Below are 287,744 nucleotides of genomic sequence, written 5' to 3'. Positions count from 1 at the left end.
TCTCAGCACCCACCTGGTGGTTCACAACCATTCTTAATTTCAGTCCTAGGGATCCAATGCCCTCTTCTGGCCTCTGTGAGCACTAGGGGTATATCTGATGCACAGGCAGACATGCAGGAAAAATACTCATATAAAAAATATAAAGAAATTTAAAAAAAATTTAAGCCAGACATGGTGGCACTTGAGAGGCAGAGGCAGAGGATTACAAGTTCACACAAGTTCTAGTCCAGCCAGCACTACATACTGAGAAGTTATCTCAATAAGAAAAGGGTATTGGTGTTAAATCCCTCCACCGCATTGACCATTTGTATTTATCCTGAAAATAATGCTATATTCTCATTCTCTCTCTCCTTTTCCCTCTCTCCCTCTCCCCCTCCCCCATCTCTGGTTTAGTTTTTGAGACAGGGTCTCACTATTTGGCTCCCGACATGGACCAGCCTGATCTAGAACCTACAGAGAGCTACCTCTCTGCTGAGCGCTGGGTTTATAAGAGAGCCACCACACTTGGCTTATTATCTGCCTCTCAATTAAAAAAGAAAAGCTGATTTATAAACTCTTTGCAGAGATTAAGGAAAATAGCCCTTTGTCACATTATATTGCAAATGTCTTCCAATTTGCTGATGATCTTTTGATATTACTTATGTCATTGAATCATTTTTTTTAAACTTATGGTACTAGGGAACAAAATATATATACAATCCCATTCTGCATATAATGAAAAAATTTAAATGCAAAAAGAATATAGAAGAAGAAAAAAGTTCTTCCTTTAACCCCTGCTCTCTGGCTCAATTCTTCTCCCCAAAGCAAAAGTTATTAACCTTTTTTTTTCTTAGTGCTTTTCTCTTCGCAGCTTGTTTAAAGCAACCGTGACTCATATGCTTGTTTAGTTTTCTTTCCACAATACACAATACAAGTAATAGTGCGGTCCATTTCTGCCCTGGCCTCTTCACTTACAGCACAGGATATACTGGAGAACTTTCCATGGGTTCCGATGGAGTTGACAGACCTTGACCTCCACAGAGGCTGAACCATCTAACACTCCCACCAACCATACCCTCCCCGGGTCCAACATTAAACCCTTGGGTTTCTACTGATCTTAAGGGGGATACACAATGCACACCCAGTTCTCGAAGACTAGAGCTGAGGATCCTATATAATAGATTCACCCGCCCCTTGGAAACTTCCTGTTGCTTCTGCACCCTTCCATTTCAGAAGAATTCAAACTAAGATTACGGTGACTTGGGGAGAAAGACTCTTTTGATGGAGTAACCTAGTTTTCCATGGTTGTAGCAGTGACAGGGAAGGTGTGAACTTTTACCGTGGCTGGGGACATTATAGTGACTGTAGTGGTGTCTCAGGGAGCCTCGCTGCCTTCCAGGATCTGCCGGGGGAGTCTAAAGAGTACGGCTCTATCGGGCTGGAGAGGTGGCTCAGTGGTTGAGAGCACTGGCTGCTCATCCAGAGGACCTGGGTCCATTTCCCAGAAACCACATGGTGGCTCACAACTGTCCGTAACTTGTAAAAGGAGACTGAGCGTTGGTTTCCCAGCAGCCCAGACCCGAAAAATGACACAGAAACTATATTAATTACAACACTGTTTGGCCAATAGCTCAGGTGTATTTCTAACTAGCTCTTTGATCTTAAACCAACCCATTTTTATTAATCTGCATATTGTCATGAGACTGTGGCTTACTGGTAAGGATCTGGCGTCTTTCTCCTTCGGCAGCTACATAGCATCTCCTTGACTCTGCTTACTCCCTCTTTACATCTCTGTTCGGATTTCCCGCCTAGCTTTCCTCTGCTAAGCCATTGGCTGAAACTACTTTATTCATCAAGCAATAAAAGCAACACAAACACAGAAAGGCATTCCACATCAGTAACTCCAAGACCTGGCATCTTCATATATACATGCAGGCCAAAACACCAATGCACATAAAATAAATAATTTTTAAAAAAGAAAATAACCCTAACATCATGCATACTTCAACTAGAACGCCACCCTCTTTCTCTGCTTCTTTTCACATCAGCTTACTGAAGCTTTGCTATGCGTCAGACAGGAGGCAGGAGAGACCAAGTTGAAACACTGCACAGTTCCTGCCAGCCATAATTTCTCTGTGCCAGGAAGAAGCCAGGCACATAACACAAGTGCAGTAATACAAAACAGATAGCAATGATGATGATGAGAGGCTGATGAGATTATGGTGACAGCTGGTGGCTCTCGGTGTGATGGACTGGGAAATGACAAGACCAGGACAAGAAGGGCAGTTAGCAGACTGTAGTGGCCTGTGTGGCAAGAAGAATCAGGTGCTGGCTGAAGTGAGGGGAAGTAAAGAGTGGTTTGGGTGAGAGCAGGGGCTGAGGGTACGGCTGGGAGGTGGGTGAGGACAGTCATGTAGCATATCGGATGGCTGGTCATTAAACGCCCTCTCCCCTCCTTCATCATCCTGGCCTACAGAGATGCCATGCTTTTGCTTCAAAGTTAGGTAGAGTGACGTTTCTACGCCTTGACTTTGGGTTTGGCAGTGAACTGCTTCAACCAACGTAATGCTGAAAAACATGATGGAAGAGGAAGATGGAAGATGGTTTGAGAAGTGGCTAGAAGGCTGGCCTCGGCCACTTGGGCTTCTATTGTCTATCAGGAGGAACATTGCTGATTCTAGAACAGAGGGCATATAGGGCCAACTAGCAGCCAACCCACATCTGAGTCCAGCTTAGATTAGCTGCATCTAAGGCGATCCATAGATCTCTGCATTCAAGACACAAAAACCCACTGCAGAATGGCAATAGGCTTTGAGTAGGGTTCTTAATCCAACATTGTGTCCAATACCACTGAACAGACCTCTAGGGGTGAGATCACTTCTCTAAATACCCTCACTTCTTCAGCTATTCATTATGGAATCTTCTTTTTCCTTTCTGCCGGACTGTGATATCCCATCTGGAAGAGGCTAGAAAGCTCAAAGAGCCATCACATTCCAACTGTGCACATCTGGTGCCTCCGTCCTAGAGGCAGTCACATGGCAAAAGCAGGGCTCTGTTCCTGGAGCCTGTGCTCAGAGTGACTCAGGAATTAAGAGACTCAGTGAGAAGAAAACTCAAGTTCCACAAGTCACTCAGAACAGCGCAATCCCCAGTTCCATGTGAATCTAGAAACTCACCCTGTAAACCAAAAAAGGCTCATCTAAAAGCCAGCCGGACATCAGCTGACCATGGTTGGGACTCCAAAGACAAAGGTGCACTACATTCCGAACTGCAGTGTGATAGCTAGTGTCTACCAACCTGACAGAATCTAGACTCACCTAAGAGGTGGCCTTCATGGCATGCCTGTGAAAGACTATCTCGATCACATTAATCAATGGGGAGAAATCTGTCTTAGTTGTGGGCAGGAGCGCTCCCTAGGCAGGGGATCCTGGACTGGAGAAAGCAGAGGGAAGCAGCTGAACAGGAGCAGCCGTGCATCCAGTACCGTGCTTCTTAGCTGCAGATACAGCGCACCCAGCTCCCTCAAGCTCCAGCTGGTGTGGCTTCCCTGGCACCACCAGGAACTAAATAAACCTTGTCTTCTAGAAGTTGCTTTTGTTGTGGTATTTTACCAGAGTCATGGGAAAGGAAACTAAGACACCATGCATGTAGGCAAGGAAGAGGAAGGGAGGACATGGGTCTGGTCCATGTTTTGTGGCATCTGGAGTTTGACATATACAACCTCGTGGGCCCTTCAGAATAAAATAACAAATGCAATTGGTTCAAAGTGAGTATTGCTTTCAAGACTAAGTCTCCTGTATCCCAAGCTGACCTTGAACTTGCTATAGACCTGAGGATGACCTTGAACTTCTGATCCTTCTAACTACCTCCCACCTCCTGGGATTACAGGGGTGCACCACCAGGCCTGGTGTCTGCCTTGTGGGACAGAACCCAGGATTTTATTCACCCTAACCAAGCACTCACCAACGGAGCCACGTCCCCAGCCCCCACAGAGAATATTTATTAGAATGACACATGGTATCAGAATAAATTACAAAAAGTTAAAAGCTGAGGAAAACCATAAAAGCTACTTTTGGGGGAAGGAAGCCCAGCAGACCCCACCCCAACCTCTTCTGGGAAGTGGGGGAGGGATGTGGGGTGGGTGCTGGTACGGGGGGGGGGGGCTGGCATTTATTCCACACTTCTCATGTCTCCTCACCGTGCCAGACTAAAATAAAAGCTTTTGAATAGCCTTTTTTTTTCAATGAATTATTTGATAAATGTCTCAATATTTATTTATTATACTTTGGGGGCTGTAGACACTGACTCTTTATATGAACAATTATTTTGAAATGCCATTTTCTATATAGAAAAAAAGATAATTCAGTTTTTCATTGTTGTCCCATTTATTGTTGATTTTTTAGAGAAAAAAAAATCCTGCTTTGAAACTCTCTCTAGCTACTACTACAGAAACTTTTAGGGTTATTGCCAAATTTGGGGAAATCTAAGGTTTTTTTTCATTTAAAAATTACAAGATTTCAGAGTATTTCAAATTTTCCTGAAAACTCTTGAGCCTTATTGACACTCTTTTACTGATTTTATTAGTTTTTTAATACAATATTTTCACAATTGATTTATTTGTGTTATTGGGGATTTGAACCCACGGCCTTACGCTTTACCATAGCTTTGCGCTCCCAGTCACTATGGCTGATGCCCTAGACGCAGGCGCACCGCAGGCATTTCACACCATAGCTGGCGATGTGACTGGAGATGTGTGAAATCCATCTCTGTGTTTAATAGATCAATAATAGTGAGAATTACATGTTTACGCCGAATAAACACAGGGATTTAAAGCATCCTATTTCAGGTGATTCCCTTTAAAGAGAGGAGAGCACAGGACACATTTATAGAGGCGGACAGCGCACAAAGAAGTGGGTTTCTCCTGGGTGTGAGGTTTCCTTCTGACTGGACATCAGTGACCAGAATTTCCACTTACACTTTTATGTGTGCAATCCTCCTGACTCAGTTTCCCAACTACTAAGATTACAGGTGTAAGCAGGCCTCACTGCACACGCAGATTTTTTTAATTCATTAATTAGTTAGTATGCGGGTGTTTTGCTGGGATGCATGCCTGTGTATCATATGTGTGCCTAGTGCCCATGGAGGTCAGGAGAGGGTGTTGAATTACCCGGAACTGGAATTACATACAGTTGCAAGCCACTGTGTGGGTGCTGGGAATCAAATCCAGGTCCTCTGGGAGAGCAGCATATGTTAACTGCTATGGGTCCAGGATAGAGAAACACTTATGGACCCATAGATTTTTAGGCCTTGTTTCCTTCCACTGTAGGATGCCACAGGACCAACATATGTCTCCCTAGAAGCCTGGGCCATGGACCATGTGTCCTGATACACAGAGAGTTAACAGAGTGGGCTGCTGTCCTGAGAATCCTAAGTACACCAGGATAGAGAGCTGTCTGCTCTGCACAGAAAACACTGTGAGCCATAAAAATGGATCCCACTGAACTTAAATACAAAGTACATTCCCAAATCAGCGTGCCCCAAAGCATATCCCTAGACCCCCACGGTTCCATCAAAGCCACTCCAGAATAGGCAAGCATGAAGTTAGAGGAAAAACAGTATTTTATAGTTTACAAATTAAAAGAAAAGAGACCATGCCAAAATACTTCTAATTGTGACTCACTCCTATAATCCTTGTACTTGGGAAGCTGAGGCAGGAAGATTGTTTGAAGCCAGCCTGGGCTACACAGAGAATTCCAGGCCAGCATGGGCTACAGAGTGAGATCATGTCGCAAGAAACAAGCAAATTAGTAAAAATTGCTAAGGCCTGTCCCAAGGTCTTGAAAGGCAGTCTATGTGGTGAGGGGCCTGTACACTTACAAAGTCCACTTCTAGGGGGACCAAATTTTCTAGTTTCATCATTTTCTTGGCTTAAGCACCATCAATAGAGCACGTTCCCTGTTTGGGTTTTTTTCTACATAAGCAAATATTTGTTGATTACTGGTGAGGCCCTGGGTGCTCACGAGAGGGCTAAAGGAATGCAATCCCCGGCCTCAGGAGCTCACGCTTCGGCTAAAAGATCCACATTAATCAAATTAAGAGCCACACTTCAGATGAATGTCACAGGAAGGTTTCCTTGGGGGTTGTTCCTGCCATCCCCAAACCAAACCAATTATTGAGATTTGCTCAGTGAAAGCGTGGGCCAGGACTGCAAAGAGCCCCAGGTGGGAAGTCCTCAGGAAAGTCCTTTTAACCTTTGCCTCTCCTGGGGTGCAGTTCTAGCCACGGTGTGGTGCCTCACGTCTTCCCTAGCACACTCCGCTCTTTCTTTCCCTGCCTTTGACTTGCTGGCATCGGAGGCTGGAAAAGGCTTCTTTCTACAGGCAGGAGAACTGTGGTCTCAAAGCCCAGCAAAGGAAGACCCCGGACGTTGGCTGAGGGAGGCTGAGTTCCCGGCTCTCCTACCCTAGAGTCAGCCTACTGACGTACGCAATCCTCTTTTCTTCAGCCAGGCAACCTGAGACACTTGTCTAGTCTCATTTCCTCCATTTCTCACTTCCAATTTACTAGCAACCTGTAGCTTCTTCTAGCTTCTGCCGCTGAAACTGCGGGTGCCAAGGGTGACAGCAGGTGCCGCCCCGCCTCTGCCCCTGCCCTGCCTACTTCAGGGAACACCACACTTCCAGCTGTCAGTACTTGTACTCAGTTTGACCCTGAGGCTTTCTCTTGCAGCCTCGCAGGCTTTTTGATCAAGCAGTGGCTGGAAATGTCAATGAATTCATGCCTTCTATGAGTGGCCCTCAACCAATGAGCTGGAAGAACTGGTATGTAACTACATGGGCTCCCTCACCCCTCAGAAGGGGTAACTGTGAGGGGAGATTTCCGTGCTGGCTTCCAGGTATCTGTGATGGGATCAAGCTGTAATTGCCCATAGTGGCTTCCGGCTGGACTCAGTCATCGTTACCTACTCTGCCTCTCCCTATTCGCTTCCCACCTGAACATACAAATGTGTTCTTCTGTCTTTCAAACAAACTAACCCTTGTCTCAGAGCCACCAAGATCACCAATGACTAGTAAGGTGGTTCATCAACAGGAGGTACTAGTTCAGCACCTCAGGTTCCAGCCACTGCCACACATTAACGCTCCTGTGTTACATTTGACAATAAAACCCTCCTTACCAAACTCCCTGTTGGGCTCTTTCTTCTCCAGGTCCCATTTCGCCATCCCTTATGTAGCGCCACGTCAGGACAGCCACTGTTTCTCCCATCCTACATGCCCTCTGTGGCGACAGGACTTATTTGCATGCGATGAAACCTTACTTATTTGTTGATGACTCAAGTCTCTTGGAGGGCCAATTAGTTTTAGCTGACAACTTGACCCAACCTAGGGTCACCTGAGAAGAGAATCTTAGGGGAGAATTAGCTAGATCATGTTGGCCCGTGGGCCTGTCTTTGGGGGAATTGTCTTGATTGTTAACTGATACAGGAAGACCCCGTGTGGGCAGCAGCATTCCCTAGGTCGGGGTCCTGAGCAGTATAAGCAAAGAGAAAGCTAGCCAGAAGCAAGCAAGCATGCGCAATGCATTCTTTCTGCTCTTGACTGTGGCTGTGATGCTTCCAGGGTGTGCCCTGGCTTCCCTGGAGTGAAGGACCAGAGCCTGGAATTGTAAGTCAAAGAAACGCCCCCCCCCTCCCCTCAATTGCTTTCTATCAGGATATTTTTATTCCGGCAACAGAGAAATTGAACTAGAAAACCGGGTTTCAGATCTCGTTTCCAATTACCCAAGTAATGCTTCTACATAGAATGTGCAAAGCTATTTCAGTTCCATCTGCGGAGCTTTCCAGGGTTTGTTGGCTGGGTTCTGGGTGAAGAGGAGTACATAAGGAAATGGGAGGAAAATGCAAGGGAGCCCTTTAAAGTGGTAGAACAAGAGGTGCGGGCCCAGCAGGGAAGGGAGCAGCTCTAGAAGACTGAGAGGGAAAAAGAAATAGAAGCCAAAGGGAATCCATGGTTACTTAGTAGATAACAGCCTCTGGGTGTCAGCAGGGCAGAGGGACCCCCATCCCAACATTTTTATGAGAGAATTTAAAATTTTTTTCCCCCAACACTTAAATAACCACCCTGGGGAAAGGTAGAACTTTCTTGAACTTCCTTTTAGGCTTATTTTACAGGTTGGTATTATTTTTATTTTAAGTTACATAAGAGAACATTCTCCTTTTTGATGCTGACGGAGATTAAAGGTCCTGCATGGGCTTGGGGGTTGATGAGATTAAAGCATCGCTGTAATAAGAGTAAGGCAGAGTGAAGCTGCAAGGACAGAGGTTGACATCCAAGAGTAGACGCTCTCCTAACCCACCTCATCTCCACTGACTTCCCGGGCCAGCTGAAACTCCGCATTCCCACTGTAACCTTTACTAGCTAGTGGCTGCAGGGCCACTCTCTTGTACACCCACCCACGCTCACAAGCTGAGTGTTAGTCATCGCGATCGTTCCAAAACCTGTGTATTTCCATAGCAGCACTGTGCTTACACAACTGACTGTGTTAGCGGCCGGTGCAAGAAGAGGCTACTCAAATGCTATGAGGAAATTCAAGAGAGGCAACCCCCTTGGAGAGCGCTGTTGATACGCGGAAAACGGCACTGAATGTTCACTTCGTGCCAGGCTGTGTTAGCCTTACACAGGCTGTCTGTTTGGTCTTCCCACTGAGATATAGAACCAAAGCACAAAGATGACAGTACACCCAGAATCCAAACCCGGTTGTCCTTCCCTGAGAGACAGTGCTCAGAACTGTTAGGAAGTCATGTCATAAACCTGAAAATCCATTAACAATGGAGTTGATAGTGATGTTGCTTTACAAGAACACAAAGTTTCTTGCATGCATGTGTGTAAGTGCACACACACACATGTTTGTGTGTACTTGTCTGTGCCTGTTTATGTACATGTGTGCCAGTATGAAGAAGTCAAAGGTTGACACTGAGTGTCTTCATCACTCTCCTTCCTTTCTGAGATAGGCTTTCCTGCTGGACTTGAAGTTGGCAGACAGGGCTAGGGTGGCTGACTAGTGAGTTCCAGGAATCCATCCGTCTCCATCCCCACAGCGACTGGTTTACAGAGGCATGGTCCACGGGTCTCCATCCCCACAGTGCTGTGTTTACAGAGGCATGGTCCACGGGTCTCCATCCCCACAGTGCTGTGTTTATAGACACGTGGTCTGTCCAGCCTTTTACACAGGTGCTGTAAGCTCAGACCCTCAAGCCTGTGTGGCACGCGCTCTGCCAGATGAGCCACCTCCCCCAGCCCCGGGTCCTTTTTTAGTGTAAAGAAGCTGAAGCTGAACTCCATACACAATTCAATATGTGCTTGCTTAAGAGCGAAGGATTCCACTCTTAAGGAATGGCCCTGGTTCATTACCCAAAGATTAGCAAGAGGCCACGTGTAGATTCTAAGCCAGAAAAAAATGTTGAAAGGAGCTGTGTAGTGTGCTTTCTGATTTCCTGCTTTAACCGACAGACTAACCAACCTAGCACAATGCTGGATGAGTAAAATTCCCGCCCTAACAACCTGGGAGTTTACCACCCACTCCAACACCCAGCCAGGAAGAAGTCCCGGTTTCCAGATGGGAGTCCTGCCTACTTTCACAGTCTCATGGGCAAAGGAGATGATGCCTCTTGTTCCTGTTTCTAGACACGCACAGCTACCTGCCATTCACGAACTCAAGTAACCCATGCTGGCCTCAAAGGTGTTCTGTAGTTGAGGATGACTTTGAACTTATGATCCCCCTCCTTCCATGCCCCTCCTGCCCCGCCGCGCACACACATACACACACACTGATGGGGGAAAGTTTTCTGTTTTGTGTTAATTTCATTGGTTAAATAAAGAGACTGCCTTGGCCCTTTAATAGGACAGAAAATTAGGTAGGCGGAGTAGAAAGAACAGAATGCTGGGAGAAAGAAGCCGAGTCAGTCAGTCGCCATGATTCTCCCACCCGACACAGACACAGGTTAGGATCTTACCGGTAAGCTACCACCTTGTGGTGGTACACAGATTATTAGAAATGGGTTAATCTAGATGTGAGAGCTACCCAGTAAGAGGCTAGAGCTAATGGGCCAAGCAGTGTTTAAAAGAATACAGTTTCCATGTAATTATTTCAGGGCATAAGCTAGCCATGCATGTGGCCGGGTGCCGGGGACGCAGCCCCGCCGCTCTTATTACTACAATACACGATGCTGGCATCACAGGTGTGAACCCCAGGCTGTTTTTGTGGTGTGGTGATGGAACCCAGGACCTCTGGCATGCAGGACAAGCACTCTGCCAGCTGAGCCACAACCCCAGCCCCACACTCTGCATTATTGCATGTGCCATTTTCTTTGCCTGAATTCGTTATTACTTCCTTGTACTACAGAAATTTTTTTATTTTAGTTTTTCGAGACTACACAGGGTTTCTCTGTGTAGCCCTGACTATTCTAGAACTTGCTCTGTAGACCATGTTGGCCTTGAACCTCAGGGGTGTGCCCGTCTCTGGCTCTCGAGTGCTGGGATTAAAGGCATATGCCACCACTGCCCAGCACTAAAGAATTCTTATTCATAATTTTTCTTCATTCACTTATTAGGAGACAATTCTAGCACCTATTTGTGTGAATAATGTATGTATGTATGTATGTATGTATATATATATCATACATGCATGTGCATACACACACACATATGCACACATGCACGGTGTCCCTACTGAAGTGTTATGATCATCTACTCCTTTACAGCATTTATAGCATTTTCCTCTTTTATGCTGTGTTTGTTTCTTTCACGTTGGTGGGAAGAAGAGAAGCAGAACCTACTAGCCCAGGCTCTGGGTGTTATGAAGGTGTATGACCCTCGTTGGGAAAGGGAAATGGTCAGGGGCATTGACGAAGTCTGCGGTCTAGCCTGAAAGAGAAGTGGGCTTGCCTGGACTAAGCAGGTGGAGGTAGGAACCAGTGGGGCAGATTGGGATGGAAATACCTATTCTAGACAGGATGGCAGGTGCCAAAATGCTGAGGCCCAGGCAGGGAAGAGATTTGAGAAACCCAAAGTTCTTCATGGAAGGACAGCAGAGAATCCTTTCCAGCATGGAGGAGGTTGATACAGGATGAGGCTAGGGAAGGAAGCAAGCCAGATCCTTCAGTTTCACAGGCCATGAATATAAAAATATAAAGCCTTCATCTGTGAGATGTCTGTGTGGTAGTTTGAATGTAACTGACCCCCACAAGTTTATAGGGAGTGGTACTATTAGGAGGTATGGCTTTGTTGGAATAGGTGTGGCCTTGATGGAGGAAGTGCATCACTGTGGAGGTAGGCTTTGAGGTCTCATACATGCTCAAGCCACGCCCAATGAGACAGTTCACTTCCCGTTGCCTGCAGATCAAGATGTAGGACTCTCAGCTCCAGCACCATGTCTGCCTGTGTAAGCCACCCCATTCGATGTTTTCCTTTATAAGAGCTGTCATGGTCATGGTGTCTCTTTACAGCAATAGAAATCCTAACTGAAATACCCTGTCTCAAAGATATCCAACCAACCAACCAACAAAACCTCAGGGTGAATAATTCCTGAGGAATGACAGCCAAAGTCGACCCCTGGCTTCTACACCTGAGTGTACACACACACACACACACACACACACACACACACACACCTTTCCCTCTGCCTTGCAGCATGGAGAGACTCCTCCCCTCATCCCTCCTCCAGCCCAGATTTGCTCCCTGTGTTCCCACCCAAGGTTCCTAAGTTCTTAGAAGAGAGGAGCACGATCTATCTTCCTCACTGCTGTATCCCCAGGTTCTAAAACAGCTCCTGGGATTTAGTAGTTCCAAAGAAACATTATAGGCCAGGTGCAACACCAGCATTTGGAAGACTGAGGTAAGAGGGTTAGTTACCATGAGTCCGGTGCCAGCCTCAGCTACATGGTGAGTTCCAGGCCAACCTGGGCTATAGGATGAGAGCCTGTCTTGACCAACATAAATAACCATACATGTGACCTCTGCAGTGCACCTTTACCACGCCACTTCTCACACACCGTCCCGTTCTCTGGCTGCTCCACTCTGTGGGCTTTCTAGTGTTGTACACAGCCCTTCATAAGGGAAGGGCTGGAGGCACAGCTGAGGCAATGTCACAGCTATGAACCAAACCCCTGTCTTCCAGGGGGAGGAGACTCACCTGCCATGTCTCCTGCATGTGTGCCTGCCCTTCCTCGGTATGGAACCCACATCCCTCCACAGGTTCTGCCCCCAGAGGCTAATGCCATTGTTTTGACTTGGATTCCCCAACAGCCTTTGTGTGTTCTTTCCTGTTCAAAGCCCTGGAAGCTGCCTCCAAATCAAGAGAAACTTTACTCTGGGACTATGGCACTCTGACAATGCTTTCATTAGAGCTGCAAGATCTCCGGCTGCACATTCTCCACCTCCGGCTCCACTGCAAAGCCTAAAGCCTCAGTGTCTTAGTCAGGACTTCCATTGTTATGACAAAACCCCTGGCCACAAAGCAGGCTGGGGAGGAGAGGGCTCATCTGGCTTACACTTCCGATCACAGGCCTTCGCTGGAGGAAGTCAGAACAGAGCTCAAGCAGGGCAGGAACCTGGAGACAGGCGCTGATGGCCATGGAGGTGCTGCTTACTGGCTTGCTTCCCATGGCTTACTCAGCCTGCTTTCTCATAGCACCCAGGACCACCAGCCCAGGGATGGCACCACTCACCATAGGCTGGGCCTCCCCCAATGATCACTAATTGAGAAAATGCCTTACAGCTGGATCTCATGGAGGCATTTTCTCAGCTGAGATTCCTTCCTCTCCATGACTCTAGTTTGTGTCAAGTTGACACACAAAAACAGCCAATACAACTGACCTCTTGTCTAGTTGACACACAAATGTATCACTGTTAGGCCATACCCCTTCTTTTCTTATTCATCCCCAAGATCTCATTTTTTTTTTTTTTTTTGGTTTTTCGAGACAAGGTTTCTCTGTGGTTTTGGAGCCTGTCCTGGAACTAGCTCTTGTAGACCAGGCTGGTCTCGAACTCACAGAGATCCGCCTGCCTCTGCCTCCCGAGTGCTGGGATTAAAGGCGTGTGCCACCACCGCCCGGCTCCCAAGATCTCATATTAAAATATGACATAAATAATCATAAATAATTTAAAAATTCCACAGTCTTTACAAATTCAAAGACATTAAAACTTCTGCCTCTTTAAAATATCTACTGTCTTTTAAAAGTTCAAGTATCTCCTCTGTGGGCTCCTTTAAAAATCAAAATCGAATTAAATACCTTCTTTAATAGGGAAGAACCAGGACACCATCACAATCTGAACTGAGCAAACCCAAACCCCAACAGTATAAATTACTCAATGTCCAATTATCTGGGACTCCCTCACGATCTTCTGGACTCCTCCTTAGGGCCTGGGTCACTTTTCCAGCTCTGCCTTCTGTACACAGTTTGTCTTCTAGACTCCGGCTGGCTCCACTCCACTGCTGCTGCTGTTCTTGGTGGTCATCCCACGGCACTGACATCTCCAAAATGCCGGGGTCCCTTGCTACAACTGGGCTGCACTTTCCTCAATAGCCTCTCCTAGGCTCTCCTCATGGTGCCAAGCCTCAACTCCTTTGCACGACCCCTTCAATCCTGGGTCTTCAATTGCTACTGAGGCTGCGCCTTCACCAGTGGCCTCTCTTGGCCTCCCACAGTGCCAAGCGTCAGCTGCTCTCCATGACCCCTTCACGCCTTCAAAACCAGTACCATCTGAGTGACGCTTACACGCTACCAAGTCAGGCCGCCAACATGAGGTACAACCGTAGCTGCCCCTGGAACACAGCTTCTCCGGGCTCTCAGAAAACACTTCTCAGAAGATTTCACCTCAGAGGTGTTGGTCTATTCTTAATCACCGCTAATTTCTTAGCTCTGGCTACCAGCATCGATTGTCCCAGTAATGTAAAGGTTTCACTTCAGTAGTTCCTGTGTCTTGTTCATCACAGCTGACTCTTCAGCCCCCCGCTGACCAGAACCACGGAATCCTAATTCAAAATAACAAATGGCCCTGATAGTCTTTAAACTTCTCTCTGAAACTTCACCAGCCAGGCCTCCATCTCCCACACTGCTCTCGAGAGTCTTATCTTCTAAGCTGCCTCAAAACATCCCATAGAAGCCGGGCGGTCTCGAAAAACCAAAAAAAAAAAAAAAAAAAAAAAAATCCCATAGAGCTTTTAGCACTAAATGGCTGCTCTAGCCCAAAGTTCCCAGGTCCTTCCACAATCCTCCCAAAACACAGTCAGGTCTGTCACAGTATTATCCCCACTATGCTGATACCAGTTTCTGTCTTAGTTAGGGTTTCTATTGCTGTGACAAAACATCATGATCAAAAAAACAAGTTGGGGAGGAAAGGCTTTATTTGGCTTATATTTCCAGATCACAATCCATCACCAGAGAAAGGCAGAATTGGAGCTCAGGCAGGGCTGGAACCTGGAGGCAAGAGCTGATGCAGTGGCCATGGAAGGGAGCGGCTTACTGGCTTGCTCCACATGGCTTGCTCAACTTTCTTCCTTGTAGAACCCACGACCACCAGCCCAGGAATGGCACCACCTACCATGGGCTGGGTACTCTCCCTTTGATTATTAATTGAGAAAATGCCTTACAGCTGGATTTCATGGAGGCATTTCCTCAGCTGAGGCTCCTTCCTCTCTCATGGCTCTAGCTTGTGTGACGTTGACAGACAAAACCAGTCAGTGCACGTGGTGGCCTTCCTTCCTCAGCTCTTGGCTATTCGGCCCTAAGATGTCTTGCCATAAACTCAGGTGTCTACCAGGGCAGGCACCAAGGCTGAAGAACGCATAGCTCATTCGTACCTTCTCTAGGTTCCACACAACATCTCAAACAAGTGTAGTCTGATATGCAATTATGAATACATTTTTCTGAGTAGTTGATTCTCTACCCCAGTCGCCAGGCTCTACTTATTCAGACCATCAAAGTAGCTTCGAGGGTCTTTTCTCTTCCCAACCCACACATCTTCCCATGCTGCTTTCAATATCTCCAGTTCAGCCACTTTCAGTTCTAACAAATGTCTGTTTTTGTTGCTTCCTGCTAAAATACCAACTGCTTAAATTAATTAATCAATCAAATAGTTATTAAATCTCTGTTATATTTTTGCAGATCCAGAAGTGTCTGGATCCTGTCTCAAAAACACAAAACAAAACAACAAAATAAAAAAAAGAAAGAAAATAATTAAGTCACTTAGTTATAGTCGAATGTCTTTTGGTTTTGGTTTTTTCTTTTTTCTGTTTTGTTCATGTGTAAGTTTCTGCTGTGTGGTGCAGATGCCGGGAGAAGGCATCAGATCCCCTGGAGCTAGAGGTACAGGTGGTTGTGAGTCTCCCTGTGGGTGCTGGGAACAGAACTCAAGTCTGTAGACCTTGCTGGCCTCAAACACACAGAGATCTTCCTGCCTCTGCCTCCCGAATGTTGGGATTACAGACATGCACCACCATTCCTGGCAAGTAATTTAATTTTCAATTTACATAAGTAACAAAGTTAGAAAGTAAAAATTTAAAACTAATAGTGCAGTTTATTAAGGGCTTCATAAAAGATCAGCAACAAAAGTGACTCTTATTCCCTTTGTGCAGCTATAGACGGATATCCCACCACAATGGAATCTGACTATTGACAGCGAGCAATATGTGTGTGGCAAAGCCAGCAGTGTGCCCAAGAGCTACATCGAGAAACCGTGAACTTGACTGAGCAACAAAACGAAAGAAGATAAAACTAAATGAAGGATGACTCGTCACATTTCTGGATGAGACTCCAATTAAGCTAAATTCAATGAAACTGTAAACAAAATACTTGCAGGCTACTTTGCGGAACTAAGAAAATTCTAAAATTCATTAGAATATTAAAAAAGAGCAGTTAAAAATTATAGGAAAAAAAATCAGGGTGACAAAGGGGAAAAAGATCATTTTAGGGACAAGCAAAAATGGCTTAGCGGGTAAAGGTGCTTGCCTACAATAAGCCTGAGGACCCAAGTTTGATGCCAGAACCCACATGGTGGAGAGAACTGTCCATCACAAGCTATCCTCTGGCTTCTTCACGAGTGCCTCTTTATGTACACACACACACACACACACACACACGACTTAAAAATATTAAAAAGAAAAGAAAAATACAGCCTTGAACTTGGGAGGCAAAGGCAGGTGGATTTCTGTGAGTTCAATACCAGCTTGGTCTACAGAGTGAGCTCGAGGCCAGCTAGGGCTACTTCATGGGACTTTATCTCAAAAATAAGTTTGTTATGTATGAATGAAAACCTTCTGACAATGTGATGATGTAAATAAGGGCAAGGCATTAACTGGGGAAAAAGTGCAGCTTATATAATAAAGAATTAATATCAAGTCAGACATGGTGGCACACACCTTTAATCCCAGAACAAGGGAGGCAGAGGCAGGCGGGTCTCTATGAGTTCAAGACCAGCCTGGTCTACCCAGCTAGTTCCAGGACAGCCAGGACTGTTACACAGAGAAATTCTGTCTCAAAAAATCCACGCCAAAAATTAATATTATAATATAATGTTAAAGATTTCCATATCAAAAGAACAAAGACACTCTAATAGAAAAATAGACAAATAATATTAATAGTCATGTAAGAAGAACTGATAAATACACGAAAGCAATCAGAAGTAAACACAGAAAGATAAGGCTATAAAAAAATAACAGAGGTGGACTGAAGAGATGGTTCAGCGGTTAATAACACTAACTGCTCTTCCAGAGGACCCAGGGTCGATTCCTAGAACCTACATAATGGCTTACGACAGTTCATAACTCTCAACCCAGGGGGTCCAGCATCCTCTCTGACCTCCTCTGGCACCAGGCACACACAGATATCCACGCAAGCTAAATATTCATACACATAAATAAATCCTTAAAAAAACTAAAACAAATAGTAAAGGTTCAGAGAGAGGACCCAGTCAGTATAGTGCTTGCCACGAAAGCATGGCGTTTCGTAGATGCTGCTGAAGCAGCCGGGAATGAATTGTACTTACGGATAATGAAGAACAATGGGCAACTTTTGGTAAAGTAATGAAATGTGGTGGAGAGGGCCAGAGTAGACAGTAGCTTTGTTGCCAAATGAACAAAAGAGCATTTAGGGGGAAATTTCAGATACTAGCTAATGTTTAATGATTCCTCTGTGTAGAGAGCGAATTGAACGTTTTGAACTCATGATTTCATCCAGCCCTGAAAACAAGTATAAATTTCCTCACACAAAGAAAGAGGAGGCAGAGACTGTTCCTAGGCTGTTCAACTGAAGCTCTTCTGCATCTTCATCCCAACCCTCTGCTCCTTTATTCCCTTTGTGTGTGGTGTGTGTGTGTGTGTGTGTGTGTGTGTGTGTGTGTGTGTAAGAATGTGTGCATATTTGTGTTTGCATGTGTTTATGTATGGACATATGTATGAACACATGTGCATATGGAAGCCCAAGGTTGATATTGGGATTCTTCCTCGATGAGTCTTCATTTTATTCTTTGAGACAGGATCTCTCAATAGAACCCAGAGCTCTTCCACAAGCCAGTCCCACCAGCTAGCTTCGCTTAGCTTTCCAAGGCTAGAGGACCAGCAAGGCCACTGCAGGCCACCATGCCTATCCAGCATCTGTCTGGGTTGTAGAATCTGAATTCAGGTCGACTAAGCCCAACTCTCTGCTCTAACTTTGAGGTCACATTCCTTTTTCAAGCAGGGAGAGATCTCTGTTTTTGTTAGGACCTAAAAGTTTATGAAAGTAGCCAGGTTTCACACCAAATGAGTTTTCAGCACTGTCATTATGGCGGATGGCTGCCATCAGAAAGTTGTGGTTGGGTGCAACAAACTGGCAGTCAAAAGCTCCTTCCAAGTGGCATTTCCCTGAAGGCATGAATCGACACCCAGTGTTGGACCCCAACCTTGCTGGTCCAGAAACTCAATCCAGTCAGACCTGAGCCCAGGGAGGATCTGCCATGCTCAGACCATCATAAAAACCAGGAATACGCAGCTAGAGTGTCAGTCTCCCGAGACACACAGAAGCCATCAGAGATATTCAAACCCACTCTCATTTCCTGGCAGCTAAGTGATGTGCGGAGCCGCATCACCAGGAGGCTGGGTGGCAAACCCACCTTCAGGACCCACCTGAGGCTTAGAATGTTGAGCAGCACCAGGCTCCTGCCACTCAGGGCACAGGCAGCATGAAGTGGGAGCAGTGCAGAGGCTTCCTTCCGAACCGGAAACATCCAGCCCTTCATGTCCTGGCAGAGTTGTCACTGGCAAGTTTCTTGATGTTTCTAGAATGGGACTGGGGATATGTCTCTGTTTGGTAGAGTGCCTGCCTAGCATTCAAGATGCCGTAGCTTTGATCCCAGCAAAGCAGGAGAAGCTGATGTGACTGTGCTCACTTGTAAACTTAACACTTGGCAGATCGAGGGGAAAGAGCCCTTCAAAGTCATATTGCTACATATAAAGTTTGAAGCAATCCTGGTCTACATGAAATCCCATCTAAAACAAAACAACAAACCAAAACTATTAATAGAACTACTAAATCATAGGAGAGTGAAACCTCAAGGGGTTACTATGAGAACTAGACAAGAAAACACATAAAGAATGCTAAGCCAGTTCCTGTCATATGAGCCACTGGGTAAATGGCAGTTACAAATCCATCTCCATACCGGGACACACCTGGTGAGAGCTCAAGCCGGCCTTTGAGAGTATTCCTTGCTCTTAACAATACAGCAAAAAGACTGAAGGAAAAAGAACAACAACAACAATTAGAAGGCTGCTGAATGATCCAGAAGGTAGAAGTTAGGCCCTTAAAACTCTGGCTGTAGCAAGGGAGTAGGACTGAACATACGTTGAACTGAAGGCTATTTAGGAAGAATGAATTACACTGAGTATTTTCAGACCCATTTCTAATCCCAACAGTGTGTGTGTGTGTGTGTGTGTGTGTGTGTGTGTGGTCTTGGGGGGGTCACACTAGGCAAGTGATCGCTCACTGAGCTCCAACCCCGGCACCACTAATGGCACTTGTAAAGTCGATAACCCTCTTTCAGTTGAAAGTCACACATCAAAGCAAGCAGCTCAGGATGGCGGGGCAGTGACTGAACTGTAACGTGAGTCACTGTTGGTATGACTCCAAAGCTTTCTTCTTTCTGCAAACATCTACCACGGTGGCTGTCTTGGTTCTCAACCAAGATGTCAACCGCCGGGCACGCAGTCATTTATTACCGCTAATAACGCACTGCAGTTTTGAGAGATAATTTGCTTTCAGGAACTAGAATCCGGAACAACCATGGCTATTGCTCTAATGAACCCCAACACTGTTTCCCACGTCTATGGCGATACCTTGTCTTAACGGGGAGAGGATGGTGGAGGTACAGCTCAGAGATTTCCTATGACTGTAGGCTTGTCAGTGAGAGTCCATCAGGCACACAGACTCCCATTATGACTTTGAACTTGTAGCAATCTTCCTACCTCAACCTCAAATGCTGGGATCATGGTGTGAACAACCACATTCCCTAAATACATGAGCGTCACCTAGAAAGCCTTGCTAAAAACAAGGTAAGAGAGGCTACTCCGATGAACAGACAGTCTTAGGGTGGAGGCGTGAGTGACAAGCCTGACAGGCACTGGCCATCCACATTGTGTCCTTTAGATTTTCATCTTCCTATCCACATCACACACAAACAATCCCCCACAAAAACCTAGCGGGATGAACCCAAGCAGTACCCTATGCAGCCCAGAGTCCTATGGCTGCTGGGTCAATACGCAGGTGCAAAGGTCTCTTTAAGAGACAAGCTCTACACCCCCCACACCCCCACCCCTCTCCCCTGCTCTCTAGAGGCAAGCAGGTCTTTACCCCTCTCTCCTTCCCTCTTTCTCTCCCTCCCTCTCTTTGCTTCTCTCTCTCTCTCCCCCTCCCCTTTACCCTTCTCTCAATAAACCCTACTCTCAAGTTCTGTCTGCATGGAATATTTGTCTCTGTCCATGGCCCTCACTCAAACTCTCACCATAATCATAACGGTAATAGTCCAGCCACTATGGAAGTCAATATGGAGATCGGAAAACTAAACAGACCTCGTGATGACCCAGCCCTACCCTTTCTGGGTATTGACTTGGAGAACTCTGAGCCACAACATAACACAGGTATATTTGACAGCAAGGTCAAAACAGTATTCACGATAGCTCAGTTATGGAATCAACCTAGATGTATGACAACATAGGTATGAATGAAGAAAATGTGGTATTGATACACAATGGGACTTTATTTTGGTCATAAAGAATGAAACTAGGTCATCTTCAGAGAAAATAGATGCAACCAGAGACAATCTTATTAGGCAAACAAAGTCAGCTTCAGACAAATGCATGTTTTCCTCATTTGTAGTTCTGCGATTTTATACAGATGCATAGAAGCATATATATGTGTATGACATGAATATGTCTGTGGGAGCAAAGTGTGCAAAGAATGGGGTGAGAAGGGGGATAAGGGAAAGGGTGGGGGTGTCCAGTAAGAAATGAGGACCATAGGGCTAGACGGGCGTGCATCCATCGGGGAGGCAATGGGAAGTCACTGAAAAGGTCTAGAGTTGGGTCTGCAAGAATAGAGCTTGTCTGAGAAGTTAACTCGGAACTATGTAAAGGGCTTAAAACAAGAGAGATGGAGTCAAGATAGCAGAATATGGGAGATATATTCATGACACCTTCATCAGGAACAATAGTTAACTAAAGGAGAAATACTAAGAACACATGAAAAAATTAGGAAAAAGAAAGTCTAATGGGAAATCAAGCAAAATCCCGAATGAGTCCCTCACGAAAGGGAAAATCTAAATGGGCAATAGTGTAAGCAGGGATATGTAGAGAAAACCTATATTGAGGAATTCGATAGTCACAAAGCCGAGTAGCTGAGCTGCGGAGTCAACCTAGGTGCCCATTGACAGGCAGTGAAAAAAGCTTGCAAGTTCATAGTGGAGCTTCATTCGTTCATGTGGAACAGCAGCACAATGGCAGGAAAATGCACAGAACTAGAGAGTATCGTGTGAAGCGCAAGAAGCTGTTCATAGAAAGATAAATGCTTGGTCTCATTTACAGAATCTAGAATTTTAGGAAAGAGACAGACAGACAGACAGACAGACAAGAAAAAAGACTACCTGAGAAGAAGAAGGGAGAGGAGAGGACAAGAGAGGCAATGGGAAGGGGTATGAAGAGGGTATGAATATGATTTTACTACATCATATACTCACATAAAAATGTCAAGAAGAAATTCATGATTTTGTATGATTAATATATAAGAAAAACATGAATGGGGTTAAGTATTAGAGAAAAAACAAACAACATTGAAAATCTATACTCTCCAACATGTATTGTTACATAAAGTAAAAAGAAATAAAAGGGAAAACTGGTAGGACTTCTATTGCAATTGAACACTAGCCAATAAAGCTAAAGACACCCCAATCATTGATCTGGCCAGAAGGAAACTTGTCTTATATATCAGGATAGATTAAAGATGTTAATAACAGCATTTTCCATAGGAACCCAAATCCTCAAATACTAAATATGTTGCCAGGCATGGTTGCACACACCTTTAATCCCAGCACTAGGGAGGCAGAGGCTGCAGAACTCTGAGTCCAAGGACAACCTGGTCTACATAGTGAGCTTCAGACCAGTCAGGGCTCTTTAGTGAGATCCAGTCTCAAACAATCAAGCACACACACACACACACACACACACACACGTTAGGGTGGGGCTATAAGTCAGTGTATACATAGCAACAGAAATGAAACAACTCTAGCTACATGCAATACCCTGAATAGGTTCCCCAGACTTAATAATGAACAGAAGAAATTGATCACGAATAATACAAAAACCCATAATTTCCCCGCATATAAATGTCTAAAACTGTCCAACTAAGTTATATTATGCAGGAATGTAAACATGGGCATTAAAATAAAAAAAAACAAGAAAATGAGAATCAGAAAAGTTAGCCGGGCGGTGGTGGCGCATGCCTTTAATCCCAGCACTTGGGAGGCAGAGGCAGGCGGATCTCTGTGAGTTCAAGACCAGCCTGGTCTACAGAGCTAGTTCCAGGACAGGCTCCAAAGCCACAGAGAAACCCTGTCTTGAAAAAACAAAACAAAACAAAACAAAACAAAAACAACAACAACAACAACAACGAAGAATCAGAAAAGTCAAGATGATGCCACAGCCTTCCAAGACAGACTGCCTAGGAAACGAGTGTTCAAGCACCGGTGTCTATCGAGGACACATCCACTCACGTCCCAACAGCACCGGAAGGAAAAGCAAGGCGTACAGGGCATAAGAAGGGCAGCAGGAGATTTCTACCCGCTGATGCAATGGAGAGAGTGTGTGTGTGTTGTCAGAAAGTGTGAGCAGAGTGGCGAGTGCTCTGTATGAGGCCTTCCTCATCCCTCCTGGGGCCAGTACCACCCGCAGCTCACAGGTGAGAAGACAGTTCAGTGCCCACTCAAGTCCAAACGCTTTATGTGGACAGGGAATCAGGATTCAAATGCAGGCCTGTTTGTCTCCAAAACTCAAGAGGGCAGCTTGGAGAGGCTCAAAGCAAGACAATGAAAAGGACACAGCAGGGCTGTGACAGCTGTCTGTGCTTCCTAACAAGTCACTGTCCCTTGGCCCAGAGCTCCCAGGTCTGAGAGGTGCTTTTCCTTAACCCTTGGAGAATCCAGGGGACAATTTGTCACCAGGGTTATTAGCATTTCTCCCTGGATATCGACAGCTTGTCTTTCCTCCCTCCAACCGGTGACTGATTTCTTCAAATGTTCGCCAAATACAACCCAAGTCACCATGGTAAACGTATTGACAGAATCACACTAACAGCTCCTGAGCATTTACAGGGCTGTAAGTTATGCAGGAGAAAAAAGATAAGAAGGGGGGAAAAAAACCCACAGAAATAAAAGATGTTCAATCAGCAGGGACAATTATTTATTTAGAAGCTGCTGGTTGGAACAGTGTTAAATATATTTTAATTGCTAATTATGGTTTCGAACAGGGGAGGGAGGGTCCCTCAGAGTTGTCCCTCCTTCAAGCTGATCGTTAATATTTTAGCTGCATGGCTCCGAAGCCATGCTCATGTAGCTGGCCCAGCTGCAGTACCACCCACACAGTCAATGGGAGTTTTAGCCACTGGCTTAGCAATGGAGGTGCTCCTGCCTCGTCCGGGCCGCTATGCTAACACCAAAGATAGCAGCCATCTGAGAAACCCACACCAATACCAAAGGCAGCAGCCCACTGAGCAAAGACAGAGCCTCGTTCAATAAGCAAAGTTGTGCTCTAAGCCATCCAAACAACTGACAATTTTTCAAAGGGATGACCTATCTTTTCTAAGTTAATTTACACCTTCCATTGGGGGCGGGGCATAAGTGTTGCCTCGGGCAAGACAGAGAATATTGAAGAGTTTGTTTTGAGTGTCTAATTCCCTGGGTACTTCGAGGTGACCCTACTGACAGATAAGGTCACACTGCGGGCCTGGTGAAGTACTGAGGGCACACGCGGGCATGAGGGCCCTTTGGGCTCCAAGGGTGAGGGTGAGCTGGAGCGGTCCCATCTCTGGTGTTTCCAGCTCCGGGACTTCTTAAGGAGACTCTAATCTGTTCATTTGCACACATCTCATCAGCATCCTGCTTTGTTAAGGCCCGTTTGATGTCCAAGGACAAGACTTCGAAGTCTTTTAAAGCCTTTTTGATGTGAACCAGAAAAACCACATTTTTTTTTTTTTTTTGTCAAGAGTGCAATCAGCTTGAACCTCCAAAGGTTCAGGACTCAGAAACCACATGGTTCAAGTGGGATTTAAACTTGGTAAATTACTGCCTTGTGCGCCTGCAAGCCCCCTCCCCTGACTTTTGTGCTAACAGTTTCTGTATACTATTGGACCTGTTTTCTCACATGCGTGCACACACACACGGAAAGAAAATCTAGGAAGAAGGAGAAAGAGAAGAAGAAATATCACCCCAAAGAAGGGGCTATGTCTTCCCTAAAGAAAAGAGCTCTCTCCAGCCCTATCCTCTCCTCATCGAATCAGACCAGTCACTGATGGAGCCCCCAGAGGCCCTGGCCCAGGTATGCGAGGTGAGAAGCAAATGATTTACATGGGCAGACATATCCTTAATCAAGGCGTATTTTTTTTTGTTTTGTTTTGTTTTTTTGGTTTTTTTTTTTTTTTTTGGTTTATCGAGACAGGGTTTCTCTGTGGTTTTGGAGCCTGTCCTGGAACTAGCTCTTGTAGACCAGGCTGGTCTCGAACTCACAGAGATCCGCCTGCCTCTGCCTCCCTTGTGCTGGGATTAAAGGCGTGCGCCACCACCGCCCGGCTTAATTAAGGCGTTTAACTAGATACAAGATGAGAGCTTCCCTGGGCTCCAAAGAGCATTTTCAGAGAGAAGTGGATGCTGGCTTGAAGAAGAACGCAAGTCTTCAGCTCGAGAATGAAAGGGCAGGGGACCCAACCTCTAAAATTGCTCAGCTGCCATCAAAGACCCTCGCCTGAACGCTCGAATTCCACTCTCTCCTCTTAACAGTCTTTTCTTTCCCTTCCTATTTGAAAATTCAGGTCCTTAAATGTCAGCTAAAGTTGAGATTCAGGAGGCAGACTCCCAATTATGAAATGGTCTCCAGTGTTCCTGCTATGGCAGGCTCTATCTAGTACCTGCCCCGGGGCTGAAATCACATCGACATCTCCCTGACTACTGTCTCAAGGTGTCATTGTGTCATATGGCAAACACATTCTCTTACCTAATCTGACCAATGAGACAAAGAGATGTGTTATCTCATTTCCATTATTCAGTCAAGCAAAGTGAGCTTCTTCGCTTAAATCACGGGCTGTGCTGGCAAACCGCTTGCTGTACAAGCGTGGAAACCGTAGCGTGAATATGTAGCATCCCTGTAAAAAGCCAGTCATGGTGGCACCTGTAATCCCTTGTCGGGTAGAGGGAGGTAGAGACAGAGGATCTTCGGGATTTGATGGCAGCAAGTCTAGCCAGTCAACAACTCCAGGCCACAGTGAGCCCCTGTCTCAAAAAAGGAAGTGGAGCTATGGAGAAAGATGGCCTGGCTTCCACATAGAGGGGCACACACCAACACACGTGCATAAGAACACATACACCCCACACACATAGACACAAAAAATAGTTTGGAAGACTTTAAATCACTGGCTCCATAGTAACCAACACAGCTCAGAAGTGCCAAGACCAATTAAAGCCGGTATCCCAGGAACTCCAAGGTCAAATTCATGACTTAGCACTCGGTCTTTGCAGGTTTGTTGTAATTATTGGGTTGTTTATTTGGGGGTAGTTTTTTTTTTTTGTACTTTTTGTTTAATTAATTTACTTATTAAGTACCTACAGTGGAAAAGGCATTTTTGTTGTTGTTGTTGTTTTTGGCATTTTTTTTTTTGTTTGTTTGATTTTTGAGAGAATTTCTCTGTGTAACCCTGGCTGACCTGGCACTAGCTCTGTAGACCAGGCTGGCCTCAAACTCAAGAAATCTGCCTGCCTCTCCCTCCTGAGTGCTGGGATTAAAGGCGTGTACCACCACTGCCCGGTTAACGGTGGTGATTTTAGAAGCTTCGTTACCAGCGTTTCTAGGCTTCAACCCACCATCCATCACACTGTGGCTCTTCTTTGTTTAGCATACTGCTACCATCACCCCCTAAACAATGCCAGCCCCCAGGTCTTTTCTCTGCCCCTAAATGAACCTCGTCCCTGTCCCCAAACCCTAACACAGCTGCCTCTTGCTCACTGTTCATGTCACAAATGAAACGCATTTCTAGGGACAAATCAGGTAGGTTGATAGTGGGCTTTTTGTTGTTGTTGTTGTTGATGATGATGATGTTTTTTTCACATCGCCCTGGCTGTCCTGTTACTCACTATGTAGATCAGGCTAGCCCCACAGAGATCTGCCTGCCTCTACCTCCTGAGCAATGAGGCATGTGCCTCCACACCAGGCGCAAGTGGGACATGTGTTTTAAGGACAAATAATCATGTAATAATCAGTCATAACTTCTTCCTTGAGTAATTTACTAGTCTTACTATAAGCAATTAATAATTTTAAAATAATATGACTTAAAATAATAAGTTTAAAAAATATTCAAATGCAGCAATTAGGCAAATTAAAGTTTACAAATACCAAACAAAAACATTCTACCCTAGAGCTCACAGTTCACTTCACTCTTTCAAAATTTAAGCGCAAATAGGAGTTCCAGAGGGTCTACTCACATAGCATGTACAAGGCCCCTAGTTCAACTTCCAACACTGAAAGAAAAAAATCAGTATCTTTGGGGAGCCATGGAGAGAGCTCAGTCAGTAAAGTGCAGCACAGCCCGAGGACCTGAACCCATGTAGAAAGGCACCCACACACCCTATTTTGAGTCAGGGAAAACAGGCTAGCCTCAAACTCCCTATATCACCAAGGATGACTTTAAACATCTAATCCTTCTACTTGCACCTGGTGTGGGAAGTCCTGTATATGTGTTGCTTTTATTGGTTAATGAATGAAGAAGCTGTTTCAGCCAGTGGCTTAGCAGAATAGAGCTAGGTAGAGAAAACTAAACTGAATGCTGGGAGAAAGAAGATGGAGTCAGTGAGAAGCCATGGAGCCGCTGCCAGAGACAAATGTGAGCCGCCAGCTGGAACCTTGCCAGTAGGCCATGAGCCTCATGGTAAAATATAAAGTAATGGAAATGGGTCAATTCTAGGTTTAAGAGGTAGCTAGAAATTCACATAAGTAATTGGCCAAGCAGTGATTTAAATGATACAGCTTCTGTGTGATTATTTTGGGTGGCTGGGAAACAAGGACCTTCTACAACATTTGCCCGCTGAGTGCTTGCGACCACAGGCATGTGCCACCAAACCTAGCTTTCCTTTCTGTTGTTTCAGAGACAATGTCTTAAGTAGCCCAGGCTGGCCTAGATCTTTCCAGGCAGCTGAGGATGGCCTTGAACTTGTACTTCTCTTGCTTCTACCTCCAGTGCTGGGATTAATTACAGGTGTGCATCATCTTGCCTCGTTTATACTGGGCCCCAGGATCAAGGAGGGGGCCTTGTGTGTGTGCTAGGTAAGCACTCCAGCCACTGAGCTACAGCACTGCCCCCCCAACCAGGTTTACTAAACAGCAATTTTAGAATGTGCTAATTTAAAACTTACAAACCAAAACATTAAATTAACCATAGGAACATTTTCCAAGTTAGACAAAGAAAACGTTTCTGTAGGAAGAAATATTGTACAACCGACATCATGCAAAACCACCAGCGTGACTAAAAAGCAGAACAACTTTTAATTACTTGCTCTTGTCTTTGAGATAGACTCTTTGTAGACCAGGCTGATCTTGAACTCAAAGAACACTGACAGCCTCTGCCTCGGGAGTGCTGGGATTAAAGGTGTGCGCCATCGTTTTTAAATTCCTATATAGACTGAAATACTCTGTTTTCTCTCCCATGCACACTCTTAGCGAAACCGAAAACAGACAAACTATTGAGTGCTGTGATGTGGGGAAACTGAGCACCACAGAAACAAAGCCAGGTCAGAGAAGTTAGATGAACAATGAAAGCACAATGTGTCAGAAGCAGGGACAGAAGCTCCAGGATGACGGTTGCCAGCTGTGACCAGCTGCGGAAGACCCTCCCTTTCAGACCTAGGCCAACTGGGAACAGAAACTCCTTTCACTGCATCGAAGGGTAAAGCCAAGGCACCTGCCTCTCGCGGGGAAATTAACCACTTAAAGGGAAATCTTCTCATCTTAACTGCGCCCTGGAGTCTGAGGCCGGAAGATAAACACACATACATTCCACTGAGCCAATGGCAAGAGTCTGCTCTTTCGTCCCCACGCCTGCAAAGGACACAGGCCCCTAGTGCATGAGGCAGAAGACCCACAGAGGCCACGGCTACAGAGGCAGTCTTCTGGATCCCTTCCACTTGGCTGCTGTGCTAAATTATGGGGGGCAGTGTCAGAAATGCTGGCTGGTGGGGTTTGTTAAATGGGAGCTCATTTACCCTTCACACCTGTCCTTTTGCTCACTTGATAAGAACAATAAGCAGTGGCCACTAAGACTCTTCATTCTTTTCAAAACTCCCTTCATGGTGTGGATTCCAAGCCAGCCTGCTTTTCTGGACGGTGGAATAGAAAGAGCCAACATTAGCTCTTTTTTTTTTTTAATAAACTAATTCAGAAAAAAAGTTAATTATATGTGTGTGTGTATATATATAAAAAGTTAGCTGTTACACAGAGAAATCCTGTCTCAAAAAACCAACCAAATAAAACAACAGAGAAGTTGGTAATTTCCCAGTGTTTATGACTGTAATCCTATCTACTCGGCCACAGAAGAGAAAGACAACTAGTAATTAGTTTAGAACCAAAGGACTCAATCATTTTATCAATTTAGGCTTTGAAGGTTTAATCTTTAACCATTTCCCATATTGTCCCCACCTTCTAGAATAAGGCTGTCTCATTCTAAAACTTTTTCAATTATATTTTTAAAATGAAATTTTATTTTAGAATAGCCTTAGACATAAATAAAAACTGCAAAATTAGTATAGATATTTTTGGGTTTTTTTTTTTTTGGTTTTTCAAGACAGGGTGTAACAGCCCTGGTTGTCCAGCAATCTGCAGACCAGGGTGGCCTCGAACTCACAGGCCCCTGAGATGCCCCTGCCTCTGCCTCCCAAGTGCTGGGACTACAGAATTTTTATTTACTCCCCCACTTTCCCTATTATTAACACCCAATATTAATGTGGTATATTTGTCAAGAAACAATGAAGCAATATTGGTCACAGTTTTAGGAATTAAAATTCATGCTTTACCCAGATTTTCCTGGGGGTTTTACTTGATGTTCTTACTTTGCCAGAATTTTCAAATTATCTTTCTAAACTTATAAACTAGATTTTTTTTAAAATTGCAAAATAACACATGCACATACTATCTATTCAGATACTATTCACAAGAGCATCAGGTGAACAGTACCATTCCCTTCTTTCCCTCCTAGTAATATTTCCCAGAGGAAACTGCTGTTAGCTGGCTTGGTTTTGTTTTAATATATTCTTCGGAGCCATTTCCCCAGCTCCTGTTACATTCTTTGTCTTATATGGGGTAGAGGGCACACGTGTAACACAGCATATAGAGGTCAGACAACAACACGGGAAAGTTCTCTCCTTCTACCACATGGGTCTTAAGGGATCAAACTCAGGTCATCAGACTTAGGCACTTTTAACTAGTGAGCTATCTCACCAGTCCACAAAGGTTCTCCCCATGCCTTAATGTACTCTGTTTTACATAGAAATACTTAGGGCCCTAACTCAGTTTCTTTATACGAGTATTATATGGATGTATCATAATTAATTTATTTTTCACATCATAAACAGCACTATAAAGAACATTCATCTTCATGTACTTGACCAGATGAATGTACACTACATTCCTAAAGTTTGAATCCCATCAAAGGATATTTGCAATCTGCATTTAAGTTTTTGTAGCTAGATATTTTTAAATCACCCCTAAAGAGACGTCTTCATACTCTCACCAACTATGTGAAGTCTCTGCTTCCCCAGACTTTCATGGATGGGGCCATACCATCAAACAAGCCTTTCTGGATTCCCAGGAACGCTTCTGTGGTAGTTTGAATGTAATGACTTCCATAATCTCAAAGGGAGTGGCAATATTAGGAGGTGTGACTTTGTTGGAATGGGTATGGCCTTGTTGGAGGAAGCGTGTCACTGTGGGGGTGGGCTTTGAGGTTTCCTGTGTTCAAGATACTGTCCAGTGTCTCAGTCGACTTCCTGTTGTCTATAAGATATAGGGTTCTCAGCTATTGCTCTAGCACCATGTCTGCCTGTGTGCTGCCATGCTCCCCACCATGATCATAAGGGACTAAGCCTCTGAAATATAAGCCACCACCTCAATTAAATGTTTTACTTTAGGGGCTGGAAAGATGGCTCAATGATTAAGAACACTAGCTGCTCTCCTAGGGAACCTGGGTTCAATTCCAAGTCTCCACATAACAATTCATGGCTGTCTGTAACTCTAGTTGCAGAGGATCTGACACCCTCACACTGACATACTTGTAGGCAAAATACCAACACACATAAAAATAAATAAATAAATAAATATTTTAAAAAACATTTTACATAAGAGAATTACAGACCAATCTCACTTAGGAATATCGATGCAAAAATATTCAATAAAATACTGGCAGACTGAGTTCAAGAACATATCAGAAAAATCATCCACCATGATCAAGTCAATTTCATCCCAGAGATATAGGGATGGTTCAACATATGAAAATCTGTCAGTATAATCCACCATATAAACAAAATGAAATAAAACCATGATCATCTCATTAGATACTGAAAAAGCCTTCGACAAAATACAACATCTCTTCATGATAAAGGTCTTGGAGAGAGCAGGGATACAAGGAACACACCTAAACACCATAAAGGCAATATACAGCAAGCCAACAGCCAATATCAAACTAAATGGAGAGAAACTCAAAGCAATTCCACTGAAATCAGGAACAAGACAAGCTTGTTCACTCTATTCATATCTATTCAATACAGTACTTAACAAAAGACAACAAAAGGAGATCACAGGGATACAAACTGAAAAAGAAGAAGTCAAATTCTCACTATTTGCTGATGATATGATACTTTACATAAGCAACCCCAAAAATTCTACCTAGGAACTTTTACAACTCATAAACCCCTTCAATAATGTAGCAGGATACAAAATTAATTTGAAAAAATCAGTAGCCCTCCTTTAACCAGATGATAAAAGGGCTGAGAAAGAAATCGGAGAAACATAGCCCTTCACAACTGCCACAAATAACAAAAAATATCTAGGAGTAACTCTAACCAACAAGTGGAAAACTTGTGTGACAAGAACTTTAAATCTCTGAAGAAAGAAATTGAAGAAGACACTAGAAAATGAAGAGATCTCCCATGATCTTGGGTAGGTAGAATTAACATAGTAAAAATGGCAATCTTACCAAAAGCAATCTACAGATTCAATGCAATGCCCATTAAAGTCCCAGCAAAATTCTTCACAGATCTCAAAATAACAATACTCAACTTCATATGGGAAAGCAAAAAACCCAGGATAGCCAAAACAATCCTGCACAATAAAGGAACTTCTAGAGGCACCATAATCCCTGACTTCAAACTCTACTACAGAGCTACAGTACTGAAAACAGCTTGGTATTGGCATATTTTCTGTTCTGTTCCTGGAACAGACAGGAGGACCAATGAAACTGAATTGAAGACCTGGATATCAATCACACAACTTCAAACACCTGATTTTTGACAAAGAAGCAAAAAATATAAAATGTAAAAAAGAAAGCATATTCAAAAAACAGTGCTGGCATAACTGGATATTAACATGTTGAAGAATAAAAATAAATCTGTATCTATTGCCATGCACAAAACTGAAGGCCAGATAGATCAAAGACCTCGACATAAAACCAACCACACTGAACCTCATAGAAGAGAAAGTGGGAAGTACACTTGAATACATTGGCACAGGAGACCACTTCCTAAATATAACCCCAGTAGCACAGACACTGAGAGAAACAATTAATAGATGGGACCTCCTGAAACTGAGAAGCTTCTGTAAAGCAAAGAACACAGTCAACAAGACAAAACAGCAGCCTACAGAATGGGAAATGTCTTCACCAACGCCACATCAAACAGAGGATTGATATCCAAAATATACAAAGAACTCTAGAAACTGAACATCAAAAGAACAAGTAATCCAAAATTTAAAAAAATGGGGTACAGACCTAAGCAGAACTCTCAAGAGAGAAATCTAAAATGACTGAAAGACACTTAAGGAAATCCTCAACATCCTTAGTCATCAAAGAAATGCAAATCAAAACAACTCTGAGAATCCATCTTACACCTAAATATTGATGGCAACTTATGCTGGAGAGGTTGTGGGGAAAAGGGAACACTTCTGCACTGCTGGTGGGAATGCAAGGGGGGTACAGCCCCTTTGGATATCAGTGTGGCAATTTCTCAGAAAATTAGGAAACAACCTTCCTCAAGACCCAGCAATACTACTTTTGAGTATATATCCAAAGGAAGCTCAATTGTGCCACAAGGACATGTGCTCAGCTATGTTCATAACAGCATTATTTGTCATAGTTAGAACCTGGAAACAACCTAAATGCTCCTCGACTGAAGAATCGATAAAGAATATGTGGTACATTTACACAATGGAGTACTACACAGTGGAAAAAAATAATGACATCTTGAAATTTGCAGGTAAATGGATGGATTTAGAAAACATCATATTTAGTGAGGTAACCCAGATCCAGAAAGACAAATATAATATGCATTCACTCAAAAGTGGCTTTTAAACATAAAGCAAAGTAAAACCAGCCTACAGAGAACCTAGACAACAAAGAGGACCCTAAGAGAGACATACATGGATCTAATGTACATGGGAAGTAGAAAAGACAAGATCTCCTGAGTAAACTGGGAGCATGCGAACCATGGGAGAGGGTAGAAAGGGAGGGGAAAGGAAGGGAGGGGAGTGAAGAAAAATATATAGCTCAGTAAAAACAATTTAAAAAACATTTTCTTTTATAAGAGTTGCTGTGGTCATGGCATCTCTTCACAGCAATAAAAACCCAAAGTAAGACATCTTCCAACTGTCTTCTTCCTGCCTCCAGCTCAGAGTTCTCTTTCCTTCTGTTCAGACTCTGGTCTTTGGTTTTCCTCTTCAGTTCTCGCTGAAGAATGCCCCAGGTTTTTTCCTATCCTCACAGCCCTGATAGCCTCCCTCACTTTTCCCACAGCTTCCATTTTCCCGCCCACAAAACTCTCTCAGTTTCCCTGCAGTTCCGCACACCGAATGGAAATCAGACACTGGCCTCTGCTTTCCAAACCTGTTGCCTCCTGGAACCACAAAGATAGCAAACGAAGAATCTGAAAATCCTCACTGTGGATCAGACTGTCAGAAGGGACAGGCTCACCTAGATGGAACAGGAAAAAAAAATCAAGGAAGATTCTGCATTCTTGTCTTCGTTGAACTAGACGCTGTTAATTTTTTTTTTCGACTTTCCATGACTCGATAGGGCTCATCTCTCTGAATCAATAGCTCTATGATTTTCTGCTTTATTCCTTCATGCATGGCTCCAACTTTTGCAATGCAGTAGAGGCAGAAGGAGGACTGGAAGGAAAAATCCAGAAGCGGTACGACTGCAGAGTAGGATCCAATGGTCAAGAAGGGTAGACGAGGCGAGGGGGAGGGCAGCGTGGTGGGCAGGGCAGGGTGGGGCTTGGACCAGTGTCTTAATTTCTAAGTCCCTGGCTTAGTTTCAACGCCACTCCCTCCACCCCATAGCAGCTTTGAAAATAGGGACAGGGTTGGGCTGGAGGGTGGGGTGTAGCAGAAAAGGGGTGACCACTTCCTATTCTTCTAACTGCCACTCTCCCCCCACCCCAACTTCTTAGCCAGCAAAGCTCTCTTCACCTCCAAGAATCAGCTTAATAGAATAAACCACTTAGGGCTAAGGCTCAGGGAGAGTCAACGGCCCCACAATCTCCTTGCCTATTAAGCCTCTTAGAAGTTAGAAGGCTGCTAAAGAAAGTGATACTATGGCCCGGCTACTTAGAACACAGGACACAGGAACATCTACTGGTAACTGAAGGGGACAGTGGGGTGGATGCCAAGGGAGAACAAGCTGCCAGAATGACTGCTCCTACTGAGTCTTCCCATCAAAATTTGGGGGAATATTTCTACAAAGTACAAATGGGTGAAATCTGGATAGGATAAAAGCAGTGTGACTCAGCCTTACGCTTATGTAAGCAAGGAAATTAGAAAAGGCATAAGACAACCTGGAACAATCAGGCCTAGCTCCACCCCCACTCTAGCCCCCGCCCCCCATGGTTAGGCCGCTAGGTGATTGGCACTTCCTAATCTTCCCAGGAGTCTCACAGTTGCTTGTTCTGAGTGGCTGCTGGTTAGCCAAAGGCCGACAACCAAACTGATTAAAAAGTTCTAAAAGGCTTACTGTCCTTCCCTCATTAGTAGTTGAGTGTAGAATTCTAGTTTTTTCCACTTGGTGTCTTTTGGGAAGTTCAAAGAGAGAGTCCTTGAAGGCTGAAGTCCTCCTTGCCCCCAGTCCTCACGTGTCTGGAGTCCGGAAGAGGAGACAACACTACAGACATCAGTTCCTTAGCTCAACTGGGACTCCCCCCCTCCCCCAGCAAAAGACAAGTCATTAACCAGGTGTGGTGGTCATGTCTTAAAACAGAATTTCCACGGTGGAGGCAAGGAAACTCAGAGTTCAATGTTATCCTAGGCTAGATGGAGAGCGTGGGGCAAGCCTGAGCTACACGAGAAACTACAGCGTCATTGCCATCCCCACTCCACACACAATGCTGTCACCACTGGCAGGAACACGTAAGAGCTTACCAAAATTCCTATCCCCGTCATGTGATGGAGAGTAAGGTGGAGGGGGGGGGGGGCGGATTGAAGTTCAAGGTAACTGAGCTAACATTTATTGCAGGTTTACTTTATGCCAAATATCATTCCTACATGTAGTGGCATTTCAACTGTATTTTAACAAATAAAGACTGCCAGAAGATCTGAGAGTAAAACAGTCCCACTGCTTAGCCTTACGGACCAGGTTATGGTAACATACATCTTTAATCCCTGTAGCCATAATGGCACACACATTTAATCCCAGTAGCCACAGTTGTTGCCATAAAAATCAGGTGGTACATGCCTTTAATCCCAGTGGTGCACGCCTTTAATCCCAGCCCTAGAGAGGAATATAAAAAGGGGTGGGGGGGAAACAGCTCTCAGAGACAGTCTCATTCTGAGATTCTGGGAGGCAGGATCACCATTTCAGATTGAGGTCGAGGTAAGAGCCAGTGGTTGACTGTTTTGCTCTTCAGATCTTCGGGTTGAACCCCAATTTCTGACCCTGAGTTTTTCTTAATTGTGCTTAGCCTATGAGTTTGTTTTTATTTTATATTAAGTCACTATAACAGCCCTGAGCAACTGTTGGTCCCCTTCACCTTGAGGATTGGAGAGCCAGGAAGAGCACCTTCCACAGTTCAGAGCTGGCTCTTCGAGCAGCGGATCTACAAAGGGCTATCAGTAGCTCCGAGGCAGACACTACAGTGCTAACGGTGTCAGGAGTTAGGTGACTCTAACCACCCCCATCCCATCCCCAGCACATCTGACAAGCCTTGCTTTTTAGATCATAACTAATAATCTTTAGGCTGTGCAGTAATACCAGAAACAGACACAAATAAGACATGGCATCTACAGCGAGCAACTCACAGCACAGTAAGGATAGCAAGGGCTGTGCGTGGGCCAAAACAGGCTGTATGTAAGGACCACCACTCTACCAATACCCTTACAATCTCTTCAAGTACAAAGCCGGACACATCAAAGGGCTGCCAGCTGCCTCAAGCACACAGTGAGCGGCTTTGCACTTTTATTTTATTTGTTTATTTTTATTTACTTAGGATCCTGGGGATTGATCCCAGGGTCTCATGCATGCTAAGAAAGCACTTCACTACTGAGCTGGGCCCTCACAGTCCTCTTAGCCTACTGCCTCTTATGCCTGACCCGCGGGCTTCCTTCTTCCCAGGGTTTCTTCCTCCCCAGTGACTCTGAAGGCAGAAGGCCTGGGTTCAAATCCCATTTCTAGTGCTTCTCTTTGCGGGGGGTGGGGTGTTGCTTAAGCACTCCATGCCTCAATTTCCCCACTTGTGAGTGGATATCACCAATACCCATCTCGGGGATTTTATGAGTGTTATTACAGGAAAATAATGAATTTGTACCAGGACAGCACTCCAACTAGTGACTAACACACAGAATGTACTCAAAAGGAGTGAGCCACTGTTAGAAAGAACACTATGTCCCTGCCATTCTGCCCACAGCCGTTTCACTTGCAATAAAAAATACTGGATTTAAATGCATCTGCTGCGGTTAGTTTAAGGGGTAGGAAGTCTCTGGGACTAAATAGAAGGAGAACAGTTCCCCTGGGAACTAGGAGGAATAACCCTGGAACTTGTTAATTAAGATCTTGTTAATGAATCTGCTTGTTAATGGTCTATTAAATAATCGCACAATGAAGTTTACCTCAGGAGTCAAGTCTCTTCCAAACGCTCGCTCTTTCCATCCCTCCCTGTCCAGCTCTGAGTCAGGCCCTTCCCGGTCCTTCCCAATTCAATACAACCCTCTTGGTAAGGTCACATTGCCCTGTTTGTCAAGGCTGTTACAGCCTAAGCAAGGGCAGAAAACCTTCTTCATCTCCGCGAGGCGCCACACTTCTGAGCTAAACTTGCCCCCACAGAATAGGAAGAGAACATAAAAGCTCCCGAAAACTTTGCCAAGAAGCAAGGCAAAGGGTGAATTCCTTTGGTGATCTGGTGAAATGCAATTTCAGCAGAGATGTCATGCTTTTGTGTAGACAGTGGCCTACGAACCTGCCTACAGAGACAGTCTACAGAGCATTGGCAACTTTTGCTCCAAACTACTAAGGAACATCACACATAAACTTCAGGGATGGCCTCCCTACTGAAGTCCAGCTTCAAGGCTGGATTGTGAGACAGGTTCCCTCATGGCTGGACACTCGGCTACTTCATTAACTATTTGGGCTCCCTACAGCCACCTAGCATTTTAGACATAGACTCTTTTGTTTGCTTGGTTGGTTTTTGGTTTTTTGAGACAAGGTTTCTCTGTGTAGCTTTGGAGCCTGTCCTGGAACTTGCTTTGTAGACCAGGCTAGCCTCGAACTCAGAGATCCACCTGCTTCTGCCTCCCAAGTGCTGGGATTTAAAGGTGTGCGCCACCACCTGGCTTAGACACAGATTCTTGAAAGGCTGTGTGTGTGTGGTGGGGGCTGGTTTTAGATTAGAGAAGGTACTCTGTTGCCTTTTCAGGCTCAGAGACCCCGCAGAGGACAAGGGTCATTCACCATCTCACTATTTGACAGAAGAGAAGATGAGGTTCAGAGAGACAAAAGCCGCACAGCTTGCTGAAGTCACCTTTACCTTCCAGCCACCCCTTCCCATAAACAATTGTGCCAAAGGGCACCCAGCCCCAGGCTGGCCCCCTGTGGGTCCTTTTCCCTGAGTCAAATGGGACAACTATGGTGTGAGCTGGCGGTCTCCGCGGAACTCAGCAGGGTTTATGCGGTCATTTGTTAACTACACCCAGTCTCTATGGAACCAGGCGCTACATGAGGACACACACTGGACAGAGTGACACCAGGACACAGATGTGGCCTTATAACAAAGAGATAGTTGAACAAATAATTATATGAAATTGTGATGTTTAGAAGGGGGGGCTATTTTGAGAGGAAGCCCCACCCCCAAATCTGGAAGCAAACTTGACAAGCATATTCCTCACCCACAGGTATCTGTGGCTCCTGAGCTTCAGGCTGATCCCTGCTCATGTTCCATTTAACCTTCACCCTCAGGCAGTTTTGCCCAAGGGGTTCCAGCAAGAAAGCAAAGAGCCAGACAGTGGAGACTGATTCTTCTAACCCTCCGAGCATGAGCATTACTTCTGTACAAATAAGCTTTCGAAGGCCCCAGGGCTGGAGAAGAGGGCAAGAGGCTGACAAAAACCCAAGCAAAAGCAAAACAGCCGTGAGCACAGTAACCCTCTGCAGCTCCTTCTGGCAGCGCTGCAGCAACCAGCAGATAGCTGTTGGCTGGAGCCCAAGGAGCATCAAGGCATGTTGGACTCCCGCACATCTGGCTAAGCACCTCATGCCCCTCTGCTGGGCCACCTCCTAATGACAATATTGCACCAAGAAGGGGAGGTCTGAGCACACACAGTCAGCTGATCGGCAATAAGAGAGGCAAAGGGGAAACGACTGGAAGAGGGACCAAGGCAGAATTGGGGATGGCGCGGCCAGAGACAGCTGGACAAATGGTCCCCAAGACAGGAGGCTAAAAAAGGTACTGTTGGTCCCCAGAGCCTTCATCTTCATTCTAACCTCCCAGAATTCCTGGGTAGGATACAGCCTACCCATTCTGGCTGGATCTAGCTCGCCTCCCTTTAAGACCAAACTCCTTTGTAAAACCTTCCCCATCCATCTTTCATAGAAATCACTTGGAGAGGCGCCTTCTGAACTCACAATGGTTCAAAGACTCAGAAGAGCACGTCCAGTGTGGGCCCTGGGAATCTGCATTGTGGGGGACAGTCCTGACCCTCTCTTCTTTCTTTCTCCCACCACCACAGGTGAAATGAAGGATCAGTCTTGACAGCACATTTGTGAACCCCGGACATAGGGCTGGCTCCCTGTCCTGACATCCACAAGCTCACAACACCTGTTCAAGGGTCACTTTTTCCTACGACCACATCCTCACTGTTCACCTTGTCCACGAGGCCCTCAAGAAGAGGAAGTATGACCAAGTTCTCTGACTCCCCTATACAGCACCGGGCAAAACGCTCTGCACGCAGAAGCGCCTACGAAAATACTATGGATGGAGAGAGATGATTGAAGATAAGAAGCAGGGAAAACCACAGCGGAGCTGGTGGAGGCCCTGTTGCTCTTAGTGTGCCTATGTGCCAGGCCAGGACAACAGTTTGCTTTGCTTCCTTTTTCACTTCTTCAATGCTTGGCACTAACCTTCCCTGTGAAAGACTGAGCAATGCTCCTCCCATTGGAAGTTTTGCCAGGAGATGGTTCCAGGATTCCAGGTGATTAGTGAAGGTCAATCGGGCGAGCGAGTGCTCTAAGTCTGAGACCTAGCATATCTCTGTGGGGTACCAACTGTAGACCTGACCGTGAACTTCAGTAAAAAGACAAAGACCCCTATCTACCTGACTAAATGTCAATGGGGTAAGCCTTCCTTCTCTGCAAACAATTGCTTAATCTTTATTCTGTGCCAAGCTTGGTTCTGGGTTCTGCTGGGTCTTCTGGTATTAAGATACATGTCACCAAATACAATTTTATAGTGTCATCCTTAGAAAGCTATTTTTGTTTGGTTTTGTGTTCTTTTGTTGGTTTGTTTGTTTGTTTTGAGACAGAGTCTTGCTATGTAGCTTTGGCCAGTCTAGGGCTCTCTATGGAGAATCAGGCTGGTCTCAAACTCATGAAGATCTACCTGCCTCCTGCCTCCAGAGTGCTGAAATTTAAGGTGTGTGTCACCATACCTAGCTTATAAAGCTACTTTAAAATCAGCGATCTCTCTGATGCTGGACCTCAGAATAATCTAAGCACCAAATGGATACTGTTGAGAGGACCAGAATAAGGTAGAATAAGGTGGTTATCGGAGGTCACATCTCAGATCCTAGCACGGAGAAACAGTATTCTCAATTTATCTCAGGCAATCCATGCCGGCTCTGGAATTCTTTCTTTCACTCTCGGATGCAATATTCCATCCAAAAGAAGCGAACTGTTATATCGAGCTGCTTTGACTAAGTAATGGCCTGATTTTCAGATAGCAGCTTAAAAGTGGCCTGCTTCAGAGAGACCCCCGAATCTCAGCCGAGATCAGACACTCCTACTTCTAATCCCATGGTGGCTTAACTTCTCCAGCACTAACACTTTTCCCAGCCCCTTCAGAGGCTAACTGCACTTTTAGCTCCAGGAAAACACAAGGTATGATCATTCTGCTCACCATTCCCTTCTCAGCACAGATGCCTGGGAAGAATGCAGATGCCTGGGAAATCTGGCTGAACGATGAAATCGATCAATGGATGTACTCCACTTTCTACTGGTGATGTGTTCCGCCATCGTGGTGTTTTCTACCACCACCACCAACAACAACAAACTGTCCCGAGGAAGAAGCCCTGTGCCTCCCCCCCCCCCCGCCCTGTGCCTCCCCCCCCCCGCCCTGTGCCTCCCCCCCCCCCCGCCCTGTGCAGTGCTAATATCTCACAGTGATAAAACCATGCTTCCTAGGATCACCTCAGTGCAGAGATCATGACCAATGCAATGCTCCAAAAGTCAACAGAATGTCACCAAAAGCCCCAGAGAGCTTGCCAGCCATGCATGAGTCACAATGCCAGCTGCCACAGACTCACAGGTCTCCTTCAAGTGACTCAGCTTCTCCTGGTCAGAGCTCTTCTCCTGAAGAGGTGCTGCGGTCACAGTAGCAAGCACCCTCTTAGTCAGGGATAACAGTAAAAGGCTGTCCATATCACAGAGAAAGAAGCCGTGTTTGCATGCCTGTGGTCAGGAAAGGGTTAACCCCTCACACGTCTAGGTTCCCACCCCCACCCCACCCTGTAAATCAACCTTGACTGCTGCTGGGGTGAATGAAGCCCCACCAGGTTGGCCTGTCAGGAAGGAAGCTCATGCGTCCAGACTTCTGTTGTTCTAAGGATTTTTTTTTTTAACTGTTCAGGAAGGAAGCCAAAGCCTAGGCCCTAACTGCAGCCCTGCTGATTCCTTCCCCCAGCAAGTACGGCTGCCTTCACCTCTGAAGCCACCTAGACTCCCCTTTCTCCCTTTCTGACGAACATTCTGGCACTTGGACTTCAGTCTCAGAAGATTCCCGCTCTTCAAAACCGAAAGTGAGCGGGTTGTGGTGGTGGAGCTGTGATTCCAGCTTAGAGGAGGCTGAGGCAGGAGGGTCGTTACAAGTGGCAGCGCAGCCTAGGCTACATTGTAAGTTCCAGAAGAGTCTGTGTAGCATGGTGAGTTTAAGACTAGTCTGGGCTACAGAGTGAACCAAAACTCAAATACCAAATACGTAAAATCAAGACTGCTCAGTGTTTCCCTTCTCGCCAGCCACACACTTCTATGTCTGTGTGTGGAGAGGAAACAGTGACAGGGGGGTAGCAGAACTTGGTGGTCCTTGATCTGTGGAGGTTCTGTGGCCCCCAGGAGGGAGCTGAACTGCTTCCTTAAAGGGAATCAGGAAGAAGCTTGCGGAGACCACTGGCCACAGGCCTCTGATGGCTGTCACTGATGCATGCCTATGTGAGCAGGAGACCTTCCAAATATTAACTACTGTCCCCAACCACAGCCATAAGCACAAGGCCCTCGGGTAGAGAGATGGTCTTGTCCTTTCCCCGCAGACCTGCAGAGTCATTCTCTGGTATTCCCTAGCCCCACGGGGCTTGCTTTTGACAAAGAGAAAAGCATTGACTTTATTTGTGGCCCTGAGTAATGGCCAGCCAGCCCTCTTTTACTCCCCAGAGAATGAATACAGGCACTACATGCATAGGAGGCCTGTTCCCCCTCCTGCCTAGCACTGCCCTCCCTCCCCCTGCTAATCCCGCCCTGGCAGCCCCCCTACCGCAGAGCTGTGGCTGTATTTCTCTCCTGACCTGCAAGGCCCCTCCAAGCCCCATCCTAAGCCTCCCCCAAGCACAAACGATCCATCATGCTGTGGGACTGTGACACACACAGATGGGGGAAGGTCCACAGATTTGTCTCACATAGACAAGAGGGTGAAAGTGTCTGCCTAACTTAAAAAAAAATCTCAGGACATACTAAAACCCCGGAACTTTAAATTCTAACACAAATTAAATACCACTATTGCAAGTCTCATTAGGCATGTTCCAAACTCCATCACTCACAGATTCTAATTTGTGATTTATTTCCAATACTATCTGGTGAGACAAAAATCTGGAATAAGAAAAACAGCATGAGGTTGAGGTCCTTTGACCTGAGCCACTGCCTGCATCTCTAACCTGGCCAAGTCCCTTTGGACCTGGAGACCCAGCGTCTCTGACTCTAATATTAACTTGCTTGTGAAAAACCCCTGGGTTAATCTTGGTGGCTGGGTGATAATAAAGGGAGGTGAAGCAGCTGGCCATCACAGAGAAAGGCTCACCAACCTCTCTCCCCCCCTCTTTGTGCAGTGCCATAAGGCTTGAGTGGGTGACAGAGGGTCCTCTGCACATGCCCGATGTTAATGACCCTGTGCTCGCTACATCCGGATTTCTAGCAAGGAAGAATAATCCACCACGTTGTCCTGGGAATGTTAACCATCATTACTTATTGAACACTTAATGCTTAGCTATGTAGTTAGGATCGTTTGGTCTTTCACAGCGACTTTGTTAGTTTGTGTAATTCCCAATTAGCAGGTGGGAATACTAAGGCCTGGCCAGGTTAAGTCATTCGCCTAGCGAGGAAGTCCGAGGGTTGTGACTCGGTTCTGGAGGCTGCGTTCACCTACTGCTGTATCCTATTGCCTCTTCACCTGCGATGTGAAACACGTGCAAGTTGAAGCTCAAAGAGCCCCACACAGTTTTTATCCCTCTAACAGGTATTTACTATGCTAGGCTGCTCTGGCTTGATTTAAATCAAACTCCAGAAAAGCAAGATCGAATGGGAGTAATATAGGATTAGCTGGCACCTAAATGGGAATCATATACCTGAAAATAAAGCAAAGGCCTTCCCAGGGCTGCGCCTGCCCCCTCCCACTCTCCCTCCAGAGCTCTGTCCCTGCTGCTCTGAGACAGATGCAAAGCCACAAAGGGAGACAATGCTTATGAGGTGAGCCACATGAGGCTCACTGAGCATGTTGTCTCCTGATGCCGTGTGGCAAGGCCCCGGCATCCCCCTCGGTTCCGGACTGACCTTGGAATATCTGAATTGTCGCGCGGTTCTATGTGCCTACATAGCTCCCATATTGCAGAACTAACTTCCAACTTCAACCAAGATCTATACAGAAACGTGGCTTTAAATAGACACCTAGAGGAGGTGAAGAACGTAGGGTTTGGGGCTCCACCATAGGGGTGATATTGTGGAAACACACGAGGAGCGGGAAAGAGACTCTATCTTTAAAGTTCCTAGAAGGTTAGGAGAGAAAAAGTAAATTTCAGTTACTTTTAGTTATGGGAGTGTTTAACTACCCCACGTCATCAGTAAAATGAGTCTGTATCTGAGGAAAAGATTTCAGGAATCTCCCCACTTTTGTGATCATCAAACTCAAGGCCTAAGGCCTCCTGTCTTGGCTTGAGCCTCCATGCTTTAGGAATTAGCTTAGTCCCACAGCACATAATACCGATGGGAAAGTCTAGATCATAACCACCATCCAGATATCTGACCCTAGTCTAGAACTTACTCAGCCCTTTAATGTGCCTGGCACCAATGCCCCCCCCCCCCCCCCCCGCACACACACACATCCCTTTCTTAACATCAAAGCCAAAATATAACTAAGATTTAAAAAAAAAAGTTTAATCCTTTGGGTAGGGCTGGAATGGGATAAATTCCTGCTGTTTACCTACCAGGCTTACCCATTCCAGGCCTTAACCTGGAAAAGGTATAATAAAGTTATTTATTTATTTATTTACTTACTTATTTATTTATTTATTATTTTGTTTGGTTTTTGTTTTGTTTTGAGACAAAGTCTCTCTACATAGACCAGGCTGGCCTTGAACTCACAGAGATCTGCCTGCTTCTGTCTCTTGAGGGCAAGGATTAAAGGGCATGAGCCACTTTGCCGGGCATAAAGTTCTTTTTTTTTTTTTTTTGCAGAAAATTCTTCTCTTTCCTCCAAAGAAAGAGATATTTAGCAATCCCCCACCTGGAGCACACACTTTGAAGATAAAAACACATTCTGCCCAGTCACAAATGCACAATTGAAGTGACACTTTTGAAATTTGTAAGGCACGTTGGCGGCTGAATAGCAATACATTATCCTTGAGTTTGCAGCTGATCTTTAGGAGGAATAAAACTGGTGCGGAGAAATATTGCTAACGTGTGAGAAAATTCAACTCCAAAAATTATGGTTATTTTGGTGTTAAAATCGTGTGGGTTTTACGATGACATGTATCATAACCCCAAATCTCAAGTATTTAGAAAGAATAATTCCAAAGTGTGGTCTGATATTTATTAACCAGATGCATATGGTTTATGGGTTAAAACCGAGGGAAAAAAACATTAAGAATTTCAACTCGATTAAAGGCATTGTCACTTTAAATCCGGAGTATTTGCAAAGGCTACACTTTATCTTGTGCTAATACTCGTTAACCAGATGGAGGTAGCTAATAAGGGTTAACAATAAGAAAAAGCAATATAAAGACATAATTTTATTTTTCAGTTCTCTCCTTCCTGCCTGAAGAGAACAGAGGGTGGGGAAGGAGAACAACTTTGGATTCAGTGTGAGGTTTTGTTTTGATTGTGCGGTTTGGTTTTGTTTTCAAACAACAAAAAAAAAGGGGCTACCAAATAATCAACCTGGGGCCGCTGACCGGAAGGCAGTTCCGGACAACTTCCCGTGGGAAGAGTTCCAGAAATTGCCCTGACTTTAACGAGTCCCGCTGTGCTGGCTGCGAGCCTCCCAGCGTCAGAGGGAACCGCGGCTGCCTCGCCCGGATACCAGCAATCCTGCAGATACACCAAGCCTGGGCTTGGGAAACACTCCCTGGAATATTTCGCAGATTTGAAAAGCAGGACGAAGGAGAAAAATTCTTTTTGAAACTGAAAGAAGCCTCAAATTCCTGCTGCCCAAGGGAAAGTTGGGGCCACATGCGTGTGCACAAGCCCACCTCGGGTCCCCACGCCCTCGACCCCTCTCCTGGCTCAGAGCGCCGCCCAAGCCCTGGTCTCTCCGGCCCCGCCCGCCCCACGGCCACCCCGCACGCGCGCGTGGAGTCCCAATCACTCCGGGACACCCGCTGCACCTCCCGCCCGGTCGCTGTCATTCCCCAAGTCTGTTGAGAGGAAGTGATTCCTAAGAGCGATGTGGGCGCGTGGGGACTTGGAGGGCGGGGAGTGGGGTGATGAGCGGACCTTCCCCGCGTCTCGGGGACCGCGCACCGACTTCTTATTGATGAGCGACGGCGAAGTCGCCCGCGCCCCTGAACGTGTTTGCGGACCCGCCTGGGCGGCGGGCGATGCCCACTGAGTAGCCCGCCCCGCGCGCGCGTCCCCGCGCCCTCCCCCACGGTCAATTACCAGCCACCCCGGTGCGGGCGGCAAGGCGCTGGCTGGCGGCCGCGAGGAAGCGGCAGCCCGGATCGCTTCTGCATGACAATTGACGTGAGGGAGGGCGCTAGGCAAGGAGGGAGGACGGCCCCAGGGTCCGCGTCTCACCATGGTGATGAGGCCTTCCCTCCGTGAGAGGCGACCGCGGGCGCGGGCCGAGGAGAGGGGCCGCCAGAGCCAGCCCAGGCGCCGGGCGAGCCGCTCGCAGAGCAGAGCCAAGCCAGGCCAGATGGCTCTGCAGCCATCGGGGACCGCTCCCGTCCAGCCCGGCCCCACTTTAGCTGTGCAAACATTTCTTTATCCCAACAAGACAATTAAACCCAGCAGCATGAAAGGAGTATCCGTGGCTGTGTTGGGAGTGAACAACCACACACATCACAGGAGTTCTTGCCCCGCGGGAGAAGTGGGTGGGAGGAAAACCCAAAGCAGCTGAGCGCATCAGGAGCCTAGATCTGGGTAGTCAGGACCTGAGCAGTTAAGATACAAGCAACCCTCTGACCCTTCTTTCTGGTCAGTGGCTGACCCTTCACACTGGTCATCTGCTCCAGCTGCAGTCCAGAGGTGGATCCAGGGAACTAATTTTCCCTGGCCACTCCAATCCCAGAAGCCTTGGAAAGTCTCCCCTTTATCTCACCCCTCTGACATCAGCTAGCTTTCCAAGATGCCTTTGGCCTAGGTGGCCTAGGACAGAGGGTTTTCATTGACACATGTCTTTATAAAGACACATCTAGAGTGCAAAATACCATCTCCAACCAGGGCTCTGGGGACCTGGGTCCGACTTTTCAAATGTATCAAAGGTGAGCATCAAGCAAAACAGACAGGAGTTTCTGGGCGATCTCAGGTTTTCTGCCTACCCATGAAAGTACCTGGCCACAGGGATGGTCCAAGCAGAGAGGACCAAGCAAAATCCTGATGGGCAGTGCCCAGTGGCCTTTCCTGGGGTGAGCCAGAAGGCAGGGCCAGTCACAGCTCCACAGTTCTGAGTTCTTTCATGCCTGGGGTAGGCATGCATGCTGACCAAGTCCAGTCTGGGATTAGATAAGGCTTGGTCAAAGATTGTCTGTCAGGCAGGAATCTGGGCAAAGCGGTGGCCTGAGGAAAGCCATCAGGAGATGCACAGGACCAGACCTAGAGTACTCAGCGAGAGAGTAATAAATGCAGGGACTCTAGCACCCAGCAGCACGCGGGACTTACCTTCCCTTCTGCTGTAAAGTTTCCTTAATGACGAATGTTTATTTTAAAGGCCCTGGGAAATACATCTATAGACACTTCATAGGGAAGACACAACATGGGCCATTCGTAATTGGCCCATAAATTTTCACGTCATTTCCCTGGACAAGGTGCCTTGGGGACTGGTTCAGGGAATGACAATAAACGGGAGTTACCTCAGTCCCCTTCCTGGGGAATTATGAATCCTCCACGAACAACGAACAGTGTCTCACAAAAACACTTCTCCCATTTTCCAGGGCAAGTAAGTCAGTCGTGCAGAGCAAAGGCCTCCTTGTTCCACAAGGCCCAGCACCTACCTTGGCATCACCTGGGAAGCCAGGTGGGTAGACAGGCGAGCGAACCGGAATCATCCACTAGAAGAGAGGACACTTTACCCAAATAGCTATACTTGTGTCTTTTTTTTTTCTAAGCACATTTAATCACAAAAGCAATCCTGCCTATCAGCTCTCCAGTTAAGGGCTGAACACGTGTGTATTACACCATGTCTGCAGGCATCTTTCTGAAAGGCATGTGGACGTGTCTGCATATGGATGCAAAGCGTGAGCAGGAGGTGGCTGCCACAGTAAAAGCTGTCAGTGTTTCCATTATAAAACCATTCCCAACAACCTAAAACACAGTCAGAAAACTTCTACACCCAGTAAGGGATATGCACACCCACGCTCGCCCCCACCCCACTTACCAACAAAGCTATAAACGTTTTGAGGCTAAATTCTCCTTTAGGACTTTTACTACTAATATATAATTAAAACTTTAAAAAAACATTCTATGAAAAAATACTTGTCTGATGAAAACTAAAAAGAATTGAATTAACCATCTCAGAAATTAATTCTAAATTTTAATAACTGACAAGCCAAAAATATACATGGCTCAATTTGGCAATGTGAGCATACGTGTGGCATCATGTGCCTATGCTCTTCGGAGCTGTCTGCTCTCTTCCGCCTCCCACCCCCACCACTGCCCCATCTGCCCCTGAGCTCGCTCTCCCCCTTTGGAAGCAGTCTTGTATACTGTCATTCGATTATCTGAAAAATATTACTTATTTCAAAACGGTTCTGTAGGGAGGACCCGAAAGGCATCTAGTGGGGATAATCAGGCCTTCTAACGGCCCTTAAATATGTATTTACATAAAACAGACCATAAATATTCTGACACACGTCGGTGTGTGACAGGAGCCAAGAAAGCCGCTACCCACTTTGTTGTGGTGCTCTTCTCGCCTTCCTTGAAGAAAATGTCTCTCCTCTCCTTCCTTCCAAACACTCAGAATCAAAAGCCTAGGTGTGGTCCAGTCCAACACCTGCAAAGGCAGCTATCCCACCTAAGGCAAGGAAGGGGAAGGTAGCACAAACCCAGGGCCACCACTGGGGAACAGTCTCTTCTTCACTTGGTGCCTTTGTTTCTGGTTAAAGACTAGTCGTAAATGCGACCCTAATAATCTGAGTGTGTGCAGGACTCTTGACTCCCCACCTTCCCACAAGCTTGCTGCCTGTGTACGAGAAAAAGAACGCAAAGCACTCTATAAAGGAAGGATATTTTAAACAAAAGGAAAGAGGATTCCAATTCCTATGACAACTTGAAATAAAGAAGTTTCCCCATCCTTCTGATCAGAATCCCATTAATTTCAAGGTCAGAATTCCATTTCACTTTGGGAGACAGACTCATTTAATTTTTCTCCACCCAGGCGTATTCCTGTGTGAGGGATCCATCTCCACGGGGGATGGCACCACCATACAATGCAAACCAGGCAAACAGAAGAGTTATGGCTTTGACACTCAGAGGGGAATGGATAGCCACATCTATGGGTTCTGACTTGACTAACAAGCTTCCTCCTGCTCTGGGAGTCTGACACCGGTTTGGGTTAAAATGATAACAAAATAGAGACAAGCTGGGCGCATGGGGTGAGAAGAAAGACGTCCTGACCTCCAGATGGGTACCACATATTGGTTTGGAGAGGATTTCATTTTCAACTTGTACTTGGAGGGAAAAGTGGGGAAGAACTGGTCACACCCTAACTCAACACAGCTTTAACGGGGACCGGGAGGAGTCCTGTTGCCAGGAGCCTTCTCCACTCCACAAATGAAAACTGAAACAAACTAGAAAACCAAGCCAACACAAGGCCACGCACCTGTCTGGCAGGTGCACCCGGGGGCAGGATCACAGCACACAGCAGTCAACAGAAAGTGAAAAGGTGGCCAGCCAGAGCGCCAGGGCTTCCTGGCAGTTCTGCTGACACGTAGCCACAGCTTTCTCCCTGAAGTGGGAAGGTCTGTGGCTAACAGACACTGACATAAAAAGACACACTCTCAACATATTTCAAAACCAAAGAGCGATGGATTTACAAGGCAGGTTGATTTTATGGTGACTTTTATTGAAAAGGTACGCTGGGTGGAGGCAGATGCCTTTTAGCACAGGAAAGTTAACACAGTGCCTAATTCAAGGAGACAGCCTGAGGAAGCAGGGCCGACAGGGGAGAAAGCAGCAATGTCTCTATCACTCTCCTCGGCATCATAAAGAGAAGAGAAAAAAAAATGGTGCTCGTGTTGGTGGTTATAGAGAGGACAGAAGCAGAAAGAAAAAAATTAAAAACAGAGGAAAGGGGAGGCAAACCTCAGACATAGTTTTCTTAAGAAAATAAATAAAACGCAGCAAATCTTAGAACAAAAGGTTGGATGGAAAAACACCCTCAGTTCATAAATTCTCACCAGGCTTAAAGAAAACTGTTCTGTCTACACACAGCCCCAAAGCTTCAAAACACAATTATTTTTTGATTATATCAGAGCAGAAGATTGCAGGGTTCTTCCCTTCTAGTCCTACAAGTTCCCTAGAAAGGTTAAAGTTCCAGTGATTAGTGAATGTAGCCAGAACCTACCAAGGCATGGGAGAACATGAGAAAAGCCATTTCATAAGCAGAAATTAGTAACAGTTGTGAACATCAACCATGGGACACTCACACAGCAATGTCTATTCCTAAAAGCTAGCCCCAGGCTAAGCATCCAGCAAACCTGTCAAATCCCAAGAGAAGTCAGCTTTGCGGCCCTGGGATCGCAAGGAAAACACAGCTGTTTGAAATGCTTTATGGTGACCGACGACACCTCTGTCCTTCTGTGAGAAATAACCTGATGCAGACAAGAGCTGAGAGTTGAGGAAATAAAATCACGTGGGGTCTGCTGGCTACGACACAGAGGAAACATGAAAAGAATAACACTGTCGTCGGGGAACCAGATGAAGAGAGCAGAGAGGCGGGATGGACCCGTTCCTTGGGGCCCCCAGTTCCCTAGGAACCTATGTATCTATGACACCCTCTTCCCTCCACAGTCTCCAGAGAAGCCAGCCAGGCCTGGAACTGAGACCAGTCTGCCTGTGCCTACCATTAGAAAACCTGAAAGAACTGGCTCACTGATCCCTGAGGAGAGCTAAGTAAGCATTCACCATCACAACTATCACAAGGGACACACTTGGCCTCTCCCGACACTAGGAGCATGTGCAAGGCTGCCAACCTGTTGAACACTTCTGCAAAGCAGGGCTTACTGGGGGTGGAGAGAGGGCTCCAACCAAAGTACTTACATCTGTCATTCCGATCCTCTGGGCTCGAGGATGTTTCCCGGTCAGAGATGAGGCCAGACACAGCAAAGATCTTCTTCCCAGTGTCATCAACCTTAAGTGAACCGGGGGAGCTGGATGGCAGCTGTGCCCCAAAGTCATATTCCTTGCCATCTGCATCTGAGAAGCGCAGGTGGGGAGACTCTGTGTCGTGGCAGTTCTTGAGTCTCTTGGCTGGCGTAAAGGCTGACTGATAGCTCTCCCGGTCCTCCGTGGAAGCAAAGGGACGGAATGCCCCCACACCACTGTGATTTAGCATACTGATTGGGGTGCAATCTAGATTTGGGGGAGCAAACTGAGGGTGTAGGTGTAGCAAAGAAGGGGGGAAATCACGATTGGCAAAAGTGCCCGGCACCCCACCTTGCCGATGGTACATAGAGGCAAAGGTATAGGAGCCATTAGTGAAGGGAATATGAACATCCTTGTCTACTGAGACAGGTACACCAAAGGGTCGGGGCTGCTGACAAGGGATGGAGGCATCCCGGCTGGCCTCGGCAGTGGACGCCAAGACCATCAGCGCTGGGGATGCCAGAGGGTTGGGGAGATAGGATGAGTTCTCCATCTTGAAGGCTGCCCGGTGTAAGTCCATCGGAGTCTCTTTGGATGGCCGGTGTCACACAAGAAGCAGTCTTCCCTGGGAGGGAGGCCGACCACACCTTGGATCAGGGCGAGGATTTTTACTGGGGAATCATGCCCTTCGAAGACCTGCAGAAACAGCAAAGAGGGAAAAAGACGGGGAGGAAAGTCAGGGGGAGGTAAAAAAAAAACAGGGAAACCCCAAGTGATTGAAACACCATCCTTCTGGCTTACAGATGCTCGGGCAAGAGACACTGCAGGCTTTAGGAGCCAGTGGGCAGCAGCAGCAGACCGTTTTCATTCAGGAAAATCAATAGACAACTTACTGTGATGTACGCGTAGCTGACTTTGGTCCCTACACGTTCCGGGTGAAATGCGCCTGAGCCCAGCAAAGAAAAAAAAATCATAAAACCTCCAAATACAATATTCCCTGAGCAAATGAGCTTTGGAAGGCCAAGCCACCCGGTAGATTAGGTGTGTGTGTGGGGGGGTGTCTATATTTTAAAGGGCTTCCACCTGTGAACACCACTCATGGCAGGCTTGAGAGACCAGGCTATACATATATGACACCCCACATTAATATATTTCTTTATCCTTATACTGCAGATCCCTATGTCACACCCAGCTAGACCACGAGCATCTGTATGTATGCGCTGGTACAGACTGTAAGTGCGGCTAAGTCACATACATTGGTCAGTCCGTACACATACATCTTCATGTATCACCTGAGCCTGTCCCTAGAAACGAGTGCCATGTGGACATATAGCTGATATATGTTGTTTTTGATGCACAACCCCCTCTAACCACACAGACCTCCTATTTTTGTCTTCTAAGAAGAAACACCACCATCATCAACAAAATGCCTGACACCTCTGACTATTTCTGAAAACGTAACTGGTGGCTTTGGTACATGCTCTCTTCCAGGGCAGCAAAAACTGGATTCATAATTCTGGTTACTAATGCAGCCATGCTTAAGGAAATTTGTAAACTGCCTTGGATTTACCATTAACATTTAGAGCAAAATGTTAACAAAATTTCTGACTTGTTTTGTTCAGTTTATTGGCCCAGGCAGAGTTGATGTCCAATAAAGGCCCCCCAGAACAAACTGGATTTCAGAGAGACCTCTTCCAGCTTCCCCCATAAAATTAGGTTGTACCTTTTCATAGCCACTGATTTGGTTTCTAATATACTAAGTGGGGATCGAGGGAGAAGAACGGTATATCAAAAGGCAGGGTAATATCAGAATAGCAGGACTTGCTAGCTTCAGCTCTATATTCTCAGTGGAAATGGAACAGAACTTAAAAGATCCGAGCTACCAATCCATTACATATTATAAATTGAGAGTCATGTCAAAAATAAAACTGATCCCCTCCCTTTAAAAAGCCCACCTCTGTAGTGGAACATCTTTGGTATTCCCTCAAGTAGAAACCCTCAGTTAACTGCCGATGAACCCCCCGTTTAATGCAGTACTGGAAGAGTATTTCCTTCTCCCATCCTGTAGCAGACATGTCAATGACTGTTATTAATTGGGAAGATGAGTGGACACCATCAGACTGCTTCCTCATTTGGCATCTCTCCTTATAGACATCATTGCTAAATTACCAGATTATGTATCTCACATTAACGGATTTTTCCTCTCTTCCAAATTTTAAATAACTTTCCTGTCAAGTTATAGCAGGGTAGGGAATGGTCTGCCAAGGACAGCCAGTTAGCCTGACAAGTCTGGGATTCTGTTCTTGGCTGTTTTCAAGTCAGATTAATGGTCCCACAACATGGAGGCTCTGAAAATGGGTCGAGGGCTGTTCCAAGGGGGTCTACACAGCTCTTCACAACAGATAGGAGTAACTGTGTGTCTATCCAGCCACACACAGTCCATCCAGGAGGCTGGCTGAGGGAAAGGACAGATGTAACACCCTAGGAGTGAGGGGAAGAATGTTTTTTCCCCAAAATAACTCCCCCCAAGAATTCACTTTCCATTTTTACTTCCTAGATCACCTCATTATGTTCAATGAGTTTCATAAATTAGCGATCTGGCGGCAGCACCGGACACGCCAATAGAATGCAGTGAATCACTCAAACCTGTGAATTCATTTGAAAACTTCATTACACTGAAAATAAATCAACAATATTTTTCCAGGCCACATCTCCTCTGCTCCGTTGTGTGGGCGTTGGTCTCTGCAAGGGAGGAGGGGCATTTTTCCTTTTCCCTTTCTTTCTTTTCCCCCTCCTCACATTAATAGTATGGATGAGGCTTCAGCAGACCACAGTCATTATGAAAATCTATAGTTAATACACTCCCAATGTCAAAATGTCATGGGTTTAAACACAGAACCCAAAATAAGAAAACTAACTGACCCTCTTAATTAAAAAAATATGGATCGTAAGATAATCAGCTTGCTGGCGCATTTGGGTGGCTGTGAAGAACCGGGCAGAGAGAAAGTAAGTAACTGGTACTTTTCTGCCTCTATGCTGATTTTTTTTAATTTAGCACTTCGTGCAAATCCAGATTAAAATAACTCCAGCTATTGATCTGAGCAGTGGAATTGACATTAATTTTAGTTCACTTCTCACTTTGCAAAGGGATCAATAGGAAGTAATAACAGCTGACATCCCCGCTGAAAGGAGGAGAAAGAAGGGCTGAAGACAGAAATCGAAAAGCAACCAAATAAATCATCAGCTACTTTTCCACGGCATCAGACAAACTCCAAACAGATTGCAAAAAGTCTTTGTTGAATTAACTAAACAAGGAGGAGGGATCAATCCACGAAGATAAATAAATTGTCCGGCAGGCAGTGAGGTTGGACAGAGGGACCAACAAATACCGAGTTTTTAACATTTCAAATCCTTGACGTGATGGGTTTGGTTCTGTTGGTTCTGTATGTACGCGAGTTTGTTTGTTCCGCACACCCGACCTTGGTTTAAAGTGGTTACAAAACGTCGGCTAACTGAATAATTAGTGAGATTACTAATTGCGTGGTTAAACATGCCAGAACCAAGACAAATGAAGAAGCTGGCTTTCAGAATGTGCAATTATCTGAGACTGGGCTGGTGCGTTGCGGTCCGCGCTCTCCGATGCAAACTAGCCACTTTCGTGTGGAAAAACCGAAAGCCAGACACAAAGTTCCAGCCAGTGAACTGACTCCCACCCCTGCCTAGGGTCGGGGGGCCTCTTCACCCGCTCCGGGGATGGCAGTGCAAGGAAGCGGTGTCGCTGCTGCTGCTGCTGGTGGTTGTTGAGAGCCAAACCCACTTGGAAATGATTGCCACAAAGCAAGCTCTTTCCCAGTGCCGAGCTCAGGGCGCCCACCAAACTGGGAGTCTGCTGACAATTAAAATGCACAGGCAACGCTCCTCTGCTTATTACAACAGGTGACATTTTTGTGGTCTCTGAACCGTTTCCAAAAGCCATGACTTAAAATAATAGAACAAATTAAACGATATTTTTCCTTTGCAGAAATAAACTTTTAAAAAATTAACGGGCAACTTAAAAAGCAAAGAACAATGGGAAATGAGGCTAGAATAGCGGGGGGGGGGTTGTGAAGCATGAAGGAAAGATTTTTTTTTTTAAGTTCACAGACTTCGCTTGAAGAGAATTCCCCCCCCCGCACACCAAATGCCCAGCGGGTATGTGGAAACACCGCCCTAACAGAAATTTTACCACCATGTGCGAAGGCTCAGGGAGCAGAAGGCTAATGCGGCTCCCAGGCTAGGGCCAACGCCTGAGATTCAGACTCGGCCTGGTAACCCATGGCACATTTGGATTTAGACCCGGATCCTGCTTGGCCATTGGATGCGAATCCGCGACAACCTGACCGATCCTAGAGCACGCGGTAGCGAGGATGCTGAGCGTGCGGGTGCAGATTTCAGCCACGATTAGTCTCAACCCAGGGGTAAAAATAACTCTTTTAGGGAAAACGAGGGAACAAGAGGAGAAGGAGAAACCTATATAAACTTGGGGTCAACGGCTAAGCCAAACCCACCACTCGGTAGCCTGACCCCTCTCGCTCTCGCCTGTCTTTGTACAAAGACCCCAACAACCTCCGCTCAAAACAGTTTTAACTTTGGGGAACCAAGGCGCCAGTCCCGAAAGAAACACAAGCCCGGGGACCTAGGTCTAAAGGTGCACATTGCCTTGGGGCAGGCGTTGGAAGCAGCCTGCTTTGGACCAAAGTCCAAGGACCCAGAGCCCCTAAACCGCCCCACCCCGCGGGTGACCCGGACGCGGTGGCCGCGCGTCCCTTTAGCCGGCGGCCACAGACTCCTCCACTCCGCTCCGTTGCCAACGAGGGCGGGTGCGGAGCCTCAAGGCCCTCGCGGTTTTCGGACTGCGGGCGTGGGGTGCAGCAGGTAGGGGCTCGGCGGTTCCTCCAGTCACCGCCCGGCCGCTAAACCCCGCGTGGCTGGAGAACAGGTGTGTCCCGGCTCGCTCGGCGCCCGGCCCCGGTGGAGCGCAGTCCTTGGCCTTCCCCCTCCTTGCCCGGAGCGCAGTGAGAGAACTCACGCCACTTAGCCCCGGTTACTGCCGGCCGGGAGGGATCCGATCGGGAAACGCCCGCCTCGTTTTTTCTCGACGCTCTTTCTGCCTTTACCCCATTCGCTCATTTTCCCTTTGCGAGAAAAGCCGGGGGGGGGGGGTGCAGAGCCCCAGCCCGCTCGGCTCTTCTCAGTTTTTCTCGCTGCTTACTCCCTGCTCGCCCCCTTTCTCCCCCCCCCCCTCCAGCCCCCAATTGCCTCTTCTAACCGAGGCGGGAGGTAGGTCGTGGTGGCAGGACACCGTGAGCAGAGAGCGCGGGTGCTTTCCCTTTCTGCTGTTTCTGAAGCCGCGATAGAGCACAGGCGAGAGACCTAGGACGACTCAGGCCACCCAGACAGAGCCGCGCCCCATCCGGGTGGCCCTGGCCCTAAGCACTCCAGCCACCCGAAGTGCGTCGGGCTCCCAGTCCAGGCCCTGGGCCTTGACTGGAGCGGTGACCCGAATTAGAGAAGGCAATGCGTTCGTAATAGGAAGGGAGAATGTGTTCACTGCTTTCCAACACCCCAAGACCCCGTCACATCGGGGTTTCAGCACCCCTCACGGGGCACGGTCACCCGGGCCTCAAGCTCTTGCAGGGGATACCGTAGCGCAGGACGAACCTCGCAGCCCTAGATGGCCTCACCACCGTGGGCGGCCTCGCCCGGGGGGCCATACGGAAGCTCTCCGCCCAAGTTTGTTGTGCCCTGGAAGAAAAGCCTTTCTCTTACAAAGCACAAAGGCGAAAAGCCCAGGCCGAGCCCTGAAAAGCCCCGGGTTGGGGGTGGGGGGCGGCCGGAGGCTCCGGAGCGCGGTGGCTGGTCCCGGCTCCGGACGGAGAAGGTCGCTCGGCCCCGGGTGACGAGCGCGGCGGCGGTGGCCGCAGGACTGCAGCAACCGGCGTGCTCGCTGAAAAGTTTTGCTCTCAAGTCGGGAGAAGAGAAATTGTTACTCAGTTTAAGGCAGGTCGAAGATTTAAAAAAAAAAAAAACCACTACGAAAAGAGCAAGGCGACCGATTTTACAAGATCGTCCTCCGGCCTCGCTCCTTAGAATCGCTGGAAGAGGGGATCCCGACCCCCCCCAAATCCCAGGAGACCAGCACCGACCGCGCTACTCCAAGGCCTGGCCAGTACACCCCGGCGGAGCAGAGAGTTTACCGGTTATATGTAGCACGGTTCACCTCAGTGGCAGCACCTGCCTTCTTCCTGAGGGCGGAGGATTCCCCATCCCACCCCCACGCTCTCCTACCACATCCTTCACACCCGCCCCCGCCAGGAAAAAGTAAGGCGAGCCTCCGGGGACCCCAAGGCTCCGGAGTCTCCCGGATACCCCACCAGGTCGGCAATGTGTTGTGCGGCTGTGATCGTTTCTCAACGGATCGCCCCTTTTCCTATCCCGCCTGCCGCCTCAGATTCCCCACTGAGTACCACCTAGCCCCGGCCCCGCTGGAAATCACAGCGGGGTGCACCGGGCAGCCGGGCAAGAGGGCTTACTCGCGGTCGACCCAAACAAAGTGGAATGGGGCTTATAAAAAGATGGAGAAGTCCTGCTCTCTTCCCCTAGCTATCCCCCTCACCCTCCCTACTTGTCCAATTCCAGCGTCTGGTCCCTCCCCTTGCACCCCCCAAATAAAACACATTAAGGAAAACTCAAGACGGAAAGTTTGAGTGAGGCAGCGCACAGAGCGCGCGGGGCACCGACAGCCAAGAGGTTCGGTCGCCAAGATCTAAGACGCGGCAGTGCAGGTCCCAATCTCTGCCCCTGTCGCAGGGGAGCCGCCCGAATCCCAGGGAGACAAACCCGGAAAGTTAGCCAGGTTCCTCAGCAACCCGACCGCCCTCGCGCCCACCCCTCTTGTGTACGCACACGCATCCACACCCCTTTCTAGGATCCATACTTGCCGTGGAAATTCCTGGGGAGAACGGTCGCACTTCTCAGGACACCGAGGTGAGAAGCCGGAGAGTGTGGCGCATGAAAAGTCCCGGGTGCGCAGAGCCGGCGGAGGCAGCGGCGGCGGTGGCGGCGGCAGCGGCAGCAGCAGCAGCAGGCGGCTGGCCCCGGGTTTGTGCTCGCGAGCTGCCTGGGATTGCATGTACAGATCAAGAGACTCGGTTGGTGTGAGAGAAGAGCAGTGCTGCCTCTCAGCGCTGGCTCTAATCAGTGAATGAGCCTCCACTCTCCCAGGGACTCGGAGGCGCACACACACGCGCGCGCGCGCACACACACACACTCACACACACACACATGCACGCACACATTCTCTCACACTCACACACATACAGGCACTCTGAGCACTGAATACATTAGGGTACTAAGGGACTCTGGGAAATGGAGTCCAGACCCCAGGCACTCCGGGAGAATAGACCTATCTGCCCTCACTAGAGGCTGGATGGTCTTTGGTGGCCCGCCCCAATGGAAACTACAGAGGTCCTTAGCCTTTGTTTACATCTCTCCTCCTTACCCTCCGGAGATTTCTGAGTGAGTGGTTGGTGCGCGATTCTTTCTTGAACCAAAGTGACCAAGAGGAAATGGGTAAATCTTTTAAGACTGACGTCAGTGCTGCTCACTGACCACCAAACCTTGGCTCCATTATAAAACTCGACCCCTTTTCTGTAAGATCTACCTGCTGTTTAGTGCTTCGAAGGCTACTTTGGGTCTTCGCCTGTTAAAATAAAATTATAAGTGAATGGAGGAAAGGGCCTACCTAGTTTAACACCCAGATTTGCGAATACAGTTTTTCGCCAGTGTCACTGATGTTTATGCTACAGGTCTTTCTCTTCAAATTGGTCACGTGCAAAAGATATATTGGGGAAATGGACAAAGAATTTACGAACCTTCTCAGAGCCAGGCTATGAGACTAAATGCCTTTACATAATCTCCTTTAACCCTTTAATTCTGGAGCTAATATTACTAGCTTATAAAAAGAAGAAACTGAGGCTGAGAGGGTTTTACATTTAGAGCAGGTAGTCCCAGCTCAGAGAGCAAAGCCCAACCGAAAGCTAATCCTGGCTTTAGAAGTAATTCCTCTTTTGTGCCTTGGTTTCTGAAAAGTCAGACTTCTCATCTGGGAAAAAAAATTCTCTTCCCCTAGGATATCTAAGGATAACCCATCCTGCAAAGAACCTCATAAGGTTATGAATAGTCTAAGATAGAATGAAACCAATGTTCGTTCTGATATGGCTTTATCATCCTTTTTTTCTCATGTTTAGCATGTGTCTAAATACTCCATGCTCAAGTTTGTGTAGAGTTGAGCTCCACAGTTGATGTCTGTAATCCCAGCACCACAGAGGCAAATGCATGCAGAAGGAATGCTACCAGCGTGGTCTACATAGGAAGGAAGTTCCAGGCCAGCCTGGCCTTCATAGGAAGTTCCAGGCCAGCCAGGGCTAGAAATGAGAGCCTGTATCAAGCAAACAGCAATAACTAAGTGTTTATGTCATGACTGCATTTAAAATATTTCTTTAGCAACTCCTTAAATGAGAAACTAATAGACTCACCTAGAAGTCTGTGTCCATGACCTTCTCCAACATGGGGCTCAGCTTGTTTAGGAACTTCTAAGTCTTTATCCACATCAGTCAAGAACTGGCTCTTTCCTGTTGGATTATAAACATCATGTGGGCAAGTACCATGTCTGTTTTATTCAAAATTTTCTCCTCAGTACTAACAATGTCCATACAAGAGTATTAAAAATGAACAAATATCCCTAGTATGTGCAAGACCATGGATTAGATAAACACACACATACACCACGCACACACACACACACACATACACACACACACACATACATACACAGAACTCCTGTCCATGGAGAACTTACCATCTAGAAGAGGATCCAAAGAACGAGTTGGAAATCAGTGCAACCACTGCTATAATTAGGGTGACCATATATCACACTAATTTAAAAAAAAAGTTTAAACATAGAAGGGCCACTATCACAAATTATGTTGGGGTGACAAGTGAACAGAGGTCATCGTGGGCGGAGCACGTTGAATGGCCACCCTAGGAACACAAAATATTTCACTCATTAATTTAGCAAATATTTACTGAGCCCTCCCCTGCAATGTATTGCAGGGGCCATAAGCCAATTGTGGGGCCTGGACATTGAAACATGAGGCATTCAGCCTCAGGAGATGAGCAGAAGTGGGCCATATCCCGACAGACTTTGTGTACTAAACTAAGGAAAGTAGGCTTTATCCCAGAGATAACGAGAAACCCTAAAGGCTATGACATGGTAGGCTTTCGATTTTAAAACAGTCGCTAGTCAAAGGATAGGCAGAATGGAGGTAAAACAAGAGACAGGGAGACTTATTTAAAAGTCTGTTGTAGGTGAAAGTTGAGAAGGCCCTGAACCAAGGCTCTGGGCCAATAAACAATGGAGAAACAGGAAATATCATAGAGGAATCTAAAAGCAGAATCAGGCAGATTGAGCCATTTTACCCCAGGAGATGACGGCGGAAATCCTTATATGGGTTCTGGTACTTACATCTCAAGATGCTGGTCATCCTGTTTGTTTTTGTGGCAGGATTTCACACTGTAGCCCAGGCAGGCCTGATCAAGCTCCTGATCCTCCTGCTTCAGCCTCTCGAATTCTGGGATTGCAGACACGCGCCACCACACCCTGCTTGGTTCTTTGTGTTTCAACGTTTGGTAAAATGCTCCTTCAGATAAGCTGCCGAGTTCCCCTAAAATCCAGGTCACAATTGTGTGGGTGGACAACCCATAAAAAGCCCTATGTCAACTGAGCCATCAAGACAGACATTTTAGCAACTGCCACCTGCAGTGTTCTGAACTGAGATGCAAATATTTAGAAGGTGGAATTGTCACTGTCTATAAGGACAATATAATGAAAAGCTTAAACACAAAACAATAGCAAAAACGTCAATGCAAAACTGATCGTGTAAAACCACGCTAATTCACAGGTCATGTGTTTGGCAACGTTGGCTATCCAAAACACAATGAAGCAGGAAATAAGCAAAAAGAGTCCCAGAATAGCCAAAATAAACATTACAAAGTCTATGCACTAAAGTTAATACATTTCACTCCTAGGAGAACTCCACAGGCCTTCACTCGAAGCTGATTTACTCTTTCTTAGGTACAATTCTAATAAGCTTGATTATTTGGCTTTCCCATTTACAGACGATTAAGATTGTCAAATTAAAAGGGGGCAGCCATTAAATGGAATGAGACAGACTCAGATGGACTGACATGGAAGGAGGCCTATGATATACGGTCAGGTGAAAAGACAGAGAAGTCAGAGAACAGTGCCCAGTATGACGTGGTATTTGTATATACAATGCGTGTGCACCTTCCACGGACAAAGACCTGTAGTAAAATACACTAAGCTGCTAACATAAATTATGTCCAGGCAATGGGAAAGTGGATATGGGTTAGTGTATATCCAAGAGGCACAGGAATAAAGAGAAGGCTTCGGCTCTCTGTGTATATTTGTGTGAATTCAAGTGCATGTTCGTGTTTGTATGAATATGTGTTCGGGTATATAAGAGTATATGTGTGTATGGAGGCCTGTAGAGGCCTGTATGTATATAGACAACCTCCAGGATTCTTTCTTAGGCACCAGCTACCATATTTCTTTTCTTTCTTTTTTTTTTTAAATCTCACTGTTTTTGAGACAGGGTTTCTCTACTGGCTGTCCTGGAACTCACTATGTAGGTCAGACTGGCCTCAAACTTGTAGAGATCCACCTGCTTCTGCCCTCCCTCACCCCCGCCCACACACAAGTGCTGGGATTAAAGTCATGTGTTCCATGCCTGGCTTCATTCATTTTATTTTGCGTGTATGAATGTTCTGCCTACATGCGTGTATGTGCACTGTGTGCATGCCTGATGCCCGTGGAAGTCAGAAGGCAACACTGGATCTCTTGGAACTGGAGCGTGGATGGCTGTGAGCCACCATGGGAGTGCTGGGTCCTGAACCCAGGTTCTCCAAAAGAGCAACAGGTGCTCTTAACCACTGAGACGACTCTCCGGCCCCTAACACCCTCCTAATTTTTGAGGCAGAGTCTCTCACTAGGACCTGGAATTCAGTGATTAGGGTAAGTGAGCCCCAGGGATCCTCCTGCCTCAGCCTCCCCAGTGCTGGGTTTGCCAGTGTACACCACCACAGCTGGATGTTTGATGTGGACCCTGAGGGTGGAACTTAGGTCCTCATGCTTGTACATCAGGCACACATTACAGAGCCATCTCCCAGTCCCATGGCTTCAGGCTCCATCCATTCCTGTTTCTTCCCAATGCAAATATTCTAGTTTGAGCATTTGAATATCCATTACAAAGTATACAAAAGGTAGTACCAGAGCAAGTACATTGAGAACAAACATAGAACATAAAACCCAGCAGTAAGCCAGGCAGTGGTGGCAAACACCTTTAATCCCTGCTCTCAGGAGTCAGAAGCAGGCGGATCTCTGAGTTCGAGGCCAGCCTGGTTTACAGAGTGAGTTCCAGGACATCCAGGGCTACACAGAGAGGCCCTGTCTCAAAAAGCCAAGAACATACAACAAAACAGAAAGCCAGCAGAGAGTGCGGTTCTTTGATGTAGAGGCAAAAAGGACATCACCACTGCCAGCACAGCACAACCCTGGTATTTTCGGGGCATGTCAACATACAACACGCTCTCCATTGTATGATTCACTTAAGGAAATCACACGTGTGAAAATTCAGAGAAGGAAACTCCCACCAAATGAGGACTCGGTACTTTAAAAAGTACATTTTAGGTGTTAGAAACTAGAGTGATGGGGCGTGGTGGCCACGCCTTTAACCCCAGCACTCAGGAGGCAGAGGCAGGCGGGTCTTGGAGTTTGGGGCCAGCCTGGTCTACAGAGCAAGTTCCAGGATAGCCAAGGCTACACAGAGAAGGCTTGTCTCAAAAAAAAAAAGAAGAAAGAAAGAAAGAAAGAAAAGAGAAAAAGAAAGAAAAGAAACAAAGAAAGAAAAGGACAGAGAAAAACCAGATTGATGCACACACTCCCACATCATGTCAGTCCCTAGCAACAAGAAGGCAAGAGCTTCCATTGTTGCTGTTTTTGCTTTTGAGAAAAAAATTTCTCTGCATAGCCTAGGTTGGCCTTGCATTTGCAAACCCCCTGTCTCAGCCTCTGAAAGACTGGGATTAGAGGTGTGTACCATCACTCCCAGCAAAGATACTGATTTGTGTAGGAGCAGAAGTGATACAGAGCATGGACTGGTCCTCAAACTCAACAGTCAATAATGGCCTGTTGAGTGTCTGCCCATTGCCGGTCCCTAAAAGAACAGAGGTAAATTAGACAGTCCCTGCTAGAGGAGCTCCAGTAGCAGAGATGGATTTGAGCATGTGTATGTGGGGCGCAGTGCAAGGAGAGCTGTCCTGAAATTCTGGATAAAGCTTGGAGGAAATTTACAAGGGGAAGAAGCTGACTCAGCCCGAAGACCTTAGCTCAACAACCATGGATACACAAAATGTAACTATCATATGAGACAACATTTAAACTTAATTAAACATAACCATTGTGTGGGGCTGGAGAGATGGCTCAGCCGTTAAGAGCACACAGTGCTCTTGTAGAAGGCTTGCGTTTGGTTCCCAGCACCCATATCTGTTAGCCGACAACCACTTGTGACTCTAAAGGATCCAGTGCCCTCTTCTGGCCTCTGTGGGCACCACATACATGTGCACAAACCTACGTACAGACTTAAACCCACACGCAGAATTATAAATGACCACACAAACGAAACTTAAAAAAATAATTAAAAAGGAAGCCAAAAAAGACTTGTGTGGAATGGCATTTTAAACAGACTTTGAATGGGAAGTGCAATTCAGGACAAGAAACAGTATATGCAAAATCACAGAGACATACATTTCTTAATGCTTTTAGATAGTACATCTAAAACTCTTCTGGCAAACTGGTGATGACGGATGTTGGTGTGTAAGGTGATATCAAAGACATTTCACACTTGGAAATTATGTATCCTTTGTTATCTTGGAAAATATAGTTAAGCTTAGGTATACCCCCAGAAACATGAGGAACATAGAGCCAGCACTTTATTTCTCGTGTGTAATGTCAAATAACCCAGAGAAACTTGTCCTTAATTTGAAAAACAAAGGAATAGAAGTCACAAAGCTGAAGAGTCACTGACGAATGGCTGATCTCGGTTATCAGCTTGGCTGGATCTGGAATCAACTAAGCTGCCAGCCACATCGATGAAGGATTTTATAACTGGGAAAACCAACCTGAAATGTGAGTGGCACCTATGGGTGCAGCCACATAGATGGAAGTCTGAGAGAGAAGCTTTGCTTTTCATCTCACTGACTTCATATCTTGCTGGTGAGTACATTTACTGCTACCGCCACCCCCAGACTACTGCACAGCCTTTCTGAGAGCAGAACCCAGCCTCCCCGGGTTTCCAGGATGGACCAGACACCTCTCCAGGAATCCTCTGGACCTTCAGCGCCAGCCTGATACTGCTGAGATTTCCAGTCATGTGGCTCAAACTGTCACCCAGGTCTCCATCTCTTCAGTTTAAAGATAGCCGTTGTTAGACAAGTCAAGTCTGTACCTTGGAAGACAGTCTAATAGATCTCTTCTGCACTCCTTACTCATTCTATCTATCCTGCCCCTCTAGAGAATTCTCACTAATACAGGTCTCGTCTGTCACAAGTCCCAACATCCAGCTAGCTCCTCTAGGTACCCTAGGACTCTGCTTAGGCATGATCTCTTTCAGAAAACCACCTTGCCCAGCAGCCCTTTCTTCTCAAGACTGCTCTCCTGGCATCCAGCGCATTTATCTACCCACTTACCACACGGTTCGGGAACAGTGAATTAAACTTTCCAATTCCACAAGTAGACTGGATCTTCTTAACGTAGAAATCTGTCTTCATTCAACTGTGTGAAACACACTTGGTATTACAGACTCTAGCATGTGATGGCATGGACTTGCTTAAATAAGAGGTCAGGATTCAGGGATCACTCCCTGGTCTGGATGCTAAGGTTCTTGAAAGGAGGGGCTGCTTGCCTGTCGCAGCATCCCAAACACTAACAGTCACTGAAATATCACAGTGGCTGATTGAGAAAAATGGACCATGAATGAGTGAACAGCCAGGAAAAAATTTCTCAAGACAGAAATGATATGATTAGATCGGGATTTAGAAAAATAGTTTTGAAGCCAGTGTTAAATATAGACCAAGGAGTGAAGAAGCCTGAAGGGGGGAAATAATGAGAAAAATCGCTCAACAAAAATGAAGCATATAAGTAAAAGAGCACCTGTTCCTGGCCAGTATGACCAAATGTGTGTATTTATTTTCCAGGGTTGATCCTTATTCCCTAAAGAGTCCCCAATGGAGGACATGCCGCTAGCTCATTCTGGAAGCCTTCCCTGTCCTGAGCCCCCATCAGACTGGTGCCTTCCTGTACGTTTGGAGGTCACAGAGGGCAGTGGCTACGTCTTATTCATCTTAGTATCTCCAATGCCTAGGACATGGCTGCTCAATAAATGTTTGCTGAATGAATGAACACATAAATTGATCTATTAGTATACTGTACTCGAGCTCCGACCAAGACACAGAGGACCCTACTGATCCCCAGTGGACAGGTTTCTGGATACAGGAAACAGAACAAATAAAGCAAGACGGGATCCGGAGCACACCTATTCCTCGGGTAACACCGGGTAAATTTCTCTCTCTGACCCTTCCATCCTCATTCTGAAGAATAACCCTCATTGAGTGGAAATCAATAAAAGTCATTTTAAGGGAAGTAGGTTTAGAAAAAGGCCCTGAAGGAGAAGAGAGACAGCAGGGAACTTTAAGTTCAACCAATTTGGACTTTTCTTTTTTTCTTTTTATGAGAATTTGTAAGCTTTTTTTTTTTTAAAAAAAAAAAAGGTTCTTTAACAAGATAAAAAGTCTGCTTTCCACATTGTCTTTCAAAATGAATCCCTTCTGCATTCAAACTCATAGCCTCGCTGGCCAACCCCAACCTCCTGTCTTTTTAGATTTCCAAAAAGGAAGAAATAAATTTGCAGCAAAAATTAGACATGCTCTGGTCTGCAGCTTGGTATCCATAAGAAGCTCTCTGAAGTAGCTGCAGATAGCTCTCAAGACATTCTGCAGATGTAAATGCTTAGATTGGTGATCCGGGAAACCCAACAAGTGTTTGCCAACTTCATGCAACAGGCACCAGGAAGAAGCCATAGGCAACGTCCACCCCACACCCGTCCCCCTGTGCTAGAAGGAGCTCGTGGTTCTATGATGGTAACTCGTAGTCACAAGAAGTTAAATAAGACCCAACTCATTTATTTATCTATTTATCTTCTTATTTTGTGAAGATTTGCCTATATGTACATCTGTGTACAATTGTGCCTTGTGCCCGTAGATGTCAGAGGAGGGTGTTGGATCCTCTCGAGCCGGAATTACAGAAGGTGTGAGCCACCACGTGGATACTGAGACCTGAACCTGGGTCCTCTGCAAGAGCAGCCAGAGCTCTTGACAGTGGGGCCATCTCTCTAGCCTCTCCCCCAACTCAACTATAATGCAGATAAAATATATCCAGGGAACAACACAGACAAACCACTCAAGGTATCGGAGGCCAGAGAGAGCTTTTTGGTTTCGAGTCCTTTGATTGCTTTGGAACAAGGTGAGACTTAAAAGTGAGGCACTGATGAAGATAAGATTTTAATATTAAGATAACTCCGTGCGTCCGGCCCTCCCACCCTCTTTCGGCCATCTTCCCGTGCCGCCACCATGGTGCGCATGAACGTCCTGGCCGATGCTCTCAAGAGCATCAACAATGCAGAGAAGAGAGGCAAACGCCAGGTCCTCATCAGGCCCTGCTCCAAAATCATCATTCGGTTCCTAACCGTGATGATGAAGCATGGTTATATCGGTGAATTTGAAATCATTGACGACCACAGAGCTGGGAAGATCGTCGTGAACCTCACCGGCAGGTTGAACAAGTGTGGAGTAATAAGCCCTAGATTTGATGTGCAACTCAAAGACCTAGAAAAATGGCAGAACAATCTGCTCCCATCCCGTCAGTTTGGCTTCATTGTACTGACCACCTCAACTGGCATCATGGACCATGAAGAGGCAAGACGAAAGCACACAGGAGGGAAAATCCTGGGATTCTTTTTCTAGAGATGTAAAACATAAATAAAGAGCCTTTATGGACAAAAAAAAGATTTTAATATTAAGAGATGGGAAGTATTACAAAAAGAGTGTCTAGGGAGTGATTGACCGAGGGAAGGTATCATGAAGGGGGTTGTTGAAATCTGAGACGGAGTATAGCACCGCAGTCAACAGTACCTGAAGGCCGGCTGGGCTGTGACTCTGGTCTCTGCTGCTTAAGGGCCGGGTGACCTGAACACACTTACCTCCTCTGAAGGTCAGTGTCCACAATCTCAAAACGGAGACACTTAAGTGTCAGCACACTTGCCTTGTAAAGGTGACAAGGAGCAAGGGAAATGGTGTCCATTGTGGTTCTTGGTGAAGAATAGCATTGCATCAACAGTGGCTCCGTGCTATCCCTTCCAAGTGCAACCCCGTGGCTTGAACCATTTAGGGAATGGAAAAGAATGGTTATTTTCAAAGTGTGGAACAGACAGCTCTCCTGCGTTGACTCTAACCAGCGAAGCAAATCTCCCTGCATGGCTGTGTAGAGCAGGTTCTTAGCATCCTGGCTGTTTTGTTTGTATACTTGTTTAGAGACAAGGTCTCACTGTTTACCCCTGGCCGGCCTTGAACTCTCAGAGATCTGCCTCCCATGTGCTAGAATTAAGGGTCTTCAGCACCATGCCAGGTCTTGCTGTTCGATTTTGAACCTTTCCTCTCTGTTTCTGAAGGTACCCTGCATCCTGCTCACTTTCGAGGGTCATCTTGAACTTCACACTTGTTTGTTTTGTGTATGTGTTCACACTTACCACAACACTCAGAGGCCAGAGGACAATTGGTAGGGATTGGTTTTCTTTCTCCAACATGTGGTTCCCAGGGATTGAACTAGGGTCATCAGCCTTGGCAGAAAGTGCCTTTACACACGGAGTCTGCTGACCCCATCCTCAAACTTTGCTTGATTTTGTTGACAATAGAACTCTTCTAGAGGAAAATAAAAACTGTATGGATTTTCAGATTTTATTTGCATTTATTCGTTCATTGATTCAATAAATAAAGATTGATGGCTTGCTCGCTTGATTGATTTTGATTCATTTTTTTGAGACATGCTGAGTAGTCCAGGCTGGCCTCTTGCTCACCAATCCTCCCACCCCAGCCTTTTGAGTGCTGGGTCAGAAGATCACCAAAGCCACCTAGTAGAAACCGTCAGCGCCCACCCCTACTCGTTCCTGTGTCTCTCCCTCTTCTAGTGGGGCTATAAAGGAAGAAGGGTGTGGTTTGTAGCAGGCGCTTGCCCAGCATTGCAAGGCCTACATTTCATCCCCAGCACTGAGAGGAAAACAAACCCCCAGCGCTGCAGAAGACGTCTGGTGCAAGCTGAAGATCACGGCCACGCTTTAAAGCTGTCTTAATTCAACGCTTAAACACTATGCCAGAAGAAGAACAAAGAGAAAATATTTGTTTCATAGCTTATTATTCATGTTCTTTAGTTCTCTCTCTCTCTCTCTCTCTCTCTCTCTCTCTCTCTCTCTCTCTCCCCTCCACTTCCCAACCATCCTTGGGTGGAGTGTTGCTTATAGACCCCACCTCTGTGTCTACCTTCTGCCTGATATTTATCAAGCTGTTGCTGTCTCCTCCTCTCTCCTCCTCCTTTCTTCTTTTGAGTGAAGATCTCATTTTGTAGATCAGGTTGGCCTCACAGAGATCCTCCAGCCTCTGTCTCCCAAGTGCTGGGATTAAAGATGTGTGCCACTAGGCCAGGTATGACAGGCTTCCTTTAACACTAGCAGGTTAAAAAAAAAACATAATCAAAAATAAAAGGTAATTAAAAATAATAAAAAGGACAGATGTTGGCATCCTCTTCAGAGGTTAAGTGGTGGCTATCTGTTGATTTGGGATAAAGTCCCAAATCCTTAACATGGCCTCTGCAGCCTCGGACATGGCCACACCTACATTTCCTATTTGTTCCTTGCCCTTCTGTACTTTCTTCTCCAGCCGTGTTCCTTCTTCTCGTAGACTTTCACTATGTCTGACACTCTCTCTCACCTCACGATCTCCCTCTTGCTCCCTCCCCATCACTCTCTACCCACCAGCTAGCTGCTCTCACTCATCACTTCAGGCTTCAGCTTAACTACTCCGGAACAGAAGTAGAGTTAGTTAGATTCCCATTTACACACTTCTCCTTCATAACCCTCGTTGCTTTCATACCGTCTGCCTTCTCTAACAGTCTGCAAAGTCCAAGAGGACAGGGCCACTCCTGTCTTGCTAATAGGTACATTCCCATCTTAAGCACAGCTTAGTATCTGGCGAATAGTAGTAACAGAAAATAATGAAGTATTTTCGAATTAGCTCATACAGTCAGCTGCAAGTTGACTTCATCTATATTTCTCTAAAGCTTCCTAAGGCTACCCAAACAGGGGTGACATTTCCTTGTTCATGTTACCACTGTGCCAAAGACTCCACCATTTTTGTATTTTTTTGGGGGGGGAGGGGTTCAAGACAAGGTTTCTCTGTGTAGCTATAGCTGTCCTGGAACTCGCTCTATAGGCCAGGCTGGCCTTAAATTCAGAGATCCTTCTGCCTCTGCCTTCTGAGTTCTGTGATTAAAGGCATGCGCCACCACCGCCAGCTTCCACCTCTCTTTTTGTACTTAACATACTATGCTGTGATGATGTGTTTAACATGATACAACTCTCTTGTCTCTCAGGCCATACCTGCCTTCCCCCGCTTTTTTTTTTTCTTTTCCCGAGCACTTCACCTGGGGTCTGGCACAATGTTAGTGATCAAGAAATGTTGAGACAGTAGAGTTGTCAGATTCTGTCAACTGACCATATATATATAACGTGAAGGAGCATGGGAAGGCAGAAGATACCATCTGGAGCATGGTCTAGCCTCACACAGCAATGAGGTGATCTAGAAAGCAGAGATACACCGTTCTAAGCATAACTACTGATAGGAGCTGCAGCATAGGAGAGGATGGAGTCCTGAGAGGGACGCCATGACAGTACATCCCAGGACAGGAGTCTGCAGCAGCCAAGAGAGGACGACAACCGACAGGATGTATTCTAATTAGCCTGGTCCCCTCCAATTAACACGTGCAGTTTTAGCTTAATAACTGTGGGTGCTTCCTTCTTTATGCCTCTTTTGTTTGTTTTTTCGAGGCAGGGTTTCTCTGTAGCTTTGGAGCCTGTCCTGGAACTAGCTCTGTAGACCAGGCTGGCCTCGAACTCACAGAGATCCGCCTGCCTCTGTCTCCCAAGTGCTGGGATTAAAGGCGTGTGCCACCACCACCCGGCTCCTTTATGCTCTTAAAAGTGTCCCAAATAAGTTACCTAGCCAGCCTACCAGAAGATCATATGAATTTGGAAATGTTGGATGATATAAGGACAGTAAATAAATAAGAAAATAAAACAAAAAATGAAAAAAAAAGAAAGAAAAAAAAGACAAAGGGAAAACTGACTACAAGAATGAGGCGAGGAGGGTTGGAGAAGGCAGATGGTAGAAAAGCAATGAGGGTCATGAAGGAGAAGCGTGTAAAGAGGAATTCAACTAACTCTACTTCTATTCTGGAGTAGTGAAGCTGAATTCTGAAGTGACATAATTTATGTCTGAGTCATAGAAGTAGAGGAGGAAACTAATGAAATTTTCCTTATTCATTTCCTTTTTAAAAAAATTGTTCTGTTTGCCACAAGGTCTTGTTGGCTATAGCGGTTTGAATGGTTTGAATATGTATGGTCCTCACAGACTAACGTTTTTTGAATGCTTGGCTTATAGTGACACTATTAGGAGGTATAGCCTTGTTGGAGTAGGTGTGGCCTTGTTGTGAAGAGACACCATGACCATAACAACTCTTATAGAGGAAAACATTTAATTGAGGTGATGGCTTGCAGTTTCAGAGGTTCAGTTTGTTATATTCATGGCCGAGAGCCTGGCATCATGCAGGCAGACATGGTGCTGCAGTAGTAGCTGAGAGGCCTATGTCTTGCAGTCTACAGGAAGTCTACTGAGACACTGAGCAGTATCCTGAGCACAGGAAACCTTAAAACCCACCCCCCACAGTGACACACTTCCTCTAACAAGGCCATGCCCAGTCTAACAAAGCCACACCTGTAGTGCCGCAAGTACATTCAAACTACCACACACACAATAAACATAATTTAAAACAAAAATTGCATTTAAGGTATAACTATAAGGCCTCTTATTAATTTGCATATTAGCCAAACAATAAAAAAAACCCCACATGTTCATAGTTTACTCCATCAGGATTAAACTAGGTTGTGTAAGGGCATATAATAAGGTATTTTCCCCATTCAAAGGCAATTCAGGTAATAGAAAGCATCTAAATTTTAGAGCTACTAAAATGTGGGAAAATAGATACCTTACAATAGATCATGTTTAGGTTAAAAAATAGCCTTCACAGTGAAAAAGAAAAAAAAATAATGGAATATATCCATAAACAGTACTAAGCGAATGTTTGACATGAGAAGGTTCTCAGAAACTCAGTGGAGCAAGAAGTTCCAAGGGGCAGCTGTGGTGGAGGAAGGCTGCCGCGGTGCTAACCCAGGTTGTTTAATGCCTTTCCTATTGATTCTACAAGGCATTCACAGGAAGCACAGATTAACTACGCTTTATACTTTGCCTTCTTACATAACAACTTTCAGCTTCGTTACGATGTGTGGGCAGCTGTTTAACTAGCTGACATAATAATTAAACAAATATATAATGTGCTAAAAAAAATAAAAATAAAATCGTAGGAAGTGGCCAAATTGTTTAAATTTCTAACCTAGTAAAGTATTTTGAAAATGATAGGTAGTATTTCTATACTTGGAACAAGTTAAAATGGTTATACGATGGAAACAAGAAATTCTGAATGATTTCTGTGGCTAACGATATGGGCTCAAGATTCCTAGGCCAGCGTGTGTGTGTGTGTGTGTGTGTGTGTGTGTGTGTGATGTGTAGCTTAGAAAACAGCTTCGGGCTTCATGCCTCTCCCCAGGCACCATCTTCCTTGGTTGCTTTGTTTCTTGAAAGCCATGAAGCGGTAGAGCTTGCACCTTGGGCCAGGTGGGCTAGCCGAGGAACCTCCCGAGCCACTTAAATTCCCCCTTCCACATACAACCCACTCTGTGCTACAAACATCAAGATTTACCACTCCGGGTTGATTGCGCACCAGTGGATCCTGATCCTAGCCTTCTCTGCTGCAGACCACCGTTCACCTCTCCTTGAAAATCCTTGAACTTCAAGCCGCCTGCCGCCGACTGTCTCAATCACCTACAGCTGATCATACTCCACGTGGGAAGAAATGTTTGCAAGACTTCCAGAGTGCAGATGGCTTTCTTAAGCGCTGTCTCCACCTGTCTTTCAGGCTCAGTGTGAACTAAATCAGGCGAGTCTGGTGTCTGTTATCACACAAGCACGTCCTCTTTCCACGCTTGTCTTCTGCAGAGCTGGCCTTCCTAGCATTTCTAAGTATTTTCCTGAAGCCCAAACCAGTTCCCCTTCTCTCTCTCAGCCCAAAGTCTCCATCTACTCTTTGGAGCCTATCCTTCCCCATGTCTTCAAAGAGATCATTGAATGTTCCTTGAACTTCTGGACTTATCTACAGTAAACCTGTCTGTATTTGCACCACTGTCCCTTAGCGGGCTCATGTCCTTATACCTCTGTGGAGTGAGGATTTGAGGCGACACCCCAGTATTACTTAGAATCCGCTGGCCCTCTACCCTCTTGTAACTTCCCCAGCCCCTTTCCTTGGTTGAGCACCAGGCTCTAACTGTTTGCCCGTTACTTCCTATTGCTCACAGGAGATAGTGCCATTTGGCTTCTGTCTTCTCTTATGCTGTAATTACTGCCATTCTCAGAAGCGACTTCAGAGTCAGCCTGAAGACCTTGTTCCCATCACCTTCCCACAGTGACAGTCAATCACCTGTCCCCACAGTCACTTCCAGGATTTGACGAGGTCTTGTCAGGACCCAAAGCTACTCCACTTTTTCTGCTTCTCCAATCAGGAATCCAACCTTCTGACCACAGTCGTCTACCCTCCAGCCTCCCTAGCAAGCTTGTTTACCTGCCCTGTTCTTCCATTTCATCTGAACGCCAGTTCGTTGGCCCCTTTACTTTCTTCTTCTTACACTTTTGTGTCTCATTTCCCTGCTTACTAGCGTAACGATCCCAGGCCATCACTCCATTAAGTCTTTCTTGGTCTGCGCACTAAGCCCTTTCACCGGCTTTTTGGTGACCTCTACTCTTCCTCTTCCATTAAGCCTTTGAACAAGGAAGTTTCCTAGGGATCTGTTCTAAGAACTCTTCTCTGTTTATTAAACAGCCTCTCCTTGTGTGGTGCAACTCTTTCTGTAACTTCAGCTCCAATAAGCATGCATGTAAGCCTCCTAAGCACACCTGTTGGAGTTCTAGGCGGCTCTAACTACTCCCTGGCCTCTTCAATGGTTCTCTCCAAGTGACAGTTAATTCAGTGTGTTCAGAAGTAAAGTTGACAACACCCATTAAAACCATGTCTTTCCCAAATCTAAGCTATTTTGGAAATGTCCCTCTCTTCTTTTTCTGTCTTTCTTTCTCTCTCTCTCTCTCTCTCTCTCTCTCTCTCTTTCTTTCTTTTTGAGACAGGGTTTCTCTGTGAAACAGTCACAGTCCTGGCTGTCCTGGAACTTACTCTGTAGGCCAGGCTGGCCTTGAACCCACAGAAATCCTCCTGTCTCTGCCTCCCGAGTGCTGGGATTAAAGGTGTGTGCCACCACCACCTGGTTTCCTCTCTTTTTATTAATTTGCTGGAGGTAGGATTTTGTTATGTGGCCCTGGGCAGCCTGGAACTTGATATGTAGACCAAACTCATGGCAATCCTCTTGCCTCAGCCTCTCAAGTGAAAGGCCTGTGTTACCATGTCCACCTCTCTTGATTTTTATTTTATAAGCTGTGTTATAAAAAAAAACTCACACATAAATCAAAACATCACACACCAAAATTAACCAGACCCCAAATTTATACAACTTAATGAATGTGCATACAATTAGAATTGGCATCTGAAACAGAGGCTGTGAAGCGCCACATTAAAATTTACCCTTTCAGTATTGAATATATTTTATGTATTTATCCATAAATACAGTCTTGTTGATTTATTTGCTTATTTTATTTTATCATTTTATTAGTTCCTGTCTTTTTATTAACTCACACACACAACTCCTTGTCTTCTGGTTTGTTGAAGCAGTAAGTCAGACGACACCTACTACAGTCATGTCTGTTAGAGTGGCTGCGCATGGCACCTCCTGTCCACGTTCATCAGAAGGGCACTCTTGGTGCAGGCAACTTATGGTGCCATCGTCATCCACCTTATGGTATTTCAGCCCAGCCAACTTAACCTTCCTTTCCTGCCCATTCTTCCTGGAAATGCTGTAAGACTTCGTCCTCTCCTCAGCACTGCCATGAAGTCTCAACACAGGATGAAGGGGTGTATGGGGGGGGGGGGTTCCTTTTGAATGCTGTAGTCAGAGTACAGCATCACCCAGTGGCTTACCAGCAAAGAGCCTTTGCTGCTCAGCAGGGATGCCTTTCTGATCCTAGATGGTAGCCTTGACGGTTTCCACAGTGTCTGAGGGTTCAGTCCTGAGTGTGATGTCTCCCTGTAAGGGTCTTTATGAAAATCTGCATCTTGGTGGCTGTTCCATTGCAACTGGTGGATTGGAAAGTATAAAAATATGTATATGCTATGCATACGTGGTTAGTCTAGAATTCACTATGTAGCCCAGGCTTGGCTCAAACTCATGGTAGTCCTCCTGCCTCCACCTCCTAAGTGTTGGGATTGTATGTGTGCAGCACCATACGGATTTCTCTCATATTTAAATAATCACCAAGACTTACTAGTTTTCTCCCCAAACTATTTTTCAATATTTTGTACTTTCTCTATCGCTACTGCCACCACCCTAGTCCAACTCATTACTAGTTACTCTCTCTCAACTCTACTCCCTCTGATGAAGAGTTTTTATTCTACCCAATATTTACCGTGAACCATGCACTCTATTGTTTCCAACCTTCCTTTAATACAGTTCCTCATGTTGTGTTGGCCCCAGCCATAAAATTCTTTTTGTTGCTACTGTAATTTTGCTACTGCTATGAATTATAATGTAAATATCTGATATTTAGGATACTGACATTTGACCCCTGTGAAAGGGTTTTTCCATCCCCAAAGTTGTCTCCACGCACAAGTTGAGAATCGCCGTTCTAAAACATAGTGCCTCTTTCTCTTTTTAAAGGATTTTTTTAGGCTTAAGAGTGTTTGCCTGTGTATGTAATCAGGTCTGTGAGTCTGTGACTGGTACTGGGGGAGGCTAGAAGATGGCGCTGATCCCCTGGAACTGGAGTTACAGAAGGTTGTGAGCCACCATCTGGGCGCTGGGAACTGAACGCAGGTCCTGAAGAGCAGTAAATGTTCTTAACTGCTGAGCCATTTCTACAGCCCTGGAATATAGTGTTTTAAAGAGTCATTTGCCTGGATCATTTAAATAACTGATTTCAGCTGGGGATAGGGGCACAGTCATGTCATTCTGGGGCAGGAGACTTGGGATTAAAGGTCATTTTTGGCTACAGAGCAAGTTCAAGCCTGGCCTAGACTACCTGACAAAGATAGATAAGTAGATAGATAGATAGATAGATAGATAGATAGATAGATAGATAAGTAGATAGATAGATGATAGATAGATAGATAGATAATAGATAGATAGATAATAGATAGATAAGTAGATAGATGATAGATAGATAGATAAGTAGATAGATAGATAAGTAGATAGATAGATAGATGATAGATAGATAGATAGATAGATAAGTAGATAGATAAGTAGATAGATAAGTAGATAGATAGATAGTCTTCTTAAGTCATTCTTCTACTGTGATATGTTGTCTGAGGTTTCTGTCCTGCCCGGTTCTCGCAATTGTTAAGTCCCAAAGAAATCACACAGAGGTCTACATTAACTATAAACTGATTGGCCCATTAGCTCAGGCTTCTTATTAATAACTCTTATAACTTATATTAGCCCATTATTCTTGTATGTTAGCCACATGGCTCAGTACCTTTTTCATCGGGGCAGTCACATCTTGCTTCTTCTGTGGTCAGGTCAGGACTCCAGAGGAATGGGCTTCCTTCTTCCAAGAATTCTCCTGTTCTCATTGACTTGCCTCTACTTCCTGTCTGGTTGTCCCGCCTATACTTCCTGCCTGGCTACTAGCCAATCAGCGTTTATTTAAAATATAATTGACAGAATACAGATCATTCTCCCACAACAGTGATAGATAATTTTATATATCAGTCTGACCGACTTAAAGGATGCTCAGATAGCTGATAAACTGTCATCTCTGGAAATGTTTATGAGGATGTTTCTGGACAAGACTAACATTAGAATAAGCAGATTGCTATAGTTTTACATAGACTTGAGTGTGCCCGACAGCTTTGGTTCATTTGTTAAAGGCTAAATCCTTAGCTTGGTGCTGTTGAAGGTTGTAGAACTCTTAGGGCAACTCACAGGAAGAAGTTTGGGAGATTGTTAATGGGGGGATATTGAGATCTCAGCCCAGACTTTCTCTTGTTTCCACTGCCGTAAGGTGATCAGCTTTGCCTTTCATGCTCTCTCACCAGGATGCATTTTTGGATGCTGGCCCCAAAACCACAGGCATCAACAATGTATTGAGAGTTTAAAAAAAAAAATCACAAGCCAAAATAAACTTCTCTTCCTCATCTTTATCTCAGATATCTGTTACAGTAATGGAAAGCTGGCTAACACACCAGACAATCCACAGACAGTCGGGATGGAACAAAAAGGTGAAAGAAGTGTGAATTTTCTGTCCCTTTCCTTGGTGTGAGATCTATCTTCTCTGCCTTCAGACATCAGAATTCAGGTCCTCAAATGTAGCATTTGAGAACACAGAGCATTGGCCTTCCAGTTCTCAGATAAAAACACCAGGAGGTATCCTTGTTTTTCAGCTGACAGAGGGTAAAAGAGGGAACTTCTCAACTTCTATAATCATGTAAATCAATTCCCATAATAAATTCCCCCTTATGCATATACATATATTCTATTGGTCCTATTTCTCTGGGGAATTTAATATACCCTGCCAATCTACTTTCCCCATGGGAGATAGTCTCTTTCCTTTTCTCTTTTTCTTCCCCACCCCTGCTGTATGTTAAAATGCAAATCTGATTTTTTTTTCACCACTTGATGTAAGGACCAAATCAGATTAAGTATATAAAGGATTTAGAAAGTCCCAGGCACACAAATAGTCGCTAAATGTAAGCAGTGGAAATACATTGACCAATTCAGTGAATGAGTTTGGATTAACTGGTCAGTCATCAAAGGAAGAAAGAAAAGAAGGAAGGAAGAAAAGAAGGGAGGAAGAAAGAAAGGAAGGAAGGAAGGAAAGAAAGGAAGACCTATCATTAACTTATTCCTTAGACTCAAAGGGAAAAAAGAAAACCACAAAAACTCTTGAAGAAAATACATGGAAATTCTATATAATCTTGGAGGTGAAGTAAAGCTTTCAAGACATATTCTCAAAGCCAGAAGATATCAAATCCTAGGTGCAAACAGACGTAAGCATCTTGTACACTATAAGGGGCATAAATTATACCAAAGAACAACAAACAGAAATCTTTTTAATGTTTAACTGAGAAATGCTAATAACCAAAAGAGAAACCACCAATAAACACTATGGGAAGTTCAAATTGCACACACAGACAACTTACAAAATATGAACTACAGTGATCATAGAATAATCATAAACCATAGAAGGAAAATAGAAACAAAAATGAGGTATTTATATGTTGGTAAAATTAGGAACAATGATTCTGCTCATAAGTAAGGAAATGGATGCTTTAGATAATAATATAAATTTGGAAATAGTTTGGCAATGGGTTAGCACAATATAAAATATGCGTTCCTTTTAAAATAGTAATCTCACTCCCAGACATTTGAAGATTTAAATAATTCAAGATAGACATGTCCCAAGAATGTTCACTGCATAATTTATAATAAGATTAGAAATAAATACTTACCAAAACAGAGCTCGTGCCTGTAACCCAGAACTTTAGAGGTGGAGGCAGGAGAATTAAGAATTCAAGGTCATCCATATAGTGACTTGTAGGGTCTCATGAATTACATGAGACTCTGTCTCAAAAATATGAATAAATAAAAAATAGAATGTACCAAGAAACCCTGGTGGTTTTTTAAAGTGATCTGATGTTTTCTTTAAAAAATTAAATTTTAATATTTTTAATTATGTCTGTGCTGCTATGTGCACAAAAGTATAGGTACTCAAACATGGACATGTTGGATCGCCCTGGAGCTGGAGTTACAGATGGTTGTGAGACACCTCGTGTAGATTCTGGGAACCAAACTCAGGCCCTCTGCAAGAGCAGCAGACAATCCTAACTGTGGACCATCTCCAGTCCCACAACCCTGGTACTGATGCTAGGGAGAAAGAAAAATTAAAGAGACCAAGACGCAGTCCCTTCTCTTACAGGTTACATTCTAAGAGGAAAAAAAATACTTTGAAGTGATGGCAAATGCTCTGAAGATACAAATATCCCCTTAGAGGAGACTTCCTTCGAGATGCTGTATAACAGTAACGAGCAGGAATGTCTTTGGTAAGATAGACCTCAAACCCTCTCTGGTGGTAGGCAGTGTCTCCCCATGAAAGCTACAGCTTGGAAGCAGGCTAGGAAGTCTTTTACGTGCCAGTAGCCCCAGCATGTACACTAAGGGGGAGTGAGTGCCAGTAACTCCAAGGGGGAGTGTGTGCCAGTAGCCCCAACATGTACGCTAAGGAGGAGTTGCGCTTGCTTACCAAGACTGTCAATCTAGGATTAAACAAAACAGTCTTTGATGGTACAAAGTCAAGAATACTCTACCTATGCGAGGTAGTGGTGGTGCACACCTGTAATCTCAGCACTCAGGAGGCAGAGGCAGGTGGATCTCTGAGTGCCAGCCCGCCTGGTCTACAGAGTGAGTTCTAGGAGAGCCAGGATTACACAGAGAAAACCTGTCTCAAAAAAACAGAAACAAGAGGCGGGCGGTGGTGGACGCCTTTAATCCCAGCACTCAGGAGGCAGAGGCAGGCGGATCTCTGTGAGTTCGAGGCCAGCCTGATCTACAGAGCTAGTTCCAGGACAGGCACCAAAGCTGCAGAGAAACCATGTCTCGAAAAACAAAAAAAGCAGAAACAAAAAAGAAGCAAGAAAAGAATACTATATTGGATTAAGATGTCAACTCCACATACAAGCCAAAGAAGACATTCCTAAACATGTAAGAGTTTAGAAAATCAAAAGTACTATCACTACTCTGGGAGAGAGTACTTTAGATGGAATCAGACCAGCTAAGAGATGAACAAAGATTCTGGGGCCGAGGAACTAAGTGGGCATTCCACATCGGAAACTCAATGTTACAGTGACTTCAAGGTTCTGAGGGGAAGAGAATGAAACCCATGAATTGTGTTCTCGGCCCAGTTCTCCTTCAAGTCCGATAGCAGGGGACACAATTGGACGTGCTTGCAAATGTTTTCCAAAGGAATCTTAGCTGGTGGACTTTCCTGGTCAGTTGCACTAAAGTTTTGCAACTAACACTGGATGCTTGTGAAACTGGTTCTTCCTCCCCCATCTATCGCCTACTGAAATCTAACTCCCAATTAGTTAGCATTAGGAGGTACAATTACCTTTGGGAGGTAATTAAGCCGCTTATAAAAAAGACCTTAGCTTGCCACCAGGTGAGGATAGAGCTAGAAGCCAACTGTCTACAGCATAGGTGGCTGCGGTTCTGTTCTTTATAGACCGTCACCAAAACCCAACCAACTCCACACAATTTCTTGTCATTTATTTATTTATTTATTTATTTATTTATTTATTTATTTATTTTTGGTTTTTTGGTTTGGTTTGGTTTGGTTTGGTTTTTCGAGATAGGGTTTCTCTGTGGCTTTGGAGCCTGTCCTGGCACTAGCTCTTGTAGACCAGGCTGGCCTCGAACTCACAGAGATCCACCTGCCTCTGCCTCCCGAGTGCTGGGATTAAAGGCATGCACCACTATAGCCCGGCCCCAGGTTAGTCTTGAACTCCAGTGCCTTAGGCTGGCTTTGAATTCCTGGTTCTTCTGCTTCAGCTCCATGAGTGCTGGGGTTACAGGCAAGTGCGGCCACGCCCAGCTTCTATGACACTGAGTAATAACAGCCCACACTTGGACACTCATTCATGTATCTTATTAAAGCTGTCTTAGTCTTATAGAAAGTGTATATTGCTGCTATTTTAGCTTCATTTTCTTAGTTAAAAGTGAACGTGGGTGAATTTTCAAATGTTTATTGGAAATGTTAATATTGGACATATTGTCTGTGACTTTCATAATTCCCATGTTTTGATCGAGTAGGGGGTTATTATTGCCTTACTCACTGGTGGACTCTTTTGGTATTTGCAACTATTAATCCTTTACCCATTACAGACATTGCAAATACGTCGCTCCATTCTATCATGGCTTTTATTTATTGTGTTTTTAACTCTATAATTTAATTTTAAAATTGTCTTGGTAAACTTTTAGATTTTAGATCTTACAATAAAAGGAAAATTTCACCATATGGTAGTGGCACAGACCTTTAATTCCAGCACTTGGGAAGCAGAGGCAGGAGGATCTCTGTGAGTGTGAGGCTAGACTGGTCTACAGAGCAAATTCCAGTACAGCCAGAGGTACACAAAGAAACCCTGTTTTAAAAAAACTTTTTCAACCACAAGATTTAAAACATACTCTCCTGACTTAGTAGGCGGTCCTCGTTCACTGAGCTTTCCCTCAGACAGCACTTTAAGATGCAGTCTCTTTGTCTGCTTCCTAGCTTTGACGTAACTGGGTGTTCTGAAGCACACTCCTGTCATGGACGTCTCCTGTTTATCACAAAGACTTAACCTATGCATTACCTCATTTGTTGTGAAATATACAAGACCCTGTTCTTCATAAAAACAAAAACAAAACCAAACAAATAAAAACCCATACTCTCCTATGTTTTCTCTTAGCTCACAATTTCATCTTTTCATTGCCTTTCTAGATACAAATCACAGGAAAGATACATTTTTTTTTAACCAGGATGTTTGAGACCTTATCAAAGACATCCTCAGTCTATAAACACCTGTAAAATAAAATCAGCAAAATGCACAGGGGTTGGAGAGTTGGCTCAATGGTTAAAAGCTCTTGCTGTTCTTGGAGAGGACCAAGCTTTGATTCCCAGCACTACTCGACAGCTCACAACCATCTGTAACTCCAATTCCAGGAGATCTGGCCTTCATAGACACCAGGCATGGAAGTGGTACATATAAACACATGCAGGCAACTACTACATGTAAAATAACAAACACTCCTACACATAAATTAATAAAATAAATTCATATTTAAAAAATAAAAAAATAATAAAAGATTAGTGAGCTGATAGCCACATAGGATTTACAGAATTAGTAATAAAAAGAAAAGGATATTTTATCCATATCCAAAATGACAAGGATGCTGGCATCTAAACTAGATACATGTAACCTACACGGGCCAGGGCCTCTAAACTAGGTATGTGTAACCTACACGGGCCAGGGCCTCTCAGTCATAGGAAGTAGGTGGTCTGAAGACTCATGGCCGAAATCGTCAAAGTCCTTCCTTCTAGTGCTTTTCTCCCTTGTACAGGACACAGCCAGCTAGCGGTTACCTCTTTGCCTTTCACTATTCCAAGCTGTACTATAGATCATATTGAAGTCTGATCCTTAGAGGTGTCATTGCCTGGAGTCAGAGAGCAGTTCCCGGGGGTCTGGGAGACGTGGAGCCCCTTTCGTCACCTGTTGATTAAGTTCAATTCTCCCAAGGACATCTAGCTTGTTGAGTTATGCACAATAACTATCGTAGTTTCCTCTTAGAAAGCAGGACAGACTGGGGAGGGGTCGAATAATGCATGACGGTGTGTGACAGATGAAAAACTGAGGGTACAGCAGAGTTACCGAAGGCTTTTAGGGCTGGAATGAGTGATGCAGGGAATGAGGAGGATGGGCTCGCCAGTCACGTGATGGTGAGAGCTGCAGCCCAGAAACAGTGTAGACCAGGCAGGAAGTGGCCACAGTCATCTCGACAAGGCCAACTCTAAATTCTAGACTTGCAGCAGATTCTCTCTGTCCTCGGGGTACAGCCTAACCTCTGGCGGGCTTGTGCTGGATGAGTGCTAAGTGGCTTGTTACAAACAGCATGACTTTTCAAGTGACTTGGTGTTTTCAGGGATTTAAAGTTCAGAGGCCAAAATAGTGCTTATCTTGCTAATTTATCAATGCTCTTAGCTTGGCTTAGTAGTGTTTTCCTTGGTACTGGTACAACCGCTTGCCGAGAATCCACATTGTAATATAATCCTGGCAATGACTTGGGACTGACCTACAGGTGAGCAAAGAGGCTCAGCGACTTTTCAGAGGCAGAAAATGATCTCAGACATTAAAGAGCATAGCACAAACTCTGAGATGTGATCCAGGCACAGCAACCCGTGCCTGGAATCCCAGGACTCAGGAAACAGAGGCAGGATGACCAGGAATTCAAAGCTACCCTCAGCTTCATATTGAATTCGAGGCCAGCCTGGGCTTTATGAGACCTTGTCTCCAAGGAAAAATTAGAAGGAAATAAAATTCATCATATTATTTTTCTGAAAAGTAATTATTTTCACTTTTATCGTGATAAAATTTGAGCCAAGAGTAAGTACAATAGTGGTCTTTGAATTTCTTGAGCATGCCTACCTATCAGTTAAAATAATATACATTGTTTCCTATATATGTAGATTTATTTATAAAATATAATCAGTTAATAACTTAAAGTACAATATATTCACAGGAAGAGTCATTATAATATGTCTAAATCCATACTTTTTAATTTATTTATTAGTTTCTTTTTGTGACTGGGTCTTACTATATAGCCTTGACTGACTGGCTGACCTAAAACTCTATATGCTATATAAACCAGGCCGGTTTCAAACTCACAGAGGTCTGCCTGTCTCTGCCTCTCAAGTGTGAGAATTAAAGCCTCCTCCCCTGCTTTTTAAAGACAGCAAATAGGTTTCTTCAGTACTCTACGAGCAGTAGTGGGCACGACAGGAAGAGAAGTCTATTCAGCCAATTCTTTTTTTTTCCCCCTTCCTTCCTTTCTTTCTTCCTTCCTTCCCTCTACTTATTTACCTAGGGGCTCCTGGGAGTTGAGATGATTATTTTTGCTTACATTTGAGTGTTTGCTCATTTTGTTTCTGTCACAACCCACGTTTCTTGCAGGGGTCTTTGTCAGTCATGGCTGTTCTAGGGAGAAGGTTTGGCTGCAATTGGTTGACGTCACCTGCAAAGCACTCTGCTGGGCGCAGGTGAAACAGCGGCGTCATCAGCCCTTATGTTGTGGAGGTCCTTGGAAGCTGAGAAAGAAAAATTCTCCAAAAATGCCCCCTTGTTCCTCTGGTTGAGAGCTGTTGAGGGCCAGCAGGAAGAGGCTCTCCCAGAAGTCCCTTACCTTCCTAAGGACCAGATGTACTATCAGGAGCACGGTGGCTTTCAGTTGTCTGCTGAAATGTCATGAACCGAGGAGCGCCATGACTTATATCACAGGAGAAGAACCTGGACGTGAAAGCCCGAAGGAGCTTTATCCAAGACTGTTATCTGTTTTCTTTTTCTTTCTTTTTTTTTCTGAGACAGGGTTTCTCGTGGCTTTGGAGCCTGTCCTGGAACTAGCTCTTGTAGGCTAGGGTGGCCTCGAACTCACAGAGATCCGCCTGCCTCTGCTGCCCGAGTGCCAGGATTAAAGGTGTGCAGCACCACTGCCTGGCCCATTATCTGTTTTCTGGGCCCTTCTCTCACCTGCTCTTCCCCTTGAAACTGCCTACAGCCTCTGCCTTCACTTTCTGTTCTGAAGAGAGGACCTAGCCTCAACCATGCGACTCCTCTTCTAAGTTTCTTCCATGCACCTTGTGGCACATGTGTCTTCTGTTCATCTGCTGTGACCTGTTTGTTTTAACAGATAAACAGACTTGATTGGGCAAACCTGCCTTTCTCTGCATCTCCATCTCCACTCAGAGTGCGTTATCTCTACCCTGACAGGCAGCTGAATGACTTCCTAAGGAAGGTGCTTGCCTCGACATGCGTATTAATCGGCAAGACCCAGTTTCTTCTTCTTCCTCTTCCTCTTCTTCCTCTTCTTTGTTACATTAGGAATGCACATACATTGTAGTTCAGGTCTAGCTAGGATTTTTTTTCTTACCTAAAGAATCATCATTGAAGAGCATCTAGCCTACACGATTGCTTCAGATACATGGTCAGCAGTCTTCAAGATGGTGCTCCCTTCTCACTTCAGAGTCTCCCTAAGGATGCTGTGCTGAGGAAGACGTGTGTGCATCCCTTCATGGACAGGTGGTCCTGGTTGCATTGTGTTGTTGTTGGTGTTGGTTTGTTTTACAAATTGACACAAGCTAGAGAGTTATCTGGGAAGAGGGATCTCAATTAAGAAAATGCCTCCAGGGACTGGAGAAATGGTTCAGGAGTTAAGAGCACTGACTGCTCTTCCAGAGGACCTGGGTTCAATTCCTAGCACCCACATGGCAGCTCACACCTGTCTGTAACTTCAGTTTCAGGGACTGATACCTATGACAAAACATCAATGCACATAGTAACACATATATGTTTTATTATTATAAACATTATACACACACATATCCTCCATCAGTAATATAGACAAGTCTGTAGGGAATATTCTTGATTAATGATGGACCTGGACCTGGGGAGGGCTCAGCCCATTATGGATGGTGCTACCCCTAGGCAGGTGTTCTTGGGTGGTATAAGAAAGCTGGCTGAGCAAGCCATGGGGAACAAGCCAATAAGCAGCACTCCTCCATGGCCTTTGCATCAGGTCTTGCCTCCAGGTTCCTGCCCTGCTGGAGTTCCTGCCTTGGCTTCCCTCTGATGGACTGTGATCAGGACTTAGAAGCCAAATGAACCATCTTCTCTTCAAGATTTTATTCCCCCGTGGTGTTTTTTACAGCAATGGAAAGTAAACTAAGACACGTGTTCTCTGGGTCTTTCTGTCCACTGGCACAGTAGACGAACCTACTCTGAGCGTGGTAGCTTGGTGTGGTCTTTCTGTTTTAAGTCCCTAGCACTCAATCCTGCTCATTCATAATTTTCTGTTGGCAACCACAAGAAGAGATGGAATCTCTAGTGGACTCGTTCGTGGAAGAGACTTTCAGAAGAGACCCCATATCACTGAAGTGGGAGCCTGTGGCCCTAGGACTTACCCAGACCCAATTAGAGGCTAGTTTCCCTCCCATGCCTGATACATGACCACACCATTGCCCCTCGGGGTCAGGACCAAGTGCCTGGTTGTGTCTTTTTCACCAATGTGGCCACTGCAGGGAGCGTCTAAGAGATGACAAGCAGGAAGGTGGGAGGAGGCAGGTCCCACCATCCCAGGGGGCAGACGATTTAACTATGGGGTAGTTAGTGTCTTGACTCCAAGGAATATTGCTGAAGCCTTATGCCCAAGTAGGTGCAGGGTGCAATGTCACCCTCCCACCATACCAATGACTTGCCCTTCCCACCTCTTCTGCAGGTGACTGACACCTTTCATGGGTGTCCCAGACTCTGCTTGGAAAAGCAAAAAAAAAAAAAAATGCCCCTGCCACTCGTTGATATACCATCTGTTTTTAACAATGAACATGTTAGGCAGCAGCATCTCTATGTCCCTGCCTGCCAAAGGACTGAAGGTACTGTCATTATCACATCTTATATATAAATGGAGAAGCTGAGTCCTGAGACAGTCAGCTTTGTCTAAAGTCAGTCTGAGGCACCTGTGAGGGGGTCTCCTGGCTGATAGTGAACTGGCATTTGAACCCAGGCAGACCTCCTTCAGAGCTCCTCACCACCACACTAGGTGTGGCGATCAGCTTCCCACAGACAACTGATGCCTCCTCAGATGCTGCACAACACGTCTCTGAGCACATGAGAGAGCCTTATTGATCTGTGTCCTACAGGCTATCCAAATGCTGCCTTCTCCCCAGCTGCCTTTCAGCTAAATTGCTTCTCCCCTAAAGACCTCACACAGAAACTCTGAACTGCTGCTTCAAGTGTCCTTCATTTTGATCCTCCTCAAGGCCCTTGGAATCCCCATGGACACCTTCATTGGTGGTCCTGTCTGCTTTCAATGATATTTCTTCACACTCCTCCAGGGAACACCTGCAGTGCTCCCTAGCTGAATGTTTACCCCTCTTTCTGGGAGGAAGATGAAAGCAAGGAGAGCCGGGTACACAGACATCCATCAACTTGAGCTTTTGATCTCTCTGCCCGGGAAGCAGATTTCACATCCAAGCCAACTGCAACATGTTTTACTAGTGAGGCCTCCTAGGCTACCCCATCCAGTCTGGAATGGGATCTGCACAGTGGCGAGACTTCAATGCCATGTTCGTCAAGGGCCCGGGCCTTGCTTTGCTGTGGGAGCAGAACACACTGTGCAGAACACGGTCTGTTCCTGAGCAGCCCTGGATCCCAGACTTAGGACTTGCTCTAATGGTACTGCCTAGTATACATGCATGCCTGGAGCCACAGATGGCAGGAACAGAGAGGGACTTGATGGTCCCCAAGCTCAGCCCCAACCCCTATGCAGGGCTGTGTCCTTGAATCTTGGTGTTCCGATTCAAGACCTGGTAGATAACTTGGGTCTGTGGCTCCCTGGGAGAAAAGGGATTCGTGAGCAGATGAAGGTCTTCCATGACGGGATGGCAGGCAGCAGCTGGAGTGGAAGAAAAGCATTCAGTGTGCACAAGAAGGGGTGGGGGTTGGGGGAGCCAGCTGTGGCTGGGGCCAGACAGCTGGCTGGCCAGAAGAACCCCTTCTGGATGTCATTTGGGGCCCGAAAGCGCCCTCAGCAGGGTAAGTTATTGCAGTGCCCTTACAAATATAAAGTGCTGTACAAACACTAAATCTAGGACGGCTAATAATTTTGTTATGTTAAAGCATTCGTGTCAGGTAATTAATGTACTCATTGTGATCATTTAATTTTATGGCAGGTAGTGTAGGGCTGGACAGAAATAGGACTCTTTGGCCCAGTCCCCTCATTTCTCATTAGATTAGCCAGCAGTATGTTCTCCCTCTTGCCGCCATACCAAGGCTTTGCCTGAGGGAGCTGCTGCAGGGGATCAACTCCAGAACCTCAACCTAGACCTCGGGCTGGAAGGTTTCTTCTTCCTTGGCCCCTGGTGCCTACATGTCCTGGTGCCCCCTGGTGGTGCCTGCGACGCTATCATTTCCTCCAAGGAAATTCGCAGTCCCATGAGTGGTCAAGAGAAAACGAGTCTCCTGGAGATATATACACATTCCCTTTGACAAGAGTGTCTCAGTCTCTACAAGCGAGGCAAACGAGGGAGCTGGTGCTGCCAAGTGATCTTCTGAGATCACCAAGGACAGTGGAAAGCTTTGCAACAGAGAGCACCCTGGGGGTGGAGGAAGGGACGGGAGGGACTCAGGCTGAGCCATCTTGCCCCAGAAAGCCCCAAGTGAAACTCTCCAGGCTCCTGCCCACAGCCCAGAATACCATAGCACTGTCCTTGCTCTTTGCTCTGTCTGTTGAGGGCTGTGTTGTAAGCAGGAGACCATCTTCCCTCAGTCCTCTCTATTCCTTCTCCCTGCCCATCATCCCCCTGCCTCCTCAACACACTCCAAGCCAAGGTAGCCTCTCCTCCTCCAAACTGTTCCATCATCTTCTTTGTTAGGAACTCTGCCTTTTTAAGTAGGTCCCAATGAAGAGCATCCCCTTCCACCTGCCCTCAGTCACAAGCAATCCATTGTCCCAGAGAGAGGTTCAAGGTGGCACGATTAGGCCTTGCTCCTGCACTGAACGAGTCCCTCAACTTTATACCTGCCTGCATCCACAAGAATGTATGGACATCTAACTCCATCTCCACCCTCTTTCCTGACTCCTGTGTGCTTAGATGAGGTGACCAGAAGGCTTCACAATGCAAGATATGTTGATTGGCTGTGATACGCACTGAGGTATGTATCTCACTGAATCTTCGACTGTGACTGATGTTTTCCCTCCTCCCTACTCTCTCTCTCTCTCTCTCTCTCTCTCTCTCTCTCTCTCTGTGTGTGTGTGTGTGTGTGTGTGTGTGTGTGTGTGTCTGTCTGTCTGTCTGTCTCCTGTTTCACTCTCACTTTGCCTGGATGTCCCTTCCTTTTAGGAGATAGGAGAAATAACATCCAGTCTTTCCAAATAACTAATATGTTTATCACCAGTCTGAAAACCAGAAAGGTTTTCAATATATTCTCCTCATAGTATTTTTCTTTACTAAAGTCAGCCACAGTCTTCTGGATTTCTGGATGACCCATAAACTCCAGGCTACTTGTCATCTAGTAGGAGCACCCCAGCCATAGCTAACTGGATCAGGGATGGGCACCTGATCTGACCCAGAGACAGCCAATCTTTGGACAGCAGACCCAGCTAGCTGATCAGACCCTGGCAGTCTCAGAATTAGTGTGTATTTAAGAAACTCAGTGCACAGTAGGACCACTCTTCCCTCAGTTGAGGTGACACACAAACTTCTCTCTTCCAGAACAATGCTTGGTATGGAGTGCTTTATACCCATGAGCTTGAGTCTTGGAGTAACAGTAACAGTACTGCTACCTATTGGGGCATTGCTGTGCCAAGGGCTGAAGAAAAACACTTAATATCTATTGTCCCATTTAACATACCTGTCATTCTTCAGACATCGGGTGTCTCTGTGGCCTCATTTTACAGATGCTGTGACTAAGTTTCATAGGTGAGTTGCTTGCTTGGGTCATATGGTTGCTAGGCAGCAGAGCTGGAACTTGAACTCAGGCAGCCAAATGCAGGAATCAGCATGCACAGCCACCACTCTAGACTGCTTCCTTCTGGTCTATGCAGCTGAATACAATGGCTTTCTATCCCAAAATAATCATCGTGTCTGATCTGTGCTAGGCTCTGTGCTTTAAACAAGATCAATTGATTAACTAATAGTTCCCATTTGCCAATCACTATACTAAACTGTTCTAAAGAGGGATCTATTAGCCCCTGAATAATTGCAACAACTTCAGTTCCTTGCCAAGAGAAGGAGCCTGAGTGCCCTCTTATGTATAGAGAACTATATTTAGTATCAAGTGACTTCACCACCCCAGCCACATCTAACTGGATCAAGGATGGGCACCTGACCTGACCCTAAACAGTTCACCCAAGAGTTCCTGAAAGTGTTAGATGCCATACTCTATGGTAACGACCGAGAATGGCTTTGTGGGTCGGAGCACTTCTTGTTTTTGCAGAGGACCTGGGTTTAGTTCCCTGGTCTGCAGATTGAGTTCCAGGACACCCAGGACTACACAGAAAAGTCCTGTCTTGGAAAAAATAAGAAGAGGAAAAAGAGGAGGAAGAGGAGGAGGCAGAGGAGGAAGAAGAAGAATTGTGCTGTATCCTGGATAATGTACAGTTCCAGAAGTTTGCTATGGTCTGTGTGAAGTCTGACTGAATGGCTGATCAAATGTCTTGACTTCCTTATTTTTATCTCTCTCTTCACAATGACCTCCTAATGTCAAAACCATCACAGAGTATTTACAGGGTGTTAGCAATAAAGTGGGGGACAAAGAGATCTATAGCAATTCTAGTTTAGTATGCTAGGGCAAGAGGAAGCCCCAGAGCGTCAAGAGGTGAGAAAAATCATTATCTGTATCAATTTCTTTCTTCATCACTTTAAGAAAATACTTAACAAAAAACAAGTAGGAAGTCAAGACTCCTTTGGGTCTACAGTTTAAGGTCCCCAGTAAGGCATGGTGGCTGTCTCTGTCCATGGTGGACGGAGCTTGGGGTATAGTTTGTTACAGCTCAGCAGATCAAGACATACAAAGATGAGACCCGCAGCAGAGCCTGGCTCTACTTCTCAAAGCCTATGCCCCACAGTGACCCACTTTTCCATCTAGGCCTCCCCAAAATGTTCTACAACTTTCCCAAATACCACTACCAGCCGAGAAGCAAGTGTTCAAACATGTAATAATTCTAGCATTATGAGAAACATTTCAGTCCCAAATTACAATTTTATTTCATTCAAAACCAAAGCTAGTAGATGGGTATGGTGGTGCACACCTTTAACCACAGCACTCTTAGGCAGATCCCTGTGAATTTGAGGCCAGCCTGGTCTACAGAGTGAGCTCCAGGACAGCCAGGGCTACACGGAGAAATCCTGTCTTTAAACAAACAAACAAAAAAAGAGACAGAGAAAAGAAAATAGCTAACAGCCCTAAATTGCCCCCATTGTCTTCCATCACCTGACCCTTCACTCCTGTATCCCTGCCCCAATTTCAGTTCTTGTCTGTATATTACCTGTCTTGCTCCTACTATCCTTGCTGCCCTCTGGGCTGGGTTAAAACTCCCTGGCTCCTGCCTTCCATCTGTGTTCTTGCTCTGGCTCTCTCCTGTAATATTCCAGTTGTTTGGCTCTCTCGCCATGATTTTTCTCACATGTCATCTTCTCAACAAGGCCTCTTTGACACCTGATTAAAACACCATCCTCTCTGCCACTCCCTGGACAATGCTACGTATAATCTAGGGGGCAAAACTGCCTTCAATTAAGAACTCTTATCCAAGAACGTGGTGCCTCATTCTCATAGACTATCATAGACTATATCACCTCCTCATTAGTGATTCAGTTGTGCCTGCCACAGGCCATCTATTGTTCTATTGGGCTGGCAGTTGCTGGTGGTAGAGTGTGTGATCTGATCAATGAGTCCCATGTCATGGGCTTACTCCTGCATCTCCTTTGCTGTAGATCAGGTCCATTAACAGGACATGATGAATACTATGTGACATTTCACATTGGTGGATCAAAACTTCTGTGTGCGCCTCCAATCAACGGTACTAGCTAATTGTATAGGAAGAAAAGGCAACCGCATAACCAGAATATGTCTGTTCTCTTCAGAATGGCTAGAGCCCCAAACAATCTACTTGCCTTCCAAGAGCATGACACCATCCTGGGGGTGCCGCACTGGTCTGTGTTTCTGATAGACCCAACAGTTTGCAGAAGTAGAATCAACCCTGATGAATGTAACCTGTGCAGATATGCCCCTGACTAGCTTGTTTGCTTCATCCATCCACCCATCCCTACCACAAGGGTTGTTTCACCTATGCATTCGTTTTACCAACAATTGCGAAGCTGTGTCAACTGGATAACTCATTTTGCCTGTGTGGTGATCTAGCTCCTGTTCCAGGGTGACTGCTGTCTGGTGGGCATTAACATAGTTCACAGTGACCGTCATACTTTGTGCTCGTGTTCATTGATCCATTCACCTATCACTACCCTGAACTCCTTGTTGTGACCTTCTAATCTTGCTCCTTTCAGGCCCCTTGCCAGTTAGCTCAGTCGTTGACCACCACTCACTGGTCTATGTCTGTTCTCAGCTCATACAGCTTGCTGGGAGGATTTCTGCCTTGCTGCTCTCTTTCACTGAAGCACCTGTACCTGCTTTGACTTTATACCACATTGAGTCAGCCCAGCTGAGAGGCAAAGCAGGGCTTTTGCCTCCTCTCCGGATCATAAGGGTGCCTCCAAATAACCTGTGTGTGTGTGAAGAGGGAAGAGGCGCTAGTGCCACAGTGGCAGCCAACATGGACCTGGCATGCCTTCCCGTGGCTTGTTTCATCCTCCCATCCTGCCTGCCTATTCTCTTCTGCATCTCTCCCATCTCAAGATGGGCGTTACTGGGCCTGCCCACTCTTGCCATGTTCTGACATAGTTAAAGAACTCAGTTTTATTTGTTTGTTTGTTTTTAGTTTAGACAGGGCTTTCCTGTGTATCCCTGGCTGTCTTGGAATTCACTCTGTAGATCAGGTTGGTCTTAAACTCAGAGATCCTCCTGCCTCTGCTTCTTGAGTGCTGGGCTTAAAGGTGTGTACAACCACCATATGGTAAGAACTTAGTTTTTAATTAAAGAACAAACTTAAAGACTCTGTCTTAAAGGCTAGTGAGATGGCTCAGTGGATAAAGGCCTTGAAGCCTGATGACCAGAGTTCAGTCCTGGGACTCACGTGGGAGAAGGAGAATACAGACTCCTAGAAGTTGTCCTCTGACCTCCACGTGGGCACCACGACCCCTTTAAGCCCCAACCCATATAAATAAATAAATGAATGAATGAATGAATGAATGAATAAATGACTCTGTCTTTAAAAATCACGTAGAGGCCTGGAAAGATGACTCAGAGGTTAAGAGCACTTGTTCTTGCAGAGGTTCCGGTTCCAGTTCTCAGCACCCACACTCCAGTCCCAGAGGATTTGACACCATCTCCTGACCTCCTCAGGCACCAGGTACAAATGGGGTGCACAGATATACATGTGAGCCAAACACTCATACAGATAAAGTAAACAGATCTAAAAGAAATCTTGTAGGAGCCGGGAAAGTACAGATTTGAAGGAACATAGCCAAGTTGGGGAAATTGATATGCTTCTGTTGTAATTTTCTGAAATCCTTGCAACCTGCAATAGCAGTGACTGTCTGTGTACCAGACACTGCTCTAACCCTTTCCTATGTGCTATTGCCCTAATTCACTGAGCTACTAAGTAGGAATTGCTAATGTACCCGTCATCAGAAGGAGAAAGTACAGAGGGAGGAGAGGCACCATTCTGGAGCACGGACCTCTTAAGGAGGGAAGCACAGACTTCATTCTGGGACTGCCTGGCCCAGAGAGCCTTACTGCTATCCATTTCTTCATGCCAGTTTCCCCTGAACTAGAGAGGAGACAGATGTGTCTAGGACAGACAGTAGAGGAGACTTCTTAGGCTATGGCATATTGTGCTGGGCTAAGGAGGATCGGGGGGGCTTTTTCCAGTCAATTCTCCCTCAACTCAATTCACTAAATATCTAGTTGACACAGACTGTGTCTTCCCCACTTCACCTTTACAGCCTACCTCAGGGGAGAGTCTCCTGTAAAGGGGGAAGCTGCTGCTCAGAGTCTGAGAAGATGTAGCCTTTCCTAGAGGAGAATGCATATGTCTGTCCAGAACAGCCCTGAGACCCAGAGGAAGGCTAAGGTGCTGCTGTCAGGCTCTCGGATGCAAACTGCTTTCCTTCCTTGCTTTCTAGAGCTGCCCTCCACCCCAGGCACCCCCTCCCCTTCTGTGAGGTCTGGGCAGAGGTGTGGATTGTCTGGTCTTCTTTCTCAGAGATCCCTGGTTCCAGGACCATGATCACTTCCTGCCTCATGAACCCAAGTGCATACTTATCGAGTTGCACCTGCACACTTGACCCCTTGCCATCCCCTGGCTACACGTGGAGCTGCAGTCATCAGATCCTTGGCCTTAGGGTTCTTTTTAATTAAAAAAACAGTTTGGAGAATTCATACTCATATTTGCACCATGTCTACCCTTGCCTCTCCCCATTCAGCTCCTCCCATGTACACCCTCTCGTATTCATGACCTCTTCTGTAATAATTAATACTCTTACACATAGTGTGTGTGTGCGTGCGTGCGTGCGTGTGTGTGTGTGTGTGTGTGTGTGTGTGTGCGCGCGCGCGTCTAACTGAACACATTTAGTACTGCACAATATGCACGCATATTTAGGGCTGACCACTTGGGATTGGGTAAACTGTCTCTGAAGGAGATGATTTTCTCGCTCAGCAACTACTGACTGCCTGTAGCTCTTCATCTTGGGGTGGGCTTGGATTGACAGGCCTATCAGCATTGTCCTGTCACCTGCTGTTGTCCTTAAGCTGGTCTTATTTAGGCAACCGTATTGTTGAGATTTTATGGCTGTGGCTTCTTAGTCAGGTCTAGAAGATACTATTTAACAACAAGTATCCTGGTCCTCTGGCTTTTACAATCTTTTGACTTATAACTGGAGGTTTCTCTCCTGCCTTCCAGTTCCTGAATATCCACTCTGAGGCTTAATATTAATTACGAACTGTTTGGCCTATTAGCTCCAGCTTATTATTAACTAGCTCTTCCATCTTAAATTAACCCATTTCTATTAGTCTATATTTTACCACAAGCCTCATGGCTTGTTACCTTAGATCTTGCTTCCCTGGCAGCTGCTGGCATCTCCCCAACTCCACCTTCTTTTTCCCTATCTCTGCTTGGATTTCCCACCTAGCTATATTCTGCCCTGCTATAGGCCAAAGCATCTTCCTTATTAGCCAATGGTAATAAAACATATTCAAAGCATACAAAAGGCCATCCCACATCATCAGCCATTCTTTCTCAATGTCTCCCCAGTCTTAGTGTTGATGTCACATTGTAGATGTACCAGTTAGGGCTGGGAACCCCATAGTCTTAGCCTTTTAATAAGTTGGGCACCTCTATAGTAGCCTTTGTCTGCTGCAAGGTGAAGGATGAGATCGGCACTTCTCTGTGGGTCTGAGGATGCATATTTAGAATATAGTTAGAAATCATATTGGTTTAGGAAAATGACAGTTGCTGGTTATTTGCTAGGGCTGGATCTATGACCATTCCAGCCATGCATAGTTGGCTATGGCCTAGGATTTATTAAATTAAATGTATTATTGTTATTAGTTTGTGTAGGTGTGAGTGCTGGTGTACCTATGCCACAGTGCCCTTGTGGAGGTCAGATGACAACTTTTAAGAGTCAGTTCTCTCCTCCTCCTGTGAGTCCTGGGGATTGAACTCAGGTTACCATGCTTTCGAGGCAGGAGTCATTACCCCTGGATCATTTCTCCAGCACTGGCTTACGATTTTCAGCTCGCCCCAGAAAGATCAATAATTCGTGTCTTGGAAGCACCCACTGTGTGCCAGACCAAGTGTCAAACACAGCGCCCTGCAGGAATGATTTTCTTTTGTTCTCATAGCAACCTTCTCGTTGAGTCCTAAGCTAATGCTGGAGAGAGGTGAAACAGGTCTGGTGAGGAATGGTGGCCTCCCTTCCCTAGCCTGAGCCTGCAGCACTTTGTGGAACTGTACCTGCTGCTCTGGCTGACCTCTTACTTTTGCCTGGTTGCTACTTAACCATTGTCTCCCTGGAACAGATGTCTTCCGCCAGCTGTGTCCTCTCTTCCTTTGAGCCTTCCCCAGCCTTGGCACACACTGCTACTTCTATCCAGAGTCCACACTTCCCCCTTCCTGCCTGCAAAAATTCTTAGTTTCCAAGCCTGGCTTTAATGTCATGTTGCCCTCCCTTGCCCTTCCCTGTCAGAACTGATGGCTCCTCCTTTGTGTGCACTCATCGCAGGGAGCTGCAGTCACTCCTTTGGCTGCTCAGTCCGGGAGAGAAGAGGCACCAAGGCCTGGTCTCCTTTTCTCCTTGCCCTTGGGGTTCAGGAGCCTAGTGACTGAAAAAAATCCGTGGAGGTTAGAGCAGGGGAGCCGAGAGGTTTGACCATTGATGTCCTTCATGAGACAGGAACTCAGTCCTTAGCCTGCTTGCCCAAACTGGATTTCGCCTCAGTGAGAGTTTAGGATGAACGCTCCTTCTTCAGTGGTCCACCTGTCTCCTGTCTCCTGTCTCCTGCCTGCTATTCCCTCCGCTCTCCGTTGCTCCTAGCTCTTTCCCATTTAGCGGCATCTGCAGATTTCATTAACTTGCTACTTAACCCCTCTCACCCAGATCAGCTCTGAAGATGATAAATCAGACCCTAGGCTAATCCCTGCAGCAGCCCCCCTCCCTCTCCAGATCCCCTCTAACAAGGCTCTGGCTACCCCATTCATCACCGGCTGCCCTTTCCCTCTCCTGCACCTCCAGGCACCCCACACAGACACTGTCAGTGTTAGCATGGCTCAACCACTTTGGACTGAATCCTAGAACCATATTTGGAGACCGTGCCTAGAGCTGATAAGCCTCCTGGGCCAGTCCCCTTTGACCCTGGCAGGCTACGGGCCTTGGCTTTCCCTCAGAGATGGCTAGCCCAAAGACAGTGCTAGGGGATAGAGATGACGGTCAGCTATGGCCTGGGAAAGAATGAGAAAGGCTAACAGAGTTCAGAGTTCCTGCCTCGCTGGCCAGCAGGTCAAGTGCACAGGGCTGGGCTTCAAGTGGACCTGTATTCTCACTCCCTTGAGATCCTCCTCAAGATATCCCAAAGCCACTCTTCTGGGTTTTTTTTTTTTAATCTTCTGGGTCTCCATAGTGCTCCAGGGCTAAACCAGGTTGGTAGGCTATGGTCCTTTTCCTCCTGTCTCTGCTCCTGCTCCACTTCTAAGCCTTACCTGAAGATCACCTACTTGTTTCTCCTTGAAATTTTCTTTCTTCCCTATCTTCCCCTTCTCTAGGCCTGAGATCCCCCCTTTTAGCTTCTTTCTCAGCCCTGTCTCCTCTCCTGTGCTTTTTTTTCTTTCTTTTTCTTTTTTTTTCATTTTGTTTGTTTTTTTGTTTTTTTGAGACAGGGTTTCTCTGAGTAGCCCTGGCTTTCCTGGAACTCACTAAGTAGACCAGGCTGACCATAAATTAGGAGATCCCCTGCCTCTGCCTCCTGAGTGCTAGGATTAAAAGCATAAATCCCTAGAATGGACACCATCAAATCCATCAGAAGTTTAAGCTTTCTGTAGTTCCGAGTAGGCTTCTTGCCATTTCCCCATTACCTTGCCGGCCCTGGTTCATCACCTTTTCTGCTCACAGTCTACCGTTTTTATACTCCTCTTCCTCACCTTCGTACTCAGCCTTCATCAGAGACAGTGCTGGCATCAAAACCCTGCCTGTTCATGTTCACAGAAGGCTTGGAAAAGCAGCAGCCATGGGGTAGCAAGACGGCTCAGTAGGTAAAGAGCCTGCTGCCAAGCTTGATGTTTAATTCTTATAGTGGAAGGGGAGAAGTAGTCTCTCTCTCTCTCTCTCTCTCTCTCTCTCTCTCTCTCTCTCTCTCTCTCACACACACACACACACACACACACACACACACAAATGTAAAAATGTTAAAACATCAGTTGGGCACCATTTGGGTTTTCCCTACACTTTCTTTGTCCCTATCCATTTCCAATACTGGATGACCCTCCATTCTCCGGGGTTACAAGGCTCCTTCCACAGGCACCCTTCTCCTGTCTCAAAGAGGCCAAGGCCACGGGAGGCTCATTCCGCTACTCACCCCACCGTGCATTTTTGTCAGGTATTATTTCTGCAATGTCTTCATTACCCCCTAATTGGCCAGATCTCTTCTCTTTATTTTTCTTGTTAAAGACAGATTTAAAGAAACAAAGTTCAGTAGCTCAGCCGTTTCCAGACTATCGTTAATTTTCTGTCTTCTTATTTATTAATGGAGTGACTTCCTTGCTGGTATCTTTTGTTCCCTAGATATCTATGTAAAACCCTGTCTTGCTCATGCAGCCCCTGGGACCAGTGCTAACTCATTCTGATTTTGTGCTGCCCTCAGCTGTAGTAATAAGAGCGGTGGGGCTGCGTCCCCAGCACCCCGGCTGCCTGGCTAGCTTATGCCCGAAATAACAACACACAAACTGTGTTCATTTAATCACTGCTCGGCCCATTTCTATCTAGCCTCTTCTAGGCTAATTCTCACATATTAACTTAGCCCATTTCTAATCATCTGTGTAGCGCTCCTAGGTGCGCTTACCGGGAAGATTCTAGCCTATGTCCATCCTGGGTCGGAGCTTCATCGCGTGCATCTGCCTGGGAGCTGGGAGCATGGCGTCTCTCTGAGGCGTCTGCTCCCGAGAGGAGAGCTGTGGAGTCTGAGCTCACTTCCTCTTCCTCCCAGTGTTCTGTTCTGTTTACTCCTCCCACCTATCTTCTAACCAATGAGGGCCAAGCAGTTTCTTTTTATTTAACCAATGACCTTCCTCCATCACTCAGCGGCTCTGGACTCCTCCCACTCCCCTCACCCTGTCCCTTTGAAACCCTCTTGGTCAAGGCTCTTTCATTCACAGCTTACGAGAGCTTCTCATATATCCTTGGCCTAGAAACTTCCTTCCCCAGTACTCTCCTCCTTCCAGTGTGCTTAGTCTTAACATTTAGTTGACACATGTTTCATTCATTCCTTAAGACATCAGGGAAACTGAGGCCCAGGAAACAGCAATGGTTTGCCTAAGGTCACTTTGACTAAAAGAGGGATAGCCAGGATGTGAACCCTATTTTCCCTGGTTCCACAGCTTAGGCATTCCTCCACACCAGCCCACCCCAAGTTTTATAATGGGGACAGGGTCTTGCTTTGTGGTCCTGCTAGCCTGGCACTCATATCTTCCAGCCCTAACTCCTTGCCAAGTGCTAGGAGCTACTGGCATGGACCACCTTGCCTGTAGCTAGGATGACTCTTGAGATAGAGGGGAAAACCAGGACCCCTAACAAGGCAGCAGAGCAGTGGGACTAGAGGTGACCTGGGGATTAGTGGAGGTGAGCAGCAAACTGTTGAGTGACTTTCAATATCTGTGCCCCTGTGTCCCCCGTCCTTATCCTCCCAAACCATTAGTAAAGGTCTATTTACTGGTGACACTACCGACATGTTATCTTGTTAAGGGCAGTTATCTTGGCACTCCTCCCATGACTCTGAAGACAAGCCTGTGTGCATGACTCCCTTTCATGCCTTCCTAATGTGTTCTGAGTTGTTGCCTTTTTAGAATATGATTCTCCAGGAACCTCAGCCCTTTCTCCAAGAGAGGGGGCTTGCCCTGCTGCCACCCACAGACCTTATCGTATAGGGATACAGGTATCAGTTAGCACAGGCCTCAACCAATGGCTCCTCCCTTAGAAGCCAGGTCTGGACTGATTATGTATAGACTACACTAAACTTGGAAGGTAGGGCTTACCAGAGATATTCTCCTTACCCCCTCAGTTCTGAGTAGACTCTCCACGAGACCCCATGGAGCTCATGGATGAGAAGACAAAGTTGTAGCTGCCTACACATTGCTGGGTGTGATGAGCTCAGGGATGCCCAGTTTGGGTACCAGCCTAACACAGGGACAGCCTCAATGACCCCACAGCTGTTCCCAGATGCTGAACCTCTCTGCTCTTCTCACTGAAAATGAAAGCTGATGGGCCTTATAAGGTTTGGAGAAAGAGAGAAGAGAGGGAACTCAGGGCAGAATCATCCTTCCAGCTCTGGTCCCCCGGTCTCCTCAAACAAGCAGTAGCCTTGGTGAAAGCAGAAAGCTAAGGAGGAGTCCCTCGGGACCGAGCCCTAGGAACCGTGTTTTTACACTAAAAGACCTTGTTTCTTGGCTCGTCCTGGTCATAACCCTGCTTAATAGAGACATTAAGATGAATGATTGAGGCTGCCTCTCACTGCAGCCGGAAGGAGGGGCAGCCTGGGTGACCCTGGGCAGAGGGGACACACTAAGTCTCAGCCCTGGAAGGTTGAAACCTGCTCCCTCAGTGCTCCCTGGCTGCTGTCCCTTCCAGCAGGTTCCTCTCCTGAGCATCTCCAGCCTCATGCTGTCTCCCAAGCATCAGGGAAGGGACCATCAAGCGAGATATATGGTGACTGTATAGGCAATGACAGTGCATTTGACTTGAACAGGGCTTCCAAGGGCTTTGGTTCTCACAGTTTTTCCTATTTATAAAACCAATGTCTAGCCAGGCAAGGTGGTACCTACCTTTATTCCCAGTACTCAGGAGGCAGAGCCAGACAGATCTCTGTAAATTGGAGGTCCACCTGGTCTACACGGCACATTTCAGGCCATCCAGGGCTACATAATGAGACCCTGTCACAAACAAACAAACAACAACAGACAATAATAATCCAGTGTTCAGATGTCTGAAAGAGTATTTAGTAAGTTGAGTGTGGTGGTATGATGTACTTGAGAGGCCAAGGAGCAGGAAGGTCATGGGTTTAAAACTGGTATCAAAAGCAATTAAATTATAAATCAGATTAAAATCAAACAAATGTATTGTATGTGTGGTCATATTTGTACCTCAAAACGGGCCAAGGTGACTGGCCCAGTTCCAGAGGAGAAAACTAAGGATGGAGAAGTTTTGAAGCCACTCGCCCAAGGTGACCCCACGAGCACTTGGAGTGGGCTATGAACCCAGGCGGCCTGACGTCAGAACCTGTGCTCCTAACGCCGTCACAGCTCACTGGCTCCCGGGCTACAAATTGACCTGGCCTGGAACTAGGAGGAGTGAAGGAGAAGACTGAGGCTTTGAGTCAGGGGATTGATTTAGAGGTCAGAGACAACAGTTAGGGATAAACAGGCTCATCTCTGGATAGGGCTACAGAGGCCGCAGGGCCCCAGGGAGCCTGCCTGAGACAGGCCTCATTTAGCGTGTTTATGACAGGCCTGGCAGAGGGCAGAGCAGGAGAAGCAGCTCCCTGTGAGACGACACCAAACATTCTTCGGCAGGAGACTATATTTTTTTATTCCTCCGAGCCCTTCACTGGAGATGAAGAGTGTTTAATAAGCAACTTATAAGATTGAGATGCTAAATGAAACCGAAGCTCCTCTACAGCCTTAGAGCAGGCTATACAGAAAGGAAAAGGTGCTGTGCCCTTTCATATGAGTGGGCCAGAGTCACAGCACCAGCTAAAGCAGCAGTTCTCAGCTTGTGGGTCGTGACCCCCTTGGGGTCACTGACCCTTTCACAGGGGTCGTATATCAGATATCCTGCGTAGGATTCATACCAGTAGCAAAATTACAGTTTTGAAGCATCAATGAAATAATTTTATGGCGGGGGGATCACCACAACATGAGGAACTGTATTGAACGGTCACGGCAATAGCAATAGGGAGGTTGAGAGCCACTGCCTGTTCCTCCAGGTGTGGACTAAGGGCCACCAGCGCTGACTTCACCAGGGAGCATGTTAGAAATGCAGACAGACTGATCACAATTAGCATTTTAACAAGTGACTGGAACGAATGCCCTCTCAGGTCTAACACAGGACTGACCTTTGGCCCTCTGGGGCTATTACTCTCAAGATCAAATCCCAAAACTTGGAGAACATTATGTCCCAACTACAGGGAAGGCTGGAGGCAGGAGGATCACTTGTGTCCTAAAGTCAGAAGTTGAGCACCAGCTTGGGTCATATAGCAAAACCCTAATTCAAAATTTAAAAAAATCGCCGGGCGGTGGTGGCACACGCCTTTGATCCCAGCACTTGGGAGGCAGAGGCAGGCGGATCTCTGTGAGTTCGAGGCCAGCCTGGTCTACAAAGAGAGTTCCAGGACAGGCTCCAAAGCTGCAGAGAAACCCTGTCTCGAAAAACAAAAACAAAAAAAAAAAATTAAAAAAAATCATAAAGAGGGCTTTATGAGAGTCTACTTTAGCTAACTCTTGCCGATAGAGTTAGAGTCCTCTGTCCCTCTGTGCTCCAGGTACCATCCTTGTCAGCCCCACATTAGCCACAGTCTTGCCTAATGCCTTTGTTTGTTAGTTTTCTGGCCTCACTCTGTCGCCCACACTGGTCAGAACTCATGTAAGTATGTAGCTTCAACGCATGGCCGTCCTCCTCCTGCCTTAGCCTCCTAAGCGCTGGGATTACCAGTGTGTACCAAGCCTGGCTTTTAAACTTTTATGTTTTTGCAGCACTGGGCATTGAAACCAGGGCCTTGAATATACTGATCAAGCACTCTGGCTGTTACCCAGAGCAACTGATTGGGACTCCTTTACAATCTTCATTTCGAGTCAGGGTCTCACTAAGTTGTATAAACTGTCCTTGAGCTTGCTGTGCTTGCTAGGCTGGGCCTGAACTTGTGATCCTCCTGCCTCAGCCTCCCAAGTGGTGGGACTACAGGTGTGCTCTGCTACGCTTAGTTCAAGTCATTCTCCTTGCTTAGAATGCCCAGCCTCTTCACTCCTGTCTTCCCCCTCATTGCTCTGAGAAATTCCAACTCAACCCTTAAGAGAAGGTGGGTGGTGGCACGCACCTTTAATCCCAGCACTAGGGGGCAGAGGCAGGCAGATCTCTGTGAGTTTAAGGCCAGCCTAGTGTACAGAGCAAGTTTTCAGGACATCCAGGGCTACACAAAGAAACCCTGTCTTGAAAAACCCAAATATATATATATATATATATATATATATATATATATATAGAGAGAGAGAGAGAGAGAGAGAGAGAGAGAGAGAGAGAGCATCTGCCCTGGAAACCTTTCCAGGCTTTAACTAGGTGCCTCATTTTATTTTATTTTAATTTTTTTTTGTTTTTTCGAGACAGGGTTTTTCTGTGGTTTTGGAGCCTGTCCTGGAACTAGCTCTTGTAGACCAGGCTGGCCTCGAACTCACAGAGATCCACCTGCCTCTGCCTCCCGAGTGCTGGGATTAAAGGCGTGTGCCACCACCTCCAGGCCTAGGTGCCTCATTTTAAAACCTCAATATAACAGTTTTCCTTGATATATTTCATCTTTGTGAAGGCAGGAACCATCTCTATTGTTCGTGTCTTTGTCCTGTGCTTTCAAAGAGCCTAACACAAAGCAGAGTTATTTTTTTTTTTTTTAAAAAAAATGATTGCAGCCGGGCGGTGGTGGCGCACGCCTGTAATCCCAGCACTCGGGAGGCAGAGGCAGGCGGATCTCTGTGAGTTCGAGACCAGCCTGGTCTACAAGAGCTAGTTCCAGGACAGGCTCCAAAACCACAGAGAAACCTTGTCTCGAAAAAACCAAAAAAAAAAAAAAAAAAAAAAAAAATGATTGCTGAATCTTGAAAAATGGCTTGGAATATACACTTAGCTGGAATTCCTGGAGAAGAAACTTGAGGATGTCCCTCCTAAAATCCTTCCTCTGGTCCATTGCTCAGAGGTAAGACTGCTGAGCAGGCCTCCGCCCTGTGGAGTAGCAAGGGCTGTGAAAGGTGGGACAGGCAGGTAGGCATCTACATGGGGAGAGCACTTTCAGTGGAGAGACCGCTGTCACCAAAGGCTTGGAGGCCCAGCACGCAAAGTACCCTTGTGAAGAGTGACTAGTCCTTCAGGTAGAAGAGAAATGGAAGAAACAAGGAGGAACTGTGTGACAGCACATGGCAGCCCAGGGCTATAAAGCCCCTACCCAAGAAGCAGAGACAGGAGGAACACAAACTCAATGCCTGTGGAAATGATGGGAAGTCAAGGATAGCTTAGCTAATTTGGTCAGATCCTATCTCAAAATGCAAAAAGCAAAACAAAAAACTAAAAAGAGGGGATGAGAGTTCAGTGGTCCAGTACCCACCTAGCATGAGTGACAGCCTGGATTTGATTCTTAGCACTGAAGAAATGAAAACACGGTAGTCTGGGTGCACAGGTAAAGCTTGAACATAGAGGACCAACAGACAGCACTTGGAAATCACAAAGGGTCCAGGGTAAGGGTGAGGCCCGTCTAGTCTGGGAGGGCAGGGGAAGCTACTAGCAGCAAGAGGACCCACTCGCTACACCCGGAGGGATTGTGTGATGCTGTGAGGATCTCTCTGGGTAAGTCTGGAGCTCTGACTTGCCTAACTACGGTCAGTGTGGCGAACTGGACCACAGTTCCTGACCCAAATGTCTGTTTGACTCTATTTACATGGGGGCTGTAATGGACTCTATCTTAAGGCTGTTTTGTGAAGATCAGAGGTGACAATATGTAACAAACCTGTAACTGGATCAGATATAGTCTAGCATGGCTGGAACAGGGGTGAGTGACAATCCAAAGGACACTGTGTTGCGGAAGGGCCAGCACAGCCTGAGAGATAGACTGAAGACAGAGGAAAGAGTGAGCAGGTCCTGGAATGGAGAGTGTGGACTGAAGGAGGTTCAGTAGATGACTCTTGAGTAAAACCCCATCCTAGCTATCCTGCTGGCAGTAGATGGGCACCATGAAAAGAAAAAGCTTTGTTTGAATTAGTAGAAAAACCTCTAACAATGTTGCTTTGGGTGCCATGTTGCCCTAGCCAAGTAGGAAAGGCAAGGGGTCATTCTCCTACTTTCCAGGAGAAAGCACACCCACATGGCAGTGTAAAGACTGAGCACACCAAGCACAAGGATTCAAGGTCAATTCTGTGACAGCCTAGATGATAGATATCAGTGGCACACAGTAGCTTGGGCTGATGGGCACAATTGAGGTTTGGGGGTGGGAGCACCTCACCGGGGAGATCTTTCTCCAGGAGCAGGTGGGAGCCTAGAACTAGAAAGACTGTGAGCATTAACTCACTTGGACTGCCAGCTAGCGCGGATGGCAAGCCTGGGAACATTCACATTGAAGATGAAGTTCATCAGCTATCAGGGAGCCAGGGAATTAGACTTCAACAGGAAACAGAACCATGAGGAGGCAGCTATTCATGAGTGGGTTTGGAAAGGCGGGGAAAGTTGGCCTGGAGGAAGCAAGAAGTTAGCATCGCTCTAAAGAGGCCAGGGTGACCAGTGAGGGGAAACCCACAGTAGGTAGCTGGAAAGCTGAGCTTGAAGCTGAGACAGGAAGAAGTAAAAGTGGAAGGATGGGGGCGGAGGCTGATGACCAACATCGCGGCAAAGCAGATAACGGCAACTTCATTCACCAAGTCTCTACAGCACACTGATCGGCACTGGGAGAGGTACTCCCTTCACTCCACTGGTGATGCAGGTATTATCATCTCCATCCTATAACTGAGGAAGCAGTTATAGTCCTTACCTAGTCATCAGCTATATACACACAGAGGATGAAGAGGATGAAGACACAGTCCTTTTCCTTGAGGATCTCAGGAGGAAGCCACCCAGGCAAGCCATTTATTTTCGAGAGAAACAAGAGGACATATATACACAAGGTACCATGAGACCACAAAGAGGTTTTCTAAAGACCCAGAATCAAAAGGCACTGGAGTCAGGACTCAAGACTTTATAGCTGTCGTGGCCAGAAGCCCTAGTCGTGGTCAGAGTCCTGAGGCAAGGCATGCTGGCAGGTGCTGTTTGAGAACACGGAGAGAACACTGAGAATTGGGATGTGGGATGGCAGCTTAGCAGTACCACAAACCTATAGACGATGAATGCTGGTACTATCAAGCTGATTGGGCCAAGAAGACCCAGCCTGGGACACAATTGGTTCCACGGCCGAGAGATACCAGTAAGTGTTTGCACTACAGTGTGAGTCTCAAAGCCACAGTGGGTAGGAAAATCCAGGTTGCTCTTTAGGGATGGATTGAAAGTAGAGAATCAAGAGTCACATTGGGACTGAGAGAAGAGGTCATGTTGAAAACGGTGGTGAGCACACTAGAATGAAATCCTTTGCGGATATCAGAACTGGCCTGTAGCTCCCAAATCATGACACGGAGACTTATTATTAGAGATAAACGTTCTGCCTATTCTTACGCTTGTCCCAGTAGCTCTTTTAACTGAAATTAACCTGTTTCTCTTCACCTACATTTGCCTTAGGCCTTTTTACCTTTCTTCTTCTCCTACTTATTCTCTCTTCCCACCAGTCCTGCCTATCCCTTTACTGCCTAGCTATTGGCCATTCAGCTTTTTAATTAGACTAACCTGTGCCTAGGCAGGCAAAACAACACATCTTTACATCGCTAAACAAATGCAGCATAAGCAAATGTAACACAGCTTTGTCTGGTTAAAGTAATATTCCACACCACTTGCCTGCTTTCTAGGATCTATCATCTCCTGTGTGTGCATGTCTGGAGGGACGCATGTTTGTGTAGGCATATGTATGTATGTGGGTGTGAAGGGCAGAGGTCAACACTGGGTGTCTTCTTCCACAGCATAGCTACATTACTTACTGAGACAGGGTCTCTGGCCGAACCTGGAGCTCATCAATTTGACTGGATTAGCTGACCAGGAAGCCCCAGCAATCCTCCTGTCTCTGCCTCCTCAGCTCTAGCATTGTAGATGTGTACCACCAACCCCAGCTTTTTAAGTGGGTGCTGGCAACTGGAACACGAGTTCTCGCGTTTACACAGCAAGCATGTTATTGACGGAGCCATTTCTCCAGCTCTGTCATCTCCTTCTGCTTCAATTTAGTCCAGTAGATGTTGGCAGGGCAGGATGATCTCACTTGTATCTCCTTTGCTTTTGAACTTTGCCATTTTTTTGCCTAGAGTCCCAGATCTGGAAGGAGCTTGGGACCCTCTAGGGGTCCTCTGCTTCTGACCAGTGACTTGGTAGCCTAGGCGTAGGATAGATGGGGCGGGGCTGTGAGATGCATGACACTGGGGAGCCACGTCTGTAGAGCGTGTGCATCATGGTTCTTCCTAGGTCAGTGGGGAAGAAAGGGAGATCAGAGTCACAAGGAGGCTCAGGCAGACTGCATGGAGTGTGGAGCAGCTCGGGGAACAGTCTCCCTAGGCGGGTGGCTCCATTCAGTTTCCCATTTAAAGGGGGAGGCTTAGATAGCCAAGAAGAAAAAGGCTAATAAGAAAAATATTAAACTGCAGTGTGTGTGTCCCTGGGGGCTTCCTGTTGCCATGACTGACCTCCTGGAGAGCGCCATTCGTTCCCAAGCATGGCAGCTTTATAGGCACTTGTAGGCCGGCAAAGAACACCAATTTGCTGCTGCAGTTTGTTTCGAGAACTGAAACTTTCAATAAATCTATATTAAAATCAAAGAGAAAATTAACTGGGCCCCAGCGAGGGGCACAGAGATAAGGGAGCACATTACCACCCTGGCCTCCACCACCCCACATCCATCTCTTAGTTCAGATTCGGGTCACTAGGGAGATGAATGGCACAGGCTCATGGGGAACCAGCCTGGGGAGAGCGGGGAGAAGAGGGAGTGGCCAGGTTCAGGCCCCACTGATGATCCTGTGGAGGACAGCCATCAAGGAAGAGGAAGGAGCAAGGAGGCACTGTCGAATGGGAAGAGGAGTTGGAGGAAGTGGTGGGAGAGGCAAGACTAGTCCTAACAGCCCCCATTTACGGAACATTTCAAAGCCATGAACTGTGCATCTCGGATTTAATTCTAACAACAGACGTCAGTGCTAACTCCACTCTGGAGATGAAAATGCGGAAACCTGGAGAGGTATCTGATTTGTCTAAGGTCATAGCCCTAGGGCTATGAGGCAGAGTCCTCATAACTGTACCATACTGCCCTGTGCAGAATACAGGGACGAGAGCCGGGTGGTTCTCAACCTTCCTAATGCTGCGACCTTTTAATACAGTTCCTCACGTTGTGGTGACTCCACCCCAGCCATAACATTATTTCATTTCTACTTCATAACCACAATTCTGCTACTGTTATGAATCATAGTGTAAATATGTGATATGCAACCCCCAAAGGGCTCACGACCCACAGGTTGAGAATCACTGAAGTAGATGGCAGCAGTTTTTCCATCCACTGAATAAAGTAATCTCAGATCCAGTCTGAGTTCTCCTAGATGTACCAAACTGGGGGCCGCCACATACTGTCCTTGGGGACAGCATTCTCTACCCTTTCAATGATTGGTTAAAGTCTATTGAGTGAAGTTTCCTGAAGAATCTATTTTTGTTCACCCTAGATAAAGAGGGCAATGACACACCAAAGAAACAGTTCCATCCAAGTCCTGCTAATGTTCCGGTAGCTTCCTGGGTTAGATACAGGAGCATGAATAAAGGGTAAACTTGGAATAATATGAATGACTTGGGCATCTGCCTCACCAAACACCCCACCCCAGCGTGGGGCACAACTTAGGAAAGCTATGTCACTCTAGTTCCCCTTGGGTAACTTAGGGGGAGCTACACAGCCAGACTGAACTTCCTCTCAACAATTGCTCACCGCTTTTCTAGCCCTGGGAAGGGGCGGGCCCAGGTGAGCCCGCCCCCATCTTTCCAGTGGGAATGTTAAGAAGCCCAGATCAGTGCCTTGGTCCAGCAGCCCTGATCCAAGAAGTTAATAATCACAGTCAGCCTGGAGGCAATAGCCACACAAGGTCTCAACTTTGATGGCCACTCTGCTGTTTTTTTTTTTCTTGGTGGCTGCCTTGTCCTGTCTTGGGATTTTGTTTTCATTTGTCGCTTTAGTTCATTAATCCAGAAGTCAAGCGACTGTCCAGGATGTACCCAGCTTAGTTCATCTGCTGTTCCATCTAAACCTTGACCCAGGGCCTTGGCCCCTTGTTAGTAGATAGCCCCTATGCCATTCTTAGCACCTCATCTGACTAGTATACCTTCCTTTGGGAGCAAGGGTTAGGTGTTAACATAGCTTCCATGTGCCCACTGTGTTGGGGTTGCAGTGGGCCCAAGTGATCAAACCGGAGGCTTTGAACAGTTTTTAGTCTCAGATGAGCAGCTGCTCTCTATGGTGTAGCTAATGGAACAGTGAGGAATACAACCTCTTGTAGGAGACCAATTGTTTTTTCCTGGCCACCCAGACTCAAAATAACAACACAAAAACTGTATTAATTAAATCACTGCTTGGCCTATTAGCTCTAACTTCTTATTGGCTAGCTCTTACATATTAATTTAATCCATCCTTTATTTTATATTTTAGCACGGAGCTCATGGCCTACCAGAAAGGTTCTGGCTGGTCTGTTGGTTGCTACATGGCATCTCTCTGACTCTGCCTTTCTCTCTGACTCTGCCTTCTTTCTCCCAGTATTCAGTTTAGTTTTCCCTACCTACCTCTGTTCTGCCCTGCTATAGGTCCAAAGCAGTTTCTTTGTTAATTAATGGTGATCACAGAATTCAGAGGGGACTCCCACATCACCTCCCCTTTTCTGCCTAAATGAAAAGGAAGGTTTTAATTTTAACATGGTACAATTACATATACAAAACAGGTATCAAGCAAGAATTATAGTTACAATCTTTATATTTACTTTATCTCTTATCATAACTAAGGAAATCTATAATTATAACTATATATTCTTCAACTCCATCAAAGACCGCAGAAGAATATAACATTACCTAAGTTAACAGGAAGTGCATTGTAAGCAACTTCCAAAACTCTAGAATTGACAGAGACCTCTCATTGCCTGGACAGTCACCCAAAGTTCTTCTGTAACATTGAGGGCACTCATCTTCAGCTTACTGGCCCATAGTATCCAGTAGACTTTTCCACGAAGCAGGAAATTTCAAAGACAGTTCCGTATATATGGGCAGTTTGCCAGTCACTTTCTTCTGTGTCCTGCAGAATGTCTGGCAGACTCTTTCATGAAGCAGGAATCCTGAAGGACTGTCTCACCTTCTTTAGGCAACTTCAGCAGTCATTTTTTTCTGTGCATCCTGCATGTCCAGTTCATACACCATAACATCAAGCAATCCAGGAAAGAGCTTGCCCAAATGGCTAACCAACATCGTAAGTAGCCTCTTCAATGCCCATCTTCCTCTTGAAGTAATTGGTGCTGCCAGGAGTGATGTGTCTCATTGTCATGAAAAGTCCTAAGTCTTTAAACATTTTAAATGCCATATTCTGTCGTCTTTGAAAGGTTTGAAGAATGCTTATCCATCTGAAATACATTTCTGTACATCTAGAAAAGCTAACTAACATGACTACAAGCTTGACTTGTATTATAGATGATAATCTATTAACCTATATTTCTTAATTATACATTACATTTTTAAATCAGCTGGAAAAATACAATACCTTAATCAAGATCAGAAATACACATCCACAGTATAACAAAATTGACCTTAAATTTGTATCAATAAAGTAAAATCCATACCAATGCAAAGTATCCATCTCTATAGCACATCCCCCTTTAAATGTAAACAAACATTTATAAACAGTATTTGGGGATTTTGAGCATAGTTCTCTCCAAACTACTTCCTGCTTTTTGTTGGGTGAAGTATTTGGGGGGAGCGGGTGTTCACAGTGACCTGATGGGGGGGGGGGGGTCTTGGTCCATCAAACCACATTGGTCCATCAAACCGTTAATCCACAGGTTCTCATCTTCTGTGTTTCCAAAGCAACATATCCTTAGACTCAAATTCTGAACTCAAGATACCTCTATGTTGGTTTAACTTAGCAGTCCATACAATGAAATGTCTCTTGTTATGTAGCTCTTTAGCAGTCAAAAAATTCAAAGAAAACACAATAATATACATAATCCAAACTCTCTGTGTATTTTCCATCTTTATGTGGCTTATTTTTCTTACTCACAATAATGCCATTAAGACAATAAACACCACCCAATGATCAGTATAGGACTACAAACTGCTCAGGACAACTCTAAGTTGCTTGCTAAGAGGGTCCGGTCTCATAGGATAACTTTAGCCAGGTTTTCAGAGAAGCTTTGCATTTTCCTATTAAACAATGCCTGAAGCTGGTTTTCTCAGGACATGGCCAACATTTCAGTTTTTTTCAGGGTATCATCACCCCCAGACAACAGGGAGGATAGTATTTGGTCATTTGGTGGGTTAGGGATGCTTGTCATCATTTATGGGAGTTGTTTATTAATTGCTACTGATATTGGCAAGGGAGGAAATCTTACAAATGATATTACATTCAGGGATCTCTTTGAAAAAATGAAAAAGGAAAAAGAAAAAAGGGGGGATTTGGAATGATAGGACTGAAGGACAGATTGTTGAATCTATCTTAAATAATAGGGTAGATTATTGAATCTACTATAAACTAAGGGACAACTGATGATCTCAAATATTTTGTATTTGTAAGGAGTTTTGTATATTGATTCAAATTTAAGGTAATTTTTGTTACAATACATTGTATATATATTTATACTTTTGTTTAAAGGATTTTTGTACATTAATAAAAATTTAGTTATTCTTGTTACACTGTATATATGTTTCTACTCTTTATCTAAAGGGTTTTTGTATATTGATGAAAATTTAAGGTTATTTTTATTACCACATATTGTGCTATGTTTCTACTGTTGCTTATTATGTTGTACTTATGCATTTCATTTAAAAATGTAAGGTAAAGTTCTAGTTTTTGAAAGCTACTATAAACTATATGGGAAATCAAGAAACATAGGTCAGTAGTTAGCCATTTATAATGATCAATTTTGTAGATATATTAGGTATGTTTTCTAGGTTAAGTAGATAATTTTAAATAGATGGTCTTCAATACTTCAAAGACCTATAGAATATGTAAATATGTCATTTAAAAAGTTTTGTTAAAGTTTTTCATGACAATGAGATACATCTGTTCCTGGCAGCACCAATTTCAGAGATGATAGGCATCAAAGACACTTCTATGGAGTTTGCTTTCAATGAGGCAAGGCTAGCCATTTGGGAAAGAAGCTGCTCTTGCCTGGACTGCTTGACAGTATGTTGTGTAAACTGGACATGCAGGACCCACAGGAAAGTGACCTTAGAACTTTGCCAAAGGGGGATGGTCATTCAGGGTTCCTGCTTCACAGAAGAAACTGCAGTACACAGAAGAAAGTGACTGACAAGCGGCCAATATAGGTGGGACAGCCTCTCAAATTTCCTGCCTGCCAGATACTGAGTCTGTAGGCTGAAGATGGATGCTCCAACATTGCAGAGAAATCGTGGCTGACTGTCCAGGAAGTCAGATGTCTCTGTCATTTCTAGAGTTTTGGGAAGTTGTTTGCAATGTGCTTTTTGTTTACTTAAATAATATTATATTCTGGGGCCTTTGATGGAGTTGAAGACTAGATAGTTATAGTTGCAATTTTCCTTAGATATGATAGAAAGTAAGTTAGATATAAAATTTTGGATTTACTATAATAAGCTAGATTATGGAGTATTTTCTTTAAATTTACCAGACACAAATGGATTGGAATTCAGGACATTGTGAATGTAATCTTTACTTGAGAACTGTTCTTACTGTATACAGTTTTACAAGTTAAAGTTAAAACCTTTCATTTTTGTTTAGGATAAAGGGGGGAAATGTTGGGAAATATTATTTTAAGGTGTGCTACTTTTGTTTATGTTGCATTTATTTAACTATGTGGAGCTGTGATACTTTGCCTGTCTAGAACACCTGATGGTCTAATAAAGAACTACACAGCCAATAGCAAGGCAGAAGAAAGGATAGGTAGGGCTGGTAGGCAGAGAGAATATATAGGAGAAATCTGGGCAGAAAGAAGAAGTAGCCAGAGGAGGAAGAGGACGTTGGGGCCAGCCACTCAGCTATATAGCAAACCACGGGGTAAGAGTAAGATTTACAGAAGAGAAAGGGAAAAGCCCGGAGGCACAAGATAGGCAGGATAATGTAGGTTAAGGAAAGCTGGCAAGAAACAAGTCAAGCTAAGGCCAGACATTCATAAGAAAGTATAAGCCTCCATACGTGATTTATTTGGGAGCTGGGTGGAGGGCCCCCAAAAGAACAAAAAAGCCAAAATAGAGTGGCTAGAGAGATGGCTCAGTGGTTAAGAGCACTAACTGCTCTTCCAGAGGACCTGGGTTCAAGTCCTAGCACCCACATGGCAGCTCACAACCGTAACTAACTCTAAGAGCTGACACCCTCACACAGACATACATGCAGCAAAACACCTCCTTTCCAGCCTCATTTCTTCCTTCCTTATTCTCTCTTCCCTGGCTAAGACTTCCCAGTTAAATCTCAGTATATAAAGCTTAGTCACAGGCTCTGCTCTATTTTCTAGGGCCCAGCTCATACTGACTCCTTCTTCCTCTTCCTCCTACTTCTTCCTTCTTTTTCTAAATGTTATGGGTGTTTTGTCTGCATACATGTCTGTGTACCACTTGTATGTAGGACCTGAAGAGAACATTAGATCTCCTGGAACTGGAGTTATAGATAGTTGTGAGCTGCTATGTGGGTGCTGGAAATCAAACCTGGGTCCTCTAAGTTTCTTCAGCCCTAGAGCCCAGATTCTTAAACTGTCAGCTATGACCCCCAATAAGGGTAATAGGACAGATTGCTGGGGGTTGGGGATATATACAAAAAATGGCAATAGTAAAAAAATTTCTGAATGTGAAATGGCCAAAAAAAAATTTTTAAATCAAATGTGTAAAGAGTCTGAGATGTTTCTGGACATGCTCATTCATGTTGTAACGTGGGTCTGCACTGCAGCCTTGGCCTTAAACATGCAACGTACAGCTCTGCACTGTGCTTGCTGTCACACCACCCAGCTCCAACCGATGCTGTGTGAAACACCTCCGCTCAGATTCAAGACAGCTGTAGCTTATGAACCGCAGTGTTCTTACTGCACAGGTAAAGTGTGCTGCTCTAATAGAAGCATTGGTGCTTTAATTATGGGAAAAAGGTCTTTTACTATTTTCCTATCATTCCCTAGTCCATGTAAGTGTCAAGAGAGTTTATCTTTGGGTTGTAGTGTGTTAGAATGTTTGATTTTAAAAATTGCTGTTTGAGTTGCTGACTTGAATTTTATGTGTATATAAAAAGACCACTAAATAATTTTTCAGCCATCTCTGAAATGGTGCTAAGCATTATGTCCTGGTTGGCTTTTCTGCCAACCTGGCACAAACCTGCATAATCTGGGAAAGGAAACTCAGTGGGGAAGATGCCTGTGAGAAAATCTTTGGTGGCATTGTATTGGTTGATGGTACATGTGGGAGGGCCACGCCCACTGGGAACAGTGTCACCCTGGCCTGGTGGTCCTGGGTTAAATAGAGAAACCCTGTCTCGAAAAACCAAAAAAAAAAAAAAAAAAAAAAAAAAAAAAAAAAAAAGGAAAGAAAGAAAGAAAGAAAGTGGCTATCAGTTGGGCAGTGGTGGCGCGCGCCTTTAATCCCAGCAACTTGGGAGGCAGAGGCAGGTGGATATCTGTGTTCAAGGACAACCTGGTCTACAGAACGAGTTCCAGTACAGGTTCCAAAGTTACAGAGAAACCCTCTCTTAAAAAACAAAAAAGAGGGGGGGTCATGAGTGGAAAAGTTTAGGAAGTCCTGCTCTAGAGCCATACTAAAGAACCAAGGCTTGAGAGACCTAAAAGCTTACAAAGCATTGGACAGCTTTGTAAGGTGCTAAGTATATACCAAGTTCTTTTTTTTTATAAATTAATTAATTTATTTCTTAAAGATTTCTGCCTCCTCCCCGCCACCGCCTCCCATTTCCCTCTCCCTCCCACAATCAAGTCCCCCTCCCTCATCAGCAGTGAGGGTTCCCTGCCCTGTGGGAAGTCCAAGGACCTCCCACCTCCTTCCAGGTCTAGTAAGGTGAGCATCCAAACAGCCTAGGCTCCCACAAAGCCAGTACGTGCAGTAGGATCAAAACCCAGTGCCATTGTTCTTGACTTCTTAGCAGTCCTCATTGTCCGTCATTCTCTGCTGTTTGAATATAGTTTCATGGTCTTTGTCCAAAGAGAATTTATGGCTTAGAGCTGTCCTGGAAGCTGAACGTTTGAGTCCTAGAAGACCACAAAGGAAGGAGTGCACCCTGGGTGGCAGTCACACATGGAAGGCTACATGGAGGGTGGTATTTGGGCTAGATCTTAAAATAAGTCTCTCATTTTAACCTCTCTCCTGTTCGCTTGATATTTTCTGTATCCTTTTTAAATTTTAGGAATTTTGTTGTCTCGCCTGCATGCTTCTAAATTGGTAAATGGCCTTCCTTCCTTCCTTCCTTCCTTCCTTCCTTCCTTCCTTCCTTCCAAGACAGGGTCCTATTATGTAGCTCAGACTAGCCTGTAACTTGCTATTTAGACCAGGCTAGCCTCAAAACTCACAGAAATCATCCTGCCTCTGCCTCCTAAATGCTAAGATTACAAGCGTGCACCACAACACTGGAAGAGACTTATCTTTCTTTCTTTCTTCCTGCCTTCCTTCCTTCCTATCTTTCTTGTTGCTTGCTTGTTTTTTTTTTTTTGATAGAGTCTCAGTCTCTACCCTAACTTGCTGCCCTTGAATTCAAGAATCTTGTACCTCAGCCTCCTATGTGCTGAGAGCACATGTTTGAACTACCACATCTGGTTTTGCTTACTTCATTCTTTTTGAAAATAAAATAAAATTTAAATTTACTTGTGTGAGTGTGTGCCTGTAGAGGTCAGAGGACAGCTTCAGTCATGCAAATCTTGATGTATGGAACTCAAGTTGTCAGGTTTGGCAGTGGCAAATGTCACAAAATACCCCCAAACCCATTGAGCTCTCTAGCCCTACTTTATTCTTATAGCCAAACAAACAAACAAAAACTCTCCGCTTTGCTTTCAGGACAGACCAGAAACAGGAAAGGCCATCTGTTCTGACGAGTATTATGGCAACTTGTCACAAGCTAGAGTCATTTGGGAAGAGGGAAATTCAGCTGAGAAAATGCCCCACCAGATTGGTGATTGGTGAGGAAGTGTCCATCTCACTGAGAGTGGTGTCATCTCTGGGCTAGTGGTCCTGGGCACTAGTAGAATGCAGCTTGAGCCCAGTGGTGGTGGCGCACGCCTTTAATCCCAGCACATGGGAGGCAGAGGCAGGTGGGTCTTTGTTGACTTTGAGGCCAGCCTGTTCTACAGAACAAGTTTCAGGACAACAGTCAGGATTGTTACACAAAGAAAACCTGTCTCGAAAACAAAACAAAGCAGGGTGAGCAAGCTACAAAGAAATGCCAGAAAGTGGTGTTCCCCTGTGACCTCTGCTTCGGGTCCTGCCTCCAGGTTCTTTCCTTGAGTTCTTGCCTTGGTTTCCTTCAATGATGAACTGTGATGTGTGAGTATAAGGAAAATAAACGCTTTCCTTCCCAAGTTGAGTTTTGTCACGGTGTTTTGAAACCCAAAAGAAGACGCTATCTAATGACCTCTTATTTGTCTTATTTTTATATTTATTTGTATATATTTATTTGTTCATTGTCCATCCCTCTCCATTCACTTTTCAATAGAGAATTGCCTCAAGGATACGGGTTTTATATGTCTTACCATTTAATCATTAGCAACAGACAGTGCCCAATACTGAATTATAAACACGTGTTGACAACTGGGCCAACCTAGGTTAATGTTTATGTAATAATAGAAGGAAGAGGCCCCGGTTTCAGTTCCAAGAATTGGAGGACAGGCAATCACGCCTCCACTTTCCTGCCTTGGGAATGAAGGATATCTGTTTCTGCTTCTGTTTGCTCCCTCATTTGTCACAAGCATTTTACTGCATAGCTGCTCTCTCGCTGACACTATACCGGGTTATAGCTGGATGCAGCATGAACGATATGGAAATAATACCTATCTTAAACGAGTTTAAATTCCCAGGAGAAAGATGGCAAGGAGATGACAATTGGAAAGCACCGCGATCAGTTCTGTAGGTTCACAGTAGAACCACCTTACCCATTATGTGGATGAGATTAAAGAAGGCATTCCCTGATACGGGGATTACAGGCATTTCCAGCGCAGACAGGAACCATTATGCTAAGATCTCAGAGGTGGCAGGGTCCAGCACTGATACCAACTGTTTTAAGTGAAAATAGCAGGTGGCAGACAGAGAAGCTTGGGAACTGAAGATGGCTCCTAAAATGGATCTGACTAAGAGGATGTCAAAATCATCAGCGGCTTGGTTAAGACCAAAGCTTTCCCATTTCATAACAAGGTATGATGACTTCCCAGAGAAGTATAGCTAAGATGGAGACACTCACCCACCGCTCTAGGTGTAAATTTTCCCCAGCTGCCTGGAGAAACTACATCTCGACCCCACCCCCACCTCCCTAGCTATGGCCGGAATCCTTTTAACCCTGACATTTCCTCTGGGGGGACCTGAACAAGCCAATAGCTTCTTCCTTTTGACAGGCCCTTAAAACATCTAAGCATTTTCTTCTTATCCGAAGACGCCTTCCTTCTTTCCAGATCTCCCCCAGGTCCGTAATCAGAAAGTAGATAATGATTACTTGTTGACGAATGAATCACAGAAGGTGTTGCCTAAAGAAAACATCTCCTGAGCCCATACTCACCGTGTGCCTACAGTGAAGGAGGGAAAAACAAGTAGAGAATCTGTGTGATTCTAAGCCTGTCGAAATTTTCGGTTTATTTTACTATTACTCTCATTTATTTATTTTTAAGAAAATCCCTTTTACTGTTCAGAAGTGACCCTCCCCTTCTCTTCTGAAGACGTGTCTCCTCCAAACTACAAGTCCCACAAGGCTCAGCGCCAACAGTCACCATCTTGACACACCTTAGCGCGCATGTCGGCGGCAGAGAGAGCGTTTGGGGAGAAGAAGCCCCGCCTCATTGTAGTTCATTGGCCAAAGGTGCCAGCAGCGGGCTCAGCGGTTGGCTACTGCGCCCGCCCGTCCACCGCGTCGATCGGGGTCAGAGTGCGCGGAGGTGAGTCGGTGTGTTGTGGACTCGTGGTGCTGGCTGCCGCTGTTGAGGCGGCCTGGAACGGGCTGTGGGGAGCGGGCGGAGCTGGCTCTGCTTCTGCCTGGTCAGCGCCGCAGGCGGCGCGGGCCGTGCCCGCTGCCGTCAACTGCTCCAACCGCCTGCTGAGGCCGAGGGAGACGTCGGGGCCTGCACCTGGAGAGAGCCTGCCGCGCTGGCCCGGAGGAGGGGGCGTTGCCATGGCGACAGCCTCTCCGGCAGCTGACGGGGGGCGGGGGCGGCCCTGGGAAGGAGGGCTGGTCTCCTGGCCCCCTGCCCCTCCCCTTACGCTCCCTTGGACCTGGATGGGCCCGAACTGGGGGCAACACCCTGGGGTGGGTGAGATTGAGAGGGCCCCTAGCTTGGGCCCTGGCTAATGCATGTGGGGTGTGGGTCGTGGCGCGCACACTTCACGCAGCCTGGAATACTGGTCCGTGTGCTCACCCTGGATGCATGTTCTAACTTGGGGAAGGGGGAGCTGGGGGTGGAGCTGGGCTTTGCGAGATAGGTGGGATGAGTTAATGAAGGGGCCTAATTTGAGATTACTGGAGAAGAAGGGAGATTTGACCAGAGAAAATAGAAATAGATTAAGGAATTAGTAGATATATAGAGTACCCCCTCCGCATCCCAGAACACACGTTAGCACTTTACTTCCTTGTAAGCCCCAAGCTATGGGTAATGATGGTGGTCAGAATGAAGAAAGGGCCTTAATCTGGGTAGTTTTTTGTATGCCTTTATTGCAAATGGCCCAGCAACAGGTGTTTTCTTAAAACAAAGCATGACTTGGGATGTTGGATGTTGACCTGGAAGATGCTGGATATGGGGCCCCTCATCTGAGGATAAGGATTTTGCAATGACTAGGACCAACAATTGTCTCTGACCATTTTTATGCATGCATTTGCTAGTGCATTTCATCGGTTTTCCAGTGTTAAGGGCAGCGAAACATGAATCCCATTGGCTAAAGACTATACTCTATTTGACTGTAGTAGGTTGTGATTGGCTGAATGATTTTTGACTGTGGGGTTTGTACCAGAAACTGGCTTCATCAAATTCAGCTTTATTCTGACTTTATCGTACACAGTAGACCTTGTTTTAGTGGGCTCGTTCTTGGACCTTAAGTATATTATACTTGAATCCCCCACCATTTAAAAGCCAATTTATAAACAGTGACGTGGAGTGTGACTCCACTAATGTGTGCCTGTGATCTTGGTTAGAAAGCCACTTGGCTGACAGTCGGCAGGTGCCGGGTGGGGGAAGGAAGCTGCCGGGAGGTGATTGATAAGGCTCCTTTATGGATTCTGTGGTGCTTCACTGGAGCTCAGAGCACTTTGGCAACTTAAGCACTCCAAATTAAAAGCTCATTAACAATTCCTGCCCCAAGATCATGCCGATAATCAGCTAGCTAGGTCATAGAGCTTGCCTAAGAGCTCTCCCTCAAACTTGAAATTTCCAGATAGAAGTGCTTTGATTCCATTTCATTTTTGGAAAGTTTACTCTGGTATGGGATAAGGTGGGGAGGGATCAGGAGAGAATCGAGTCTTAAGTGTGTGGAATGGCAGACAGGAATATGTTGGCTCCAATCAATAGATGTTTGTGCACAGGGTTTCACTGTCTTAAAAGAGCATGTCTGTGATTTCTTGTCCTGAAGAATATCTGAAATAGGTGATAAATATGATAGATATTCCTTGATACTTTTAAAAAATTGTTATTTTTTTAGATGGTCTTGATGTGTAGCCCTGGTTGGCCCCTCCTCATGTACCACCTATGCTTAGCTTCCTTGATGTGTTGATTTGGGATTTGGCTAGCTTGACTTTCTTAGAATTTGAGGCCGACTTGGAAGTATTTTGAAAGTATTTCCTGATCTGTGTTTCTATTCCAGTTACTGCCTATAGGTTTGTAGCAATGAACCCTTCTCTTCAGTCTTGGCTCAGCCCCAGTTCCTGAGTTCTGAATACTGCTAGCCTTGTGTCCTTGTTTGATAGAATTCTGAAATTATCCAGTGAGCCATCGCTTCATGACCATCTTTCTTAGTTGAGGCTCAGATATTATGAATATTTGTTATTTCTAGAAAATAAACTTCCTTAGGAAGAACAATATATCAGAGAACATGTGAAATTCATAATTCATATATATATGTACACCCATATATATGTGTATTACACACCTATATATACATGCATACACATATACACATATATACATATATAGGTATATTTTATATATATATCAGTCAATAGCATCTGAAAGGTCTGTAGTACCATTGTCTTTATATATTCCAAAGTTTGAATTCATTATGAGTTTGAGAGTGACCCTTAATGAGAATTTAAACCCTTGAATTGAAATATACCTGTTGCAGAGATATGTGTTTGTCCACAGCATTGGGGCTTTCCAGCTCTCACAGACCCTTCAGCGTCTCCAGCTGCCAGTCTTGGCATCTTCGAAGTAAGGAGAGGTGAGAATCCTGTTGCATGATCTCGTTTGGTGTCTGACTGTTTGAGTGTGGTGGGTACATGATGGGGCCTGGTGCAGATTGCATTTTTCTGCACTTCTGATAAAGTAGCATGTGCTCAAGTTTCCTGCAACTGAAGTCGACCACAATCTTTAGAGTAAGAGTTGGAGATGAATGATCTAGACTTTAGACTTTCCAGTTCTGTCATGATTTTTTTATTTTTTTATTTTTCTCAGTACTGGGGAATATACCTCAGTACCAGGACCTTGCAACGTGCTAGGCAAGCATGCCATCACTGAACAAAATTCCTAGTCTTTCTCCCCTCTCTCTCCCTCCCTCTCTTCTTCCTCTCTCCTCCTCCTCCTCCTCCTCCTCCTCCTCCTCCTCCTCCTCCTCCTCCTTCTTCTTCTTCTTCTCTCTCTCTCTCTCTCTCTCTCTCTCTCTCTCTCTCCTTTTTAAAAATTTATATTTGATCTTAACTAAATTGACCATACTGGCCTCAGACTGGTGATGCTCCTGTGTCAGACTCTGCCTGGTAGCTGGATTATAAGCATGGACTACCGTGCCTAGCCTTGATTTCTTTGATAGATACCTCATGAGTACCTCACCTTTAGGGTAATTGAGTATCGCTGGAATAGCCCTATATTCTGAGACATATTCATTTTAGTTCAACCGTAAGACCACCTCACGTGTGGCTCTTGTGATATATTTGAGTTTGAGTTGTGTGTCACCTTTGAGCTAGTGGCTGGTGAGCTCCCACCTCCTTCCACCTGAACTTAGTAAAAAGGTGGAATTGGGAGTCATTTGTTCAATAACTAGGACCCAGACATTTTGCTAGTTGCTCGGATTACAGTAGTAAACAAGACTGCCCATGATATTAAAAACCTTTCAGATCCATAGGAGAGATCAATAGTAATGCAACAGTTATGATACACCCAATAGTACTAAAGAAAGGGACCTAGGTTGTCTGGGTTTACGGGAGTGACCCCAACCTGGGCTTGTAGACTCTGGGATGGCTTCTCAGAGGAATCAGCTTCCTTACTTAGAATTAAACACTTGAGGGACCAAGTGTCAGAGCTTTGTTGAGTTTGAGGTAGGTCAGTGTAATTGAAAGGCAGATGGGGAGTGAAGCAGGAAAGGTGAGCAGAGGCTTGGGCCTTAGAAACTGTTTAGACGGTGCTGGGAGGTGGGCAGATTGGGGCAGTTAAAAAGACTAAAGGTTAGCAAGCTTTTCTAGAAAGAACAGGAATAGATATTGAGGCTTTGTGACTCTTACAGCTGTACAGCTTGTAGTGAGCTTTTCATCAGCTGTGGATGCTGTGAAAGTGGAAATGACTGTGTTCTAGTAAAACTTTATTTATAAAAGTGGGTTGCAGCTGGATTTGGCCCATGAACCATAGTTTGCCGACCTCTAAATTAGAACAGTAAGAAGCCACTGAAAGATTGTAAGCAGCTTGGGGTGGTGGTGTACTCCTGTATTTAGAAGGACTGCTAATTCATTCAAGGCAAGCCTGTGTTGCAAAGCAAAACAGTAAGAAAAAGGAAAAAAAGATGAAGATTATAATTAGGAGTTTTGTGTTGTAGAAAACTTGTTTCGCTATCAGTATGAAGAATGGATTGAAGGGGCAGATAAAACTGGAAGCAGAACAGTCAAGAGTTGGGGGTAGCAGTTTTATTCCCCTTATGGTTAGTTTTGTGGTCCTTAAGGACCATATCAAGTATAATTGAACTCGTGTGTGTGTGTGTGTGTGTGTGTGTGTTGGTATTAATTCTCTTTACTAATTTCATGTCTTTCTAATGACACTTAAAAGGTGTCTACTAGAGAATTTCTTGGAAATGCTAGCCAGCTACTATTTCACAGATTGCAAAAGAGAGAGTCAGCATACTGTGAATTAAAATATTTTTGGAAACTTCTGTTGAAAGAGGTATGGCTTGAATGGAACACTTGGAGGGATCTTCATTTTAGGGATCCTTGCTTAATAGCTTGCATTACTTGAGCTGTATGCACAGAAACTGATCTGCGTTCCTAAGCTTTCTAGGCAGTTGTCCTCATTCTGTATGTTCTATTGGTCTATTCTTACTTGGCCTGTAGCAGATTGATAACCCATGCCTGATTTTGGAAATGTCTGCAAGATCAACTGTGATGGTGTGTCTCAAGCAGGAAGCCAATAAATTTGTTTGTTGAGTGGAAAGTTTACAGTCAGAATGCCACTCTGTTTCCCTCGTTCTTCCTCTTTTGTGAGCCCCAGCGTACTTGCAGTGATGGAGGGAAGCCTACAGATTTTTGATAGTGGTGTTTCTGTGATCTTGGTCAAGCCACTTACCTCTCTGAGTTTCACTTTGCTGTCTAAAATGGAGATAGTAGGATTTAATAGCACTGTTTAAAGGCTTTAATGATGTAGAGGAAACTCTTAGTAGTGCATTAATACTGTTTTTTTTTCTTTGTTTTAATTTTTAGACAGGCTCTCACTATGAGAATTCTCTATGTAGACTAGGCTAGCTTCGATCTCCTAGAGATCTGTCTGCCTTTGCCTCCCAAGTGCCAGGATTAAAGGCGGGTGCTACTACTAATATTCTGCCCAAAAGCAGGAAGTAGTTGGCTGATAGGAGTTTTGGCTTCTTAAGCTTTGTGCTTGCACAGTTTCCTTGTGTCCACATGGTAAAAGCTCAGCCGATCCACAGGAGGCAGCTATAACTAAAGCAAGGCATGCATTTTCACTGTAGAAAATTCGCACATCGCAGGAGTTCCATAGACCACATGTCATGAATAAAGTGTGGAGCTTTAGGTTTAAGCAGCATCCCAAGACTCACCCTTGTTACTAACCTTCCTCCCTCTTCGGGATCATATATTGGTGTGCCACAGTACTGACCCTGCATCTCTGTGAAGTGCCTCTTGAGTGCTTTTGTTACTTTTCTGTCCCACTCAGGGAAATAAGCCATGTGGTCTGTTTTGGTTTTCTTGCTACCAAAGAAGGTTAAATTGAGTTGCCCAAGATCACAGTGTAAAGGACTGTTAAAGCTAGTGTAGACTTGCCTCCAGATGAAATTGTGCAAGTTGATTGCTGTGATTTCTCTTCCCTTGAGCGAGAGATGCATAGTCATTGTAGAGTGTGTTGATGCTCCATCCATTCTGCTAGACTTTATTTGAATCCTGCTTTATTTATTTGGTTTTGTTGGGTTTTAATTGATGATTTTAAGGGCCAGACCTGTTGGGAAGCAGATTCCCTTTGGGTTGTTGTTTTAGCTTCTTCCTCCTTTGGGATCCATTCCTTGGGGAGCCTTGGGTTAGAAGGGATTGCTTTGATATGTTCAAAATTGTGCCTTGTGCCCCACAGCTACAGGTAAAATCAAAAGGCAGATAATTTATGGGAGTGTCAAAGCTGGCCGCTGGCACCTTAGAAGGCCATTAGTATGCCTGTTCAGACCCTCTGTGTCCTTGCGATTGATTCCTTTTTGCATGAGTCTGATTTGGGAAGCTGTAGATCTGTGTGTAGTGATTGGATGTGACAGTCCAAACACCGGACCCTAAATTAATCCTTTTAATAGTATTCCGGCACCAAGGCAATATTCTCTCTCTCTCTCCCTCCCTCCCTTTCTCTCTCTCTCTCCCTCCCTCCCTTTCTCTCTCTCTCCCTCCCTCCCTTTCTCTCTCTCCCTCCCTCCCTCTCTCTCCCTCTCTCTCTGAGTAAGAATGTTTGAGCTGTGAGAATGGCAGAAAGGAAAGAAGGAGTGGAAGGAAGCTAGCTAGCTTTGTTTGGCTGTGCTCTGTCTAGCATGTTCTACTTCTGGAGTAGTTGGCACCATGACTTTGGGGATATGATTCATTTAGCAAGTCTTCACTTTCTTAATTGTGCCCGATTATGTGCTGGGAGTAAAAGAAATGAATAAAATATAGTTGTTGCTTTTAAGAAACCAACTCTGTTTCCAGATTTCTAGAACTCATGTACCATTTAGATTAAAACACAGTGTTCCTCTTTGAAGCTGTGTGACAATCTGAAATGCATGAAAGTGCCTAACAAGAAAATAGTTACAAGATATGCTTTTGTGCACACATGGATGCCTCTTTTTACATGCACATGCGTGCAGAGCTCTGTTGCTACCTCTGTCCTTCCTCACGGAGTCTTTGAAAATTGTTAGTAGCAGAGGAGACAGGTACTTAGTGTCAGCATCTATTGAGATGATAAGTCATGACGTTAGAATAAACTGTGCTACTGGGTCACATGGAAACCATTGACTTTATCATGGGGTGTCAGAGAAATATACAAAAGGGTGGGGTTTAGCTGGGTTTCAAAGAAAGTGTTAATTTGCTGGTGAAAAATTGTAGTAATATGAGCTGCGGGGCTGCATCCCCAGCACCCTGGCAGCCTGGCTAGCTTATGCTCCAAAATAACAACACACAAACTGTATTCATTTAAACACTGCTTGGCCCTTTAGCTCTAGCCCTTACTGGCTAATTCTGATATCCCGATCAACCCATCTCTAATAATCTGTGAGCACCGGTCTTACCGGGAAGATTCTAGCCTAGTCCATCCTGCGTTGGAGCTTCATCGCGTGTGTCTGCCCGGGAGCGGGGCATGGCGTCTCTCTCAGGCGTCTGCTCCCGAGGGGAGAGCTGTGGAGTCTGAGCTCACTTCCTCTTCCTCCCAGCATTTTGTTGTTTGCTCCTCCCACCTATCTTCTAACCAATGAGGGCCAAGCAGTTTCTTTTTATTTAACCAATGACCTTCCTCCATCAAAAAATAGCAGTGCTTTCCAGAGCAGAGGGAGCAGCATTTGCCAAGACCCAAATTTGTAGAAGGAAGCACCGAATTTGGGGACTTGAGCAAGAGCTGACTGTACCTCTACCTCCTTAGAGTTTCTCACTCTGTAAGGTGGGGAGAGTCACACCTCTGGGCTTGTGTATGGGAAGAGGCTCTGAGGTCCTTGTACTGTACAGCAGTTATTTTAATTCAAGGTGCCTCTAACTGTCGCTGCTTTGTGCTCAAGCTGAAGTGTATTTTTATTATTATTTTTTTTTTTTGAGACAGGGTTTCTCCATGTAGCTCTGGCTGTCCTGGAACTTGCTCTGTAGACCAGGCTGGCCTTTAGAGATCCACCTGCCTCTGCCTCCTGAGTGCTGGGATTAAAGGCATATGCCTGGCTGAAGTGTATTTTTTAAAAAATAAACACCTCTCTCTCCATGTACACACACAAAATCTGGATGGTTTATATTTCTTTATTGCTCAAGGCTAAGTTATATTTTTCTTAAAAATCCCACCTTACCTCAGAGAACTAATTGAAGGTGATATGAATTATTAGTGTTGTGAAATCAGGTAGGGACATGAGCCACTGAGCGTGGAAAAGGAAAGTAGAGCCCCAGTTTCCTTGTGTATAAGATAGGAATGCAGTTACTATTTTACATGATGGTTAGAGGATTAAATGAGGCAAAATATGTAACTTACTAGCACAGTGCCTGACTTATAATAGGTTTTCATTTTTCTTTCTTTGTTCTCATGTGTTGACAATAACTCCCTTTTACTGAGCCTGTACTAGTGTGTTGTCTTGAGCTGCTAAGATGGCTGATTGATGGCATTAGAACTTGTGTTCCTGATAGCTTTTGATGACATCAGCACTGCTGATGATTTGGGATTAGCAGCTGTTCCTGATGTCAGAGAGCTCTGCTAGGCCTGTCTGGAAGCAGCAGTGACTGTGGCTATAGGCCAGGCAGAGATGGGGTGTTGAGAGGAGAGTGTACCATTGAGATGAGGACCCTATTAGAGTTTGTGCTGCTTCCTTCCCATCCTGGAGCTATCAGAAAGTGGTGCAATTGCTAGGAGCTGACACTTGTTAAGTGTAGCCATTAGCAAACTAACCGGAGTGCTTGGGCTCTTTTTTATGTGAGAGTGCAGAGAAGCTTGAGTTTGAGACCTGCTTCCTGCATTGGAACGCGCAACACTCTGGAACCCTGACGTTGAACTCTTGGGTTGGTTATTTCTCTTCCTCTCCCCTCTTCCCTCCTTCCCTCCTTCCCTCCTTTCCTTTTTTTGTTTGAGACAGGGCTCACTATGTAACCCTGGCTGACCTCCAGTTCACAGAGATCTGCCTTCCTCTAACTCTGCATGCTGAGATAAAAGGTCTGTACCACCATGCCTGGCTATTTCTCTTTCTTGTCTAGTGAGTCTTGGGTTACCTTTCCTCTTTCTGGCTTCTCCCTGGCTGACTGGCTTGTGTTTGCTTCTTAAGGTTTCTTCCTTGTTGATTTTCACAGAAGTGCTCTGGCAGTAAAGGTGTATTTGATTGAGTAGTATCACTTTTGGTTTGCTTTTTGTTTTTTTCAAGAAAGGGTTTCTTTGTGTAGCCTTGGCTGTCTTGGAACTCACTTTGTAGACCAGGCTGGAGTCGAACTCAGAGATCCACCTGCCTCCTGCATACTGGGATTAAAGGCGTGTTCTACTAACACACACAGTAGTATGACTTTTGAAGTCATAAAGTTTATTTACATGTTTCTCGGGCTATTTTTAGCTGCATGGGACCAAATAGGTTCCAGACAGGTATCTTTGTTGTTTCTATGACTTGGGTACTTGAGTATAATTGCTAAGTCATCCTAGCATAACATAATGTCTTTCCCAGGAGTGGGAAGCTAAAGCTGGGTGGCCCAGGCTTTTGAGTGAGGTGAACTTAGTACTGTGGAATTTCTTTGGAATATAGTTTCTGCTTCACAACTGGTTTTGAATGGTGTGTGTTGGATCCAGGGATGGCATAGACCCGTGTGCTCCCAGAGGTTTCAAGTGTGTGTGACTGAGGAGGTGGAGTGTCAGGAGACAACATTTTCTGATGGACTCCTCAGCTTGTCCTATCTGAAGCTTCCCCTAGCCAGTGTGTGGATGTTGAAGAATGACTCCCTCTCTCCCTCCCTTCCCTTTCCAGTAATGGAGGCTATAAAATGTCTATTTACCCAAGACACCAGAACGACTCCTCTGTGGTTCCACTAATCTGGTGATTTGGTGCTTCTTTGGTCTCTCAGGTAAATACAGATTGAGTCTTTTTATAAAGGCATATTATTTCCCTCATTAAATGTGTGTCTTGGCACATGTGTTATTTACCTGATAGACAGTAATGGCTGCAGAGGAACCATTGGTGTCTGTTGTGTAAATACTCTGCACAGAGACCGTCCTCCAGGGGCTGTGGCACAGGCCTGTTTCTCCAAATCGGACTGGCCTCAGGGCAGTCCCTATTTACCCCTCCCTGTCCCTGTTGGGGAGCTGAGCCCTTCATTTGGAGATGAAAGTCATTCATTTTTTTTCTTTTACTCTGGCCTGTTTACTACTTTTAATTTGCTAGAAGAAAAGGGTGTTTGAGAATAAATGTGAATAAATTTTGTTCTCTAATAAAAAATGGTATGCAGAAATATAGAGAGTCATAGATTGTTTGAGTTCTTCACCTCAACCGGATTCCAAAGTCCCAGTTGATATTGGAGCTACAGACTTAAATTCTGCACACTTGTAGCAAAGTATAAAGACATCAATGGAAAAGAAACCTCAAGCTGCTAACACAGGCAAGAGCAGGTGGTTTACTGTTGAAGGAATCACCAGGCGTTTCCTGAGAGGGCTGTGTGAGGCCAGAGTGACAGTTCAAAAGGGCACTGATGGTAGCTTTTCCAGTTGAGGCTCAGTGGCATTGAGGGCCCCTGAACTCAGGCACCTGTCCTGTACCTGGAGTTTTGAAGGTGTTTAAAATAACAAAAGTTTGAAACAACCCGAATTTACATAAAAATCAGAAGTGCAATACAAAGATTTCTTTTCTGAACCATTTGAGAATTAAGGTCCTGAACTTATGTCCTATTATTAAGGATACTTGATGTGTATTTTCTGCAAGCAGGCTCTTTTCTTACCTAACTGCAACTATCAAAATTAGATGATTCACATCGATATGTTAACTTCTATCTAGTCAACAAATCCCATTCAAGTTTTGTTGATTGTCCCAGGAATGTTCTTAGTAAAGCAAAAGGGTGTGGTTGATCACTGGTTTGTGTGGACTGGCGTTTTCTGTCCTGCCCAGTTCCTGCAGTCGTTTAGTCCCAAAGAAATCACACAGAGGTCTACATGAACTATAAATTGATTGGCCCATTAGCTCAGGCTTCTTATTAACTCTTACAATTTATATTAGCCCATTATTTTTGTCTGTGTTAGCCACGTGGCTCAGTACCTTATTTGGCAGATCAGTCATATCTTGCTTCTTCTGTGGATGAACCAGGACTGCAGACTAGGACCTCCTTCTTCCCAGAATTCTCCTGTTCTCATTGCCCTGCCTCTACTTTGTGTCTGGTTGTCCTGCCTATACTTCCTGCCTGGCTACTGGCCAATCAGTGTTTATTTAAAATATAATTGACAGGATACAGACCATTGTCCCACACCAGATTTACATCAAGTTATCAAGTCTGTAGTCTCCTTTAGACTTTCCTTGGTATATTTTCCTTGACACACATAACTTTGATATTTTTGAAGATTATGGACTGGTTATTGGATGTATTGTTCCTCTATTAGGGTTTGTCTGATACTTTCTTACACTTGGGCTCATATTATTCTTCTTCAGCAGGATATCAGAAATGATCCTTTGTTCTCATTTCATCTTGTCAAGTAACATGTGATTTTGATTTATCCCATTATTGACGCCTTTTTTTTTGGGAGGGGCAGGGTCTCATGATGTAACTCTGGCTGACCTGTATCTCACTGTGTACAAAGCTGGCCTTGTATTCCTGTCTCAGCCTCCTGAGTGTTGGGATTAAAGTTGTGTGCTGCCACAACTAGCAGTGATGCTTATTTTGACCAGTTGTGTAAGATGATGTCTGCTCATCTTTTCTATTATAAAATTCCTTCTTATTGTAATTAATAAGGGTTCTGTTTTAATTGGATTTATTAAATCTTTATGAACTCATGGTTTTCTGGCTTATTCATTACATTATAATCCATCTCCATCATTCTTTTTTGACCAACAGAGGAGTCCTCTCAAGGTAGCTTTTGAGTCCCTTTGATATGTTTCTATTATTCTTTGAGCATTCGCTTCCTTTCTTATAGGATATCTTAGGCTCATCTTGTAAGTTTCTTGCCATTTCTCCAAGGAGCTCTGGTTCTTTTAGTGGACAGTTGTGTATGGAAGGCACTTGTGTGCTAAGTGTGCTCATTGTTGTTAACTCGTCCTTAGTCAGTGCCTACAGTGTGAATTTATATCTAGTTGTGTGTGTATAATCGTACTTTTGTTTTGTTTTGAGACAGGGTTTCTCTGTAGTTATAGCTGCCTGGAACTCCCTCTCTACAGCAGTCTGGCCTCCAACCCGCAGAGATCCACCTGCCTCTGCTTCCTAAGTGCTGGGATTAAAGGCGTGCACCGCCACCACCTGACTGTTATCATACTTTTATTTATATCTACATTTACATATCCATGTTCACCACATCTATACCAGAAATCATGAATTGAATTCAAATTCCAAACAACACTACAGGTTTGGTTTCCATTATCCTTAATAGATGCACTTTGCTTCTCCTTTTTGTATGTAACTATTGTGTTACTGGCTCTTTACCCCTCCCTCAACAATAACTTGTTTCTCTCTTTTTAAAAAATATTTATTTATTTATTTATTTATTTATTTATTTATTTATTATGTATACAGTATTCTGTCTGTATGTATGCCTGCAGGACAGAAGAGGGTACCAGATCTCATTACAGATGGTTGTGAGCCACCATGTGGTTGCTGGGAATTGAACTCAGGACCTTTGGAAGAGCAGGCAATGCTCTTAACCTCTGAGCCATCTCTCCAGCCCAACAATAACTTGTTTATCTTGTGTGTAAATCTCAATAAATTCCTTTTGTCATGAGTGTTCTCTGCCCTTGGCTTTGACATGGTACAGTCAACCTTGCCACCTCTGCATGGATGCCCTTCTCACCTGCCTTGGCTCTTATCCTTCATTTCGACCCCTCTGTTCTCCCAACTCCAACTGATACAGATACTTCTTTGTTGCATTTAATGGTCTTAGAATTGAATTTTTTACAAAGGGAAGAGGAAGCATTGCCTTCTGTTCTTTGACTTGATCTGATTTTGGTTGTGAGGAAGGCAGTTTGGCATCCAGTTAGTGTTGACATGTGGAGGCCTGACCTCCAAATATCTACTTCATTATTTTTACATATATGGCTGTTTTGCTTGCCTGCATGTGTATCTGGTTACCGTGTGCGTGCAGTGTCTGCAAAAGCCAGAAGAGGGCATCCAATGCCCTGGGACTGGAGCTACAGCTTGTGAGCCACCATGTGGATGCTGGGAATCAAACTTAGGTGCTCTGGAAGAGCAGCCGTCTCTCCAGTCTATTCTTAAGACTTCATTCAAGTGGATGAAGTCAAATGAGAAAACAAAGCTTGTAAGAAAGAAGGCCCTCTAGCTATCAGGGTGTTGTCCAAGGGAGGAGATAGGGTATGTATACTGTGCCCTTTAGGAGGCCTAGAGAATTATAGGGATGTTGGAGGTAACTTTGTAAGCATTATTAACCAAGGGAAGAGCCACCTTCGTAGCTGTAGTAATGATAGTAAGCTAATACTTTCTGATCTTATATATGCTAGATACTGCTCTTGATGTTTTAATTCTGTTCTCATTCCATTCTCACTTTAGAAGTAGATACTATTATTATTATTGTTATTGTCATTTTACAGGCAGGGAATTGAAGAACAGAGTGTGCCCGTGATGCCATGGCTAGTAAGTGCTGAACAGGAAATCTTTGTTAGTCAAGACTATTGCCTGTGGTATTGGCAGGCAGAATCTAGTTGATTTATGTACTATGTATACTATAACACATTAAGAGTTTCAAAAGTCTTGCTACCTGACTCAGTTGGTTAGAAGAGGTCTAAGTTCCAGAAAGACTTTGCATTTAAACTAGATGGGGAATGGAACCATTATCCTGTCACTTGTTTTCTGTTACTGTAGAGGAGTGAGTGAGGGAATGGGTTTATTTTGGATTCTGACTCTCAAAGGGACTTTGGTCCTGTTGCCTTTATAAGAAATTACATAGTGAAGCTCAAGCTTGTCTGTGTCTTCCCTGGACTAGGAGTTCTGGGGGAAGCTGTAAAGCAATGATAAAAACAAGTACCGTGCTTGTGGTAGGATCCATAAAGAATCTTTTTTAGTCTTCATGCAATCCTCATGATATTTCATGTTTAGATACAGAGACCGAGGGCCCACACTACTGTGTTTCCTAATAGAAACACAGGCAAGGGGTTGTAGCTTTCAGGGAGTCAGGAGAGAGCTGGGAAGAGAAGACATATTTGCATTGTACTTTTTTTTGTTCAGGTGGTAGTGACCTCATTGGGTCTGAGTGTGCTCCACCCTTCACAGAGTGCTGTCCTACCCTGCATGGGGAGACAGTGTTAGAGACAAGCCTTTGGTTCTGTTGGAATTTGGCATCAGGGAGCATAAACTTATGGCACTTTGTGTATTAAATGGTAAGATTTCTTATTTGAGGAACATTTCTGTATTGGGTCTAATGTGGGGGAGGACACGTTCCTATATTTCTGCCTTCTTTCCTTCTCTTGGATCAGGTTATTTGTGAGTAAAACTTAGGCTTTGATTTTTATATTTAGCTAACCCTTAGAGGAGAGCAGATATTGTGTGAATTTAAAGGGAAAATGTAAAGAAAAAAAAAATGATTCCTTTTTTTTTTTTTTTTGCACATGTTCCCTTAGAAAATTTTACTAGACTTTTAGAAATGCTCCCATTACTGCCACATCTGGGTTTTCTCTTCCCCTTTTCTATTTAAAAGGCCTCACAGTCATTCTGGGCCTCTAGGAGAGAGTGAGGCCCAAGGCAGCAAATGAGGAGGCCTGAGGCTGTTGCCAGCTGCTCCCCAGTTCCCCCAGGGTGCTATTTAGCAGTGTGGAGATTGGGAATCATCAGAATGTGATGATCAGAATTCCCTGGATTGACTTTGTTGGCTCTTGTACTTCCTTGCTGATAGACAACAGAGGGTATGTGGAGATGTCAAGTCACAGGTGGGTGCTCCAGGGGCAAATGATGTGTAAAGAGCTGAAGAGAGCATACAGGAAGTGAGTCTGTTTCTAGACTCATTGTGCTGTTGCTCACTTCAAATTGCTCTGGAATCCTTTGCTTTAAAGCTAACTATGGCCTCCTGAGAAGTGACTGCAGAAGTCCTGTTCCTGCTCTCTTTTGAACTAGTGCTCCATTTTACAAATGAAGCCAGTTTTGTGTGTTGCTTTGAGAAAGACCTAGGAGACAGGATTGTACTAATAACACTGCAGATGCTGGCTCTTAAACTTTAGTAACAAACCGTGATTCAGAAAATGGGCCTGGAGACCGTGGGGAATGGTTCAGGTTGCATGGATATTCCTGATGACTGAATGGAACCAGGCCACAGTGGGAGGGGAGTAACCCAGGCTCTCTGTTTTTGTTTTGTTTTTCGTTTTCTTTTCTTTTTCTTTTAACTTTCCTCCCCTAAGTTTTAGATGCCTCTGGATGCTCAATGCTAGCACCTTTACAGACTGGAGCAGCTCGATTTTCTTCATATTTACTTTCAAGAGCAAGAAAAGTGCTGGGCTCCCACTTATTTTCTCCCTGTGGCGTTCCGGAGTTCTGTTCCATATCTACCAGAAAGCTGGCGGCCCACGGCTTTGGCGCGTCAATGGCGGCAATGGTGCCCTTTCCTCCCCAGAGGTATCACTACTTTTTAGTGCTGGACTTTGAGGCCACCTGCGACAAGCCACAGATTCATCCTCAGGTAACTGCTGTATCATTGCTTCAGAAAAGGTTGGGTGGGTAAGAGGGAGGGAGGAGTGTCTTGCTTCCTGGGACCCAGAGTTTTCTCCTATCTTCTGACTTTTATTTACTCTTTGAAGTATTTGCCTTCCAAGACAGATTGGTTAAAAGTGTGGTAGGGCAAGACAGAACTGCCAAAGTCTCTGTAGAGAAGTGGATACATTGTTTTTCACCTCAGCTTTTGGGAATCAGAATACTTCTTTCCCAGCCTTCCTCCTCTCCTAGGGTTCTGTGGTCCTGTCTCCTTCCCTTGCCTTGTGGTTTTTGAAGGAGGCTGTGGTAGTCATCTTCTAAGGTGACCTTCCCTCCTCGTGTTAACATGTCTGCACTGACTCATAGGTAACCCTGTCTCCAGTGGAATGTAGTAGAAAAGACAGCGTGTGACTAAGGTCACAGACTGGTTAGAAGAAACACTACAGTCTGCTTTGCTCCTTTGGATCATTTGCTCTGGCAGAAGCCATTACCACACTATGAGGATACTCAAACAGTACTGCAGAGACACACATGTATAGAAACTGAGGCTGTAATCCAAGAACTAACACTAGCTTGCTAATCATTTTAGTGAACTATCATGGGAGTGAATTTGCCAGCCCAGCACCTGCCACATTCCTGACTCCTAGGAACTATGACAGAGAACACTTAACAACCCCCCCCCATTTCTTTCTGGTTTTTCTTTTTTTTTTCCATTTTTTTTTATTGAGAAAAGGAGAAAAAAAAAAAAACAAGTTTCCACCTCCTCCCAGCCTCCCATTTCCCTCCCCCTCCTCCCACCCTTCTCCCCCTCCTCCCACCCTTCTCCCCCTCCCCCCACTCCTCTACCCCTCCCTCTCTAGTCCAAAGAGCAGTCAGGGTTCCCTGCCCTGTGGTAAGTCCTAGGTCCTCCCCTCTCCGTCCATTCCTAGGAAGGTGAACATCCAAACTGGCTAGGCTCCCACAAAGCCAGCACATTACGTAGGTTCAAAACCCTGTGCCATTGTCCTTGGCTTCTCATCAGCCCTCATTGTTCACCATGCTCAGGGAGTCCAGTTTTATCCCATGCTTTTTCAGTCACAGTCCAGCTGGCCTTGGTGAGCTCCCAATAGATCAGCTCCACTGTCTCAGAGGGTGGGTGACTTTCTGGTTTTTCAAGACAGGGTTTCTCTGTGTAGCTCTGTCTACCCTTGAACTTGCTGTGTAGATCAGGCTGGCCTCAAACTTAGAGATCCATCTGCCTCTGCCTCCTGAATGCTGGAATTAAAGACATGTGCCACCACCACTGCCCAGCTTGAACAATTGATTCTTAAGCCACACATTTTGGAATATTTTTTGTTTGCTTTTCCTTTATAAAGTATCTCACTGTGTTGTTTAGGGTGTCCTTGAACTCATTTCATAGCCCAAGCTGGCTTTGAACTTGCTATCCTTTTGTCGCAGTCCATTAAGCGATGGGATTACCTGGTTTAGTATGATTTGTTATGTAACATTAGATAGCCTGAACAGGTGCCATTGCTAGTCTATTGGAAAGGAAAATATCTTTGCTTTTCTTCCTTAGTACCAACTATATACAAAGACCTTTTAATCTTTTCAAGCAGTGTTACCAAGAAGTTTGGATTAGTTTGGAATGGTTGGATGCTGGTGGGAGGAATTCACTGTATTGTGGAGACTCAGGTGTGGGTAGCTCTAGGATGACAGCTCCTCCTGCAGTGCTTACAATGTTACAGTGTCTAATTTTGGGATACACAGACCTGTTGATTTGGTGAGAGTAGCTTTCATTAGGAGACCATTGAAACTTGGGAGGCACTGAAAACCACAGAAAGATAAACTGGCTGCATTTCTGTGGTCAGGTTTTTCTAGAGGTAGGTATGTCTGTAGAATGTCAGATGGTTTTACCTTTCGAAGACACTACACCCCTTTCCTTTCCTCTTTTCCTCTTACCTGTTCATGGCTTGCCTCTGGAGCATTGCAATCAGGCCAGTTTCGACAAAGACCGTGCCCTAAGGGAAGAAACTTTAGGTGAAAGGGAATGTTGCTTGGGAGCTGCCCAAGCTACACTTCCATTCTACCTCCTGCTCCTGCCAGCGGGGCTGCGGGTGGGTGGTTGGCTTCTGAGTTGAGAATCCAGAATCCACATTTTAATGTTTCATATTCTCTTTTCTTACAAAATTTCAGTCCCTGGGTATGCCTTAGTGAGCATGACTCTAAATCCAGCACACCTCTATTGCATGAGATTCATCTTTATCTCTCCCGAGTCTCCATCATCTCTGCATTTGCTGCTTCCTGGAACATGCTTATGTGTATGTGTTTCTTAGCTTTCTACTGGATTATGACCTCAGATAGTTACATAGCTCTGTTCACTTATCCTACAGAAGGTCTTGCCAGTGTTTTTGCATGTGGAATCTGATTTATGTCTCAGTTTGCTTGGTCGGTGTCATCTTTTACCTCTCTTTCAAGGGTAAGTTCAGCTGTCTGTCTGTCTGTCATCATGTTGAAGATATTACGGTTGGTTTTTAGATCACCTATGTTACCAACTTGTTTCCCAAACTTAGGCTCAAAGGTACCCACCCCCTACCCTCCTTCTTTTTCCCAAGACAGGGTTTCTCTAGAAAGTGTAGCTCTGGCAGTCCTGGGACTCAGTTTATAGGCCAGGCTGGCCTCAAACTCAGAGATTTGCTTGCCTCTGCCTCCTGAGTGCAGGGATTAAAGGTATGCACTACCACCGCTGGTCTGTCATGAAGGTTTTCATGACCCACACTGAGTTAGAGCTTGGTGCTGTTTTCCAGGATCTGCACCTGAGTAAAGACTGTCTCCAGAATCAATGAACCCTGATGGTGTGATTCCAGGGCATTTAAGATGCATTATTACCTAAGCATTAGCTCTTGCTTTAGAGATCTTGGAGAAAGGCGGCATTGCTGTCTTGCTTATCTTTAAGAGGGGATACGAATGATCTTGGAAATTATAGACCTGTTGGTTTACTGTGACTCCAGAGAAGATACTTGACCTGATCGCCAGATAATCAATCAGCAAACAGCTAGAAGAATGTGGGATTCTCAGTAATAACTTACATGGGTGTGAAGAAGAGCAAATCCTGTCAGATCAATCTAACCCTTGCTGTGACAAGTGATGGATTTGAGTGGATCTAGAGGAGGTGACAAATGGCACCCAGCTCAATGTCATTAGGGCTCTGCGAGGCTGTGGGCTCAGGTGTGGGCATAGGGGGAAGGCGCATCAGGGCCACACATCTGTATCCTCCGGCCACCCGCAAGAAAAAGAGGGAGAGCCCAGGACCTGCTATTAATTGCAACTTAAAGTTCCACCTCTTGGGCAGAAGGAAGATCTAAAAGGTTTCTAGATACCAAGATCCTGATAGAATTCAGAGGAAACTTGGAAGATGAATGAGAGAAAATTTCAGTCCCAGATAGCATAGTACCTTCTAGTGAGATTGCCGTGGGTCAGGGTCTCATCAGAGCCCCTGCCTGCTAGGTATTCCGGTCAGCAAGGGATTTGAGGAGCTGGAAAAACTCATAGTGGAGGAACAAAAATGACTACAGGCAAAAAGCAAGCCTAATAAGAAAGAGAATGAATGGAAGATAGTTTTGACCACTGATTTCTTGTTCTTACTAAGTTCAATAATATTTTGCTCTGTATTTTAATAAAAGATAAAAAAAAAAAACCTACACAGATTTAAATGGAAGGAAGAAAGCTTGAGATTGTGGTAGGAAGGACCTTCCAGAAGAAGCAGGGAAAGCATTAGAATATAATGTGCCGCCTTTCAGAGTGACAGATAGTTGTTCTATGACAAGCTTTTATGGAGAAACCCTGTATGTTGCTGGGCCTGGGCTAGAAGGAGAGAGAACCACCCTAGCTCCTCTCCAATCTACCGAGCTGCTCTCGTGCTTTCGGTATCTGCCCAGCTGACTTCTAGATCTTTTAGACTTTAAAACTTAGAGCATGCCATACCTTTCAGGTGTGTGAACAGGCTCTGGCCCAGGGAAGCCCTGTTGTCGAAGGCTTGCTGTGGAGCTCATTTCTCTCATCTGTCTCTCATTTTCAAAAGTCTTTGAGTCCCCTTATTGAGAGTATCTTAAAGGAATGGTTCCATGAAAAACTAACAGGTGTGTGTTCTGTTGGACCTGGGTGCATAACGGTATTGGTTATAAATACAGTAAAACATCTGGTCTGTTCCATTTGTCATCATTTTTGCTGTTTACTTTGCACTTTGTTCAGCTAAGTGAACCTGGAGTGGTTTGCTAGTAATAGGCCTTGGTGTTCTGACTCTGTGCTCATCGTATTTGTTTTACATGTTTTCATTCAGATTCAAGTGGTAAGTGTTCATTCAATTTGAAACTTTGTCACTGAGAAACACCTTTTTACTTACATGTTCATTTAGATGATTTCAAGTATTTTCAAGACTCTAAATTTCAGCAGTGTGGTTCCTTTCTATCTTCTGACTAGGAATTGTCTTCTGATACAGAAGTAGATTTTTATCTGTTTGCAGGAACAGTGGCTCCTTTGTCCTCACTGGCAGGAGCTTGCTTTGCTCATTTTGGTGTGGATGTGCATGATGTGATGGTTGTTGTGACCCTGGGGCTCAGAGAGCAGCCTGAAAGCTTTGGTGGCTCTTTAATTGTACATCTTTAACCTCAGGGCAAGTTCTCTCACCACCTCAGTGTTCAGAGGAGAGCAAAGCAAATGTAAGTGAGGAAAATGAGGTGTAGGCCACAGCTTGTGGGGAGGATGAAGTAACCTCAGCTGTCTGTGTGGCTTGGGAGGGAGGGCTGCTTCAGCTCTCTGTAAGTGGGGAGTTGAAGTCCTGGCTGTTGCCTCCATCTTTCCCTTGGCCTTCTGGGTAGTCTTTCTCACTACTTCAAGCAATCCTGCCTACTGTTTTCCTTCCATCTGTATTTAAGTGCTCACAGTGTTAGCGGGTAAGGTTTTCTACTGTTTGGTCCTTTGCTGCCCCCCTTCAGAATCCTTGGAGAGATTCCATCTGCATTTTGAGTTAGAATTATGATTAAAGGAGTTCTCTTTTATAGAAAATTGTGCAGGTGCTGGGTTAATTTTGAAGAGCAGGGTGGGGACAGGTTTGATAGTGACAGAGGACAGATAATGGGAGCATCATCTGGAGGATTTCAGCATAACCTAGAACTGGCACCATTACTTTTTTTTTCTTTTTGTGAAAGATGTTTTGGAGAAGTTTGCAGGAATTTAAGATCACTATAAATCAAACTATATTGATTCCCTTTCTCCTCCCTTCAAGGCTAAAAGATCCCCTGCTCCCCACACTCTAAGTATTGCTCTTTGCTATATAACTGCCTTCTTGTTTTCTGTTTTTGGTTCCTATAGTCTAAGTGGTTAAAAGGAAGAACCCTATAGAAAAAGATCAGCTCTCTTCCCCACTTCCTAATAGTTTGTCCTGTTTACAGCTTCTCCAAGTAGGAGGAACTAGGCCCCACATTTTAGAGAGCTCACTTGTTAGGTTTTGCTCCCTCTGTCTTCAGCTTCAGTCAGCCTGCCTTTTTTTTTTTCCCTGTACAAATAGACGAAGATGCTGATGCTTTTCTAAACTGGGAAATGAAATGCAAAACCAACGTTAATGTAACATTATGGTTGAGATTAAATGCACCAAAATCAGGAAATTCAAAGTTATGCTTCCCCCAGCAACTGTAACTCAGCCTTCTCTGGCGTGTGCCGTATTTTGTGAGTGTGGATGGTGTTATATGTTAAGACATTAAAGTTAACACCATAAGCAGAGCACAAAATGCTTGAGGGGGCTGAGTTATGACGACCATATGAGCTGTAAGTGTTCTTGCGCAGGCTCCTGACTCCTAGAATAATTTTTTTTCCTGCCCATCAGACCAATTATTGCTTTTCTTTTCAGTTATATCTGCTTTAACACATCTCCTCTTCCAGGGTCACTATGAGTGAATTTCACTATTGGTGGCCAGTAATTGTAGGAAGAATGGGGTGGTCCACTAGACCCTTTTGTCCTTTTGTCACTGCTTCCATAAAAGTGGCACACACACCCCCACCCCCGTCAGGCTGTTGTTTCCTTGTGGTTCCCTATAGGGATGGGCCTCATCCTGACTCCCCGTGGCTCCTCACTAATGTTCCCTGAATAGGAACAACCTTCACTGTGTCTGAACGCCATGTGAAAGCCAAGGGTCCCCTTTTTAGTCAGAGCAGACATAGCAATGCACAAGTAAAATATACATTTCAGGAATGACGCACTGATGCATGGTGGTGCTCCGTGTGTGTTTGGCACAGCAGGGACAAGATCGAAGTGGGTTTATTTGCTCTATTCAGATTGCTTCTCTACCTTCCCCAGGGTTTATACCTTTAAGCTGCCATGATGTGTAGTTAGGCTGTGGAGTTGCCTGGGGGTGGAGCCAGGAATTTTCCTTGGGGAGCACTGGGTCATTGGTAACAAAATCACCACATAATTTAGTGCAAATCAGGAAACATCCCCCCTAGCCTCTTATTATCCTGGTGGTCTCCCCAGGGCTGAGACAGCTGTTGGAATGCAGGTTTGTCAGGCACTGGGCTAAGTTTGGTGGTAGGAAAGAGCTCCAAAGAATAGGAGCCTTGATACATGGTGAATGAAATCAGGGTCGGTAAATAACAGTGACGCTGAGCTGCCTTTTAGAGTTTTTGTTGGATGTGACAGATCCAACTAAGTCAGCAAAGGAATGGGGAGGCGCTCATTTTAACCTCCTTGGAGGCAATGAAAAAGCCTCCTTTTCCTCTTTGGATAGCAACTGCTGAAATGAGACCTAGAGCCTACCCTCAAGGAGCTCAGAGTCTAGGAGAGTACGTGTATGTGTGACCACCAACAGGCACTGCACTGACTGTCATTCCAGGAAAGCATGGTGTCGTGGGAGCCATCTGCATACTAATAATGTGCAGGAGGGGCAAACAGGCTTCATGTTCTGAGAAATTGAGGAGACCAGAGACATATGGAGGCCTGAGCCCTAACAACTGTTATAGCAGGGATTTAAAACAAAACAAAACAAAAAACCCTGAGGGGTTTAACAGAGGAAAATTGGGTAGATTGACTTAGTTCTGGGTCAGGGTGGGGGTCTGGTTTTTGGGCTAATTTGCCAGAGTGTTCAAAAGGTGTGAAAAGAGGTGCCAAGTCCAGTGACTAGTTCACTATGTGAGTTCACTAGTTCACAAATCGGGTTATATGTATCAGTGACATATTACTTCTCACATTCAAGTTAGAAGATCCTATTGGGATGCCTGTGAGAGCGTTAAGTGTGGAAGAGGTTTAGGAATATGAACCAATAAGGTCTGGGCACAAAGGCTAGGGTCAAAGTGGGAAATATAAGGATTTTTGTTGAATGTGACAAAATCAACTAAGTCAGCAGGGAATGGTGGTGAGGTGGTGGGAGCTCAGGCTGAGGCTCCAGGCACTGTCAGGGAGGCTAAGCTGGTATGTCAGCTGTCACTGAAGGTGGCAGTTGGGTGGAATGCTAGATCTCAAGGGAAAGGCAGTGTCTGGAGACTGACAGAACATCTTTTCACTTCAAATTCTGGGGATTTGGATTTGGATCTGCTAGGACACACCTTAAACGGACCAGGGAGGTTTAGGCACTTGAGAAATTAATAAGTTAACAGTAAAATGGTTAATTGGTTAACATTGAGAGGATTGTAAAAGAATGTAATGAAGAGGCCAGGGAGCCAGGGTGACTAGAAGACTGGCAGGCAGAAGGAGAAAGGAGGGGTCGAGAGTGTCAGCTAGGGGAATGTTGAGAGTGAGTGTGTAGGCTTCTCATCCCCTTGCTCTGTTCTGTCCTGTTTTTCTTCTCCCCTGTATTGATTACATTTCTTCTCCAGACTCATCTCCGTTGTTTGACGTGAGGAAACTGATACTAGGAGATGCTTTCTCCATTACTGTGTCTTGTTGGAAAAAGGATTCTGCATCATTTTGATTAAGATGCCATTGGGATGATTATTTTTTATCCTCTTATCCTGAGTGTTCACAGTACTAAAAAGCCCCCCACAACATTACATTTATGTGATGAGTTCTGAGCTTCAGCTGTAAAAATTGAGCCATAGCCTAAAAGCTATGACAAGAGTGTTCCTAGATTGACATTAGTGCTTCCCCTCCCCCAAGCCTGGCAGCCTGCAGCAAAATGGCGACCAGGCACTGGGAAAATAGAAAAGAGTCTCTGGAGGGAGAGACAAACTTCAGGGAATCTTTGGTAGTGAAGAAGAGGTTCCTTGAAATAGTCTGCTGTGTCCAGATCCCAGGTGATAGAGTTGCTCAATGGGAGGTGTGCATATTTTGACTAGCAGAACAGCAGCACCATTACATGGATAGCTCTGCTTTTCTTCTGAGGGCTGTGGGTTAGTGTCTAGTCCTGGGGAACTGTTCCACCCAAGTGCTCATCTGAGGGCTAAATTATAGCAGGGACTTTTATTTGGAAATGCCCATACTGTTACAGGTAAAGAGTCCATAATACAAGCTGAACATAGTAACATAAAATTTTAATCCCAGCACTCAAGAGGCAGAGGCAGGCAGATCTCTGTGAGTTCGAGGCCATCCAGTCTAGAGCTTCCAGGACAGCGATAGCTACACAGTGAAACCCTATCTCAAAAAAAATGAAGTAAAATAAAAACAAAAAGTCCATAGTGCAGTGTGCATGGGAAGGTTGACAGCAAAGTTTGTAAATCAGAAATGAAGTTTAATGTATTGTGGAATGAAAGGACAAAACAAAGTGAACAACTCCAGTCCTTGGGAACAAAAGAAAGGTGACCAAGGGTCTAAAAGTAGATGTGGAGACACTATTAAGTACATTACTTAAGAGGGGTGTCAGTGGGCTGGGTTAAGGTGGTTATGGTAGAAATGGAGAAGAAGTTACTGATACAGCCTTTGCGTGTGCTGGGTAAGACACAAGCCTGAGAACCATGCTCTTTCATAGCTCCCAGCTCCATTGAATTCTAGTTCCCTGGGGACTAAGTGAATTGGTAAGAAATGGAGTATTTAATCTTAGGTGTCATAATTGAGTTAAAAATCCACACCAAGGAGAACATGCAGGGACAACAGTTACAGATAAGTTCCTCTGAAGTGAGGTAGATAGCTGTCCCTCTGAGATATATTTGAGGCACTGTTTGTCAATGAACTAGAAACGGTAGCTAGTGATGATAACTGGCAAGAACGCTGGGAATCCTGCTCCCCAAAATCATTGTAACACTTAGAACTCTGACTCGAGCTCATCCCTTCTTAGTTCAGGGACAAGTTTTGTTTATTCTCAGGGATATTCACCGAGCACCAGCAGCATTGAAAGGGCAACTGGTCAACTGAAAGGGATTGATAGTGTAGTGGCAGGCAAGGATCATTTGGGCAAAGTCTTTTCCCTGGGAAAGTAGTGTAGTTTGTGGTCTGAGAACCAGCAGCATCGCCATCACCTGTGGGCTTGTTGGAAATGGTGTGTCAGGCCACACCAGAGCTAAGTAGTCTGCATTTTGACAGATCTTCAGACAGTTCTGTCCAAGAAAGCCAAAGTAGTCTGGGCTAAAGGTTTTCAAACTTCAGTGAGGGTCAAAATCAGTTGGGTGACTGCTTAAAGCCAGGATTGCTTGCCTCGTCATCAGAGCTTTGGGTTCACCAAATATATGGTGAAAGGTAGAAATCTGCTTTGCTCTTCTAAATTGGTGGTTCTGAACCTGTGGGTCGCAGCCACTTTGGCGAGGGTGGGGTGTGTGTGTCAAACGACCCTTTTACAAGGATCACCTGAGACCATCAGAAAACACAGGTATTTACATACAGTTCATAACAGCAGCAAAATTACAGTTATGAAACAGCAATGAAAATAATTTTGTGCCTGGGGGTCAGCACAACATGAGGACTTATACTAAAGGGCCCCAGCATTGGGAAGGTTGAGAGCCACTACTCTGAATCATTTTGTTTCCCTTGAAGAAATAACAGAAAAAGCCACAACTCTTAACAAAACAAGATGGAGAGCAAAGCAAGAGGGACAACAGCATACTGCTGTAGGGTAGTGAAACTGACTCTTTGCAAGGCACAGTGAAGTCAGTTTTTCAGTGCTAGGGCTTGAATACAGGGCCTCAGCTAGATGAGTGCTCTACCACCGAGCTACATTGCTAACCCAGAAATTTGCACTTTTAACAAGTTCCCAAGTGATGGATGTTATCTGGGGTACTAGGGAGTAATTGCAGATATCTTAGGGAGATGTAACTTCATCACCTATCCAGGGAGAAAGGATTCAGGGCATGATGGGCAATATGTCAGTCTTTGTTTTGCTTGCTAGTTGTCTTAAGTTTTTAGGTATGTTGTGCTAGTACAACTGCACCCTGTCACATGTGGGCAGAGAGCAGGGACCCCATGAACTAGCTACTCCTTAGAAGATGAAGTCGTTTAGGCAGACATTACTGGTGCCTGGGGCTGTGGACAGAATTACTGAGCCAAGTTACCTAAGTGGGCCTGGTTCTGCCTCAGTTGCCTGTTGCCCTTCCTTTCTTCACCCCCAGCTTGTGAGTCTTTAGGGAAATTTATGACTGATTGGAAAAAGTGGTCTTTGTCCAACCAAACTCTAATATATCTTGCAAGTTACATGACCTCCCCCCGCCCCCCAGTTTATCAGACTAACTGAACAGGATTTGGCTGCATGTGTTCAAGCCCCAAAATGAGGACTCTGGGCCTCTAGAATGAAGAGAGCTGAGGCAGAGGCTGTTCTGCCCAGGGACATGATAGCATAATGGCTGAGAACATGGGCTTCAGAACTGACTGGACTGTCAGGCTTGAGTTTTGTTTCCACCACCAGTGAACAGCATGACCTGGGCTAAGTGACTCTCACCTCTTGTACTTCAGTTGTTTATTGAACAAGTGCAATTAGTACTAGCTCTGAGTTTATAGGACTTGTGGGAGGATACAGTGAACTAAACATACATGGGACTGCTCCAGACAGTGCATATCATGTAATGACTGTATAGGTCAGCACTTAGTAGAATCAGTTCTAGTACTTGTATAGGAGTATAACAAGGGACTGGGAGGCCAGCCTTACTTCTCTGGTTCATGGAGAGTTTTCAGGCCTTCTATTCAAGTAGTGGATAGAGGCAGGCCTCTACCTAGAGAGATCTCCCCATGTGCACACACCCACACTGAAATGGTAAGTGGAGATTGGCTATTTGCATGACAAACTTAAAACTACCTTAAAGGAACTCCTCCTTTACATAACCTGAGATTGGTTTTTATTAATTACACAACAGACATACGTATGTATGTATGTGGCTTCAAAGAAGTGTTTGTGTTGTTTGCTGCCCTAACTTTTAACTTCACAAGGCCCTAATACTTGAAGTTATTCAAAGTATATAAAAATATTCAAACTAAGGCTGTTTCCGAGTTGTGTGCATATGTAGAGAGACACAGGTGTGTGTACTCCAGGGTAAGGATGTGTTTGTTAACACCTTTGATCTCCTTTACTCACTGATACTGTGGGTTCGTTTTTGTTTTTTGATTTAAGATTTTAGTAAAAGTAAATTATAACTCACTCTGTTCTCCCACTCCTTAAAGAATAGTAGTTTCTACTTTCAGCCTTGTTTCTACATTTTACTGGCTCTGGGGGCTCTGTGGAGATGGGTGAAGGGGGCATGGAGGTGAAAATCAGCCTTTTAAAGCTCTGGGTTTTTCCCCTTCCTTGTCCTGAAACTCTGAGCATCAGCTCTCATCTGTCAAAGTGTAAATCAGCAATTAAAACCCAAACAGCCAAATGCCAAAGATGACCCGGAGCACAAAGCAACTGACAAACAAGTCCGGACAAATCGACGGGTAATTTATAAGCTTTGCCCTAAAATCTAATTATTTGGCAATTCGAATTTGCAGCCAGCCAGGGCTCGGCAATAAATTTAACCCGCCATAAATTATTTAGGAGCAGGCTGTGGTGTAAATCAAAACCACGAGTGTTTGTTTAAGAAATAAGCTCCTTGTGCATAAATGCCCCCCGAACTGTTAAGCAAATCGTGCCCAGTGTAGCCCTCGCTTCTCCCAGCCTTCTTCCCAATGACCAGGAGGCTCCCCCCTTTTTTTTTCTCTTGAGAATGGGTTGGTTACCTTTATATCAGACTTCATTCAGATTGAAGCATTTGGCTAAGCCCCATGTTTGCCGTTCATGGTTAGATCGTCTTTGGGTTTTATCAGTAAGGGGATAGAAGGAAGGGATAGATTACTTTTACTATCACTAAATTAAGGAAATGCCTGTTTGTTCTTCTTAGATTAATTTGGGCAAGGCATGAAAATGATCTTTTCAATCCCTTATTTCAGATGGGACCGTAGAAATATCAGCTCAGGCAGAGAAGAATTTGTGCTTTGGGAAAACGGGCTGGACTACTACTGTATTAACCCTTGCCACCAATTCCAGCATCAGCTGAGCCTTTTCTGCTTAATGTCTTTTGTTGTTGCCTTCCTGTCTTCCCGTGTAACCTAATCTCTATGGATAATTTAGTTGAAGGAAGTTTTCATACCCTAAAAACAAACCCTGCAGATGTCTTTCCTGTAATCTTCAATAGTGGGCATGAACTTTCACTTGAGACACAGTGCAGTTTTGTCTTCTTCAGTTTATTAAGGGACACACTGGGGTTCATAGTTGATCAGTTTTAAATCAGGTGGGCTCAAAGCCTGTGTTCCAGCACTCTTATATAGGTAAAAGCAACGAACATTTGCTTGGTGCTTCCTTTTTGTTTTCTCTCCCTTCAGGGAAAAAATTGCAGCTAGTGTTTGAGAGAGAGAGAGAGAGAGAGAGAGAGAGAGAAATGCAGCCACTTTAGAATCGGGTCCTTTGAACAATTCAGATTCTGAGGGTTTTGTCCTTAGGTGTCAGCTGTGGCCAGTTTCCAGCCACCATCAGCAGGTCAGCTGGATTATTTCACTCTGCCCCCAGACAGCGGGATGGAGTAGGCACTTTGTGAATGGTGTAGGATAACTACCTGTTCAGTTGTGGCACTGACAGTCCCATGTTCTAAAGACCATACTAGACAGTTTGGGTAAATCTGGGGTTAAATGGTTGGTATCAGTTGAGGATGGAAACTGTTTAGAGACGTAAGAATGGATGAAGCCAGTAGACACTGCTTTGGAGTGCTGTGTCTGGGCTTGAACCTGACCCCACCGCCTCCATTGTCATTTTAGGCAGATTACTTCCCAGGTCCTCTGGGAAATCCCAGAAAGCAGAGTGTTTCCTGCTTGACAGATACTGGCTCTGTCTCATACTTGTTAGCCCCTTCCTGTCTGGACGCAGATAATGTTGAGAAAGGGAGGACCAAGTGCCAGGACAAGAGCCAGGTGCCAGAGACACGGACTGAAGGCTCAGGTCCCTTGCCTTCCTGAACTCAGCCTTGTGCCACCTCTCTGGCTACAGCATGGAAGAGGCGCTTTAGGAATGTTTCGCTAGGACTTCTGCCTGGGCACCCACACATGCTGCTTTTGGGACATTGAGGGGAGAGTATACTGAGTCCCTACAGAACAGCCAGTGCCCCTTCCTTTTGGAAGTCCCAGCTCCATCTCTTACTAGGAGCATGGTTGCTAGTGACCATAACATCTTTGGAACTTAATTTATTGTGAAATAGCAACAGTAATGATTTCCACCTAATAAGTTGTTTAGAGGCTTGAGATCATTTCTGCTAGCACTTAGCAGAGAATCTTCCATAGAGGAAACAAGAAGTGGAGGGAACAGGATGGTTCCATTCTCCACATGGAAGAGGGTATTGGAGACCATCTCCTTTGTTCCTTTCCCCAGTCTTGAGCATGCTAGGGAGAGGTCCACATTTCACTGCTGTGCCTGTGCTTGGGCTCTGCTGGCTAAATAGTAGGTGTTTAGCAGTATTGACTTATGATCTGATGATGGTATTGATGACATGACCTATCTTCCAGGATTAGTAAACATAAAATAAGAAAATGAATGGAAAAGACAAAAGCCTAACACTTGATAATGTCCCTCCACTGTCCACTGTTTGCTCAGGTGTCGTTTGTTTCTCCTTACTAACTAGTCAAGCACTTCTCCAAGGCACAAATTACTTACCTCTTAAGTCCCACTTTGTCTAACACAGTAGCCCCCCTAGAAGATTAATTGAATGTGAGTGGCGCAGGAAAACAAAGGAATTATGGGGCTATTCTTAAGAGCCAGAAGGAGGACTTATAAATACAGACTGGATCTTCTTTCCTCTAGGACAGAAGCTCTCATCTATCCCTGAAAGAAAGATAAAACAAACAACTCTCATCTTTCTGGGAGAATAATGAAATTGGGCAAAGGGAAAGGAAGAGGGGCAGGGATAATGTTGTTATGATCCAAGAGCAGCTAGAGTAGAAGCTAGCACCTGGGCACATCTTCACAGACCCTTGGGTTGGAGTTGATACCATCTGCTGTCTTTGTGCTTTAACAGTCAAGAAGATATTTGGCATGGCTTAGGCACACCTGATACGTAGCTATGCCATTGTGCAGCATAGGGCTCCTCTCCATGACTGTGCTGTATGGGCTGATGCTGTGGGGCGTGGGCTTGCTGAATAGTATGGGAAGGAGGGAAGTACCTAGTGAGGTCTTTCTGCTCTGATCCCTCAGACTGTCTTCTTTTGTAAATTTTATTTGTAATTGTGTGCGAGTATGTCTGGGTGTATAGATGTAAGTCCAGGCGCCCTGATAGTAGAGGCTTTGGATCCCCTGGAGTTAGTTATAGGTGAAGGTGAACCACCTGACATTGGTGCTGGGAACCAAACTCAGGTTTTTTGCAAGAGCAGCATATGCTTTTAACAACTGAGTCATCTCTCTAGCTCCATTTAAAGCTTATTTTTTAAAAAGATTTTGAAAGAGTATTCTGTCACAAGCTCCTCTTTGCACTTCAGTGATTCAAAAGAATAGGTCATGTGCAGTCATGTGGTTATAGCTCCTGATGCTGCTGAGGAAAGACTCCAGAGGAGCCATGTTGTGTGTCTCCTCTTGTGAATCCCCCTTGATTTTTGAGGACTACGCCTGGCTGATGGACCGACACTCTGTGTCCTGAGTGTCTGAGACATTTTCTTTCTTTCTTTTCTTTTCCCCCCGTGGAGCTGAGACAGGTCTCAGGAGGGTGTCACTGAATTTGGTCTCTAGCTCCATGTCCCTGTGAGTGAAGGAACTGGCAGCAGGAGAGTTTGAATGCTGAGCTGCAGAGCCTGCTGAGAAAGCTTATTCAGTTCTGGTCAGAGCAAGAGCTGAAGCACATTGTGTTTTATAATACTAATGAAATTCCAGATCTGTAATAGCATTTCAGATATCTAAAACAAACCGTGTGCTTGTAAAAAAGTGGAAAGAGATCAACTTTAAGCCATACATTCTTGGTAATAGAGGTTTTCCCCCCTATTTATGTTTGATAGATATTTTTGTTTCCAGAGGAATGTCAACTCCTAATTTCATAATGTATCACAGGCTTAAGAAAATTGAATTTAATAAAAGCCAAAGATGAATGGCATCCTTAAAGGTCCCAACACTTGTCTTTATTAAGCAGGACAAACTGCAGGTCTTCAAACACTGTTTCTTTCCAAATGAAAGTTTAAATGAAAAGTACAGTTGTGTCACAGGTTAAATCTCATTGCGGGCCTAGCTAACATTGTTAGTGAGGGGCCGACACTCTCTGTTTTCTTAGATAACTAGGGCAGCCAAACTCACCAGGCTGTGGAGCTCTTTCTATTGGGAGAGTATTTCTCCTGCTAAGCAGGAGAAGGAGGATTTACTACAAATTCAGGGGTCACAGAGGGCCTGACTCATGAGCCACAGCTCAGAGCTGACTCTTGGGTATCGTGGATATGTGAATTTTTAGGAACAGCAGTATGTATGGTGTATGTACTCAACTCAGTTTCTGGGGCAAAGCTCCCCTCTGCTTGGGCTGCTTTGTGGTCCTTTGTGGGAACAAAGGCCTAGCCAGTTGGAGAATGAACCCTTCACTCCACTGGGAGAAGTGTCTCTCATCTGTCCTAAGCAGCAGTCCAGGCCTTTTTGCCCTTGCCTTGCATCCATCAAGCTCTTCCCGTGTCTTGGTAATAAGTTCCCTTCGGTTTCTTCAACTCTGGGACTCAGCCCAGGGGACTAGGCAAGCTCCCTTCAGCTTCCCCATCTTTGGGCATCAGCCTAGGGCAATGGTTTACAACCTCTGGGTCATGACCCCTCGGGGTCTAACGACTCTTTCACAGAGGTAGCCTAAGACCATTGGAAAACACAGATATTTACATTATGATTTGTAACAGTAGCAAAATTACAGTTATGAAATAGAATGTAAATAATTTTGTGATTGGGGGTCACCACAACATGAGGAACTGTATTAAAGGGTCACAGCATTAGGCAATTGAGGGCCACTGACCTAGGGGAACTAGGCAGTCAGGACCTTTAAATTTCTCTGCTATAAAATCTAACTGCCTTGATTTGTTTTTCAGCCTTACTGTTACATTTTGAGTTGAAATAAATACTGAAAATAAAATAAGTCCAGCCAGGCATTGCTGGCATACATCTTTGATCCCAGCAAGATGTCTGAGTTCGAGGCCAGCCTGGTCTACAGAGTGAGTTCCAGGATAGCCCAGGTTACACAGAAGACCATAATATTAGTGAATCTATTTCTCAAGGATGGTAGTTGTATTTTTTGGGACGTGCAGGCAATTGACAACTTTCTGTTTTCCCACCCACTGATTCCCTGAGTGGGATTGGTACTCAGCAGTGGTGAATTCTGTATTGTGTCTCCAGTCTCTGCAGAGAACTAGTTTGCCTTGGTTTTAATGATGCCAGAAGGATGTTCTCTGGAATGAGGGTTCTGGGGTAGGTATGCCCCTGGAGCTGATGGTTGGGGCCCTTGTATGGGTAAAACTCCTTTCTTGTCTCTGCAGTGGAAGCTTTTTCACATGCTAATTTTACTTGGAAGATTTTGCTTTTATTTATTTTTTTATTATTTCCTATTTGTCTCTTCCAGATGTTTTCAGGGCAGTTTTTTTTGTGTGTGGGTGTTGTAAACTAATTCCATTCATGTTTTAAAAATTTATGAAAGCGCTAATAAAAATGTCAAAGTGGTAAAAATGTTAGCTTTTCCTCTGCTTTGATTAAATTTTGCAAACTGTTTTTGAATATTAAAAAGCAATATATTTTTTTATTCTCTCCCCTTGGTTTCCCTCTTCTTTCTGGTGCGCGTGCTCTCTCCTGCCCTCTTCCCCCCTCCGGAGCATCCCTCCCTTTCCAGGAAGGATGTATGAGGCGTGCTGCACAGCCAGCGTTCTGCAAGCCTGTTTGCACACCAGGACCTTGGTGCTGTGCATCTCTATTAAATAACGGAGACAAATTAATCTTAGAGACACCAAACAAATTGTCACTCCTCCTCCTTCTCTTCCATTACCTTCCAGCGGACTGGGAAGGGCTTGCTAAGCGGTTGGGCGGGTAGGGGCAGGCGAAGGGGAGTGTGCAGAGCTTGAAGGAAAGGTGGGAGACATGGCCTCTGTTCACTTGTGTTCTATTTTCTCCTTCTCTCTGATAGCCCCTTTGGCTTTATTTGGGGGGCTTGTTATCTTTTTTGTTCCTCAAAAACTAATGAAGACACCCCTCACACACACACCCCAGCAATGTTTAAGCTTCATACAAGAAAATCTATGTCTGTTCTGGTGGCTGCTTACTTACCTTTTAGAACAGCAGCCTGGGCAAGAGAGGGAAGGCCTTTCTTTCTCTTAGAGGCTCAAATGATGGGCTCCTGTCAGGAAAACTGGTAGGCAGATTATACTACTGTCTTCCTTCCTAAAAACCGTGGGGAGGCTGGTTGACATGCCCTCGTAGTGCTCGGTGTGGGCTGCAGGAGGAATGAGCTGTTCTTCCTTGGTCCGCCATAGTTATTTGAAATGTTGATTGTAAGAATGACTTACCTTCTCTTCTGTCTCTTTGCATTCTAGGAAATCATTGAGTTCCCCATCCTGAAGTTAAACGGCCGTACCATGGAAATCGAGTCTACCTTTCACATGTATGTCCAGCCTGTAGTCCACCCACAGCTTACCCCCTTCTGTACAGAGGTAAGGGTTGCTGGGAGAGGAGCTCTGGGATTGTTGGTTCATGTAGGCCACTCAGGGAAAGCTAGATCAGACCAGTGGTTAAGGCAAGAACCCAGCAATGGTTTCTTTAGTCTGTGACTACTTGAGTACATGTCCCCAGGGACAGCAGTGATACCGTTTACCCCAGACTTTCCAACATTTCCCTTTCTTCTTGTCCCCAACATTCCTGGCAACTTGACCTTGGAGTGAATCTCTGAGTAGTATGGGACTCAGGCTCTTTCCTGTTCCATTTTCAGTAGGGCCTGTTGGGAAGCGTGAGGATTTCAGCCGCATTCCTATACTCAGGCGTTCTGACTTCCTAAGATGGTGATATTGCTCTGTCCTTCTGCAAAGTAAAGCACAGCTCTCCCACCAAGGACAGAGAAGACAGGTTGGCCAAGGCTCAAGTGTCCTTGTCTAGTCTACCTTGTCTGAAGTTCAGCAGACCCCATTTTGCAGACTGCAAACATGGAGCTGAGATTTTGATGCTTGCCTGAGATTTAAAGAGTTCTCAGCAGAGAGAGAAGCCTGGGAGGACCCACTCCCAGAATGATCAGAAAGAATGAGAAGCTTTTGGTGGCTACTTTCCCTGTAATGTGCCATGCCATGCATTCTGTGGTGGGATCACTGGTCAGGCATGCATGGGAGCAGAGGTGATGGAAAACATTAATTTGGAGCTGAGATGTACTGAGCCTTTGTGCCTTCATATAAAGACCCACTTTCTACACATAAGTGAAATAGGGGAAAGAAGTACTTAGGGGATCCCAGCAGTTTTGTTGGTTTTGTGGAAGAGGCTGAGGAACGGCCTGCTAGCTGTAGTGGGCAATTCACTGGGCCCTGAGGCTGACTAGCCCAGATACTCCAGAGCTGCTTCTGATTTTATAGCCAGTGTTTACCATCTGGCCAAGGTGGGCCTTTTATGGCATATAGCCATCTGTCCAGTGTCCAGTGTCCTAAGACTTTCTTTCATTCCAGCTCATGATGTTGAAGCTTTCCCTCATTTTCTTCCTTCCCCTGGAAATTGCTCTCCCACCAGGGCGAGTGGCTAATTGGCCCCTTGGTCCCTTTTAGAAAAGTCACCTTTCAACAGCGGAAGGTTACACTAGCCACCCAACAGCCTGGAAGCCATGCCAAGCTCTCTTCTATCCGGGTACTAACCAGGCCAACCTGGTTAGCTTAGTTTCGGGGAACAAATGATACGGGGATATTTAGGCTGGTATGGAGCTCTGAGGCTACATTGCCTGGTGTGAACCAGAGGCCTAGATCTTGGAGTGGTTGCTGCAAGTTCAGGAATGGCAGAAGGCTGCTGGTGCCAGCCTTTGACAAGGGTAGGTGCTCCAGAACCTAGGGACAGAAGGCTCGCAGAGAGCATCCTCCATTGCAGTTTTTGGTGCAGCTTTGTGAGACTGTAAGGAAAGCCTGTTTTTCTTCTTGATAGTTTTACCAAGAAATCCATGATTGGAGGGTGACGGGAGTGGTGTTGGGCGCAGCTATTTTGAAGACAAAGATCTGGTTGTGAGAACTCAGTGCTCTCCAGACTCCTAGTTCCTGCTCTGTCCCTACTTGTTGCAGTGTGTACTCTGTGTTCTTGTGTCCTGACCTGATTAGGTGGTGTCCTTCCTTGGTACACAGCCTGGATTGTGCTTATCCCAAAATCATATTGATTGCATAGCTTATATTTTGATTATTTATCTGTTTTGCTACTCAATAATGCATTTCTAGAGTGCCGATCCATTTCTGTCCCATTATGAGGGTTAATACCATGTGTGCTCCATAAAAAAGGGAGGTGTCTACTTTCTTAGTTACTGTAATATTGTTGACTTGGCTATTATTATTATGTTTTTCCAGACAGGGTTTCTCTGTGTGACTTTGGAGCCTGTCCTGGAACTTGCTTTGTAGACCAGACCGACCTCAAACTCACAGAGATCTGCTTTCCTCTGCCTCCCGAGTGCTGGGATTAAAGGCTATGCCACCACCACCTGGCCAGCTTGGCCTTTAAAAAAAAAAAAAAATTTATTTGTGTTTGAAGGGAATGCATACATGCTTTGATGCGTAGTGGACAGAGGACTACTTGTGGGAGTCAGTTTTTCTTTCATTGTGACTCCTAGGAATTGAATTCAGATTCTTAAGCTTGGTGACAAAATTGGATGAGCCATCTTGGTGGTCTCTGATTTGTCCTTTTGAATGAATAAAGTCTCTGGAAAACCTCACATTACCTCAGTGTTGCCCTGACCCCATACCAGCTGTAACTAGGTCTTGAAGAGAAGTATGGGTACAGGGTGAGGCCTCATCTGCCCTGGCAATAAGCCACTTTTGGCATAGCAATGGGTGGAGTTAACCTACCCAGAGACTCTAATAAAAGTGCAAGCAGTGGTCTTACACTTCTAGATTGGACCCACGCAGCTTTTCTAGCAGAATTTATTTCTCAAATACACAAGAGTTCTTAAGAACCCTAGTATGGTAAGGTACAGGGGCATGTGCCTATAATCTCAGTACTCTTTAGTCAGAAACAGGAAGATGAGGAGTTCAGTGCTAGCCTGGACTAAATGAGACTGTCTCAGACATACAAAAAGTATACGTGATCACTCATGCCTGTAATCCTTGTACCTAGGAGGCTGAGATAGGAGGCTGGGTGTTGGAGGACAGCCTGGGTTAACCTAGGAGTTCAAGGCTGTAATTACAAAGGTCCAGGGCTATCTCAAAAAAACACCCAAACAGAACCTCTAACCTGTGTATATGCATGTGTGCGTGAGCACATGCTTGTACAGTGCTGGGCCGCAGAGAGATGGCTTTGGCCTAAGCAGGACTGTAGCCCCACAAATGCTCATGTTGCTTAGTGAGGAGGGGCTCAGCCTCCTGAGGTACCGCCTCAGTCCATAGACATGCTGAATATGGCTTTGGTGTAGACGGGTGGATGTTCCTCTCCTCTGGCCTCTGGAATCTGTCCCAGCTCGTGAGCTTGTGCTCCAGCAGCTGGCCGGCTGTAGTCCCTGGCCATGTACAGTCTCTTGTTGTTGTCATGAGAAAAGAGAGAGAGAAATACCCTTTTTGCTAAATGCCAGTAAAGGGCTTTGTCTTGCACCTGTACTTATAAAGGGTGAGATTTATTGGTCTCTTTGTGTGAGAAGAAAGAGTGAGTCTGGGTATCAGATTGCAGACCAAAGACAAGTGCTTATGTAATCAACAAACCGGCTTGGTGTCAGATGCGATTGTGTTGGAGATAAACTGTGAAAGGAGAAGGTACTGACGTGCTGTTGGCACTGAGTTTCCTGGGCTGCCTCCTGGAGTTGCTACTGTTTCAGATAAAGCCAGCTCATCCCTGGACAAAGCCCTCATGCAGGGGTAGGGGTATTGGAACCAGTAGTATGACCCGCCTGTGGTTTCTGTCTGGAGAAGTGGGAGTTAATCTGTAATTTCCTCAGTGAAAGGAGCCAGAGAACACATATTAATTCTTTCCCGCACCTCTCCTACCTTAAGTGGTTAAGGCCTTTGAGCCAGCCCCCTTTAGCCTGCAAGCCCTGGTTCTCAGCTTAACAAATACTTGGCTCTGCTCTAGTACCTTTCATTGTAAGGATATGAAAGCCCTTTTGCAAACATACTAATCTAAGTAGGGATGGGCCTAAAACCACAGCAGGAAAGATTTAAGGTAGGCCTAAGATAGAACTTCCCAGTTAATTTTATCAAGTACAGGGACTGACTTTCTCAGTTTTAGCCCCCTTCATCCAGTGTCCCCTGGCAGAGCTAGGAAGAGGTGGCTCATTCTTTGGGTGATGAATCTATCCCTCCAAGAACTGTCTCAGTCCCCTAAGGGCTAGGAGGCTGTGTCCTGTTGTACTATTGTTGAAGCCTTTGTCTCTGAGGCTGACTTTAGTCCCAAAGGACTTCATTGGTGAGCCACACTGCCTGGCCACCAGTGGAAAAGCTTGTCATCTAGGAAGCATGGTGAGCACAGCTGACCTCCATGTGGGGACAGGTGGGCCTGGCTTGCAGCAAGGAGTCCTACAGCCCTCTAGTAGACACCTGTGTGGCCCCTGGTTTTCTTTTTTGGTGGTGGTGGTGTGTGTGTGTGTGTGTGTGTGTGTGTGTGTGTGTGTGTGTGGTGCTAAAGTTTAAATCCAAGGCTTTGAGTGTGCTAAGCAAGTGCTGTGCTGCTAGACTACCGGTGTAGTGTGTTTCTTAGCACATCTGGTTTCCCAGGGCCTCAGTTCTTGCTCTGTGCCTTTGTCTGCACATTTAAGACTTTCTGAAGCCTCCATTGTTGAGCTTCTCTGAACTCCCGTGGGTAGAGCCAGAGAAGGGGCCTGGCACTCGTACTGGATACAGACTGGTGCTTAGACCCTGGGGCTTCCAGAAGTGAGAGTGGCTGTGGGCCTTTCCACCGCAGCCTTGACCCAAGCCATCCCTCTACCCTGGAAGAATTTAGTGCGAGCGAGCAAGGCTATGATAAGCAGCTGTGGTCCCTGGTTGTCAGTCTGTCTTCTGGAAAGTGGACCTGAAGTTGAGATTGAGAGTTTCTCCCTGAGTCTTAGTCCCTGTGTGTCTGACAGAAAATGCAGAACAATTTTTTTTCTGCTCTGGGTGTTACCCGGGCTGGGCATAGGAGGGCACTGTGGTGACAAGGGCAAATTCCAAGAAGGCAGGGCTTTCATGCTCCTGTGCAGGCCCCTGCTGCTCTGGCACATAGTAGGTGCCAGGAGAATGAACAAGAGGAGCGCTCTATTGTCAAAACCTCCCTCCCGTGCAGGCTGCCTCACCTCCCTCGCGCTGCAGCAGGAGACCAGTCTTTTCTACTTTTTGACTCAGGCCCTCCCTCTGCTGGGCAGTTCTCTGGTCTCTCAAGCAAGGAAAGGGTGTGGAGGTGCCAGCCGGGTGGGCATGCTGTGGGTTAAAGCCTTGCGAAACAACAGTGTAGTTAATCTTTCTAATTTATTTTCCTTTTAGACCATGGGAAGTCTGTAGGCAGCAGCTGTTACCCAATTAAAATACAGATTAATATAAAAACAGTTTCTGGAATATAAAATAGAGTGGCTGTGTCCTTACACTTCCTTAAAATACCACCTAATAATGACTTGATGAACTACAGAAACCCACCTAGAGGAACTCAGCATTCTTAAAATGAAAATTTCTTCCCTAAAAGGTGTGTATTACCATTCCATGTAAGTCACTATGAGAAAATAACCTTCCCTCTTAGAGCCAGCACTTTCTGCTAGTTGGGTATTTGGTATTCATTAAATGTAATTATAGTTTAATTGGAGTTTTAGGTCCCTTCCCCCACTTTAACAAAAAAAGTTGTTTCCAAGCCAGCCCGACATACTTCTCTTTGTGAAACTAGCCAGGGACATGATGGCCTTGTGATTTCTAGCTAGTGTCTGACACAGGACCTCAGGCCTCAGATACTGATAGGAAGTCTATGCCTACTCTGTGCTTGGGAGATATTTTTACTCTAGAACTAATAAAGCAAAACAAGCTTGCTTAAAGCTAGGCCTGACCTGGGCACGGCCTCTCCCTGTGAGTCAGTCCTTAGGCCAGAGTCTACACAGTAGGCCTCTTCGTTTGTCTCCCCCCTGCTCATGGGTGGCCTTCCAGCTTGGCTAGGTGGTGTTAAGGACTGAGGTGTGCAGATTTCTGAGAAGCTTCACTGTGTTTGGGGAAGTGCTGGACTAACAGAGGCTCAGAGAAAGGGACGACTCAAACCCAAGTGTGCCAGGTGCCGCGGGAACTTTTGTGAAGCTGGCGGCTAATGTGCCTTAAGACTAATTTGTGGAGACTCTTTGCACCTGGTGAATACAAAAGACATGTAAAATTAAAGAAAAATTCCTCCCAAATAAAAGTTTAAACAAGCATGGAGCCTGTCCTGCTGTTAGCATGGGTATGCAGGCCCATCTCAGGCGAGGCTGCTGTTGGGATGTTCATACAGCATCCTCGGACATGATCCCAAGCCCCCGGCCTGGCCCTGACCTTGAAGCAGTGAGGACCCAACCCTCACATTGGGAGGAGGAAGAGAGGGAACAGGATGGACTATTTAGCACCTTGGTTTTCTATCCAAAGGCTGTTTTTCTCTCCTTACAGCTCACTGGGATCATTCAAGCCATGGTGGATGGCCAGCCAAGGCTGCAGCAAGTGCTGGAGGTAGGTTGAATGACCTTTAATTCCTGACCTCTGACCTCTTCCTGCTGCCTTTCTTTCCCTCCCCTCCAGAGAATGTAGCCGTATAATTTGACTATGATTATGGCTTGATTAGAATAACATTTGCTGTCACATCAGTGACATGCTGTTGAGAGTATTGAACCATTGATCTGTCATCTCCAGCTGTTCCCGTCAGGGTTACTGACAAGATGTCCAAGTGCTGCCAGGAGTCAGGCAGAGCCCCTCCTCGCCTGGCCTATGGCCCTGTGCAGGAGGCCTGCACTGGGTGGGCTGGGGCAGGGGAGCTGCTTTGCAGCCTTACGGGATTAGCCCCAGGGACTGGAGGTGTTTTTGTTTAGCTTTGGTGTTGGCTCCTTGTGGCATGTGAGCACTTCATTAACTCACCCAGAACTCCCATCGATGGCTTTTGTTTGCTGTCAACTCCTCTAGGAGCTGCAGCCGGCTGCGTGCCCCACTGCAGCTTGCTGCGGGATGCAATGTGCCTGTCGGGTGCAGAGGCTGCACTGGGTAATGATTCCTAATCAGAATAATTACAACAATTGCCTATGTGAGGAAAATCAAATTAAAGACTTTAGAACTCTTGGCAGAGACCACACTTCTTGGGTATTCTCCTCAGGGAATTGGGAAAGGTTAAGGCGCTGCTTCCTATGCTCCAGCTTGGGGGTGGGGGAATAAGGAAGAGGCTATGCTTGGTCTCAGCCTCCCTCCTCTCAACCCCTCCAGCCTTAGGATTTTCTAAGAAGAAAGGTTCATTCCTAGCCCTGCTCTGTAGAGGAGGCAGACAGCAGCAAGCTTGTAGATTTCACTGGGTGCTTTATTTGTTTGTAAAAACTCATAAATCCAAAGCTTAGACCTTATCAGTGTTCAGGAGGAATAGCAAGGCTCATTGACATGGGAGGTGGACAGCAAAAAGGTGGAGTTATGGCATCAAAAGGGAAACATCTCCCTTTAGCCATAAATCCTGTCCCCCCAGGGAGCATTGTGCCCTGAACATCCTGGACCCATCGGGATAGAACAGGTCTCAAAGACAGGCTCAGCTTACCTCAGTGGCAGTGGGGACTCCGCATCCCTGGAGTCTAGAGGTCCAGACATGTCGGCTCAGTTTTAGCCATGGTGAGGACACTTGCAGTAGATGGCAGAAGGGAAGGGAAGGTAACTTCTATTTGCTTCCCTGCTTTACTGTTCTTTTGAGATGTAGTCCGTTGCTAGGACTGATGGGTGCACTCCTTGCCAACAGCATCCCCAACCACCCTTGCTCTAAGGGAGGATAGAGGAGTGACAGCATTCCTCAGGAATGTCTGTTGCTGGGGTCCTGATGGAGTGTTCTGGGTCAGCTCCAAATCAGGGTCGTTAAAGTCATGGTTTGAGTTGAGGGAAGATGTGTTCAGAAGACACCTTCCTGGAGTAGGCTGCTTAGGATGTTCTCAGTCATCCACGCCTGAGACTTTTAGTTGAGAAGGGAAGATTTCCAGCGTCAACCCGAGTAGTTTCTGGAGGACAAGGACACCATACTGGTCCTATTAGTCTTGGTCCTATCAGTCAGTTACAGAACTAAACTGTGAATTCTTGTCCCCACCAAAGCAGCTAGCAAGATGCTCACCTGACTCATTTGTTGGGAGTAGAGCTCAGGCTGGGCTCACTACTCTGCCAGGGATGGGAGGGGCTGCCCGATGGATGAGTTGTCTTATGGCTCCTATCGCTTCTCTTCATTTAGGCAGAACAGGGGAGACCAGGCCTGAGTGTCTGGGCAGACTCACAGTGAAAGATGCTCACTAAGGTTCTGCCACATGGTGGAGTGTGAGTACCTCTTGGGGCAAAGGTGGTGGTCATGCTGGCTGAGTCCTTCTGACAGTCCTGTCCTGTCCTCATCTCTTTCCCCAGTGTGAGATGGGGTGTTAGCATTCTACCATGTGGGACACTTACTTGAGTGTATAGAGTCAGCCCGCTAATGCAAGGATTTAGGGATTTCAGAAGCTCTGAATTGATGTTATCTCTTCTCTGGAATGAAATGTGTCTTTTCTTTAGGTGACCTTGGGTAAAATTGTAATGGTGTGTCTTCACATGTGTACGTGTGTATAAGGGATTAAGCCAGATTGCTGAGGGAGACATGTGGCAGTGGAATACCCAGCCTCACTGTTTAGGAGGTTCCCTGACTGGGGAAGATTGGTAGGCAGAGATTCAGATTATGAAGAGGGCTTAGAGACTGTGTGATCTACACAGTGTGTACCAGAGAGCAGCTCTCACACTCTGGGTTCTGGCCTCCCATGGAACGTGAGTGGTTTTTCAGTTGTCTTACGGGGGTCTTCAGCGGCTCAGAAGTGCCCGCGGAGCTAGCCACACCTGCTAGGTGGGGTAGCCTTCATTGGAGCCACGCGCGCTCTCGGTTACTGCTTAGCTCACAGCCCCTCTGCAGTCTGGTCTAACGGCTTCCAGCCTTTTCAGCACTGTAGGCTTTGCTCTCACTAGACTTCCATCTGTTAATGTCCTCCGTAATCAAGTATCTGTTGTTTTGAGACAGGGTCTACTGTATAGCTGAGGCTGGTTTTTGAATTGTCTATATAGCTCAGTCTGCCTCAAACTTGCAATCCTCAACCCTGTAGCTTCCAAACTTCTGGGATCACAGATGTGTGCCATTGTTCCTGGCAACACATTTGTATGGCTTTAAGCCCGGGTCTGGGTTTGGGATTAGGACAGTGAATGAAGAGGACACCTCCCCGCTCCTCCTTGCATTTCTCCAGTCTGCTAGGGAAGACAGACGTTAACCAACAGTCACATCTATACTCAGTCATTACGCCTCCCGTACTGTTGCCAGGAGTGTTCCTTCTTCTTGGGCCTTCCTGCAACAGTCTGGCCACTTTCCCATCTCCCCTTCTCTTCTCTCAGCCTCCTATCTATTGTAGGGGAGGCATTTGACACATTATCACATTTTATTCTCAGAACAACTTGGTAAGGATTGTCATCTTAGTCTGTTTTATAGGTAAAGGAAACTGGGGTTCAGTGGTGTTAAATGACTTTTAAATGACTTCAAGTTAGCAACATAATCAGGAGAAGGAAAAGCCAAGGGTTGGAACCTAGATGTGTGTTACTTTCAATTCTGTGTTTCTAACTACTGTATGATAGAGACTTAAAAAATAATCCTCCCGTGCAAGTAGAAGCCATGGTCTGATTGGCTGCACTCCCTTCCTGTGCCTGGGATCGTCTGAAAAATAGGCAATGCTTCATGAATTCTTTATGATAATTCTCTTGTTATATACCGATGCTCATGTTTGTACTCTGGTGTGAGTGCAAACAGTAAAACCAGCTGGAGGCATGAGGAGAAGGACTTAGGTGCGCTTAGGAAATGATTTCTTTCCCTGTATAGCACTTGAGCACAGTCCTCAAAATACTCTGCTGAATTTGAACCCTTGCCTGGAAAAGGAGAGATGCAAAATAGAGCCTGTTTCTAGACTTTCAGCAACTAGAGCAGACAGCATTGCCTCACTGCTGGGAAGGTCCTTTGGAGGGAAAGGGCTCCGTCTTCACTTGATGAATAACTAGGTTCGTCAGCACAGTAGGTGTGAAATAGCAGCAGAGTGAACGAGGCTATAGGTAACATCCTGCTTATGGCTTCTTTCTGCCCTTATCTTATGGCCCAGGATATCCTGTGCTTGTTGCCTTTGTGTGACAGGCAAGGAAAGACAGTCAAGTCTGAGAAGGGTGTTTGGACTGCCAGTTGGGATCCTGGGTAGGCTGCCACACGTTGAAGGGTAAAGGGCTCCCTCTCTCACCACACACAGGCTCATGATGTCTTCCCAAAGGGGTCATCCTTGAAGAACCTCTGTAGTCCAGAACCAAGCCAGGGCTTAGAGCCCAGCCCAGCTGGATGAGATTCCCATTCTTCCTCCTCTGGTAACAAGCTGCTTATCTGCGTGTCACTGTTGGGGCTATTCATAGGCTCAGAAGAAGGACAATCTCATCTGTTCTTGTGTACTTTCCAGAGGGTCGATGAGTGGATGGCGAAGGAAGGCCTCTTAGATCCAAACGTCAAGTCAATTTTTGTCACCTGCGGAGACTGGGACTTGAAAGTCATGTGAGTATGCAAAGGGCTTCTTTGCTGCAGGGCTGGGCATCTAAGGGACCAGGCATTGCCTTTTAGGGCTTAAATGTTCAAGCCTGCTGGGCAGCAGGGGTCTGGGCCTTTGAGGTCACCAGGTTAGAGGAAGGCTGGTAGCTGTGACTTGTAGGCATCTCTGCAGCAGGGCAGGGACAAGTTGGGCCTCCTAGGGCTGCCGTTGTTGAGTCCTCCTGTCTTTGACAAGCAGGGACAAGTTGGGCCTCCTAGGGCTGCCGTTGTTGAGTCCTCCTGTCTTTGACAGGTCTTGCTGCTCTCCGCAGCCCTTCTGATTGCTGGCCTGCATGGTATTGACACAGAGGAGGGCATTAACAGAGGATTTGTGGGGAAGGGAGGATATATTGGGTGTTTCCAGACAGGGTTTCTCTGTTTAACAGCCCTGGCTGTCCTAGAACTTACTTTGTAGATCAGGCTGAGCTCAGAATCACAGAGACCTGCCTGTTTCTGCCTTTAAAGTACTGGAATTAAAGGTGTGTACTGCTACCACCGGCTGTTTTTTGTTGTTGTTGTTTGTTTTGTCTTAAATCTTTTAAACAGAAAACTATTTTACTATTTGGAGTGCTCTGAAATAAGAACTCATTCCTCAATACTGTGAAGTAGGTACTGTTCATATTTCTGTTTTATAGTGAAAGATATTAAGGCACAGAGAAGTTAAGTAACTTTCCTAGGGCCACACAGCCAGGATTTAGACCCAGCAATTGGTCCCGTGATTCTTTCTCTTAGCTGTTACTATGCTGCTCTATTATCTGCATTGTGAGACCCTGGTTATCCAGCCGAGAGCCTGGTGGTCCTGATGGAGAGACTGCTTCTGGGAAGCTACCCAAGTCACCTCCTCTTTCTTCCTTTGTCCCCCGCCCCCACCCCACCCCCACTTCTCCTTTGTCTTCTGATCCTGTCCTATCTGGTTGTGGAAGACAGGACAGGCTTCTTTGCTGGGTTGACACTTGTGCTTCTTGTCTGTCCTCATGGACACCTGGCTTCCGACAGCCCCTGGGGAACCAAAGGGAGTGAGTGGGGGCACTGTTTGCTGAGGATGGGTAGAATCAGTATCACTGTGTTCTTTGTGACTGAAGCAGCAGCAGGCATTCTCTCTCTCTCTCTCTTTTTTTCTCTCTCTCTCATTTCTGAGGGGGAGCAATAGGTGGGGGGGGGGGGATTTAGTGACTTAGCGACTCTTACTGCCAAATCAAATAACACATTCTCACCAGGGTCCCTTGTGTGCTTGTAGACCCTGGTTATTAAGATGAGCTTAGGCCCCCAGGTGGGTGCCAAGCCTGCTTTTGGACCTTAGACTTGTGAGGGAATCAAGAAGAATAATCTCCAAAGCACATGGGCACACAACACTTGAGTGTTCCACCCTTTTGGCTGTGTATAGATACTAGCTACACACCTCTAGGTTTGCTCCAGATAGTCTTTGTCCTCTCACACGACAGGCGAATTATACAGAGTGGGTCTGGAAGTCTGGAGGTAGATGTGAATCAGATGCATTGATTGAGGAGGCGTTGAGAGGGCCTTGATTTTTGAGATAAGATTTTGTATACAACTAACCCAGCTGGCCTTGAACTCACTACATAGGATAATTACTAATTGTCTTGCCTCTGCTTTTCAAGTTCTGGGATTATAGGAGTGTTCCACCATACCTGGTATTTGTGGTGCTGGCTACTGAACCCAGGACTTTGTGCATGCTAGGCAAACACTCTACCAACGGAACTACACCCCAGCCTAGGAAAGCTGTTCTCATTTGTATATGTTGATTTGAAGCCTAGACAGTCTTATGTGGAGGCTCTGCAGCCCAGGAGAAACTATTCAGATGGGACAGGCTCAGGCTGATACCCCAGATTCTAGGGTTCACATGGAAGATGCTTTGACCTGGTCCAGGGCCCAGTTCCTCTAGGTAGCCTCTCCAGGCGGACTCCTACTCTTCCAGTGTTTTCCTCTCTGGTATCGTCATCCTCCCAGTACTGGTACTTCTGAATCTGCTGCTGTCTCTTGTGAATGGTGTGCACAAGCATGCATACAGACTACTTGATGTACATGGGACTAGAGACCATGTTGCTGGGCCTCCTCAGTTTGGAGTTGCTCCATGAGATGGAGAGGCAAGTTTCAGAGGGTGTCATCCTTGGTGCAGCCTCTTCTGGTCTGTAGCACAGTTCAGTCTTTGGGCCCTGTGCTGCACTGCCATTCTGTGTCTTAATGAGAAATGATATCTGGATTGGGTTGCAGAATCCAAGTGTGTACATCATTTGGTCCTAACCACTGTCTCTGGTAGGAGGCGATGTCTCCCTTTTATAAACACAGGAAACAAACAAAGCGAAGCAGAACACCTTAGGGCTCACAGAGGTAAAGAGTCAGCCAAACCAAAAGGAGTTCCAAGACTTCACCGTTTCATTTACCTGAGTTTGGTGGGGAAGTCAGGGCTCTGAAGAAGGGTGTGCCAGAGACAGCAGCTGCTGGGTGGGGGAGGAGGGCCTTGTGACTGCCTTTAGAAGCTGGACTCCGCATAACTGCTGGGAAAGCTCTTAATTAAATGTGTAACAAAATAAAAGCGGCCAGAGAGAAAAGGTAAGCAGTGCGGCGTGACTGCGCACTGCTTATTGGTGTTCTGGAGCCTTGGTAGGGCTGTCAGCGGCTCTCAGCAGAGCCCTGTACTGTGCGCCTGGAAAGGCTGCTGCTGAGCCTGACAAGGCTCTGTGAAATTGACACTCATAACTTGTTAGTATGTGGCTGGCTTGGTATTTTGACATCCAGATTTAACTAAGTCTAAAGAATTCAGCCAGTGTTTTCATTTCACAACTCTCGTTTCGGGAAGCCACGGCTCCTCCTCCTTGCTGTTGTTCTTCCAGCCCCCAAAGCTGCTTCACGTCACCATTGTTGGGAGAGGTCTGATTAGTGTAGCACTGAGAAATGGGAACTGAAGTGGCCGTAGAAATCCCACCGGAGCAAAGAAATCTGCTCTCGTCCTGACAAAATTGTTTCATGTCCATCTTTCTTCAGAGTTGGACGATGGTCTGGGTTTGTGGGGCTTGAGGCTGTAGCCACAGCTACTGTTATGGTGAGCTTGAGGCTGTAGCCACAGCTACCAATATGGTGAGTTTTAGGTAGTGAGTGTGGGTTTCATTTTCTTCTCTACTTTTTTATATTTTATTATTATTATTTTGGTATTTTGAGACAGGGTTTCTCTGGCTGTCCTAGAACTCACTCTGTAGACCAGGCTGGCCTCGATCTCAGAGATCCACTTGCCTCTGCCTCCCAGAGTGCTGTTATTAAAGGCATGTACCACTACCACCTGGCTTAAATTTTCTTCTATATGTTTTATAGAAAAGATACTTAATAGGGTTTAGTTTAACTCCCCGCCCCTCGCAACTGACCTCTCCTCATTTTACCTGTTGTTCCTTAAAGAAACCTAAGGGGTTTCTTGTTCCTTTGCTTAGCCAGTTGGGGAGTATCCAACCTTGGGGTGGTAGACAGGTAAGGTTTATGGATGCTGAGGAGTGAGACCTGCATGACCAGCCATTTGAAGAACTTGAGCTCTACCCTGTGGCCTGAAGCTCCAGGCTTACCAGCTGAATAAAATGTGTTTGAGAAGTAGACCAGTGGCTTCCTAGGTGGGATTTTGATCTAAGAAGAGGGTCAAACGAGGGAGGCACAGGCCTCAGTGCAATTTGCAGGAAGGCCCATTTTGGGTAATCGAGCACTATCCTGAGTTGAGTACGGGAGGGGCTGGGGCCTGCTTGTGGTTGGTTCAGAGGACCTTCATAGTCAGCTCACCTTTAGTGTAGGAAGGTCTCCCGCTCTCACTACATCTAAATGCAGAGCTGGCACTGAATGTTCTTTGTTTCTCCTTATGACTTCTGGGATGTCCATGCTGTGTGTGCCCTGTGCCTGTACTCTGCAGAGATGGACCTAGAGCACCTAAGGGCTAAGAAAGTCTGGGGAGTGAAGGGACCTTGTTCAGTGTTCGCTGCTCACTGCTGGTGTGGAGAGTGTGCACTGGGCTACAGTCGAGTTGAAGAGCAAGACTGCTGGTACCTGCAGTGAAGTGACTCAGTGGGCTAGTAGTTCTCCTAAGGTGCTAGCCGTGGGTCAGGTGGGGCCTCTAGCTCATTCAGTAGAGCTAATCTTGTCATCTTGACATGATAGTCTTTAACTTTGTGTCTTCCGATTCCTTGGCTTCTCCTTAGTCGCTTTTGCAGTTTACTCTTTTAGATTTTTCCTAAGCTTGGTGTTTTTGTTCTTGAAACAGGGTCTCTCTGTGTGCCCCTGGTTGTCCACAAACTTACTTTGTAGACTGGCTGGTCTTGAACTCACAAAATTGTCCCTGCTTCTGTGCCCCCCGCCAGGAGAGGACTGGGATTAAAGGTGTGTTCCACCAGTGTTGGTGTTTCTAAAATATTGGTGCTGTTTTGATCCCTGTCCTATCTTGCATTTTCCTTCATTCTTGCTCTCATCGGAGTAATCTTGCCTTTTGCTAGAGCTTCACCTGTTTGTGCACTGAGCTTTCCAGTCTTTTTTACAAGAGAATTGAGAACCAACATAATCCTCCTGGAGATGAGAGATCTGCTCCATCAGCCCCTTGAATCCAAGCCTTATACCCAGATAGCTCTTCTCCCTCCACAGGCCCAGAACTCTGTCTGTGCCTTCCTCCCCACAAGCCCTCCCTGAACGCCTGGTGGCCATCTCTCAGCTGCCTTGATGTAGCTCATCAGGTCAGAAACCTGAGAACCACCCTTTGCCTTACCTCAACCAGTTAGTCTCCTGTTGACCACACTTCCAGAGGCTCCTCCAAGTGGTTTGTTCTAGGATCTGACTCCAGTGAAGTCACACCTCTGCTTCATCCTACCAAGGCACCCTTACCCTCAAAGTCAAGCTGCACTGCTGGGACCTTCAAGGCTCTGCACCTTCCCACTTTCATGTTTACTTAAAAAAAGAATACTTTTTACTGTTTACTGATTCCTTCATGGCATTTTATTGCAGCTGTCTCTACTTGTCTGTTTCATAGATTGTAAACACTTATAATCCTCAGACAAAACTTGATGTGTAATAGTAGTTTGGTAAATTTTGGGGATTTTTTGGAGGTGGTGGTGGTACAGGGGACTGTACTCAAGACCTCACATATGCTAAGCACACTGAACTATGCCACCTAGCCCAGTAGTTTGTTGAATGAAGGATAGTTGAATGGTCCTGCAGAAGTTCTGCTCTGGAAGAGTGCTAGATGTGGGGTTGGTGCTGGGCCGAGGAGAAGGAGCTTGTTCCTGGGCACAATGTGAAGTGCTCTATTTGAGAGGTTTGTGCCTCTGAAACTGCAGGCTGGGGCCCTTGAAAAAGTTAAAAGTAAAGAGAAAACACAAACTGTTTATGAAGCACTTACTGTGTACCAGTGTTCTTTGTACTGCTTACATATTTAACTCCCTAACCACAGTTCTATCAGTTAAGTTATTTTTTTAAAGTTACGTTTGTTTTTGTGTGCATGTGTGCGCACATGTGGGTGTGTATGCACTGCCATGGAGCCAGGAAGTCAGAGGAGGACACTTGTGGGAGTCAGTTCTCTCCTTCTTGTGGATCCTGGAAACCAAACTCAGTAAGGCATGACAACAAGAGCCTTTTATTTGTTCAGTTATCTTACAATCCTGAAATATTTCTTCTTGTAACATTTAAAAAAAAAATTAAAAATACGTTGAGAAACTGAGGCTCAGCGAGATAGTTAATCTGTCAAAGACACAACCTGTTTGTTGACAAAGCAGGGATTCGAACCTAAGCTTCTGGCTCTAGAACCATGTGTTGAACCATGGCTGTTGACCATCTGTTGCAGTCCTCATTTTCATGATCCACACTGTATGATCTGGTAGGACATCTATCTTCCTTGTCCTTTGTTTGCTCTGAGGGTCAGAGCCTGAGCTGTTATCTTGCCTGGTGTTGGAGATGTAGACTCTTATGTTCATTTTGGTATTGGGGCATGGTTGGCCAACAGATGTGGAGGGGATGTTTTGGTGCTGCCAGAGAGCTTTCTTGCAAGGCCACAAATAAATAAATCCTCAGATCTGTGCTTTGTTTGTTTTGTTGTGTTGCTTTTAGTTTGAGACAGAGTATCACTGTTGTTGCCCAAGCTGGTCTTGAACTCAATGTCCTCCTGACTCAGCCTCTCAAGTACTAGAATTGCAGGTGTGTGCCACTACACCTAAGTCCTGGTCTGTTATAAGGAGCCTGCCTGCAGCCAATATCATTTTGGACACCACATTTTTTATGTTTATATTTGGAAGCACACATGGCATCTCATCATGCCCCTTACCCATGAAAGTGCCAGTTAGTCCCCAGCACTGAGCTGTATCACTTTTGATTAGCAGCCTGCTGGGGGAATTGGCCAGAGTAAGAACACCTTGCCAGTCTTGACTTGTCTCTTTCCCTGTTACTTTTATCTGTCACTGCAAGCACTTGGGCTCCCCTCCTGAACTAATTAAGTTTGCATGTGTTTAGACACATTGCCAAATAGGGCTTAGCAAAGCGGAACTGAGTTACATCTCTTTCTGAGTAGGGAAGCAAGGGTATATGAATGCTTGCTTTATGGACCAGGGAGAAGCATGGCTGACGGTCACTGAGTGTATGTGCAGATGATGGACACCTGCCCTGGGTCTCCTAGGGTTACAGCAGGCCTGCAAAACAGCCTTTGGATTAGCTCACAGGTGCATATGAAGGCATACCTTCTAGAACTCTTAGTGACTTGCTATTCTGAGGGCATATCCGTGGAAAGAACATGAATTCTGAAGTGTGCTGTTTCCCCATGCACAAGCAAAATTGAAAGTCGAGTTTAGTGGATAGATCTGTGTGTTGTGTAGCTTCAATCCACCTTGCTTCTAGATCCTACCAGTTAAGTAGCAAGCAGAGTACAGTGTGGGCTTCTTTTTAAGTGTGTGACAATCCTGTAAACAGGAACATCTCAAAACCCAGTTTTTTTGTCTTTTGCCTGGGAGGCCCAGTTCCCCCACTCAGTCTTCTGTGATCCTGTAAGATGGTACCAGGGAGAGGTGGAAGGAAGAATAGAGTTGCTGGGCCAGTAAGTTGAATCAGCAGGTAAAGATAGATGTTTGCAGAGGACAGAATTGCCTAAGATCTTCCCACACTGGAAATGGGATTCAGCCCATTGGATCACCGTAGTGAAATGGCAGCTGTGGCATGTTTTTGTGACAAATTCATGCCTGCCTTTTTCTAATTGAGCTGATCTGATGTCTGAGATGCTCTGTGGTACAATATGCCTGGGTCCTCTCCAGACAACAGTTAAGGGGTAAGCCATGTTGTAGGCCCCTTTTCTGAAGTAAGGGATACGAGTGTTGCTTACTCCAGAAGTCAGAAGAGCCAGCTGAAAGCCGTAGGGTGGAGCCTCCACCATAAGGAGCTAGTGGATCAACCTCCCAGTCATGACAGGGCTCTTGATGGGAAAGATTGTTCCGAGTCAGCACAGGCTTCCGAACACATGAGATGTGTGGGGGCAGGGGAGAGGGTGTCTCAGAGGTTGTATAGGAATTCTGGACCTTCGAGTTGGAGTCTAAGCTCAGAGAGAATGGCAACCAGACCTTCTGCCCTCCTTTCAGTTTCCCTAGAGCACTCTCGTCATCAGAGGTGCGTTGGGTTAGCCCCAAGAAGGCAGCTTGAGTTGATGGGGTCATGTTTCAGCTGCAGCTAATCCAAGTCACTCGATATAAATCTCCTTGGTGCCTCTTCCTCCCTCCCATCCCCAACCCACAGACAGGGAAATGAATCCTGGCCCTCACCCTGAATACATCATGGCAGGCTCGCCTCTAATGAGAGAGGGCCATTCATTGTGGGGTGAAGCTCCCTGCAGAGCCTGGGATGCCATTAATTAAAGAAGAGCCACCTGAAGCCAGTCGTGCGGTGCAGCCTGCCACGCTCAGATGGAGTGGTGGTGGGGTAGCCTCGTTAGCCTGACAGCTCCTTGGGCTGAGAGTTCTTAGGCTTGGAGGAGTAAGGAGTACTCCCCCTCCCCCGGTGTGTGAACACAGACACCCCCGGAGCTAGCCTACTCAGAAACTTCTGAATGCCCCTCCATTAGGTCTGGGCCTAGAACCAGCATTAAAGGGATTATCCATTTCTGAAATGTAGCCAGGGCTGCTCGTGGTTCCTAGTCTTTGCTCCCTTTGCACTCTTCAGGATGTCCTAGAACTGCAGGTTAGCAGGCCTCTTACCACGCCACCTTCCCTTGGTGCTTTCATTGGGAAGTCTGCCTTGGACAGAGTTCATGGTTGGAGGGGCCCTAGAGGAGAAACTGCTGTCTGGTAGACAGAGCCTCTGCTGCTCTTTCTCGGTACTTCTGGCTAGGGTGACAGCTTCATATTCTCACCCCCTGGGAAGGCTCAGAGGGTTTAAATCGCTGAAGTTATTATAGGAACCTCAGAATAGTTTTGCCCAGTTAAAACTGGTTAAAGATAACTTAATAGTCATCAAGCAGTGAGATGTTAAAAGCATTAGTGGCCTCATTGCCTGCTGCAGTGAGTGAATGGTCCTTTACCATTTAAAAGTGGTCTAGAAGCTAGTGTTGCTACCCAAATTCTAGCCCTAGGACTTGATCTGTACAGCTCCCAAGGACCATCTGTGTGTGTCTTTGCCCCTCCTTTTCTGGCAACAGGCTTGGACCCTCTGAGACCTTCCTCTTATCCCAGAGTTGGACTAGTTCAGCTAGTCTCTATGCCTGGATTGTCAGGAAGACAAATTGGGTCCTATGTCTGTGGCTCCAGCTCAGACTCAAAGTCTGGCTTTATTCTCAGTAGCAGAGTCTGACATATAGGGTGCTTTGGAGGCCTCGGAGCTATCTGGGACATGGCTGGGGCATGTGATCTTCCGTCTGTCCTCCTTGAACTCACCTGACATGGATTGCAGCCTCCCTCTCAGCTACCACCCCTAGACTGAGACTTGGACCCTGTTTCTCTGTGTGTGGAACATTTTTAATCTTCTTGACATTTCCACAGGTGTGTGTATTCTCTGTCAGAATGAAGGCTGGAGGGGCTTGTCTCCTAAGAAGAAACTACTGGTACTCCCGCCCCCAAAATTAGAATTTTCTTTTGTGTGAGATATTTTAAAACCAGTGTTTCTTTTCTAAGGCTTCGCCTGTTATTTTTGTGACTCTTGACTATCAACTTCTGTTTTGTTTTTGGTCTTAAATAAACAAACATGATATGAGCCTATAGGCCTTGTGGCCCAGGCCTATAATCCCAGCCACTCCGGAGGAAGTAAGTAAGGAAATCAGCAGGTCAAAGCTTACCTGGGCGGGCTGTAGAGCAGTTCAAGACCAACCTGGGCAACCTTGTGAGACCTCATGTCAAAATAAAGAGTAGAAAGAGTTCTGGATATGTGATTCAATGACAGATTGCTCACTTAGCATGCCTGAAAACCTAGGTTCAGTCCCTGGTATTCCCCATCCCCAAATCAAGGCATAAAGTAGGTATAGTAGAGTATGTAAATATAAGCATGTGTCATTTCTGTCATGGTAAGTTTGCATACAAATATACACCTGTGTCATCATCCTAATCAAGACTGTTTTCATCATCTCAGTCAGTCATGCCTACCCCTGCCTCTAAGGATCATAGTGACTTAGATTACTCATGGTTAGCTTCACCTGTTATTGACCCTCATAGAAATTAAGTCATACGAAATGTACTCTTCTGTGTTTGATTTATTTTGTACAATGTAGTGATAGTTTAATTCATTTGGCCTTTTTGTTGTTTATATTTCATTGTTTTGCATTACTGCACTTTTCCTTTTGTTGGAATATCTACCTTCTTTGGGTATTTAGCTTATGTTTGCTGAATGAGTACATGAATGTTCATTTTAATATAGAAATACTTCTGCCTATCAACTTGCTTCAACTCCTCTCATCCTTCAAAAACTATTTCCAGTCCTTTAACCTTTTAACCTTGCGGCCTTCCTTCTCTATTCTGGAAACCATCTGGTCTCTTCCTGTCTGAGGTGAAGGTTAGGGAGACACTGGCCCTAGGCCCATGGAAGAAGCATTAAGTCATTCTGGCTCATTTATTTCTTCTTTCGGCAGATGAGTGTTAGGTACCCACGGTGTGCCCTGAACTGTTTCAGGAATTGAGGGCACAGCAGTAAACAAAACATGAGAACTTCTCAAACATTTTTGGTCCTGTCCAGGTTCCTCTGTCTAGTGGGGTTCTGCAGGATCTTTGTGGCAGTGCCTTTAACAGGGCTTCTCAGGGTTTGTGGCTGTCTTCCTTTTCTGTTCATGATGCTAGAGGTGGCGTTAGCTGCCGCCGCCACCTCTGCTACCATTGCATGGCATTGAGTTTCTCAGTATTGGAGCTTCCCTTCCCCTGTCCTGAAGCTTGATCTCCTCTGTAAGAGGAGAGAATTAATCTCCAACTTTCCGTGCCTATAAAGGTGGGTGACCTCTGTTTTGTGAGTGCTTGCCAATCTGTCCTCTAATTCCCAACCAGGGTAATGGAGACATTACTCTGTACTCAAACAAACCATCAGTTCTCCCTCGCAGACTCTGAGCAGATCCAGGCCAGGGAAAGACAGGTCTGCTTGCAGTTGCTCCTCAGAGGTTCTGGCTTATGGAGGCTAGAAGGGTGTGGCTGCTAAACAGCTTTGCTCTTAAATGCAATCGGTGGATTTGTAAAGGGAAGATTCTCAGCCATCCTGTTTTTCCCTACCCCCCTCCCATGCTAAAAGGGTAGCTGTGTTGGTCTGGTCAGAATGAGGTTTGTTTTGTAAGGCTTTTAAGAGCACCTGCAAAGGATAGACCCAGCTGCCAGGTGGAAGAGTCAAGGAGTATGGAGTTTGGGAGTTGGAGGCCAGGGAGCCTTGTGTTTCAGTTGGCATGGTGGCCTATGCTTTATAGAGGGGCTTAGCTTTGTAGAGGTTTGGGAAGGACAGCTGTGAGTGGGTTGGATAAATTCTCAGTATCCCTGGCTAAAGGGTAACACAACTCAGACTTGATGTTCTGTAAAACTGATTCTTCCAAAGCCTGCGAAGATGTTGGTTTGGGGAAGAAAGCCAGCCCAGAGAATCCCGGGAGCCTGACAGGCCTTTTTCTCTGCGATTCTTTCTTGCAGGCAGCCCGAGGCAGCCTGTCTCTTTGTTAACAGAGTGACAGCAATGTGACACCATGGAAATAATTACTAACAAATCACGGTGCTGACTGCAAACAGCTCTCTGTCTTCAGAGGCATGTCAGGGTGCATTAGAGCAGGACTGCAGGAGTGGCGAAGGGGCCGAGCGCAGCCTGCTCTCAGGCTCTCCTGTCGTCGCCCCCCCCCCCCCCCCCCCCGCCTGCCTCTGTCTGCAGTATCCCACTTCCATGTTCTTGGCCTTTGCCTATCAGGCCAGCTAAGAGCCAGCTGGGTCTGCAGGTGGTTTGTGGCTGGTCTGGATTCCTTTGGGCAGGTAGACAGGGCTCCATCTTTGCTGAGGGCATACAGATAGTGATGAGAGGTGGAAGGATGCCCCATTTCTCTGATTCACTCTGGTAGTCAAGACCTGCTTCAACTGCCATACTTGAGGGTTTAAGGGTGGCAGTACCTGCTCCAGCAGGACCCAGAGGACAAGGGAAACCTTGTGTCTGTGTTAGTTCAGCTCCCTTCCCCCAACCACCCTGGTTTCTTCTTCAATTGCCATAGTCAATTTTTGGTAAGTCGACTTTGTCCATTCCCTCTTGGTTAGCAGAGTGATTGCTCTGACTGTCAGGGCTGTAAATAATGTTCCTGTTGTGTGTGGCTGGAGGCAGCACATCGGGTGGGAAAGGAGGGGAAGGAGGAGCTGCTATGCCTCGGCTCCCTTGCTCGCCCCCCTCCCCTCTCATACAATATTTATCCAGGGATGGGAGTCAGATGCAGTGACCTCAGGGGTTACCCAGTTAAATAGCTTCTGAACCTCCCTGCATTCTAATTGCTGCAGTTGTCCTTTGCTCTGGAGACTTCTCCTCCCCATTGTCTGCTGAGGTACACACTAATGGCTGTCCTCCCTGGCCCTGCTGGGAGGCATGGGAGGGGGCAGTGCTCAGTGCTACCTTCCTTTCCCTAGAGATAAAGGAATCCAAGGCCTGTTAACAAGTGGCTTTAGCCAAAAGGACACCATCCCTTGCTTCCCTCTATAGCCCTTGCAAAATTGGCTGGAGGAATTTTAGATAGTGTGCTTGGTAATCGACCCCCAAGAACCTTCACTCATTTCCGGTCCTGGGTCCAGAACTGTGGTACATGTGACTCCTTTCTATGCTGGCTGACCATAGGACAAACACTTGACAGGGATGAGATTATTCTATGTCCCCATGTTCCCACATACAGAATTTGGAAACATCTAGGAAGTGGAATTTCATGTTGTAATATGCTGCATTTGGCTCAGAGATTGGCCAAATGCCATCTGTTTAGATTTTTGGATGTCAGTTTTAGATGATTGATCATAGTAGCAGGTGTACCCCATGTGTTGATTCAAGAGTGGCATGTGTCAGCCATATCCACCAGGACTTTACTGTAAATGTCAATTCCTTCCACTGTAGTGCTTCTCCCCTAAGAATACTGTAGGAAACTGCCATGGAAGGTGTTAAGTGTGCACACCCTGAAGGCACAGGCAGGCAGCAGTGGCCTGAAATTAGCCCATTGAAATCTACTCTAGGCCTAGGAAGTAGTATGCTGGGGACTATGGGGAGCACCGTGTGATCAGAACAACAGGGCAAAGTAGACTGAAAACCCCGTAAAGAAGACAGCAAACACAGTGAAAAGCTCTGTTCTTCCCTACTCCATAAGGTAGCCTGATTTCTCTCTCTTGAAACCCTTAGGCCTAGAGCTTCTAGAACACAGTGTCAAACTCCCCAAGCTTGTTCCAGTGCTGTTGTGCTGGGAGGAGTGCTCTGTGCAGGCTGAGTGCTTGAAGTTCTTGAAAAAAATTAGGAGAGCTGGAATCAGGGCAGGGGACCAGCCAGAGGTTAAAGACAACAGCTGTGTTCTTGTGCATTTATATGGAGCAGAGGCTGAACTATATCCCAGACCCTGAGTACCAGGAGGATTTCTCTCTTCAGAGCCTCTAGGGGGCATTGTAGGCCATACAAACATAGTCCAAGCATAGGGTCAAGATAGCCACAGGCTAGGTGGAGACTAGACTAGGATATGTGGAGTATCTGGGAGACAGCTTAAACTACTAGGGAGCCAAAAATAAGACAGGCCATCAGCCAAGACACTAGCCAGTCTGGTGCTTAGCCTCCTTTCTCTACCTTATTCCCTGATACTCTGTATGGTAAGGAGCTCTGTCCAGGTCTTGGTAGTAGCTCCAGCACTTCCCACACAAGTGAGCATTGTGCCATGGGACAGACACTGGAGAGGTGTTTATCTTATTGTTTGCCTAGACAGGCACTGGAAGGTACAAGTGATAGGATTTCGGGGCATTTGTAGCACTGGAGAGGTGTGTGTTACACTTTTCCACAGGGTGTTTATAACACGTACGCACTTCCTGTGGGTTCTGAGGGGAGAAATGGGAGTAGAGGTGGTCAGTAGGTGGGCTGTAAAACTAGGAGCTGAAAGAACGGGGAGAGATGGCTCAGCAGTTAAGAGCACTGCCACTCTTCCAGAGGATTCAGTTTTGATTCCCGGCACCCACTCGGTGGTTCACAGCCTTCTGTAATTCCAGTCCTAGGGTATCTGACATATATGCAAGCAAAACACCCATACCCATAAAAAATATAAATTATTGGGACTGGAGAAATGTCTTGTTGGTTAAGAGCACTAGCTGCTGGAGAGATGGCTCAGTGATTAAGAGCACTAGGTCCTCTTCTAGAGGACTGGGGTTCAGTTCCTAGCACCCACATGGTGGCTCACAACCATTTATAACTCCAGTCTAAGAGTATCCTAGGCTTCTTTCTGGCCTCCTCAGGCACTGCATGCATGTGGTGTACATACATATATGTAGGCCCAACACTCGTACACATGCAATAATAAATTCATCTTTTTAATAAGAAGCCAGGAATGGGAAATAATCTGCACATAGTTCCTTTAGCTTCTTTAAGCAATGGTTTGACTCTAGAGGTTTGAGGTTTGCTTTCCCTGGGAGGACTAGCAGCCCGGCCTGAGGGGCATCCCACTGCATCCGCCTGCATTCTGGTTCTGTTTGGGAACTCGCCCTAGCAGCATGTCTGGGAACAGTTCCAGCTGTGCTGCCAGACCCAGACGCAGGTGACGGCCTTTCGTCTGTACTGTAGGGAAACCAAGAGGAAATTAAATGTCATCTGCCCCCTGCACAGCAGGTTGCTGCCAGATCAGACACTGTTGATCAGAGTTGTGCAGAGGGCACCCGAGGGAAGACTTCTGCTGCATCCATGCCCTCTGAGCTGTGGCAACTCCCAGGTGATGGCCTGGCTCGGTCCCACAGCTTTCTCTTCCTGGCTGGGTTCACCCTGGCCTAGAGCCCAGCCTAGTGCTATACGGCAGCTGTGGACTCTGCCATGCCAGAGAGGCGTGTACACCAGTGGGAAGGAATGAGAAGGGCAGGGTCTGGCAGTAGAGGATACACAGGAGGCAACAAATAGACCTGGGTTTAAGTCGTGGATCTGTTGCTTAGGATCTTGGGACAGTCTCAAGAGCACTCACAACCTGCTCTGTCTCCTGACATCTGTGGGAAGTAGCTGCCTCTATAACAGGTGCGGAGACTTTTCACCCATCTTCCTCAGGTCCAGAAGGATGGTGTCTAACATGTTCCTCTGGGCCTCTTTGTGGAGTTAGCTACAGTTCTGTGAGGTAGGATGGGCAGTAAGTTGACCAGGCCACCCTTTTGCTGCCTGGGCCCTTCCTTTCCTTTTCCCCCTAACTGAACAGCCAAGGCCTCCGAGATAAGCCTGTGGGATGTTGTTAAATCATGGTGGGAAGCAGCCCAGAGGTCACCCATCTAATGGGGCTTGGCTGGCTCCCTCCAGCCTCACACTTAGTATGCCCCTTCCTGTTTTAGAAAACATCAGGATTTGCCCCAGTCTCCCCTCCCCTTGAAGTCTTGGTTGGGCCATAGTGCTCAGTTCCTCGGTAACATATATTAACAAGGCTCTGGAAAAGATGTTTTAGTACTGACAGAGTTCTCCCAAGAAAACTCCCTACCCTCCACCTCGCCCCCACCCTCCAGCTGAAGCATGGCTGCCGGTGGTGAAATTCATTAGTGTTCCCTGACAGCAGTGGCGACAGAGGCGCTCACTGTCTGCTTCCTGCTCCCTCGCTCTTGCTGCTGCTTCACGCGCACTGATATTTAAATCTGATGGGCTGCTTATAGACTTCTTGTACCATGACAAGTTTGGGGAGGGGGCTGGGGAAGAGGAGACAGACAGGGAGCCAGCTGTCATGCTGGTATTTCAGACAGGACTCTCTCCTGACCCTTTGCAGGCTCTTGCAAGTGTATAATCTTTCTGAAGCCTGTGGTTGGAATTGTAACCTGCAGATATCCCAGAGGATAGGAGCAAGTGTAAGTGTGGAGGAAAGTGGGCCGCTAAGTCAGCAGTGCATCCTCCCAGGGCTCTGGGCTGGCAGAGAACAGTGGAGGGACAGTGCACATGCTTGTTGAACAGGGAATTAAAGCTGAGACTGTAAGTGCTACAGGGTGTTGCCCTCCATCGTCAGGAACACGGGGGCCTTCCTCAATAGTTGCTTCCAGACTACTATGTTTATGCTGTGGTTATCTTCCAGGTGGACCTGGAAGCCACTGAATAGAGGAACCAAGTTTGAGTAGCTTCTGATCTGAGCATCCTGGGGCTCAGCAGTGCTCATAAAGCTGTGGTGGGGTCGGTTAAGGTTCTCCTACTTTGTGTCTGGAATGGGCCCTTGACTTTTGTACCTGGTATTTGTATGCTTCGTCTTTAAACTTGAGAGAGGAGTCTCTGGCTTCCTTCCATAACTCCTCCCCTCAGTCCATTTCTGAAGCTATTGAGTGATTCTGGAGCTTTGCCTTTGCCATTTATCCCCAGATCTCTTTTCTAGTATCTTTCCTTACCTCGCTTCATCTGGCAAAGAAGCATCTCCAAACTGCAGGTTTGATGTCTGCTGCCTTCTATCCAAAACACTCCTCTGAGCCCCTGGTTTCAAAATCTGTCTCCCTTGACTGGCTCCTTTAGTTCTCTTAGCTTAGGAGGAATGGAGGTGATGTCCTTTACTCAAGGACAGTGACCACTTGGTCGAGTGCAGATTAGTGCAACAGAGCCCTAGAGCAGGATTGGGGTGAGGTGAGGTGGTGAGGTGCACTGCCTGCCTAGAGCAGGATTGGGGTGAGGTGAGGTGGTGAGGTGCACTGCCTGCCTAGAGCAGGATTGGGGTGAGGTGTGGTGGTGTGGTGCACTGCCTGCCTATTGAGAGTCTTTCGAGCTCCATGTCCCTCCATGGTGGAGGTCATGAGGAATAGGCCAGGCTCCTTTCTTGCCTCCTCAAGTCTTGTCCATGTCAGTGGTGCAGCCATCCCAGACACACAGACCGGTCTGTCTGTTGGAGAGGGGTTACTCGTAAACATACTGATGTCTTTTGTTGGAGGGTAGACCAAGAATGTTTCTTTGGAGGGGGATGGGGCGTCTGTAGACATAAATGTATTCTTTTGTTGTGTTGTTTGGTTTGGTTGGTTGTTTTTCAAGACAAGATGTCTCTGTATAACCCTGGCTCTCCTGGAACTTGCTCAGTAGATTAGGTTGACCTTGAACTCAGAGATCTACCTGCCTCTGCTTCCCAAGTGCTGGGACTAGAGGTATGCTCATAAGTCTGTTCTTGAGCTGTCAAAGACTGCTTTTGATGTGATCAGCACCTGTAATCCTACAGTTGCCACTCTTTCCACTTCCAGCACTCTCCTGCAGCCTGTCCTGTAGACGTCTAGCCCTCAGTTCCTGGCTAGGGTATCTTTTCCTTATTCCCTGTTCTTGCTGATTCCTAGCCCTGAGTGGTGGCCCGGTTAGAGCAGGCCATGTCTTTTGACATGGCATATCACACAAGTGAGATGGAGAATAACTAGCTTTGATAAGTAGGAGGCTTGAGCATTAATTTTTTATACATCAGCAGTGACCAAGTGAGTGAATTCAATTATGAGTCTGCTTTTTCTTCACTCTCCTCCCTACGATGTGGTGGTTCAGAGTTGAGACAAGGAAACCTGTTGAAGTGAGAAACCCCTATTTCCTAGCTTGACCCCCTTACTAATTCGGGTTAAATTGCTGTGCTATTGCAGTGGTGACACATTGTGTCTGCTTCTGTTTGTATAAGAGGATGCAGTGGGGGAGGAAGGACCAATTTGTGCAGAGATAAAAGGTGTCACAGGCAGATAACTAACGTTCCAGCCTCATGCCTGCTCTCATTGTTGCTCAATTTGCTCCGTCTGTAAGCCCAGCCTTCCCTTCTTTCTTCCTTCCCTCCCCTTGGTCATATTTTACCTCTATGCCACAATGTAATGATGCCCTGCGTAGTGGGGGAGGAGATAGGCACCTCTGGCTGACAGCCCTTCCTGATAACCAAATTCCAGCCCATCCATCACTAGCCACTCTCCTCAACTTGAGGAAAAGTGATCGTGAAAGGCGGGCTGTTCATCACTCGAGCTCTGTTTATCTCCTCTGGGTGGGGAATGGAAGCAGGAGAGACAAAGAGCCATGTCCCCAGCTAAGTGCTGCTCAGGTTAGTGTGGCTGGCATATGCTGGATGCAGACTTACATCATGTAGGCTGTGGCACTCTGACTAGGTGGTACACTAGACAGGGCTCCAGGGGTCGGGGGTCGTTCCTGGGGCTCAGTCTCTCTTCACTAGCAGAGTAGTCGCATAGAGAGTTGTGGCAGTTCTGAAGTGTAGGACAGCTGGTGACAACACTGGGAGTGTTTGTGTTGGAATGGGCAAATGAGAAAGCTGCATGTACCTCAGAGGTGCCCTTTGCAGGGTCTTTGCTCTGACTTCTCTTGACCCACTCCTTTACAAAGTTGGTCCTCTTCCCTTCATGGTCTACTGATGACTGAGACATTCCTTCTCTACATGTCACAGGAACACAATGGTTTCTAGAGATGAGTGATGTCTACACATTTCGGTGCTGTTGGTCATCAGGACTGACAATCCATGCCATTCTGAGATCCAGGTGCCATGGCATTTCCTGTGAGGCGGAAAGGAGTATATGATGACTCCAGCCTGCTGGTCCCTCCTCTCTAAAGTCTTGAGTCTGCTAAAAAGTCAGACTCCCAAGATGGGTTTATTGGGTAAAATGTGAAGGGAGCAAAACCTTTCAGGAATAATGTCCACGGCTTCTTCTAGCACAGGTGTCTGCTCTCTTGCTGGACCTGCCTTTTGGAATCTGCCTGCAGTCCATCTGTCAGACCTCTGTGGTCTCCTCAACTCAAACCTTGTGGCACTCCCCCAAGCTCCAGTCACCAAATCTTCAAAGCTGAAGCCTGCTTAACAATGGTTCCACCTTGGTCATACCCATTAGCAAGGGGTGGAGTGTGGGGGCTCCCTTAATGAGCTACTCCCCTGCTTTGACTGGCGCCAAGCTCACCACACCTGTTTGCTATCAAGGCTGTCTGGGCCAAGCCAGAAAGGCTCAGTTGCAGGTGGTAGGCCTGAATGAAGGCTGGGTTGGGGAAGGTGGGGCTCCCTTTGCTTTGTTGTCTGTCTGTGGGGAGAGACATTGTCTTACGGTTTTATCCTCCCATGTTCTCTTCTTTCTAAGCAGAAGCTCTTGTTTTGTTGTTTAAAAGTGTCAGCAGGAAGCTAGACAAGTGAGGAGTCTGGCAAACATCTGAGGATAGGGTTTGAGGTTCTTTTCTGATGACTTGATAAGAGCAAGACCACATGGTAAATGCCAAGGTATGGGCCCTTTCTGGCTCTAGGCCCACAGCATTTGAAGAGTGATCATGTACCTTGCTTTAGAGCCCACAGGCAGGACTGGTGTGCACGTGTGGGGGGTGGATGGTGTCCTTAAAAGGGGCCCCTTGTATTCATGAAACTGAAGGAAGTTTTGATTTGGTGGAGAAAAAAAGTCCCATTCCTTTTTATGGCCTGGACATAATTGGGTCTTTTCTATTGGCCATCAGTGATGTCATTCCGACCCCTCATAAAGAAGGGGAAATCACACCTGTGGACTCGGTGCATAAAATTTCATTGGGCAACAGTAATAAGCATGACCAGATGATGTTTGGGCAGTTGGGGAGCTTTGTGCCCAGTGAATCCAGCTGCATGGAGACCTGGGCACCATAAACTTGCCTGCACATTTATGCCCGCAGGCTAGTTCAGGGCCCACTGCCAGTGGCTCTTTTTCTTGGGATCAATATCTGGTAGAAACTGAGCATTTGGACCCTTTGTGTCCGGAGTCTTTGCCCTTTTCTTTGCCAGATTAATGGAACCGTGTATTATCTACTGGTCCCTACTGACTTTAGGCTCCTAGAATGTTGAATGAAGATAGGACCTTGAGCAGTAACTACCATCCTACCCACCTCTACAAGGTTCCAAGCTTTGCCTTCTCAGAGATGAGTCAAAGTCTCTAGGAGAATATGTGCAGTTGGCACCCATATATTCAGAAGCCTTAGAGTTCATTTCTAGTTCTATTCTTGACTTGTTACATGATTGAACAAATTCTTTTTCTTCACTGAATCTGTTTCCTCGTTTGTGTAGGGAATGGTGACCACTCTAACCCGCCTTGTGCTCACTGTGCTGGCATGTCTAGCTATTGTCCCATGAGACACCTGGAAGTTCAGGTTCTAGCTCTTGGTTCTATCTTTCATGAAGTTGAGTCTGGGCCCTACTATATTTGTATTGTTTATGCTGGGAATCACAGGACTGGAATATTCAGAGGAGCACTAGCAACCCTACTCTTCTCCTTAGATCTGCAAATTCATGCATGGAGTTCCCCCTTCATACTTCAGTCAGATATAGAGTACAGAGAGGCACTAAGGATTGCTGCTGGTCTGTGGGAGTTTGAATGTAGTTGGCCCCATAATCTCATAGGGGGTGGCCCTATTAGGAGGTGTGGCTTTGTTGGAATGAGTGGGTATGGCCTTGTTGGAGGAAATGTGTCACTGTAGAGGCAGGCTTTGAGGTTTCCTATGCTCAGGATACCGCCCAGTATCTCATTTGGCTTCATGTTGCCTTAAAGGTGTAGGACTCTGAGCCACTTCTGCAGCACCTTGTCTGCTGCACCCTATATGCCATTCACTGCTCCAAACAACCCTCATCTGAGGGTCCCTCCAAGTGGCTTCATGACCATAGCAGTCCAAGAGGCATTCACGGGGAGGATGCATGAGTTGATCCTGAGCTGGAAAATGGAATCAGCCAGAGTAGAAGGACTGAGTCTTGGATTTGGAGTTCACAGGATCCTACCCCAGGCTGCTGAGTGGCTCCTGAGGAACTCCAGGCTATCTTGCCCTCTCCAGACCTCAGCTTGCCTGTCAATGATGCAGGGACAATGAGGGTTACACCTATGGGGTGAATGAGAACAGATCCAGTAATGATCCACTCCATGCCCACAGTAGCAGCTAACGTGGGGGTGACCAGGCTTCCTTTTTCCCAGGGCCCTTGATCATTTATTTTTTTGGTTAATTAAATGATAAAATTTTATATCTGATTATTTACTACCAGTCGGTGCCATTATGAGCTCCTATATAAATCACACAGGGAGCTAGCCTCCAGGACACCCCTATATCTGCTCCTCAACAGAGCCTTGGAGGGGCCTAGGAGGGGAGAGACTGTCCTGGAAAGGCCACGCTTGATCCGACTCCCTTGACCCCAGTTTGATTCAGTGTCCTACACCATTAGGACTCCCAACCAGAGCCTGCCATGTACCCTGCCATGATGATAATGGACTGAATCCTGAAACTGTAAACAATTAAGTGTTTTCCTTTGTAAGAGTTGGCATGGTCATGGTGTCTCTTTACAGCAATTAAAACCCATGTTCAAATATGAATGACTGTTTAGATGATCTTTCTTTCTGGTCTGTTCTCACTGTAACTCCTGTGGAGAGGAGCAGGCAGGATCCCACTGATCTAGACCCTTCCTACCTGGAGGTGTTGTCTATAGTTGTCATGTACCATCGAAATCCCTCAGAAAGGGGACTTGAGAGATGGCTCAGCAGTTAAGAGCACTGACTCTTCTTCCAGAGGTCCTGAGTTCAAGTCCCAGTAACCGCATGATGGCTCACAACCATCTGTAATGAGATTTGGTGCCCTCTTCTGGGGTGCATGTACGCATGCAGGCAGAATACTGTATATGTAATAAATCTTTAAAAATAGTAATCTTTTTTTAAATATTTATTTATTATGTATACAATATTCTTTCTGCGTGTATGCCTGAAGGCCAGAAGAGGGCACCAGACCTCATTACAGATGGTTGTGAGCCACCATGTGGTTGCTGGGAGTTGAACTCAGGTCCTCTGGAAGAGCAGCAGGCAATGCTCTTAACCACTGAGCCATCTCTCCAGCCCCTAAAAATAATAATCTTAAAATAATAATAAGTAATCTTTTTAAAAAATCCCACAGAAAAGGGAATCCCTTGGGTCTGTCTGCCCTTTTCTGGTTAGGTCCCTGTGTTCCTCCTTGTTTTGAGACCTCTCCACAATAGACCTCAATGTAATTTTTCTGAAACAGTGAGCTTAGCAATTATTTTCTAGGACACAAAGGATAAGGAACATCAAAGAAAAAGAAGCAAATGATGCGATTTAAACGGTCCAATTGCAGTTTGCTTCTCAGGAAATTCCGTTCTAGCTGCTCAGGCCACTTCTTACCCTTAGAAGCCTTGCTTAATGGCTTCAGGTCCTTGATCCCTGGCCCTATGTGGGCATACCACTTCTGGATACCCCTTCATCAGCCAGAAATTCTCCTCCAGAAAGCTAGCTAGTTACAGATAATGTTGCTGTGCCACCTGTCTTTGAAAGAAACCTGCCACTCCAGAAAGTCAGTGCCAGGTGTGATGACATGCGATTTTAATTCCAGCACTCGGGAGGCAGAGGTGATCTCTCTGAGTTCAAGGCCAGCCTGGTCTATAGAAAGAGTTCCAGGACAGTCAGGGCTGTGTGTAGAAAGACCCTATCTCAAAAGAAAGACGTAATGCATCTTAGTTTAACTTCCTGAGGTTAACTTCCTATTAGTATCTGTCAAATATTTGAATGGTAATGAAAGGAAAGTTAGATTTCCCTTCAACTTCCTGAGGTGAACTTGTTTCAACTAGATTCTCTAGCCACAGTTCCTAAGAAAAGGCGCCTGTACTTGTGTTCTCCATCGCCTTGTCTCTCAGAGGTTCTTCCCTCTACTCTTCCTTGCCTGGCCCACTGCTGTTAACACTGTTCACTAGGTTCACGGGGCCTCCAGATTATGAAGTCCATTGGGTTTTCTCACGTCTCATCTTATTTGGTCACTCTCACATTTGACACTAATAATTTGATTTTGAGCTAAAAAATCAGCTCTGTGGCCAGACGTGGTAGTGCACACCTTTAGTCCCAACACTCGGGAATCAGAGGCAGGTAGATCTCTGTGTTCTACAAAGCAAATTCCAAGGCAGCCTGAGCTGTTACAGAGAGAAACCCTGTCTTGAAAGACAGAACAAACAAAAATATTAGCTTTATGTATTACAGAAAAGGAATGCATGCTTCAAGAATTTAGGCTAACCACAAGTGATAGGAAGTGGCGTCAAAAGGACATATGTGACCTCAGGTTCCTGATGTCATGAGAAGGGGCAATGAGTCAAGAGAGTCTTGACTCATAAAGCATTGTCTCTTAGGAACCATGCAGAGACCCAAGGCCTGTGGCCTGGAGCAGGGTAGCAGGTGGAAAGCTATCTGAGCTCTTGGATCTTAGGAAGGTTCTGGGAAGAAGATGTGCAAGTCTTTTCTCTCTCTCTTTTTTTGTTTAGTTAACATTTTTTCCTTTATTTTGCGTACTGTCCACAGTTCCCTCTCCCTCCTCCCATTCCCTACCCCCAACTCTCATCTTTTCCCCTCCCCAACCATCTCCATTCAGAAAGGGCAGGCTTCCCATGAATTGAACATAGCATGGCACATCAAGTTGAGGCAGGACTGAGCTCCTCTCCCTGTGTAAAGGCTGGGCAAGGTAACCCAGCATGGGGAACAGGTTCCCAAAAGACAGCTAAGTGCAAGGGACAGGTCCTATTCTCACTGTGAGGAGTCTTACAAACAGATCAAGCTACACAAGTGTCACACACATGCAGAGTGCTTAGGTTGATCTCTGGCAGTCTCCCTAACTGTTGGTCAGAGTCCATGTGCTCACATGAGCTCAGGTCAGCTGTTACTGTGGGTTCCTCTGTTATAACCTTGACTCCCCTGGCTCAAACAATCCCTCCTCTCTTTCTTCAGGACTCCCAGAGCCCAGCCCAGTGCTTGTCTGTGGATCTCTGCATCTCTTTTCATCAGTTACTGGATAAAGGCACTGTGATGACAATTAGGGTCGTCACTAGTCTGATTACAGTAGATGAAGATGTGGAAGTCTTGTTCTCTGTAATTTCTTTTCTTTTAAGACAGGGTCTCTCCATTATGTAGCCTTGGCTGTCCTAGAATTCACTATGTAGACCAGACTGGTCTTGAACTCACAAAGATCTGCCTGCCTCTGCCTCCAAAGTGCTGGGATTAAAGGCGTGTGACACCATACCCGGTTTTTGTTTTGTTTTTGTTTTGTGGCATAATTTCTGAAGACTCATTTTCCCTTCTTGAGCCCTGTGTTAGTCAGTTTTCTGTTACTGATACACACCTGAGATACCAGTTTTTAAAAAGGGAAGGCCGTTTACTTGCTCCTCTTTTGGAGGACTGGGAACGTAGTCCAATTGTTAGAGTACTTACCTAGCATGCCTGACACCCTGGGTTTGACCCCAACACTGCCTACAAGTGTAGTGGCACAGGTTTCTAATTCTAGTATTTGGGAGCTGGAGTCAGGAGGGCTACACGGGACCCTATTTAAAAAAAAAAAAAAGGAGCTGGGTGTGGTGGTGTATGCCTTTAATCCCAGCACTAAGCAGAAGCAGGTAGATCTCCGAATTTGAAGCTAGCCTGGTCTACATTGTGAGTTCCAGGCCAGCTAGGACTATAGAGTGAGATTCTGTCTGAAGCAAACAATCAAACGGGCTAGAGAAGTGTCTCAATGGTTAAGAGCACTTACTGTTCTCGCAGAGGACCCAGGTTAAATTCCCAGCATTCATATGGTATTCACAATCATCTGTAGCTCCAGTTCCAGGAGATCTGACATCCTCTTCTGACCTCTCCGCCAGGCACGTGATGCACAGACATATGTCTGAGCAAAAACACTCATGCATATAAAATAATAAATCTAAAACAGACAGCTCTAGAACAGCAGCAGGAAGACCAAAATAGACTACAGTACCTACCTCGTAGGATCACTTTGAGGGAAAATGTACATAAAGTCCTTAACGTGAGGCTAGAGAAATGGCTCAGAGGTTAAGAGCACTGATTGCTCTTTCAGAAGTCCTGAGTTCAATTCCCAGCAACCACATGGTGGCTCACAACCATCTGTAATGAGATCTGATGCCTCTTCTGGCCTGCAGGCATACATGCAGGCAGAACACTGTATACATAATAAATAAATAAATCTTTTTTAAAAAGTCCTTAACGTGTTAAAAATAGAATTTAACAAATTAGGAAGTAGTAGCAGCTGATGTTACTCTGTGTAATATCTGAAAACTCACATTTTGTTCTGAGGAATGCCCCTGAGCCCAGTATCCATGGTGCTGAAGGTGGGATATCTTCCTCAGCTGGGGACCCTGCTGATGTGTTGACCCTGTGCTTTCTTTGTTCTGTAGACTTTGTTTTGTTTTGTTTTTTGCTTTGTAACTTAAGACTCTGCACTTGAGACACGTGTGTTTCCAACTTGTTTTCTCCTCTTTTTTTGTAGGCTCCCAGGCCAGTGCCATTATTTAGGCCTGCCCGTGGCGGATTACTTCAAGCAGTGGATTAATCTGAAAAAGGTACCATCTGAGCTTCACCCAGAGCCGCTGGTTCTCCTGTACTTCCCCCCACCCCCCAACTCTTGTGTCTTTCCTTTTCTTTATTTTCTCAGTATCCCTTTTTTCTCTTCCCTGGGTAATAATGCACTGAATTGTTGATATTTCTGGGGATGGGGAGCTGCTTAAATGTCAACTACTAGTAGGTGGAGTCCAATTTGTGTCTTCCAAACAACATAGAAGTCCCAGTTAGAGAAATTTTTTTTTTCTTTCTGAATCTCTGGGCTGAGCTGTGCTGTCACTAGGAGAAGCATGGTACTTCATCTTTTTTTATATACTACTGAGTGTGGTCTTTATGCTCTAGTTAGGAAGAGGGGTTTGCCTAAGCTGGCTTTGCTCTTACCTGGCCCTAGCAGAGCCTTTTTCATGGAGGGGAGGACAATGGAAGCTAGACCCTTGGAGCATGAAGGAGGATCTTGGCACTAATACAGCATTGTAGGCCTAGGAGAGTTTGCATAGGGTTGTGGGCCTCAAAAGTATCCTGTATAGCTTGGACAGTCCCCTGATAGTGAGTCACACAGGAAACTAGCCTTCCCTAGCAGGTGCTGTGCTTCTTAGGTGAGCAAAAGAAGTAATGTAGTAATGGGTTTCTTGGTTCCTTGCTCTAGAGGAATTATTGCTCCAGGAGTCCCCAGCCGCTAGAAGAATGATACCCACATGTCATCCTCCTAGAGCAGCCTCATGATCTACTTGAGGCATCCAGGCAGCTTAGTGACGCTCAGGGATCTTGAAGAAGGGAAAGCACAGCAGGATCAGGATGGCTGCTCCCTGTAGGCTTAGGGGAAAGAGGCCATTGCAAGGTCACATTAGATACTGTGAAGATTGGGATCTTAGACTGGGTAGCCAAGGAAGGGGAGTATGCCAGGAGGAGATTGCCTTGTAGGCAGAAAGAGCAACCTGCTTTTGTGGGTGGATGTGGAAGAACAGTAGGGGAACTAGTTTTGTGAGTATTTACTCCATACAAGGGTGACGGTGGACTCGGTTCCATCTTTGTTTTCCTTTCCCTCGTGTGCATCCTTTGTACTCTTCTTCGTTCTCTGTCCCGCCACCTCCTGATGATCACTCACAAAGCTGAGTCTCTGACACTGCTTCTCACTTTTGACTGAGGAGACTAGGCTGTCCTAGCATCATACTTTGGTCTGGCTGTCTCCCTTCAGGAAACACGCCTCTTGCCTTTTTTTCGTCATCATCAGGCACATTCCCTCTCTCTGAAGATGCGGTTCAGACATCACTTCTGCTGAGCTTCTCTTGCTGTGAGGCTCCCTGGACTTGGGATATCAATGAACTCAGTTAGCAATAAATCCATTCTCTTTTACTTCCAGGTGTGTCCTTCCGGGGCACAGACAGAGCCTGGTTCTAGCCTCAGTGGCTGGACTGGGGTCAGCTAGACTCAGAGTGTGTATGCTTGCTGGCCACCTCCTCACTGAGAACTACTTTCATAGAGACCCTCTTGGGTGGAGCATGCATGTGTAGATAGACACTGTCCAGGAAAACAGTGTGCCTGCTGTCAAAACTTATCTGAGACTGCTTGCCAGCCTCAACAAATGCAATGTGAAGGCCCAGCCAGGCGAGGCAGCCACTGACCATTAAAAATTACTCTGTGAAGTTCACTAGAATTTTGTGTATGATAACTCTCTGCCTTTAGGTTCCTAGGCAAAAGGGCAAGAGAGTAGCTGACCCATATGGTAACACTAGGGTCACCTTGGTGCTTTAGGCTGTCTTGAACCTCTTCAATCAATTTTCTACTGGACTGCCAAGATATGAAAGAAAAGAATGGGTATAAAGGGAAACTGAGGACTCTACTCCCAGTTAACCTTGTATTTTCTTCTTGTGAGGTAATCCAAGCAGGCTTGGGAAAAAGAAGGACTCTGATCCCTTCCTCTCTAGCCCCAGCCTATATTGTGCTTCAGGTGTGTGACTATGTGAGTCCGCATTTCCAAAGGCCTCTAATCTGAGAAGAAATGAGAGACTTTTTTCAGCTCTCCTCTCCTTCAGAAACTGTGGGCTGCCTCAGAAAAGGGAATTTTCCAACAGCTGTGTTTTGACATCTCCTACCTCCACCTACTTCCCCTGTAGCAGAGTGGCAAAAGCCACTGTTGGCTGACATTTGGGATGTTGTTGAATGATCTTAGATTTTTATTGAGCTGTCAACTTTAAGACTTGAAGCTCTGCTCCCAGCTCTTTTGAAGAGATTAGAAATGTTACTAAGGAATAAGAGAATACACATGCGTGTATGCACACACATATACATATGTGTGTTTTCACATAAACATAGTCATCTGCAGAAATACTGGGAAATATGTATAGACATAGTGTCTATACATATACACATAGAGCACAAAGATATAACATACACAACTCATCCATAAACACACTCTGGAGCGCTTTCTCTGTGTCAGGCACCGTGTTAAGTTCTGGAACTCTAACAGAGAAGCTGACTGTTGAACATCATTTCACTTCTGTCTAGTAACATGTTTAGGACCATTGAGAGCTGTGGATTGCTTAAGAAAGAAGTAGATTTACTGAGGTAGAGTCCGAGAGTAATTTCCTGGGGAAGGATATCTACGGTCTAGTCTGGAGGAGGAATTGGCCAAGCTTAGGGAGCAGCATATGGGGAAGCCCTGAGGTGAAGAGATGCATGGCTTCTTTATAAAAGCTGAGAAGACAAAATTTTTGCCTCTTGTTCATTGTTCTACCCCCCATCACTTTGGATGGTTCACAGTACAGGGAAACTTAATTCTATTTCCTGAATGAGTGACTGCCAAGACATAGGGGCTGTGAGAAGAGGAAAGTGGCATGCGGTGAAGCCGGAAGCTGAGGCCAGAGCTTGACCATGTTTTGATTTTGGCCCTTGTCTTTAGGATGAAGGGGAGCTACTGAAAGGGTATTAAAAAAAAAAAATTCAACTCATTTGCTTCTTTGTTTTGTGTTGAGATAGAGTCTCTTGCTGTTACCTAACTGGCCTTAAACTTCTGACATTCCTCCTGCCTTAGTATTCAGTGTTGAAATTATAGACATGAGCCACCATGTCCATCTCATTTGAGTTTTAAAAAAGATTCTCTGGCTGCTATATAGAGAACTGTAAGAGACCAGTTACTGGTTTTTCTAAATGGATTTGGATTTGGTGTTTGTAGGTGGGACATTTAAAACATTCTTTGGGTAACATTACTGAACTTGTAGCATCTCAGGCCTGTTTATCAAATACCAGTTTTGACTCTCTACTGTGATTGTACAACCAGATATGTACATGCACATACACACAGATCCCCAGCAGCTCACGGAGGGTGGGATGGGAGAGCTCTGCTGCTGGTTGAGAGCTATAAAATAAGACCATTGCCACAGTCCAGGTGGAACATGGCAGTTGCTTGGTTTATATTGCTAGCTGTGGAAGGTGGAGAACTGCAGCACGAATCATAACACCCAGAGACAGATATTGGGGTTCAAGCTGAAGATCAGAAAAGCAAAGCAGTCAAGCCACTAGAGAAGTCTTATCGCTACCAAGGCTGGGCGATTGCAGACTGAGCTTTGAGCCTCTGTCTCCTCCTGTTTTATATTCCCCTTTAGTGCTGGGATTAAAGGTGTGAGCCATCACTACCTAGATCTGTTTCTGCATTGATCTTACATAGCCTAGGGTGTCCTTGAACTCAAAGATCCATCTACTTGTCTCCCAAATCCTGGGATTAAAGGTGTGTGATACCACTGCCTGCCTTCTAGTGACTTAGTTTTACCTTCTGATCTTCAGGCTAGCTTTATTTATTAAAAAATAAATATCATTATAGAGAACTGGGGTGGTTGTAAAATGTTGAATGGTGTAGTCAATTCTGTTATGATACAAACATATAGGTTCCTAAAAATCCCTGAACTAGCTAGATGTGGCCACCCAGGTTTGTAATCCCAGCACTTAGAAGGTTTTTAAACAGGAGAATTGCCTTTAATTCAAGGCGAGCCTGAGCTAGAGAGTTGAAGACTAATCTGGGTTACAGAGTAAGACCTTGTCTCAAAAACCAAACCAAACAACAAAATTTCTTAGACTAAGGGAAATCGTCCAGTAGAAATGACCTAGGAAGTGCATCACACCGAAACTCCATCATAGCATAGCAAAGAAAGACAGACATTTACTTTAATTGATAGTATAGTTTCAGTTAAATGATTAAGAAATACATAAATGCTATAATAGCACTTTGAATAAAAAATCTAAAATTTACATATAGAAATATATGTAAGAAGGCTATAGTTGGTGAATTATTGTGAAGGGGGATGGGGGCAGGAGATTGTCTGAAATCAAATGGGAAATTGTAACCAGAAGGATGTGGCTGTAACATGTATGATGAGCTTAGTGTTGGCTGTCGGGTGTGTTGTAGATGTGCATGCATGCATTTTATATGATCTGACAGAGTTCCCTGTTCAGCCAAGTTTAGCTTCCTTTATCTCCTCTATCTTTGTAAGAATCTCACTATTTAGCCCAGGCTGGCATAGCACTTTACTTTTCCTGCCTTTACTCCACGAGTATTGGGATTAGAGGTATCCACATCTCCCCGAGTACTGGGATTAGAGGTGTCCACTACCACATCTGGGATTAGAGGTATTCACTACCACATCTGGGATTAGAGACATCCACTACCACATCTGGGATTAGAGGTATCCACTACCACATCTGGGATTAGAGACATCCACTACCACATCTGGGATTAGAGGTGTCCACAACCACATCTGGCACAACTAGTGTATCATTTGGAAAAATGACAGAAACAAATACAAAATTGGCATTATGCTAAATTCTTTTTTATTTTTATTTTTTTTTAAATGTTTATTTATTTATTTATTATGTATACAATATTCTGTCTGTGTGTATGCCTGCAGGCCAGAAGAGGGCACCAGACCTCATTACAGATGGTTGTGAGCCACCATGTGGTTGCTGGGAATTGAACTCAGGACCTTTGGAAGAGCAGGCAGTACTCTTAACCTCTGAGCCATCTCTCCAGCCCCCGCTAAATTCTTTTTTAATACATCGATTACATTGGGACAAACTTGTTCTTTGAAACTGAGTATTATAGCAGTACCAACTGTGTAATGGTGATTGGTTGTCAAAGTTAGGGGTGAAAGAAACAGTCATTATGGCCTTAGAGTTTGAGTGAGCACCTTGATAAATTAGAATGAATTTTATGTGCTAGTAGAAGGAGAAGCTTAAGATTAAAAAACAAAGAACTTTGGAGACAGAAGGCAGAGCAGTCCAGCTTCACTCTTAAACCAGTGCCCTCTTGCAAGAATGGTACTGACCCATTCGTGTGGGCTGTTCCCATGCCCTAGTGGTCTTTCAAAGGCCCCACCTCTCAGTACTGATAGAGAAGCAGTTCAATTTTAACATGGACTTTGGGGAGGACAGGAGTTCAGTCATTTGTGCTCCCCATTAAAGTTCCCACTGGCACACGTGGCAGTGGATCACTTGGAATATATCTAATATGACTGAGAGATAATTCTTCATTTGTTTTATTTTTATTTTAAATTAAATTATCAATTTAAATTAAAAATTTCCTTGAGAAACTTTTAAGTATTTTTAAACCACTTGATTTAGAGATGCTACATTTTAAACTGTTAATTGTACACAGTCTACTACATTGTTTTTGATAAAGATTTTGCTTCCTAGCTGAGATGTGATAAAACCATTATTTTACCCATCAGACTTGGTCTGAAAAAAAAGCCAAATTATCTCATAATTTTTATACTGCTATCATGTTGAAAATAATATTTGGACATATTAATTGATTAAATAATATTGTGTTTTACTTAAAACAGTTTTAAGCCTTTATCATTATTATTTTTTATGGGTTTGGGTGTTTTGCCGTCATGTATACCATGTATTGCAGTACCAACAAAGACCAGAAGAGGGCCTCAGACCCTGCTACTGTAATTATAGATAGTTGTGAGCCACCATTGGGCTACTGAGAATCAAACCTGGGTCCCCTGGAAGAGCAACCAGTACTCTTGGCCGCTGAGCCACCTCTCCATCTCCAACATGTTTTATCTTTTAATGTGACCACTACAAAACTTCAGCTCTCTTGTATATTTGCATTGTGTTTATACTGAACAGACCTGGGCCAGATACTTGGCTTCTGTGCTCCATTGTCTAATCCTCACAACCCTCCTGAACATAGAGAGGTAATGCTTTCACCCCAGTATGTGGCAAAACTGGAGGTGAAGTTCGTTCCACCCAAGTCTTTATGTACAGAGCCAGAGGGCCCCCGAGGGTGGTATCCCAGAGGCTGAGATGGCTGTTTACAGCCCAGAAAGAGATGCATAATTCCAAGGTGAGCAGATGGACCCTAATGACCTTGGTGAGAACGTGTGAGCACAAAGGAAGGATGAGGATAAAGCAAGTGATTTGGGCATAAGTAAGAAGGCAAGGAGGTAAGAGAAATTTAATGTCTTCAGAGCTGCGGTTCTGAAGAAAAGAACAGGTAAGAGATGTGACATGGCCGGTACAGGACTAAGAAGGGGTTTGGGGTGGAAGGTGGCCGTCATTAGGGATACCTCTGAAAAGGGGAGAGAAGACAGTATACCCTTCCCTACTTCATCCTGACAGAAGAAAAAGAGAGATGGGTACAGATCCATGTCCACAGGCTTGCTGATTTGATGAGGGCAAGCTGAGGTCGTTTTCATCTGGCTCAGGTTGCTTTCTATTGCTGTGCTGAAGACCACGGCTATGGTAGTTTGAGTAAGAATGACACCACCCCCAGGCTCACAGATTTGAATAGTCATCCGAAAGTGGCGCTGTATGAGAAGCACTAGGAGCTGTGGCCTTATTGGAGGAAGTATGTCACTAGGGCAGACTTTGAGGTTTCAGAAGCTCAAGCCAGGCACAGTGCATGTCTGTCTGTCTGTCTGTCTGTCTGTCTCTCGGTTTACAGGTCAGAGTGTAGCTTTTAGATAGGTTTCTAGTACCACACTTGCCTGCCATGTTCCCTACCATAGTGATGATGATTCACTAAGCCTGTGAAACTGTAAACAAGCCCCAATTAAAAACTTTCTTTTAAAATTTATTTTTGGTTATTTATAATGTCTCTTCACAACAATAGAACAGTGGCTAACAGTCAGAAGCAACTTGTAGAAGGAAAGGGTTTATTTGGCTCACATACTCTGGGTCACAATCCATTGAAGTATGCACATGGGCATAGAGGGACATTGCTTACTGACATGTCCGTGTCTTGTCCCTATCCTTATCTCCCCCCCCCCCCGCCCCCGCCTTGTTCCATCAGCCTTCTACAGTCCAGGACCACCTGCCAAGGGATGGTACTGCCCCTGGTGATCTGGACCCTCCCATATCAGTCTTTAGTCAAGAAAATGCCACACAGACTTGCCTACAGTCTAACCATATGGAGGCAATTTCTCAAACCAGATTCCCTTTCCCAGGTATGTCTGAGTTTGTGTCAAGTTGACGAAACCAACCAGCACAACTTGTCAACTTAGTGCACAACTTGTCAACTTAGTACGCAAATGCATTACTTATTAAACCATAATCCTCCCTTTCTGTTTATCCCAAGATCTCATATTAATATCAATTTTCATAATAGAAAGTCTTTTTTAAAAGTTCCAGTCTTTAAAAAATTTAAACACTTTAAAAGTTCAGTAACTTTAAAATATCCACAATTTCTTTAAAAGTCCAAAGTCTTTTTAACCGTGGGATCCTATAAAATATAAAGTAAGTTAACACCTTTCTTATTCCAAGAAGGACAAACCAGGCATAATCACAATAAAAGCAAAACCAAGCTCCAATAGTGTAAAAAACTCCGTATCCAGTTATTTGTATCCAGGATTCATGATCATCTGGACTCTAGGGGGGCTCGGCAGTACCATGTCTCTGTCATCCGTAGTACATACAGCCTCATGGCCTCAAGCTGACTCCACTGCACACCTGTACTACTTGCTCATCTCCAGCTCTGACATCTCAAGTATACTGGAGTCTCTGCTGCAGGTGAGGCTGCACCTTTACCAGTGACCTCTCTTCAGTGACTCTAACCTTGCTACACACAGTGCCAAATCTCAGCTGTTTTTCATGACTCCTTCAGCTCTTTAGCTCTCATGCCACCAAAGCCAGTGACATCTAGGAGATTCTTAAACTAGCACGTTTGCCTGCCAGCTTTGGCTGCTCTGGACCACAGTTTTTGTGTGCTAACCCTCAGGAAATACTCCAGAAGATTTCACCTCAGTGGTGCTCATCTCTTCTTCATCACAGCTAGCTCTTTAGCCCCTGATGACCAGAACTACATATTCTCAGTTCAAAATATCACATGAACACGGCTGGTGAGTTGGCCCACTGGGTTAAGGCACCTCTGGCTGCCTGACTACCCGAGTTTGATCCTCGGGACCCACATGCTGAAGGAAAGAACCAATGCTGGGTATTGTCCTCTGGCTGCCCCAAATGGACACATGTACAACACAAGTGAATAAATACAATTTAAAAAATGATTTTTGAAGTATCAAACAGTACCAATAAAGTTTTTAAAGAACTCTCAGATTTCGTCTGAAACAAGCTAAGTAAGCCTCTGCATCTGTGCTGTTTTCATCATCTTCCAGGCTCCCCACAAAACATCAGTGAGCTCTGAATACCCAAAATCCTGCAATCCTCCCCCAGACAACATGGTCTGATCTATCCCAGCAGCACCCCATGTTCCTGGTGCCAGTTTCAGCCCTACTTTGCTTTCTGTGGCTGTGATGATAACTGTGACCAAAAGCAGCTTGGGGGAAGAGGTCGTTTCTTTGGCATCACACGGTTCATTGACTAAAGCCAAGGCAGGAACTGAAGCAGAGATCATGGAGGAACAATGCTTATTGATTTGTTTGCATACCTTGCTCAGATGGTTTCTCATACACCTCAGAACTACCTGCCCAGGGTTAGCACTTCCCATGGTGAACTGAGCCCTCCCACCTTGATCTTTAATCAAGAAAATGCCCCACAGGCTTGCTTAAAGACCAACCTTATGGAGACATTTTCAAGAAAAGATTCCCTCTTCTCCATGATGTCTAGGTTTGTGTCAAGCTGGGAAAAAAAGCATACCATCTGATAGTTCAGTGTTGCAGGAGCTCCTTCCGCTCCTTCAGCCAATAGCTGCTGAGATACTAGCCCATTGGGGCGTGGTCTCTCTTTAAAAAAAACTGCCACTGCCCCTCCACCTGCCTTTAACCCCGGGAGTCAGCAGCTATTGGCTGAAGGAGCGGAAGGAGCTCCCGCAACAACAGTTCAATGGCTTTTTGTTTTTGTTTTTTTGGTTTTTTTTTGTTTTTTTTTTTTCCGAGACAGGGTTTCTCTGTGGCCTTGGAGCCTGTCCTGGAACTAGCTCTGTAGACCAGGCTGGTCTCGAACTCAAAGAGATCCGCCTGCCTCTGCCTCCCGAGTGCTGGGATTAAAGGCGTGCGCCACCATCGCCCGGCCAGTTCAATGGCTTTTACTTTTCTCTGTGAGACAAACAGCTAACCATTTGCTGGCAACTAATGGGGGCGGGGGGGGGGGGGGGAGATCTAGCAGGACTCACAGAAAATGTGAGCAGATAACTGTCCCTATAGGAGACTTTGGGAGCTGACTTGAGGACAGTAGACGTTCTAAACAGTGTTGAGGGGCCAGTTGGGTCAAAGCAATGCATCGCAGAGCCACTTTGTTGAGGTCTGACACTTAGCAGAGGTGTGAAAAGGGATCCTTAGGTTTGTCTGGGTGGAGATGTGTTAAAAAGATCCTGTCAGGATAGCAGTTGAGAAGATAGACTGTAGGGTTTAAGATGGATACTGAAAGAGAAAGGACCTGATGGCTGTGGACAAAGCTAATATGTCCTGCAGAGATGAGGAGCAGTGCAGTTGGCACAACTGAGGGTGCCAGACAGCAGGGGAAGAGACTGTATAGAACAGTGCCGTGTCAGAGGCAGGCGGATCTCTGTGAATTTGAGGCCAGCCTGGTCTACAGAGCTAGTTCCAGGACAGGCTCCAAAGCCACAGAGAAACCCTGTCTCCAAAAAAAAAAGAACAGTGCCGCGTCTAGCCAGCTGTAGTGGACCCTGAGGCAGGAGGATCACTGCAAGTTCCAGGCTAGCTTGGGTTATAGAGTGAGACTCTATCACAAAAAAATAAAAAAGGACTAGGAAGGCGGCTCAGCCGATAAAATGCTTGCACATAAGCATGAAGACTCCTGGCATCAAAGTAAGATTCCAAGTATGGCACTGGGCATCTGTAATCCCAGTGCGGGGCAGGAAAGGCAAAGGGGGTCAGAGGTGAAGGTCATCCTTGCCCAGCTTGAATCCTTAGCATGTTTGAGGCTAGCCTATATTGACATTTTTTTTTAAAAAAAAAAAGCATGTTTGGATTAATGATTTAAGAAATGGGATATTGGCAATTTCTAAAAGTATAGCCACAGAACTGGTGGCTAAGGTTGGATAGGAAGAATGTTGTCCTAAATAAGGAACTATGAAACAGAGAGGCTGGTTGAGACATATCAGGAAAGATATGTATGGATGAAAACAGAAAATGAGTTTTTACTCAATACATATGCTTGGGACCTAGCTGCAAATGAATGTATAAGCGCATGCCTACACGTATATAAACACTTCACATCTATGCAGACCAAGCTGTGCAGTTGTGTGCACACATAGTCACAACTGTCAGGAATCCCCTCTCAGTCACAACCTGCCTGGGTGGGCTTTGTGGGGAAGTAAGCAAGAGCCTTCAAGGGTTCTGAGCCAGGCATGCAGGCTGCCTCTCCAGTCCTCCCCACAGGTAGGGGATAGGGCCACCTAGAATTGGTCAGGTAAAAGCAGGGTGTAAACCTGTAAGAATGGCCAAGATCAAAAACACTGATGACAACTTATGCTGGAGAGGTTGTGGGGAAAAGGGAACACTTCTGCATTGCTGTTGGGAATGCAAGCTACTACAACCCCTTTGGATATCAGTGTGGCAATTTCTCAGAAAATTAGGAAACAACCTTCCTCAAGACCCAGTAATACCACTTTGGGGTATATATCCAAAGGATGCTCAATTGTGCCACAAGGACATGTGCTCAACTATGTTCATAGCAGCTTTGTCTGTCATAGCCAGAACCTGGAAACAACCTAAATGCCCCTTTACTGAAGAATGGATAAGAAAAATTTGGTACATTTACACAATGGAGTACTACACAGCAAAAAAAAAAAATAATAATGACAACTTGAATTTTGCAGGAAAATGGATGGAGCTAGAAAACATTTTGAGTGAGGTAACCCAAACACAGAAAGAGAATTATCACATGTACTCACTCATAGGTGGATTTTAAACATAAAGCAAAGAAAACCAGCCTGCAAACCACAATCCCAGAGAACTTAGACAACAATACAGACACTAAGAGAGACTTACATAGATCTAATCTACCTGGGAAGTAGAAAGTAGAAAAACACAAGATCTCCTGAGTAAATTAGGAGCATGGGGACCTTGGGGGAGGGTTGAAGGGGGGAGGGGAGAGGCAGGGAGGGGAGCAGAGAAAAGTGTAGAGCTCAATAAATATCAATTTAAAAAAAAGCCAGGTGTAAAGACTGTAGCTCTGCTCTCCCATTGCCACCTGTCCTCCATACCCTGCTGTGCTTCCTGTGTGCTCTGAAAGGGTGAGCCAGCGGAGATGGAGAGGAGAGAGAACTTTTGGGGGTCTGTCCAAGAAACATTCTGTCTACCCCAACCTCAGGGAGGGGATTGCAGGAGAAACTGCTGAAGGGGGAGGGAGCATGAGAGCCTATGATTGAGTGTGACTTTTCCTGACCTCGGAGCATTCAGAGTCCTAATAAGTACAGTAATAAATTAAGCCCTTATGGAGGAATAAATTCTTGGCCTTAATGAAGTTCTTTGCTGGGGGCCATCGGCAGGTCAGCAGGTCTTGGTGATGCAGATCTGAAGTTCCAGCAGGCAGGAGTGATCACAAGTCTGTTCAGCAGGTTGATGCTTTGGACCGTTTATGGAAGAGTGGCTAGTGACGCTGGCCCTGGAGCCCTTCTGGGACTGATGAGAAGCTAACTGAGACAGAACAACAAAACTCAAGGGAAAGAGCAGAGATGTGACTGTCTAGATGCCCTGCAGTGTTCTCAGAGGGAAACTTGCACCACTGGAAGACTTGAGCTCTGTGGACAGAACCAGGCAGGATGGTGGTCCAGGTTTTGGCACCATCCACAGGCGGTTAGTTCACTGTTCACGGTCGTGTGTAGTCTAGGTTGGATACCCAAGACCTCTGACCATCTTTGAGGAACAGGCTGACTGAGCCCAAGGTGCAGGACACACAGCACCAGGTGGGAATAACGGCATGATGGAGCCCAGATGTCTTGTCCACCGGAAGCTGGCCTGTAGAGAGGGGCTAGGGCTTGCTGTGGCGCCTGGGCTGGGTCGAGCAAGAGGTTGTTCACCTGCAAGTGAGAACCAGAACCCGGGCCACGGGCTCCAGTTTGTGGGTTCCTCCTCTCAGTCCCCCTCTGCAGTGTGTGTGCCTCGAGCTAAGCTCAAGTCCAGCAGTAGAGGAGGGACAGCACTGCGTTTAGTGTCAGCTGCCAGAGCCACAGGGAATGTCCCTTTCTTCTCGCCTCCCTGCCCCCATGGCAGAGGGCCCAGTCTGGGCTTTTCCTTTAAATATGTCTTACAGCTGTCTGAACTCTGAAATTTCTTTCAGTCCTTCCCTTGCCTTGTTAACATGTGTTGCCTTTGGGGTAATCAGGGAAAAAATATTATGTCCTTTTACAATTACCGGGTTTTGGAATATTAAAATGTCTCTCTGCATCGGCACTGTTATTTTGATTGGTATTCTAACCTTTGACTAGCCCATAAAGCGCGCCGCTCCTGAAGCCAATATTGCAGGACTGAAATTTAATTCCGAAATGATTCCAGATAATAGGGAGACAGATAATATATGCATGAAGGATATTATGTTTGGACTAACCGCAGCAGGGCCAGGGCTGGGGAGCTGAATAATAGCCCAGAGTGAGTTATAATCTGTGGGACGGAAATGCCTTACTGTCAGGGCCAGGAGAGGAACTCTTAAATCACAGGCATAGGGAACTGTGATCGCAAGGTGCTTGTTCTGACAGGAAGAGCACTGGAGCCAAGAGGGTAGGTATTGAGGTTTTGCCCATTCTTTCTCTCGAGCTACGTAGCAAGGTCCTGGGTGATATACCCATTGCACTATCTTGATGACCATACTTTCCTTCCCGTAACATAGCAAACTTCTTGCTGCTTTTGAAATGTATGTAATTGTTTCATTTTTGTTTGTTTGTTTGTTTCTTATGCTACTCCCTTACATTTTATTTTCTCCACTTAGTGTATTTTGGAGTGTATTTAGAAAACTCCTGTTCATCCTTCAAAACCCTTTTATGTGGGCCCTTGTTCTCATGTTTTCTATCTCTCTCTCTCTCTCTCTCTCTCTCTCTCTCACCCTCTAGTAGAAAAGAATCTGTCACCTCTTCCTTTTAGCACTTTGTACTAAGTGTATCATATTCTTGCTCACTTATGTTTCCTACTTGCCCCTGAGGTCCCTAAGGTCTGTATGTAGCTATCTCTGTTTTCAATACCCAACCCTTGATCCTAACAGTAGGCACAGGTGAGTATTAACTGAGTCAGGCTGCTATAGACAGGTATCTGTCAGATTTTGCCAACCAAATGGGCTTAGAGAAATGAAGCATCTTCCCCCAGGCAAAGAGCCAGGAAGAGGTAAATCCCGAATCAAGTGTGTGTCTTAGATGGGTGGGCAGGGAGAACTTAGTGGTGAAGTAGAAAGACAGACATTTGCTCCCATCCTCCTTAAGCCCTGTACTGGAGTCCTCTTTGCCTTAGGCTCTGGTTTTGAGCATTCTTGGAACTTGAGGCATGAGGGAGCTGTGCTTTTTGGTGCTACAGCTGACATTTGGACAGTATCTCCATGCGAGAGACATTGTCTACTATGAGTCTGTAGCAGCTCACAGGACAGTAACTCCATGCAAGAGACATTGTCTACTATGAGTCTGTGGCAGCTCACAGGACAGTAACTCCATGCGAGAGACATTGTCTACTATGAGTCTGTGGCAGCTCACAGGACAGTAACTCCATGTGAGAGACATTGTCTACTATGAGTCTGTAGCAGCTCACAGGACAGTAACTCCATGCGAGAGACATTGTCTACTATGAGTCTGTAGCAGCTCACAGGACAGTAACTCCATGCGAGAGACATTGTCTACTATGAGTCTGTGGCAGCTCACAGGACAGTATCTCCATGTGAGAGACATTGTCTACTATGAGTCTGTAGCAGCTCACAGGACAGTAACTCCATGCAAGAGACATTGTCTACTATGAGTCTGTGGCAGCTCACAGGACAGTATCTCCATGCGAGAGACATTGTCTACTATGAGTCTGTGGCAGCTCACAGGACAGTAGCTTGGGAAGGACACTTCAGTGTGCTGGGGAGAGCTGTGAGGCAGACAGAATGTACAGGATCTCAGCGATGACTGAAAACATTGCAAACCCTGGGGCACAGTGCTTATAGAATGTATGGTATACCATGCAGACAAACCGAGAGGACGTGGGCTGGTTTCAAAGTCATGTAGACTTTCTCTGCAAGGCTTGCCCTCCATTGGTGCATATACTGGATCTTAGGGATGTAGGTGTGTATGTAGCTCAGAAACCAGAGACCATGATGCTAGGAAGAGCTTTGGAGCCTGGTGTGCCAGCCTTTGCTCTATAATGTCACTGCCAACTAGCCCTGTGTGCTGGAGCCAATCTCTCCCTAAACCAATAGAAAGTGGCCAGTTTAGATTCCCTGGTTCAGTACTTGGTAGGTGTAGAGGTTTAGGAAAATCACATAACTTTGTTGTGCCTCAGTATCCTCTCTAAAATAAGAAATGTAGTATCCTAGTCATAGAGTTGATCTGAGGATGAGGCAGGGGCACACTTGTGAAATGCTCAGGCTTCAAGGAGACTAGATCCCAGGTATGCGGTGGGAGTCTGCCTGCAGGCAATGTGGAGAAGAGCATCCCAGCAGGTTCATACTCGGGAAGGTGGACCCAGCACTATTCTTCACTGTCTTACCCTCGGTACCTGGAGGAGCAGTCTGCTGTCCCAGGCCTGGCTGTCCAGTGGAATAGAGTCACATTCAGCTTAGGGACTTGCTAACTCTGTCACCTTCCTATAGACAGGATACTAAACCTTCCCTGAACCTTGGTTTCCTTATTCATAGAGTGGAGATAATGAATAATTAACAAAGCCAGATGTGTCTCTAAATGCTTAGTTTGAGCTCCTTGGGTCCCCACCTGCCTGTAGGGAAAGGAGAAAGTGGAAACCCTGAGCGCTCATGCCTTCACAGGCCAGCCGCTGTGAGCAGTGGAACGGCACTAGAATGTGGGCCGTGTACTCCAGAGTCCATGCTCTTAAATGACTCTGCTGCCTCCAGAGCAAAGGCAGGAGCAGTTGTTTTTATTGGTGGGTAGGATGTGAGGACAGCCTGGCTGGCTTGGCTGCAGCATCTGTCACTCCATTGATCACCAGGGTTGATTTGGCTGATTCGAGGGGACTGGTGAGGAGAGTGTCCCTTTCCTCCCTCACCACTCCATGTGTGTCCCTCCTGAAGCTGCATGCTCAATCAAAGAGGACAACCTTCCTGAATAGAGCAGGGCTAGGGTGTATGAGTTGCTGCACTCCCCTGCTAGAACCTCCAAACAAGCTTTCAAGGTAGTGGGAGAGTAAGTCCAGAAAGGTTTTAGTCCTGGACTGAGGTCTGGAGATGACTACATTTTCATGGTGCAGTAGCAGGGGCTTCCAGGGAAGCCCTGCGGGGTGTGAAACTGCTGCTGGTGGAGTCAAGGACGTACAACAGTGATTTTCAGGGCTTAAACTACTGGTGTGGGATCATCATGTGTTCTTTTAACAGGGGAAACAGTGTATTAGCAAGGGCAATAACTCTTGGACACCACCGTGTTGATGTCCGTGCAAGGGGAGAAGGAACCTGTGGCCCAGGGATAGCAGTGTGTGGAGGAGGCCACCTGCTTTGAGACATATCAGCAATGGACAGCTTGAGACTGCTGGGGAAAAGACCACATCCTTCCAGAATGGGGTTGTAGCTGGAGGAATCATTTGAGCATGTCTGTAAAACTTTTAGAAGGGTGCCACACCCAGTGTGGGGTGGGCAGCTTGGCATACCAGCTGCTGGGTGCCCACCTCATTCTACATCCTTAGAGGGTATGATTGCAAGGGGAGAACAGGAGAGAGAGTTAGCTTTGGGTAGCAGGAGTCTGTCTTCTGCCAAGGTCCCTGCATCCTCTGCACTGGACCTCACCCCAGAGTTCTTGCAGTGTCCTCTGTGGCAGATAACACCAGGCCTACCTCTGGGCCTGGCTGCCCCTCCTGTCCTGCCCACTGAGGGTACTCTCCTAGCCTTGATCCCACAGTAGACCTTGTGTCCCTCAATCCATTCTAGGCTTGTTCTGAAGCACAGAGTGGGGAGTTCTGCTTGGTCATCTGGGGACCTTCCTGACACAGACCTTGATATTCTAACCCTCAGGGTCAGTTTCCAGAGCATAGCATAACTCTGAATCCATGTTTGTTGGCTATTTCATGTGCCCTAGTCTGTCAGTTTGAGAGACTGTGAGCCACATGAAGAAAGGGACCATACTGGATTTGCTCTGCTTTTCACAGAGCTAGGGAAGCCACTTGTGCATCCAGACTGTGGAAGAGTGAAGGACTGTTGGGACGAGGTGGGCATGGCTCCAGGAGAGCATCCGGGTGAGATTGGTACTCTTCCACTTAGTCAGTGCCCTCAGTGCCCTCTCCTTGGGCTTGGGTTTTGTTCTTCCTTCCTTTACTTTGTTGCTACTCTGTACCCTGAATTGTAGAAAAGTCAAGGCTGGAACTTCAGGAGGCACACTGCAGCCTCCTGTCTGTCATACTGTTCTGCAGCTCACCCTGTTAAGACAGACTTGAGCATGTCTGTCAGTGTCAGTAATAATAGAGCGCTAATGCACTGAGCCTTAGCTGATGCCAGTCTCGGTGCTGGATGCTTAACATACAGCATGCAGCGTCCCCACAGCTGCTCTCCAAGGAAGGGCTTGCCCCTGTCTTATGGTCCTGAAGTAGAAATTTAGGTTAAGAAACCTGCCCAAGGCCACATGACCTGGAAGATGGAAATCCAAGCTTTCCTTCAGTAGTTTCCCTCTTGTCTTTTGCCTAGTAGCAGATATCACCTGAAGGCAACTCTGCTGTCTATCCTGGTTTTAGCTGGAGACAAACACATAGCAGCCACTACTAGTTAGACAGTCAATAAAAGTCAGTGTTTGGGGAAGCGTAGAGATTGGCCTCACAGTCCAGTCCCTGCAGAGTGATACCTGTTTAATGGGAATCTTTGTGTATAAGAGGGCACGCCCACGAATACATGTGTGTCTGTGTTTAGAGAAGTATGTCTTCATGTGTGTGTATTCTGATGTGTGCACAGCCCACCAAGGGTTTGTGGTCTGGCTCCAGGTACTGGCAATGGGCAGGTGAGGCCCTTGTCTCTAGAGGGCAGCATGGTGCAGCACAAAGAAGCCTGGGTGAAACCTGGATGGAAGTAGAAAAATAGACACTGTCTCTGGTGTTGGATCACTTGCTCTTAAGGCTTTGGTTTCCTTAGTCGTTGGATGGGGCAGTTTCTTACAGTATGAGTATATTCATGGCATCATGAGTTCCTCTTTTTGCTTTAACAAAGATACAGAGTGTATTAGTTAGGGTTACTGTTCCTGGGATGGAACACCAGGACCAAAAGCAAGTTGGGGAACAAAGGGTTTATTTTGTTTACACTTCATCATCAAAGGCAGTTAGGGCAGGAACTCAAACAGGGCAAGAACCTGGAGGCAGAAGCTGAAGTAGAGACCATGAAGGGATGCTGCTTACTAGCTTGCTCTTTACGGCTTTCTCAGCCTGCTTTCTTACAGAACCCAGGACCACCAACCCAGGGGTGTACCACCCACAATGGGCTGGGCTCCCCCCCATTACTTACTAATTAAGAAAATGCCCTACAGGCTTGCCTGCAGTCTGATCTTATAGAGACGTTTTCTCAGTTGAGGACCCCTCCTCTCCAGTGACTCTAGCTTATGCTGCATTGACATAAAACTAGCCAGCGCAAGGTAGATCAGAGAAGGCCTTCCATCTCCCCTTTCCTATTTTCCTCTGTAACCTTGGCTATGTTGCAAGAGAGGCAGGATATAGCCAGATGTCTGTCAAGAGCTGGGACCAAAGGTGGTATGGAAGTTTGGCTAGATGGCACCGGTCAGAATTTGAGGTAGTTTTCGGTGGAGTAGAGAGTCATTAGTTTGGACTTTACCAGGGAAATACCGGCTAGAAAAAACTTGTCCCCTGTATTCTCTGAGGGATGGGAGGATAGAGACAAGGCACTCAATGCTGTAAATTCAGAGAACAGACCGGGCTTCCTCTGGCCTTTGATCCCTTCTGTTGATTGTCTTGTTAGATGCGAAGGGGTGACCAGGTAGAGACTCAGGAAAGTTGGTGGCTATGTGGTCATACTCATGGCCTTCTGGCAAATGTCTTGCAAGGTGGAGGTGGGGTTGGGGGTGGTTTTTAGCTTAGCTGATCCAGATAACTAACTCCTGGAGGTGGGGCTTTGGCTTCCTCTGTCTTCAGGTGGGATTTTAGCAGTGTTTTGTCCCATTAGCTAGCCTCCAGTTCCCTGATAGTTCTGTACTGACAGTCTGGGTCCCTGTAGCAGGAACAGGCAGTATGTGTGTGGGCTATGAGGACTTCTGTCTTGGTTGGACCTAAGCCTTGGGTAGCAGCAAGTGATCTATGTGCTACCTGTTCGGGAACATCTGTATTTGTAGTCCTCCAGTAGCCACTAGAGACTCTGAAGTGTGTCAGGACATCTGGACTCAGTCCACCTATACAGAGCTCTTGGTTCAAATGGGAAGATGAGTGGGGTTATAGACAGGTAGGAGGTGGGGCACGTGATGGAGTGGTGAGTACAGGAAAAGCTATGTGTGTGCGCATACCTATGTCATCCCCCTCCCTTGGTTTTTCAAGACAGGGTTTCTCTGTGTAGCTCTTGCTACCCTGGAACTCTCTCTCTCTGTTGACCAGGCTGGCCTCAAACTCAGAGATCTACCTGCTTCTGCCTCCCAAGTGCTGGGATTAAAGGCGTGCACTACCATCACCTGGCCAAGCCTGTGTTTTTAACAACTAATTTATTTATTTTTGTTGGTTTATTTTTTCTTTTTACAACTAATTTATGTTTAATGAAGTTCTTCACTGAGTCAAAGTGAACAGAAGACAGAGCGTGTAAATTTGTCTGCATGTTCCCATGTCCCAAGGGCTCTCCTGCTGGACTAGTTCCTGCTCCTTCCTGCTGTGATTGCTTCACAGAGACCTGGGTTGTCCTATTTGGAAAAGAGGAGCGTCACTCCTGAGTAGGAGCAGGCATGCTTGTGAGTGTGCAGGGGCACGTGCCCCGGTGTGCATACAGGAGCTGTCAGTGGTCTGTCTATAGCGCCATGACCACTTTGGGTGTTAGCCCTGGCCTTGGCACTTAACTTGCTGGTAAGCAGGCAGGCTGGCTGCAGGCAGATCCCAGAGCAGGCCTGCAGCCTCCCCAGTGGTGTGTTTGCTGTGCCTAATTACCCGGCAGTTGTTTAACTATGCAAGCTGCATGCCTGCCTTTATTGCACTGTGATTGCCGAGCTGCCTATGGGGAGTGTCATAAAAAGATATAAAATGCCCATTATCTGTCTGACGCCCTCCTCCTGGACTGTGGGTGTTTGTGTTTTATTTTATTTTTATGGCTCCAGGGAAGCTCTGCAGGAAGAAAAAGAAGGGTTGGGGAGGAGGCTATAGGAATTGGGGGTTGGGAGACTGAGGAGCCCCTTCCACCATCTCTGAGGACTCTACTGGCCAGAGGCAAGATAGAGAAATGGCAAGTCTCAAGTGGGGACAGTGCTCAGGAAGTAAGACTTGGTCTTCCCCTCCCCACTCCCCTGCAAGTCTTTTGCAGTCTGAGTTTTCCCCTCACCTCTGCTGGCCTCCTCCCTGCATGTATGCCTGCCGCCTGTGGTGCAGGGCATTCCACAGAGGGTTGAAAGATTGTGGGATGGTCTCTCATTCTCTAGTTTTATGACTCAGATTGTGTGCTCGCCTCCTAGAGCACCATGGCTCCTTTAAGGGGAAGATCCTGGGTACTGCCACCTGCCTCTTTGACTCTACTAAAGCCTTAGCTGCCCTCCTCCTTCTAGCCACAGAGATATTTTTTGGTTTGAGCCTTACAGAGGTCCTCCAGAGCAGAAAAAGGATGTAACAAGATAGAGTATCCACTCTGTAGCAAGCAGCCAGAGGTCAGAACTCAAGCAGGGACTGTACATTGACGAGCTTATGCTATATAACTAGAGAGCCAGGGTTCATGGAAGGTGCCCAGTATGCCTACCAATATTGAGGTTGACTTCAGTGTAGTGGTTGGTCACTCCACCAAGCACTGAGAAAATATGAGCGGAATAGACAAAATCCTACATCTCACTGGCTATTAAGAATTTATTCTAAGGTGGTAGTACACGCCTTAAATCCCAGGACTCGGGAGGCAGAGACAGGCAGATCTCTGTGAGTTCGAGGCCAGCCTGGTCTACAAGAGATAGTTCCAGGACAGGTACTAAAGCTTCAGAGAAACCTTGTCTCGAGAAAAAAAGAATTTATTCTAGAGATCTGGGGAGATGGCTCAGTGGTTAAAGTGCTTGCTGCACAAGAATGAGGACTGGAGTTTGGGTCCCTAGGGCCCACATAGATGCTTGTATGGGCCTGGTAGTTTTGTAATTTCCAGTCCTTGGAGGATGAAGATGAAATTCCCAGAGTAAACTCGCCAGAAACACTCTCTATTTCAGTTACTCCTCATATGATTGAGGGACCCTGCCTCAATGAATAAAGATATCCCAGCATCAACCTTGTGTGACTTCGCATGCACGCAAACATGTGGTGTGCATCCACATACATGTTCCCACACAGACACAAATACCTATATACACACATGCATACCACATACACAGAAAAAGGGGAAATATGTTTATTCCTAGAAAAATAATCCTAAATATGTAAACTCTGAATATTGTGACCCCCAAACCATGCCCTTCCAGCTCTGACATGTTTCTCATGCATGAGCCGTCTAAACCCCAGACTGCTCTGTACTCCTTCTTTACGTCAGCTGTCTCGATCTCTACGGAATGAAGTATAAACTCTGCAGCCTGACTCCAAAGAGCCTGCAGTGTACCCTAACTACACAGGGGGCCTGTGTGGTCTATGTGCAAGCCTTAAGTTTCCATGTGTTCACTTGCCTGGAGAGGTCTTTGTTGCATACCTGCCCAGTAAATTCCTGTTTATCCTCTAAGACCCCGGGTCCTCAGGAAGAGGAGCCAATGCTCTTAACCACTGAGCCATCACTCCAGCCCCATAGTATACGTTTTTAAAAGTAGCTTTATTGAGATATGTCATCTGCTATATAATTTACCCATTTAAGATATATAGTTTGTATTTTACTGTCTTTGTAGGCCTGTATACTTTGCAGGCCAGTCGTTATACTTAAATTAAGAATATGTTTGTCCTCCTTAAAATAAATTCCACTAGCAGTCATTTCCGACCCTCCTCCTTCAAACATCCTGTCCTTAAGGAAACCTAAAATTCTACAAGATTTATATATGTGACCTTATGACCTTTTTGCACTTAGCATAATTTTTAAGGTTCATCCATATTTTACAATGCATATCAGTCAGTCCTCTATTTCTCTTTTTGTTTTTTTTTGTTTTGTTTTGTTTTGTTTTGTTTTTCTTTTTTTGTTTTTCGAGACAGGGTTTTTCTGTGTAGTAGTCCTGGCTGTCCTGGAACTCGCTCTTGTAAACCAGGCTGGCTTTAAACCCACAGAGATCCGCCTGCCTCTGCCTCCCGAATGCTGGGATTAAAGGCATGTGCCACCACCGCTGGCTTTCTATTTCTTTTTACTGCAAATAATTATTCCATTGTACAGATATTCTGCATTTCCTTCCCTCCCTCCCTTTTTATTTTATTATTATTGTTACTTTGCTTTATGTATACGTGTGTTTGCTTATCTGTATGTGCATCACGTATGTGCAGTGCCCACAGAGGCCAGAAGAAGGTGTCAGATCCCCTGGAACTAGAGTTACAGGTGGTTGCGATTTATGTGTTTTGGGTGCTGGGAGCCAAACTTTGGTCCTCTGCAAGAGCAGCAAGTGCTCTTAATTGCTGAGCCATCTCTCCAACTCCTATTTATTCTGAAGCAGGTTCTCTTGTCTGTAGCCAGGCTAGCCTGGAAACCACTATGTACTTGTAGTTATCCTCCTGCCTCCGTCTTCAGAGTGCGTGGATTACAGGCCCATGCCATTATAATTAGCCTACATTTTATTCATTCATTATTGGACATTTTGGTCTTTCCTACCTTTTGACTACTGTAAATAATTTTCCCGTGAATATGCATGTACAAGTTGGTGTTGTTCTCTCCATCTCTCTCGATGTAGATTGTGAGGTCCAGAGGGGTAGAAATCACTTCTGTGCCATCACTACTGTACCTTCTTTCTTCACTTACCTCATGGGTAGCACTTAGTAAATGTTAGTGAATAAAAACACACATACCAGAGCACAGTAGCATATTTCTGTAATTTCTTGGGAAAAAGGAAAAAGATGCTTTTTAATTCTCTTGTCCCCTCAGAGTGAAATACAAATTGTATAATGACGTATGGACCTATGCTAGAGCTCAGATCGACTCCTCAGGGTCCTAGATCAAGTAATTTCTATTGTACTGTACTGTTGGCCTCTTGCCCAGCAGCAGATGATGTGAGAACATCCTCTGAGTGGTTCCCGGTGTGGCAGATAGGCTTCTGTTTATTTGGTCAGTGGATTTCCCTGTTCCCTCTCCTTTCCTTTTCTGAGGGGCTCTGGATATTTTGTGCACAGAGGGTTGGATCTGTGGGAGAACCCAGGAAGGGCAGTGTTGGGTTGGGTAGCCTTCTGGCTCAAGACCAGGCTTACTTTATGATAGCTCCAGATGTCCAGTTTCCAAGGAGGAGAAGAGGCTGCCCTGGCCATCCCAGACAGTAAGTAGCCAGTGCAAACCAGATCCATGGAAGCATCTAAGAGATTAGTAAAGCCAATATTTCTCTTTTCTTTGTACTTACTCACCCTAATAGTTTGGGCCTATAATTAGAATAGGGCTTTATTAGGCTAATTAGGAGGTATGAATGATGGCAGGAGGGCATGTGGAAATGTATCTGGGCGGTGGGCAGTAAATCTAGGGTTTTAATAGGTTTATTCTATAATCAGATGGTTTAGAAAAATGACGGAGTGGCTGGGTCCCCTCCCCTTTCTTCTACTCCCACCACTCCTTGAAGTGGCCTTCACACTTTGCCGTCCTTGTCCTCTATGCTGGCAGTGATGCTGGAATACAGGGGCTCAAGAAGGAGGGAGGAGACCCCACCCGGAGCTTCATTGCCTATGCACGCACCGTCCAGCCTGGCGGCATGATTACCTTGCTGAGAAATCCGTCCAGGCGCAGGGCTGCTGATAGCAATCATTGATTAAGAGGGTAATTGTCCTGAAAATTCAGATTGATCAGAAGGCAGAAATGATAACTTGTGTAACTGTGTTTAAAGCCACGTCCTGTCAATAGAAGAGACTGAGATGTATCGCGCCAAGAGGGGGCAGAGCGGATGGGTGTGTGCAGCAGGCGGGTGCTGCCATCCTTCTCTCAGGGCTGAGCAGGATGTTTCTTGTCAGTAACCTGGACTATTGGAGATTCAATCACTTTTATCTCCCCCTCTCTCTCAATCCAAATGCCTTTTCATATTAGGAAATTAGAATTGGCCCTGCTCATGCAAGATTTATTAGCTCTGCTGAGCAGTCTCACCAAAGAGTAAATGATTTTGCTTTGCTGGAGCTTTTCACACATTAGGGCCCAACTTCTCCTTCCCTGCTCTGTGTCACTGGCTGCCTGGAGGAGTCAGCTCTAAAACAGGAGATGAGGGAGCAAGGAGAAAATACTGTTCAGGCTTGGTTTCTTACCTCCCAGAGCCCCTCTGTGTCGGATTGACAGCCTTTGATCCCCAGCAGATCATTCCTTGGCATCTAGGGCTATTTCTCTATGGGAGAGCAAAGCCCCCTTAGGAGATGCGTCTCATCCTTCAGACTTAGAGGACTTACCTTGGAAGGAGGGCTCCAAGAAGCCTAGAGGACTTGAAGAAAGCAGGGTTGGGGCAGCAATTGGCAACAGAGGCAGAGGATAAAGTGACTGAGTAGTTTTTCTTTCCCAGAGCCTTGGCCTGTCCACCTGTCAGAGATGAGGCTGCAGGGGATGGAGGGCCTTTCCAAGCTGAGAAGCCACTCAGTCACTTAGTGGATGAGAGATTTAACTACAGGCAAATGACAGTTCAGTCACTCAGGGAAGGCCTAGGGCCATGTTTGACCTTGCATTTGAAGGAAGTATGGGCCTGTGTGGCTCGTGGAAAAGGGTACCAATAGGCTAAGTAGACTGTAGGAGGACTCATCCCCACCACCAGGACTGTAGTCTTCCCTCCTTGCTCTTCTCCTCAACCCTTCTTCCAGCTCCTTGGGACACTTGATCCCACCATCCTGACACATTTGCTGTTGCAGGCATCGGCCTGGGGAGCCTTCCGAGGCTGCAGGAAGGCTAGTGGAGCATCTGGAGTTTCTGTGGAAGATCACCATCCTCCATCTCTCCTCAGGGTTTCTTTCTGGGTCCCGGGAAGGTATCTTTTGTTTGTTTGTTTTGTTTTATCTGTCCCCTCTGCCCCCCCCCCCCCAGATTTCAAATTATTTCAAGTGAAAGTTTGACTGGAAAATGCGGAGAATTGGGGCTAGAAGTAATGGGGTCCCAGGGATAAATGGTGCATATGGACAACAGCCATTTGGGTCCTAAAGGAGGCTTGTGTTTGAGTGGCAGGATAGGGGAGAAGGGAGAGGGAGCTTGCTAAAGGGAAGACTTGAGAAGTGTCTGTAAAAAATCCCCATGTAGGACTATGGACCATTGTTCTCTAGTATGCAAACCACCAGCCTTCTACCAACAGTCTGCCTCAGGACATTTCTGGCTACTACCAGATTCGCTCTCTTTGGAGAAGCCTTGAGTGTTGCAGAAGGCTCCTTGTACAGGTTGAGCAGGGCAGGGGCAGACCTCCATTCAGCATGCACCAACCCCTGCTCTACTCCTTAATTTCCCTGAGTGTACTGAGAGCCGCAGTGGTCTAAAGAGCTGGCTGCAGCCCTCCTCCAATTCTGATGATGTGTAGTGCCACTAGGAGCTTCCTGGTACGGTGTGCTTCTGCTCCTGCCTCTAAACCAGGCCAGCCAGCAGCCTAGGAATACTGTGTAGTCCAGAGGACAGGCCAAGTCCTATGAGGCTAGGGCTAGTTTGGGCAAAATTGGGAAGATTGAAGTGCTTAGGGCAACTTGGACCTGAAAATAGAAGAATGGAGGCAATATCCCACCCCTCCCCCACCCTGAATGAAGAGGGCACTGTCACTACAGGGTGATGAAACAGTGCTGCCCTTCGGAGCCCAGAAGAGGAGTGATTGGATTACCCTTGAGGAGCTTCAGTGGGGTCTGTGCAGAGAAGGGAGTATCCTGTGGGGACATACATGGGTAAGCTTCCAGGTAGAGAAGAAGGGGCAGAGGTAGATTGTAGTATAGGACTGGGACCCAGTGAGTTGTCATACTTGTACTGTAGCGAGCCTCAGGGCCGAATCTACATTCATCGTCTGGCTGGGCCGCTGGGGGCTAGAGGCCCTGCCTTTGGGCCACCTGGAGCTTTATAGTGGCAAGATGTATACGCTTAGACCCCTGGCCCCCCTCACTCTTGGCCCTTTCTCTTGAAAATGCTGGGAAGGACTCAGGTTTGGACTAAGGGAACAGTCCTGGCAAACTTGCTTTCTGCTTACCAAAGCCATTCCTGGCCCATCATGCCCCCAGACTCAGCGTTCTGGAAGGACCAAAGCTTGTTCTCTAGGCCTCTTTGGGAGGCTAGGAGGAGACCAGGAAGCCAAGAGACTCATTTTCAGTAGAATTTGACCTAAAGCAGGATTGGAAGGGAAGGAAAGAATTTGAACAAAAGTGCAGGCAGGAAGGAGCTGTTAACGAGCCTTTCTTTCTCTTTGGGGATAGAGCAGAGCATAGCGGGGCGCAGCCGCCAGCTCTCCTCAGAGCGGCTCTCTGAGGTAGCTGCAGTCTCTAGCCGCTGCCTGCTCACGCTCTCTCTCCTTTTTTCCCTCTCCTCTTTCTCGGCTCTCTCTATTATGGGGACTTGCTCCAGCTCTTTCTCTCTCTTCTGTCTCTCCTTTTGTTCTCTCTTTGTCTATTTATCACACTGTGAAGGTTGAAAGAGATGTTATTAATCTGGGAGAATGAAGGCAGGATTAGTGGTATGAATCGGATTTTGAGAGGTGTAATGATAGAAAGACTCGCTCGGCTGGCGGCCTGCGTGAGCTTGATAAATGGGGAGCACTCCAGACTGACTCGCGCCTTCCTCCGCGCTGTGCGCCCTGCCCGCTGGGGCGTGCCACACTCTCAGATCTGCCAGCCAGCCCACCCCGCTCCTACCTGAACCGGAGCAAAAAGCCAAGGGTAAAGCAGACACAAATATCTCCCATCGCACTTGGAGACATCATTGCTTTCAGCACCCTTTTCAAGTGGAGGCCTGTGGAGTTCTCAGACTGTGGGCAGAGGGAAGGGGACCTAGACTTCAGACTAGAACAGTACCTGCTTGTCTCTGGGGCCTGTAGGTAGAGCTTATGTCCTGCCTCTGAAATAGCAGTCTGAGATGAAGGGGTGACAAGACAAATTCTAGACCAGCTGTGTATGGTGTACATCCAAACGGTGTGTGGCATGTGCTAAGGAAAAGTGCCTTTGGGAGGATTCAGTTGGGCAGTCTAGAAAGGACTGGAAGGAGTAGGGCAAAAGAGATTAGGAAATGAGGTAATTAGTAATTACTGGAGGAATCACTAATTAAAGCCCTTGTTTCCAGGAGGGAACTAAGGTCCTGAGACTGGAGTTGCCATTCCCTGAAGTGATGTTTCTATTCATCTTCAGTGGGGGGGGGGGTTGTTTTTGTTTTTAAAAACAACGCTAAGGATCAACCCCAGGGCTTTGTGCACGCTAGGCCAGTGTTCTGTGGCTCAGCTTCCTGCCCAGAGCACTCTGTGTTCTGCTTGTTCTTAGTTTTTATTTTTGAGCTAGTCTTGCTCTCTTGCCTAGACTGGCCTCAGATGCTAGCCTTCTGCCTCCAGCATCCTAAGTGGCAAGAGTTACAGAGATTCTCTCTTCTCTCCTCTCCTCTGGGGCTTTATCTTTAGAAAAATTGTGGTAGGGTGGGCACATGGCATGGCACACTTGTAGAGATAGAGGATAGCTTTTGGGAATCTTCTCTCTTTTTCCACCTATGGGTCCTGGGGGTCAAATTCATGTCATCAGACTTGGCAGCAAGCACCCTTACCAGGGACTCATCTCCATGTATGTCCTGCACCACACAGAGCTGTACACAGGGTCTCGTGTAATGTGTAACAAAGGATGCTCTTGAACTTATGATCCTTCTGAGAGCTCCGGTACATTTGTTCACCTCTTATGCTCAATTTAGGAAGTGCTGGAGTTTGAACCCAGGGCCTCATACATGCTAGGCTAGTAGTCTACCAACCGAGCTACAACCCCAGCTCAGTCTTTCTAGCTTTGTAACTGTAAGAGCCCAACTTGGATTTTCTGCTGCTTGGTCTCTAGCCTCTTCCCAGGGCCTTGCCTCAGTGTTCCCTTACACATCTCCCACTACTCAGTCAGCAGTCTGTGTGAGGCATGCTGTTCCTGCCCTCGCCCATCACAACAGTGAATATTTCTTCGTGAAACTCTTTCTATAGCTGCAAATTAATGATCACTTGCATAGCTTTGTAGTTAGTATCTTCTTTGTCCTGTAGACTTAAATCTCTCTGAGATTGGAGTTGTCTTTGTTGCTGTATGTATGCATATTACTTGGCAGATGTATACTCTGAGTAGATGTTGACAGTGGGTCAGTATGTGTCTGAAACCGAGATCCTTCCATTCTATTACCCCTGGGTAGAGAACAGACTGATCTGACAAGGGCGATAGTGGCTAGGGTGGCAGATCCGTTTCAGAGGGGAGGTTCTCTGGGCCCCAGCTCTGAAGGCCTCATCTGACTTCACAGGCTTCCTTTCTTCCTAAGCAATCTTTTTGTTTTTTCTTCAAGACTAGGTTTCTCTGTAGGTTTGGTGTCTGTCCTGGAACTCATTCTGTAAACCAGGCTGACCTTGAACTCACAGAGATCCACCCCTCTCTGTCTCCCAGGTGGTGGGATTAAAGGCGTCCTCCTGAGCAATCCTATCCAGCCCCAGTTGTGCGTGTAATCAGCTACTTTCTCAGGACTCTCTTGTCTCCTCTTATAACAGACGAGCTCCTTGCCTGTGTGACACCCACCTAGAATGTCCTAATGAAGGCATCTGAGTTTTTCTCTGTGATGTCTTTCTAGGGTTCATTTCTTCACCAAAGTTCTTGGCGGATGTTGGCCATCATTGTGTTGTTTTGCGAATGTGTTTAAGTGTCTTTTCTTTTGACTCATAGCTCTTTGAGGGCACTGGCCTAGTCCACTGGACTTGAATATCTCCAGGACTTAACAGAGTATTTGCTAAAACCAAACAAACAAAACAACAACAACAAAACAGTCCAGACAGGAAAAGGAGGAGAATATGGAATGTAGCCCTTCTGTTTTCCTGTGGTGGAAGAAAGTGAAGGTGTGTGTGCTGTGTGAAGAGTGGGCAGATGGTGGTGGCACACGCTCAATAAAGGATTATATTTTAATTTGGAAAGCACTTTAGAAACTTAAAGTGCTTTGCCTAAGTGCTGACTGCTATTAGTGTCTCCTTTTTATTAGGAAAAAGGACATGATTTTTCTCTTTTATCTTCAGGCTTGTCCAACTTCTGAGAGTCAAACTTAGCAAAATGCCTGCCCCTCACTGAGGACTAGTTACATGCCAGGTTCAAAGCTTTGGACTTGAAACACAGAATTCTGCTTTGCAGACTGGCTCTGACACCCCTGAGGGAATTAGCCCTAACAGCTCAGTATCAGGAAAGGGGGTGGGAAAGGCAGGGTCGGTCATTTGACATAGTTCAAGCTCAGTCCCCAGCCCCTCCTCTCTCCATCTAGGCTTGGGTGAGAAGAATAAGAACTTACACTGTTTAGGGGATAAGAGAACAATCCAGTGGTTATCAAAAAACCCACTTGTCATGTAATATGAAGGACAGAGAAAGAGTTGAGAAGGAATGGCCCTAGGGAGAGTTGGGTTTGTTCTGTTGTCATCAGGGCTGATAAGACCTACAGTCGCTGGACCCAGTGGTTTTAGAGTGGTCAGAAGCCAGGTCAGAGGGGAGTCTGTGCAGCAGTAGCAGGGGAAATTGTAGTGTAGGAGACAGACTCACATGGGTCTTCCAAGCATCTTAGAGAGCCTTGCTGGTTTGAAGGAAAGGTACTCACTCCCATACCCCCAATGGTGAAACTTGATGCTACAGGTTCAGGTAGGAGTTCTAGAAGTCTCAGCTGAGCTATGTGGCTGTGTCTCTCTGTGTGGGCTCTTTCCTGAGCAGCTACAACCTGGAATCCTGATCTCAGTCGGATTATCTCTGTCAGCCCATGGCAGTGGCACTGGGAGGTGAAACTGGCTCAGCCTGTTAAGTGTCCTGCAGTCCCCATCTCCTAATCTGGCCCTAATCTGGAGGTAACTAAAATGGGGGTGGGGGGAACTACAGTGAGCCTACTGCCTTAACTGGATTTCCATACCTCCTGTTGTTAATTATAGAGATGTAATAATGTGATTAGTGCACGATTAAAAAAAATCCCTGATATGATTACCATGGATTTAATATCACATGATATATCATTATATCGTTATACAGTGACAGATGTAATTGAAATACACTTATTGGAGCCGGAGGTGGTGTTTCATTCAATCCCCAGCACCCCAGGGAGGAAAGGGCTAGCTAAAAAGAAGCAGTGAGAGAGGAAATTGTAATGAAAACAAAGAAAACTCACGATGTGGCTCTCACTCCAGGCAGGTGGCTCCTGCTGACCTATTTGCCTTAGACAACGGCAGTGCACAGGTAGCTCTGGACAGGTAGCCTCCTCTGCAGGGGCCCAGGCAGCATAACTCAGGAGCATCTTATCTTGTTCCCTTCCCATAAACTTTGGTGTCCCCAAGTCCCCTCTGATGCTGCAAGTTAACTCCCTCTGAAAGTACTCAGGACCCTAATGGTATCAAACTGAGCTGGCAAGTTGTCTTTCCATCCTTGGACCTCCAGTACCAAATGCTGTGGAACATAGACCTTTGGTACAACCCCTGCGCTTGCTGTCGTGGTGATCCAGCACACAAGAGGCATCTGTCATCATGTGGGCAGTGTAAGGTCAAGCACATGGAGAAGCTAATTATTCCGCTTAAGTTCCGTTGATGGGCAGAGGTGGAGGCAGCTGCAAGGCCCCTGACATGCGTTGGTAAGCCAGAGAGCATAATGCACCAGCAGACATTCCAGCTAGGCGTGGGGAGGTTGAGTTTCTGTTGCCTGACACAAGAGCCCATTCCATTGCCACTGTACACATGCTGGCCATGCTTCTTTTGGGCCCAGTGAATGGAATGGGGCTCCCCATAGCTGAAGAAAAGCTACTTCTCAGGAAAGGAGAAGGGAGGCAGGAGTTGTTTTCACGCAGTCAGTTCCAAGAATGGCTAAAGGGTTGCCGTTCCGCTGAGTAAGAAGACAGATGGTTCTTGAAGGATCCTGGGTAGGTGAGAGTTGAAGCCTCCTGCTTTCCTTCCTCTTTTATTGGTGGAACATCAGGAGATAACAGTATAGCCATTGCTCTTAGGTGTCTCCAGATTTGCAGTAGATTGGTAAAGCCTTCTAATGTCATAGGTGCTGTTCAGACTGTAGGTGGATTTAGAGTCAGGATGAGTCAGGAAAGACTAAAGGGAGGCACTTTTGAGTTGAGTGTTGAAATAGAAAGAAAAAGAAGGCAAAGGCAGAGGGCATCCTGGGGGGTGCTTACCCTTGCTTGAGTAAGCATGAGACACGAAGCAGCAATCACGGGACTTGGTGACAGTAAAGAAGATAATGAGATCCAGGCTGACTCTTAGTTTTTGGCTTAGCAGACCATTTTGGTGGGCTACACTGTGTTTTAGGAACCCAGGAGAAGGAATAGCTTGGATAAATGTTGAAGTATGTTTAGAACATACATGTGTGAAGTCCACATGGAAAGGGTAAGTAAGTAACATGTGTCTGGCATTTAGGTAGCAATAAGAAATACAGGTTGAAGACAAAGGAGTTGAGGGACTCCCCATAGGAGAGTGACAGCAACTAGGAAAAGCTAGGAAAGGAGAACAGAATATATCATATACTAGATGGCCAGCTGCAGAGGACACTGCAGGAGTGTGAGGGCCAGGGCAGAGCTAGGGGAACTGAGAGCCGAATGCCGGGGAAAGCACAGGGGAAAGGGTTCTACAGATAGAGTGCTGAAGACAGCAAGGAACCTGCAGCTATCCATGAGCAATGGCAGCAAGGGGAGGATGCTGGGCTTAGCAGGAGCTGAGTGCCATAACAGCAATGGAAAGCAATCACAGGGAGCTTGGAAATGGTGGGCAGGGCAGTGGAAGTGAGGGGAGACCATTTTGAGAAATTTAATTGTTAGCAGATGGGCTCTAGATGAATAGAAGTGTGGAATAAATAGGGACTTTAAAAAAAGGAAGGATAGCAAGGAGCCTGGTATCATTTCAACATCTTATATACTAACTCAATCCTCCCAGCAGCTCAATGAAATTGAAGCTGTTACTGTCTTTCAGAGAGGAAATTGGGACTCAGAGAAGTTCTGTCAATATAGTAGAGATTTAAACAAATGCTTCAAAGTAAAGGGGAAGGAGCTAATAAATGATTAGGCTAAGAATTTCTTCTTTTTTATTGAAAAAAAATAAATTGACAATTTTGTGCATATATATACATGCAAATACATGTATGTATATATGTATGTGAATATATGTATGTATGTTGGCTTTATTCCCCCATTACTGTCTCTCATCCCCATCCCACTCCCTCTGGACCCCTTCTTTCCAGTAGGCCCCCCTCCTACTCTCCTATTACTTGAAGCTGCAGATTTAGAAAAAATGGAGCAAAAACCTGAGGAGGTGGGAACAGTTGACAAGCAAAACTTGAGTGTGGGACTGGTGGTGGGCAAGAAGTGGTGTGTTCCTGTTAGAGCTAGAGGCCAAGGGGCAGGTAGGAAGAACAAGCCTCCTTTTAAATGTGGAGCATATACTCGAAGGAGTTCTGCCAGTGGCTTTCATTCCTTTTATGAAAATAGGAAAGAGGGTTTGGGTGCTATGGAGTGTGTGCCAAAAGTGATCTTGGATCCATAGTGACCACTTCCTACATGGAAATGTGACTTTTTGTAAATACTTAGCTTAAGAGCAATGTGGCAAAGCATTGTTGTTGGGTGTTTTCAGGAAAGGTGTGTAAGACAAGCAGTTGGGGGAGTTGAAGATTGGGAAATGGATAGCTGAAATAATAGAGTCAAGGTTCCAGGCCTACTAGAAAAGGGATTGAAGCCAGAAGGAATGGACAGACTGCGGGTGGAGTGGCAAAAAGAGAGACACTACAAAACCTCTAGGCATCTGAGGTCAGAAGAATCTGTCAAGATGAGAGTTCAGAAAGGAAGCATTTCTGGTGATGATGAGGTCCAAGTTATGACTGTGGGGAAAGATGGAAGGAGGCGGAAGTAGCTCATTGTAGAATGTCGTTAATGAGAATCAGGAGTCAATAAATTGAAAGGCAAATTTTCTAGACTGTGTTACTCTGTAGATGTTGAAGTTACCCAAAGTGGTGATCATTTGGGATAAAGTCCCACAGGGAGAGAATAGTCTAGAAGCTACAGGAAAGAAGAATTTGAAGATACCTGCAGAGTATTTCCAGAAAAGGGTAGGTAGTAGATTTCCAGTTATTACCCCCCTCCTAATCATCCCTAAAATTAATGGTCCTAACAACAAGTTCTAGAAAGTTTATTTATGTGAAATCACAGGCTCTCATGTGGCTATCATCTAACTCTGATCTGGCACTCTGTTTGGAGCAGCTAGGGGCTGGCTGGCACCTCCCTTTTTATCCCATCTCATGGCTTCTCTGTGTGGCCTGCCTGAGGATTATTTTGAGCTTCCTCACTGTTTGGCTGCCCTAGGACAGTCTCTGTACTTGATGTGGCTGTCCTGGAACAGTCTCATTACTTGATAGCAGCTCAGGGCCTGGACAAGAATTCCAGCAACTGGGGTGGAATCTGCCTAAGCATTTCTGCAGTAGCTTTGTAGTGGCAGCATTTCTGCACTGCAGTGGAAATAGTCACAGACACCCATCCTGTTTCCAAAGGAAGGGAGGAGACATAAACTTTTGGTGATGGGATGGGAGATAATATAACTGTCTTTGGAAAACATAATTTTCCACAATTGGTGTTAGCCTGAACCTGTAAAAGATGAGAGTAGTATTCTTCAAGGTGGGGTACATTTTGGATGATGACACCACAAGTATCTGGGGATGTTGATGAAAGTGGGTGTGCCTGGGTGGCCACAGGTACACATAGAGAATATGTTATCTCTTTTTATAGTACAGATAATTGTGGTTCAGAAAAATTTAGTAAGTCACTCAAGGTTATAGTGCAAATGTGCGGACCCAGGAGTTGAGGGCACATTAGAGCTCTGAATGCACTGGCTTTCTGCAAGGCATGGGCTGCTGGCTGTGCCCAAGTACACATGGCGCATACCCAATCTGTGTTTACTTGTGGCCTGGATACTCAGCTCTCTGGCTGAGTCTAGTTACGGCCAGCAGTGTATCATAGTGGTAGAATACTCGACTAGCATGCAGGTTTCCGGTTTCAGTGTCTCTGGTTCAATCTCTTATGCCTCAAATAAAGAAGACATGTTGACCATTTAGGTAGTGTTTGTATCTGTCCAACTCTCCACACCTTCACCTTCCTCTCTGGTAGGTGTTAAGACAGTGGCAGGCTGGATTTAGTCTCTAGTTTTGGGAAAGGGCTCACTAGTCTTGGGTCTGCAGGGTGACAAGTCATCCAGAAGAATCAAAGGCCTGCTCTTCTCCTTGTCAGCAGAGAACTGATATGTTGGTACATGGTGTTCCAGAAGTTACTGAGTAGTCTCTGTTTGTCTGCAACCCCCTTCCTGCCCTGTCCACCCGCTGTAGGTAGTATATGGGTGGGCAGGGACACCAGAGCAGCTGTTGATGCCTCTTCCCTCCTCTCTGAAGGATCTGATGCTGCTGCCGTTGAGGGCTACTTCATCTATTAAACCCAATACACTTGTCGCAGCTGCTAAGCCCCCGTAAGCCGCCGGGCGCCGTGTTTGTGATGGGACTGACAGTGCATGGAGGAGGCTGATTATACACGATTCCATTTCGCGGGCCCAGCAATGTAATTTCACAGGGCGATCAGCGTTTGCATGTAATAGCAGGCTGTGCTGAGGTGTCAGAATATTAAAGGCGCTAATGGCAAAGCTCCCTGTTACACAGGGGGCCACCCGCCGCGCCTACAGCAGGGCTGTGCAGCAGGCCCGTCGCAGATGGCTGGCCACTAAGCTAATGGGGCAGCAGCCAAGGCGGGCAGAGCCACAAGAGGGGAAAGCCAGCCGGGAACAGCTCGGCACCTGCTTCCCTGCGCATGGAAATTACAGCGGCCCAGGGGAAGGGAAATGTGCGTGCCTGCCTGACAGGGTAGGGTGGGTTGGTTCAGTGGGTACAGCATCTTTCAATCCAGCTCCACCTGTCCTCCTGGCTCAGTGTTTGAGTGCCTGTCATGGACAGAACTTAGAAGTCATCTTCCTTTCCTTAGTAGTCATCTTTCCACCTGCTCCACCCTCTGGCTGGGAACCCCAAGAGCTGGGTGCTAACTGCACAGCTGGACAGGTGGGCCTTGATGACTGATGGGGACGCAGCAACCATTGGTAAACAGCTCGTGTACAAGGGCTTGGAGAGAGCTCTTAAAGCAGATTCTTGTCCCACACTGATCAAGATTAAGAAGCTTCTAGGCCCTTGCCCCTTCTTCACAGGTTGAAGGAAGGGAGCAAGAAGAGGGAGCTTCTCCCCACCCCTGCTGTTCCTCTTTGTCTTGACTGCAGTGCTCCCTATAGGCTGTACTCAGACTTTCCAATAACACTCCTCCAGGAGGCTTTCCTAGCCTCCTCCAGCCTCACATAGGTCTCAGCCTCCTGATCTAATTGATTGCCAGGTGGCATCCTCAACTCTCCAGCCAGAGTTCTTACAACATAACTTGTATACCTTGCCCTGAGCGGAACTCCTGGAAGAGCTCTGCTAAGGTTGTTTACAGATGCAGTCTCTTTAGGAGGATGGCAGGATGGGCAGTCACTGGAGGGAATGGCTGAGGCACTCCCTGATAGATATTGTCCCGGATTGGGGGGCGGGGTTCAAAAGGGAGCACCAAGGTGCAGAGGGACAGCAGATGTGAGGTCCAGAGTACACAGGGATGGGAACACAGGTTGCTTTGCTAGAAGAGCCTTTTATGTTTGTTTCCTGTGACTGTGACCGCTAGCTAAAATGACAGAGTTGTTTTGTTTTCTTTTCTTGCTGGGGGTGGGGCAGATTTGAGGTGCTGTGCCTAGGCTGCTTCTGTGAGACTGGTGGCCGTGTCAGAAGGTTAAGCTCTGGGGGAGATGTGCAAGTGTTCTCAGCAGGGGCAGCAGGAGGAATCCCAGGCTGAAGGAGAGCAGTTTTAATTAACCGTTTTTAATATCATTTTGGACTTTGGCTGGTATATGAAGGCCCCGCTGGAAGCAGCATTTGTAAAAATTAAATCCCTCTTATTAGGAGCTTGGCAGACCCATGTGCACATGCCACCCCTCCTCCTGGCCCATACCCCCTGAGGAAGTGCTGGATGAGGCCGTGTCTCAGCAGCAGTTGGTTATCATGCCTTATCTAGGACTATGAAACTGCAGCACGACACCGCAGCCACAGTGGAGACGCCAATTCATCTCACCCTTGCTCTGACAAGCTACACTGCCCTTCCTGAAAGGCATCCGTCAGGCGGGACCAGGCTGCACCTTGCCTGCTACTTCTCTCCCGCCTAGGGCTCTGGCTTGCCCTGTTCCAGCCTGGCCCTCCACCCCCCTTTTACACATCCTAGCCTGGGAAGATCTTGGGGAGTCATAATTACAGTAATAATCTAATCATGGTGACGTATGGGGCAAGCATCTAATGTTATCTGAAGTGGTCTTGCCGCTTAGCTGTGATAAGGCTCAGGATGACGTGCAGATAACGTTAACATGCCCTGTCCCTGAGCCGCAAGCAGAGTGGAGGGGCCGCCACAGCCCTGCCGCCTGCCGCCCGCCGCTTTAAGCCGGGAAGCGGCAGCACCTGCTAATGCAAGTGTTTAATATTTGATGGGCTGGGATAAAGCGGGATCACCTTCGAATTGAATTGAGTGTCAGCCGAGAATCTATTACTGAAATTCGGGTGTGATTTGACAGCAAAGTAGACGATGTTATTCTTCACTAGTTACTGCAATCTTCTCCCCGACATCACTTAAATATTTTTTTCTTTGCTTGAGTAAACACACATTATCCTTCTTTTTTCCCCCTTCCTTCCCTTTTTCCTTTTTCAAGGGGGAAAAAAAAACCCATCCAGCTTGCCTTCTCCAGGCTGATAGAGTAGATTGTTATTTCTTTATTTGTCCTATTAAATGGAATTTCTGATCGTTTAATCCGGCCTTTGTAAGTGATTTTAAAGTACTTGAAAGGCAGCCGCCACTGCTCTCTGGCCCACTGCGCTCCAGCCTCAGCTGGCCATGCTCAGCAGTTCCCCCAGCTGTGCCCACCCACTGACTATGCCCCTTATATGTCTGTCTGCTTCCTCTTGCTGCCTGCAGCCCCTTGTTGCCCACATCCTGGTTCTGCCAGCATGCTCTTTCCCAAACCCATCCTTGAGTCCCATACTCAGCCTCCAATAGCTGTGACCTGGGAGAAGGTAGACAAGGGTTGGCTGGAGTTGAGCTTTGGCTGGTCCCACTGTGGTCAAGGAAAATGGTTTTGGAAAGAACTAATTTTTAAATTGCATTGGCTCCTAGTTCTTCTAGTGTCCGTGGGCTAGGTTCCTAAAGCTGGAAATGAAAGAAACTGGCCCTCTGCCATCCTAGCCCCTGGGCCCTGGCACAGATACTGTCCACCCCCCCCCCACACACACACAGAGGCACAGACACATCTTGTTTCTGGCCCTAGGCTGGGTCTTTTCCTCGTGTGAGAGCTGCTGGGCCCAGAAGTAGGTGGATGTGGCAGTGCTTCTCTAAGCATGGCTAGCGGGCACTTTGGTTCTGTCAGCAGGCCCAACTCACCCAAGTTGTATCCCCATTGCCACCGTCCCACATGCTGTCACCTTCTGCCATTAGAAGAAGGTCAGCTTGGTGTTTGGTGACTTCTGATCTGAGGCAAAGGGAAAGGGATAGTTAAATGTTTGATTTGATTTCAGGCCTGCTGGCAGAAGCCCAGGACTTTTTCTTTTCTTTTCTTTTTTTTTTTTTTTTTTTTTTTTTGGCACGCTAAGAAGGAAGAAATCCCCCTCAACCACATAATGGAGGTCTAATCCACAGAGCTCAAAGTCACTTTCTTCTGGGCCTCAGTTTCCTCATCTGTGACTTTAGGCCTGTCATGCCAGTGAGGGAAGATGCTGCTGGTCCTGTCCCCAGAGAGGGAAGGCAGATTCTGTCCTGCCCCGTGTTCCCCACAGATGGAAGTTGCTGGAGGCCAAATGGTGTGATAGAGGATGGGGGGAGCAGTGGAACTGCTGGGGACCTGAGCAGATCGATGCCCCCAGCACTTCCTTCCCCAACCCCAGGAAAACAATTAAGTACAGATCAATGGGTGGCCGCTTTGAATATGCATAAGTGAGCACTTGACCTTCAACAGAATACACACACACACACAGACACACACACACACACACACACACACACACACACCACCACCCTGTACTTCCCTTGCTTGAGTTGACCTGGTGACCTTACTCCCCTTTCATTGAGCTCCCGCACTGCACTCACAGCCTTTTACAGCCTTTCCTGTTCAGAATCAAAAGCAACTTGACCTCAGGCATGGTATTGGCCAGTCCCTGTTTCATCTATCCTGTCTGTAGAACGAGATTTGGAATCACTAATCTCCCGGATTCTACCTGAAAAGACTTTGTGACAGTAATATCAAGGGAGGGAGCCCAGCACAGCTGTGTTCTTGATGGGAATCTGTGGAGGGTGTATGGTGAAGGAGATGCTGCCATGAGGGGAGGACCTTAGCAAGCCAGACTTCCAAAGAAGAGCCCTGCAAGGGGCTCCCAGGAAGGATGGCAGGTGCTGAAGGGGAAAGCCCAGGAGGAAGACTTTGGAGAAGAAAGGGGTTTTTATGGTGGGTGGGGGGGGAACTCAAGTGAAAGGAACATGGTAAGGGACTCTAATGAGGTGGTATTACAAGTGCCTGAGGGGAAGAAGTGGGGACTGGGGGGAAGACTTGGTGAGTGGGATTTGCTCAGTGGGCCAGGGCCTCTGTTAACAACTCTTGCCTCCTGTCTTCCAGGCTTACAGCTTCGCCATGGGCTGCTGGCCCAAGAATGGACTACTAGACATGAACAAGGGTCTCAGCCTGCAACACATAGGCCGGCCCCACAGCGGCATTGGTCAGTCCCTCCACAAATCCCCCTGGCAGTTCTGTCAGTCCCCTGCCCGCATGCCTCAGTCCCCTGGCAAACAGAGGGTTTCCATGTATCATTCAGTACTCCACCCTTACGGAAGGCTCTCACCATTGGCTGGGGGAAGGAGGGTAGGGAGGGCAGATGGAAGATATTATGGATTGGGGCAATTGGAAAGGACCTCTCAAAACATTTCAGAGGAGACTGGAATATAGACTTTGGGTGAGTCACAGGTGGCCTTAGATTCAAAATGCTGTCCCTTGTCCCTATTGCCTGTATCCCTAGTGGGCAGTGTCTTCAGGGATATGGGCATATGTCAGCTTACCCAACCCCCTGTGGAGCTGGAGAAGGCTGTTTAATATTGTTTCAAGTCTGTGGCCACTAAACTGGACGATCAATGGGAGTTAAGGAGATGAATTATTTAAACCTCACCAGCTTTTAATTAGTCTAGGTCCTTCTGACCGATGACTTCGTCCACAGGGTATTGACTCCCCTGCAGGAGCAGCAGCCTCTACTGAGCAGTGACTGGGTTGGGAGGGGCCACTTGGGGTAACAGGTGGGGTAACACTCGGGGAGAAACTGGAATGGCTGCAGTTCCACATAGTTGGCAGCTCTGTGAGCTTGTGTATATCGGTGTGAACATGTGTCTGTGTATGACATCTTGCATGTATATCTGTATGACTGATATAAGGTGCCCATCCTTGTATATGCCTGTCCAACAATACATCCATGTTTATTTGAGAGCATGTGTGTCTGATCATGGAAACAACTGCCAACCTGTGTGTGTATCTGCCGGAAGAAAGTCTTTCTGTGTCTCTTATTTTGTGTGTATGTGTGTGGATGCTTCCAAGGAACACAGATGACCAGCTCTAGGCATTGTTCTAGGAGATGAAGCCAGGGTGATCTAGGGTGGCATTATGACCTTATTAGAACCTTATTACTTTTGGCAAGGTGTCACTGGTAGGGGCTAGCGACATCAGAATTATAGAAGGTCCCAGCCACTTGCTACAAATTTGCTCTTTACCCATTCCACATCTGTCAGTGCCCAGTTGGTGCTGAACATCCTGAGGAGGCAGAGCCTGAAATGCACACTTGACTGCCAGGTGTACAACTGGTGTGGCAGAAACATCTGGATTGCCATCAGGGAGATTTCCCTGTTCTTCTCATTTGCCTAGGCTGTTCCTACATCATCTACACTGTAGTGATTCCTGGGATGCCCTTTATCAGTCCTAGGGAGCAGGGGGAGAAGCCTGGGGCTCTGGGGTATCCTGCCGTAACTACTGTTCTTTGCTGTGATGAATCTTGAGGGTTCAGCTGGAAATCCACTAGGTAAAAACTCTGGAGGTGGGATCCTTGAAGGGTAAATACATGTTCTAGGTAGAAAAAGAAAGGAGTAGTACTTAGGCAGAGAAAGTGTGTGTACAAAGAATGCCTGAAGACCTGAAAGTGTATTAAGAAGACAAGTTTAGACATCTGCAAGTAATACCCTAAGCCCGGAATAGAAAGTTTAGTTTAATAAACAGCTAGATGCAGAGCCTTGAGTGCTTGGTTAGAAGCTGATTCTTCCCTCCCCAAAGTAAGGTTTAGAGGGGATGTTGGAAGATGAAAGAATGATATGATCAGAGCTCTGATTCAGAATCAGTGCAGCAGTTCGTGCTGCACAGAGCTAGCTCAGTAAAATCTTGCAGCTGGCTGGATGAGAAGCTGGTGAGTAAATGAATCAGTGGAAGAGGGATGGAACCCGGAGAGGCTCAGGAGATAGGACCATTGAGAAGGCATGCGTTCATTCAAGGAAGGAGGACCAGCAGCAATGGAGTCTGATGGCTGCTTGGTTAGAACAACAGGACTATGGTAGGCATCTTCCACAGCTTTGGCCTAAGTGTCCTGCTTCTGTATGTCTGGAATAGGGTATATCTGTGAGGGGTATAGCTCCCTCTTGCCAGTCTTTGTTGCCTCTTGAGGCTCTGTGATCCCTCCCTTGTCTGTTCTCCTGGGTTAGGACTCCTGGGGTGGCCTGGTCTTTAAAGAACATTTTTTTTTTTCTCTCTGGCCCAGTGGGGCAGCTCACAGCTCTGAGTAACAGTGAAGCAGAAATAGCTCTGGCTTTACTGTGCAAAACCCTGAGACTCAACTGAGGGGCAGGGCTGCCAGCTCCTTGGAGGGACCAGTGAGCAGCCCAGGGAAAGGCCTGTGTGAGACCCATCTCAAGGTACATGCTCAGGAAGCTCCCTCTCCATCGCTTTGCCAATGTCAGAGGCTGCCAGGGCACTGGCCCTTCTTGGCACTTAGTCTCTGCAATCTGAATGAAGAGGGCAGCCCTGCCAGCTCCTGGCTAGCTCTGAGGTGTGGGTGAGGGTGTTTAGAAGGGAGGGAGGATAGAGGGCATTAATTGGGCTGGGAGAGGCAGGGAGGGGAGGCGTGGGTTTTGAGCAGTGAGGTTAATGGCCCTCGCACCAAAGAGACAGCTTTAATGAGCTTCAGCTGGCGGTGCCCCGAGTTACTGTGCGTGCTAAAAGGGTCGCGCTGTAAGAGTTTGATGTGGACTGCTTCCCAGCCCTGGGGTCAGGGGTCATCTCCTGTCACTGGCCACTCAGGCTGGTCCTCAGTGACATGGTGCTAATTAACTGTATGAGGAGCTGCCAGGCTGGAGTAGGGAATGGTATGCATATTGTTGAGTGGGGGGTGAGGCAGCATAGGGTGAGGCTGGACAAGAATTGTGCAGATCCCACCACCTAGCCATCTCCAGGCTCTGATTGGTTCTTCCACAGTGCCGTGGTGATATGACATTGATGATGTGGAGGTGCTCAGTACAAGGAGGCAGATTGGCTGAAGGGGCGGGGTGACAGGGAGATAGACTTGAATAGGGGGGGAAGACCAGTCAGATGTGTATCTTGAGGTGTCTGAAGGGAGGGACTTGGCCTGACATGAGTTTTGAGAGTGGTCTGCTGGTTTGTGTGGGGAACACTGAGGGAGAGTCCGCAGGGCAGGGAGGCCAAAAGAAAGGCATGAAAAAAGAGCCAGGGCAGTACTGAGAATGGGGGCAAGGAACCAGGTGAAACTTCCTTTTGTCATTAACTGCGTGCCTTCATCTGCTGTGTGTCAAGAATTGAGAGTGAATCGGTATCGATGCCATGGCTCCTAGTATCCACAGATGTTTCAGGTAGAATTTTGAGCTTGGCACTGGAGACAGAAGGAGATGGAAGTTCAGGAGTGGCTAAAGGTAGGGTCTAGAGATGCTAGAATACTGGGCAGAAAGGCGTTGGAGGTTTGTGAGCAAGACATTTTAGCAGGATCGAGGTGGCTTTGGCTTTGGGAGCCTGATGTACAAGCTAGGGCTATAGTGGCAGAGCTGTTAAATGCAGATCTGCTAACTTCTAAGACTGTGTGGCTCTGTCAGGAACCCCAATTAGCTTGTCTCCGAGACAGGACGGCCTCACAGCTGTTGAGTGGTCTGACTTTCTTTCATTTCCTCAGAGGGTCAACAAGTGTTCCTTTTGTTTTACATAAACTAATTTCCACAACAATCATATGAAGGTAGGCATCACTTTCCCTTCTTAGAGATGAAGAAACAGAAGCTCAGTTGAATGACTTGCTTAAGGTCCCACAGCCAGTTGGACTAAGGATCTAGGATTAAATAAATACCCAAGGACACAGCCCAGCTTCTCAATCCTGCGCCCTTTTAGTATTGAACTGTTATTGCTTTAACTTAAAACCAAACAAAAAACCTGGGTTCTGGGAATCAAACTCAGATGCTCGTGCTTGAGAGAAAGCACCTCAGCCACTATCTCCTAGCCCAGCCTGGACACTCACTTTTCCTAGTTTTCTTAAAGTCATGTGACCCTTATGGGTCTTCACAAGCCTGGGCAGCAACAGCTGAAGAAAGGAAGGCCAGCACTGCCTCCTTCAGATCTGTTGAAGCCACTTTGCCCTGAGGCCAGGGCACTGCACCTGCTGACCTCTGACCTCCTTGAGTTCTTACTCTGATTGCAGTTTGCTCTCTCCCTCTTGGCCCAGGGAGTCTCACCGATCTTCCAGGCCCTAGTATTAGGAGTATGCAGATTATCCTGATATCATTTGTGTAGGCAATAACTGTGTCCTTTCGGCTATGGATATAACTCAGTAGAGCGCTTGTCTAGTATGAAAAAGGCCCTTGGGTTCAATCTGTAGCGACTCACACTCAAGTACACGCATAAACGCATACATACACACAAAGCCTGAGTCCTCCATACTGGGCTCTCTGCAGCAGAACCTGGGTCCCTTCCTTCTTTCCTTTCTGAAATCTGCACAGCAAACATCAGTCAAACCCGCTGTTGTGACAACCGCAGACTGCTGCAACAACTCTGGATACCCAGCTGGGTGGTCCTGCCCTGTGATCTTAGCCTCTCTGCTGGTGGGGGGGGGGGGGGGTGCTGAGGCTCATGGCACAGGTGGCATGGCCAGAGACCAAATGGACTCTCAGGAGCTTGCTGCCTAGCAGTTTGGCAAGAGCAGAGTTGGCAGGTGAGGGGGATGTCCCTCTGTCGGGAGAAGTACTAGCCTGTGGTCTCCCCCACGAGTGGGGTGTCTATCAGAGTCCAGTCAGAATGTATTAGCTCTGTGGCATGGATCTCATTAGTGCCCGTGAGAGGTGTCACTGCAGGAGAATCGTAGGCTCAGGGAGACGCTTGTACCAAAAGGAAGAAAGGACAGTGACAGCCTTTTCTCTGCCGCCAAGCTCACTGGGCCTCTCGCCCTCCTCCTTGTGGGGAGGGGGGTGCTGGCTAATGAGCTCAGCTGCAGTATAGCTTTGGCTTCCCCTCCTTGAAGTTTCCCAGGTCTCTGTGAAGACCTCAGGCCCCGGATTAGCACACAGGGACACCAGCCCCTCCTCTTGCCCAGCAGGGAGTTCCTTCTGATCACCCAGCTCTACCACAGGAAAGGAAAGGGGGGAGGCTAAGGTGGAGGAGGGGTGTTGCACCCCTGGGAATGCTCAAATCCCTCTACATCTCTTAGCAGTGACCATGTCCCCTTTCTACAGAGAACTCTTGCTTAGTAGAGCTGCAGTCTTTGCCTCCCTTTCCACCACGGTACCTGCCCTGACTGTTTTTTTTTTTTTTTCCTACCCTGAGCCCCTCCCAGGACAGGGAAAATGTAAGGACTGTGGCCTAGGAGTCTGCAGGTAATATGTGGGCCCAGTGCACACAGCTTTCTGGCTGAGCTAGAGGGATCTAGAATCTAGGCTCCAGATGACCTAAGGGTCATGAAATTATTGGTATTAGACCCCTGTAGATTTTGATGTCCCTCTTCTCATCTGTCCTCAAACATGTCTCATTGCTACCACCATTATTATTGTTTTGGTTTTGGCCGCCTTTTCCTGCTGAGAGGGCCAGCTTCGTGTTCAAAAGGAAACAACTAGAGTATCTCTCCCCAGACTTTCCCCTGCCCATCTCCTTTCTGCTGTGGCCTTGAGAAAGTGAAGATCCAGAAAGTGGGTGGCCATAAGGGATCATTATCCAGGTGCCAACAGGGTCTACACTTCCTGCTGGATGGTCCCTGGGAGTGAGGGATACTGGCAATTTCCTCCTTGAGCAAGACCCCCGCTGGGGCCCCTAAGGGACATATGTGTGTTGGAACAGGTTCTTACCACTGATTTAGGCTGTAGTCTTCAATGATTGTCCCAGGTAGAAAAATTGGGTAGCTAGATGGGTGAGTTGATGGGTGAAGGAAGGTTCTAGTGTGTGCACATATGTGTTCTGTGTGGGTGATGGGTGAGAGTACAATCTTTGTTCCCTACCTTCTTAGCCCCAGGCTGCCTTGGCCTCCCCTTGTCTCTCTCTGTATCTCCTGTCAGACCATCGCAGACGTAAATGACAAAGAAATCAGAAAGACAGATCAATGCTGGCCAAATTAGCACTTGCAGATAGACTGTGTGGGGATGTCAGCGCCCTGACCCCTGGTGATCTTGCAGCCTTCACCGCTGATATTATGCAAATTGCATCCATCTGGCAGGACCTGTGCGTGCTTGCTGCTCCTACTCAGAAGAGTAATGGGCTGGGGGTGGGCGGGAATGTTGGCGCAAGAGTCAGTGGAGTGCCTGTGTTTGTGAGAGCATGTGTGTGTGAGTGTGGTGCCCACCAAGCACTAGGCGGTGATTGAGTGATTGACAGGGCAGATAAGGGGCTGCATTGGATTCCTTTGGGCTAGGGGATTAGGAACAGCTACAGATGGGAGATAACTGGACTTCATTGCAGTTTATTTTCCTCCTTATCCCTCTCCCCACCTTCACTCCCTGAAAAACACAATCTCTGTAGTTTGCGTTTTCATCAATATTTGCAAGTCATTACCACTGGTTTAAGGTGAGAGACAATGTCAGGGCCCAGAACAGATAAGCCCCTCCCTCTCCAAGTCCTGGATGGGTCCTGCACCCTGAGAATTAATCTTAAGAGCATCTTACATAGTCTCCCTCCAGCCCATCGTACTCAGGTGACAACCCCATTCCTCATGACTTTTCTCATCTGACCCCACCACCACCGTCACCCCACCCTCCCCCGCGCCCCAATCATAAGGCATTCTTTAAGCTGAGGTCCTGCCCCTCACCTTGGAGCCGCTGTGTGACAAATCCCTGCCCCCACTTTTAGACTACAACTTAGGTTTTCTTGCCCTTGGCATTGGCTGGGTACCCTCAGACAGCCTTCACCCTGCTACAGGAATATTTGTGAGGAAACTGAGTCTGGAAAGATTGTCGCTCCCCTCAGGCTGCCTAATGAGAAAACAAGAAAGTTAGAATTTATAGATCTCACCTATAGAAGTTGAGCGCCACCCCACCTCAACACTGCATCCATTGCCACAGCTGGATTCACTGAATTAACTATATCATGGGCCGTGGGCAGATGTGTTTCTTCAGATCCCAGTTTGTGCACATAGACTCAGACCTAGTCTCTGACCCCCTGCCAAGCTGATCTCCCCATTCTAGGCTAAGGAGATAAAAGCCACATAGGTCCTGTCCATGGGGACTGTGTGTCTGCGGTAGTGAGACTAGTACACGAAGGACACACACAGGATAGAATGCACCCAGCAACTGAGCCAGCCCGGAGTCTGTCATAACATGTGACACTAGACCCTGTAGCCTAAGCACAGGGCTGATACGTCTTTGGCCAGCTAGGGTATATCTTTTATAGAGGTCCCTCCAAAATTGGATCCCTGCAGTACCCTCCCACCAGGGAGGGTTGGGAGCTAGGAGTGCTGGGGACATGTCCGAGGACATGTGTGCAAGGGGAACTTGTCCTAATGAGGAGAACATGGCTGCTAGTTAGGCAAGGGGCGGGCAGGAGCTGCAGAGCTGATTGAAGGCAGGGGCAGGGGTCAGACAATTAGGCCCAGATCCGGCTGTTTGATGTGAGTTCTGAGGCCTCAAAGCCTCCCTTCAGCCGGCTCCCTCCACTCCCTCCTCTCCCTCCTCTTTTCTTTCTTCTTCTGCCCAAAGGCAGGAAGGATGGAAACGCTTACACTCACTGTTACTATATTAAACCCTGTGTCAGGCCAGCAGGGCCCCAGGACTCCTGCCCACAGGGGGCACTCTAAGCCCCCAGGAGGCTACTAGGACCTTAGAGGGAGCATGTGGACAGAGGCCAAGCCTAGACCAATGGAGCCCTAGAGTAGAGAAACACCAGTTAGGAGGTAGGAGAGTGAATGGGGCTGCCCAGCGGGAAATGGGCTCTATCTGTTAAGGCCATGTCCTATGCCAGCTTTTGCCCAGCACCGCCTATAGCCACTTAGTTATTTCTGTCCTGTCCTGGGGCTGGGGGTGAGAACGCGGTTCACCTATGTATATACTTGGTCATTCACATCTAAGCAGTCACTCCTAACCCCTCATGGGTAAGATAAAGACACATGGTCTAATAGTACTATCATCCTGGCAACCCCAAAGCAGAGTCTCCTCTACCCCAGTTGTCATAGCCACGCATGCCATCACAAGGCTCCATGCTTTGGTCATACCCACAGGGTTTCTCGCACAGAGCCCTAGGAGCCAAATCCCACCCGCAGGATAATTGAGAACAGCAGGTGGGGCGGGGGGGGGGGGGGTAACCAGCCTTTTCTAGTTCCTCGCTCCTAGGAAATAACAGAGCTGGTACTGACCACAGAGAAGAAGCCAGATTGTGGAGCCAGTGGAGAAAGGGAGGGTGGGAGCAGAGATAAATGTTAGCTCATTTCTTCCGTAATTAGTTACTCCCTCATCCCCGCGTTGTAATTGTGAACAAGCTGTAATGTTTAATTAGTCTGTAAATGAAACCCCAATTTCATAATGGTCTGCCTGACAGGGCTAAGTGGGCAGGGGAGTGAGCAGAGGAGAGCCAAGAGAGGGCGTGGAGTTGGGGGTGGGTGCAGTGGGGTCACCTCTTTTGACCCCAGTCTGTCCTATGTGAGGAGGCTGTATGAGTGAAGCTGCCCTCTGCACACACGTGCCTTCAGTCTCTCTGTGTACTTCTTATTTCTACCAAGGAGTGGACAGCAGAAGGTTCCCTCATAACCTTCTGTTTGCCTCCCTTCAGTTCGCTACTGCAGTGGTTCTCAACCTGTGGGTCATGACCCCATTGGGGGTTGAACAGCCCTTTTACAGGGTCACATATCAAATAGCTTGTTTATCAGATATTTACATTATGATTAATAACAGTAGCAAAACTACAGTTATGAAGTAGCATTGAAAGTAATTTTATGGTTGGGGGTCACCAAAACTTGAGGAACTGTTCTAAAGGGCTACAGCATTAGGGAGGCCAAGAATCGCTGCTCTGGTGGGCTGCACAGTCCCAAGCCCAACCTAGGTACTTAGTTGGGGAAGCTGATTCAGGGTGACCCCAGTCTGTAATCCTAGCAAGGATCATGCTCACCACTAGATTTGACTTCCCTGTCCTCCCTAATTCTGCTAAGGAACCTGTGCTTTAGCGCCTGGAACCTCAAGATCTGGTCTTGCACACCCAAGAAAGCCAGGATTGGCTTGGGCCCCTCCCCTTACAGCCAACTGCCAAGCAGATTCCAGCAGCATTCATACTGCTGACACCTCTGGCCAGTCCTGCTTTGGAGGTGTCATCACTGCAGCCTGTGGTGAGCTGGAGATGCCGCAGGGGGGAGCCCCAGGCACCACTGCTGCCTCATTGGTGTCTCTCCCGTCTCCCCCACAACATCCTCACCACTGCATGTGCCCCCGCCCTGCCTGCCATGGCCATAAATCTCAATTTACGAGGGCAGCTCTGGTGGGGGAGGGAGGCGGCTCTGCTAATGATGGTTCCTCAGCCGGATTTTTCATGTTGCACAGTCATAAATTTTTAAGAACAGCATGGGCAGCACGTTAGCAAGTTATCGAAGCTGCCTCCAAGCTGGCTGCCCAGCTCTGAGAGAGCAGAGATAGGCCAAGCAGAGCAAAGGAGACATTTGCAGTTGGGGTGCGGGGAGCCAGGGGCTGAGTCTGAAGGTTGCAAAGGAGGCTGGCCAAGCACCAGGCTAAGTTTAGTATGGGCCCTCAAACAGATCAGGGTAAGCCAGAGCAGTGAGCTCCAGGGTGGGATCAGGAGTGTGGGTACACAGACCATGCATGGCATTCGGAGCTGCTGATGGATGCCTCTGCTCCAAGACTTGACACTATGATGTACGGGGAGCCTGGAGACATATGGATTTTCCAAGTGGCCACTTTGAATAGAATTACAAACCCTGAGCATGTGCACAGTGAGGCCCATGCATTCACAGAGCTGTGTTTGCTTCATAAGCCAGTGGCTTTTAGCATTGTTCTCAGGAGGTAAGGCCCTTGATCATCAAGAGAGATCCCCTAGGGAAATATCCACAGAGACAGTGTTTGTCGTATGTTGAAGAGGCCAAACCCATTCAGGTTGAGGCTTGTCTTTTCCAGTTTGAGTGGTCCTGGGCAAGTCTTTTTTGCCATCAGAACTTTTGTTTGTTCCTCCTTGGGGTTGATAATGACACCCTGCTCTCAGGTTTACTGAGACTGCTGTGAGTCCATGAAGCGCGCTAGCCCCTTTACCTAGTCAGATTTCTTTTTTTTTTTTTTAAATATTTAATTATTTATTAAGCATACAATGTACTGCTGGTATGGAAGGCACCAGGTCTCATTACAGATGGTTGTGAGCCACCATGTGGTTGCTGGGAATTGAACTCAGGACCTCTGGAAGAGCAGCCAGTGCTCTTACCCTCTGAGCCACCTCTCCAGCCCCCTAGTCAGATTTCTATGAAGACTTCTGGGGAAGTAAGTGTCTGGCGAAAGGCCCTTGCTGGAGATGGCTGGCCTTTCTCTCTGTTCAGTTCAATTCGAAAACACTTGCCAGTGTCTTCTGGGTCCACAGCACACTGAGCCTCTGAGACAATAGTAATTCTCTCTGGGGGGTAAAGTAAGCACTTTTGGCTGAGTCTCCAGTGTTCCAATCTGTGTCTGGGACCTTCTTAGGGTTAAGGAGCCGCGTGCAGCCCATCAGTGGGGACTCCCCAGCCGTCAAGGAGCTGACAGATGCACATAAGCTACTTCCCAAGGGCCAGGCCAAGTGCACCTGTATTCCCTGATGTGCACACATTTGGAGTTTAGTGATTCCGATGGCTTCCAGGGTGCACAAGCAGCAGCCAGCAGAACATCAAACCTTTGGAGGAATGGGTCTTACACCACAGACAGCTTTCAGAGGCCACAAGCACTAAGTCAGGAATCAAGCACTAAGTTGAAATCAGCCCAGGTACTGTGAACGAGTGTTGACATCAGGATAGTGGTAGTGAACATCCTGTTTGGGATTACCCTGATGATCCAGCAGGATACAGGCTGGTGTGTGCCGGAAGGGCCTCCACACTAAGCTCTGCTGCCCGAAGAGGCTGTGGACCTTTCTCACCTCCACGCTTCAGACCCTCTCCTGCACCTGTCTACTTCACCTCAGTGATCTTTCTAACCCCAGCTCTACATCCCACCCCCTTGGCCTCATTGACTTTCGGCCATTCTTCAATGCTCAGTTTGGATTTACTTTCTCAAGGGAAGCCTTCCTTTGCTCCTGGCCTTGGCCAGAGCCCCTTCTCCCCTATTTACTTTTCCACAGCACCCTGCACTCCCTCTGCACAGCATCTAATCACCATTGTGATTAAGATCACTGCTCAGAAGTTGTTTGATGCCTCCCTCTCCCACTAGACCATAAGTTCCCTGAGGGCAAGAACTTGTGTTTTTTCATCTTGTATCCCCAAAGCATAGCACAGTGCCTGACAAGGGCATGCGGATAATAAATAAAATGTGCTGTTTTGAATTGAGTTCAATGTAGTTGAGATGGCCCTGGCCCACCCCTGGGTGCTAGCACAAGCAGAGGTGGCTAGGGGAGTGCCTGGAGCTGAGGTGATTCCCATTAGTCCTCATGATTAATTCACAGCCATACTGTGATGGAGTGGGCTTGTCCCCAGTCAGCGCCTCCGCTGGGGCCCACCTGTTAGTGACAAACAAACAAAGGGGATAAATAATGCATTGGGAGTCGAGCCAGGCAAGGCAGCGTATTGAAATTAATAAGGATTAGCTGAGCAGCTTGAGGATAAAATATTTACCAGGTGGGACTGGGCTTAGGGAGGCCATCCCCTTTCTGCAGTGTCCCTAGGCACAGCTAAGCTGCTCTCCAGGGCATTCTTGCTTAGGGCTGGGGACCCCAGCACCACCACTCCCGCTCTGCTGATGAGGTCCTTCCAGGTCATCTCCTGGCATAGTCTTGGGAAAACAAAGATACTAGGAAGGAACAGAGGCAGGGAAGTGGCAGACACCTCAATCACGTTAGAAGCTGGCCAGCAGGACAATGGCTAATACTCAGAACCTTGGCGTGTAGAAGCTTTGAATGGTTGATGCGAGGCAGAGACGTTCATCTGTGCTTGCAGGCTTCCCTGCTTCCTTTTCCAGTCCGTCCTTCAGCTCTACCCATCTTGTTGAGGGGCCTCTGGAAGTAACCCCTTAAATGGTATATTATCTAGCAGGAGGTGACAGAAGCAGTCATAAGGGATCCATCTAGGTATTGTGGGAACACAGAGAAACGGTCCTTACATAGACTTCAGGGAAATGAGCAGGGCTGAGTCCCAGGGAATGAGAAGTGTGCCGGATGAGAAGCCGATTTCTAGATGAAGCAGAGCTTGTGAAAGGGGCTATACCACACAAGAAAGAGATGAGGTAAATAGGACCAGACCCCCAAAACTTTGTAAAGGGTTTCGATGCTCTCTCTCCTAGGAACAGCAGGGCTCCCCATCTGAGGAAGTGGTAGTTGCTTTCAAGGTTACAGATAGTCCTTCCCTTGAACTTATGACTTCCCAAATGCTGGGGTTACAGCTACACACCAGCATGCCTAACCTTCATTCTTGTTTTGTTTTGTTTGCGATGAATTGGTTGAGACAGTTCACTCTAGAGAACCGTGACTGTCCTAGAACTTGCTCTGTAGACCAGGTTGGCCTTGAACTCACAGAGATCCAGGCGCCTCTGCCTCCCAAGTGCTAGGATTAAAGGTGTGTGTGCCGGCACACCTGACTCTGACCTTCATTTCTAATTATTTTCGGCTGTTTGGTTAGTTGGTTGGTTGGTTGTTTTTTAGAGATACGATCTCACTATGTAGCCTGGCTGGCCTGGACTCTCTATGCAACCAAAGAAGTTTTTAATTCTGATCTTTCTCCACCTCATGTGTATTGGGGTTTTAGATGCACGCCACCATAACCGATTCATTCCGTGCTGTAGATTGAACCCAGATCCTCATGTATGGTAGGCAAACACTACTGCACTACATCCACAGGTTCCTTGCAGGCAAGCGTCTGTATTTCACTTACCTAGCTGTTAGCATCTTTAATCATAGTACAGTTGTCGGCATTAGCAATAGCACTGGCCCTGTACTGTTAACTAAAGCCCTGTTTTAGTTTGACCATGGTCTCCATTATTTCCCTATTCTACTGAAGGACCATTGAAGGGGTTGAAGATAGAGTAGAGCTACTAGAGTCATGGCTTAAAAATGCACCATTGTAGCCGGGCTGTGGTGGTGCACGCCTTTAATCCCAGCACTCGGGAGGCAGAGGCAGGCGGATCTCTGTGAGTTTGATGCCAGCCTGGTCTACAAGAGCTAGTTCCAGGACAGGAACCAAAAGCTACAGAGAAACCCTGTCTCGAAAATCCAAAAAAAATACACCATTGTACACCATTGTAGAAAGAATGATAACAGTGTTGCTTTTACCTCAGTGAGGGATGGTCGTGAGAATGTAGACCTAGAGACTATTGGAAAATGGACAACTCAAGCCCCAAGGGTGGATAGAGTAGATAATTCTGCTTAAGGAGAGAAAAAGAGAAGAGGATCGGTGACAACTTAGAGCAGCACATCTAAGGAGTGTTTGGAAGAACAAGTGCTCACAGGAGCCAGTAGGATGACATAGAAAGAAGTGGTAATGTCACCAAAGCCACAGCCAGAGACTGAGTGTGATCAAACATAAGGAGCTGGAGAGATGGCTCAGCAGGTAAATCACTGTCTACTGTTTTAGAAGACCTAGGTTCAATTCCTAGAACCCATGTGACAGTGCATACCCACCTGTAACTGCAGGTTCAGGGGATCCAATGCCCTCTTCTGGCTTCCGCGGGCAGCAGGCACATGAGTGGTACATAGACATATAGACGAAAACACATAAAATAATAAAATAAAAATTTAACTCATTAAGAAGCCCCATCCCTGCTACCCTGGTTACTAGAGAAGACAGCATTGGTTAAATAAAAATAGATAGATAGATAGATAGATAGATAGATAGACAAATAGATAGATAGCAGAGTTGTAAGGTGGGAGACAAGGAAAGGAGACCTCAAGCATCAGGAGTCTGCAGTCTGCCTCTGAAAGGAACCAGAGTTTGGTACCAGCCAACTGGGATGGGCCATTTAATGGAGGCTGGCTCCCAGATGGGAGCTTGGGTGAAAGAGTCAGGGCTGGAGAGCACTAGGGCTGTATCCAAGAGTAAGGACACTCAAGTCTAGGCCTCTGGAAAGTGTGCATGCTGGCTTAGACTCCAGATCCCAGGTGAGGTGAACAAATCAGCTTCAGAAGGGGTAGCAGGTTTGGTCCCTCTTGTGACAGACACAAATAAGATCAAGTATCTGCCCATTTGGGCATGAAAGCTGGGGTACTAGACTGGTAGATTGAGATTTGTAAGGAGGGCAGGAACTTGTTGACCTGAGGCCTAAAGGGAAGTGCTCACACTAGGCAGGAGTCTTGGGGTCACCTGGGCAGTTTGTGTACCACAGGGACTGATGAGGATCTCATGGTGATCTAGTCTGTAAGGTTGTGGTTTCTTCATTTGTACACAGCCAACATGTAGGCCTAGAGAAGCAGCTAGGGTTCTTCCAGGCCAGGAGAGCTGAAGGAAAGGGGGTCAGAGTAGAGGATATTGACAAGAAGAAGTCTGACATGATGGACCATGTCCAAGATGTAAAGGTAGATGTCCATTATGTTGCTAGGTCAGAAAGTACCTGGGACACATGTGGAATCAATCCCCTTCTTCATCCTCAGACCAGCCGGAACCTTCTGAAACTCAGACATCAACATGTACTCATGTTTGACTCTGTCAGACTGTCTGTCTGAGATGAGCCCCCACTTTGTAGATTCAGTCTCCCAAGAACTGTGCCACCAAGCCTGGCTAAAACCTGCTTTTTTTAGTTTCTGATTCAGCTGGACATGGTCATGCCTCTGAGCTCTGCCAGTAAAATAAAAATATGGTCTGTGGGAACTCTAGAAATGACACGTAAAGGGAAACCGTTCAGGGAAGTATGCTGTTCTTGTTTTTTCTCTGTTCCTTCTCCCGTCTGGAACACAGTGTGATAGAGCTCTCGTCTGGGATAGTAGAGCAAAATGGAGGAGGAGACCTGAGTCTCCATAGATTATGGAGCCAGGAGCTTCTAGTCAGCTGACACTGCCAACTACAAACATAATTCCTCTCTCGGTTAACTTTTACTTTCTTGCCTTCTATTTCCACAAAGTTTCACCAAAGCTAGAATCCTGTAGCCTTTTTTGGTAGCATCCCCTATGTCCTAGGATACAGCAAGAAACAATGTGATTAGTGTTTCAGGAGCACATAAGGTACCAGCTTAAAGGAGCAGTGTCTTCTGCCTTATCTCCTCCATGCACAGAGTGCATTCCTCTGCCATTGTTCTCCTGCCTTTATACTTCATATCAGTTAGTGTATTAATCACTTTTCTCATTGCTCTGGTAAAAGAGCTGCCAAAATCCAGTTCGTTTGCTTCCTTTAATGCTTTGAGAGACAGTATATCGGACTGGCCTTGAAACTACAGCAGTCCTCCTGTCTCAGCCTCTCAAGTGCCACTCTACACGGCAGGAAAGAAACCTTTATTTTGGCTCACACTTTGAGGACACAATACATCATGGCTGGGAAGGCATGGTAGCAAGATCCAGAGGCAGCTGGTCTCGCTGCCCCTGTAGTCGGGAGGCAGGGGTGAGGACTAGTGTTCACTGGCTTGCTTCCTGTCCCTGTTTATGCAGTAGGGAACCCTAGCCCATGGGGTGTGCTGTCCACATTCAAGGTGGGTCTTCCCTTCTCAGTTAAACTTCTCTGGAATCACCCTATGCGCAGATGTGTATCTTCTAGGTGATTGCAGATCCAGTCAGATTGACAGTGAAGATTAACTATGGCTGTATGCTTTCAGCTGCAAGAAAAAGATAGGTCATGGGTTATCTGTTTTCAAACAGACTCAGTAAAAAGGGGGATTTATCATGGAACGAAGGGAATCCGGCCTCCCGGGATTGTCCTCAGAGACCCAGAAATGTGTCCAGTTTTGTTCTATGTTCAGCACAGTCTTCATAGCTGACTCCCCTGTAGGTTGAACGGTGGCTTCTCCAATCCCAGACAGTGTGTGCAGAGATGAAAACATCCAATAGAATTCAAAGATCTTCTTCCTTCATACTTCTCTTCATAAAGTGTGCAATTCTCATTGCAGGCCTTCCAGTAAACTCAACTCTGTGTCTCAGAAGAGAACACTTGCCTGCTTCAACCTAGTGACTAGCAAGGATCATAGGATCACCAAAATTAACTCCAGTCCTATAGTATTGGTCCTGCCACATTACAATGGCAATGGACTCTGCCAGCATGGTACCGTGATGCACAGGCCAGAGGCTCAGGAGAAATGACGCACTCAGAGAGGGGAGAGTGGGATGGTTCAAAGGTTAAGTTTGCTACTATAGAAATGGGTAGTAAAAATGTACAACAGAGAAACGTACTAAGTTCAATGAATGGAGAGTCTGACATGACAGTTTCTCAGGTCAAGATGGAAGCTGGACAGCAGACTCCTAAGGAGGTGGCCAGAGATGGACTGACAGCGCTGACTCACAGGAAGGTTCCAGCTAGGCCTTTGACACACGTCCGGAGTGTCTAAGGCCATGTAAGTCACCTAACTACTCAGTATATCAGTGCCTCCATTTGGAAAAAAAAAAATCTGTCCTGGGTCTTCAAGGCTACTCCTGGAGTGACGAAATGCTGACATCTTCCCGTTAGAGCTGTTGAAGGGCCCAAAAGACCGATCCATGCGCAGCCCTGAGAAGTAGGGTCTTTTCTGTGAACGCTAGGTCTGTCCAGTGTTCTGGACAGCCAACTCTTTCCTTCAGACCTGAGTTTTGCCACGTCCAGCTGTAGCAGTCCCCCGGCCGGCAGCCCCTCCACCTGGGCTGGGAATGGGCTGGGGGAGGCGGGCATCTGTTGTAATGGCTAGAGCAGCACCCTGTTACTACAGCGTATTTCACTTTTAATTCTGACATATAATGTAATGATCTTTTTTAAGGCCCGATGATATTATCTGCCTGACTAGATTATTGAGTCTTCATCATCTCCAGATAAATTTACGGCCAGGACGAGGCTCAGGATTTATCATCAGTCAATAGAGCTCGATACTCTAACAAGGCGTGTAATAAGATATACATATTTAATGATCCAAGGGGAGGAGCACTAATGGGAGCCCAGACTGAGTGATCGGGGGGCTGGACTGGGGCTCTGCCTTAGAGCTGCCATGGCTATAGGGACACAGAAGTATTGTTGGCCCTGTGGTTCCCAACTTTAGTCTTTCCTAGGGCTGCATGACTCCTTTCTGAGACCCTGAGGGTAGACAAGCAGAGACAGGGACAGTGCCTGAGCCAGGGCCTGGACTTCTCCAGCACTTGGTATCCCCACCCCCATCCTACCACCTCACCACACACACATCCTCCAGGGGATTCTGTCCTGTTTCCAGGACCTAGAAGGGCTAGGGTGTTCTCAGACCCGCCTGCTCAGGTCCCTGAACATCAGGGAGGGCCCACAGGGAGGGAGTACCGGGGCTCAATGCCCAGGCCATGCTGATGGTGACGGATGGTTTTTCATTATAGCCTCTCAGGTCCTGCCCGCGCCCTGTGTGGAAATTCTATTTATTCCCTAATTTGTAAAAATTCCCTCTTTATCTGATCCCAATCAGGGCGGGGTAATTGGCTCTCTGGGGCAGCGGCTGGGGTCCTTGATGAAGAGCTATGTGGATGTACCCAGCCAGGCCCCCGCCCGGCCTGCCGGCAGGGCCCACAATTAATAATGATTTGCAAATGGCAGACAAGCAATAACACAGAAGGATGTGGCGTCCGTGCTGCCTCTTCATTTCCCCCTCAGATATAAATGGCCACAGAACAAAAACGCAGCACTGTAAATTCTGGAATTAGTCATTCACCGGGACAAATGGGGTCTGAAGCCTACAGCCCTACTCTACCATCCTTGTACTTGCTTTCCCCAACCCAGGCTCTGGTCTCAGGTCTTCTCTAGATACAAACCCAGTTAGTTCATCAGCTTTCTCCCACCTCTAGTGACCCCTTCTTGTGTGGCCTAGACTTGGAAGTGATCCCTTGGTCTAGGCCTGCCGCTTTCTCACCGAGACCACAGCCAGCAAATGGGATCCAGCTCCTCCTCCTCTCACTGACCTGTCTGGCTGCTTGACCTGGCTTCCGTCCCCATTCTGCTTTGGGTTTTGAATGAGTTGATGTGTCCTGCCAGGCCTGGGAATCTGGAGCAGAGTTGGTCAGATCATAGTTGTCTTCTTTGGCATTTGGGATCAATTCAGTCATTTGCTTGGCCAAGTCTGAGTTGGGCTTGTGACAGCCAAACTCAGTGTAAGTGGCAGTAGCTGATCTGTGCTTACTGGTCAGGCATCTCTGGGAGGTTGGCAGAGGCATTTCCGGGCACCATGCCCTCTCGGCCAGGCACATTCTCCCCCCACCCCCCAGTGGCTGTGAGCTGGCGGGTAATGGGCGTGTAATGGCCTCATTTCCATGCCCGGCCTCCAGGAGCGGCGGTAAGTGTTTGATTGCCTTAATTTCCAAACACATCATTATCCTAGCTTTACCAGCGCTTAATAAACACTTTATGAGGATTTTTTTAAAAACATCTTCGGTCCGCATACTTCTCTGAAGTGATAAACTCTAATTAAGTCTAATATTTAAAAATATGGTAATGGTGAGTTGTTTGAATAAGTGGACTGCATTTCTGTAATTTCATTATTACGTAAAACACGCTAATTATTTGGAGCACGCTTATTACAGAGAGAGAAATCGCCTGCTAATCAAGATGAAATTGCCTTTTCCCCTTATTGTGGAGCCACCATCATCCTTCACCATCAGCCCTGTGGCACCTCTGTGGGGTGGAGGGTGATACAGGGAGGGGCTGAAAGAAGGGGTCACTTTAGAGTCGAGGCCATAAGGACCCTGTCTAGGGGAGGGTTGGAAGCTGTAAGAGTGCTGGGTGGGAGGAGAGTGAATGTATGTCTGGAAGAGTGTCCTGCTGGCCCAGGTGGCCATGAATAGGGGCGGGGCACAGGAGACTGTAGGCCAAGGCTGGTCCAAGGGATATAGAATGAGTGTCAGGATATTCATTTTTAAATTAGCAATATTAGGAATTAGAATAACTAATAACTAACACAGACACTATTGTGAACACTTCACAGGTAATTCATTGCATCTTAAAAGATAAAAATAATCTTTTGAGAGAAGTAGTTGCTATAATTATTCTTCCCATTTTAGACAAGAAACCAAAAACACAGAAAAGTTGAAATTTGGGAGCTTGCTTAAGTTTAGTTATTAAGTAGCTGATTTTGGACCAGATTCAAAGTCTGAGACTAGATAGGGTTCTCTACTGTTTAAATTCTAAATTCACTACCTTGGCCGCCAGAGCTACTTAGGGCGCTGAATGCTCTGCTGGCCCCATCATAGAATTGCCAAACCTAGTGAATAAAAATGTAGAGCAGACAGGCATGGTGGTGCATGCCTTTAGTCTCAGCACTCAGGAGCCAAGGCAGGAGGGTCTCTGTGAGTTCTAGGCCAGCATGGTCTACATAGAGAGTTCCAGGACAGCTAAGACTACATAGAGAAACCCCTTCTCAACATGTAGAGGAGCAGTCAAATTTCAACTTGAGAAGACAAGTAGTGTTCAGTGCATGTCCCATGTCGAGCTGGGACAACATTAGTCTGGCAGTCCTTTGATATTGGCCTGGGCTTAACCCACAGCGCTTTTGCTCAGAACATTATTGCTTCTGGATGTCCAGGTAGATGTTGGTTGGCAGGGGTCTTCTTGTGGTCTCTTGTCACGCACAGGTCCTATTCCTTGCAGGTTCCTTCCCCTGCCCATCCCTGGGCCTAGGCTTTGCTGACCTCTGCTGCACAGGCTCAGGCCCCATCCCTCAGCAGACAAGGCGAAGACAGGAGGCTGAGGCTACAGTGGTGGCCTTGGCATCTGTCTGCATGCTCCTTTGACCACACTACCTCTTAGCTCATTAGTAATGTCAGCAGTTTCCCACCCTGATTCCCCAGTTTGATTTACCCTTTGGTCAATTTATGTTTATTCTCTTTACTGGTTCCAATACTATGCAGATAGGATAGAGTGGTCATTTTAGAAGGGCACAAAAAGAGAGGACAGATTAGTCCTTGTTGATAGGGCAATGTGTTCTACATCAGGAAAAGAATAAAGTTGGAGCTATTGCCTACCACACACAAAATTCCAGACAGATTAAACAGCTAAACAGAAAGTATAGCTTAAGCGGGGGTGATGATGCAGCCTTTAATCCCAGCACTCAGGAGGTAGACACAGGTGGCTCTCTGTAAGAACAAGGCTAGCCTGGTCTACATAGTGAGACCCTGCTCAAAAAAAAAAACAAAAACAAAAAACAAAAAAACAAAACAAACAGATAATGGACTGGAGAGATGGCTCAGTATTAAAAGCCCTTTGGAAGGACCTGGGTTCAGTTCCCAGGGCTCAAACTCAGGTAGTCAGGCTTGCTCAGTTACCACTGAGTCATCTCACTGGCCCAAGATTTCCTTTATTAAAAACTCCCCTGTCTCCAGTCTTTTCTCCACACTGTCAGCAACCCTCCACCACTCCAAGCCTAGTTCTGGGTTGGCCTCAGGCACGAGCTGTACTTTAGTCTCCTCACTGATGATTCTGCCTTAGTCCTGGTCTCACATCTTAGAATGACAACTCTGAAACCCAGGTCTGGTCTTGTCATTCTGCTTCTTGAATGTATTTGTGCCTCCACAGTGCCGCCAGAATCAGATTCTTGAACTCAGGTTGGCATTTGAGTTCCTCAGGGTCACCTCTAGTCGGTCACCGCGGATTTGACCAGCTCCAGTGTCTTGTCACTGCCTCAGTATGTCAGCCACCCCATTCACTTGGTGAGACCCATGCTGACACTCCACAGACCACTTCCAGTTCTGTCTGTATTGACTCTTCACCTTAACCCTAATGTCCTAGACCAGCTCCCTCCAACCTTTGTTCTACCAGGAATCCACTCCTCAGCATCAGAAAGAAGCAGGTAGCTTTTCTATGCCTCCTTTGTTCATAGCATTACACCTCTTACGGGGCTGTTTTTGAGCTCTGCAAGTCCAGGATGCTAATCTTGGGTATCCTCAGACCCAGCATGGCCCATGTATGCGTAGTACACAGAATAAATTGGCACTCGCTGGACTAGGTGGGCACATGAATGAAACCTTGGTGGACTTTCTGACTTGTTCCAGTTTCCTGTCCTCTACTCGTGTGTTCCCACGCAGTATAACCAACAAGCATGCAGTGCCATCTCAGTAGCAGCTGCTCTACCAAGCCGCTCTAATGACTGGGGACATCTAATAGACTTAGCCTTTCTTGCTAGGTGTTTCCCCTACCCACCCTTCCAAGGATTTGTATAGCTGTTACTCTTCCATTCTAGTCTTGTCAATATAAAAATATTTCTAACTCTAAGAATATGAATTTCCTTTTTAAAAAAAGTTCTCAAGCTGATGTCGCTAGCTTTCTAGAACTTAAAAGTAAAGACCTATATGCTTAAAGACCTCCATTATGGACACAACAGTGCCCTATCATCCCATGACATGGCACCCTTGAACTGGCCTGATTAGCTCTGCAAGAGGCGCTGAAAAGGCAGAGCTGCCAGCTACCCCAAATGGTCTCAGAGCTTCAGCTCTATCTCTCCCTTCCCTATTCCCAGGAACATACATGGTGCAAAGAGAGAAGTGACCCCACAAGTTATCCTCTGAATACACCCCTATATACAAGGAACAACAATAAACTTTACAAGTTGGGGGAAGAACCTGGCCTTGCAGTTTGTAACTGCCAACTTGGATGGTGACCTGAGGCAGTTTTTCCTCATCCCTTTGGGTCTCCGTAATAGTAAATCAGTCACCACAATTAGACCTCAGGATCTGCCATAAATAGGACCATAAGTGAGTCTACATAGTGAAGGACATTAGTTTCATCATGTGTACCAGACAGTCTGCCATCTGAGCCATACACAGTCACCGTTGAGTCATCAGGTCACCAGCCGCCACATACCACATAAGAAAGCTAGACAAATCTGGGCAGTGGTGGCACACGCCTCTAAGCTCAGCACTCGGGAGGCAGAGGTAGGCGAATCTCTATGAGTTCGAGGCCAGCCTGGTCTACAAGAGCTGTTCCAGGATAGGCTCCAAAACTACAGAGAAACCCTGTATTGGAAAAAACAAACAAAAAAAGCTAGGCAAAGATGCACCTTCTTCAGTGTTAACTGTGGTGCGGTGACTGTTACCACCCCTAGTGGAGGAGCCTGGGCTAGAAAAACAAAGCATTTGCAGACATTCCAGACTGTAATGGGTTTATATGACACCTTGCTTTGACATTTCCAGAAATAGTAGCTGCTCCTTGAGGCTGTGGTGTAGAAATCTGGGGGCAGGTTACAGGGGTGAGACCAGAAAGCAGCAGGGATCAGGGTTTTGTTTTTGTTTTTGAATGGGGGGGGGGTTGAGACAGGGTTCCTCTGTAGCTTTGGAGCCTGCCCTGGAACTAGCTCTTGTAGACCAGGCTGGCCTCGAACTCACAGAGATCCACCTGCCTTTGCCTCCTGCGTGCTGGGATTAAAGATGTGTGCTACTACCATCCAGTCCAACAAGGATCAGTTTTTGCCAAGACTTTGAGTTACATTAAAGATTTGCCAGGCCTTGTCACACTGGCCTGTGGTCCCAGCTACAGTGAAGCTGAAGCAGGAAGACTGTGGTTCAAGAACTGCCAGGCTACTGAGTGAATTCAAGCCTCCCTTGGTGACTTAATGAGGCCCTGTGTCAAAAAGTAGAAAGAGAGGCTGAGAGCTAGGTATGAGGACACATACCTGTAACTGTAGCACTCAAGAGGACCCAGAGTTCACGGTCAGGGTTATCCTCATCTAAAGAAAGTTTGAGTTCCTGTGGTAGAGTGCTTGCCTTGCATGTACACAGCTCTAGGTTTAAGCCCCGGAAACTATTCAAGGAAAAGGGGAACTTGCAGGATGAGAGAGATGCCTGTCACCATTTGACCTGAGTTTGATCTCTAAGACCCACTCAGAAGGAGAGAACCAACTCCCACAAGTTGTCCTGTGAGGCATGCATACAGTTAAAATACATGTGTATGTATCTGTAGACTTTAATCGGGCATGCTAGTGCACACCTCACTCCTAAGCACTGAGAGGCAGAAACAGATCTCTTGAGTTCCAGGCCACCCAGCGCTACATTGTGAGACCTATCTCAAAAAAAAAAAAAAAAAAAAAAAAAAAAAAAGGACAGGAAGTATGAAGGAATTTAAAGAGGGAAGAACATAAGATTTATGTAAAAAAGGACCATGTTGGCTACAAGAGAGTGGATCTGAGGGACAGGCTAGAGTGTTTAAACAGAATTACAGGATGTGGACTTAGAGGTGACTGGCTGCTGGAAAGTGGAAGCATTGATTAGCAGTGGTCCTCAACCTTCCTAATGTTGCGACTTTTTTTTTTTTTCGAGACAGGATTTCTCCGTAGGTTTTTGGTTCCTGTCCTGGAACTAGCTCTTGTAGACCAGGCTGGCCTCGAACTCACAGAGATCCTCCTGCCTCTGCCTCCCGAGTGCTGGGATTAAAGGCCACCATCACCCGGCTGCTGTGACTCTTTAATACATCTCATGTTGTAGTGACACCCCAGTCATAAAATTATTCTTATTGCTATTTTGCTACTGAGCAGTGTCTCATTTCCTAATACCATCAGAAATACGTTTTCTGTTGTTCAAGACCCACAAGTTGCGAACCACTGGATTACAGCATAAGGAAACCAAATCCACAGGTTTCATACCTAGTGAAATCTGGCCAGCGGGAGTTTTGAGTGGACTGCATACAGTGCCGTTTGCTGATGTGAGGATGCCTGAGGAGGAAGAGGAAACTTGGGGAGAATATCCAATGTTTGGGGTGTTTTATCTGTTTATCTGGAAAGAACTGTTTGGAGCATTTGAGTTTATGGTGGGACTGGAGAAAAGTCCTGATTGGGGAGGGCGGCCTTCAGGAGCATCCAGAACTCATGATTTGGGTGCATGGCATGTGGAGAGGTCAAGAATGACTGAGATATGCAGCCACCTCCCAGCACAGGTAAATCAGCATTTGCTCACTGGTGGCCTGGGGGGCTAGGCTAGGACTTGGGCCAGGGGAGGCAGATTGAGTGATTTGTCCAGCAATGAGGGAGGAGCCAGATGAAGTCAATAGAAAACTAATTTTCTTTTCTGCTAGAAGAAATGAGGTGTGTGGCCGCTGGGTAATTGCAGATAACGAGGGGACTTATTCTTAATATGCACAGCGGCTATGGTCTCCAGAGTGCTGAAGACAGGAAAGATTTGAGGTACTCTGGCAGGGCTGGGTTTGTTTGAGAATATGCCTCTATCCCAGGTTCCCCCCGACTCTCACCAATGCTCACGGCATCTGGCCCCACCATAACTCTCCAGGTCCTTCTGTCCTCTTCCCGTCAACTGCCTAGCTTCTCCTGTCATAACCCCTCCCTCCACCCTCTACCCCCACGGTACTGGCGTACTCACTAAGGGAGACAAATGACAGGCCCTCAGCTGAGCAGGGCGCGTGTCCGGCCCATAAACCACGGGGATGGGTCATGTCTGGAGTTGCCATGGCCGCCACTACCCACCCATCTGTCTTCTCCCCATTCTGCCTCGGAGCAGATCAGCCCTCTTGGCTTCCTGAGTCCCTAGGGAAACAGGGTATCACCTCCACACTCTGTCCACTGCAGGTATATACATATTGAATTCTTCTAAAACAGGATCCCATCTGATTGGCCTGCCCTCGGCCCTTGATTAATGAGACGTTTAGCTCAGAGGGTACAGGGGTCCCCTAGGCTGCAGTCTTGGGTGAGGACAAACAGAGGCTCCTGACCTCACCAGCACCCCTCATTTGATGATGCCATCGGTGTATGGTACTTGTGCACACGGCATCCATCTAATGAGGATAGGGTAGTGGCTGAGGCCATAGCTATGACCCATGGCTCAGGAACGGAGGTGAGAGAAATCAAAAGAGACAGTTGGGGACTGCTCTGGGAGGCTGAACAACATCACAGGTAGATGGGTGGTTTCTGTACTAGACTTCCTCTGCTGCAGGGGTTCTCAATCTTTCTAACACTGCAACCCTTTAGTACAATTCCTCATGTTGTGGTGACCCCAACCATAAAATTATTAAATTGCTACTTCATGGTTATCTTCATAGTAATTTTGCTGTTATGAATCATAATGTAAATATCTGATATGCAGGGTATCTGATATGTGACCCCAGAGGGGTCATGACCCAGAGCTTGAGAACCAATGTTTTTTAGGTCAAGCTCCTTCATGTATCTAGAAATGGAGCAAGTCCTGTCCTGGCCAAGTCCCTAGAGTCCCTATAGCCTCCAGGCTACCACATTAGCTAACAGCGTGGAGTTTGTCAGAGGCCAGTACCAGAGAAACACATAAAGGCTGTTTAACCTGGTGTTTGAGCAGACACAAGATCCCAAAAGGTGGCCAGCAGCCAGCCTCCTGGGACAGAGCAGGATGTAGGCTGACAGCACATGAACCAGGGCCTTCCCAGCCTGTCTGGAGCTACATGGAGACAGAGATCAGAACAGGTGTTTCCCAGGATTCTGGCACAGCCATGCCAAGTCTTGTGTCTTGTCATCGGTTGAGTATGGCCTGGACCACAGTCCCCCCACATACAAGTGCCACAAAGTCACCCTGGCCGTGGGTGTGATGAATGGCCGCACAGTAATGAAATGGAGACATCAAGGAGGGTGGCGGGAAGACGGAGTGTGGCGGACAGGCCGTCCCCACGCGGCAGCAACAAGAAGGATCGCCCAGCGGCCAGGGGCCGTCAAGGGAGAAATTACACATTTACTCTGCCTTTTTCTTACTGCGACGGCGCCCATACATCACCGCTGGGGCTGGGATTGGACACAGCGGCCAATTTCCAGCATGAATTATGGGACAGAGAAGCATTGAGTCCAGGCTTCCTGTAGGCCCAGTATCACCAAGCCCAACCCAAAGCTAGAGATGTTGCCACCAGAGCCAATTGTCCTCCTTAAGCCCTTGGCTCCTGAGTCTGGCCCTGTCTAAATGTCTTCTCTTCTCTCTAGACGACTGCAAGAACATTGCCAACATCATGAAGACATTGGCTTACCGAGGTTTCATCTTCAAGCAGACATCAAAGCCCTTCTGATTGGCAGAGGACGGGATGGGGCAGGACAGGGTAGCTGCTTGGCCCAAACCAGAATCCTCCTCTCCCTCACCAGAGGGGAAAGGGAGAGTGGCACAGCTCTGCGCCCAGAGTGTCCCCCAGCTGCCCTATGGGCTTGTGCCCTGGGTGAGGGCTTGGCCATTGGCCCCTCTGGAGCAGACACTTTGTGCCCCACCCCCTCCCACTCCTCAGTCTCCACCCAGTATTAGCCCCTGCCGTTATGGGCCTGGGCTAGGGGGAACCCAGGTACTCACTGCCTTCTCCCTGGTACACAGGCTTCTGCTGGGGCCACTGAGTCCTCCCTGTACCCCCTCCCATCCATAGTGCATGGTGTGTGGTGCCCCCAGGGCTCCAGGACAGATCAGGTCCCACCTTGTGTCCACCCCCATCCCTGCTGTGAACGTGCCACTGAATAAAGTTGGGGAAACAAGGTCCTAGTGTGCGGGAGCCATCCCTGTGTGCAAGGCTGTCACTCCAGGCTTCATCTCCATACAGAGCCGCTGACGCTGCAGTACCTTCGATGCCTTCATTGAGGATGCATAGACTGAGAGCAGGAGGCGAAAGGACCTGCCCAAACTGCTGCTATCTGAGTCCCCTGCTGTGTAAGGCCATCTAAATACAAACACAGGTGTCCAGGTGAGGAGTCTAGGCAACAGAAAAATGGTGAAGGGCCTGAATGTGGGCACTGCAAGCAAGCCTTTAGGAACTGATTGTAGTGGTCAGTCTATCAGCCTGTCACCCCAGCCAAGGATATGAGGAGGTAAGGAAATAGAATCAGCCAATCAGTGTAACAGCTCTGTTTACACCATACCCCCAACACTAGTGGCCCCTTCATGGTTTCTTGGCTTTCTTCACAGAAGATGAGCTGGAGGCGGATTCCCGTCGTTTCCGCTGAAGAGACAAAAAGTGCTGAGGTTAGTGGCCTCTGAGGTGTGACTCAAGGTTTAGTGCCTGTCATTCTCAGAGAAGAGGTCCAATAGTTAACCTGAACCTACTCCTGTCCTCAGTCTCTCCCCTCACAGTGGCAACCATTCTCTTGAAGGCTGTACATACATGCATTCTCTTACAGAGCCAAGGCATGCCCGCCCCCCAAGCCTGCCCAGGCTCTTACCGAATTGGGTGTGAGGGGTGCACCCACTACATCAATGATGGTGTCCTTGGTGGGGTCAAGGCCAAGTCCAGATTCAGACACTGCTGGCTCAGCAGAGGCTGGGGTTGGTCCCACTGCTGGTGTGGCAGGGCCCCCCAGCACTCCTGCCCGAGCCAGGGCCTCATGCCGGTGCCGCAGCATCTGTAGCTCATATTCACAGTTGGCACAGGCCTGCTTGAGCTCGTAGAGTAACACCAGGTCACTCCGCAACTCGTTGAACATATGCACCAGCTCCTCCGTGGGGGTGGGGCTCAGCTCTGCAGGCAAGACAAAGCCAACTGTGGTTGAAGGCCTGCAGTATGAACTGCCCTCCCTTGCACAGCCCCCAGGAGAAGGGAGCTAGCTAGCTATCCCATGAGGCTCGGAGTCACTCACCCACTCCAAGTTCCAGCAGCATCTGTTCCAGCGCCTTGATCTTCTTCTGACCCACAGAGCTGGGCAGCTTCATCTGCAATGACAGTCAGCTAGCTAAGTCCCACATCCCTTGATGAGGCTTAGGGAGAAGAGGGTTGGTTCAACAGTGAGGCTCGTGGGTAACCTCTTCAAGAGGCTATGGCTAAAACGGAACAAGCTGAGAAGTGGAGAATAGTAAAGGCATCCTTGGCCTGGCCGTGTCATGAGATCGTGGCGAGGTCACCTCTTTTCACAGCCCCCTCTCCCATGGCTTTAGTCTTGGCAGCTGTAGCACTTAGGTCATTGGGAGCCCAGGACGGAAACACTGAAGGAGGTAACTCACGCGCTGGCTCCTCAGTGTGACACCTGCCGACTTAAAATCTGGAAACTTGATGCCTGCAGTCTCAGGAACAGCCTGGGGGGAAGAGTTAGAGAGCCTAAGGTGTCACAGAGAGTGGCCCAGGGACCCACTGACTCGGGGTACTCCCAGAATGCCCACTTGAAGCTGGGCCAGATAACCTCCATACGGAGGTCAGCCTCCATACCGGCTTCTCAGCCTCCTTCTTCTGGGGTAGCTTTTTCTTGGGGGCCTTGCGTTCTGTGCGCCGCTGCTCTGCGGTGGTGTCTGCTGCTGTAATCAGCTTCTGCAGGTCTTGGCTGCGTTTTTCCCGCTCTTTTTTCCGGGCCTCGATCTTACGAAGCTCCTGTAGCAGGTACTCTTCCTCTGCCACCTGCAAAACCAAGAAATGCTTTGGCATGTATGGGAGCTGTGTGGAAGCAGGGTAGCCAGGGAGCTGAAGGACACTAGGTTTCTATGAGGAAACCAGAGGGAAGGAAGAACAGGGGAACCATGGGAATGGGCTGAAGGTGGAGGAGCCTAGAGGTGACAGTTGAGGCCATGGAGGGTGGGAAGACAAAGGGTTTCAAGTACAGGGAAAGGTCATGAACCTGTTCTGGGGTCCGGTTATAAAGCCGCTCCAACTGTTCCTTCCGCCGTCTCTCATGCCCAGCATCAAATACTGGTATTTTGAGATCTGTGCCCGGCACAGCCCTGACGTTGGCAAGTTTGGCACAAATATGGTAGTACCTCTCTTTCAAATCCTCTACAGAACGTTTCTGAGAATCAGAACACATGGGGATGAACACTGAGGAGCACGTGGAAGGGATGGCAGGAGGGCTGGGCACTCAGCAAATACACACCAGCTCACCTTGAACTGCTGGTGGTCATACCGATCATGGATAACTACAAAGCGCAGATCAAATCGGCGGCTGAGGTCGAAGAGGTGGTCAGTCTCTGCCTTAGTCCATGCGTCATCGTGAAGGTAAAGCTGGTACTCCTGCTCTGAGTACACGGGCACCTGCACCGTCTACTGGCACAAAGACATAAGGACCGCATTCCTTTGTCATATGTCCAAGCAGGCTGGCCATGTGACCACACCCCTTCTTGTTTATTACCAACCCCTATGTAGAGGCAGCCTGTAGGAAGGAAAGACCCAATCTGATTGGCCAGAGGCCCCTCCCTAGAAGGCTCTGGGTCAGTGGCCTGCCTGGTTCACTCCAAGACAACTTAACATCTTTGGGAATGGACCACATGCTCCTGCCTGACTTGTAAGCACTTCTGTGGCACTCAAGGGTCAATTGTGGAGTCAAACACCCATCAGACAGAGAAAGGCCCAGCGTCCCTAGGCCATGCACCACTTGTCTGAAGCACTACTGCCACCCAGTGGTAACAGCGGGACTTGCCGATCCCAGAACACTTCAAAGTTGGGCATCTCCAGGAAATCCTACTGCCAATGCCCCTTCCTCTCCTGGCCCACATTCCTCCTTCTGCCCCAGGTCTCTCTCTCAGATATACCAGCATCACCATAAGCTGGGTCTATAGATCAGAAGCAAGGAAGGAGTCAGTGATGGGCTATATCAGGAAGTTTCTTTTGAATTCAAAAATACACCAGGCTCTTTCCTGTTGCTCTTGGACACTTCCTACCAGAGGTCCCACATGTCCCACCTTAACACGCTCAATACTGCAGTCATCCCTCCTAAACATCTCCAGTCCAGACCTCAACCACAACAGCCAGCGCCAGAACCCTGGGTGTGTTGTTGGTTGGTGATGGTCTCTGTTTCTGTTTTATGTTGACACAGCCTTGGGAAGTAGTCTTGGCTGGCCAGTACTCTCTGTGGAGGTCAGACTGGTTCTAGCTCACAGCAGTCCTCCAGCCTCAGTCTCCCCAGTACTGGATTGCAGGCATGCACCAACACACCTGGCAATGGAAATATCTTTTAATTCCTACTTTTTGCTCAATCTGTGGCTTCACCTCCAGAGTCCCCCTCCAAATCCATGGCCATAACCCACTTAGACTGGCCTGCATCAGAGAAGCAAAACCACCTTCCTACTTGAGCTACCCTTCAGTTCTCTTCCAAACAATTCTCCATCTGCAAACAAGATGTGACCATGCTACTTATAGGGCCAACCCGTGTGGCTTGTCACAACTGACCTACAATAAGAATAGAAACAGGCCGGGCAGTGGTGACGCACACCTTTAATCCCAGCACTTGGGAAGCAGAGGCAGGCGGATCTCTGTGAATTCGAAGCCAACCTGGTCTACAGGGCGAGTTCCAGGACAGGCTCCTAAACTACACAGAGAAAACCCTGTCCCCAAAAACAAAACAATAACAAAAAGAATGGAAACAGTGCTCACAGGGGACACCTCTCAAAGCCAGCAATCCAACTGGAGGGGACTAGAACAGAAAAAAACAATTTGGGTACGATGTGGTAAACCTGATAAATATAAACAAGTGACCCTGGGTACAGCTGGGCACAGAGCTGCTCATAACAGAGGTAAATCAAGCCTAGTCCTTTGTTTTGTTTATCTGTTTTTTAGACAGGGTTTCTCTGTGTAGCCCTGGCTGTCCTGGTTCTCACTATATACACCAGGTTGGCCTCGAACTCAGAGATCCGCCTGCCTGTCTCCCAAGTGCTGGGATTAAAGACTTGCGCCACCAATGCCCATCCAGGCCTACTCTTTTTATTTCAAGCACTGGATGTTCAGAAGAAGCTGCAGTTTGAGGTGGCCATGAGCCACTCTGGGTCCTGGGAACCAAACTCTAGTCCTCTGGAAGAGCAGTAAATACTCCTAATCATTGAGTTGTCTCTCCATCCCTGTGCAGTGTTTGTTTGTGTAGCCCAGGCTGGCCCTGAATTCAGTTTGTACCCGAGGATGACATTGAACTCCTGATCCTCCTGCCTCCACCTCCCAAGTGCTGGGATTACAAGTGTGCACCATCTTACCAGGCTAAATCTTCAGGTTAAGGAAAAGTGAACTAATGAAGGAGAACAGGGGACAACACAAGTACAACATGAGTTCAGACAAACAGAACAAACACCCTAATGTTGGGCCTGCCTTCAGGAACCAGGCTGGGAAACTGGCTGAGCTGCGGCAGCAGAACCAGCTGCTACAGGGCGTGCACCCTTCTGGGAGCCTCGACTCCACCTGGAGGGTGACAAGATTCAATATAGCTAGGCTGAAAGAGATCAAAAGTCCTAACATTCTAGACTTGGGTTCCATGCCCAGTGCTCACATGGTGACTCATGATCATTTATAATTCCAGTTCCAGTGGATCCGACTCCCTCTTCTGGCCTCCACGGGCACTGCACCCATATGGTGTGCAGACACATGCAGGTAAAACACTCATACAATAAAATAATTTTTCAAATGGTCCCGTTTCTTGTATCTAAGACCATTTGGCAACAGAGGAGACGCTGGGCTGAAAGAAGAGTAGGAGACTGAAGTCAGCTCCAGCAGTGATGGAGGGGAAGCCGTGAGCCCAAACTAAAGCAGAGACGAAGCACAGGCTGCAGGCCCAAGTAACAAGAAGTTAAGACCAAGGAGGATGTCACATCAGTGACTCCTGGACCCCGGCCTGAGTGCGAGCGCAGGGAGAGTCGCTGGGAGAGAGACTCTTCAGAGGAGCCACGGGAGAGGAAGAGCACGAATCCACTGAACTCTGATTTCATTCTCTACCTTGTTGTCATCAACCAGACCTGCCCAGAACTCATCCAATCCTGACACGACTCTTAAAATCCATGGTGGCTCCTCAAAGACAAGAGGGCGAAGGCCAAGTTCTTAGGCCTCCTTGCCAAGGGCCACCTGGCATGGTCACTGTTGACCAATTGTGCCACACCTCCCCTACATCACCCCACATAAAGCTTTATCAGTGTGGAAATTCCCAGAGCATCCAATATGCAGGAACCTTTAAAATTCTTTTATTTACTTATTGGTGTTTTTTAGTTATTTATTTTATGTGCATTGGTGTTTTGCTATAGGTGTCAGGTTTCCTGGAACTGGCGTTACAGACAGTTGTTAGATGCCATGTGGGTGCTGAGTATTGAACCTGGGTCCTCTGGAAGAGCAGTCAATGCTCTTAACCACTGAGTCATCTCTCCAGCCCCTTTATTGGTGTTTTGAGAAAGGATATCTCTGTGTAAGAGCCTTGGCTATCCTGGAACTTGTTTTGTAGACCAGACCAGGCTGGCCATGAACTCACAGAGATCCTCCTACCTCTGCCTCCCAAGTGTTGGGGTTAAAGGCGTACACCACCACTTCTTTTTCATTTTTAAATTACATTTTTGTTTTCAGGTGTGTGGGGATGAGAGTATTTGGAGGTCAGAGGACAACATTTGGCATTTGGGGGTCTGTTCTCTCCTTCCACCACTGGGTTCCATAGGCCTAAATGCAGAAGCCTCTGGACCCTTATATTCCTGTGATTTTTTTTTTAACTTCACCATGTTCCATGTGCATGAAGGGAGAAAAAAAAAATCACTGCACCACCTAGTGACATCATCAAGAAAACTCCCATAACCTTCTAGCCCTCCCAATAGCTCATCTCCTACCAGACTGAACTTGTCCTCATCTTCCTCTACCTCTCAACAGCATGAAGTTTTTAAGGACAGACACTTGATTTCTTGTTATTGTCAATGTCTAGGCTTCATGTGCTGAAGCAGTAAAGACTGAGAGCCCTTTTGCCTTCACACCAGTCTGTCTCATCCAGCTCTTCCTCAGAGACCTCTTTTCCAGCTTCTCCAGCCTGAGGGTCCTAAGAACGATGCTGAGATGGAGGACACTGATTTGGAGTGGAGGTATTGAGTCACGCTTAGCTGTGCTCAGTCTGAGAAAGCCTATAGCCCCCCAAAAGTGAGGCCAGGTACAGTGAGATACACTGAGCTGAGATGAGTCTGAGTTTGAGCCCCTTGTGGTTTTAAGCTCCAATTCTAGACTGTTCTGAACCACACTGTACTGTGCTTTAGCCATGGGCTATCCAATCCTAGCCTACTCTAACCCTTCCTCTCATTGGCTGGGTGAGACTGGAAAAGGCCCCACTTTCAATAAGGCCAAAAAAAAAAAACAATAACTGCTCTTGGTTTACAGTGCTAGCATAAAGGATGCAGAGCACAAGCAGAGGTGTGACTGGTAATAGAAACGGAATTAGCAGATGAGACGAGACATATCATGAGGCCTAGTTCAAATGCCACCCTTCCAGAGAGGACCTCCCTGACCAGCCTGTCTAAGGTAGGCCTTGGGGCTGGCAAGGTGGCTCAGAAGACCAGACAACCTGAGTTTGATCCCTTGGGCCCATGTGATAAAAGCAGGGAAAAGCTTCCGTAAGCTGGCATGTGTATGCACATCAATCAATCAATAAAAAGTAGGCCTCTCCCTCACCTATAACTACACCATTTATCTCATTTCTTGTCCATTCACATTCCAGTTCTATCATATTGGCGGTGCTTATCTGAAAGAACTCCACCCATTTCCACGCATGTGTACCGTTCTCCTCCCTCCTCCTTTCTCCTGTTATTCACAGCTATGAGGAAAGGCTGAGCCCAGGATGAGCCTCAGCTTTGTCAGACAGGTGACTGTGCAGAGATGGCGCCTCTTACTGAGTGGGAATAGAGGAAGGATTACGAGTGCGAGTGCTGTTCAAGGGTACGGCTGATGTGAGCGACCTGGGGGACACTCGGAAAGGGATGCTAGTAAATCAGAGCTTCTGGGAGGGGGCCATTAGCTTGTGAAGAGTAGCTGACGTTACAGGCTAAAAGAACAACACACAAGACATACATCGGAGCAAAACACCGAGGACACAGCTCTGAAGACGAGCAACATTTGAAAGGCCCAGGGAAGCTGCTGAGATCCACAGCAGATCCAGAGAAGGAAAGAATCCAATGGGCAGAAGAGTCCACGGCACCTGACCTAGGACTGAGTGGGTAACCATGGCTGGAACTAAGCACGTTGGAGAGCCAACCCTGGGAGACTGAAAAACTCATGCAAGTGGCTCAGATGGACTTGGCTTGTGTGTGTTAGCAGCTCACCTTATTGAACCTGGCAAAAGGGTAGTCTTTGCCCTCCTCTGCTGCTCGTCGCCAGTGGAAAAACATAGCGCCATCCTTTCGAGCTGGGTTGGTAAATGGCATCCACTTCCACGGCCGAACCTTCTTGGATCCCAATTTAGCCTTCACTGTGCGATACCCCTGACCAGTGTCACTGGGAAGTAGTGGGGGTGCATCCCTGGCAGTGGAGGGTAGGTAGGTGAAAGGTTAGAATCAGGTGCGTAAAGAACCACTAAGCTCAAGAAGTTTCAACCGCCCCAGAAGAAGGAAGTCATGTCCTGGAGCAAGACACTGAGCTGCCCTGCAGTTCGGAATGAGTGAGAGCTGTGGAAAGGCCTGGAGGAGACAACCAGGAAGTAGGGAGATGCCATGTGGGCTAGGGTCATGCAAAGGGGACTTGGAATCCCAATACTTGCTTCTTGTCAGAGTAGAGCAAAGCATAGACTTCCCGATGCATGCCCTCGGGCCTCTTGAAAGTCAGCGTCTCCGAGGATTTCTTGGACTTTTTCTGGAGAGAAAACCACAGGGAAGAAACAATGCCCTAGACCTACCCTCACCTGAAAAACTTTTACCCAGCACAATCTCCGAAGAAACCAATGCTGAACTAAAGTCATAGTAGTAACCCACGCACAGGAGTTATCAGTACCCTGTCTGAGCAAGACACCCCTCTCCCGACTCATCTCAACCTTCCCTCACCTCAAGAATGTCACGATGTCTTGGTCTCTCTTCCCAACAACTTACAATTGTCACACTCTCTTGGTCTTCTCATCCCTTGGAGGTTTCTGACTCTCTTGGTCCCCACCACCTCCCAAAGTCCTATCTCCTGCATCATATTGAGGATGGCATACTTTTCGTTCCAAGGTAGCGCTTCTTCCATAGTGAATTTGATGATGGTGGAATTATCACTTCCACCATCTCTTTCCTGCTCTCACCCCTTCCCATTCCTCCGCCAATACCTTCACCCCCACTCAACGCTCTCAAGTTCCCCCGCTACCTTGTCCGGGTTGATGATATCCTTCTTGCTGATGGTCCCAGAAGCTGCATCTCCTTCTGGACCACCGAGTTCTAGAATGTCCCGTACATCCGCGCCCGTAGCCATCACGCCTGAGAGATGGGGGAGCACCCCCGAGATCAAGGATCAGTACCTGCGGAAAGACCTTGCGACCGTCAGGGGGGCGGGGCCCCTGTCACTGCAGCTCCAAGTGGGGGCAGGGTGAAGAGGCAGGCCGCGAGGAGAAAGGTACAAACCAGGCTTGGGTTCCGCCTGTGTTCTCCGCCTCCGCGCGCGGGTGTCCCTGACGCTCGCACCGTCCTCCCTGCCTCACCAGTCCCCGGGATCCACACCTGGGAACTCCAGCGGCAACCCACTTCTCAGTTTATCTCGCTCGGCGAACCCACGGACAGAAACTTCCGGCTGTGCGTTGTAGAAACGCGACCGTCAGAAACACTTCCGGTCTGTGCTTGACCAAAAAGGAGCCGGCTGGCAACCCAGGGTGAAAGCCCCTGGGCGCACTGAGTGTCTGAGTGCTGAGTCCGTACGTTGCTTGCTTCTGAAACATTTACCTCCTGTCTTGCTCCGTTGTATCCTGGGCTGAAAAGAAAAGCTTAGAGACATTGGAAAGTCAACTGTTCCAAAAAAAAAAAAAAACTTCATTTACAAAATGAAATTGTAACAGTACCTGCTTAAATGAAATACCAATAACCCATGTAAAACATTAGCACAATGTCTGAGACACTATTTTTTTAATTTATTGGATTAATAATGGTAATTGCCTCTGCTTATTACGTGCCTCTGTATACCAGGCAATGCCGCTGTGCTAAGCTTTCAGGGCAGAGTTAAACTTGTTTCTCCAGCTTCCAAGAGAGCGAAAGTACACCACCTGTCTCTTCCTGTCTCTCCATCTGTCTCTTCCTGTCTCTCCATCTGTCTCTCTCTTCCTCTCTGCCTCTCTCTTCCTGCCCGGCTTCTTTCCATGAGCCCACACAAACATGTACTTAGTTTGTTAATATTTAGGAGTAACCTGAGGCCCTTGTTTTGTTTTGACAAGGGAGTCTAAGTAGTCGCACGTCAACTTCCTTAACAGTTATCAGACTATTTACTCTTTTTTGGGTTTTCAAGACAGGACAGCCAGGTCCTGGAACTTGCTCTATAGACCAGGCTGGCCTCAAACTCACCTGCCTCTCCCTCCTGGAGTGCTGGGATTAACGGTGTGAGCTACCACCACCTGGAATAAATTAACTTTTAGAGCACATAAGATACTGAAAATTTAGACTCCTAAGTGCACCTTTAATCCCAGCACCTAGGAGGCAGAGGCAGGCAGATCTCTGAATTCGAAGCCAGCCTGATCTACAGAGTGAGTTCCAGGACAACCAGGGTCACACAGAGAAACCCTGTCTTGGGAGGCAGGGTAGATATTAAAATTTTTCCCAGTTCAAAACTAGATATAGTGATGCATGCCTGTAACCTCACCAGGAGGCAGGAGGCCTGGACTATCCAGAGAGTTTCAGGTGAGCCTAGTCTACAAAGTTTAACTCCATCTCCAGAAATGAAACAGAAAGACAAAAGAGAAAGTGATGGAGAAATTGGAGAAATATAGATAGATGGATAGATAGATAGATAGATAGATAGATAGATAGATAGATAGATGGGGCTGGCTCATTGCTTAAGAGCACTTACTGGTATTGCAGGGGACTGGAGTTTGGTTCCTAGCATCTATTTCAAGCTCGTCAAGACAGCCTGTAACTTCAGTTCCATGGGATCTGATGCCCTCTTCTGGTCTCTGAGGACACTGCACACATGCAATAAAATAAAATTTAAAAAATAATATACTATAATAAATCAGAAAGTGCCCTTATTTCAACTTAGGAAAGTAGGGCACACACAATGTCATTATCAGAGGTTAGAAAAGAGAAGAACATCTTGGAAAAACGCAGGATTCTCATCTTGTGTTAACTGAGCCAGAAACTGAGGGAGACAAAAAGCCACCCAGAACGTTCTCCTTCCATATCTTGAAGACAAAGCCACACAATAACAGGAAGAGGAAAAAGTTCATAAACCAATGCAAACCATAAAGCAAAAATCCTAAATAAGCTGGGCAGTGGTGGCGCAAACCTTTAATCCCAGCACTTGGGAGGCAGAGGTAGGCAGATCTCTGTGAGTTCGAGGCCAGCCTGATCTGCTAGTTCCAGGACAGGTAGGACTGCTACACAGAGAAATCCTGTCTCGAAAAACTAAAAAAAAAAAAAAAAAAAAGAAAGAAAGAAAGGAAAAAAAGCCTAAATAAATGTGAACAAATCAAACTAAGCAGTGTATTAAAAGAGCAGCCCAACAAATCTAAAGAGGACATACTCCACCAATGCTAGGATGGGTTATCACTAAGACACAAATTGGAGCCTGACACAGGGGCCCACAGCTGTAGCTGTAATCCTAGCACTCCAGAGGCTGAGTTCCAGGCAAACTTGGGCTACATGGTAAAACACCACATACACACACACACACACACACACACACCACATATGTGACCCAGGCTTGTAATCTGAGTTATTGGGAGCCTGAGGCAGAAGGTGTTCTATCTATGGTACCAAGCTCAAGACCAGCCTGGCAGCATAGTGAGACCATGCCTGAAAATTTAGAACAGTGAAAAATGCCTGGGGATAAAGCAATAGTGTGTGCAGCCCGGTGTTTGCAAGGCCCTGGGCTCAACCCTCAGGAAAACAAAAATAAGTCAAAAATATTTAAGTGATGGAGGAGATGTCTTAGAAGCTAAATGTGCTTGCTGTGAACTATTAAGATGTGAATTTAGGGTTCTAGCACCCACAGAACAAATGCATGTGCACCCGCATATACAAATAAATTAAATAAGTATGTTTTAAATGAAAAGATATGTATCAGCCCTGTGTGTATATCTTGGTGATAGAGCATTTGTCTAGAATGTGCATTGCCTTGGGCTCAGTCCCCAGTAACGGGGCTGGAGAGATGGCTCAGAGGTTAAGAGCTCTTCCAGAGGTCCTGAGTTCAATTCCCAGCAACCCCATGGTGGCTCACAACCATCTGTAATGAGATCTGGTGCCCTCTTCTGGTGTCTAATACATGCTGGGTGTATACATAATAAATAAATAAATCATTAAAAAATAAATAAATGGAGGGCTGGAGAGATGGCTCAGGGGTTAAGAGCATTGCCTGCTCTTCCAAAGGCCCCGAGTTCAATTCCCAGCAAGCACATGGTGGCTCATAACCATCTGTAATGAGGTTTGGTGCCCTCTTCTGGCCTGCAGGCATACACACAGACAGAACATCGTATACATAATAAATAAATAAATAAACATTACAAAATAAATAAATAAATAAATAAATGGAAAATGGCAGTACAATCAGTATAAAAAAAATCCCCAATGACACACACACACACACGACATGGATCAATGTATTATTGTATAAATTCAACATAAAAAATGACTGTCTTGATTTATTCATCTCCCAGCAATGACATAATAGAAAAGAAACCTCCCAACAAACTAGACGAGGAATAGCTGTTGTCTGACAGAAAGCAGCAAGAAGGAAACAAGTTCTGAGAAAAGAGCATATGTCCTCCGGCTGGAGAGCAGGCAGGACTGGCCCAGCCACCCCTACTGCTCAAAATGGCACCAGGTGCTCTGATAATTCCATCAGAGATGGGGGCTGTCAGAGGCAGGGGCATCCCAGAGCAGGGAAGCTGAGGTTTGCAGGAGTTGCCTTCCCCGGTATAGAAAAGCCTAAGAAAATCAATCGACAAACTATTACCACTAATAAGAGAATTCAACAAGGTGACTACATACAAGATCAATGTACAAAAATCAATAGCTTTCCTATATACCAGCAATAGCCAATTAGAAAGTGTAATGGGAAATAAGATTCTATTCACAATAGCAACAAAAACTATTAAGGGCCTAAGAACAAACCTAAAAAGAGAATTTATGTCAGATCCTTAAGGATAGTTCAGCATTAGGAAACCCATCAATCTAATTAATCACACTGATAAAATAAAATTGAAAGCTACATAATCGTATTATGTAGCAGCAGAGAAAACACAAAAAACCATTTCTGGTTTAAAAAAAAAAAACCCACTGGGTAAAATGAGACCATGGGCTGAAGGAATGTTTTTCTTTCAGAACTTAAAAGGAGGCATCACATTCAATGGCTAAACATTAAAGCCGCCCACATTAACTATTTTTAAATGAAGCAGGAACAGTTATTATCCCTTGAGACTTATTTATGTAAAAATGCAATGGAGAAGGATTTGACAGTGGGCCCATCCTCTGGAAGGACCTGTTCCAGAGTCTGTCAAAACCAGGAGTCGCTCTTCCCCACAAACAAGACTGCTGGATTTCATACCACAAAACAGGATGGAAATTAAAGCCTCACCAAAGACAAATATGAATTCCAAGGGTCTTCCCTTGCTCTTCTCTTCAACAGAGTCCTGGGCAGCCAATGCCGGCCGCCAGCTCATTCGCCCTAGTTTCTGCTCCTCCCACCATCACCTGAAGTGACAGGTAGGTGCCACCACGGGAGGGCGCTATGCAGGGCTGGGGTAGAACCCAAACCTTCATGTCTTCTAGGCAAGCATTCCACTCACTGAGGCCCTTTCTGTTTCTTCTTCCTTGTTAAGATCATCACCAAGAATTATCCAGACGTTACTTACCCTGTACCCGTCCTCAGACTAAAGAAAATTGTTTGTTTTTAATTGTCCCAATAATCAAAAACCATGAAATTGATTTTGTTCTTGTTGTGGTGGGATCTGGTGGATATCAGAAATGTAGCCTGGCGTCTGTGAGCAAAAACAGCTGCCAAACCAATGGGGACGGAACCCTGACACCTGCCGTTGTTGTCTCGTGCTCAGAAACGGTATCTTATTTTAGATTCTGTGTGCTGGGTTCTTTCCTGTCACAGGCATGCCTGGAGGCTCATCTTGGTGATGCTAGCTAGGCCCTAGTGCAGTGACAGCCATCACAGATGGAAAAGGTTGGTCAATGGTTCTCAGTTTATTGGTGGAAGTAAGGAACTTTGATGTTGCAGGGTGGGTGACTGTAGGTGATAATCTTGTATTGCTAATACATATTCCAATGAGCTAGAGAAAACAGTTTTTAAACGTCTTCCAATATAAAGTGATAGATGGCTCTTCCTGAGATGCCATCACAGCGTTCAGTTCTCCTGAGAAAGCTTCCGCTACAGATAAGGAGGCCCTCCCAGCAACTGTCTCCCCATTTGCCTGCACCTACTCAACCCCCTTGCTGCACGGTGATGGGGTGACCCTATAGAGGATAAGGTCAATGCCCTCATTAAAGCAGTGGGTGTCAATGGCCAGCCTTTTTGGTCTGCTTGTTTGCAAAAGTCCTGACCTATGTCAACATTGGAAGCCTCATTTGCAATGCGGGCCCTGGTGGACCTGCTCCAGCTGCTGGAGTCGTGCAAGTAGCCGGTCATGACCCGTCCTCAGTGCTGCCCCAGCTGAGAAGCAGAAGCGAAGAGAAGAATCTGAGGAGTGTAATCATGATATGGGCTTTGGTCTTTTTTTTTTTTTTATCTAAATCTATGTTGTTTGTTTATTAAGACAGGGCTTCTCTGTATAGTTTTAGAGCCTGTCCTGTTCAATAGAAAGATGAACTCATTGGTCTGAAAAAGAAAGAAAAAATGTGTAAAAAAGTAGATGTCTAAGTTAATTGAAATGGTGTACAAAATACACAAATACAAAACATCACATACTCCAGAGATAGGCACAATTTTTCCGGATATGATGGCACATATCTTTAATCCCAGATGTAGAGGCAGGTGGATCTCTATGAATTCAAGACCAGTCTCATCTACATAGCGAGTTCCAGCATAGCCAGCTCTCTATAGTGAGACCCTGTCTCAAGCACCAAACCAAACCTTCAGCAAACATTTAACAGTGGTGGTGGGCAGATAGCGTATAAAGTCGAGCAGCGGAATGCTGATGGCTGTCGAAGCTGCGATAGGGTCAGGAGACTTATTATCCCATTCCCTCCAGGTCTGATATGTTTGCAATTTTCCATAATAAAATTGTATGACTTCCCCTATATGTCTTCCCATTCGAAGCCATTGAACTTTAAAGATCAAGTGTCAGATCAAATAAAATTTTATATAAATTACTTTCCCAGAGTTGCTTTCTTTGGTCTTGGAAGCCTTTTAACAGATAAAAGTTAAAATATTGTGGAAAAATAAAAGCCCGTTGTCACAGTCTGTTAATCCCACGCGCTTCCCATGAGAAGGGTAAATTGTTCCGTGGCAGTTTTACGGGATCTGAGCCCCAACACAGGACGGTTCCCCAAGGGCTTTCTACTGTTCTCACTCACAACACTTCAGACACCGGCATGGCGACTCTTTACACAAACAGCCAGTTCTCTGTCTCTCCAAACACTAACCGGGTACCCTGCAACTCAGTCCCTGGGAACCACTTGGGGTTAGCACAGGCTCAACAAGTGAAGTGCTCGGTGGGGGTCCCACCAGACTGTCCCCCACTTCAGGCCACCCTCTGCGCGCTCGCAGTCACCCAGATCTAATCAAGGGTTCTCACAGTTCCCTCCTCGGGTTTAATAGCTGGTTTAAATGGTTCGTAAAACTCAGGGAAACACTTTACCTCTGCCTTTTGACTGGTTATAAAGGATACAAAGGGCAGGAGCGGCGGGCCTGAGGTCCCAGCACTCAGAAGGAAGAGACAGAGGATCAGGAGGAGTTCGGGGTTGTCTTCAGAGTCATAGTGAGTTCAAGGTCAGCCTGGGCTATCTAGAGGGAGGGAAGGAAGGAAGGGAGGGAGGGAGGGAGGGAGGGAGGAAGGGAGGGAGGGAAGGAAGAAAGAGGGAACCTAATGAGAAGAAGCTTTTTTAAAAAAATTATTTACTGTGTATAGTGTTCTGCCTACATGTTTGCTTGCATGTCAAAAGAGGGCACGAGACCTCATTATAGATGGTTGTGAGCCACCACGTGGCTGCTGGGAATTGAACTTGGGACCTCTGGAAGAGCAGCCAGCGCTCTTTACCTCCAAGCCATCACCCAGCCGCAAGAAGAAGCTTTTTTATAAACAGTGAAATGCGCTCCTAATACTCCTGTCAGTCAGAAATTCCATGGGTTGTAGATGTTCTGAGCCCAGAGACAAAGGGACTGAAGACACAAACCAGATACACATTTCTTGTTACACTGCAGCCCCCCTAACGTGCTAGCCTTTCTGTTACTCTACTTCTGTGTGGGTGTGCTGCCTGCGTGACATCTGTGCACTACATCAGTGCCTGGTGTCCATGAAGGCTAGAGGAGGGTGTCAGATCCCCTGGAGCTGAGTTACCGACAGTTGCAAGTTGTCACATGGGTGCTACCTACAGAAGCTTCTGCTGCTCCACCTTTCCGCTTCCTCCGTTATTGTTTTTAAAAAAACATTTGTCACTTCTAGACCCATGCGCATGTGCCTGCATGAGTTTATGCGCTCCGCGTGTGTGCAGGATCCCTCAGAGGCTGGAAGCGAGCAGGCCATCACTGTGAGCTGGAGTTTCGTGTGGTTGTAGGCTTGCCGTGTGGGTGCTGTGAACTGAACCTGGGTCCTTTGCAAGAACAGTAAGCTCTCTTCACTGTTGAGCCGTCTCTCCATCCTCCTGTTATTTTTTTCCCTCTAACTCAATGAGGGCAGGTACTGAAACAGAGGCTCAGAGGAATGTTGCTTGCTCCCCATGGCTTGCTGAACCCGCTTCCTTATATAATCCAGGACGGCCTGTGTGAGGTAGCACTACCCATAGTGCACTGGGCCCTCCCACACCAGTCCAGAAAATGTCGCACAGGCTTGCCTACAGGTCTGTCTCATGAACACAACTTCTTAATTGACATTTCCTCTTTCCAGATGACCCCAGTTTGTGTCAAATTGACAAAAATAAACAAAAACATCACACTTGGAAAGAGAAAAATAATATCTAAAAGAGGTTCAGATAGGTCCAGATGGGTACTGGATCCTTCCTGAGTCGTCAAACCTTCCTCTGTTAAAAGCTCTGCACCCCACCACTCCACATGAAACAAATCAAGTGATGAAATTTTGGAAAACGTTGACAAGTGCTTTGAAATTGTCCAAGTTATTATAACCCATAATTCTGGGAAGACAATAAAAACTTGAGGTAGGGGCCAGCAAGGTGGCTTGGAGGATTAAAAGCATCTGCTGCCAATCTTGAAGGCCAAGGAAGAGTTTGGGCTCATAGTCACAGGAGAAGGGCCCATCCTGTTGGCAGTAGGCACAGGAGATGTTTCTGAGATGGAAACAGAGATACCAGCCTCAACCAGAAGCACGAGGTAGAGAGAGTGGCCTGGAAGTAGACAAGGCCATAGGCTCTCACAACCAAGAGTGACAGACACACCTCCTCCCTCCCGCAAGGCCTCATCTTCTAAATCTCTCCAAACAGGGTCACCAGCTGGCAACCTAAGGCTATGAGGGACATTTCTCATTCAAACCCCACAACCCTCATCACAGAGCATTTCCTGCTCCCCTGAAATCTAAAGAGTAGACACAACAAAGCCTGGTGCATGTTGCTAAGATTCATCTTCTCCAAGTAAATAAAGTTTAGTTTTTCCTTTTTGAGATAAAGTCTCACACAGCCTAAGCTGGCTTTGAACTGTGTTTCCCAGGATGACCTTAAGCCCTCCTCCTGGGGACTGCGGTGACAAACCTTTTTGGCCACGCCCCAGTTGATGCAGTGCCCGGAGGGAACTGAGGGTCTCCTGTATGCTAGCCGAGCACTTTCCTAACTGAGCTACAGCCCCAGTCAAAGAAGGCTGTTTGTGATCCACGGATGGAGGCACATCATGGTCTAAACTCAAAAACTGAGTCCTCTGAAAATGATCCCCTTCCGTGCTGTCAAAGATACTGAGTCCTGCCCGGCGGTGGTGGCGCACGCCTTTAATCCCAGCACTCAGGAGGCAGAGGCAGGCGGATCTCTGTGAGTTTGAGACCAGCCTGGTCTACAAGAGCTAGTTCCAGGACAGGCTCCAAAGCCACAGAGAAACCCTGTCTCGAAAAAGCAAAAAAAAAAAAAAAAAAAAAAAGATACTGAGTCCTGCCCACCCCCACTGCAGCGAAACTTCAAAGTCTGGACCCTAGGCCCACATCTTTTTTCTTTTCTTTTCTTTTTTTATTTATTTATTATGTATACAATATTCTGTCTGTGTTTATGGCCATTAGAGGGCACCAGACCCCCGTTACAGATGGTTGTGAGCCACCATGTGGCTGCTGGGAATTGAACTCAGGACCTTTGGAAGAGCAGGCAATGCTCTTAACCTCTGAGCCATCTCTCCAGCCCCCTAGGGACACATCTTAAAAAACTCAAAAGGGCCTTCCAAACTCCTGGTCCTGCTGGAGACTTTCAGAGAGATTTGGTCAGAAAAAAAATTTTTTCTGTAGTTCAGGGCGTTTCCCCAAAGATGATGGATCCAGACTTCTGTTTTGTTTTTGTTGCATGATTTTTAAAGCTGGTACAGCGAAACAAATTGCGCTGATATCCAGTCTGTCAAGGACCACTTTCCCTTTTCCGTTTCTCACTGGAGCACAACCGGCTCCTTCACTTAATATGCTCCCCTAATACACGCCGTAGGGGCTACAAAAAGATTTTTCAGGTTTTGTTGAGGATACGCCAAGATTTTCAGACCGAGAAATTTCATAAAATTCGTAGCCCACTTTTTCACCACTAGGTGGCGTGGCGCTCCTTCCCAACTCCCACTTGTAGGGACTTTATAGGGTCTGTTGGGGGAATTGGCTCTTCTGTTTGACTCTTGTCTTTTTGAGTAGCTTCCCCAGGGGTTCAGATGGGAAGGGTCCACGCTCAGAAAGCGGGGTGGTGAAATGTGTGTTCAACAGAACATTGCTGTTTTTTTAGGAACAAACACATTAAGGGAATGTCTCAAGAGAAAGGTGACTGCGGGGGCTGGAGAAGATGGCTCAGTGGTTAAGAGTAGCTGCTCCTCTTAGGACACAAGTTCAATTCCCAGTACCCACTAGGCAACTCACAACTGTCTGTAACTCCAATGTCTTACACCATCACACAGACATGCATACAAGCAAAACAATAATGTACATAAAAATAAACAAATTTGAAGGAGGAGGAGGAGAACTGGCAAGGCTGGGTTTTCTTATGTGTTTATTCGGTCAGCTACATATTTATTTGCTGTTGTTTTTGGAGACAGGGTTTATGTAGCTCTGTTAGTCCTGGGACTCGTTATGGAGACCAAACTGGCCTTGAATTCACAGAAATCCACCTGCCTTTGCCTCCCTAGTGCTGAGATCAAGGTGGTATGGAACACCCACAACCAACTGGATTTTTTTCTTTTTCTTCCTTCCTTTCTTCCTTTAAAAAAATTTTTTTATTTTCTTTTTTTGACACAGGGTTTCATGTAGGCCAGGATGACCTCTAACTTACTTCGTAGCCAAGGATGACTTTCTGATCTTTCTGCCTCCACCTCCATAGAACGCAGCTGTGCGGTGGATGCAGGGTGAGCAGTCTATCCTCTGAGCTGCACCTCGGCCCCCAATGCAGTCTTCTGGTATGGATCACCATGATCCCTTGTGGGGCAAAGCTTTTAGTGTAAGGGAGGGTGACCCCCTCAGAATTGTACAGGACACACACAGACACCAAATTTTCGGCACAAAAGGAGATTTTTTACTCTGGGAGGTGGGTGGGGTGAAGGGTCTGCAAAGGAGCAGCTGCAGCAGCTGCAGCAGGCAGTAAGCAGGCAGATGTTTCCTACAGGACTGAGTAAAAGTGTGGGGGGGTCTGTTCTAGGGTGAGCTGGTAAACTCTGATTGGACATGTTAGCCAAATTATGAAATTTTAAAATTTACTTATTTTCCTTTTTTTAAAAAAGATTTATTTATTATGTATACAGTATTGTGTCTGCATGTCTATCTGCAGACCAGATCTTATTATGGATGGTTGTGAGCCGCCATGTAGTTTCTGGGAACTGAACTCAGGACTTCTGGAGGAGCAGTCTTAACCTCTGATGGCTCTTAACCTCTGAGCCATCTCTCCAGGCCCCCAAATTTATTTATTTTCATTTTATGTGCATCGGTGCTTTGCCTTCATGTATATCTGTGAGGGTGTCAGATTTCCTGGAACTGAAATCACGACAATTGTGAGCCGCCATGTGGTTGCTGGGAAACTGATCCCTGGTCCTCTGGAAGAGCAGTCAGTAATTTTAATCACTGAAACATCTCTTCAGCTTCCAAATAATGACTTTTGATAGTTGGATCTCGGGGTTCTGTCTCAGGAATGAGTCAGTGTCTAAAAGAGTCAATGAACTTTGGTGGCTGACTTTTTGTTTTTGGTTTTTGGAGACAGGGTTTCTCTGCAGCTTTGGAGCCTGTCCTGGAACTAGCTCTTGTAGACCAGGTTGGCCTCGAACTCACAGAGTTCCGCCTGCCTCTGCCTCCTGAGTGCTGAGATCAAAGGCGTGTGCCATCACTGCCCTGCTTTTGGTGGCTAACTTTATGAATGTAATCTAACGGTTTTTAGCAAGGAGAAGAAAGGGAAAAGGCAAAAGCTGCCAGTGCCATGTTTGCCATGCTCAGGCCTATTAGAGCCCTTCACGTAGGTCGTTGATAAACCAGCTATGAAGCATTAAATGGTCTCCTTTTGACTAGTTTAACTGTTATTCACCATGGTCTGTGAATTCCACACTGAGAAAAATATTTGTGAATTACAGATTGAAACCAAATAAATTCACTCTAGTGGACCAGAGAGGAATGTTGATACCCAAAGGTGTTGGTCAGTCTCTGCAAACAAACAGGCAGAGCAGAAGTCAGAAATTGTTCCACTAAACAAAACTGACCTAAGAAAGCCTCTGTGCTTGCTGTATTTTTGAGTCTTTATGAGAGAAACCACAAACGGAGCAAGCTCGCTCTGTATTCAGAAAAGTCCCTGAGTCCGCAGTGGTAGCGGTTGGTAAACTGCCCAAGTCCATAGCCCCACCCTGATGTCCGTGTCCCCCAAAATTAAACTCAGTGGTTTCCAAAAACTGGCATCAAAATAGGAGCACTTGGGAGGCAGAGGCAGGCGGATCTCTGTGAGTTCGAGACCAGCCTGGTCTACAAGAGCTAGTTCCAGGACAGGCTACAAAACCACAGAGAAACCCTGTCTCAAAAAACCAAAAAAAAAAAAATAAAATAAAATAAAATAAAATAAAAAAAAACAAAATAGGAGGGGCTTGTTGAGACAAGGCAGTATTTCGATGGGCGAAGTCTAATTGGGGGTGGCGTGAAGATATTCAAAACCCAGTATATAGAGATGTAGGAAATTGCCACAGATTTGGGTTTTTTTTTTTTTTGTTTTGTTTTTTTGTTTTTTTCCAAGACAGGGTTTCTCTGTGGTTTTGGAGCCTGTCCTGGAACTAGCTCTTGTAGACCAGGCTGGTCTCGAACTCACAGAGATCCGCCTGCCTCTGCCTCCCAAGTGCTGGGATTAAAGGCACGCGCCACCACCGCCCGGCTCACAGATTTGTTTTAAGGCCCTGTAAAGGCAACCAGAAATCTGCCCTTGCAACACATAGCTGCATCCCAGGTGACCACGGGAGGCACACTGTTCAAGTCACATTCTGCAAGACAAGTGCCAGACAGAGACACATGGGCTTGTCTCTAGGCTAGCAGTTCTTAACCGGTGGGACTTGACCCCTTTGGGGTGTCAAAAGACCCTTTCACAGGGGCCATATATCCGATATCCCAAATAGCAGATATTTACATTATGATGATTCATAACAGTAGCAAAATTACAGTTACGAAGTAGCAACGAAATAGTTTTATGGCTGGGGGTCACCACGACACGCGGGACTGTATTGAAGGTCCCAGCATTAGGAAGGCGGAGAAGCGCTGGCACAGGCATCCTCAGATGTCCGCGTGTCTTCTCACTTTTACCAGCTATCCAATGTTTTAGGCACACTGCAGGTGGCTTTCTTAGCCTCTAGTTCTGAGAGCTGAACAACTGGCAGATCTGCCCTTGCTCAGTCCATTTTGTTCGATTGTTTTCTTTCTTCTTTTTCTTTTTTCTTTTTGGTTTTTCAAGGCAGGGTTTCTCTGAAGCTTTGGAGCCTGTCCTGGAACTAGCTCTTGTAGACCAGGCTGGCCTCGAACTCACAGAGATCCGCCCGCCTCTGCTCCCGAGTCCTGGGATTAAAGGCGTGCACCACCACCGCCTGGCTCATTTTGTTTGTTTTTGAGGCAGGCGTGAGCCTATGGCTCCAGGGCGCTGGAACCAAGCTCCCTGCTCTGACTTTCACTTGCCTGCAGTTATTTCAGCGACTCAAACTTTCACTTGTCTGCAGTTGTTATTTTAACACAAGACAAAGGTTTCTGTGGATGTCAGTGTTGCTCTCAACTCACCCCAGTGTTTGCTCAGTGGATCCACAAAGTGGGAGCCAAGAACTGGCCTCTCATCCTGTGTCGCCACTGCTGTTGCCCAGTTTGTAGCAATGGTGCGACTAGTCAACTGTCACAAAATAAATGCCTCCACGCAAACTCCAGATTCTCAGATTGGATCAAAAACCCAAAGCCTCAGCCGGGTGGTGGTGGCACACGCCTTTAATCCCAGCACTCAGGAGACAGAGACACGAGGGTCTCTTTGAGTTTGAGGCCAGCCTGGCAGCCTGGTCTACAAGAGCTAGTTCCAGGACAGGAACCAAAAACTACGGAGAAACCCTGTCTCGAAAATCAAAAAAAAAAAAAAAAAAAAAAAGAGCTAGTTCCAGGACAGGCTCCAAAACTACCGAGAAACCATGTTTCAAAAAACCAAACCAAACAAAACAAAACAAAAACAAAACAAACGTCAACAACAAAACAAAGCCTCTGTGAACTAGAGTGGGTTCAAGGCCAAAATGGGTGGAAAGGTATTTTGTTTTGTTTTGAGATTTTCTTTGTCTGACTCATTTGGTTTGGGTTTACAGGAGTCTGGTTCCATTTCTTCTGGGCCTGTGGTAAGCAAGGCGTGGAGATACAGGGGGCAGAAAGGAATAGAGCTGCCTGTTCACTGCAATCAGGAGAGAGGAGAGGAGTGAGAAACAGATCAACAGAGACAAGACAGACACCAAACTGTATCCCTCAAATACCTCTACCCCCACCCAGTGACCATCTTTCTTCAACAAGGCCAAGGCCAGCCTCTTTCAGCTACAAATTTATAAGAATTATTCCATTGGTGCCGTTACCCCCGCAGGCTCTCCTAATTGTGCCACCATTTAGAGACCAGCTTTCACCTGTACACCTTTTATTTGTTAGTCATAGGAGGGGGGATGATGAGGCATTTGTGGGCTGGTCCATTGCATCAAGAACTTGATGCCCCCACACCCCCACCCAGAGACACTACAGTAATCACACGTTCTGATTAGAGTTGTTTCCTGCTCATCCCATCCACACCTCCCACAGCTCCATGGCCCAAGGCTTGCAAAGTCCCTTTTACGGTTATGCTTATGAATAATGTCCATTGAAATGCAAAAAAGACACCCCAAATATGTTTTATACATACAGAATCCTATTTGTCATAGGTTTGTTTTATTATCACACATAAAAGGGAAACGGAAAAAATGTCCTCAGTAAACACGGCTCCTGTGAAACTGCAGTAAGTCTGTAGTCTTTGTTCCTGGCTGCGTTTTTTGGCAGAGGGAGGGCCGGTCCCTGCAGAGCTGAAGTCTAGGCAGAGGACCTGTGTGTCTCTTCCTCTGTAGCTTGTTTTTGTTTTCCTCACGAAAGCATTGCAGCTCTTGTGGGCACCAAAGGAGAAGCAGTTGGTTTTTTTGCAGGGTGTCTCCTGCAGGAATAACCGACAGCTCATCACTGTAATGGAATGAGACCAACTAGCCAGTAATATACTAAACCCTTCTTCAACACATTAGGGAAGGCTGGCAGGTCTTGCAGCAAGTATGGCCCATCCCAAATCTCTGGGAAATGTTCTGTCATAGGCAGTGTGTCAGACACTGCGGGGGCTGGAGAGGGGCCGTGTTGCTTTTTTAACATGTCGAGGATCTTGAATTTACAAAAAAAAAAAAAAAAAAAAAAAGATATTTGTATGCTCTTATGGCCAGGTGCAGTCTGTAGTAATCCCAGCACTGGGAGGCAGAGGCAAGAAGATGGGCACAAGTTTGAAGCCAGTCAAACTGCCAGGCCAGTGGAGCTACACAGTGAGGCCCTGTCTCCAAAATCCGGAAAAAAGTGAAAATTCATTTTAGAGATGAGTTATTATACAAAACAGACCATCATCTGCCTCTAAATGAAAAAAAAAAAAAAAACACCGAAGGACCTCATTTATCCTCCCAGATGCCTTAACAAAAGAAGGCAGGTGGGTGGCTTAAAGATCTGAATTTTGATTTCTCAGAGTTCTGCAAGCAGGGTGGCCAGTCAAGGTGCTGGAACAGTGCTGTCTCTCCCAGAGTGCTCTCTGTGCAGATGGCCACCTTCTCCCGATGTGTGTACAGCCTCCCTGCCGTACCCACCCACATCCGCATTTCTTCTTCCAAAAACACCAGACCTATTTCTTTCTTTTTTAATTTTTTTAATCTTCTCTTTCTTTTTGGTTTTTGTTTTTCATGACTGGGTCTCACTCTATCTATCCAGGAACTCCAGGAGCTCTCTCTGGAGACCAGGCTGACTTCAGACTCACAGAGATCCACCTGCCTCTGCCTCTCACAGGCTGGGATTGGACGTGTGGGCCACCATGCCTGGCACCAGTCATTGTTTCTAAGGGATAACTTCATTGAAGACCAGGCCTCCAAATACAGCTGTATACTTAACTACTGGGGACTGGGCTTGCAAGAGGATTTGGGGATGGGTACAATGCAACACTTACGGACTGGTACAATGTAACACTTGCAGATGGGTACAATGTAACACTTGCAGATGGGTACAATGTAACACTTGCAGATGGGTACAATGTAACACTTGAAGGCAGGTACAATGTAACACGTACGGACTGGTACAATGTAACACTTGCAGATGGGTACAATGTAACACTTGCAGATGGGTACAATGTAACACTTGCAGATGGGTACAATGTAACACTTGAAGGCAGGTACAATGTAACACGTACGGACTGGTACAATGTAACACTTGCAGATGGGTACAATGTAACACTTGAAGGCAGGTACAATGTAGCACTTGCAGATGGGTACAATGTAACACTTGCAGATGGGCACAATGTAACACTTGCAGGTCGGTACAATGGAACACTTGCAGGTGGGTACAATGTAACACTTGCAGATGGGCACAATGTAACACTTGAAGGCGGGTACAATGTAACACTTGCAGATGGGCACAATGTAACACTTGAAGGCGGGTACAATGTAACACTTACGGACTGGTACAATGTAACACTCGCAGATAGGTACAATGTAACACTTGCAGGTGGGTACAATGGAACACTTGCAGATGGGTACAATGTAACACTTGAAGGCAGGTACAATGTAACACTTGAAGGCGGGTACAATGTAACCCTTGCAGATGGGTACAATGTAACCCTTGCAGATGGGTACAATGTAACACTTGCAGATGGGTACAATGTAACACTTGAAGGCGGGTACAATGTAACCCTTGCAGATGGGTACAATGTAACCCTTGCAGATGGGTACAATGTAACACTTGCAGATGGGTACAATGTAACGCTTGAAGGCGGGTACAATGTAACACTTGAAGGCGGGTACAATGTAACACTTGCAGATGGGTACAATGTAACACTTGAAGGGGGTACAATGTAACCCTTGCAGATGGGTACAATGTAACACTTGAAGGCGGGTACAATGTAACACTTGCAGATGGGTACAATGGAACACTTGCAGGTGGGTACAATGTAACACTTGCAGATGGGCACAATGTAACACTTGCAGGTGGGTACAATGTAACACTTGCAGATGGGCACAATGTAACACTTGCAGGTGGGTACAATGTAACACTTGCAGATGGGTACAATGTAACACTTGAAGGCGGGTACAATGGAACACTTGCAGATGGGTACAATGGAACACTTGCAGGTGGGTACAATGTAACACTTGCAGATGGGCACAATGTAACACTTGCAGGTGGGTACAATGGAACACTTGCAGATGGGCACAATGTAACACTTGAAGGCGGGTACAATGTAACACTTGCAGATGGGCACAATGTAACACTTGAAGGCGGGTACAATGTAACACTTACGGACTGGTACAATGTAACACTTGCAGATAGGTACAATGTAACACTTGCAGGTGGGTACAATGGAACACTTGCAGGTGGGTACAATGTAACACTTGAAGGCGGGTACAATGTAACACTTGAAGGCAGGTACAATGTAACACGTACGGACTGGTACAATGTAACACTTGCAGATGGGTACAATGTAACACTTGCAGATGGGTACAATGTAACACTTGAAGGCGGGTACAATGTAACACCTGCAGATGGGTACAATGTAACACTTGAAGGCGGGTACAATGTAACACTTGCAGATGGGTACAATGGAACACTTGCAGGTGGGTACAATGTAACACTTGCAGATGGGCACAATGTAACACTTGCAGGTGGGTACAATGGAACACTTGCAGATGGGCACAATGTAACACTTGCAGGTGGGTACAATGGAACACTTGCAGGTGGGTACAATGTAACACTTGCAGATGGGCACAATGTAACACTTGAAGGCGGGTACAATGTAACACTTACGGACTGGTACAATGTAACACTTGCAGATAGGTACAATGTAACACTTGCAGGTGGGTACAATGGAACACTTGCAGGTGGGTACAATGTAACACTTGAAGGCGGGTACAATGTAACACTTGAAGGCGGGTACAATGTAACACTTGCAGATGGGTACAATGTAACCCTTGCAGATGGGTACAATGTAACACTTACGGACTGGTACAATGTAACACTTGAAGGCGGGTACAATGTAGCACTTGCAGATGGGTACAATGTAACACTTACGGACTGGTACAATGTAACACTTGAAGGTGGGTACAATGTAACACTTGCAGATGGGTACAATGTAACACTTGAAGGCGGGTACAATGTAACCCTTGCAGATGGGTACAATGTAACCCTTGCAGATGGGTACAATGTAACACTTGCAGATGGGTACAATGTAACACTTGAAGGCGGGTACAATGTAACACTTGAAGGCGGGTACAATGTAACACTTGAAGGCGGGTACAATGTAACACTTGCAGATGGGTACAATGTAACACTTGAAGGGGGTACAATGTAACACTTGCAGATGGGTACAATGTAACACTTGCAGATGGGTACAATGTAACACTTGAAGGCTAGTACAATTTAACACTTGCAGATGGGTACAATGTAACACTTGAAGGCGGGTACAATGTAACACTTGCAGATGGGTACAATGTAACACTTGCAGATGGGTACAATGTAACACTTGCAGATGGGCACAATGTAACACTTGCAGATGGGTACAATGTAATACTTGAAGGCTAGTACAATGTAACACTTTTAGGCGGGTACAATGTAACACTTGCAGATGGGTACAATGTAACACTTGTGGACTGGTACAATGTGACATTTGCGGGCCAGTACGATGTAGCACAGTAAGACATTCTTCAAAAGAGATTTAGTTACAATGTAGTGGTCACACCCACACACCCTGGGTTCCTTTTGGGAGCAGATTGTGTGTCTGTCCCTCGGCTTCTGCATACTCTGCTCGGAAGAGCTCACACCTGCTGCCCGTCTTCTTACCCCAAGTCCCTCAGCAGGACCAGGAGGAGTGGGGCGTCCAGAATTTCTTATGCACACACACTCAGGCCGGACTTCTGCCCTCTGTTCCCTCACTGGTTGCCCTGGGAGCCTTTCCTTAATAAAATACTTTCACGTCGTTAAAGGAAATGAAAACAGAGGCAGGTCTGAGGAATCTTAGAGCTGGAAGATCTGCTATCGCAGTCTCGCTGGACAGGTCAGCTAAGTGACTCTTCACATGGGTCATTTTGAATAAAAGCTTGTGTTAGGGCTGGAGCAACGTTCAGTGGTTAAGGGCACTTGCTGCTCCGGCAGAGGACCTGAGTTCAGCTCTCAGTACCCACAATCAACAGCTTACAACCACCTGTAACCTCAGCTCCAAGGATCCAATGTCCTCTTCTGACTTCTGAGGGCACCTCCATGTATATAACACATGCACACATCTGTGCCCACATCAATAAATGAGACATCTTCAGAGCTTGGTGAAGCCGGAAGCTAAGGCACTGTTAAGTTTAAGGCCAACCTGGGGTAAATAGTGAGGCACTGTGTCATAAAAACAAACAAACAAAAAACAAAAAACCACCAGAGTGAGCCTTGGATATGGTGGCACACTCCTGTAATCCCAGCACTCAGGAGGTTGGGTAGTAGAATCATGAGTTTAGGGGAACCTAGTCAGAGTCTTTTTTTTTTTTTTTTTTTTGGTTTTTCGAGACAGGGTTTCTCTGTGGTTTTGGAGCCTGTCCTGGAACTAGCTCTTGTAGACCAGGCTGGTCTCAAACTCACAGAGATCCACCTGCCTCTGCCTCCCGAGTGCTGGGATTAAAGGCGTGCGCCACCACCGCCCGACCCCTAGTCAGAGTCTTAAGACTGCCTCAGAACCAGACACAAGGACCCAGGTCCTATAGAAGAGGGGAGTTGGAGACCCAATTTGATTCTGGGCCCCTTGCTGGGAGAAGTCAAGCTACTGCAGCCTTTCTCCCTTCTAAAAACTTCTTTGAGGCCGGGCGGTGGTGGCGAACGCCTTTAATCCCAGCACTCAGGAGGCAGAGGCAGGTGGATCTCTGTGAGTTCGAGACCAGCCTGATCTACAAGAGCTAGTTCCAGGACAGGCTCCAAAACCACAGAGAAACCCTGTCTTGAAAAACCAAATAAATAAATAAATAAATACAAACTTCTTTGCCTGCAGAAATGCAGTTTTCTCTGGGGGGTGTGGAGGAGTCCCGTGTTGGGAGCATTAGCTTCTCTCTTCAGATTCCTCTCCTCTATTTCACTATTTGTGCCCCTGGTACCCTCAGAGACCGGAGGCTTTGGATCATCAGAACTGGAGTTACAGGGGGCTGGGAGGTAGCTGATGCGGTTGCTGGGAACCCAGCTCCAGTCCTCTGGGTTAGCAGCGTTCAGTATTCACTCCTCACCTCTGAGCCATCTCTCTAGCCTCCTGGGCTCTTTTGACACATGTGCCACTGTGGTTGGTGCTGTGTCAGTTTTCATCCAACTGTTTCTCTGGGACAGATATGGTGGCAAGACCATAGAATTGTGCACAGATGTGGCAGATGGCAGAGAAGTAGGATTGTTGTCCTCTGATGTCTCCAGTGGGGAAGGCTGCAATTACACAGTAGTGACCATTGGCAGCAGACCATGGGCCAGCCTGCTCCTCCAGCCCTCAAACAGGCTTCCTCCTTCAGCTTCCCTGCATTCTGGGCCAAGTGTATGTTCAGCGCTTACCCCACGGTGAAGAGGATCTGACCACTCTAGAGGTTGCCTGTAGCTTTGGTTTGAGGCACGGAGAGCTAGGTGTGTCATTCTTGCTGGTTCTCAAAAGCTCTCACGAGGGTGTGAGTGACCACCCTGGAATCCTTTCCCTCCTCCATGGAAGGACAGTTTACTAAACACACTGGCACATGGAAAGAGGGCAGCAGGCAGGGCAGTAACCACAGCACTGTCTGCAGCTGTGGCTTCTCCATCACTCCAGCGCTGTCTGCAGCTGTGGCTTCTCCATCACTCCAGCGCTGTCTGCAGCTGTGGCTTCTCCATCACTCCAGAGCTGGCTCAGCTGGTCCCAGCCGCCATGAGACAGAGGCAATCCTGAGGGTGAGACCTAGAATAAATCTGCTATTTTGTAATTATAAGAGACCAAACAAATCGATGTTATCAATAAATGCAGATGGGCTTAATTTACATATCAAAGAAAAGTAAAAACAAATGCTTGAAGATGAATTGATCACAGATTCAATGCAATGCCCATCAAAATCCCAGCAAAATTCTTCATAGACCTCAAAAGAACAGTACTCAACTTCACATGGAAAAACAAAAAACCCAGGATAGCCAAAATAATCCTGTGCAATAAAAGAACCTCTAGAGGCATCACAATCCCTGACTTCAAACTCTACTTCAGAGCTACAGTACTGAAAACAGCCTGGTATTGGCATAAGAACAGACAGGAGGACCAATGGAACTGAATAGAAGACCTAGATATTAATCCACACATCTTCAAACACCTGATTTTTGACAAAGAAGCAAAAAATATTAAGTGGAAAAAAGAAAGCATATTTAACAAGTGATGCTGGCATAACTGGATATCAACATGTAGAAGAATGAAAATAGACCCAGATTTATCACCATGCACAAAACTCAAGTCCAAATGGATCAAAGGCCTCAACATAAAGCCAGCCACACTGAACCTCATAGAAGAGAAAGTGGGAAGTACACTTGAATTCATTGGCACAGGGAACCACTTCCTAAATATAACCCCAGCAGCACAGACACTGAGAGAAACAATTAATGAATGGGACCTCCTGAAACTGAAAAGCTTCTATAAAGCAAAAAATATGGTCGACAAGACAAAATGACAGCCTACAGAATGGGAAAAGATCTTCACTAATCCCACATCAGACAGAGGTCTGATCTCCAAAATATACAAAGAACTCAAAAAATTGGACACCAAAAGAACACATAATCTAATAAAAAAAAAAAAGGAGTACGGATCTAAACAGAGAAATCAAACAGAGGAATCTAAAATGACTGAAAGACACTTAAGGAAATGTTCAACATCCTTAGTCATCAGAGAAATGCAAATCAAAACAACTCTGAGATTCCATTTTACACCTGTAAGAATGGCCAAGATCAAAAACACTGATAACAACTTGGAGAGGTTGTGGGAAAAAGAGAACACTTCCGCATTTCTGGTGGGAATGCAAACTGGTACAACCCCTTTGGATATCAGTGTGGCGATTTCTCAGAAAATTAGGAAACAACCTTCCTCAAGACCCAGTAATACCACTTTTGGGTATATATCTAAAGGATGCTCAATCGTGCCACAAGGACATGTGCTCAACTATGTTCATAGCAGCTTTGTTTGTCATAGCCAGAAACTGGAAACAAGCTAAATGTCCCTCTACTGAAGAATGGATAAGAAAAATGTGGTACATTTACACAATGGAGTACTACACAGCAGAAAAAAAATAACGACAGCTTGAATTTTGCAGGAAAATGGATGGAGCTAGAAAACATTATTTTGAGTGAGGTAACCCAGACACAGAAAGACAATATTGACATGTACTCACTCATAGGTGGTATTTAAAAGAGACTTACATAGATCTAATTTACATGGGAAGAAGAAAAGAGATCTCCTGAGTAAATTGGAAGCATGGGGACCTTGGGGGAGGGCTGAAAGGGGGAAGGGGAGAGGCAGGGAGGGGAGCAGAGAAAATGTAGAGCTCAATAAAAATCAATTTTAAAAAAAGCTTATTTACCATGAATGTGGCTCCAGTTATAGGATGTGTAAATAGTCTGATGTATAAAGATGCATAAATGTAACATATCACATAAAAGGACTCAAGGACAAAAATCACCTGATCAACTGAAGAGATAAAGGAAATTCTTGTGACAAAATCTAATACCTACTCCCAGTTAAAAAAAAGAAAAAGAAAAGAAAATGAATTGATCAAACACACAATTTAGAAACTTTAAAAAAAAAGTAAAAGGGGAGATTATGAAAGAAGTAAATTAATAAGTATAAAATAGTAAGCCTTGCAATTGTAAAATAGAGTTGAACTGGATCCAGCAATCGGGGGCAGAGACAGGAGAATAGCTTAGGTTACGGTGAGGCCAGTTCTGGTCTATGCAGTGAACTCCAGGTCACCAGAGACTACATAGTCAGATGCTGTCTCAAAATAAGTGAATAAATAGACAGTAATCAATTTAAAAATCAGTTCTTTGAAAACCACCCAGGTCTTGCATCAACAGCTCTGAGTGCAGAGTCCGAAACTCTACCAAAGGCACATTGCCCTTCCACAGGAATCTCAAGATAGTGTACTGTAAGCAACGGGAGTGGCTGTGGGGTCAAGTCAACAAGGGTGTGGCAATTCAATCCGTGGAGTGGCTGTGGGGTCAAGAGCAACAAGAAAGGGTGTGGCAATTCAATCCGCGGAGGCAAGTTCTTCCAGAAGATGGAGGAACAGTAGTTGTGGGCACAGATGTTTTCTTATTTAGAGAGATGGCGGTAGTCCCAGACAGCACGTGGGTAAAATCACTGTTGAGATGGTATCACGTGACGGCGCCACACAGTGTACTGGCCCTGCTAAACCATTTCATTATGTTTGCAATTTCCATGCCTCCCCTTTATCATAAACTGATGATTTTAAGAGTCTCATGCTCTACCGACTGAGCTAGCTGGGCACATCCGATGATTTTAAAATACAAATAAAATTACCAAGAATATGGAGGACCATTATGTAGCACAGTCAAGTAAGAAATTCCAATGTGGGAAATAGATGTGCATAGATGCACAACCATTGAATACAAGGAGTCCACCCTGAGCCAGGAGGAAATCTGAGATGCAAAGTTTCCATCGTGGAAAATTCAATAAAAGAAAAGCAATCACAAGACACACAAACAGTAAACTTTGGCTTATCCAAATGGATAATTAGTATCAACAAAAGACATTCCTGGGGTTAAGGGTGTAGTAGTAGCCCTGAGTTAAATCTCCTAAATACAGGAAGAAAGAAAGGGGGAGGGAGAGGGAGGGATGGAAACAAGAATTTTGAAGCTCCGAACTAACAGAGCTCCATGTAATTAGACTAGATGTTCATTTAAAATGAGAAGCCAATGGTTTTTGGATACATAATGCATAAACATGCAGCTTTGTGGCATATATAACTAAAAATAATGGGGGTTTGTGGGAGCTGATTCTCTATGCTAGTGAAGTTAAGATGCTATAAATTCAAATTAGAATGTTACGACACTAGGGTGTCAAGTGCAATCCCCAAGGAACACATTTTAGAGCATAGGGTGTGTGTGTGTGTTCCAGATACCCATATATGGCAATAAAGTCTTTTGCCACAAAAAGCCAACTAAACACAAAAGAAAATAGGAACATGGAAAGAGAAGCCATAGACACAAAGAAAATGTAACAAATGATAGAATTGTGATTCTTCTTGTCAGTAAATATTTAATATGTGAATGGGTTAAACTCTTTAATCCAAAATCAGAAATTGACAGAATGGGTTTTATTTTTTTTATTAAGTTTTAGTTTATGTTTATGGGTATTTTGCCAGCATGTCTGTACATGCCATAGTACAAAAAGAGGGTGTTGGATACCCTGGGGTTGGAGTGATGCACCACTATGTGGGTGCTGAGAATCCAAGCCAATGCCTCATGATAAGCAGCCATTGCTTTTTTTTTTTTTTAAAGAGTAGCTTTTTTTCTTTTTCTTTTTTTTAAATATAGTGAGGCAGCCATTGCTTTTAACCACTGCAGCCATCGCTCCAGGGTGGATGGGTTAAGAAAGTTTCACTACAAAAGCAAAAACAGTTCTAAACATTTGTGCATCTAACAAAAGACAAGATAGCTGAAGAAAACCTGGAAGAATTGCAAGGGAGTGACAGAGAAGTTGTATCCGCAGGTAGAGACGGTGTGTTTGACTCTCTGTTCCGCTAGTAGAGACAATGACAGTCGGCTCTGTTCTAGCTAGAACAAACCAGAAAGGTAAGAAGACAGACAGACGGCTTGAACAACACAAGAAACTGATAAAACTGACAGAAAGATCCACACACCTTTAGTCCCAGCACGCAGGAGGCAGAGGCGGGCAGAACTCTGCGAGTTCCAACCCAGCTAGGGCTACACAGTGAACCCTGTCTCAAAAAAATCAAAAAGAAAACAAAAGCAAACAAACGAAAGCAAATCAACCAAACAACCAAGACCCTGCCTTATCATATCTCTACAGAAGTGACCCTTCGAAGCAGAAACGGTTCCATCACCTTCCCAAATGAGAGAGACAGAATCTTCATATTCCAGCGGCTGATTTTTACAAGAATGGGAACAAAACTGGTCCGGGTTCCAATCTGGAAGCTACAGGGAGTTCCCTAGGAGTCTCACTCTCCAGAAAATAACAGTAAAACCCACAAGGTAGGACTGGGACCGACCAATGGGAATAGCGGCATCCAGTGAAATGGGGGGAAGAGACCCCAAGGCAGTGGTCTTCAACCTTCCTAACGCTGTCTTCAACCTTTTCAAACAGTTCCGTATGTTGTGGTGACCCCCCCCCAACCATAAAATTGTTTTCATTGCTACTTCATAACTCTAATTTTGCTATTGTTATAAGTTGTAATGTTTTTTATTTTGTTTTTTTGTTTTTCGAGACAGAGTTTCTCTGTAGTTTTTGGAACCTGTCCTGGAACTAGCTCTTGTTAGATGGGGCTGGCCTCGAACTCACAGAGATCTGCCTGCCTCTGCCTCCCGAGAGCTGGGATTGAAGGCTGCGCCACCACCGCCCGGCTGAATTGTAATTTAATATCTGATATTCAACTCCAAATAGTGGAGAACCATTGTTTGTGAACCACTATGCCCCCTCCCACACATACCCCCATCCCAAATGCCTGATAGGTACACCCTGCTAAGACAGGCTCCTCCCCTAAAGGGTGTGGCCAAAAACTAGGCATAAATAAAAGCCAGTGCCAGCTCTATTCTGTGCGCGGGTTTCTTTCTCCCGCTCCACCTGGAGCATCTCTGTCGCTGTATCTCCGTGGGTACGGCCTGAGTTCTACGTTCTGATTCTGCTTCGGTGAGTCTGGGCCTCTCATCTCGTTGGGAAGGGTTGTCAACTTGCCTGGAAATTCTGAGGCTGGGTAGGTCAGAAACGCTAGAAAGTCGGGGGCTCGGCTAATGGGAGTAGTAAGGCAGAAGCATTTGAAGAGGTCCTGTTATTTAGGGGCTCATTTGCTGAGCATCAGGGCCTGTCTTCACCAGACAAACGTGGCTTGTACAGGCGACAGTGGCGTGCCTCGCCATGACTGCCTTTCCGAGCTGTGGCCATTGCCAAACCCAAGCAGGTTGCAAGGGTGTATAAAATGCCAGGGCAGGTCGCTCTCAGGATTAGAGTGTGTTCGTGTTCCCACACGCCGCCAAGTCCCATGACCTGGAGACAGAGACAGACAGATCTCTGATCTCAGATTTCAAGACCAACCTGATCTACATACGGAGTTTCAGGCTAGCCAGCGCCTATCTCAAAATAGTAATAATAATTTAAAATAATAAAACAAAGTCGGGTACGGTGGCACACGCCCTTAATCCCAGCACTGGGGATCAAAACCAGCCTGATCCACATAAGAAATTCTGGGATAGGCAGGGATATGTAGAAAGGTAATATTTCAAAAAATTAAATAAAATAAATAATAAAAATAAAAAATTGGGGTTTTTTTTGTTTTTGTTTTTGTTTTTTTTTATGTGTGGGTGACAAGGTCTCTACATAGCCCTGGCTGTCCTGAAACTCACTATGACCAAACTAGCTTGGAACCTACAGAAATCCACCTACCTCTGCCTCCCTTGTGCTGACGTCAAAGGCCACTTTAACCATGCCCAGCATATAAAATAATTGTTTCGATGCAGTGCAGGGGACCAGAAGGATAGAGACCAGAGTGGGTCCTGTTGCCCCAGAAATCCCTCCTTGTTTTGGTTTGTTTGTTTTTTCCTTTTATTCCGTTTTTGATTTTGTCGGACAGGATTTGTCTGTAGCTTTGGAGCCTGTCCTAGAACTTTGTAGACCAGACTGGCCTTGAAAACACAGAGATCCGCCTTCCTCTGAAACCTGAGTGATGGGATTAAAGGCTTGTGCCACCACTGCCCAGTGATCTTTGCGGTTTTTGCAGGTACTCATTGGGATCTAGAAAGCTCGGCTTTGGACCAAATAGTTCTCGGCCTAGAGGAACTTCCGCCTAGCTGTCTGGGATGAAGGAAGGTAAGCATGTATTAACGGGATAGCAAATATATTAATATGCTCTTCCGGGACTATATTGTAATTATTTTTTATCTTTTGATTTTAGTTTATGTATATCTGTCTGTTTCAGAGTATGGGAATGAGAGTAACTGCCTCTGGCACCCAGAAGACTGTGTTAGGTTTCTGTGTAAGCCTTGGCTGTTCTGGAAATCAGCTACCGTAGACCAGGCTGACCTCAACTCAGATAGGCCTGCTTCAGCCTCCCAGGTGCTGGAATTAAAGCAAGTGCCACCATGCCTGGCTATTTTATTTATTTGCTTGTTGTTTGGTTGGTTGGTTAGTTGGTTTTCTAAACAAGGTTTCTCTGTAGTTTTGGAGCCTGTCCTGGAACTCGCTCTGTAGACCAGGCTGGCCTCAAACTCAGATATCCACCTGCCTCTGCCTCTGCCTCCCATGTGCTGGGATTAAAGGCCTGTGTTGGGTTTTGAGACAAAGTCTTCCTGTGTAGCTAGCTCTGCTTGACCTCATCCTAGACAAGAACGTCTCACTCCCCTCCCCCACCCCTCAGGCAAACTCTGTTCTCCTGTGTGGCTCTGGAGAGGACCTCAAGGAAGCCAGGTCTCAGTGTTGTCTCTTTGGGACTGCTGTCTTGTCCTACACACAATGTCCTTGTTACCTACCCACAATACGGAAAGCCAGAGCGTTCCCTTTCATTGGTCATGATCACGCTTTCCAATTACCCATTCATCAGATGATGGACAGACTCCTAGATAGAGTTCGAGTTTGGGTTACCATAATATGTACAAATGGGGGGCTGGAGAGATGGCTCAGAAGTTAAGAGCTTTGCCTGCTCTTCCAAAGGTCCTGAGTTCAATTCCCAGCAACCACATGGTGGCTCACAACCATCTGTAATGGAGTCTGGTGCCCTCTTCTGGCCTGCAAGCATACACACAGACAGAATATTGTATACATAATAAATAAATAAATAAATATTTTTTTAAAAAATATGTACAAATGGGAACATAAAGGTACAAATAGCTTTGCAATTCTCTTGGGTATAGACCCAGAAGTGGATTGCAGGGTTGTACAGTAAATCCATTTTCTGTTTGTTGTCTTATCTTCTACAGCCGTTGGTGCCATTTTACATTTCTTGTGGTCTGCGAGAATTCTGGTTCTATAGCTCAACAGTATTACTGCTTGGCTGGTGGGGTTTGTTTGTTTTAAAACCATCTCAGTGGTCTCATTTTGTTTTTCTAGGTTGATATCAGGCATTTTTGTTGTTGTTGTTGTTGTTATCCATTTGTGTATCTTCAGTGAAAGGTTTTGGGGTCCTTGAACTCTTTGTGCATGAGCTGGAGATTGAATCCAGAGCTCTGTGCTAGGGAAGGGCTCTCAACAAGGGTTCTGTTCCATTCCCAGCCTCCCACCCATCTTTGAAGTGCTGGGGCTCGAACACAGGGCTCCACTTATGACTTAGGCAGTGTTGTCTTGCCACTGGGCCGCATTCTCCAACCTTTAGTTATGTTATTATTATTACTATTATTTTGTTTGGTTTTTTTTTGTTTTGTTTTGTTTTTTTTTTTTTTTGTTCGAGACAGGGTTTTTCTGTGTAGTCCTGGCAGTTCTGGAACTTACTATGTTGGCCAGGCTGGTCTCGGACTCAGATTTGTATGTCTCTGGCTCCCAAATGCTGGGACGAAAGGCATGGGACACCACCACCTGGCTATATTAATTTTTTTAACACAATCTTTTACTTTTTCCCTTTTAATCTTTTTGTTTGTTTTTGATTTTGTTTTTTATTCTTTTCTTTTCTTTTCAAGACTGAGTTTCTCTGTAGCTTTGGAGCCTGTCCTGAAGCTAGCTCTTGTAGCCCAGGCTGGCCCTGAACTCACAGAAATCTGGCCTGACTCTGCCTCCCTATTAAAGGCATGGGTCATCACTGCCTGGCCTTTTTTTTTTTTTTTTTTTTTTTTGATTTTCGAGACAGGGTTTCTCTGTGGCTTTGGAGCCTGTCCTGGAACTAGCTCTGTAGACCAGGCTGGTCTCGAACTCACAGAGAACCGCCTGCCTCTGCCTCCCAAGTGCTGGGATTAAAGGCGTGTGCCACCACCGCCCAGCTGTTTTTTGTTTTTGACTGTGCTGGAACTCACTCTGTAGACTATGCTAGCCTCAAACTCAGAGAGATCTGCCTGCCTCTGCCCCCTGAGTGGCTGATATTAAAGGTGTGAACAACTGTCACCCTGCTCATTTTATTTTATTTTATTTTGGTTTTTCGAGACAGGGTTTCTCTGTGGCTTTGGACCTGTCCTGGAACTAGCTCTGTAGACCACGCTGGTCTCGAACTCACCGAGATCCGCCTGCCTCTGCCTCCCGAATGCTGGGATTAAAGGCGTGTGCCACCATTGCCCGGCTGCTCATTTTATTATTTTGAAATTTTATTATTATTATTTTGCTTTTCAAGACAGGATATCTTTAGCCCTGGGTATTCTGGAACTAGCTCTATAGACCACGTTGACCTCAAATCCAGGGATCCATTTCGCTTGGGTGTGTGCCACCATTGCCTGGCTATTCTATTCATCACTGGGAAATAAAGTTTTATTTTTCTTTTACATTTGATCAAAGTACCTTATAAACAAGAGAACAAATGTCATAATGGAGACATTCCATACATCAAATGTAAGCTAATATAAAAAGTAAATTTTAAAAGGGCTTGCATCTTTCTGAGGGACATTCTAAGAATAACCTTGGGCTCCCGCTTGAAGATCTCTCAAAATTAGAGGTTGGAACCCTTTTTTTTTTCCTTTTTTTAAAATTTTTTTCTAGTTTTTTCAAGGTTAGAGGTTGAAACTCTTTACAAGATTCA

The 287,744-nt window shown here is 46.2% G+C and overlaps 4 protein-coding genes and 1 pseudogene across 13 annotated transcripts in view; 2 read left to right on the top strand and 3 right to left on the bottom strand.

The window, feature by feature from the left end:
• Window positions 1-56,908, bottom strand: part of Rnf220 (ring finger protein 220) — a 227,063-nt gene extending 170,155 nt beyond the window's left edge. For both annotated transcript variants that reach the window (XM_041652340.1, XM_041652341.1), the window contains exons 1-2: window positions 56,692-56,908; window positions 49,667-50,407 (exon numbers count right to left, since the gene is read on the bottom strand). In XM_041652340.1, the coding sequence (XP_041508274.1) occupies window positions 49,667-50,291 (625 nt within the window). In that variant the 5' untranslated portion in view covers window positions 50,292-50,407; window positions 56,692-56,908. The remainder of the gene's footprint in view (window positions 1-49,666; window positions 50,408-56,691) is intronic.
• An 8,591-nt stretch (window positions 56,909-65,499) lies between these two features.
• Window positions 65,500-65,950, top strand: LOC121448695 (40S ribosomal protein S15a-like). Its single transcript, XM_041652863.1, has one exon. It carries the CDS (start codon window positions 65,516-65,518, stop codon window positions 65,906-65,908), a length of 393 nt encoding a protein of 130 aa, XP_041508797.1. The 5' UTR covers window positions 65,500-65,515; the 3' UTR covers window positions 65,909-65,950.
• Window positions 65,951-73,057: 7,107 nt separating this feature from the next.
• On the bottom strand, window positions 73,058-73,537 carry LOC121447839 (annotated as a pseudogene).
• A 42,229-nt stretch (window positions 73,538-115,766) lies between these two features.
• Eri3 (ERI1 exoribonuclease family member 3) lies at window positions 115,767-249,540 on the top strand. 6 transcript variants are annotated; one of them, XM_041651837.1, is made up of 9 exons: window positions 115,767-115,785; window positions 118,195-118,270; window positions 130,739-131,016; window positions 148,933-149,049; window positions 155,137-155,196; window positions 159,192-159,283; window positions 184,166-184,238; window positions 222,914-223,013; window positions 248,935-249,514. In XM_041651837.1, the coding sequence occupies exons 3-9, from the start codon at window positions 130,762-130,764 to the stop codon at window positions 249,015-249,017; spliced, it is 780 nt and encodes a 259-aa protein (XP_041507771.1). In that variant the 5' UTR covers window positions 115,767-115,785; window positions 118,195-118,270; window positions 130,739-130,761; the 3' UTR covers window positions 249,018-249,514. The 6 variants fall into 6 exon arrangements, with proteins under 6 accessions (XP_041507771.1, XP_041507769.1, XP_041507768.1 ...); XM_041651835.1 differs by lacking the exon at window positions 115,767-115,785 and adding an exon at window positions 115,792-116,153 and having other exon boundaries at window positions 130,745-131,016; window positions 248,935-249,527; XM_041651834.1 differs by lacking the exon at window positions 115,767-115,785 and adding an exon at window positions 115,792-116,153 and having other exon boundaries at window positions 248,935-249,521.
• Window positions 249,541-249,816: 276 nt separating this feature from the next.
• Window positions 249,817-258,388, bottom strand: Dmap1 (DNA methyltransferase 1 associated protein 1). Of its 4 annotated transcripts, none has more exons than XM_041651830.1 (11): window positions 258,302-258,388; window positions 257,952-258,102; window positions 257,374-257,465; window positions 256,940-257,135; window positions 251,787-251,945; window positions 251,527-251,694; window positions 251,124-251,309; window positions 250,922-250,993; window positions 250,561-250,633; window positions 250,147-250,442; window positions 249,817-249,926 (listed from the first exon to the last, which is right to left on the bottom strand). In XM_041651830.1, exons 2-11 carry the CDS (start codon window positions 258,054-258,056, stop codon window positions 249,867-249,869), a joined length of 1,407 nt encoding a protein of 468 aa, XP_041507764.1. In that variant the 5' UTR covers window positions 258,057-258,102; window positions 258,302-258,388; the 3' UTR covers window positions 249,817-249,866. The 4 variants fall into 4 exon arrangements, with proteins under 4 accessions (XP_041507764.1, XP_041507763.1, XP_041507765.1 ...); XM_041651829.1 differs by having other exon boundaries at window positions 258,206-258,378; XM_041651831.1 differs by having other exon boundaries at window positions 257,952-258,061; window positions 258,206-258,378.
• Between the last annotated feature and the right edge of the window lie 29,356 nt (window positions 258,389-287,744).

Source organism: Microtus oregoni, unplaced genomic scaffold (assembly GCF_018167655.1).
Source record: "Microtus oregoni isolate MIOR12 unplaced genomic scaffold, Mior012 000005F_ref0000423, whole genome shotgun sequence".
In the NCBI taxonomy this organism is placed as follows: Eukaryota; Metazoa; Chordata; class Mammalia; order Rodentia; family Cricetidae; genus Microtus; species Microtus oregoni.
The sequence above is the reverse complement of the archived record's forward strand: the minus strand, read 5'-3'. Positions and strand labels throughout refer to the sequence as shown.

What these genes read in the sequence shown, in the direction of transcription:
- Eri3 (XM_041651834.1), top strand. Translation starts at nt 116,019, where the DNA reads ATGGCGACAGCCTCTCCGGCAGCTGACGGGGGGCGGGGGCGGCCCTGG. An exon ending in CATCTTCGAAGTAAGGAGAG is followed by an intron (nt 118,271 to 130,738) that starts GTGAGAATCCTG and finishes TCCTCCCCTAAG; the next exon opens with TTTTAGATGCCTCTGGATGC. An exon ending in AGCCACAGATTCATCCTCAG is followed by an intron (nt 131,017 to 148,932) that starts GTAACTGCTGTA and finishes TTTGCATTCTAG; the next exon opens with GAAATCATTGAGTTCCCCAT.
- Dmap1 (XM_041651830.1), bottom strand. Translation starts at nt 258,056, where the DNA reads ATGGCTACGGGCGCGGATGTACGGGACATTCTAGAACTCGGTGGTCCA. An exon ending in ATATCATCAACCCGGACAAG is followed by an intron (nt 257,466 to 257,951) that starts GTAGCGGGGGAA and finishes TTTTCTCTCCAG; the next exon opens with AAAAAGTCCAAGAAATCCTC. An exon ending in CACCCCTCACACCCAATTCG is followed by an intron (nt 249,927 to 250,146) that starts GTAAGAGCCTGG and finishes TTGTCTCTTCAG; the next exon opens with CGGAAACGACGGGAATCCGC.
- LOC121448695 (XM_041652863.1), top strand. Translation starts at nt 65,516, where the DNA reads ATGGTGCGCATGAACGTCCTGGCCGATGCTCTCAAGAGCATCAACAAT.